We start from the raw sequence: 288,358 nt of genomic DNA, 5'->3' as shown, positions 1-288,358 counted from the left end.
GCTTACCAAACTCTGCCAGCAGATATGGAGAACTGCAAAATGGCCAGAAGATTGGAAAATATCAGTTTACATACTAATTGGTAGGAAAGAAGACATAACAAAATATGTAGACTATCATACAATCTCCTTAATATCACACCAGCAAAATAATAATAGAGCACACTCTACTTAAAAAGTGTGCACTATGTGCAAAGAGGGCTGACTTTCCCAATAGTGCATGCATTTATTTGCACATGCATGATGTTCATGCATGTGCACACTCATTAAGAAGAATGCACACTGCTTTACAAAGAGTGCACACTCTTGATGACATTTGTTACAAAATGACAAAAAACCTAGAAAAAACGTGACACAAAAATGTTTTCCCTGCCCATTCCTAGAAGAAACTGAAGACAACTTATTGTTCTTCCTGATCGGAATTTAAAAGATAGTGAAAGAATGAGATTGCGACTAAATCTAAAAAAAGATAAACGTTTCAGAGTTGATAATGAAGACATAGAAGTTGGGATGGTTTCCACCTCCTGGGATCAAAGTGCTCTTACAATGATCCGAATTGTATGTGTTATGGTTTTCTCTGTTATACTATTTAAATGTGAGAGCTGGATCTTCAAGCAACATGACAGATAAAGTATTGAATGCGATTAAGATGTATTGATGGTGAGACTTGCGAATGCCATGGACAGCTAGAAAGAGAAACAACTGGATCCAGTTCCAAATCAAAGCTGAACTCTCATTTGCGGCCCAAATAATCAGACTGAAGCTATTGTATTTAGGAAATGGTGGAGGGAATTCTACAAATAGCGCCTAAAAAAATCAGCACTTAAAAAAAGCATGTAGTGGTATTCTATAAATCACACCTAACTTTAGAATGGTGTTTAAACCCGGGGATTGTGGCTACATTTAGGTGCAGCCATTTGCACCAGTGAAAATGTGGTGCAAATGCCCATGTCTATATTTAGGCGTGGAACCTCCTTATTCTATAATTACACACATAACTAGAAGTCTCACCCTGATTCGCCCATGGTCCACCCATTTCCACGCCCCCTTTTCTGATGGATGCATAAAATTTAGGCACAGATCCTACACCTAAATTTACATGTGTATATGTTAATTGAATCGAATTAGTTCCAATAATTGCTTGGAAAAAGCTAATTAGCTCATTACTCAATTAAACTGCATGTGCAAATTGGGGGTGTGTCCAAATTTGCACACACATATTTTAGCACTTTTTATAGAATTAAGGTGATTATGGATGACCAGATTACTTAGAGAAGGGTAATATGTTTGGCAAGGTTGAAGGCATAAAAGGCATTAGAAGACCAACAACAAGATTAATTTAATCACACTGACTGAATATGCTATTGAATAGTTTTCAGAGACAAACAGAAGATAGAACATAATGGAGAAAGTCAATCTATATGGTCACCATGAACCATTCTCAACTTGATGACACTCGATCATCTGTATAAACATGGTAACAATGACAAATAATAATGCAATTGACCACAAGAAAAGTAGTGCAATACGAACACACACAAAGAGTAAGATTAGTTCAAGGATCACTGATTGCTCGTTAAAGAAAAAGACTGAAAATGTGCATGTTTCCTCTGACTTCAGTGCAGCTACAAATGTGCAAATATTTACCTTCAATTAACTCTATAATCAGAGTTCAAATCTGGTTCTTTTTAATGGGATTTACTCAGGTTAAATTTTTCACAATGACTTCTAGTTTAAAATTACTCCAAAACACAATTAGGGGTAAACTAAAGTGAATACAGTTTCCAAACTGTAAATATTTGTATATCCAAACTCAGGCAAGCTAAACTATGAACAGTTCTGATTTATCTGAGCTGAAGGGAATGGCTTTCTTTTATTGAGCCCAATTCATTGCCTGTCTTTGCATGACTGCAATTACTGGAACTAGTTCACTTTCCTCCTTACCATGAATCCAAACATGGGAGTCTTTCCCAGGGTAACAGTGAGGGGAGGAAGCATACATTTCTTTGTTCCCTGTCCTACAAAAACAAAACAACCTGCCAAACCAAAGATGTTATGAAGCGATAATGTTGCTGCACCCGTAGAATGTTGTACTAAATATTCTCAGTCAGCTGCATCGGTTACTATAATAATCATCATCACAAAATGCAAGGTTATTGGCAAGATCAGACTTTGCTTCTAGCACAACTTGACCAAATATGGTCAAACTTGCAGTTGAAAGGACTTTGACAAATTGAGAACTTACTGTACTTTTACTGATGATTATACAGATAAGGCCTCCAATTAAAATGAAAGGAGACTTTAGAAAACTAAGTTCTGTGTTATGTTGATTTGACTTATGTCAAGTGACTTATATTCCCAGATTATTAAACATGGCAGTATGTTTTTAAATCAAATGGCATTTTTGGTAGAAAAAACAAATGTAATTTAATATATGAATGAATTTCAGCTTAGTATTGCAGAAATCAAGTCCTTTCAGTTTTGCATTGAAGAATGTTTTGAGTCAGATCTTTTTTTGTACGCTAGGCAGGTGTCGCTATGGTAACCAGACTAGGGGCAGCGTGACACCACAAGCTTAAGCTGCAACTCAGATTTATTGATTTCAATAGGGCAGAGCATTTATAGTAATAGAGATGTGATCTCTAATTTTTAAATAAATGGTCCAAAGGACCATACACACATGACAAACCGATAAAGGTGAGAAGAACATGATACCTGTAAAAATAGGGCTCATCTTTTGGTCTTATGGGTTCCATGGTCAACTGCAGCAGAATTTCAGTTTCCCCAGTCCTACAGGATAGAGAGGCAGTAGTGGCCAGTGGTTCTGAAAATTATGAGTGTAGCTGGGAAGATTCATTGGGGTTGCAGGCCAGGACATTGGGGCATTTGTTTATTTATTCACAAAATATTTATACAATCTTACATACTGACTTACCAAGAAAAACTTGTTCAAAACAATTTACAATTTAAAAGCAACACAAATATAGTAGACCATTATAAACAAATCTACAAACATCTCTTGAAACCCCTGCACAGGATACCGTGGGCTTTCAGCTTTTGCAAAATGTTAACAGGGTTATCTCTCAGCATACATCTCCAAAGTTCAGGGGTCACCATTGCAGTGGCATAGCAAGGGGGTAGGCGGGAGGGGCGGTCCGCCCCGGGTGTCAGCTCAGGGGGTGGTGCTCCCTGCCAGCTCCCCCCCCAGGTGCAGCACGATGACACCCCCCCCGACCCAGTGCCTATCCTCCTCAGCTCCCTCCAACCAGCTGAGCACCCTACCTTTAAAGAAACTTCCTATTTCCGCAAAGGCGGGACAGACAGCGTGAGGGAAGGCCCGATGACGATCCATGCTTCTTTTACTTGCAGGCGCGAGGTGCTGCGCCTCGCCTCTCCACGACTTCCGAAATTTCTTTAAAGGTAGGGTGCTCAGCTGGTTGGAGGGAGCTGAGGAGGATAGGCACTGGGTCGGGGGGGGGGGTGTTGATGCACTGAGGGGGGGGGTGTCATCATGCTGCACCCGGGGGGGGGGGGGTGCAATGGCGAACCGCCCAGAGTGGCAGCCCTCCTTGCTATGCCACTGCACCATTGAGAAAGCCCTTCATGCACAATTTGTTGAGAAGGGGCTAGAACGTATTGAATTTGACAGGTGATACCATTTCAATGAATTTGGTAAATGAGATGATATACCACTGTGCACATACCACAAACTTAAATTTTGCTTACTCAGGGGCCCTTTTACTAAGGCATGCCCAAAAGTGGCCTGCGCTGGTGTAAGTGAGTGTTTTGGTCCATTTCCTGAGTGCACATGGAAAAAAGGGATTTTTTTTATTGTGCCAGAAAATGGACATGCGGCAAAATGAAAATCAGCACACATCCATTTTCAGCCTCAGACCCTAATGCCACCCATTGACTTAACAGTAAGGTCCCACATGCTTACCAGATGGTAAGTGTCTAGCACATGCCAATTGCCGATTACTGCCAGGTAAGCATCCCATGGTAGAAAATAGAAAATATTTTCTACCACGTGTTTTGGGCATGAGCCAAAAATGGAATTACCACCCAGGACATGTGGTAGCTGGGCAGCAGTGCCAATTTTACGTACGTTTGATGCACGTGGAGGGGCATAATACGACGTCGCCGACGATCTATTTTGGCGGCGGCGCAACAGCTGGCTGGAAACGTATTATCGAAAAAGATGTCCAGCCATCTTTTTTTTCGATAATATGGTTTAGCCCAGCCAAATGCCAGAGTTCGCCGGCTTTGAGATCGCCGGTTTTGTTTTTCAGCGATAATGGAAAAAAATGCCGGCCATCTCAAACCCGGCGAAATCCGAGGTCATGGGAGGAGCCAGCATTTGTAGTGTACTGGTCCCCCTGACATGTCAGGACACCAACCGGGCACCCTAGGGGGCACATCTAAAAATGTTTTAAAAATATACAAATAGCTCCCAGGTGCATAGCTCCCTTATCTTGGGTGCTGAGCCCCCCAAAACCACTCCCCACAACTCTACACCATTATCATAGCCCTTATGGGTGAAGGGGGGCACCTACATGTGAGTAGAGTGGGTGTTTGGGAGGGGGGGGGGTTGGAGGGCTCAACACTTAGCACCACAAGTGTAACAGGTGGGGGGGGGGGGGTGGACCTGGGTCTGCCTGCCTGAAGTGCACTGCACCCATTAAAAACTTCTTCAGGGACTTGTATACTGCTGTCAGGGAGCTGGGTATGACATTTGAGGCTGGCATACAGGCTGGTAAAAAAAAGGTTTTTATTTTTATTTTTTTAGTGTGGGAGGGGGTTGGTGACCACTGGGGGACTACGGGGAGGTCATCCCCCATTCCCTCCGGTGGTCATGTGGTCAGTTGGGGCACCTTTTTGATGCTTGGTCGTGAAAATAAAAGGACCAAGTAAACCTGGCGAAATACTGATTAACGCTGCTTTTTTTCCCATTATCCGTGAAAGCCGGCCATCTGGTAGCCACGCCCATGCCCGCCCATGTCCTGCCTTTGTTAGGCCGCCGACATGCCCCTTGAACTTTCACCGGCACGGCGACGGGAAAGCGGCGATGGTGTCAAAAAAGTCGCTTTCGATTATACCGATTTCGCTGCTTTTGAGAGATCGCTGGCCATCTCCCGATTTATGTCAGAAGATCCCCGGCTATCACTTTCGAAAATAAGCCTGATAGGCACCTATGTGCTTTAGTAAAAGGGCCCCTCAGTAATCAGTAACCAATGAAGCTTTGCCAATATGGGATGAACACTGTTTCCATGTTTTGTCCCATCAACACCCATGCAGCAGCATTTTAGGCCACCTGCAGGTTCCTTATTACTTAAGTTGAAAAATCAATATAGAAAGTGTTGTGATAATCCAGTACATTTATACTAAATGCTTGTATGATTGAATGTAGGGCAGACTGATCCAAAAGTGGTGTCAACTGTTCTTCCAAGTCCAACTTATAAGCAGTTTATGGCACAGCCAAAATTTGATCTTTAAAAGACCACCTCCACATCCAATGTTATTCCGAAATTATGAACTGAGTGCAATAGGAGGATGATCTTGCCCTCTGTCATGAGTATAGCAACAATCTGTTTTCAGTCTATTGAACTTGGGGAGTAATTTTATAACAGGTAGGGAAATCAAGTAGGCACCCAGGAAAAGGATGATGATATTTTGAATTCCTCTGCTCATTGTGCAATGGCAGTCACGAAAACAAATAGATTGTTAGGAATTTTTAAGAAAAGAATGGAGAATAAAATAGAACTTTATAATGCTTTTGTATTTTCTCCATGGAGTGACCACACCTCAAATATGATTACCACATCTCAAATAATATATAGCAGAATTAGAAAATGTACAAAGGATAACTAAAATGATAAAGGGGGAGGAACAACTCCCTTATGAAGAAAGGCTAAAGAAGCTAGGATTCTTCAGCTTGGAGAAGAAAAGCTAAGGGCAGCTATGATAGAGGTCTATGAAATCATGAGTGGAACGGAATGGGTAGACATGAATTGCTTGTTTACTCTTTCCAAAAATACAAGGAATAGGGAACATGCAATGAAGTTACTAAGTAGTACATTTAGAACAAATTGGACAAAAATATTTTCACTCAACAGGTAATTAAGATTTGGAATTTGTTGCCAAAGGGTATGGTAAAAGAGGTTAGTATAGCATGGCTTTGGAAACGTTTGGACAAAGTTCCTAAAAAATAGTCTATAAGCCATTATTAAGGTGGACTTAAGAAAATCCACTGCTTATTTCTAGGAGAAGAAGCGAGAAACCTATTTTACTCTTTGGGGATTGCCAGGTGGATGCGATGTAGATTGGCCACTGTTGGAAACAAGATGCTAGGCTTGATGGACTTTTGGTCTGTCAGAGTTCAGAAATGCTTATATACTTGTTTAAATAAGCATGGAGAAGTGATTTAAATAAATAATGTATTGGGCTCCCACTATAAGAAAATGGAAACTAGTGTAATCCCCCATTATAATGGGGATTACTAGAGATCATGAAAGAACTCACCAGAGTTTCTAAGGAGAGGGTTCTGAGGTTGTGGGTGGTAAAGGATCCAGCCCAAGGGGGTGGGTTCCTGAGTAAGTTGCAGAAGGAAATGTTTCTGATTGTTGAATGACAGTAGGGGCGGAGTTAGGAGTTAATAAATATCGTTGATGGGGAGAGCTCTTTAGTTGCCTCTACCCCCACCAGGACCTGTGAGGACAGGGGATGTCCTGGAAAGGCCAATATAACCTAAGGCTGATCTGAGGGAGAGTTATTGTCAGCCAAAGGCAGTAACTGGAAGAGTGGAGTGTTCTGTGTGGGTAAAGAAGAACACAGCCCATGAGCAGGAATAGGAAAGAGCCTGTTCAAGGCCAGAGGGTGCAACGCAAAGAAGTGGATCTCTGGAAGTATAGACAGGGAGGTCTGATCCTGTAGGAGTTTGCTTGTGACAACTAACACAACAAGCACAGCCTGAAGGGATGGGTATGGACAAGAGGAGCTGTAAATATGTACATACTGTAGGATTATAAATTACATTTGAGAAGATACACCACATCCCTAAGTTTGGCTCTGGATTTGTTGTTCATATCTGATATCAAGTTGGATTACACAGTAACTGTTTGAAATAAAGGATCTGAACTGCCTGTTGCAGAATATTCAGTAAAGTTTTGGTTTGTTCGCATAAACTTTGGCCTGGAGTCTTTTCTTTCAGTGAGAGTGAAACTTATTTACTCCCAGACTTTTAAAGGAAAAAGAATAGAGAGTGAGAGAGAAATAAAGCCCCAGCTCAAAACCCTATGACCTTCTGGAGTAAGTCCGGCCCCAGCCTATGCCCAAACTTGACTGAGAAAAGCAAGTCCTGTGTGTGAGTGGAGTGAACAGGACTAAGAGATTTGTTTTGTGGCCCTGGTCCTGACCCACAACGAGCTAGCTGGTGCCTGGACCATGTCTGGTGAGACCAGGGTTACACTAGTATGTAGGGTTTTTCCTTTAAGAAATGTGGACCACAATTCCCATGAGGCAGTGTGGCATGAATTCAGGAAGACCATACTTGGAGAAGCTTAGGAGAAAGACCAGCTGCTGTCAGTAAGCAGCCAGCTACACTATTTAAGCAGTCCCATTACTATCTGAAAGAAGCATTTAAAAGAAGGGGTTTTCTTTTGAGGGAAAAAGACAGTGACAGAGAGGGAAGGCAGAAATTTCCTATGGCCAGTAGAGGAGCAGTCATTGCCCCTGAGACAGGCAGTTGTGCCAGGATTTTAAGAAGGTTTCTAGAGTGAGTAAACTGAGCCTGGGGAAGAGGAGATGAGTTTTCCCAAGGCCAAATAGTCTCCACTCCTCAGGTAGGTGTTGTGCAAGGAGGCTTAAAGCAGGTTTCCAGGGAGAATAATTGAGACCTGGGAAGAGAGGAACAGAAGTTTCTAAAGCCAGGAAGTCTCAGACCCAGAGAAAAGGAAAGTTGCCAGCGATTGTATAAGTGAGTAATTGAAACTGGGAGAAGAGAAGAGGAACTCCCATTGCCTTAGAGTCTCAGAGGGAGTCAGGAAATTGTGTGGGGGAATTATGAAGCTTTCTATGGTTCATGGCAATTGGTAAGTTGGCAAGAGAGCAGGGGTTCCTTGTGGCTGAAATCCAAGCCAGAGATGTAAATAAACCTGGTGGCACTACTGAGAAACTGAAGAAGCCCTAATCTGTTATGAGAAGTTCAAGTCTCAGAAGAATGGTAGCTAAAGTCTTATGAAAGGTGACTTGTTCAGGGGCTGGGTCTACCTGAAAACCTGGCCTGGAGTTATGAACAGACTTAAGTCAGGACCACAACACAAAGAACAGCTTAGGTGAAATTGTACACTAAACTGGAGCTGTAAATCAGAAGAGGAAAAGTAAAGCTGGAAGTTGTGTGGGAGGCAGGATGTAAAGACTCACTGTACTAGAAGAGCTGTTAGGCACCACCAGAAATTCTGTTTAGTTCTTATATTTATATGAAGACAAACCCCTAAGACAGTGAAGAAGAAATACTTTTCATATTTGTTCTATGCCTAAAATAAAAAAAATGTTTCCCAGACACACCTTAAGGGCTAGATTCTATATATGGTGCCAAAGAAAATTGGCGCAGAAAAAAGTGCTATTCTATAAGCCGCACTTAAAGTAGGGTACGGTTTATAGAACAGCACTTACATCCAGAAATTAAGCCTAACTTTTGGCATGGCCATTTACACCAACTCAAATGTATGCACCTACATTAGGCGCGTATGTCCGTTATTCTCTAACAATGTGCGTTAATTTTAGGAATGCCTCTGTTACGCCCATGACACTCCATTTCTGCAGACCCTTTTTCAGATCGTGCATATGTTCAGTTAAGGGTGGTTAGGGGGATAGGGTGCCTAGAGGTCGGGAGTGGTGGTGTTGGGGGTGTTTGAGGGGGATGACAGACTTATACGTGCCTTGGGACAGGTGTAAATGCTAACATTTAATATGTTTTCACATGGATGTGGATTTCCCTTTTAAGATGGGGAATCCACATCAATGGGTTAGGCCTGTCCAAATCACTCCCTTTCCATGTCCTTACCAAACCCCTGCCAAGTTAAACAAGGTGAACATCACCATGAGTAATTTGTAAACCACAAGAAGTAGTTTCATAAGCAGTATTTTAAGTCCATGTACTGCTATGAAAGCATTTCTGCACATTTATAAAATTACCCCCAAAGCCTAGTTTTTTGTACATTACCAATTGGAACACTGGCTTTTAGCCAAGATCCCACATTGGTAAGACAGTTTACTCAAAGAAGTGTATTCTCTACGCTTTATCCTAAGGGAACAACAAACCGGATGGCATCTGCGTAAATAAAGCAAGAAAACATAACAGTTCAAACAAATTTTTCTAATGGTTGTAAACAAGATGTTAAATAAGTCACAAGGCTGAGTTTTAATTTAGAAAACTGCTCCTAAGTTTCTAGCTGATGATAAGTTAGCCTACATACATGGAGAAGGACAAAGTCCACAAATGGGTTAGTTTTGCACGTACCATAAGGTTACCACTCGTCCGGATTTCCCCAGACATGTCCTCTTTTTGAGGGCATGTCCAGGGCGTCCGGCGGATTTTGCCCGCACGCACGTTTGTCCGGATTTCTGGACAAACGTGGGCGCGGGCGGGCGTGCATGTGGGCAATGTGGGTCTGGTCTCCCCTCCCCTTCCCTACCATGTTCCCTGGTGATCTAGTGACATCTTCGGGGCAGGAAAGAGCCCCCTCTTTCCTGCCCGGAGTGCGCCACTGCCTCCCTTGTCCATCATCCTTCTCGGTCAGCTGGGGATTCAAAGTGGCTGCCGAGAGTTGAAGTCTCGCGAGGCTGCTTCAACTCTCGGTGGCCATTTTGAATCCCCAGCCGAGACCGAGGAGGATGCAGGAAAGAGGGGGCTCTTTCCTGCCCTGAAGACGTCACTAGACCACCAGGGCTAGATAGTAAGTGAGGGGGGGTATGTGATGGGGGGGGGCGCAGGGGGGTATGCGACAGGGGGGCGGGGGAGGGCACTATGTGATGGGGGAATAGGGGGCGGAACGAGTACCCGAAAGGGGCATGGCGGGGGCGGGGTATGTTTGTGATGGGGGCGGGGTAGGGGGCGTGACATGTGTCCTCTTTTTCAGAGGACACAAAATGGTAACCCTAACATACCATGAGTAATGAACCTTGCTTCTAAGCCAGGGTATGTGGAGTATGATTTCAGTTTTTCAAATTTGCTGCTAACATTTGCCATAGCATTTGCATCATGCCAAGCAGAGCACTGCTCTTTAATCTATTTATGGTATCTGGGGAAATGTACTGCAGGAACTGCGTGTGTCATATAGGATGTACGCTGATGATATCCAATTCTTCTCATTCAAAAATAATGATCCAACTTTAAGATTGAGGGAATGTTTTGCTAAAATTCTGAACTGGATGTCTCAGTATACTTTGTCTCTGTTAAAAACAGAGATTACGGGGGTCATTTTCAAAAGAGAAAAACATTCAAAAATGGCATACATCTGCTATTTTCAAAACCAATTTTTAGACATTTTTCTCTGAAGTCCTTCAGAAGTGCATTCAAATCACAAGAGGGCATGTCAGGGGTGTGTGTGTTAAGGGTGAGATCTGGGCATTTCTAACACTTGGATGTGTTTCTGGCGTAATGGAACACAACAAAAACATCCAGGGTTATAAGTTGGATGTTTTGGTCTAGACCTTTTTTTATTAACAAATAAGCCAAATAAAAGTGCCCTATGACCAGACGATGGAGGGAATAAGGGATGATCTCCCTTTACTCCCCCAGTGGTCACTAACCCCCTCCCATCCCCCCAAAATGTGATTCAAAATATTACTTACCAACCTCAATGCCAGCCTCAGATGTTATACTCGGTCTATTAGACAACATGCAGGTCCCTGGGGTAGTATAGTGGTGGGTGCAATGCACTGTAGACAAGTGGACCCAGGCCCATACCTCCCCCTACCTGTTAGTGTGGTAGAGGAGCTGTTAGGCACTACCAGAACTTCTGGTTAGTTCTAATGTTTATAGGAAGAGAAACACCTAAGACAGTGAAGAAGAAATACTTTTCAAATTTGTTCTATGCTTAAAATTAAAAAAAAAAATGTTTCCCAGACCAAAAAGATAAATGCACAGAGCACAAAAACCTCTAGCAAATAGCTATTTTTGAAAAAAAAAAAAAAAAAGAAGACGACTTTTTGTGTTTTGAAAATGGCTATATCACATGAGTTTTGGATGTTTTTAGCAAAACGTCCAAAGTTGGACTTAGATGTCATATCAAAAATGCCCCTCCAAATATTTGATAAATAAAGAAATTTGTTCAACTTTGGTCCAGGGTTACACTCCCTTCCCCTACTAATCACCAATTTATTTTCATTTTGTTTTATTGATCTTTTTCAAATGTTTTTGTTTTCTTGCTTTTTTAAAATTAAATAAAGCAAAATGAAAAACTACATCAAAAAAGTGAAAATAAAGTCAAATATAAAATGAGGAAAAAGTTTGCCATGCACATCACTAAACTGTATGTGATTGCTATATCTTGCCCTGGATTCTTTGGTGGCAAGGTGAATGGATCTGGAATGCAAAATTATTCTACACTACTTCTCAGCCAGGAGCCGTACTGCAAAAAAGATCCTCATGAATCAAACCTTAGGTATTGGTGGAAAAAAAGCCCATTAAGGGGACAATTCTATAAATGGGTGTCTAGAAAATGCCAGCAATACACATATGTGTGTATACTTTATAGAATTGCCTTACACAGGATTTGCATAGAGAAAACATCATTAGAGTCAAAGGCTCATCAAAATGAGTCCAAAATGGCCATTCAGAGGAGGCAGGGAAGCCTAAGACCCAATAACGAAGGGGTCTGTTCTGATAGCCTATGATGGTGTAACTGTCAGGGGTGTATCCAGAATCTATTCCGCAGTTACTGTACCTCAGAGAGCAGACACTTACCGCATGGTATTATGTACCGGCAGACACCATAATAAAGAGCATCTATGCTACCTGCCAAAAGCATCTACTACAGCCCGCTGCAGTAAAAGGAAAAAACAAAACACACGCTGCATTCTGATCCCCACCACCACCACGTCTTCCAACACCTCCAACCCCTCCCTGATAGCCCCATTCATCAACAGCACCATTTTTGATGTTGTTTTGTATATTTATGACATTTGACTATTTGTCGCTTCACACGGTGAGAGTTTTGAGCCTTCTTTTTTTAATCTGATGGGTTCACATTTTTGCTTCATAACAATGCACATGATTATATGAATTAAGATTGCAGATCTCTTCTGTGGCTAAATTCAGCTTGTTCCATAAGCTGCTGAATATATGAAATCAGGGCCGGCCTTAGCAATTGCGGGGCCCTGTGCAGACCAGTTTAGTGGGGCCCCCTGGCTTCTTGCCTGGCTCCACCCACATATCCCCGCCCCTTTTGACAAAATGTTTATTTTTTTTTTTATTTATGTACATTGCTCCAGAAAAGAAAACCATTTTGCAAGAACAGGAGCTATTGCTAAATGTGCATAAGATATCCCCAGATACTAATCTGGTCTTTTAGCAAATATCATATATCAGATTAGCCAAGAATCCATTCCAAAAAACTCCAAAAGGCAAGGAAATAAATTTCAGCTTTTCCACAAGTTCTCTAGCATTTCTTTTGGTACAAGAATACATACAGCAGCAATATATTAAAAGTAATCAATTTGTTTTAAAAAATGAGCAAAAACATTCAGAAGGATACTAAACAGAATTGGCTCCAGGACCAATCCCTGAGGCAATCCACTACTGTGCTTGCTTTCATTTCCTCTGAATTAATTTCACCTATCACTAGGAGTAGCCTAGTGGTTAGTGCAGTGGACTTTGATCTTGGGGACCTGGGTTCGATTCCCACTGCAGCTCCTTGTGACTGTGGGCAAGCCACTTAACCTGGAGTGGAGAAGTGGGCTAGTGGTTAGGGTGGTGGACTTTGGTCCTGAGGAACTGAGTTCAATTCCCACTTCAGGCACAGGCAGCTCCTTGTGACTCTGGACAAGTCACTTAACCTTCCATTGCCTCATGTAAGCCTCATTAAGCCTGCCATGAGTGGGAAAGCACAGGGTACAGATGTAACAAAAAATTGCCCCAGGTACAAAATAAGTACCTGTATATATGTAAACTGCTTTGAACGTAGTTGCAAAATACCACAGAAAGCTAGTATATCAAGTCCCATTTCCCTTCCCTTCCCCTTTATCATCTATTACTGTATCCAGTTCACAACTTATAACATACCCCAGGCAAACCATTCAATTTACTCACGAGTCATCATGGTGACTATGGACAATATCAAAGGTTTGCTAAAATGATAATTTTAAAAACAAAATTGAAATGTAAATAAAAACAAATATAAATAATCTTATTCTTCCCTTACCACAATAAAGATGGATCCGGACCCCGGTAACACTTCTCTGACACCAAATCCGCCTTAACAACCACCACAAGCCCAAAGGCTGCGGTCAGAAAGGTGCAGCTGGTTGAGGCTGCGAGTCCCAATTGAGAGGAAGGGGCCTTCCACCTGAGAACAGCTGGACTGAGGCTGCAACTGGATGATAGCAGCAGAGTCTGAGGAAGGAAGTGGCCCAACTTGCCCGATCACCCCGATGAGCTCTAACTAGATTGCTGTCCGATCGGTTCTGTCGATGGCGGTCAATCACAGCTACCAGCACTTCTCTAAATTCAGCCACAGCTTTTTCACATGGCTGAGCTACAGAAGTGCAGCTGTGATTGGTCAGGGAGCCTGCCTGATGCTTAAAAGGGTGCTCCTGATTGGCCGGGAGTGACGACACTGATGAGGATTGTTGGCTGCCGCACGCCAACTCCAGCAAGGTAAAGCTGATGCTGGGGAATATTGCAGGGTGGGGGTTCCAAGGAGGAGGTTCTGACTCCTGAGGCAATACCACCAATGCCAGGACTGGGAGACCCCTGGGAATGCGAGGCCCTGTGTGGCGGCCCCTGTCGCCCCTGCCTAAGACTGGCCTTGTATGACATCTTCTAAAAATTTTCTTTTCAAATACTTTTTCTTGTTTTTCATGTCAGCTTTTAATAATCAGCATATATTATTAATGGTTTCTCCTGTGCTACTGTTTATGTGAGGTTTTTCTCTTTGGTTTTGAGACATGTACATAACACCAGATGGATGAACTTCAGTTTAGTCTACATCAAGCTCCTCACAGTATCAAAATTAGAAAAGCACCTCTCTGTCCCATTCTCACTCTTGCAGTAGGCAAAAGATAAATTCTTCCTTAAAACACAAATATCAAGCCTTGTAAAACTTGCTTAACTAAAATAAGCAAGATTGTAACAGACTTCTCAAAACAGAAATTTCTTACATAGAAAATAATAAATTCACTCAAAAATACTCCTTGCAAATGGAAAGGTTTGAAACTCTCTTCTTTTGCTGCTCATCTAGATTTTCTGAGAAGTACAAAATGTTCAAGGATCCCTGATGAATAGGTAGAAGCCTTTTAACAATTCTCTCTGCCTCTCTCTTTCCTAAAGTCCGGGAACCCAAGCAAGGCCTTAAGCTTGATAGAGAATTAGCACCTGCAGGATTCTGCTACTCATTTACAGCAGAGGCGTAGCCAGACAGCAGATTTTGGGTGGGCCTAGTCAATAAGTGGGTGGGCACCAAGTGTTCTCCTCCCCCCCCCCCCCCCCCCCCCCCCCCCAATACAATGAGGCCAGTATCAGCAGCTTAGGAAGCTTAGACTGCTGAAGTGGAAAGCAGTGTTTTCAGCACCATCAGGGGGAGGTCTTCAGCAGGCAAAGCTTGGGATCCCCACTACCTAGCACTAAATATGTGCTGCTGTTGGGTGGGCCTGAGCCCTAAGTGGATGGGCCCTGGCCCACCCAGGCCCACCTGTGGGTACGCCACTGATTTACAGACAGCAAACTAAAATGCAACAAATCACTGCACTTTTTGAAACAGGAGGTCTAATTCTTCTATTTAGGGAATTTAGGGAGAGGAGAAGTAGACTAATGGTTAATGCAGTAGCCTGAGAACCAGAGGAACCAAGTTCAATTCCCACTGCAGCTCTTTGTAACTTTGGGCAAGTCACTTAGGGGTCCAATTTACTAAGCTGTGGTAAAAAGTGTCCAAATTGGCATGCTGGGCCATTTTTTACTGTGGCTGGGAAAAAGTGCTTTTTAAAATAGGGGCAGTAAATGGCCGTGCGGTAAAATCAAAAGTAGAGCGCATCTATTTACTGCCTGAGCCCTTACCACTACCCGTTGACCTAGCAGTAAGGGCTCATGTGCTACTTGTGTGGTCATCAGGCAGTGTGTGCCAATGTGGCCACACTGCCGATTACTGCTGGGAACACCCCCTGCGGTAGAAAATTATTTTCTACCATAGGAAACAGCACGTTCCAACTTCGGAATTACTGCTGGGCTACCCCAGCGGTAGTGTCAATTTAGCGCACACTACCTGGACATTAGCCCTACCGCTGCTTAGTAAAAGGACCCCTTAACCCTCTGTTGCCCTGTGTGCAAAAAACTTCGAGGCCTCTTTACTAAATTTTAGCACACGCTAAGGACATTAGTATGTGCTAAGTGCTACATGTGACCCATAGGTAGAAAATAGGACTCGTGGCATTTCATGTTCACTAAGTTTTAGTAAAAGGGCCCCATAGATTGTGAGCCCACTACTGACAGAAAAAGTACATCTATATATAATATGCGACAACTAACACCAGACCCACAAATATTTTTATTTGTTGCATTTGTATCCCACATTTTCCCACCTATTTGCAGGCTCAATGTGGCTTACAATGTTCCTTTATGGCATTTGCCATTCCAAAGTAAAAGTTACAGTTGGTGTTACATAGAGAATAGGTTGACATGATAAAATTAAGCAGACAGGCATAGAAAGAAACCAGTCAAAATAAAGGTAGAGTGATGATGTGTTGCAGTTACAATTATTGAACGTTGTGGTATGCCTTGTTGAAGAGATATGTCTTCAGAGATTTATGAAAGTTAGTTAGCTTGTAGATTGTTTTTAAATTACGTGGTAGTGCATTCCACATCTGTGTGCCTGTATATGAAAAGCTGGATGCATGTGTTAGTCTGTATTTCAGTTTTCTTACAGCTTGGGAAGTGTAAATTAAGGAATGTGCGGGTTGACCGTTTAGCATTCCTGGGAGGTAAGTCAACAAGGTCTAGCATGTAGGCCGGGGCATCTCCATGAATGATTTTATGAACTAATGTGCAGATCTTGAATGTGATACGTTCTTTAAGTGGCAGCCAATGTAGCTTTTCTCTTAGGGGTTTTGCACTTTCGTATTTCGTTTTTCCAAATATGAGTCTGGCTGCAGTGTTCTGGGCTGTTTGAAGTTTCTTGGTGATTTGCTCTTTGCAGCCAGCATAGAGTGCATTGCAGTAGTCAAGGTGACTCAGCACCATTGATTGTACCAGGTTGCAAAAAATGACCCTTGGGAAGAAAGGTTTTACTCTTTTAAGTTTCCACATTGAGTGGAACATCTTCTTAGTTGTATTCTTCACATGACTTTCAAGTGTAAGATTTTGATCGATGGTAACTCCGAGAATTTTCAGGGTGTCTGAAACGGGAAGGGAAAAGTTTGATGTGGTTATAGTGGTGAATTTACTTGTGTTATGTTGTGAAGTAAGTATGAGACATTGTGTTTTTTCTGCATTCAGTTTCAATTGAAATGTATCCGCTCATGCATGATTTGGAAGCTATTGTTGATGTCATCGTTGATTTCCTTTAGATAATGTTTGAATGGGATGTAGATCGTGACATCATCTGCGTATATGTATGGATTGAGGTTCTGATTGGATAGTAACTTGGCCAAGGGTGTCATCATTAGGTTGAAGAGGGTCGGCGAGAGGGGAGATCCTTGAGGGACTCCACATTCAGGTATCCATGGGGCTGATGTGATCATGTTAGATATCACTTGGTATGACCTCGTGGTCAGGAAGCCTTTAAACCAATTAAGTACATTACCTCCAACTCCGAAATATTCTAGGATGTGTAGTAGTATTTCATGGTTGACCATGTCGAAGGCGCTGGACATGTCAAATTGTAAGAGAAGTATGTTGTTGCCAGTTGCAATTGTTTGTTTAAATTTAGTCAGGAGAGTAACTAGTACTGTTTCGGTGCTGTGGTTAGCCCAGAATCCTGATTGAGAGTCGTGAAGAATTGAAAATTTATTTAGGTAGTTGTTGAGCTGCTTGTTAACCATGCCTTCCATTAGTTTGGTTATCAGTGGGATGGATGCTACTGGGCGATAGTTGGTTAAGTCACTTGTACTTTTCTTTGCATCTTTAGGTATAGGGGTAAGTAGAATATTTCCATTGTCCTTTGGGAAGAGTCCATTCTGTAACATATAGTTCAGATGCATAGTGCGATCTGATATGAATTGTTGAGGGGCGGGTTTATGAGGTTATTAAGGCATATGTCTAGTTTGCAGTGGGACTTGGCGAATCTTCCAAGCGTTTGGGAGATGATATCATCCGAGAGTGTGTCGAAGTTGGTCCATGTTCGGTCAGCTGGGAGTTCACCAGGGATTGGGTCTAGACAGTGAAGGAGTTTTACGTAGTCGATGAAGTTGGTAGGTATCATGAGTCGTAACTTTACAATTTTCTCTTTGAAGTATTTCGCAAGGTTATCTGCTGATGGGGTGTCTATGCTGTTAGAAGTAACCAGTGTAGTATTTAATAATTTGTTGACGAGTTGGAAAAGTTTATGTGTATCCTTGTAGTCTGGTCCAATTTTAGTTTTGTAATATGATCTTTTAGTTTGTCTGATGGTGTATTTGTATTTTCTTTGTAGTTGCTTCCAGGCGTTGAGTGCGGTGTCGTCTTTCCTTTTATTCCATGCTCGTTCTAATCTTCTAACTTGTGTTTTTAGTTTTTTCAGTTCTTCACTGAACCAAGGTATTGCGTTCTTTCTATGTGAGGTTCTGGTTTGAAGTGGTGCTATGTTGTCTAATATGCTTCTGCATCTATTGTCCCATTCTTGAATAAATTGGTATGAATCCGGTAATGCTGTCCATTTGTTATTGTAGAATTGTTGCCGAATATTAATGGAGGATCAAAAGCAAGGATTTTAATTCAAACAATCAAATGTGCCTGACGTGGCCATGTTTCACCAGAAGGCTGCGTCAGAGGCAAAACTAGAGAACTTAGATCAGAAAGCACACTTCTCTCTAGAGTAACAATGGGGATGAATTAATGGGGATGAATTAGCCTTGAAGAAAGTCTTCCAAGGTTTCTCCAGTAAATCAGCCCTTGGAAGTCTGGCTGCAAGGCTAATTCTTCCTCATTGTTACTCTAGAGAGAAAGTGTGCTTTCTGATCTAACCTCTCTAGTTTTGCCTCTGACGTAGCCTTCTGGCAAAACATGGCTGTTTGAATTAAAATCCTTGCTTTTGATCCTCTGTACTTGAGGATATGCTGTTTGTTCTGCTCTGTTTACATTGCAGATCTTCTGCCTCTTTTGTGTTCCCTATAAAATATGTAAACCACTTTGATTGTACAACAGAAAGGCAGTATATCAAATCTCATTATCCTAGACTCCAGAGTATATCAAATCATAATACAATCATGCCTCTAATGTGAGGTAGCAAGGTGCTAACTCCCCTTGTGATACAGGGTCTCAGGCTTAGTGAAAAGGCCAAAAAGTGCAGGCCCTACACTTGAATCTTAATCAGGATGAGACCACAAAATAAGGGCTTCTGTCTGAATGCTATTTGTTTGCAGTTTGCAAACTGTAGCTGCCAGATAATCAAAGTATCTTTCTAAAAGACTGAATTATGGTTTTATATGCTCTGTGAAGGTAGTTTCTTTTTTATTTTTTGAATAGCAAAAAGTATCCTATTAGTAATACTCTCTCTACTTTCTATTCCATAAGTGTGGCACCTGAAAAATGTTTGCAAACAATGCAAATGTATACTGGTAGAGTTACTTGTGATGTGGCAGCCCATTTTGAAATTTTTCCTGTATCACAGTGTTGACCTAGGACTTAATGCTTCCAATGGCTCTGTGTTATGTCACACCCAGTGTCATACCAGATTCTTCCATATTCAAATGAGTTCATATATGCTAGGGAAATTGAAACAGCAATAGCCTGCGTGCAATGTACAAAACAGGAATAGATCACCATGTTCAAGTTGACCTGATAAGGTGGCATTCATAGATGTAATGTTGACACGTGATGCTGTTGGGTTCTAGGCCAGTGATCATCCTGCTGGCCTGCAGTCAAGACCTTTCAGAAAATCAAAGAGGCCCAAGCCAGTGAAAATTAGGAAGCCCCAGAGTCCTGGAACTCATAATTAAAAAGCAACAAACAGAAGCAGTGGAGGCAGATTTTTAGTTTCATAAGTACCTGTAGGGTTGCCAACTAGATGCAGATTTGCCTAGGAAGTTTGATCCAGGCCTAGATTTACCCCATTTCATGCGGGGACTTCTCATTTTGATTTCCCCATTGCATCCCCTAAGAAAAGACTACAAAGCCTTGCACGCAATGGGGTAAACACATGACTGGATCAACCCTGTCAAGTGAATCTGAATTTAGCTGGCAGCCTTCAATACTTTCTGTACACCACCTTGAGTGAATCTCTTCATAAAGGTGGTTAATAAATCCCAATACATAAAAAAATGCTGAAATAATAATAATATACAATATTTATTTAAATTAAAATTTCATTTACTCACCTAAAAGTTGAAAACTGTAATTTGATCTTGTATGTTAAGAAGATAATTTATTGACCTTTGTTTGAAAAGATTTAGCTTAATAGATTTTTATTATATTATAATGATGTTCATGCACGAAAAGAAAAGTGAATAAATTCTGCCTAGCTAAATTAATTTTGTGCTCAGTTAAAAAACTATGTTAAAATTTCTTACAGACTGAAGCTCCTTTTCTGTTTGAGGCCCAGGGCCAGTGCCAGACCTGTTGAAACCTGGGCCAAATGGTACTACTGCCCTTCACCATTCCCCAGTGCATTTTTTCTAGCAAGAAAGGTCCTGGTACTCAAAAGCTAGGCCACCCTTCAGGGGTGGGGTGATCACTGAGGGACCCACCCCACAATAGCCAGGGCCCTGAAACCAATCACATAATCTATGACAAGCCTGAGCTCTTTCATTAAAACATGTGGTCCATGGGTCAATTTTAGCAGCCCAAGTTTTCCTGAGGACGTCCTCGCAGGACAACCCGGCGAAGGGGTGGGGAAACCCATATTATCGAAACAAGATGGGCGTCCATCTTTCATTTCGATAATACAGTCGGGGACGCCCAAATCTCCACATTTAGGTCGACCTTAGAGATGGTCGTCCCCGGTTTTCAGCGATAATGGAAACCGAGGACGCCCATCTCAGAAATGACCAAATCCAAGCCCTTTGGTCATAGGAGGAGCCAGCATTCGTAGTGCACTGGTCCCCCTCACATGCCAGGACACCAACTGGGCACCCTAGGGGGCACTGTACTGGACTTCAAAAATTGCTCCCAGGTGCATAGCTCCCTTATCTTGGGTGCTGAGCCCCCCAAAACCCACTCCCCACAACTGTACACCATTGCCATAGCCCTAAGGGGTGAAGGGGGGCACCTACATGTGGGTACAGTGGGTTTCTGGTGGGTTTTGAAGGGATCACATTTACCAGCACAAGTGTAACAGGTAGGGGGGTGGGCCTGGGTCTGCCTACCTGAAGTGCACTGCACCCACTAAAACTGCTCCAGGGACCTGCATACTGCTGTCAGGGAGCTGGGTATGACATTTGGGGCTGGCAAAAAATATTTTTAAAGTTTGTTTTTTAGGATTGGAGGGGGTTAGTGACCCTGGTGGAGTAAGGGGAGATTATCCCCGATTCCCTCCGGTGGTCATCTGGTCAGTTCGAGCACCTTTTTGAGACTTGGTTGCAAGAAAAAATGTACCAAGTAAAGTCGGCCAAGTGCTCGTCAGGGATGCCCTTCTTTATTCCATTATCGGCCGAGGACGCCCATGTGTTAATCACACACCAGTCTCGCCTTCGCTATGCTTCCGACACACCCCTGGGAACTTTGGTCATCCCCACGACGGAAAGCAGTTGGGGACACCCAAAATCAGCTTTCGATTATGCCGATTTGGGCGACCATGGGAGAAGGACGCCCATCTCCCGATTTGTGTCGAAAGATGGGCGCCCTTCTCTTTCGAAAATAAGCCTGATAATATCATTAATTGTGACCAACAAAAGATGGCCGCCAAACTTGTTTCGATAATATGGGTTTCCCCGCCCCTTTGCGAGGATGTCCTGCGAGGACGCTCTCAGGAAAACTTGGGCGCCCCATTCGATTATGCTCCTCCATATCTTTTTTGAGATGCGGCGACCAGAATTGAACACAATATTTGAGGTGCGGTCACACCATGGAGCGATACAGAGGCATTATAATATCCTCATTTTTGTTTTCCATTCCTTTCCTAATAATATCTAACATTCTATTTGCTTTCTTAGCCGCAGCAGCACACTGAGCAGAAGGTTTCAACGTATCATCAACGACAACACCTAGGTCCCTTTCTTGGTATGTGACTCCTAATGTGGAACCTTGCATGACGTAGCTATAATTCGGGTTCCTCTTTCCCACATGCATCACTTTGCACTTGCTCACATTAAACGTCATCTGCCATTTAGACGCCCAGTCTCCTAGTCTCGTAAGGTCCTCTTGTAATTTTTCACAATCCTCCCGCGATTTAACGTCTTTGAATAACTTTGTGTCATCAGCAAATTTAATTACCTCACTAGTTACTCCCATCTCTAGGTCATTTATAAATATGTTAAAAAGCAGCGGTTCCAGCACAGACCCCTGGGGAACCCCACTAACTACCCTTCTCCATTGAGAATACTGGCCATCTGTTTTCTATCTTTTAACCAGTTTTTAATCCACAATAGAACACTACCTCCTATCCCATGACTCTCCAATTTCCTCTGGAGTCTTTCATGAGGTACTTTGTCAAACGCCTTCTGAAAATCCAGATACACAATATCAATCAGCTCACCTTTATCCACATGTTTGTTCACCCCTTCAAAGAAATGTAGTAGATTGGTGAGGCAAGATTTCCCTTCACTAAATCCATGTTGACTTTGTCACATTAATCCATGCTTTTGAATATACTTTATAATCATCTCTAACAGTTTGCCCAGGACCGACGTCAGACTCACCGGTCTATAATCTTCCGGATCTCCTCTGAAACCTTTTTAAAAAGTCGGCTACCCTCCAATCTTCCGGTACCACGCTCAATTTTTAAATTTTTTTTTTAAATTTATAACCATTTAAATTTTTACAAGCGATAAAACAACTTGCTGGAAATACAGAGAAAGTAATATGTAGGAATTATTTCAGTCAGGTAATTCTATTCTCTTCCTTAGACCACTAAATAGGGCGAGTGAAACAAGATAAGGAGATCAATTAAACAGTAAACAGAAAAAAAAAAACCTGTAGTATTAACCTGATTATCCCCAGATATTACTCATCTAATTTATTATTCCAAATTGATCATCTGGTTTGCTTCTTCAAGGCCAATACAGTGTATAGTCAAATCATTTCATTGAAAAACATACTTATTGTCCAATATTAGTTAGAAAGAATACATCTGATTACATTCTCTTTTAAAAACCAGAAGTTATTTAACAATACATATACTTAAGTCTCTAATTCAAATCCCACTGATTAAAGTAATCCCAGTTTTCACAGGCTTCACTCCTTTTAAAGTAATAATTTGAGGAAATATTTCTGAGGAAAACTTTAGGAGTCATACCCGGAACTCTGGGAAAAACAATAATCTCGATATTAATCATCTATAATAATATTCATTTTATTATTCAAAATTTCTGGTCTATTATCATAACCACTTCTTGCTCATGTAGAATCATTTATTATAGCAATTTTTTACTCTTAAAGGGTTCAGTTGAATTGTCCATGTAACTCTCTAATAAAATTATATCTGAAACAAAATTATTTACTGTCACTGTTAGGTCCCGAAGCACCTTCCAGATGGTATTCAATGTAACCTCCACGGGAGCCAAAAACTCCAAGCTGATTTCTCATAGGTGTTTAGGAGTGGTTCCGCCGATTCGGGTTCTGCTGTAAACGTCCTCCGTTTCAGCATATACCTCTAACTCACTCCTCCACTCCTTTGGACATGGTGGTTGAATAATTCAGGAGCAATGGAGTTGTTTTTTCCAGGGACAAGAGCATCGACGCTCCTTCGCCAGCGCTAATCAAAGGACTCACCAACCCTTTCATCTGTGGGCAGTTCGTCACGCAGCGGTCCCGCACTTGCTGCTCAGGGGATAAAATGCTGGCCATCGGCGGCTGACCGACGGTTGTCCCCTTCCTCTCAGTTAAGGTAACTGCAATTGCAGAGAGGAAATTTACGTAAAGAAGATGAAACTTCAGAGGGCAGCTGGGCCATTGGGCAAATGAACTTCAGGTCACCATCTTACCACTCTCCCAGTTTGGGACACTCTTTGTCTGGTTTCTCCTCAGAGGCCTGTCTGATATGGGTAACCCTTCAGCATAGCCCTCTAAGTCATTGAAACACACAAGCCCCTCCACCTCTACAAGGTGGTGTCCCTTCGGAGGGGAGGTACCACACTCAATTTTAAGGATAAATTACATATTACTAACAATAACTCCGCAAGTTCATTTTTCAGTTCTATCAGTACTCTGGGATGAATACCATCTGGTCCAGGAGATTTGTTACTCTTCAGTATGTAGAACTGCCCCATTACATCCTCCAGTTTTACAGATAATTCTTTAAGTTTCTCCGATTCGTCAGCTTCGAATACCATTTCTGGCACCGGCATCCCACCCAAATCTTCCTCAGTGAAGACCGAAGCAAAGAATTCATTTAATCTCTCCGCTATGGCTTTGTCTTCCCTGATCACCCCTTTTACTCCTCAGTCATCTAATGGTCCAACCGACTCTTTTGCCGGCTTCCTGCTTTTAATATACCTAAAAAAAGTTTTACTATATGTTTTTGCCTCCAACGCATTCATTTTTTCGAAATCCATCTTAGCCTTCCTTATCAGCGCTTTGCATTTGACTTGACATTCCTTATGCTGTTTGTTATTATTTTCAGTCGGTTCCTTCTTCCATTTTCTGAAGGATTTTCTTTTAGTTCTAATAGCTTCCTTCACCTCACTTTTTAACCCTGCTGGCTGTCATTTGGTCTTCCGTCCTTTTTTAATACGCGGAAAATATTTGTCCTGGGCTTCCAGGATGGTGTTTTTAAACAGCATCCATGCCTGATGTAAATTTTTGACCCTTGCAGCCGCTTCTCTAAGTTTTTTTCCACCATTCTTCTCATTTTATCATAGTCTCCTTTTTTAAAGATAAACGCTAACGTATTTGATTTCCTATGTATACTTACTTCAAAGCTAATATCAAATCCGATCATAATATGATCACTGTTATCAAGCGGCCCCAGCACCATTACCTCCCGCACCAGATCATGCGCTCCACTAAGGACTAGGTCTAGAATTTTTCCTTCTCTCGTCAGCTTCTTTATCACTCTTCTTAGTAATTTAGGTTTTAAACAAAATATTTCTTTTCCTACCCACTGTTATGGGCATGTACTGCTCCTTGCTCTCTGAACCCAAATTAATAAACAATGACACATACACTTTGTTAATTAAATGGGAACAACTTTATTAAAATAACCAACCAAAACAGGATACCCCAGCCAAAATGTAAACTCTTAAAAGCTATGAATAATGCATCGCAGCCTTCCGCCATAAGCAAGACTTAGCAATGCGCTATATGCTGTACTCGGGATGCTCCCACCAGGCAGCAAGGTGTGTCCATCCCAGATGCAGTAAACTCATCTGCGCCAAGCCATAACTTGATGAAAATGGCGTTACCCCAATCAGTCAGGTTCAGATATTCCCACCCTCCAAGCTGTGACATTCGTTAGAGTCTTAGGAGGTAAAGAGGACTCTTCCAGTAAGCTGTGGGCTTTTAAGCCTATGCCTCCAGCACCTCCCTTCCCCACAGGGAGCCTTGCTTTGGTGCAAAAACTCTTTTCTAGAAAACCAGGGTTCCCTGACTTAAACCAGTCTATCTTCCCCCCCAGCCCTCCTCCTTATTACTTCTCATTTTACCTAATCTCATAGTCTGATCACCATTTGGGGGAGGAGGGAAGTGGCATTATGGCCTTATTGCGCATTAAAGGAATTAGTGCAAAAAGCTCATTCTATACGTATGGGCTTTTAGCAATTAGGGCCGGATTCAGTAAATGGCTTCTAAAATGTAGGCATGTTGGAATAACGCATGTAGCGCTATTCTATAAACCATGTCTACAGTAAGATGCAATTTATAGAATAGCGCATAGGCTGGAGGAACATGTATATATTTAGACGTGGCTATTTGGGCCACTGAAAACCTGGTGTAAATATCTGCACCTAAATGTATGTGTATTCCACTGAATTCTATAAAAAGCTCATGTAAATTTGATTGACGCCCTGACATGCCTAAACTCCTCCAATGACCACACCCCCTTTTCAGCTACATGTATTGGAATTTACACACGCATTGTTTTAGACAACATCTAAAAAGAACGTGCATAAATTCCAATTATTGCCAATTAGTGTTGATAATTGGTTGTTATCAGCCAATTATCGGTAATTGACTTGTTAATCAATTGAGTAGTGCACACAAATTGGCCACATGCACAATTTAATGCATGCTTCTCACCACGCCTTACATAGAATCTGGCCGTAGTGTACGCTAATTCCCTTAACGTGTGTTAAGGCCATAATGCTGCTTGATAAATTTCCCCCTTAATAGCCTAAATCCTGGCAGCTGGCTCTTTAAACAAGTGCTAAGTTGTGATCTTCTAAATAAATTGGCTTGCATACATTTCAGTAGCCTTTTGCTTTTATGTTTTGCAAATGGATGTTGAAGCAATGCTCTAAATTAAAATTTACAACCGAGAAGTGCTGAAACAATTTTATAGAGTTTACATACCCAGAGTGCTTTTTGAAATTCACTTTTTAAATATTTAGCTGTACAAGAACTCTGACATTTTGAAGATTTTTTTCCCCTTTGGGCCTCATTTATTAAACCTTTTCTCTCATTCTGGGTCTTTGTGAAAAAGAAAAGCTTAGTAACTAAAGGTTCCTTTTACTAAGCTGCAGCATAAACTGGCCTTAGCGCTCCCGTCTGTGGGTTTTTCCTGTGCGCTAAGGTCATTTTTGCCACAGCCATAAAATGGCCGATTTTCTATTTTTTTTTTAATTAATTGCCATTAGTGCATTGCCATTTTTCTTAAAAATTATCATTTGAGCCCTTACCACCACCCATTTTGTAGGCGATAAGGGCACATGCAGTAATCTTGCACTAATCAGTTACTGGAGCTCTTTTACTAAGCTGTGCTAAGAAGCGGCCTGCGCTATGACTAGTACGTGTGTTTTCTGTGTGCTGAGGCCACTTTTAGCATGGCTGTAAAATGGTTACATTTACTATTTCTTCAATTAATGGCCACGTGCTAATTTCCCAATTACCACGTTGCCATTAGTGTGGGAGCTCTTACAGACACCTATATTCTAGGCGATAAGGGCTCCCGCATTAACCACATGCTAATCAGTTAGTGTGTGGCAACGTTGTTGCACTAACCAGTTAGCACTAGGCATGCCTACTCTGTCCCCAAACAGGCCTCCAGCACTAAATAATAAAAAGTAGCTTTTAGTGCATGGGAAGCGTGCGTAGATCTGAAAATTACCACGGGATGCCTGCGTGCGCCCCATGGTAGTGGATTTTAACCTGCAATAAGCATTTGTTAATGCATACTGCAGTTTATTAAAAGGGCCCCAGTGTGTGGTAATGTAGATGTACTGACTGGTTAGAATAGGACCACCCACTCTCTGCCCCCTGACATACCTCTCTAAAAAAAAATAGCAAACATTTTTTAGCGACCAAATTACCTGTGGTAAGTCATTTTAAGTTGTGTTATTCATATAGTACTATCTAATGCAGCTTAGTAGAAATGCCCCTAAGGCCTTAGATAAGAGTTTTTATGAAGAAATAAAAGGAGAACTTGGTAGTTAATGATACTATGTGGGTGAGCTGTAAAAATTCATAGAGCCCTTATAGCATAGCACCATTTATTAGATCTTCTTATATGTTGCTTGGTTTAGCTTCACTAATTTCACTGGAATTCCAACTTGATTTATGCATAGATCCTAGAAAAGAAAAAAAGATGATATCTTTTTTAATTGGACTAACAATACATTTTTTGATTGGCTTTCGAAGGTAACCCTTCTTCTTCAGATCGGAAATAAGCAAATGTTGACAATATTAAGCATTCCAATGCCAACCAGGATGCCACCTCATGGGACAGCACTTTACAAAACCAGAACACTGCATCAACGATCTCATGTTTTGAATATTAAAAGGAAATTTTAAGGCTATCCAGAAACGCAAGTTAAAATGATGAAATATTTTGACACCCACCACACAGGCCTCAGGGCTTTCTATCCCACTATAAACCATAAAATTCTACTGTTTTTTCACTCTTTTACCTGCCGTCAGTCTCTCCCTGTCTCTCACCCACCCAGCTCTCCCCGTCTCTCATCTAGCTTACCCCCACCCTCTTCCTGTGAGACCGTCATAGAAATGCTTTTGTGTTTCACTTATATGTTCTGATATTTGTCAACATTTATTTTTGATCTGAAGAAGGGTTACCTTCAAAAGCTAATTAAAAAATATATTTAGTCCAATAAAAAAAGGTATCATCTTATTTTCTTTTCTATGTTTTGATTTATTTCTATTTATTACCTTTAAAAGTGGACTAACATGGCTACCACACTACTTTACTACATAGATCCTAAATTCTGCATATTTTTCTTTCATTGAACTTTTTGGCAACATTGGGACTAATGTAGTAAGCTGTGCTATCCTTTGGTGAAGTAGTTTAGTCCAGATTTCCTACATTATACTCAGTCCTGATCTAGAAAAAGGTTTTAATATAATAATAAAGAGAGCATTTATAAACCGTTTCATCCTGTTAGCTCAAATGGCTTACAATAAAGAGCACAAGGCTCTACAGAAGCATAAAATATACATTTAAATTCCATATTTTATTTGGTAAACAGCCAAGTCTTTAATATTTTCCTAAATCTTAAATAGTTGATATCACATCTGATAGACAGAGGCAAGGAATTCCACTTTGAGGGGTAACTACATTAAAAAGCTTTTTAATCAGGCTGTTCGAATAGAAGAGGGCAGTAAGAGTTCAAATTTTTAATATGTGCAGAACGTCTAGATACTAAACATGGTTGAACATTAAAAACCACGCTAGATTTTGGCATGATTGTCTACTTTCCTTGTAGTGCTGAATCTTTACTCCAGCTCAGGTCTGGTGCAAATATTCCAGCATGGGAGCTAAAGAGTCATCTGAGGTGGACTGCACTTAAGGTGGTGCTTTCTGGCATGCTTCCTTGCTGATCCAGTGAGCCTCAGACTCCTCACACCCCCTACCCTCACTCTACAATAATTTCCCTAGTGGCTGGGGAACCCAGGACTCCTCACCATCACTCCTCTTCCTACACCTCCCATTTGGGGTGGGAGGCAGGAGCTATATCCTCTCATGGGCAGATGATCGAAAGCCCCGCGCTGTTCCAAACAGCGTTCTAAAAGAGTGCGGGGCTTTACCGCCCCTATGATCAGAGATAATAGCATGCAAATTTAAGCATACTATTCTCTCTGATCATAGGATAAAAGTGCGGGAGGATTGTGCCTGAGCATGTGCTCAGAATCAATCCTCCTGCACTTGTTAGACAGGTCTAGGCTGTCAAAAGCCCAGACCTGTCAATCACAGGGGCTGCAGGTCCATGAGACCACCCAAGTACTCCCCACCCTGAGCCAAGCGACACAGGGGACTGGAGGTACCCAACCCCCCCAACCTAAGTTCGGGGGGGCTGGAAATCCAGTGGGTCTACAGCCCGCTCTAACCCCCCAGCATCCGCTCACATGAATAGAGCCCTGGTGGCCTAGTGGGCCATGAGTCAATCCCCACCCCACCTCCCCCCCACCTGGAGGTCTTGGCAGCCCTTCCCCACCCTTACCTTTGATGGACGAGGGAGGTGGTCTCCCTTCTCTTCCATCATACTGCCTCACAAATGGCAGTGCCCAGCCCTGTCCAGTGCATCCTGGGATGCGCTGGGTGGGGCTTCACACCATATAAGGGATCCATTCATGTGAAGGGATACCAGGGGGGTTAGGGGGCTGGAAACCCACCGGACCTCCAGCCCCCATGTTGCTGGGGGGGGGCGTTGGGTCAGGGGTTCCTGCTCCTGTGGGGGGAGGTGTGGGCTGTGCACTGGGGGCACCATTCCTCCCCAATGGTCTGCAAACCCTAATGCCAGTTCCGAGCTGGTTTAGGGTTTGCCACGGACAGTCAGCCAATGTTTGTTGCGCTGGTTGCTGATCATTGGGAAGGAATAGGTTTAGCATACATTTGCATGCTACTTGCGCTGAGCCCTGATTTGCATGCATTTGCATGCTAGTTGCGTTCAGAGCCAACGAGCGCATTGTTTCACTCGCTCGGGGGCTCTGATCATGGGGTGGTAGCAAACGCCGGCGCTAGTATGGCGCTAACAGCCTCTAGTGCCTGCGTTTGCTTCTGATCATCCCCCTGTCAAGACACACTGCTAGGAGCTTAGGTGCTGCTGTTTTACAAAATAGTGGTGTGAGGAAGAGGATACTAGACGCCTTCCCAGGAGGTGTGTGTGTATTGTATATGTATATGGTTATGTGTCTTTGTTTACTAGGAGTAAGTGCAAGCATGCAGGACTTTGTGCAAAGTCAATAGCAAGTGTGTGATTCTAAAAGTGGGTGTGAGCAAGAGAGGAAGCAGAGTTGAAGGCAGTAGGTATGTGGCTACGGTGTGTACATGTTTGTGGAGGATGCAGGGACATTGACTAATGTTTTAAAAGGGAAAGGTGCAGTGCCGTGCTGCAGTGCCAGCAGTATCTCTCTATTAAAGTAGTGAGAAATTATTCTGAGTTAGAATTTTTTTTTTGTTTCATCTTATTCCTAAACTGTTTTTGGCCTTAATTCTAGTATCCTGTTATACAATAGAAAAAAATATATTTGCCAGGGCTTTCTGTGGGAGTCAAAGAAAATTTAAAACATGTATTTTTCTTCTCATACGGAGGTTGCCTGGATTCTTGCCTGAACAGCACTGCATTTATTTAGAGTGAAGGGCATGAGAAGACAAACAAAATATGGGTATGTACGAGGGTTACTTTCCATGTGTGTGGCAGAGTCAGGCTCTATAATGAAGAGTTTAGGTAGTGGATGAGTAGCCCACTGGTTAGTGCAGCAGACATTGGTCTTGGCGAACTGGATTCAATTCCCACTGCAGCTCCTTGTGACTCTGGGCAAATCACTGAAGCCTCTATTGCTCCAGGTACAAATAAGTACTGTATATACTATGTAAACTGCTTTGAATATAGTTGCAAAAACCACAAAAAGGCAGTATATTTAAGTCCCATTCCCTTTCTCCTTCCCTATTCTGGTGAATACCTTTTACAGACAGCCAAACAGCAGCAGCGATCCAAGGAAGGACAAACACAGCAAGAGTATATCCAAATGTCAACTTTAATGGAAACACGACCCAACCTGACTAAGTTTCAGAAAAACACTCATCGAGGGTTACATGGAGGGGCATAATCAAACGGGGTGCCCAAGTTTTCCTGAGGGCGTCCTTGCAGGATGTCCCCGCGAAGGGGCGGGGAAACCCGTATTATCAAAACAAGATGGACAGCCATCTTTCGTTTCGATAATACAGCCGGGGACGCACAAATCTCAACATTTAGGTCGACCTTAGAGATGGTCGTTCCCGGTTTTCGGCCATAATGGAAATTGAGGACGCCCATCTCAAAAACGATCAAATCCAACTAATTTGGTCGTGGGAGGAGCCAGCATTCGTAGTGCACTGGTCACCCCTGACATGCCAGGACACCAACTGGGCACCCTAGGGGACACTGCAGTGGACTAACTGATGCACTAAATGAACGGAAAAAGCCCTTCCCTTACCGATCCCTTAGCGATTCGGAAAGGAACAGGCATGCATGAAGGAAATCGCATGCAAATGAGCTGCTCGCTGTTGCTCATTTGCACACAATTTCCTTTCTAAGGAGGGGAAGCCAGTGCAGAGCAGCCAAGCATTATACATGGCTGCGCTGCGCATGCCAAAGACGGCTTCATACACGCAGACAAGCTGCGTGTATAATAGCCGTCTACAACCTTAAAAAAACACAAGTCCAGGTGAAAACGTCCAAGTGCTCGTCAGGGACGTCTTTTTTTTTTTTAGTATGGGTGAAGGACATCCAAGTGTTAGGTGACTTCGCCTCCGAAACGCCCCCAGGAACTTTGGTCATCCCTGTGACGGGAAGCAGTTGGGGACTCCCAAAATCGGCTTTCGATTAATGCCGATTTGGGTGACCCTGAGAGAAGGACGCCCATCTCCCGAATTGTGTCGAAAGATGGGCGCCCTTCTCTTTCGAAAATAAGCCTGATAGGCAAGTAAAAGATCTTGCTTCTATACTCATCAGAACGTATCACATGATGCGATGGAACATCAAGTAACTTCTGAGTTGCTGATTTCAAAGATCAATTTGGTCGATATATATGAAGCCCTGCAGCCAATTTCTCTGAGACTTGTTGCAAAAGAATCTTAAATATCAAACAAGCAACTTTAGAATGGACCCTATATTCAATGGGTAACTAATGCAAGCTTTTCAGTACTGGTGTGATATGCTCAAACATAGCAATACCAGTTAAAACCCTGGCCACAGAATTTTGTGCTGTTTGTAGAGCTTTAATTGGAGTTTTCTGCATCCACAATAATAATCCATTTGCATTATCAAAACATGGAATAATTAAACTCTGCACAACCATTCTAAAATTTTGTGGTTTCAACAAGTTCTTTCTCACCAGTTGTAATTTAAAATATACATCTCTGATAATCTTAAGTACATGAACTTTCATTGTCAAACCGTGATCAAGCATCAGACCTAAATCTCTCAATTTTCGAGCAATAGGAATTGATTCATTTTCTTACTGAAACACTATAGGATTATCAGGTGAATCATGTCATCAATAACAAAATCTGAGTCTTGTTAATATTTAATTTCAACCTATTTATTCTACAGCACTACTAGATGTATGCAACACCGTACACATTATATGCAGGTACTCTCTTTGTCCCTAGAGGGCTCAAGGTTTTTGTACTTTGAGCATTGGAGGGTTAAGTTCCTTGCCCAAGGTCACAAGGAACTGCAGTGGGAATCAAACCCAGCGTGCCAGGATCAAAGCCCACTGCACTAACCATTAGGCTACTCCTCCACTATTGTGGACAGCTGATAGTTAATAGATTGCATTATTAACCTTAGCCTAGCAAATGTATCTCCAACACCTTTCTCCAATGGAATCACAAATTGAATATCGTTTGCATAAAGTCTGAATTGTACACCAAAACAATTGAGCAGCCGACAAAGAGGTGTTAAAAAATATTAAAGAGAACAGCAGAAAGACAGGATCCTTGTGGGACATCTGTTACTAATGGCTTGTATTCTCATGCATCATTACCCTGTATAAACCAAAAATAATTCAAACCATTTCAATTCTGTACCACATATTCCAATAGCGTTTAATCTATTTGTCAAAATAACACGCTTAATGGTATCAAATGCAGCTGAAACATCCAAAATCACCAACAGAAAACGTTGCCTATTACTGAAACTTGTACGTATCACATCAAACATTGTTAACAGTAGAGTCTCAGTATCATGAAATGAATGAAAACCAAACTGATTAGGATCCATAATCTTATGTAAATCCAACAAATGTACAAATTGTTCATACACCAACCTCTCCATCAACTTCACTATGAAAGGCAATAAGGAGATAGATCTATATTCTCCACAGAGGTCACATCAGCATTATTATACTTCAGTAATGGTCTCATATCAGCCTTTAAAAAATATCTGTTACTAAGCCTTAATGATTTTCTTAAGCATGTTTAGAGCCGTGTTTACTAAGCTGCGCTACAGGTGCACTAGTGTTTATAGCGTGCGCTAAAAATGAGCACACACTAATGCTAGAAGCACCCATAGGAATATATGGGTGTCTCTAGTGTTAGCACATACTAAAAACACTAGAGCATCTTAGTAAACAGGGCCCTTAGGCGTGCTGAAAAATGGCCTGCGCTGGTGTAGGTGTGTGTTTTGGACTCATACAGGTCTGTTTTTTGGAAGGGGGAGGGGGAAATGGACGTGTGGCAAAATTAAAACCAGTAGCGTGTCCATTTTCAGCCTGAGACCTTACCATCAACCATTGATTTAACAGTAAGGTCTCACCTGTTAACTGTGTGGTAATCATCAGAATGCATACACTGCCGATTACCGGCGGGTAAGCGCCAAGTGGTAGAAAATGTCTACTGCATGTTTTGTACGTGCGTCAAAAATGGAATTACCACCCAGGGCATGCAGTAGCTGGGCGGTAGTTCCAATTTGACGCGCCTTAGTAAAAGGGACCCTTAGTAAGTTATTTCTTTAAGCCCCTTCAACACAGATGGCTGGCAAATATCATTCTACAAATGCTATTTCTTATTCACCTTAGAAAATGTATGCTCAATCATTTCCTGGGTTCCCTCTGGAAAAGTAGCCCAGAGTTCTTCGTCTTGTAAAGTACTCAAAATTTCATATGGCAATTTTGACTGATCAAATTAATCTGTGATCTGATTCACCTTTTCTATGAATCCTCTAGCACAATCATCACAAGAAATGTGAGGTGAAATCGACATAGAATTCCCTTCTTCACGAACCAATTTATTAACAACTTGAAAAAGCTTTATGGTACTAGAAGATGCACATTCGATTTCTCTATCATAAAATTCACATTTAGCTCAGCCTCTGAAAGTCATACTCCTACATCCTGTCATCTTATCAAGATAAGCAATTTGAGTAAACCTAGAAGGATATTTTCTCCATTCATGCTCACTTTTCCTTAACTCTTGTTTCATACATCTTATCTCATTAGTAAACCATGGAACTCTAATCTTTTCATAATAGTCTTTTTCATGGGAGCAATAGCTTCTACAGAATCTGATAACACCTTATTTCATTTTTCTATTAAAATATCAATCAACTCTACCTCATACAGATGTGAAACCAGTAAATTATCTTTCAATTCTTTTTTAAAATGTTTCAACTCATAACGCTTTCTACTTTGAAAAGTACACTGCTTCCTGACTCTCATTCCAACTCCATCACAACAAAACCTTCATTGTGATTAAACCGTGATCTGACCAAGGGATAAACTGCACAGATTTAATATTTAAAAACCCTTGTTTCCTACATTTTGGTTAAAAAACTAGATCTAACGTATACCCTGCGGTATGTGTAGGAACTTCTATCATCTACCTCCATCCTAAAGCTTGCCCTGGGACTGGTAACATGGAATGTTGCCACTATTTGAGTTTCTGCCAGGTACTTGTGACCTGTCTTGGCCACTATTGGAAACAGGATACTGGGCTAGATGGACCATTATTCTGACCCAGTATGCTACTCTTATGTTCTTACCTGTTTATGCAATATATTAATCCACAGATAGGGTGGGAAATTTTCAAAGTTATTTAAGAACAGAAATGCTGCTTTTGAAAATTGCCCTCCATATGTCTAACTGTGTTGAGGTTATTGTAAACATTTTCATGCTTTTTTTCCTGCTATTTCTTGGCTGCAAATTCAGATGTGAGACAATCAACAGATATGATGACCATCTTGACTACCTCACTGTAGACTGTAATTTATTTTTAATAAAGGATGATCTGTAGAATGCTCTTTTCTTGGTATTTCGTGACTGCAAATTCAGATATGAGATAATTAACAGATATGATGATCATCTTGACTACTTCACTGTAGACTGTAATTTATTTTTAGTAAAGGATAATCTGTAGAATGCTCTATCTCAAGCAGACTTAGATAAGGATGGAAATCTATGGGAGCATTTAGAATAGTTTCAACCAGTTGTTTCTTGTAATGTCTCAGCTCAGAGGATAAAGACATGTGAAGATCTGTTGGGCAAGCTCTTATTAAAGCTTGTGCATCTCTTTCTAGTGTACTATCATTTTAGGAAGAATGATTCAATCTTGCACGGAAATGAAAAAAGTTCACAGTTTCTGGGTAAGCATTTCTCCAGTTCCATTTATAGCTTATCTAAAATAATGCAGTATGTTTCCACCTTGAACTTGTCTCTGCTATTTAGCATGTATCTGGAAAAATTGGCTGTAGTTATTTCATCTAAACACATGGAAGGGGATATAGATATAACATTATGTTGAAAAAGTATCTATATAAAGTTACCAAAAAGCACAAAGGCAAGCGGTCTGCAAGATCCAAAGCAGCACAAAAGAAAAGCAGATCCACGTAGTAAAATAAAATAAAACTTATTCAACACAGATACATAAAATCAGCATATAACTTTCCTCCAGCCACCCAACTTGGTCATGTTTCATCCTCTCAAGGGCTGTGTCAGGGGATTAACATATTCTTTTGCGATTTAGGTGTGATCATTTACATCAGCACTATGGCTGGTGTACATGCGCTAATTTCTAGACTCATAATCAACATTTTTCTATAACAGGATAAAACTAGGTGCCTCTTCGTAGAGCTGGCCCCTTCATGATAGCTGTTGAATATATAAACCCCTTATCCATGTATTTTCAGCAGCACTGAAAATTCCCTTTAAATATTTTGGTAGTATCTGAATAGCACCAGGGTGGAGCAAGGGCATTTTACTCAGTTATAGTGGTTATTTTAGAAGCCATGTTTGTGATTTAAGATGTAAATATTGACATTTACTCATGCATCTCAGATATACATAGAAAACCAGATTTTAAACATCTGCAATTTGTGCATCTAACAAGGGGAGAGGACATGGTTGGATGTGTTTTAGGTGGGGCCAAAAACACATCTGTAGTCCCTATTTCAGATGGGGAATGTGCATCTATGATTTCTGAGATCAGTGTTGAGATTTATTTTTTTATTTATTTGTTGCATTTGTATCCCACATTTTCCCACCTATTTGCAGGCTCAATGTGGCTTACAATGTTCCGTTATGGCATTCGCCATTCCAGAGTAGAAGATAACAATTGGTGTTGCATAGAGAACATGGATGACATGATAGAATTAAGCAAACAGATATAGGAAGAAAATAGTTCAGAATGTAAGGTAAAGTGGTGATGTGTTACATTTACAATTATTGATCGTTGTGGTATGCCTTGTTGAAGAGAGCCGGGGGTCGTGTAACTAGTTAGCATGGAAGAGTTTCGTTCGTTATCGGAATTAACCAGACAAATCGCTCCACCAACTAAGAACGGCCATGCACCACCACCCACAGAATCGAGAAAGAGCTATCAATATGTCAATCCTTTCCTTGTCCTTACAGCTGCCATTAGGACATTTGGGTAAGAGTGCTTGGTTTGCAAATGCTGTACAGGAGGGGTTGGGGGCTCCTCCTCTTAACACCTCAGTGTCCCCTCCCCCCCAAAATATATTGAACATAAGTGTCATGACTTGGGATGAACCCTTGGGTCTCAGCCAAGTTGACACTACCTAGCCAACTTGAGGGCTGGCTAGGACACGCCTGGCAACGGGTGAGACACCTGGGCAAGGTTTGACTGAAGACAAGACTGGAGCTTGAAGACAGGACTGGAGCTTGTAGACAGAACTAGAACTTGGAGCTAGAGCTGGAGCTGGAAGACAGGACTGGAGCAAGACAGGAGCAAGGTTGAACACAGAGCAGGAGAAGGGCTGGAACAAGATACAGGCAAGAACAGGAGATAAAGTTGAACATGGCTGCAACACACACTAGATAACTATAGGAGACCTGTTGCAAAGGCACTGGCTGGGAGACAGGAACTTCCTCAAATACTACCATACAGGAAGTGATGACATCAGCCAGCGCCCTTTTGCAGAACTATAAAGGAAGTGCTGTGTTTCCAGGAAGTAAACAGATCCTTCTTAGCATGGAGCTGCTGGAGACCATAGAGAACTAGTGAGGGACGTAACAATAAGAAAATAAGCATTGCCATACTGGGACAGAGCAAAGGTCCATCAAGCCCAGAATCCTCTTTCCAACAGTGGCCAATCCAGGTGAGAAGTACCTGGCAAGATGCCAGAACAGTAGAACAAATGTTATGCTACTTATCCTAGAAATAAGCAGTGGATTTTCCCAAGTCCATCTTAAAAATAGCTTATGAACTTTTCTTTTAGGAAATTATCCAAACCTTTTTTAAACTCTGCTAAGATATCTGCTTTTTCCACATTCTCTGGCAACAAATTCCAGAGTTTAATTACACACTGAGTCAGTGGTGTGCTGGTAAATGTTTAACAACAGGCTCTCTCCCCGGTCCCCCTCTGCGCCCCCCTGTCCCACTCTGCATCCCCCCCCCCCAAATTGCAGAGCTGGCTATAGCCGGGGAGAGAGCCTGGGGGGTGGGTGGCAATGCATTACTCCAGGAAAAAAAATTAAATGATCCCAGGTTCCAATCTAATTCATGTTTAATGTGCGATAAAATGCCATAAATAAGTAAATAAATATAAACTTTTAATGTTGAGCACCTGATTCTCAAAGTGAACATATTCCAAACACTATAATGAAAATAAAATGATTTTTTTCTACCTTTGTTGTCTGGTGACTGTTTTTCTGATCATGCTGGCCCAGTATCCGATTCTGCTGCTATCTGTCCTCTTAACTCCGTTCTGAGGAAAGGGGGAGTACGAGGAGTAGGCTCTTGAACAACACCAGTAGGCGACGTAGATAGGAACAATCTCTTTATTTAAATATACACTCGACTCAACACAGCCGTGTTTCGGCGCTACAGACGCCTTCTTCAGGAGTCTATGAAATAAAACCAAACAATGGTAATATAACAAATATGCAGAACAAAAGTAAAATAAATGTAGAACGCCACTTGACGAAAAATACCACAGCGATATTTAAGTCACCACGGGTTAGGTAATAATGAGATTCAAAATATCCAGATGCATGTTTTGAATGTCATTGCTATGCAAATACCCTGTGACTTGTGGTACTACACAGCAAGTCACATTAGGGCCCAAAACTGATGGTAAAATAACCTAAATATATAAGACACCTGCAGGCATGAAGGCTATTGAAGTGTTGTACATTCAGGTACAGTAGATATTTTTCTATTCCTGGAGGGCTCACACTTAAAAAAAAATGTTAAAGTGGGATTTAAATCTGGGTTCCTTGGTTCACAGTCCACTGCACTAATCACTAGGCTGCCCATCTGCACTGCATGGATGTCTTTGTGGCAATTTTCTAAGAATGCTGCTATACAGGCATCCATGCCCCTTGTTTTACCCCCATTCAAAATTTGGACATTGCAGTTTGTAAAATGGATGTTCACGCTGGACGTTTCCAGCGTATGGATATCCATCTCACGTATTTTCAGACAGGCACATCCTGTTCGAAAATACATGTCAGATGGACGTCCATTTGGGACATTCTGACTTGCATGTCCTTTTGAAAATGCCCCTCCATATGTTTTTATAAAACAGTCTTCAAATACGCACATACTTGGCCTTCCAACCTAGCTGATCTGTAATAAAATTACTCTCCACCCAGCTGAATATTACCACCGAGAGTCAACAGTCTATATGAATATTCAGTGCCACTGACATAGCATTGCTGAAAATATTCTTTCACTACCATGGCTGAATATTGACTTGATAATTTATATGGATATCTGGTAAACATACGTTTTCTCTCTGTCCCTTGCCAGGCCCAAATCCCACCCAATTTAAGCCGCATGTCTTTGACCATATGCACCCTTATAGGCTCTGAAGTAGCACAAGACCCAGCAATAGTAACGTTCACAATATACAGCCTTGTGATATTGTTTTTAGAACAATCTTTGAAGACCTCAGTTACCGGAGTCATGGGGCACTATCTAGTTTTAGCCGCCACTCCTCCAATCCTCACTGGTCTCCATAGCATATATATTTTATTTTGTTTTTTTTAATTTTTTATTCTTTTTTTGTTCTTTTTCAGTTTTAGTATTAAACCTGTTGATATTCTCTATAGATATTTTATATTAATACTTTTCAATTAATACTTATATTGAGTATTATGCTATACAAGCACTTGACTTCAGTAAGTCTGTTCTCTGGGGGGATCTGTTATCCGACACGACTTCGTGTTTCACCATTACGGCTGTTTCAAGGATATCTCCCTGTCTTGGTATTATGTCATTCTCTCACCGTGAAAACTTTTCTGACAGAATATTACAAGGTATTTCAAATATCTTTTTTTTTTTTTACTTACAACTTTTTTCAAACATAACCGAATCAAAGCTCTTTGTACACTGAAAACTACAGAACAACGATCAGAAGCTGGTAAAGGAATTGAGTTCTGGAATCTTTTTTCACCTTTTAGTTGGAATTTTAAGAGCTATTTTGGTGTAGTTTGAAAACCTGGCTTTTTAATAGATATTTGATTAGTTCTGTTTAATAGATGGTTCTCCCAAACTGAGTGTGTAGTGGGTTTAAAATTAGGCTATAATTTTTTTATGGTCTGTATTATATTTTGCTATGTTTTTAATGATCTGTTTAGATTCTGTATTATATTATATTGTATTTTTGTATTAATATGCTTGTAATCCGCTCAGACGTGGCTGGCTGAGCAGAATATAAATGTGTCAAATTAAATTAAAGTAAACCATCACATTTTTGCTAGAATTGCTTCCAATTTTTATTAAGGCTTCCAAAATATGGTCATAAGAATATATACAGGGGAAAGTTATCAACGTGGGCTATTTTACTAAAGGTTCCATTTTATGCAGTGAGATCTAATTAGTAATAAACCAGGTTAACAGTAAAATAACATGCCTTCAATATATCGATAATTTTCCCCTTAAGAGTTTGTGTGGGCCTTTGACATGTGCTAAAAAAGCGTGCTAAAAACGCTATAGCCCCTTTGTAAAAGACCCTTCATGTATGCATTCTCCTCTACAGAAGCATCTTGTTTGTGACAGATTTTTATTTATTTTTTTTTGTAGGCCAAACAGTCAATATTTCCATCTATGGGTAGATATTGAGAAAAACAGGTGGTGACATGTTATGTATATTTGCCTGTATACATACACAAACCCCTGGATTCTATATATGGTACCCAAATTTGGGACATGCTGCTGAGATGTATGCACAACTTAATTGTTAATGAGCCAACAACTATCAATAATTGGGTGCTAAGAACTAACTATTGATATTTATTGGCAGCAATTAGGATTTGTGCATGCATCCGCATACGCGCTAGTCTTTAATGCTGGGTGGCCAAGTCCCATAAAGGGGTCCTTTTACTAAGGTGTGGGGAAAAGGGCCCTATGGTAGTGGTAGATGCTGTTTTTCCCGCACACCAGGGCCCTTTTTACCCTTACTGCATGGCCATTGAGGGGGAGCACTTACTTCCACCCATTGAGGTGGCAGTAAGGGCTCCTGCGGTAACCCAGTGGTAACTGGGTAGTGTGCTGCAATGCCCGATTACCACCGGGTTAGCAAAGCGCTATAAAATAAAAACAATTTCTCAAGGCGAATCTACTGCCGGTGACCGCATTAGGGCGGTGGTAGTTCTGGGTTAGCATGTGGTATACCCACGTTGGGCTTACCAGTGCTTTGTAAAAGGGCCCCACAGTATAACCCAAAAGGGGGTGTGGTCATGGGAGGGGCATGGGCAGGTCAGAAGCGTTCTGAGAATACTGGCTCAATGTGCCCAACTTGGACACCAGCATTTACCCCAGGTTTCAGTAGGTATACGTCTGGTGCACAATTCTATAAAGGGAGTGCATCCTTTATAGAATTGCATTAATCGCCAATCTTTTCTGGTGTCCATATTTTAGCATCATTTATAGAAGCTGGTCCAAAATACCTCATAAAAGTACTTGAAAACCTACACACAGGGACAAAAAGGCACATACTTGTATATGACATGATTTTAGTCTTGTTAGTGGGCATAGTTTGGCCAGAGCATGGGCACAAAGTATGTGCCTAGGTTATTAAGTATGCAGCTATACATGATAGAGGTCTATAAAATACTGAGTGGAGTGGTAAATCGCTTGTTTACTCTTTCCAAAAATACAAGACTAGGGGGCATGCAATGAAGCTACTAAGTAGTAAATTTAAAAAGAAAAACAAAGAAAATATTTTTTCACTCAACTTGTAAATAAATTCTGGAATTTTTTGCCAGAGAATATGGTAAAAGCAGTTAGCTCAGCAGGATTTAAAAAAAAGGTTTGGCTAATTTCTTAAAAGGACAGTCCATAAGCCATTATTAAGATAGACTTCAGAAAATTCACTGCTTATTTCTAGGATAAGCAGCATAAAGTCCGTTTTACTATTCTGGGATCTTGCCAGGTACTTGTGTCCTGGATTGGCCACTGTTGAAAACAAGATATTGGGCTTGATGGATCTTGTCCCAGTATGGCAGTACTTATGTTCTTATGTACTTTCACTGCATAAATTCACACCACCTCCTGAGCAGGTGTCAATATACATGGCTGAATTTTTGTCATGGTTTCTATAGGGTTTCTATAGGTCTGGTGGTAGAAGAGGATATTATGTGTGTCCTAACTTTATCTGCTGAGCTAACTGGTCTTAATATCAGCCGGTGCCCGGTTAACGTCTGAGTTGCTGCACTAACCCAGATATTCAACGCTGGAGGCCAGACATGCCCTGGCATTGAATATCCAAGGTTAGGGGTCCTTTTACTAAGGTGCGCTGAAAAATGGCTTGCGGTAGTGTAGGCGTGGGTTTTGAGCATGCGCGCCTGTAAAAAAGGCCTTTTTTGCCAAAAATGGACCTGCAGCAAAATCAAAATTGCCGCATGCCTATTTTGGGTCTGCAACCTTACCTAGCGGTAAAGTCTCATGCGGTAACCGGGCAGTAATGACCTACACACGTCAAATGCCACTTGGCGCGCGTCCAATACGCATGTCCGTAAATAAAAATAATTTTTCAGCCACGCGTATCAGACACGCGCCAAAAATGAAATTACCGCAAGAGCCACGCGGTAGCCTGGCGGTAACTCCATTTTGGCACATGTTGGACGCACATAGACGCTTACGTGGCTTAGTAAAAGGGCCCCTTGGGTTAACCCGCCTTTTGACTCCCAACCTAGGCAACCTTTTTAAAGTTAGCCTCATAAATTCTCAAGAAACTTGAACAGCTTCACTTCATAAAGCTGTTCACTAATACTGTTTTGCCTGATTAGGTTCAGGGAATGTCCTACCCAAGTTGTTCATGCTTCTTATGTGACCTTTCAATCCCTGGTATTGACAAGTCACATTTCTTACACTATCCTATATTTGTCGTCTGGAATTCTATTGTTGTTATTCTTTCTAATACTGCAAATCTTTCAGCAGATTAGAGAACAAGAGAAAGGAAAACACATATTTCAAGCATATTCAAGCTAATATAAAAAAAGAAGGGGAAGCCAAGCAGAAAATCCTGAAGGAGGGAGACCAAGGGGAAAAAAGAAAAAGAAAATTATTAGACAGACCTGCTACTACTACATTGAAAATGAATACACAATTTAGAAATAAGCAAATTCACTAATACTCCAGAGACAAGGACACTGGCATTAGTTAAAGTAAAATTGTAATGAAAAACTATTCTTAGCACTATTTACAAGAAAATATAATAAATACATCTACACCCACAGCGCATGCCTCCTGCTGCAGAGCCAGAAATAGTTTCCTTCTGTCCTGTGAAGTTTTAGCAAGGTCAGAGTAAACTCAGACCTTCTGGTCCCAAAATAAGTACTAAATGTAAATTTAAATGAAAAAAAAAATCCATATCTTGTATTGAAGTGGCCCCTTCAATGACCTGTTTCACTAAGGTTTCCAAGAATCGAAAATGCAGGGTCTCTGTCTGATTTAAAGAGGGGAAATCACACCGTACATCATTGGGGATTTTAAGATCCTCAGTTCCGAATTTCTCATAAGTAACCAAAGGAGATTAGTAGAACTTAGGGAAATTCACAAATCTCAGGTTTAGATGACTCAAGATGCATTCAACAATTTTGAATTTTCAATGCACAACCATAGTACTAACATGTAGTGTACTTGCTCCAGGGTCTCTACCCTCTTAGACATCTCTAGCATGGACTTCTCTTGAGAAACAGCCTGTACCTCAATTTTAGCTTAAAATTAGCCCATGTCTGCAGAGCATAGCATCTTTCAGCATATCTTAAACATTCATACTTCAAATGCAGTATAATTAATTAATTAATTCCCCACAACAGTAATATCATTCCCACTGGAAGCTAGTCAGTGCCGAACTAGCCCAGACTTCTACAATATAACGATAGCCTTCTCCCACGCACTAGATGTTCACAGTACCCCAGAACCTCCAGCTACTTGTGGTGGTACTGCACACAAGCACAAATATATCTTAAGGCCTTGCACGATAGTCTTATTCCCCATTCATCCCCCAAATTTCTGCATACCTGACTGCGACCAAACCACCCAGCCACTCACAACACCCCAACCAAAAATTTTCATCCCCCACTAACTCTAGGGCGGAACAAAACCAAATCCTCCACGCCCTTTTCCTCCCAACCACCACCCTCTAGAAGAATGCCCACTAAAAAAAACCTCAAATAAATATATCCACGTTCTAAACCACTCATCCCCCTTTCTCAGCCTAACATTCCATTACCAATTAAAACGAGCCTCCCATTCCCACTCTCACCTCCCCACCTAACCAATCCTGCACCTCCTACTATCTGTACATGGCTCCACTTGGCTGACATTATAGCCTCAGAGCTTAAAGCTCTGGGCTCCCTTATTTTTTGGACTTGAGTAAAGTGGAGTGGGAGCAGTTTTTGTCCACATTTAAAGGTAATAAATAGAAATAAAGCAAAACAAAGGAAAGAAAAAAATGTTGATACCCTTTTTTATTGGTCTAACAATACATTTTTTGATCAGCTTTCGAAGGTAATACCTTCTTCAGATCAGAAATGAGCCTTCTGATCTCAAGAAGAAGATATTGCTTTTCAAAGCGAATCAAAACTAGATTCAGTAAATAGCCCCAAATTTGGGCACTAAAAAAATGCGAACTGAGTGCTATTCTATAAATGGCACTCTGAGTTTGGCACTGTTTATAAAATAGCGCATTGTGCTGGGATCCGCTCCCAACTTTGGGCATGAGGATTTACTCCAACTGACAAAGCCAAGAAGTAGGGATGGACCAAGAAGTCTCGTCAGCCGACTTCTTGGTCCACCCCTACTTCTTGGCTTTGACTGCTGTTATATACATGGGGGTTTCTGTACCTTGACCTTTGACTCCAACTGAAACATGGTGTAATTCCTCATGCATAAGTTAGGTGCAGATCCCCTGACCTGCCAGTGCCCCTAACATAGCCACACTTCCTTTTTAGTTGCACATCTTTACAGAATAGCGCTTAGCAAGATGTGCATACAAATCATAATTTGAGCCAATTAACTGCAATAATTACAGAATAATGCTGCTCCACGCATAAATTTCACCATGGGTATTTGCACCATGTTTTCATTGGTGCAAATGGCACCTACATTTACACATGACTTGTCTGCTTAAGTGTTTATTCTATAAACCGTGCCAAGCTTTAGGTGCAGCTTATAGAATACTGCTTACACGGGTATTTTTCAGCACCAATTTTTTAGGTGCCATATATAGAATCTAGCCCTATATATAGAATCCGAGGGAAAAATGTATTAAGTTAGTCCAATTATAAAAGGGTATTATCTTATTTTATTTTCTTTGTTTTATTATTTATTACCTTTTTGGACTCAAAATTGAGCGTGAAATTGCTTGCAACTTCTGTAGTTTGAACAACTTTTCTGTTACTTGCCTAGGCTTAAACAACTTTGATTGTTCGCTGCAGTACTGTACTGCTTTGGAGGAGACTTTTTGAATCAACTTGATACTCACTGTTCATGAATGAGGTGGTTTTGGTGAAACTTCCCTTAGCCTCTGTCTGATGCAACCTTTATGTGGGTGAAACATGGCTGTGTCAGGTTGTGATTTCTAAAGTGCTCTAAATGGGGACTCAACAGAAACTTATACAGAGGCACTATCACCTCCCTTTACCTGCTGACTATTCATCTTCCTATGCACCCAAGCATCTTTCTGGCTTTGGCTATCACCCTTTCTACCTGTTTGGCCACCTTAAGACCATCAGAAGCAATCATGCCCCCAAGTATTGCTCTTCTTTTGAGCACTGAAGTATTTTCCCTCCCTGAATGATACTGCTCCCTTGGGTTTCTGTAGCTCAAGTGCATGACCCTACATTTTTTAGCATTAAATCTTAGTAGCCAATTTCTAGACCATTCTTCTAGCTTCACTAGATCCATCCTCATGTTATCCAGACCATCAGGGGTGTCTACCCTATTACAGAGTTTTGTATCATCTACAAAGAGGCAAACCTTACCCGACAGCCCTTCTGTAATATCAGTCACAAAGATGCTAAAAAGAGCCAGGCCAAGGACTGATCCCTGCGGTACACCACTAATATCCTTTTCCTCAGAGTGAACTCCATTTACTATTTATTTATTTATTCTTGATATACTGCCATATGGCCTAGCCTTAACAGTTTCTCATCCAGTTAGTGATTTTTCAGTCCAGACCAAAGGCACTCAGTTTATTTATCAGTCACCTATGTGGAAGGAGCTGGGAGTTATATGGGCACCAGTGATAAGCAATGCCCACATAGCTAACCTGGCACGTAGGACTGCATAAGAGACTGTTCTAACTATGCTCAGTTAGCTATGCAGGTATGGCACTGAATACTGGACATGCCTGTATAACTTCCAGGTGCCACCAAAGACCTGGATAGGGTGTGGCACTGAGTATCCAGGTTTAAATTAGTCAGCATTAGTCAGCATTGACATTGACCGCTGCCAGCTAAATATTGACTGATTAGTTATTTTTGCTTCTTGCTTCTAGCCTTTGCTGAACAGGGGATCACCACCACCTGAATGACATTACGGGTTAGGGGCTCCTTTTACAAAGTGGCAGTAAGCCCAACGCGGGCTTACTGCTCGCTATACAGGAAGTACCGCTGGGCTACCACAGCAGCCCAGCAGTACTTCCCACCCCTAGTGCACCGTCATTTCCGGCACTACAAACATTTTGTAGCGCCGGAGTGTACCTGGCAGTAATTGAGCAGTGCTGCGTGCACCCCAGTTACCGCCAGATTAATGCGGGAGCCCTTACTGCCATCTCAATGGGTGAAGGTAAGGGCTCCCTCCTGAAATTGCCACGTGGCAACTGCTTTACTTGCCACCAGGCCATTTCCTGTAGGAAAGTGAGACTTCCCTTTTACCAGCTGCAGTAAAAGGGGGCCTCGTAACGCGCAAAAAACATGCACCGATGCCAGCGTAGGCCTCTTTTTGCAACAGATTGGTAAAAGGGACACTAAATTCTATATATCATTCCTAAAAAAATTGGTACCAAAGAAAAATGCACCTAGCCATATTCCATAAAATATGCCTACATTTAGGCGTACTTTATAGAATACACCTAAATTTTGGTGTGGTTTACAGCATATACTGAGCATCCATCCACACAACTAAATTTAGTCATGGGCAGTTATGCCAAGTAAAACTTGGTGTAAATGCCAACACCTAAATTAGGTGCAGACCAGGTGTATTCTACAACAACACACATAGATTTTAGAAATGCCCATGACCAGCCATGCCTGTGGCCAAGCCCCCTTTTCAGCTATGCACCTTAGAATTTACACGCCTCACTTTACAGAATGCACTTAGGCAGTTGTATGTGTAAATTCTAATTAATGCCAATTAGTGTCAATAATTGCTTGTTAATTGGCAATTACCAGCACTGATTGGCTTTTTTACTAATTAAGTTGTGTGTATAAATCCAGAATATGACCGGATTTGCGTGCGCAAAGTCACAATATATAATATCCAGGGGTTCATGTGCAAAGAAAGATGAATAGGTTTATACAGGGAGATATGAAGAGAGAAATCCTTTATTATATGCTCATTATCACCCAAATTATTGCTGTTTGGTTCCATGGTGAGTTTTTACAAATTCATCAGTCTTCCCAGAGTCTATCTTTCAGTTTTGAAGTGAATGAATGACGTTCGCGAACACAATTCAAGGCATAAACATGATTAAGTAGTGAGAAAGGTCATAAAGTTCTGCTTTAGAAGAATACTAGGCCAATGCACTATTTATATCAAATAGTATGAAGTGTTGGAGAATAGAAAACAAGAGAAACAAATAAAACAGGAAAAGATCAGAACTGTCCCAGGGGACAAGATTAGTAGAAACTGCTGATCAGTGATTAATGAGATTAGGTAGGATAAGGTGTGCCAAGAAAGACCACTCACAGCTCAAGCAACAGGAAATTAACGCTGAACAGAAAGGCATTAAAAAGATGAATCCCTAGAAAAAGAAACTGTTGCTTTGACTCAATCTGTTATAGTTTTAAACAGAAAAAAAAATCTAAAGATGTGAAGAATTTTTGCCAACAAGTACATAATAATTTAATGTCTTTCTACATAGATTGCAGATAAAAATGTCAATATATTAATAGAAGACAGAGGAGAATTAAAAAAAAAAAACAGATCTGAAAACTCTTAGACCAATGCATTCTTTAGTTTCACATACAGTTCTTTTGGCAATATGACAGGCCTGTGGCATTTGTAGAGAAGAATTTACTTCACTGACAGCAATGTCAGTCCAACCTTCACCAAAGAGATTGAAAGTATAGTATATGCTATGGGCAGGTCTCCAACAGCAAATAGCAGTATATGAAAAACTCTAGAAAAGATCTGAAGTAGCTCTTAAAAATACCACTGTGACCTCCAGGACTCAATAAAACCCATCTAATAGCTTGCCAAGTAGTAGAAAATCTAGCCTCTCTTTCCTTTTCTTCAGAACTGATAATAAGCTGAAATTGAAAGTCTTCTCATGTGCAATGGTTGGAGTAGTTTTTGAGAGCTTCCTACTGTAATGAAAAAAAAGAAGTGTTTCAATAACTTCTCTGTCACCTAGTAGTGTATTACAGGTATCATAACTTTCATGCTGCACATAAGCTAGACAATCACCCTGAGAGATAATATTCAATGATTTGTAAAAGACCCCCTTGTGGAGGAGATACAGTACATACTGGAGTACCTCTCAGGTACTCTTGGGAAGGCAAAATATCAAGAAGATTTGGCAAGAGAACCTTGATAAGATATTAAGTACATTTCACTGAATATTTCACAGATCTTTATTTAATGTTTAGGCAACTTGATTAACCATCTTTTTGCTAACCCCCCCCCCCCCCCTTCCCCATGGTGTACAATGTCCTCAGGATATAAAACAATATTAATAGAAGAGAGATGAAAATAGAGCACAAAAGGAAAGGGGAGATCATTCGAGCCAAAGGCACGAGAACAGAATTGCTGCAGGCAACAGTAGACCAAGTCATATTGCCCCTGTTTCAATGTCATAATCCTGGAAGAAATGACAGGTTTTCAGCCCCTTTTTGAGTTTAGGGTAAGAAGGTTCCATTAGCAAATCCTTAGGCAGTGAGTTCCAGAGAGGCGGACAATTATGAAAAGGCAGAGAGATATGTTGTATTAAGATGGATTCTCGAGGGAGGCGGAACACAGCAAACCTCACCTGAGATGAGTGCAGAGCACAGGGAGAGGCATAAGCAACAAGCTTCTTAGCTAAATATTCTGGGGTACTTTTAAAGAAACATCAATTACTTCCCATGTGGTGAAAATAAATAAACTATTTATATACTACTATGTCTGTATATCGAAGGAAAAAAGGCCTCACAGAGCTCCTAGATTGTCACAATCTACTAGAGTTTAAATGGATCTTATATAATCTTCTGTTCATCACTGGCCAAAAAAACCTTCAATATTGATATTATATCACTAGTTGCTGCAATATCATTGATTGCTACAATATCTTCAATTTGAATCAATATACTTTCAATTAGATGTCTCTGCATCGAGTGCTCAACAATTCTGTGTGAAAAACATTTTTTTTTAAACTGAAAGAAAACTTATCTTTCAGCATATCATGCTACCGGCACTTGCAAATTCTTCTGCTGGAGCTAGTTCCTTCTCCCCCCCCTCACCCCAAGCTGACAATGGCCAGCATTTCATACTGCTGCTTCAAGGTCTTGGTGGCGGGGCTGCCTCTGCAAATGGAGAATAAGGGCAAAATCACTCTCAAATGGTATCTTAATAGCAACGAATATCAAACAATCAAATAACAACAGTACTTCAAACTGGCTGTGGTTAATTCTTCAGTGTCTCTCTTAGCAAAAGAATGATTAAACATAGCCTCCTTCTTATACGATTTATGACGTCAGACGCTCTCGTTAACTGGTCAAGTTGTTAAGGACGCCTATAGGTCTTAGCGCCTTAGAAAAAATGACACCATTCAATGCATGAATTGAGTCCATTAGGTTCCAACAATTTCAACCGAAAAATCCACTTCTGTTCTTCCTGCAGAAGTGCCCGGCGATTGTCTCCTCCTCTCGGGGAACAGTAAACAGTTTGTAGAATTACACATTTAAAGTCCTCAAACTTATGGCGCTGTTTTTTTTCACGCAGATAGAATTGTTGAGCACTCGATGCAGAGACATCTAATTGAAAGTATATTGATTCAAATTGAAGATATTGTAGCAATCAATGATATTGCAGCAACTAGTGATATAATATCAATATTGAAGGTTTTTTTGGCCAGTGATGAACAGAGGATTATATAAGATCCATTTAACCTCTAGTAGATTGTGACAATCTAGGAGCTCTGTGAGGCCTTTTTTCCTTCGATATACAGACATAGTAGTATATAAATAGTTTATTTATTTTCACCACATGGGAAGTAATTGATGTTTCATATCTAGTGATTGTGCATTTCCACACCCTAAATTTAATTACATTTAGTGGATACTTTTAAAGAAAGCCTGATAAGTTAGAATCTATAGCTAATTGGAAGCCAATATTGTTTAAGACAGGGTTAACTTGCTCAAATTAACAACCACGTCAGAAGGAGTCTCTTTAATGTCGAGACCTTCAAACCACTGCAGAGAGCATTGCAGTAGTCCAAATGTCTCAGGATCAAAGCAGGTACTCATAATAAGAATATAACATAAGAACATAAGAAGAGCCATACTGGGTTACACCAAAGGTCCATCTAGCTTCAAGCCAAGTATTCGGTTTCCAACAGTGGCCATTCCAGGTCACAAGTACCTGGCATAAACCCAAATAATAGCAACATTCCATGTTACCAATCAAAGGGCAAGCAGTGGCTTTCCCCATGTTCATCTCTTGTCCCATGGGTTTTTAATTTTCTCAGGACTCTCTCAAAGGGACTTTGTCAAACGCTTTCTGAAAATCTAGATACACTACATCAACTGGCTCACCTTTATCCACAAGTTTATTCACACATTCAAAGAAATGAAGCTAACTGGTGAGGCAAGAATTCCCCTGGCTGACTCACAGGCTTATTTTCAAAAGTGATCGCCGGCCATTTCCCGACATAAATTGGGAGATGGCTGGTGATCTCTCAACAGCGGCGAAATTGGAATAATCGAAAGTGGCTTGTTTGACAGCATCGCTGCTTTCCCGTCGCCTCGCCAGTGAAAGTTCAAGGGGGCGTGTCTGCGGCGTAGCAAAGGCGGGATATTGGTGGGCATGGGCGTGGCTACCAGATAGCTGACTTTTGCGGATAATGGAAAAATAAAAAGCGGCATTAAGCAGTATTTAGCCGGGTTTACTTGGTCCTTTTATTTTCACGACCAAGCCTCAAAAAGGTGCCCCAACTGACCAGATAACCACCGGAGGGAATGGGGGATGACCTCCCTGTACTCCCCCAGTGGTCACCAACCCCCTCCCACACTAAAAAAATACAAATCAAAACCTTTTTTTACCAGCCTGTATGCCAGCCTCAAATGTCATACCCAGCTCCCTGACAGCAGTATGCAAGTCCCTGGAGCAGTTTTTAATGGGTGCAGTGCATTTCAGGCAGGCAGACTGAGGTCCATCCCCCCCTACCTGTTACACTTGTGGTGGTAAATGTTAAGCCCTCCAAATCCCCCCAAAACCCACTCTACTCACATGTAGGTGCCCCCTTCACCCATAAGGGCTATGGTAATGGTTTTGAGTTGTGGGGAGTGGGTTTGGGGGGGATTTGGGGGGCTCAGCACCCAAGATAAGGGAGCTATGCACCTGGGAGCTTTTTTGGTATTTTTTAAAATTTTTTAGAAATACCCCCTAGGGTGCTCGGTTGGTGTCCTGGCATGTGGGGGAGGAACCAGTGCACTACAAATGCTGGCTCCTCCCCTGACCAAATGCCTTGGATTTCGCCGGGTTTGAGTTGGCCGGCATTTTTTTCCATTATCGCTGAAAAACAAAACCGATGATCTCAAACCGGGCTAAACCGTATTATCGAAAAAAAGATGGCCGGCCATCTTTTTCAATAATACGGTTCCAGCCAGCTGTTGTGCCGCCACCAAAATAGATCACCGGCGACGTTCGATTATGCCCCTCTCTGTCCCATTAAACCATTTTTGACTATGTGTTCAGTGATTTTATTCTTTGTAATAGCTTCTACTCTTTAGCCTGGCATTGATGTCAGGCTTACCAGTCTGTAATTTCCCCCATCACCAAAGGACTTACAATCTAAGGTCATAATTGTTTAAGTGGGTGCTTCCTTGTAGGTGTCCTGATTCCATTATACTAGAATAACCTGGTATCAGTGCATCTAATGTTTTAAAATATACCTGCAGTTACACCAGCCATAGACCTAGTGTTCTGCAGCTGCATAAATATAGAAAGGATGTGTGTAACTTACGGTATTCTGTAAGTTATGTGTGTAACTGGGAGCCCTTGCCATACTCTGACCACATGTATGTCTCCCTTGCACTTATACATATACTTATAGAATAGCACTTAAGAATCTTACATGAGTAAGTTCTTCTTTTCCCTGTATTTATGTACTCATAGAGGCATGTAACCATAAGTACCGAGTTATTGAACTGCCCTTCATTTTGTACCCAAGACAATGAAGAGTTGTTTCTTGCCTAAGATCACAAGGAGCGGCAGTGGGATTTGAACCTCACTTTGCAGGTTGTCAGCCTGGTGCTCTACTCAATAGGCTATTACTTCAAAGCATAGGCAACACACTAATTGCTATACTATGCTATGCTATATAGTTCTTATTGTCTGCTTATTTCCAATTAGATTCAAAGCAGATAGCATAGAAAGTAATCCCTCATATTAGGAGAATTACATTTTATCTTCATCAGTTTATAAAAAAATCAAACCTTCTCAGAAAACAAACAGGTCTTTAATGCCCTTCGAAAGACAACATATATCTGAATTTCCCTAATGTTCAAAGACAAATTGTACCAAACTTTCACTCCCTGATACAGAAATAAAGACTCTAAGTATGATTTCTTCTGAATCTTTCTAACAGATGGATAATTTAACTTTAAACAGCATTCTTTTCCGGCTGAACAAAAAGATGTTGGATAATCAAGATAATATACTACACAACTAGAATTGTCTCCATATAAAGATTTGTATATTAAACAAGCCTTGTTAAATTTTATCCTAGAATCAGCAAGAAGCCAATGTAAATCATGCAATAATGGAGTAACTCTCTCATATTTTCAAAAACCATAAATTAATCTTGCTGCTGTAATCTGCAAAAATTGTAGTTTTCTAACTAACATATTCATAAGCCCTGTAATCAAAAAGACAAGTTTGAATCAATAATGACCTCCAGTACCTTAGAATGATTCTCAATTTGTAACTTCTCTCGTGACTCTAATATAAGATGTTTCCTAGGCAAGGAATCAATCTCCAAACCATACAATTTTAGTTTTCAGCCTATTTAACTAAGAAATTATCCTTAGTCCAAAAATCTATTTTTAAAATAATATCATTCAAGAAATTCTTAGTATCTTCAAATTTTTCCAAAACTGTGCACAACAAAATGATGTCATCAGCGTATGAAAATCAGTAGTATAGCCAGACAGCCAATTTAGGGCGGGCCCACAAAGTGGGTGGACTACAAATGTCATATCTGCGACCCCTCCAGCAAATAAAATACCTGTGCTGATGGGGATCCCTAAGTCCCGCCAGCCAAAGACCTCCTCCCTGCTAAACGAGCTTACTTCTTGGGCGGCCGCCGACACTGTCCCTAAGCTGCTGCTATCAGCCACAGGCATTTGCATGCATGAAAACTGAGAATGCGCACAGTGGAGGGGCCTGTGGCTGGTAGCAGCGGCTTGGGGACAGTGCTGGAGGCCACCCAAGAAACAAGCTTATTTGGTGGGGAGAAGGCCTGCAGTTGGTGGGGCTTGGGGATCCCCGCTAGTCATGCTAAGGAAGATGACATTTTTGGTGGGTCTGAGCCTAAATTGGATGGGACCTGGACCACCCAGGCTCACCTGTGGCTATGCCACTAATGAAAAGACCATAAAACCTAATGCTGACAGTGCATATCCCATCCCAGGAATGGTGAAAGAGGGGATCCCTGAGTAACTTCACAAATGGCTTTCCACTCCAAGTATGTATTAGATCACTTCCTCATCCTGTAAGATCTTTTCTGCAGAAATTCTGTAAACCAACTCAGAACTGTCCCTCCTACACCAGATTGGCCCAATATACCCAATAGTTACTTGTGATCCACCACATCAAATGCTGCTGAGATGTCAAACTACATCAAGATCACTTGTTTTCCTCTACTTAGACAGCTTAATTTCCATAGTCATCTCTAATAACAGGATTTCTGTACTATGTAATGATCTCAATTTTTATTTATTTATTTACTTATTTATTTATTGCATTTGTATCCCACATTTCCCCACCTCTTTGCAGGCTCAATGTGGCTTAAAATACATCATGAATGGTGGAAATATATAAAAAAATATACATTTAGTATTACATAAGGATCTTGGGTGGCATGATAATGATAAAACATGATGGTAGTGTAGCAAGCTATCCATGTTGTGACTCATGTAAGAGATCACATTTTGTCATATGGGGCTAGATTCTATATATGGTGCCTTAAAAATTGGCGCCAAAAGCAAAAATACGCCTAGGTGTATTCTATAAATTATGCCTAAAGATAGATGCAGTTTATAGAATATGCCTAGCACCTATCTGCGAGGCTAAATTTAGTTGTGGGCATTTATACCAAGTAAAACATGATGTAAATGCCCTTGCCTAAGTTAAAGATCAATATGTAATCAAAAATTCTATGTTAAATAACCAACTATTCAACAAAGAAAATACTAAAAGGTTTCCTATAATAAAATGTAATATTTTTGTGGACCATCAGAATAGTGGGTGAAATCCAAGCAATGAGTGTGAGGCAGAACACTCAAACACCTTACTTACAATCTTCATCTGTCCTTTTTTATAAAAGTATTCAACTGTTCAAATCACTTTCAATTGTATGTTAAGCATCACAGTAGTTTCTTAATAATATTTATATATAATATCTTGAGGTAACCAAGTACTTATCTTAATTGCAATAGGCTAGCGGTGTACTTCAAATCCTTTTCTTCTTGTACTGCATCTGTTTCTTCTAGTTAGGAATCAAGGGACTTGCTTTCACATTCATAAGTCCATTCATAAATCCGAAGTTTAGGCATGGAGCCAGTGTATTCTGTAACAGCACACATAGTTTTTAGAAACACCCATGACCCGCCTATTCCACACCCATGGCCATGCCCCCTTTTCTAATCTGTGTCTTAAGAGTTTACATGTGTCACTTTACAGAATATGCTTACAAAATTGTGCGTGTAAATTCTAATTAATGCCAATTAGTGTCAATAATTGCTTAAGTGGCAATTATTAGCACTGATTGACTTGCCAGCTTATAATCGAACGAGAAAAACGCCCAAGTTCCGACCTAAATCGGGAGATGGGTGTTTATCTCACAAAAACGAATAAAGCGGTATAATCGAAAGCCGATTTTGGACGTTTTCAACTGCACTCCGTCGCGGATGCGGACAAAGTTGATGGGGGCGTGTCAGAGGTGTGGCGAAGGCGGAACTGGGGCGTGGTTATCTGCCAAACAGATAATGGGACAAAAGTATGCGTTTGTAGCTAGAATTTAGGGCACTTTTCCTGGACCCTGTTTTTTCACGAATAAGGCCCCAAAAAGTGCCCTAAATGACCAGATGACCACTGGAGGGAATCGGGGATGACCTCCCCTGACTCCCCCAGTGGTCATAAACCCCCTCCCACCACAAAAAATGATGTTTCACAACTTTTTATTTTGACCCTCAAATGTCATACCCACCTCCCTGGCAGCAGTATGCAGGTCCCTGGAGCAGTTGTTAGGGGGTGCAGTGGACTTCAGGCAGGTGGACCCAGGCCCATCCCCCCCTACCTGTTACAATTGTGCTGCTTAATGCTTAGTCGTCCAACCCCCCCCCCCCGAACCCACTGTACCCACATGTAGGTGCCCCCCTTCACTCCTTAGGGCTATAGTAATGGTGTAGACTTGTGGGCAGTGGGTTTTGAGGGGGATTTGGGGGGCTCTACACACAAGGGAAGGGTGCTATGCACCTGGGAGCTCTTTTACCTTTTGTTCTGTTTTTGTAAATGTGCCCCCTAGGGTGCCTGGTTGGTGTCCTGGCATGTTAGGGGGACCAGTGCACTTCGACTCCTGGCCCCTCCCACGAACAAATGCCTTGGATTTATTCGTTTTTGAGCTGGGCGATTTCATTGTCCATTATCGCTGAAAAGCAAAAACGCCCAGCTCACAACTTGGCGAATAAAACATGGACGTCTAATTTTTTCGAAAATACGCTTGGGTCCGCCCCTTCACGGACCCGTTCTCGGAGATAAACGCCCATGGAGATAGGCGTTTCTGTTCGATTATGCCCCTCTTGTTATGATAATTAAGTTTAAGTTGTTAAGATAATTAAGTTTCATGTGCTTATCAGAATATGACCTGATTTGCACATGCAAATCAAGTCATACTACATAAAATCTGAGAAATAAACTGTAAATTGAATGTTCAATATAAATTCTGAAAGTTTAGCAAGCCAAGGAATGCTTGCAACTCGTCTTTAATTCTCAATTTTATACAAATCAGCCCTCAATGACATTGGGAATTAGTGTTAGCATAACATGTGCTAAAACAGAAAGATAAGTCCCAGATCCAAGAATGAAATTAACAAACCTCGTTAACCAAATAACTATCTTAAAAGGAACAACCTTCAATAAGTAAGAGGGGCAAACATTTAAATAGCTAGACTTCTTAGACAACTTCTTGAGATAAACTCCAACTGTACTTTCAATCACCTTTGAAAATTATTCTTCCTCTCTTCCTCTACCTGAACTAACAATTTATAATTTGACTATTCAAGATAAAACTCTGCCCAATACTACCAATTTTAGTTTGAAAGTAAATTGCTAATTCTTCCGCATTAGGTTGCATTCCCTATCCATCAAATATCTGGAAAAGACATTTTGAAGAGTTATCAGTTTCAACTATAAATTGCTCAAAATAATCCTGTTTTGCCTCTAAAATGGAATTCTTATAAAACCTAATCTCCTGTCTCCATCTTATATAAGCTTCAGAGTCCTTGGATTTATTCCAAGATCTTTCCAACCTCCTACATTTTTTTAAAAATTAAAACCAAATCTTCTGTAAACCAAGTCTGATAAATCATCCAAAGTTGAAGCCGCTGCCTTATTCCATATCTGTAATTGTTGTTCTGGCAACTGTTCCACTAATTCTAATTCATCTTCCACTCTCTTCCAGAAAGTCTCAGTATCAGCTTTCTTTCATTTATGCTAATTATAGTCCCAGACCCTTATTGAGTATTCCAAAAAGATCTCAAATAAAAATTTAATACATAAAGATCTGCAAGCTACAGTCTCCCACTGTTGATACCCTATTAAACTCATTAATCCTCTTTCTTGGTATAAGTCAAAAAACCTAATGTATGACCCTCTTTATGTGCAGCCAGACAAATGTCTTCCTTATTTGATAAGTTCTCAGAATGGATGCTGATGAATGATCTAAAGATTAACCCAAGCAAAACCAACATTTTGTGGTGGTGGTGGGGGGGGGGGGGGGGGGGCGGGTAGAGATGAGGTGACTCCTAGTACAACTGTTAGGTTCTCAGGTGCTGATATCTCCCTTCAGTATTAAAATTCTTGGGTTGCTATGTCCTCTACAATTACCTTTCGTGATGCCTCTCTTTTTTTGAAAAGATCAGATTCCCCCCCCCCACCCTATTTACTAAGCTGCGCTAGCAGGTTCTGTGTGCTTATGTTGACACAGCCCATTCAAAGTGCAGCTTAGTAAACGGGGGGAGGGGGGGGGTTTAAGTCTTGGAATTGTTGGATTCACAATTGACAATGTGTGCTCAGGTGGTCATTGTGATACAGTCATCATTTTACCCCGGCTGCCAAGGGTAAGGCAACTTTTTCAACACCCCAGGTGTGATTTGGGCAGGACTAGAATGGACCAAAAAACAAACAAACAAACACATTAATTTCCGTTTCAGAAGGGGCAAGCGCCTCTATGATCACCATGATCAACATTGAGATTCGGAGCTATTCCCAGGTACATCTAATCTAACCTAACCTAATTCATGACTTAGACCACACAGGGATTACAACTATAGAAACATACATTCAACATAGGAAAGACATTTTTAAAAAATCAGGAATGGAAAACCATTAAAACCTGTCAGATAAGAACATTTTCAGTTTCTTGCGCAATCACATATAATCTGATTCCAAGTCCACTATTTTTTCCACACATAGGTGCCCTTTTACTAAAGTTTAGCACATGCTAAATCGTAAGATGCCCATTTTGGACCAAATTCTATAAATAGCACAAAAAAAACATGCTAAGTGCTATTCTATAAATGACATGGCAAGTTAGGTGCAATTTATAGAATACGCTTAGGGGGAGATTCTATATATGGTGCCTAAAAAAATCAGCTCTAAGTGTATTCTATAATTGGTGCCTAAATTTAGGCACTGGTTATAGAATACACTCAGTTGATATTTCAGTGCCTAAATCTACACACATCCATTTACGCCAATGAAAACATGGTGTAAATCTCAGCATGTAGATTTATGTGCACTGGAATACCCACGAAATGCCCATTTCCTGGTCCCCTTCAACCTCAATTCATTTGTGGATTAATAACTTTAACAATGCCCACAATAACGGAAAACATAGTCCCTGCACTATCACCCAGATTCTATATATTTTTTGGTTGAGGGGCATGTCTAGGGGATGGAAAGTGGACATTTCTGCACTAATCAGTTAATGCATCTAACATTAGTGCAAGCTAACAGATTAGTGTGGGATTACCTTGTGACCCTTACTGCCTATAAAATGGATGGCAGTAGGTGCTCACATGGTAATATTTTTTAATGGCTGCACTAATGGTGACATTAATGCATAATGCAATATCTATTTTGCTGACCCATCAGTTGGAACAGAACATAAAGGGCCCTCTGTAACATTCCTCCTCCTGAAGCAGTGAATCGAAACAAGGGAGGCCTTTAACTCTTGTCAAGGATGAACACATCATGGACTTTGGAATATGCATCTATCCTTATGATAAGTACATAAGTATTTCCATACTGGGACAGACCAAAGGTCCACCAAGCCCAGTATCCTGTTTCCAATTGTGGCCAATCCAGGTTACAAGTGCATTGCAAGGTCCCAAAAAACTACAAAACATTTTATACTGCTCATCCCAGAAATAGTGGATTTTCCCCAAGTCCATTTAATAATGGTCTATGGACTTTTTCTTTGACATGCCCCCGGGAACTTTGCTCATTCCCGCGATGGAAAACAGTTAAGGTGCCCAAAATCGGCTTTCGATTATGCCGATTTGGGCGCCCCTGAGAGAAGGACGCCCATCTCCTGATTTGTATTGGAAGATGGGTGCCTTTTGATTACAGTATACCACAGCTTAGTAAAGGGATCCCTACGTTTGTACCTGAGGCAATGGAGAATTAAGGGGCCCTTTGATTAGAGTGTGTTAATCACTTAGGGAAGAATTCTATAAATGATGCTCAAAAATCAGTGCCAGAAAAAAAATGAGCACTAAGCATGATTCAAGAATCGCACTTAGTGCCAATTCCCACACCTGACTTTTGGTGCCAGACTTACCCCTGTTGAAACCTGGTGTAAATGCTAGCACCCAAGTTTGGCCACTGAGGCAGTATTCTGTAAGAACACACATAACTTTTTGGAACACCCTGACAAGCCTTTGCTCCTCCCATGGTCACACCCCTTTTTGAGTTAAGCACTATTACAGTTAGGAGCCATACCTTATACAATAACGCACAGCCAGATATGTAAGCAAACTTTAATAGGTAACAACTAATGTCTATAGTTGGTTGTTAATACCCAATTATTGGCATCACTTGGCTTGGTAGCCAATTAATTTCTATGTTCATTTTGGGAATGTGCCCAAATTTTGGCGCACAAATCTAGGCACCATTTATAGAATCTGGGGATTAATGCATGTTGAACATGTGGAAACAGGCTACCGCATGACCACGTTAAGGGTTTTTTGGGGGGTAGTTTTCCTGTTCCCGCATGGCATATAAGAACATGAGAATAGCCATACTGGGTGAGACCGATGATCCATCTAGCCCAGTATCCTGTTTCCAGCAGTGGCCAAATCAGGTCACAGGCTGACAGAATCCCAAATAGTAGCAAGATTCATGTTACAAGCAGTGTCTTCCCCATGTCTATCACAATAGCAGACTATTGACTTTTCCTCTAAGAATTTGTGCAAACCTTTTTTTAAACCCATATATACTAACCACTGATACTCAGTTTTTCAGAATTTCTCGGTCAGGGGGCATAGTATGGGCAGGGAATGGATGTGGAAGCATGCTGCATGTACCTTAAATAGAAGGCACTAAGTACTCCCACATTAACCGTTAGCAGATACTGTGCCTTAATGGGAACATGAACTGAATACAAAAACATCAGAAATACCCCCACTAGTCGCCACATTAGATTTACTGCTACCGCATAGTGAAGTTTCACATTAAGCCGCAGTAACTGTAAATCTTAACGCACTTTAGTAAAAGGATCTCTAAGTGACTTGTCCGAGATCCCACGGAGCCACACTGGGATTTGAACCGGACTCCCCTGGTTCTCAACCCACTGCTGCATCCATTAGGTCTTTTGAATTATAAACTATAATTAAAAAAAATAAAACGTTCAGGATTAAAACTACATCACAAGTGTTTCCTTTATTTTATTCAATCTCATTAGTAACTGACTCCGGTTGTTTTTTCATAACAAATTCTTAGTTGACGCATTGTTTAACTTTCCCTTCTTTTTTTTTATATAACAGGTGAAGGAAGCCTCGCTATCTCTGAAAAATGGCACGTTATTGTACATGACGGAACACAATGGACTTTAAGGTTTCACCTTTAAAGCAAGGTCAAATGTACTTTTTGCTCCATTGATTCGTAGATTTATGATTCAAATGAGGTCATTGCTTATGCAGAGAGTGCAATTAATTCAAGGTTAGATGAGTAGACAGCTTGAGCACAACAAGATAGGAAGCCAAGAAATTGCGTGGAACCAGCCAGAGTTTTGTTTGTGTCATGCTTGGGAAAAACAAGGCAAACGGCTGGGAATCTGAAAGTTGCATCCCTCTAAATAACAGTATTGTGTATCTTTTTTACAATGATTCAGCCGACAGTCACGGTGAAACATGAATGACCTGTTGCTAAACTATGTTAATCACTTAAGGGGTCCTTTTACTAAGCTGTGGTAAAAAGTGGCCTGCGGTAGTGTGGGCGCATGTCTTTGGCGCGTGCTGGGCCTTTTTTTTTTTTTTACCAGAGCTAGGAAAAAAAGTTTTTTTATGGGGGCAGTAAATGGCCGTGCGCTAAAATTAAAAGTAGCACATGGCTATTTACTGCCTTAGCCCTTACTGCCACCCACTGACCTAGCGATAAGGGTTTATATGCTACAAGCCTCAGAATTCCCCAACCTCCAGCCTTCAACAAGTGAACAGTCCAGTGTAAATGCTTAAATAATCCCAAGTAATCCCAAGTAATCAAAAAAAGAAAAAAGCTCTCAAAATAGATGTGGCACAGAAAAAAGTACTTGAATCTATCCCACTAAAGATTCTGTGGAGTGTATCTGTTCTAATTTTGAAAATACAACAAGGAAAAGCCTCAGAATTCCCCAACCTCCAGCCTATATATATATATATATATATATAGGGTTTCACATTGAGAGCCGTAGTGCTCTTCTAACATCAGAGGGTGTTCTCATCACAGACAGAAAAACCCTTGTGTTTCAAAAGGTAAAGGATACTAAAAGAATCCACAAAATCAAAAAAGGAGGGGATCCATATCAAAAGAAATAATAATAACAAGTTGAACTTAACATTTAAGCATGCAGGTATAGATAAAGAAGTGTCATGGCTTCCAAACACACCAACTCAGGCCTGAGTTTCGCAAAAAATCACTGTATCAAGGCGTATATTTACCACAAATTTAGACACGGGTCTGTTTCCTGCTTGTTAGTCCCGATGTATTAAAATTCCAAATGTTCCTTTATTCTCAAATATTATCTTCTTTTATACATAAAAAGTAGTTGAGCGTTTAGCTATGGCTCGACGGTGGCCAAACCTGTTTCACTTTCCATGCTTCATCAGGAGCCATGCATCAACTTTCTTATCATATCAAACAAGATGGTATCACATATTTTTGTGATCAGATTGCATCTTATCAAACCCCAATTCTTTCATGCAGCGAAATGCTCAACTACTTTTTATATATAAAAGAAGATAATATTTGAGAATAAAGGAATATTTGGAATTTCAATACATCATGTTGATTATTTAAACACTAGTAAAAAAGGCCCGTTTCTGACACAAATGACATGGGTGCTAGCAAGGTTTTGTGTATGTTTGAGAGAGAGTGTGTATGAGAGATGGAGTGTGTGTGTCATAGAGAGAATGAGAGAGAGACAGAGATTGCCCGAGTCTTACAACGCAGTCTCTGCAGCCGCTCCTCCTCTCGCCTGTCACATCACTGCGCTCCTCCCGGGGTCCTTACTCCAGGGCAGTGATGTGGAGGCGAGAGGAGGAGCGGCTGCAGAGACTGCGTTGTAAGACTCGGGCATTTGCGAATGATTTGGGCTGGGTTTAAAAACATTTATTGCTTCTTTTCTTTTTGTAGCAGCCGCTGCTGCTCAACAGGAGAAGCAGCAGCGGCCGGACAGCGTTACTACTGGCATCTGCGGGTGGCAATGGGGTTTGATGCGCCGGGGGGGGGGGGGGTGGAGATGTTGATGTGCTGGGGGGGATTGGGTGATGCACCGAGGGGGGGTTTTCTGTGGTGCCGTGCTTGTAGTTTTTTGATGCGCTGCTCCCTGCCACTTGCTCCGAAGTAGCAGGGAGCGGCGCACTGACAGCTGATTACCACGCAGGGGAAACACGCTGTTTCCCTACTCCTCCCCTGCCTGGGAATCAGCTGTTAGTGACGTCATCCTGGCTACGGAGGCCTAGCTCAGCAACTCCAGGAGCCACGGACACAGGCAGCTACTTTAGAACGTTGGTGGTGAGAATTATTAATATGGATTTACACTGGACTCTTCACTTGTTGATGTACTACTAGCACAGAGCCACATAAAAGAGCTTGTAGTATTTTTGCAGCTATCATGCAGTAAACCATGAGTTAAGTGCCATTTGTATCTGGGCGCGTGTCATGGATAGAGAATGGGTGTAGAAGGCATTTGGCAGTTAACATGCTACACAGTGGCGTAGCTAGGTGGATCGCCAGGGAGCGGCCGCTTCTCCCCAAATGGACTTCCAACAACACTGGCACCTATTTTTCATGTGATTAGCTGTGTTTAAAATACACGCCAGTGCCGCCAGCAGTCCGCTCTCCGCTCCTTCCACACTCTCAACCTGGCTATGCTTCTGATTCTGCACCTACTATTTGCTAACTAGTATCATTGACAACATGGGGCCATTTACTGCCCCTAAATAGCAGGTGCTAAGTGCTTCTGCATTAACCAGCAGCGGTTACTGTACATTAATCTGAATGTTGATAGCCTGTGATATAAAATATGGGGACTTGTCCACTAGTGTTAGTTTTGCACTTGCTGCATGTTAATTTCCTGTGACCACATAGAAAAACATTAACACAAAAGCAACTCCACTTTTCTTCAGTCAGATCATAGGTTGAACTTTCCAGGCAGTTTTGGGGTGGAAGAGTTGCCGCCGCCCCCTCCGTCCGCAACCGGCCGGGCCCCCTGTATTGAAATCACAGTGCATCTCACCTCCGTGTGAAAGCGCTGCAGGCAGCAGGGCAGCAGATCACCTCCCTTCGGCCCTCCTTCCCTCCTTGTGTCCTCGCCCTCACGGAAGTTACATCAGATGAGGGCGGGACACAGGGAGGGAAGGAGGGCCGAAGGAAGGCGATCTGCTGCCCTGCTGCCTGCAGCGCTTTCACACGGAGGTGAGATGCACTGTGATTTCAATACAGGGGGCCCGGCCCAGTGGCAGACGACGGAGGGCAGGTGGGACTGCGGTGCCGGCCCCCTCCTTGGAGGCCCAGGCCCGGGGAATTTTGTCCCCCCTGCCCCCTCCTCTCGGCGGCTATTGGCTTGGCTGAAGTGTCCTAGGTTCCTTTGTTGGGTAGTAGTATTTAGTGTTTTTGTGACTTGGCCAAAGCTTTTTCGTATTTTAACCAGGGCCACCAAGAAACAGTCGGGCGACAATACTGATAAAAGGGGATGGGACAGTTTTCCTATGAGAAAGGGCTAAAAAGGCTAGGGCTCTTCAGCTTGGATAAGAGATGGCTGAGGGGAGATCTGATAGAGATCTATACAATACTGAGTGGAGTGGCACAATTAGATGTGAATCACTTGTTTTCTCTTTCCAAAAAATTAAAAGGAATAGGGGACACACAATGAAGCTACTAAGTAGTAAATTTAAAATTAACTGGAGAAAATATTTCTTCACTCATCATGTAATTAAACTCTGGAATTCATTGGCAGAGAATGTGGTAAAAGCAGTTAGCTTAGCAAGTTTAAAAAAAGTTTGGACACATTCCTGCAAGAAAAGTCTATATACCATTATTAAAATGGACTTGGGAAAATCCACTTCTTATTCCTGGGATAAGCAGCATAAAATCTGTTTTTACTCTTTTGGGATCTTTCCAGGTACTTGTGACCAGGATTGGCCACTGATGGAAAACAGGATACTGGGCTTGATGGATCTTCAATCTGACCCATTATGTGAATACTGTGTTTTTTTGTTCTTAAATAGGGGAGGGAGAAGAGGAAAGGGTCCAGGAATTGGGGGGGGGGGGGGGGGCAGAAGAGAGATTGTTTTGGATAAAAAAAAATTCTGTTGCTTCTTTAAAGTCATTGAAGACAATGAGACCAGTTCATCTATTATTTAAAAATATATATAGATAACTGAAACTATGACTATCAAAATTGCTGACTGTGAGAACATACATCTGAGAATAGAATTCTTGAGTTCTCAACTGTTAACTTTCCACTTGTTCCCTTGTTACTTTTTACAGAGTACTTCAGCAAAGGCATGATAAACAGCAGCTGCAAAGGCAGAACTTTGTAACAGAGAAAGTGTATTTACTGTAATCCCACAACAGTAGCTGCAAAGACAAGGATCACAGGAAAGTATGTATCTAAGCTACCAGTCAAAGAGCATTATCACCTGTAGAATATCACTCCTTATCCAAGACAGTCTTGTCCTCTGTATCCTTTTTATGCCACTCTCTTGGGTAGATGAGCATGCAAGATACCTTGATTTAGTTTGTACCCAGCAAATGGAAGAAGTAACTAGCTAGACCGTAGGGATGACCTCCAGAAAAGTTTTGTTTCAAGCTGTTTTCCGTATCATTTAGGGTGGGGTTTTTTTTTTAAATGGGTCTCCCCCTTGTTATTTGGGAGATGACACAAAATGAAAATTTTCTGGGCCTCTTTCCCATGCTACCATGCCTCCCCCCATCCAACCACCATGCAGGGTCTCTCTTCCTGCGGCAACCTCTGCCAAGAGCAGACACCTCCCTACTTTTTCCATTGCACCCATTCCCCCTATAGGCCCCCAGTGCCTACCTGAATCCCTAGGTGGTCCAGCAAGGGTTTATGTTGGGCAGGAGTAATGCTATTCACTCCTGCTCCTGGCTGTGGCCTGCATCGCATAAGTACATACCGTATTTTTCGGACTATAAGACGCACCAGGACCATAAGACGCACCTAGGTTTTAGAGGAGGGAAATAGGAAAAAAAATTTTTTTCCTTTTTCCCTCCTCTAAAACCTAGGGCTGCTCTGGTGCGTCTTGTCCGAGTTCGGGATCGCCCTCCCCCGGCCCTGTCACCATTTCTCCCTACTCACGTCACGCGATCTTCCTGGTGGTCTAGTGACGTCGGGGCAGGAAAGAGCCCCCTCTTTCCTGCACCAGCGCGCTGCTCTCCGTCCGCCTGTATGCTGCCTGACGTTCTCGGCGAGATTCAAATAGCCGCCGAGAATTGAAGTCTCGGCGGCCATTTTGAATCTCCGCTGACCACTCGGTCAGGCTGCATACAGGAGGACGGAGAGCAGCGCGCTGGGCAGGAAAGAGGGGCTCTTTCTGCCCCGACGTCACTAGACCACCAGGGAAGATCGCGTGACGTGAGTAGGGAGAAGTGGTGACCAGGGCCGGGGGAGGGCGATCCCAAACTTGGGGGGGGGCGGGCGAGGCGATCCCGAACTTGGGGGGAGGCGGGGAGGGAAATCGCTACCTTCGGACTTATAAGACGCCCCCCCCATTTTCCTCCCAAATTGGTGGGAAAAGTGCGTCTTATAGTCTGAAAATACGGTAAGTACATAAGGAATGCCACACTGGGGAAAGACCAAGGGTCCAGCGAGCCCAGCATCTGTCCCCAACAGCGGCCAATCCAGGCCAAGGGCACATGGCAAGCAAGCTTCCCAAACATACAACATTCTATACATGTTATTCCTGAAAAATTGTGGATTTTTCCCAAGGTCCATTTAGTAACGGTTTATGGACTTGTCCCTTTAGGAACCGTCTAACCCCTTTTTAAACTCTACAAGCTAACCACCTTCACCATGTTCTCTGGCAACGAATTCCAGAGTTTAATTATGCGTTGGGGTGAAGAAAATTTTTTTCCGATTTGTTTTAAATTTACTAACACTGTAGTTTCATCGCATGCCCCCTAAGTCCTAGTATTTTGGAAAGCGTGAACAGACACTTCCATCCACCTGTTCCAGTCCACTCATTATTTTATATACCTCTATCATGTCTCCCCTCAGCCGTCTCTTCTTCAAGCTGAAAAGCCCTAGCCTCCTTATGTCTTTCTTCATAGGGAAGTCGTCCCATCCCGCGATCATTTTAGTCGCCCTTTCGCTGCCACCTTTTCCAATTCTACTATATCTTTCTTGAGATGCGGCGACCAGAATTGAACACAATACTCAGGTGCGGTCGCACCATGGAAACGATAACACGGCATTATACATCCTCACACCTGTTTTCCATACCTTTCCTAATAATACCCAGGAAAGGTATTATCGCAGGGGGGTGGGGGAGAGAGAGAATGAGAATCATGAGGGGGAGGGGCCTGTTGTTGCTAAACCAAACCCTATAGAGAGTCATGCACACACACACACACACACACACGCACACAGGGATTATAGGGGATGCACTTCCTAGAGCAGCATTTGCTTAAGATACATACCATCTTTTTATGGATCCCATGTCTGAGAATAAGTATTTGCTTGATGTCCCCAGTTTTCAATCTGTTAGCTTTTAGTAGGTCTTCAGGCTATGACTTTTCAAATTGCAGGCCTAAGCTCTGGAATACCTTGCCAGTGGAATTCATAAAGCTGAAAACGTTGCTTAGCTTTAGAAAGCAATTAAAAAAACATTTTTATTTTCAAAAGCGTTTGAGGTGAGAGGTTTCACAGGTTTGTGAGGTGGAGTGGGTAATTACATGGCTATGGAAACAATTTTTTTGTTATTTATTTGTTTTGTTTTTTGATCTGAGGTTTGTGAGTGTTTTTAATACTTTGACTGCAACTTTGGTAATCTGCTAAGAAAACAGGATTTTGCAGAAGAGAAATTTGATATAAATAAATGCAACATTTTTCTTTAAATTAGTCATGCTTATCAAACCCCTGTTACTCTATCATATTGTCTACATGTTCCACCTTCAATTACCCCCTGTGCTGTCTATTATTTATTAATTATTTATTTATTTGTTGCATTTGATCCCACAATTTCCCACCTCTTTGCAGGCTCAATGTGGCTTACAATACATCATGAATAGTGGAAATGGAGAAGAGAATACACAATTGGTATTACAGAAGGATTTTGGGTTACATGATAATGATAAAGCATAGTAGTGAAATAGCAAGAAAGCATTATAAGACAGTTCTGGATACATGTGGGGTTTCACATGTTTTGATTAAGAAGTTTTCATGTGGTGTTGTGTTGACAATGAAGTAAGGCATACGATACTATTATTGGAATTATTTTTCCTGCTTAAATCAAATACAACTCACACATTTCTGGATAAATCTTTCACACTACATCATCACCGGGTCAGATTCCGGCCACATAACAAGCACTGAAATGTTGCTTACTGGTCAGCAGTGTGAAATCCAATGTATGCTTCAAAAGTCCAGCAATAGTAGAAGTCCTTCTAGTATTGCTGGATCTCTCCTCTCCATTTGATCTCAACCATACATTTTGCTCTCCCATCTGAAATCTCTTGGTCTCACAGGCACTGTTCTCCTATGCTTTCACTCACATCTATCAAACAGATCTTTTCAAGTCAAACCGCATCTCATCTTACATACTCCTCCACTTATTCTTCTGTCTGTGGTATCCTTCAGGGCTCTATCCTGACATCCTCCTTCTCCAAGGGACATCACAAGAGGTGATACCCGCCAGTGAGCCTTCTCCAGAGTAGCCCCACACTCTGGAATGCACTCCTTGAAAGGCTTCGCTTAACTCAAAGCCTATCCCTACTTCAGGAAACAGGGTGAAAGCTTGGCTCTTCAACCAGGCAATTAATGGCACGCATGCGTGTACACACACACACACACACACACACACACACACACACACACCAGTGACACTGGCTCCACATTCTATAGCAGGACAAGTTTATCCACTCCTACCCTAAGATAATTTTCAAGCAACATTCTGACCTCATGCACAACTTTCTTTAAATTAGTCCACTTATTTTCTTACTCCTGTTACTCTATCTTATATATCTATATGCTCCATCTTTGCTTACACACTATGCTATCTATTGAATGTTTTATTGTGTATTGTGTTGACATTGTAATGTAGCATACTGTGCTATACTTTGTATTGGAATTTGAATATTTTGACTGCTGTAATTGTCTATTGCTTATGTTTCACTTACTCTTGCTGTACGTTGCCTTGAGTGAATTCCTTCGAACAGGTGGTAAATAAATCCTACTACATAAATATATTAATAATTAATTAATGTATTTTTGGCACTCCTGCTTCTTACAATTCAGTTGCTGGGTAGGAGTCCTTATTGTGAGAGTGATGATGTTCAGATCTGTCTGGTTTACAATTCACCTCCACTGATATGTCTAATGTCTGAATGCAGTTTCTACTTACTTATTTATTTATTAAATTTTGCTCACACCTTTTTCAGTAGTAGCTCAAGGTGAGTTACATTCAGGTACACTGGATATTTCTCTGTCCCAGGAGGGCTCACAATCTAAGTTTGTACCTGAGGCAATGGAGGGTTAAGTGACTTGCCCAAGATCACAAGGAGCAGCAGTGGGGTTTGAACTGGCCATCTCTGGATTGCAAGACCAGTGCTCTAACCACTAGGCCACTCCTCTATGCCTCCATACTACTTGGCTTAAAACAAACATCCACCAAGTGCAAAGCAATTTATTTTTCTAACCCTCGTATAATTTGTCTTGCACCTTTCCTTATTGATGGAGCCGTACTTCCCTATCGAGACTCTGTACAAATACTGGGATTATATTTGACTCCCAACTGACTTTCCTGCCACAAGTTAATGCATTTACTATTCTCATCATTCTACACTCTGCATTGAGCATGTGTAGTTAAGCACTTCCTCCCAGTATACTTAATCCAGATTAGTTTGCTATCAGGCTCATTTTCAAAGCACTTAGCCTCCCAAAGTTCCATAGAAACCTATGGAACTTAGCCTCCCAAAGTGCTTTGAAAATATGCCTCATATATGTCTTCTTATCTCAAAAATTGATTATTGCAATTCACTCTGTAATGGTCTACTCCTCAAAACTATTTTAAAAATCATGTTCATAGAATCCACATCTGTGAAACTGTTCCACAGCGCTCACTCCATTGATCATGACACACCTCTTTGGCCACCTTTAGATCATCAAATACAATCACCCTCAAATTTCATTTTTATTTTGTACATAAAAGAACTTAATCTCTTATACAGTATGACCCCCATTGAGGCCAAGTGCATGTCCTTGTATTTATAGCATGGAATCTATGTTTCCCACATTTTTCAGAGTGTCTATCCAGTTGCAGATTTTTGTATCATCTACAAAAAGGCAAATATTTCTTGAGTGCCCTTGTGCTGGTGATAAAAACAATGTTATCATGAGTGTGAGAGGCTATACAGAATACTGCTTTTTACCATTAAGGATAGTCCCTCAGATAGCCTGAGCCACCTTAAACTCATTAGTACCACCCAGGGAGGAAGTGAGTCAGGAGAGGTGGCGCCGAAGGTACAGGAAAGAGGAAGTATAAAAGTTAGGGCCAGACTGGGATTAAAGAGGCCCAGGAAGGAAGAGTTGAAGCCCCACCATATGTCTCTATAACTTATGTCTAGCGACCATGACTTGGCTGAGGTAAGCCACTTTTGATTTGAGACTTGTAAACTTTGCCCTGAGGTCTGACTAGAGCCAGACCTGGAATTCAGAGAGAGAAAAAGAGAAGAGTTTACAGCTGTATTTGGGGCGTGACAGCCAACAGCCTCAGACTCTGTTGAGCCCTGTCAGCCACAGGTAGGGTTACCATATTTGGGCCCTCCAAAAAGAGGACACATGCCCTGCCCCCTGTCACACCCCACCCCCACCCGCCCCACCCCCATTTCACACCCCACCTGTCACATAGCGCCCCACCCTTTTCACCCTGACCCATCACCCCCCCCCTAAGGGTGTCCTAGCCTCCCCTCCCCTTACCTTACTCTACTGCCCTGGTTGTCTAGTGACCTCTTCAGGGCAGGAAGGAGCCCCCCTCTTCAACTCTCAGTGGCCATTTTGAATCAGTGCCAGGACCGTCAGCACTCTGCATTGCAAGGGGAACAGAATGCAGGGCAGTGCTTTGGGCAGGAAAGAAGAGGAGGCTCCTTCCTGCCCCGAAGAGGTCACTAGACCACCAGGGCAGTAGAGTAAGGTAAGGGGAGGGGATGCTAGGATAGGACGCCGTTAGGCCCACCCGCCAGCCTGCCTGTTTGTCAGGAAATCCGGACACTCGGGCAGGCTGGCAAAACCTGTCCGTGTAAAACCGGACATATGGTAACCCTAGCCACAGGCCCTAGTTAAGACTGTATTCGCTAAACCAAAGAGACTTTTCACCTTGTGGTCCTGGCCCTGTGACACAACAGGCTTCGGGTTTTCCATCAATAAAGCACTTATTTTCAGTTTTACACCTTTGTCTGGCTGTGCTATTGTGCAAGTCCATCCTCTACCCTCTCTCGTGGTATCACAAATGAAATATCCAAAAATAGCCTTTCTGGCCAGAAACAGGCACAAGGGCACCAATTAATGAGCTACCTCACATGCAAATGCATGCAAGGCAGCTCATTAATATTAACATACATGATCACAGGATAGTAAACATTCCACTTGATAGCATCAGCAGGCTAATGTACCCCCTTGCACTCCTGGGGAAACCTCCCCAGGATATGTAATAGTGCATATGTAAACCTCTCATCACCAAATTCTGCAGTTAAAAATAAAACTGACTGGAATAGCTGTTCAAGAGGAGAGCTTTCTAGAGGATGATGGAAAATTAGAATTAAAACCTCCATAATCATTTTCTTCTTGGCTGACTTTCCTCACTGCTTGTTGCTAAAATGCCCTTGAACAAGTCTAGCAAATTAGATTTCAGAGCTTCAGCTACAAAAGGAATGAAGCAATCCCCCTTCGCCTAAAAAAAAGTGGCAGACATAAAAGAAACTAAAGTTATACAGTTGTCCTTGATGCATGAGTTACTGCAATCAAGAACCAGCTGAAAGAAAATTGACAGGCACTGTCCAAAGTGAAATCTGACAATGCAGATGGAAGAACAATTTACGCGGTGCTTCTTTAGACCAAAATGCTAGAAAAACAAATACAAGTTACTATCGATGCAATCCTCTCCCTATGAGGTCAGATCACTCACTGCCCGTGGGTCCATAGAAATCTGGACAATTTAAATGATGGGACTCAATCCCAATGTAATAATCTGTGAGTACTTAGCACACCAGAGAGAGCAGTGGGGTTCAGGCTCAATAGCAGTCATGCAACACTTTTTGCCAAAATTTCTTGACCTGTATTTCAAACAGGCCTTTGAAAATGAGAGTCAAATTGATCTCTTTTCTACACAGAAAATGGAATAAAATTTCCAAAACCAATGATTCTGTGATTTTTTATGTGACCCTCCCCCCCCCCCAAAAAAAATGCTTCTGCTACAGGTAGGAGGTGGGAGAATTTTCTGGGGGTCACTATGGGAAAGGGGGCTGGTAAAGCTGGTCTGGTGGGTGGAGATAAGGGGATCCAAGCCTCCAGGGGTGCAGGGAGGAAACTAGATAAAAAGGGACTGTGAATAGCAGAGGGGTCTTTGGTGCCTTACCCCAACTGAGATCCCGAGCAGTGCATAGGAGGGGGGCGGTGGGCGGTCCGCCCGGGTGCACTCCACTGGGGGGGGGGTGTCATACTCCGTTGGTTCCTGCTCCCTCTGCCCCGGAACAGGTTACTTCCTGTTCCGGGGCAGAGAGAGCAAGGAAACAATGGAGCAGACGCAAGCTCCCAGTGACGTGGATTCGGGGGCGGATTGGCCCTCCCGCCTGCCCCTCGCTTCTAAAGTAAGAAACAATGCGCTCGGGGGGGGGGTGTGCACGAGGAAGGGGGTGCACACCCAGGGGGGGGCGCCGTGCTGCACTCGGGGGGGGGGGGGGCGCAGCGGCGACCTGCCCTGGATGTCAGCCGCCCTCGCTATGGCACTGATCCCGAGTACTGAGGAGAAGTCTTGGAACTGAGCAGGTGGGCTTTGGCATGACTGGTTTGACATGTTCCAGTGGCGATTTGCTCCACACTATGCTTCTGAAATATCTTCAGGGTGAATTGTAAACACTTTGAGCATTGTGTATTGAGCAAAGGTTCAAGCAATCTATGTTGATTTCATTGAATTGACTCCTGAAGCAGGCATTTTCATGCCGAAACACGACCAGTGTTGGGTCATTAATAATGCATACTTGAACTATTCTCGAGAGCCCTTTGTGCTTCTTTTTTTGTTTACTATGCTGTGTACTTTTGACCTTCTCCATAGTATGCTGCTGAAACATCTGCCAGGGGAAAGAGGGGTCTGTTGTAAGAAAGGAGTGCTTGTTGGAAAAAAAACCCAACCCTGACAGGAGGGATGTAATTGCGGAGGAAGCCCCACTCCTGTGGGACCTTGCCAAGCCAGTCAGCCAGAGGATCCCTAATCCAGGGTGGGACAAATGTATAATTGAATTGATTGGATGTGACTTTGGCCCTCTTAAACATTTAATCTGAAGAAATGAGGGTTGGTGTATGAACTGTTGTTTTTTGATGTTGATCCAGTAAAAGAGAGTTTGAAGTTTATGTATTGAGATGCTGGACTCTTCAGTCTTGGCCTGTGCCCCAGCTCATCTGATGTACAAATCTGTTTTGTGATCCTGGTCCTGGGCACCTGACCCGGGGAACTTAGCTGGCGATCCTGACTGAGAGGTAAACTAGGATTACATTTACATATTACAGTAATGGAAATTATTAAAAATGCTAAACTAAAGGCTCCTTTGACATATGAGGGGAAAACTATATTGATCTTTTTAAGTTGACTAAAAATACAGAGATCAGTATTCAGGGTACAACCTGGGTTGGAACCAGGCTGCTGGCACTGACATTTAAAAAGGAGATAGAGCACATGATTTGGTGTGGAGTATCCTTGAAGATACTATTGACACAGAACATTTAACGAATCTCAATAGAGAGGTTTCAACAATGGTGAAAGAAACCAGGCGTGTTTAAGGGGAGAGCTGAATAAAGGATCCCCATCAACTTCTAAGCAGCTTGTAGACGCAAGGAAAAACACAATTTGAAATGTCTGTATACAAATGTTAGAAGCCTAGAAAAATAAGATATATAGCACTAAATGAAGAGGTAGATATAATAGGCATCTCTGAGACCTCAATGGGACACTGTGGGGCTCATTTTCAAAAGAGAAAAATATTCAAAAGTGGCATACGTTTTCTCACAAAAACATCCAAATTGGTATTTTCAAAAACAATTTTTAGATATTTCTCTAAGAGGTCCATCAGAAGTGCATTCAAATCACAAGGGGGCATGTGAGGGGGTGTGTTAAGGGCAGGATTTGGGTGTTCCTAACACTTAGGACACTTTTCTGCCATAATGGAACAAAAGAAAACCCAGGGCTATAAATTGGACATTTTGGTCTAGACCTGTTTTATTAACGAATAAGCCAAAAAAAAACATCCAAAGTTGGACTTAGACATCATAACAAAAATGCCCCTCTGTGTTAATAGGGTACAAATTATATTGCAGTGAGATGTGGATCAAATTGGAGGGGGGGTCGATGCACTTATGTCATACAGGGAATATATTCAAACAAAATAAACATTCTATATGAAACAGCAGTGTGGAATCCTTGTGAATAGAAATTCCAATGTGACGGGAATGAGTATTCTGGTAGGGCTGTGCTACTGTCCATCAGGACAGAATGAACAGACAGATGAAGAAATGTTTACAGAAATTAGGAAACTGGCAAACTGGGCAACGGTATAATAAAGGGTGATTTCAATTACCCCAATATTGACTAGATAAATTTACATCAGGGAGCACTAGGAAGGTAAAATTCTTAGACATAATAAATGACTGCTTCTTGGAGCAACTGGTCCAGGAACTGACAAGAGGGGGAGATATTTATGAGAGGTACAATGTTGGGTCCAGGGAGAAACAGTGATCATAACATGATCAAATTTGAGCTAACATCTGGAGTGAATTCACAAAGGAAATCTACTGTAGCATCATTTAATTCTTGAAAAGGGTGACTATGATAAAATGAGGAAAATGGTTAAAAAGAAGCTAAAAGGATTGGTTGCAAAGGTTAGAACTTTATATCAGGCATGGACCATCTTGGATGCCCAGAAAAGTTGCATTTCATGTATTTACAAAGGTGTAAAGAAGAACAAATTGCAGCCAGCATGGTTGAAAGGTGACGTGAAAGAGGCTATTAGAGCCAAAAGAACATCCTCACGAAGGAGCAAAAGGGGCACTCAAGGAAGAGAAGGCCATAGAGGAGAGTCTGAATGATCTACCTGTACCTTCTGGTTTCAAGGGTGATGATGCAATGGAACTGAACCCCCCCCCCCCCCCCCCCAAAAAAAAAGCCAGTACCTCTTTGCAAAAACCAAGGAGAAACAACTGAACAAAAAGGGGAGCGGGCCAGACATGTACCAACCAAGGAATATTATTAAAAAATCACATAAAAGACATACAGTCCATAGAGATCTATAAAATCTATAAAAATGTAATACCAAGACGTGAAGTAGTTCTGCGTTTTAGTGCGCAATGCTCCTGCCTCAGGAGTCTCAACTTCAATTGGACTTGTAAGTCACTTGTACTTTTAGAAACAGATATAAACGCAACACCATCAAACAGTCAACTACAATATGTGCCATGGCGGCAATATGACACCAACTGCTGAAAGTAACACTGAGGAACGGAGAAGAGAGAACAAAAGAGGTAGCAGCTGATGTGCAAACTGAGCACTTCAGTTTTTTTGCTGCTAAAATTAGGTGCTTAGTTTGTACTGTAAGTCTCGTACTGAACATGTGACTCCCCTATTGGGGGGAATTGCATTGGTTGTCGGTACAGGTAGGATCCATTTTAAGGTATCATGCCTAGTTTTTTTTTTAATTTTGGAAGGTAATTGTCTGGAAGGTTTATCCCATTTACTCAATACTCTAAGCTCTACTGTGACCACCAGGAGTCATAATCGATTGCTTTAGTTGTTCTGACAATTAGGTCTATTAGATTCAAAGCTTTATTTTCTCATTCTTTTTTGTTTTTGGCTGTCTGGCAATGGAATAATCTTCTGTCAGAAATAGTTTGGTGAAAGGGTATTATTCTTTTCATAAAGCATTAAAGGCTTATTTGTTTTGATTCTTGGCAAGGTAAGTAAAAATGATAGTTTAATATAGTTTTGTTTGATTTTTTTTTAAAATTTTGTATTGTAATTCCCAGATATTCTTCATCTGTCACTTGATTTGTATCTTGCCTTGAATCTCAAATTGAGAGACTTGGCGGTTGATAAGTCTGTTATAACATAACATATAACACTGTGTGGTTAAACTGAGTAGGCCTCTCCTCCTTATTTAAACCCCATTGAATATTGGCTCCTTAAATTCTGTGCAAAAAAAAACTTTTTACATCTAATTCAAGATATTTTTATATAGTGTAAAACCATTTTTGGAAATAATATCTACCTTCATTTATCATTAAACAAAGGTTTTTACAGATCTATATGTCATCAAAAGAGAATCAGTTTGGACTCAATTCACACAACTTCATTTTGTCCTCTGAAAGTCAAGAAGCATTGAAATATGCAGGCTTTGCCAAACAAGGCCTGTCAAGAAAGGAGATTCTCACAAGATATTTCATAGAAAAATGATATTTACACTGATTTATAGTAAACAAGAAGAGGTGATATCAGTATCATGTATTCTCCATCAATAGCTTCCACTCTGCCCAGACATGTCCACAAACTCTTATTCATCCCAAAACAAAAATGCTTCATTCATCTCACAGAATGGTCAGCTCCAATAATATGTTTTTCCTGCTGCAAACTATAATAAGTCTGGGGCTACTCACTGAAACAGCTGCACAGCTCCAATAGGGACCCTTTTCACAATTAAAAATTCATTATTACACTTGGGGGGAAAAATAAGAGAGCTAACTGCATGTTTCAATGCTTTCTGGTAAGCTGAAGGGATAAAAAAGAGAGAGGCAAGTGGGCAGCATTTCACTTTGCATGCATTTGATCTACAGTATGGAAGATGTGTACATCCTCCCCCCCCCCCCCAAACATCTGAGCTAGATAAAGGGATCTAAGTGTTGAGGTGGATGTCATGCCAACAACATGGACTGTTCAGCTTGATTTAAAAACCTCAAGTGTTCAAGTGTTGTGTGTTAAGAACTGAAGAACATTAAGTGTTGCCATACTAGTACAGACTTAAGGTCCATCAAGTCCAGTATCCTGTTTGATAAAGTGGCCAATCCAGGTCACAAGTACTGGCAAGATCCTAAAAGAGTAAAACAGATTTTATCATGCTTATCCTAGAAATAAGCAATGGATTTCCCCAAGTCCATCTTAATAATGGCTTATGGACTTTTTCTTTTAGGAAGTTATCCAAACCTTTTTAAAACCCTGCTAAGCTAGCTGCTTTTACCACATTCTCTGGCAACAAATTCCAGAGTTCAATTATACGTCGAGTGATGAACTATTTTCTCCAATTTGTTTAAAATGTACTACTTAGTAGCTTCATTGCACGTCCCCCTAGTCCTTGTATTTTTGGAAAGAGTTAACAATGGTGATATGAAAAAGGTTGTCTTGGTCCCAGTAGCAGGCAGCTCCTACTGAAAAATACCCTTTTGTGGTTTTTTTTGAAAAGTTGTAGTCTTGATTGTGTTGGTGTGGGGCTGCATGAGGATTCTGGGCAGCAGTGCTTCGGATTATCACATTTCCTGTATATTATGGAAGATTCATAAAATATATAATGATATAAATATTGACAATTTTTATTTTCTATTTAAAAAAAGGCAATGTGTTCATGAAAATTGGACAAGTGGTTGAATTTGTACTATGAGGTTTGGACTTAATGGTGGGTCTCTTCCTATAGAAAGTTCCATAACCTTCTATTTTGAACATTCAGCTTCTGATACCCTTTATTACATACAATGTTTGGGTTGATATCTCTAGTAATAGTTTCTGGATTAATATTAACCAAACTCCATTTTTAATGGATTATTTCCCCTTTAATAAGATGTGAGTTTAAAGATGACTTCAGTGCCCATTCTCTACACTTTGAATAATTTGCTCTGTGTTTCTTTCTAAATTCTAGCACAATTTGATTTGTATTTTTCAGTTGACAGATGGTGAGTCACGATGAGGGTAATTCTAAAGGAGCCACATAGATATAGGAACCTACTTGCCATTATAGAATAGACTCCCCAAAAGAATCTTTATGGTGCCTAAAAATAAACACAAGAAGTTCATTATTAGACATTCAATCATTAATGGGTATAAGGTCAAAGTGCCTCTTTTCCTGATACTGAGACAGTGGAACAAGCAAATTTAGGTAAGTCGGGATTCATATGCAAATTAGTTAAGCTGGTTACTCCAAACAACTCTGTATAGTTCCCATTTCGTACTGAGTCCTATTCTTGCTCTTAGTCAAAAAATTATTCTTGATTCATTTATTTGGCATTTCACAGTCACTGTAGTTATGTCCAAGGTTCTGCAGTGTATATAAGCCTGGCTAAAATTCAAACCATTGCAGCACAGCCTTGAACAGTCCCTCCCCCAGGATAGTAAAAAAAAAAGAATCAAACCAAGTTACTATCCTTCACCCCTCAGCTGTTTTACACTTATAAAAGAAAACAAAATCCACCTAACTTCATTTCTTCAGGCTCTAGTCTTTTCTGAGGACTTTGTCATTGTTCCAATCACTTCCACTGGCTCCCTTTCATGGGCTGTAATGGAACTGGAGGCTGTCAGGTCCAGAGCTTCTGCCTTTCAGTTTTTAGAAGAACGTTCCCATCTTCTTGGAAAGAAATTATAGTGCCTCTTGAGAAATAAGGACTTCCCTTTCCTTTGCCCTAACTGGTGTTGCTTCCTAAAGTACAAAGATCCTGCTAGTTGAGCTCCCCTCCCTCAACTCTTAAAGGGCCAAAATTCTTTATGGGTTTCCTGAACTCCTGGAATTTTATGGTTAAACCTAACCGTTTTTCTAGGGGCAGAGACAGTGTCAGCTTGTAGGTGAATGGGGAGGCCATGGCAAGGGTTTCAGCAACAGGGGATAACATGGCTCTGTGCTTCTAGCCCTGCCCTTCTATGATGCGTGCAGCTCCTAGCGATCGCGAGAACAATTTCACCAAGCACAATAAAAGAAGACTGGCCAATGGAAGAGAGTGCTTGCCTTATTGGGGTACAACTGGGAGACACGCCCCTTCTCTTCTCACAAGGCGCAGATGGCATCCCAGCCCACCCACCCAGGCCAATCGGATTTGGTGATGGCAAGCAGTCGCAGCAGCGGGGGTACTCAAGCCAGAAATGGACTAGAGAAGAATATTGATTGAGAGGGGTGACCTGTTCGCAGGGCCGATGTATCCCTAGAATAATGGACTGTTCATGCTTAAGTGGGTGCAGGGCAGGGTTGCCTTGCTTCATGGCTGGTGCTATCCCCCATCCCCTCACCATGCAAAAGTAATAGAGGACCTTGCTAGATAGTAGTGCAGGCCTAAATGACATTAGATAAAGATACAAGATGGCTCCGGTACTAAGTGTGTAAAGTACATGTTGATGTATTAATAAAGCTGTAACCTAATGTTTTACCATCAATACAGCAGTGTGGCATATCATTTCTTCAGGGGGAACTTTCTGTCGCCTGTTGAGGCAGACGAGGTAGACTAGAAGCAGTGTAGAGCAGGACCAGGGGAAGGACACGGCTGCCCATGTTATTAAGGGAATATTGCCTACTGCCTTCAAAGGATTTTAATTCTCAGCTCTTTTCACCATAGTATAACAGAATAGAGCTTCCTCTCTATTTCTCTGTAATCCAGTGGAATTTTCCTTCCTACCTTCAGGTGCACCTTGTGTCTTTCCCTCCCCTCCAAATAAATTTGGTACCTGCTTTCAGGTAGAGATGAGAAGCAGCTTTCTAACTGGGTGTTTGTTTATTCCTGGCTTTTGGACTATCTCCTATGGGGCTTTTCCCTCAGCTGTTCTTACGCCTTGACACCTCATATCACAACATATGAAATCTTGTTTGTGAAGGGTCTTCCTTGATGTGCACAACTGGGATAAGCAAGTGAGGGCAAACAAGGTGTTCAATTAAGAAGCACACAGGTCAATATTCAAAGCTATTTAAGTGTTCAGAAGAGGATTTTGCCTACTTAAATCATGCTCAGCTGGGCCGCCACTGATATTCAGCAGCAATTAACCAGGCAGTGCCGCTCAATATCGGCTCATTTTTGAAGTGGGCCAGTGAAGGATGTTCCAAGGGCAGAGTTGGGTGAGGAGCTGTCAGCTATCCAGGTACAGCCAATATTCAGCATCAGTGCCTGCATAGCTAAGCAACCAAATAGGACTGCATAAAAATAGTCCTAACTTTGGCTCTTGGCTATGCAAGTGCCAGCATTGAATATCTGCCAGCACCCACATAGCTGTTGGTCAGGCTGAAGCTCATCCCTCCTCCTACCACTCTCTTGGAGCACTTCCAGTCCTCCCTCGCAGCTCCCAAAGTGGCTCCAAACCCCCTCTTGCTCCTCAAAATGGCTCCAGTTCCCCCTCCCACCATCCTCCTCAGCCCCAAAGGCCCCTTGAGACTACTTACAGTCCTTGATGGTTTAGTAGTCCTTGGGGCAGGAGGAAATCCCACTCACTCCTGCTCCTCTCGGTTTCTCCATGAAAATGGCTGCTACGACCGCTAATGGTAGTTATGCAGTACTAGTGGTAGTACTACAAGACTATCACTAGAGGTTCTGACAGCTACATTCCAAGAGGAACTGAGAGGGACAGGAGCGAGTGGGGTTTGCTTTTATCCAAAGGACCACTGGACCATCAGGGACATGGGAGTAGATCCAAGGAGGCCTTCTGGGGCTAGGGGGGAGGGGTGCGGCAGGATAGTGGATAAGAGGGCCTGGGTTGAGGGGGGAATCAGAGCTGTTTTGAGGGGGGAGCAAGAGGGGACTCTGGAGCTGTTTCAGGGGGGTGGGAGGGGGGATTGAAGCTGCTTTGAGGGGAGACTGAGAGGGGGCTTCAGAGCTGCTTCAGGTGGGTGGGAAGGGGGTTTGGAGCCACTTCAGGAGGTGAGAAAGGGAGCAATGTGCTTCGGGAAATGTCAACAAAACTTAACTAGGTCTCGGTCGATATTCATCTAGGTCCCATATGAGTATCTTATGCAGGTCCTAGTTGAATATCAGTCATGCCTAGATATTAAATGCTGGTGCCCCTGCATTGTCTGGCATTGAAAACCTGGGGCTAATTTTGCCAGCGACAATCATTGTTTAAAAAAAAAAACACTGATCACCACTGGCTGAATATTGACCAGATATTTTAAAAGTTTAACATATGTGTGGGATTTCTCTAGCTTCTGTGTTCCAAACTTTCAGGTCTTTCTCCTATATCCTCATTGAATCTGTGCCTTTGATCAGTGCATATTTTCTAGCAAAAAGGTGCCGGTACTCAAATGCCAGGCCACCCTTCAGGGGGTGGGGTGATCACTAAGGGACCCACCCCACAATAGCCAGGTCCCCTGCAACCAGTCACAGAATCTATGACAAGCAGAATTGGTGTGTAGAGCTTGAGCTCTTTCATTAAAAACTTGGGGACCATGGGTCAATTTTGCAGACAATGGAAAAGGTGCCGGTACTCAGTACCCCTCAAAAAAAGTCCTGCTTTGATTCTATTCAACTGAGACCGTGTAATAACCAAGTGTGGGTAAACCTTTTTTAAATGATTGCCTCTAGCTCAAAACAAAATTATGGCAACAGCATGATCAGTAGAATTCCTATGCCCAATCCCAGATGTTGGCGACATGAAGAGAGTGACTCTGCATACGCAACAAGATAATGAGATTCATGTATATTGTAATGAAGCTGAGCAAAAAAAGATCCACTTAAATACTCAATAAAGGAGAAACCTTTTTCAATCACATTAAAAATAGTTTCATAAATTTCATAAACATAAAAGTCTATACTTAAATTAAAAATGCATCATAGTCCAGACCTAAAATATCAGTCCTGAAGTTCTGAGTAGTGCAGTAGAGGGTATACCCAGTTTGAAGATCTAAGATGGCAATTCCATACATTGGTGCCGAGATGTAGGCACCCAGTGCTATGCGCATAACGCCAATTTTATAACAGCATCTTAACACCAAGATTCTGTTAGAGAATATAGCATAAATTGGGATTGGTGTGTTTATAATTAGACACCAACAGTTAACCCAAGTTAATGGCAGTTGTAACTGTTGGTGTTATAGAATAGGGCATAGGGCAGATCCACACGTAATTATTAATTATTGGCAATTAAGTACTTGTTAATACCAATTTTTAACTGTTAAGGCCTAGCTGATTAATTTAATTACACATAGATGTGGGATCAGTGCCCAAATTTGGGTGACCTATACAGAATCAGGGGGCTGGTGTCTATCCAGAGGTATCCAGTATTTGGAAGAGAGAAAGAGAAAGGAGAACTACCAACCCCGCGAAATGTCCAGGAATCTGGAGGCACAGGGAAGGATGCTGTTCTAGGAGACCATGCCAGCAAGGACCAGAAATCCCTTTATAACTATATCCTATAAAATCCATATCTGAAATAGTTACAACTTGCACTGCTTTGCCCTGATGAAAATTTTCACAGTAAAGACAAAACTTTGCAGAGCCTCCTTGGGCAATTTCAGTCCCAATCTCTGAAAGAAGAAGAAGCCTTCTCTCAGTAAGAAATCCACACTAGGCTTTGCAAGTAGCCCTAGTTTTCAGTGAGGCCAGTGTCTTAGAGGTGTACTCAGGGGCGTAGCTAGACAACAGATTTTGGGTGGGCCTAAGCAAGAAGTGGGTGGGCACCAAGTGTTCCTCCCCCCCCCCCCCCCAAAAAAAAAAAAATCTCAGCCGGCGAGAAAACTCTTCTTTCCACCTTGGCAGTCTAAAGCAGGCATGACTGAAAACTGAGAATGCACAGGTGCCGGTATCGTGGAGAGTAGTTTTCATTACCATCAGGGGGAAGTCTTCAGCTGGCGGAGCTTGGTATCCCCACCAGCTACCGCTAAACATGTGCTACTGTTGGGTGGACCTGAGCCCTAAGTGGGCCCACCCAGGCCCACCTGTGGCTACGCCACTGCATCTGAGGGAAGGATTAGAGGTGCTTCTGCTTACATTTCAAACTTATACTAATTGCCCCCCCCCCCTTTGTGTCAATATATTGAAAACACTTTCTCACTCATTGTTCCAGTTTTCCACTATTAACCAGACATGGGTGAGTTTTAGGTTGGTATTTTGTTCTTTCTCTCTCTCTCTCTCATGGGCAGATGATCAGAAGCAAACGTGAACACTAGAGGCTATTAGCACCATACTAGCGCTTGCGTTTGCTACCACCCCATGATCAGAGCCCCTGAATGCAACTAGCAAGCAAATACATGCTAAACATGGCTCTTAGCGCAAGTAGAATACAAATGCATGCGAAACATATTCCTCCCCAATGATCAGCGAGCCAAACATTGGCACACTGTCTTTGGCAAACCCTACTCCAGCTCAGAACTGGTGTTAGGATTTGCAAACCATTGAGGAGGAATACTGAGAAACTCCCTTATATGGTGTGAAGCCCCACCCGTGCATCCTAGGATGCACTGGGCAGGGCTGGGCGCCACTGTTTTCAAGGCGGTGCTGATAGAAGAGGAGGGAGTGTACCTCCCTTCACCAACAAAGGTACAGGGGGGGCGGAAAAGTGGGCCGCTAGACCACCAGGTTTAGGGGGGTTGATTTGCAGCCCACTGAGCCAACAGGGCATTTTTGAGGGTGATGAGAAGGGGGTTAGGGGGGCTGGAGATCTCCAACCCCCCGAACTTGTGTTGGCAGTGGCATTCCTAGGGGGGCTGGCACCCGGGGCGGAAGAGAGAAGCGCCCCCCGATGCAGTGCGGACCCCCCCCCGGTGAAAGGACACCCCCGCGAAGGAACCCCCCCCCCCCCGCCGGGTGCACGCCGCCGGGGTGGTGCCGTGCGCGCCTGTCCTCCGTTGTTCCATGCTTCCTCTCTGCCCCGGAACAGGAAGTAACCTGTTCCGGGGCAGAGAAGAAGCATGGAACAACGGAGGACAGGCGCGCGCGGCACCCCCCCGGCGGCGTGCACCTAGGGCGGACTGCACCCACTGCCCCCCCCCCTAGGAATGCCACTGTGTGTCGGGGAGCTGGGGGGACTGGAGGTCCGCTGGACCTCCAGCCCCTGTGTCGCTGGCTTGGGATGGGGGTTCTGTGGGGGCACTAGGCCACCAGGGTCATGCTGTTTGGGGTCTGGTGGTCCCACGGAACTCCAGCCCCTGTGTTTGACAGGTCTGGCTTTTGATAGCCCAGACCAGTCAAACAAGTGCGGTACGCTCAGGCACAATCCTCCCACACTTTACCCTATAGCGCACATAAATTTGCATGCTATTATCTCTGATCTTAGGGACGGTAAAGCCCCGTGCTGTTCCAGTGCAATTTTTAGAGCGCTGTTTGGAACAGCGCGGGGCTTTCGATCATCTGGGCATCAGCGCTGCAGCTAAAGCATTAGTTACATGAAAAGCATATACTCATTTGATAATGAAAATTTGATTGTTTTGTCTACACTGACAATAAAGACTATCGGCAGTTTACAGTAACATACTATATCTTGTTGCTGATTGTGCTGCAGTCTTGAGCTTAGTATTTCAGGCCCTCTCCTACCACTTCTGTTAACAGTCACAAAAGACAGCCAAACTACTATACAAACAAGCTCTTCTGCTTTTCTCTGTGTTTATGACACTACAAAGTCCAAAGTCTGAAACATTACATACGTGGCCAGAGTGTACGCACTTGATAATGTGATTTTGAACGCTTTGCTTGACCTGTCAATAAAGATTAAGGGCAGTTCATAGTGACATAGAACATTAGTTAATGGTGTAAATACTATCTGTATAATCATTGATATACTCTACATAAACACTGTGAAAATAATGACACTAAAATGTCATTGGTACTGTTTATATTGTTCCCATATTCAATTATTACTTCCTTTTTAAATATTTCAGAGGAGGCTATTGGTGTAAATGGATGCTACATATAGTAAGATGCTTACATGCAACAAACACTGGGGTCCTTTTACTAAGGTGCGCTGAAAAATGGCCTGCGGTAGTGCAGGCACGGGTTTTGGCCAGCGCAGGATCATTTTTCAGCACACCTGTAAAAAAATGCCTTTTGAGGGGGGGGGGGGGGGGGGGGAATGGACGTGCAGCTAAATGAAAACTGGCGTGCGTCCATTTTGGGTCTGAGTCCTTACCGCCAGCCATTGACTTAGCAGTGAAGTCTCAAGCACTGACTGGGCAGTAACAATCAATGTGTGTCAAAATGCTGATTACTGCCTGCGCGCCAGAAAAGTACATAAGTATTGCCATACTGGGAAAGACCAAAGGTCCATCAAGCCCAGCATCCTGTTTCCAACAGTGACCAATCTAGGTCACAAATACCCAGCAAGATCCCAAAAATGTACAAAGCATTTTATACTGCTTATCCCAGAAATAGTGGATTTTCCCCAAGTCCATTTAATAACGGTCTATGGACTTTTCCTTTAGGAAGCCGTCCAAACCTTTTTTTTAAACTCCGCTAAGCTAACCGCCTTTACTACATTCTCTGGCAACGAATTCCAGAGTTTAATTACACATGGAGTGAAGAAACATTTTCTCCGATTCGTTTTAAATTTACTATATTGTAGCTTCATCGCATGCCCCGTAGTCCTAGTATTTTTGGAAATATTTTCTGACGTGCGTATCGGACACGCATCAAAAATGAAATTATTACCCGACCCATGCAGTAGCCGGGCGGTAACTCAGAATTGATGCATGTTGGGCACGCGTAAGCACTTACGCAGCTTAGTAAAAGGGCCCCACTGAGACTTATCAACTGTGTGAGTCATTATCTATATGATCAGTACATCCTTTGATAGTGCAATCCCCAACTTTTCATTAAGATTGGAAAGGAGAATCAAGTGATTTGGTCGATATTCAAAATTATATAACCGGCCTGAAATGACTGCTGACCAGTTAAATCGCTTGTTCGGGGCTATTCACGGCACTTAACTGCTAATCATCACTGAAAATTAGTGGATAATGCCTAAATGAAAACCAGTTATTTTGGGAGCTTTCTGGGGACAGAGTCAGCACTTGGCTGGTTAAGGGGGTCTTTTCCTAAGTGGCAGTAAGCACAACGCGGCTTACTGCTTGCTAAACTGGAAGTACTGCCGGGCTACCACAGTAGCCCGGCAGTAGTTCCCACCTCCAGTGCGCGCCATTTCCAGTGCTACAAAATTATTTTTATTTTTGTTGCCCCAGTGTTTACCCTGTGGTAATCAGCCAGTGCCACATGCAGCCTGTTTACCACCAGGTTAGCGTGGGAGCCCTTACCACCACCTCAATGGGTGGTGGTAAGTGCTCCCCCTGAAATGGCCATGCGACAAGTGCTTCACTTCCTGCACAGCCATTTCTTGAAAAAAAACCAGCCTTTTACCCACTGTGGTAAAAGGGGACTTCAGCGCGTTTCAAAAACAAGCGCTGATGCCATTGCATACCCCCTTTTGCCGCAGCTTAGTAAAATGACCCCTTAGTGCTGATATTCAGCACTTAACCAGCCAGGGTAATGACAAATAGGACTGCATAAAACATTCTTATCTTTATGTGGCAACCCTTGGCTGCTTACGTTTTGAATGTCAACTTAATTGGCTAGGTGTTAGCCGGTGCTGCACATGACCCAGCATTAAATATCTGGGAATAATACCAGCAGTGGTCAGTGAAATGCCCACCACCACTACCGGCTAAATATTTACCCCAATATGTCTGGTGGAGACAGAGGAGATTTTTCTTTGAAAAAGCCTATGGTATTTAATCACAATACATCTGAATCAATAGATTCATGACCGTTGTGTCTACTTTTGGAAGTGGGCTCCTGAATATTTACATAAGTACATAAGTACATAAGTAATGCCATACTGGGAAAAGACCAAGGGTCCATCGAGCCCAGCATCCTGTCCACGACAGCGGCCAATCCAGGCCAAGGGCACCTGGCGAGCTTCCCAAACGTACAAACATTCTATACATGTTATTCCTGGAATTTTGGATTTTTCCAAGTCCGTTTAGTAGCGGTTTATGGACTTGTCCTTTAGGAAACCGTCCAACCCCTTTTTAAACTCTGCTAAGCTAACCGCCTTCACCACTTTCTCCGGCAACGAATTCCAGAGTTTAATTACACGTTGGGTGAAGAAAAATTTTCTCCGATTTGTTTTAAATTTACTACACTGTAGTTTCATCGCATGCCCCCTAGTCCTAGTATTTTTGGAAAGCGTGAACAGAAGCTTCACATCCACCTGTTCCACTCCACTCATTATTTTATATACCTCTATCATGTCTCCCCTCAGCCGTCTCTTCTCCAAGCTGTATAGCCCTAGCCTCCTTAGTCTTTCTTCATAGGGAAGTCGTCCCATCCCCGCTATCATTTTAGTCGCCCTTCGCTGCACCTTTTCCAATTCTACTATATCTTTCTTGAGATGCGGCGACCAGAATTGAACACAATACTCAAGGTGCGGTCGCACCATGGAGCGATACAACGGCATTATAACATCCTCACACCTGTTTTCCATACCTTTCCTAATAATACCCAGCATTCTATTCGCTTTCTTAGCCGCAGCAGCACACTGAGCAGAAGGTTTCAGTGTGTTATCGACGACGACACCCAGATCCCTTTCTTGGTCCGTAACTCCTAACGTGGAACCTTGCATGACGTAGCTATAATTCGGGTTCTTTTTTCCCACATGCATCACCTTGCACTCGCTCACATTAAACATCATCTGCCATTTAGCCGCCCAGTCTCCCAGTCTCGTAAGGTCCTCTTGTAATTTTTCACAATCCTGTCGTGATTTAACGACTTTGAATAACTTTGTGTCATCAGCAAATTTAATTACCTCGCTAGTTACTCCCATCTCTAAATCATTTATAAATATATTAAAAAGCAGCGGTCCTAGCACGGACCCCTGAGGAACCCCACTAACTACCCTTCTCCATTGTGAATACTGCCCATTTAACCCCACTCTCTGTTTCCTATCCTTCAACCAGTTTTTAATCCACAATAGGACATTTCCTCCTATCCCATAACCCTCCAATTTCCTCTGTAGCCTTTCATGAGGTACCTTGTCAAACGCCTTTTGAAAATCCAGATACATAATATCAACCGACTCCCCTTTGTCCACATGTTTGTTCACTCCTTCAAAGAATTGAAGTAAATTGGTCAGACAAGACCTACTCATTCAGTAAGATTCATGAGCAGATTAGAAGAGCACTTTATTTAATTGACCATTTTTACCTCTATTACTTTAAATAGTCTCTGCTCCTCCCACATCTCCTTATATACCAGGTCCGAGGCTGGAGAAGAGCTTTCTCCAAGGGGACCATCAATGCCACCAGATTGCTGGTAGAGAACACTACTGGAGCATCAGATGTTTTCAGTCATAAAATAAATTGTTTAAAAGTCATTGTGGATATAACCTCAGTCATATTCATTTGAAAATAAAATAGTTTTTTTGAATGACTATCAGAAGCAGTACATAAAGGTGCTAACAGACCATTGCACCAATGTACTCCAGACCACTATTCTTCAGGTCATTTCTTCTTTTCTTACTTTCTTGTTTTAAATCAATATTCTTCAAATCTTCAAGTCTCTCATATCTCACTCTAAACTTATCTTTTATATTAATGACAGCAATTGCTATATCATAGTACATACAATTTCCTTTGTGCAAACTTATCTTTAGAAGATTAACAGACCATAGCCAACACGCATTTTTCATCACAATCTGTGTCAGGACTGGTCTTCTGAAAAGAAACAGCAATCTTTCAAATTTGTGCAGCAGAAGGAAAAATATATCACATCCATTAAACATATCCACTAATAACTCACATGAATAGAGTTCTTCCAAGTTCAAGCATGTCATCTTCTATAGATTCAATCTCCAAGATGGCTGCTATTTCTTTTATACAAACACTCACTGCGTTCAATAATGTCAGAGCTTCTGATTGCACCATTCAAACTAATGACTAATTCAGAGTTCAATCCCTTGGGTTTCAAGGTATCTAACTGAAAGATCCAACGTTGTTCCTTATAGTTAAGCAGTGTATCTAAATTAATTTTTTGAACGTTCATTTGTTTCACAGGAATAATGAGATTTACACTACATTATACCAGAAGTCAGTAGCATGTAATGCTTATCTACATTTCTAAAATGTTCTTCCTTATCATTTGAAGATTAGTTTGCCTATTAGTCAAATTTTAATGATGGAATTATAGTAGATTAAGGAGGGATCATCCCCTAGAACAGCTGATGATCACCAAGACATGCTAGGAAGACTAGGACTCTCTCACACAACCCCTAGGGCACAGAGGGAGGGCTGGCCTAGCTCAAAGCTGAGAAACAATAGGGAAAGCTCAAAAGGAGTCAATTACAGGAACTACAAACTATAAGGGGGGGGGGGGCGGAATCCCAGTACACAGTGCTATCTATTACATAGACAATGCAATAAAATGCAATTAATACTCATATTAAATATACATAAAAATGTACCCTGCCTCCATGAACATGAGGGCAGAACAGACATTTTTTGATAGTATGATTGAATTTAACTGTAGATCCATATTTATTTGATATCCACCTATCATAATGAGAGGCATTCTATAAATGTCACAGAGATTTTGGCACCAGAAAAAATCTTCACAGAATGCTATTCTATAAATGGCACTCCAACTTGAGCGTTGTTTACAGAATAGTACTTGGAGTCCATTTCTGTGCCAAAAGTTTGGTGCTGGTATTTACTTCAGCTGAATCCTGGTGTAACTGTCAGCACTCAACTCCGGGCATTTTGGCGTAGAAATGGGGCTCTTCTATATCACCACACACAACTTTTAGAAATGCATCTGCCACTCCTCTGGCCACACTCCTTGTGCACTAAGGGGGTCTTTTGCTAAATATTAGTTTGAGTTATCTGCAGCAGGGCCCGTAGGAATAAAAAGGGCCCTGCTGCAGATAACTTGAGCCAATCTTTAGTAAAAGACCTCCTAAAGGATTTAGGTGTGTGGGGTTATAGAATATGGCACGGGGAATGCACACACAAATTTCAAATATTGCCAATTAACTGCAATAATTGATTGCTAACATCAATTAATTTACAATTGATTGGTTCGTAAGCTAATTAATTTGCACATGGATCAAAGGTCCACATGCAAATTTTGGCACTGAAATCCTGGCACGATATATAGAATGTAGGAAAATTTGTCTAACTGGTTTACACTACAAGAATAGAAATGAAAAGGGGACAGAAAGAGGAACAAACATAAAGTAGCCTAGTTAACATTAAAATATCAATAATCTAACTGAAAACATAAAAAATTTCAAAGTCAAGGGTCATGGATTTGATATGCTGCCTTTCTGTAGATACAACCAAAATAAGATACAAAAGGAGAGAAAGGGGCAAAAAGAACAGGGTAGTACCCAGGAGGTAAAGTTTAGTCTGTAGGAAATGCCTTAGAGAAAAAATATGTCTTAAGTGCCTGCTTAAATTGTTTAAAAAAATCTTGAGATGAATGGAAAGAGGAAGCTGATTCCAAAGTATGGGAGCAACAACTTTGAAACAAAATTGGCAAATGTAGTTTAGATGGTTAAGTTTTAGGTGGCCAGATTGAAACACAATCAGCCAGGTTGCCATGGGGAATTTCTAAAAGTTAGCCATCTAAAGATTTGCTCAATGCATCTAAGCCACTGTCTCTACGCACATCGAAAAATATTTAACTTAGCTGGCTAGAATTGGAGATTAATGCAAATTAAAAGTAACTTCTTCATACTCTTCAGAATATCCAGAAACTGAATGGCAGTAATTTTCAAAGGAGCTGATCTAGGCACTTAACTCTTGAAAATCCACTTTTTTAATGTTTCCACTGTGCTGTCTTGAGCTGATGATATAGTATCTGTCACATAAGACATATAAGTATATTCAGGTGCTTCTATTCATCTGATTCCTCCCCCCCCCCCCCCCCCCCCCGATTACATCTTCCCTCCCTCCTTCTGAAGATAAATCAAGCCCAGGCTAAGCCCCTCCCCCCAAGCTTACTTCAAAACTCCCTGGTGATCTAGGGAGGTCTTATAGGCAAGATCTATGCCCTCTCACTCCTGCCTATTGCAGATATAGCCACAAATTGGTCACCAGGACTCATAATGGCAGTCTTGCAGTACTTGCGAGTACTGTGAGACTACCTCTGCGGGTTGCAGTAGCCATTTTGTGGCTGGACCTGCAGCAGGCAGGAGAGAGTGGGCACCACTCCTGCCAATATGACCCCCTCAGGCCAATATTCAGACTATAGTCAGCGTTTTTGCTGTCCTAACTTTAGCTGCCAATTTACGGGCTTTTTTATTAAGGTGCGCTGAAAAATGGGCTGCGCTAGTGTAGGCGCATGCTTTGGGTGCACTTTGATACAAATTTGCAGTGCGCCTGTAAAAAAGGATTTTAAAAAATTTCTGCCAAAAATGGATGTGTGGCAAAATAAAAATTGACATGCGTCCATTTTGGGTCTGAGACTTTACTGCCAGCCATTGACTTAGCGGTCAGGTTTCACACAGTAACTGTGCAGTAATCATCTACGCACATAGAATGATTATCACCCATTTTTTGCCACACACCAGAAAATAAAAATTATTTTCTGGCGTGCGTAGCAGACACACGTCAAAAATAAAATTACCACAAGGGCCACGGGGTAGCCGGGAGGTAACTCAAAATTAATGCATGTTGGATGCACGTAGGCGCCTACGCAGCTTAGTAAAAGGGCCCCTTAACCAATTAGTGTTATGAATATCACCACTAACCAGTAGTGGCTTCTCCTAGTCTCTACCAAACTCTGCCCATGGACTACCCAGGCACTAACTGGACAGTGGAAGGGCAGTTAGTAGTGATATTTAGCGGCACTGTCCGGTTAAGTGCTGCTGAATATGACCGGTTAGGTGACCACATGTGATTTCACCAAGCAGCAGCCTCTCCTGCAATGGTTAAATTGCTTTGAATGTCAGGCAGACTCTTTTCAACCTTTCACTATTACCATAAGAGACACAAGTCCTTGCAAGATGAAAAGGAGAATTTCCTCCAAACTCTAACATGTTGTATGCAATGAGTCAAATTTTCCTAACAAACTCTCTTTATAACTATCACATATCTTCGCCCTGGTCTGTTATGAAGAGAAATCACAAGTTGTTTTATGAATGAAAACAAGAAGATGTCAGTTTCGAAGTTCCTTGCTCTACTCTAAGTGTTATTGACCTAATAATTGCTTGGATAACTCTTGAAAAGAACACAGTGTTTGCCGTTGTATAACTCTTGAGCATGTTAAAGATACTTTAATTTGCATTAATACTTAAATATCGTGGCACGTCTTATGAAGCTTGTTTCTTATAAACTGGTCTGCTTTCTCTATTCCTCAAAGCCCCTCTACTGTACTATTTATTGCACTGTGAATGTTAATGTCTATGCTGCCTTTATGTTTCTTTTTTACATTATGCATAAACCTACTGAAAAGTAGCGGTATAGTTTAAATCAATGAGGTGCATCCGTTTTCACCCATTACCAGTTAGAACTTGTGCCATTTTTTTCTTCCTCTGCTTCTCACCCCTCCACCAACTTCAAATCAATTTGCATATCGTCAATCCTTTTTGTTTCTGTCATGTAAACTGTACCACTAATTTCTTGTATGTTACCATGCCAGAAGTCCAAATGTATAAAACCCATTATATTTGTTCAGCATTTCTTCCTCAAAAAAGGTTTGTTAGGTTTCTTTGACATGATCTGTTTAACCCAAACCTATGCAGCACCTCTATCGTGACTCAGTTTTTCTCTAAATAGATTGCTATCATTTTATTAATAACCAGATTTCAGTACTCTGCCTGGCACTGATGTCATTCTAAATGACCGATCATTGCTAACACTCTCTCTTTTTCATAAAGTGAACCATATCCACTTATCTCTAGTCCTCTGATATTATTCCTATCTCCAAAAATTCCTTATAAATAATGAATAGTAAATAGCTCAGCTGTTACAGCTCATTTTAGTGTGGAAAACATTAAGGTCAAGTGACTTACTAATATTGCATGCATAATAATTATGCACACATCCCATATTTCACTTAGTTATTCTGGTTACTTTAGTGCAGAGGTCAGTCACTGGCATTCTCCAGCATGTAATACTGTATAGGCTCCATTATCATATGCATGAACCTTATTATCCCTTTTCAGATATGCAGTGTCACTTTCCTGAAGTCAGCAACATCTGGAGTAGGGTGAAGGCAACTCACTGGACATGGCTATAGATAGGTCTGATGAGACAAGGAGAAATAGGTACACTTCTACAGGGCCACAAGCCCAGAGGATCTCCAGAATTCCAAGACAATGTTTTGAAAAAAGAAAAAAAAAAGATGGTGAAATAATCATTGCAAATGAATGTGTAAATGCAGTAGTTCAGCTATTTCTAGAGAATGAGGTCAAAACTGAATACATTCTAAAAATGAATGTGCTTTCATAGTATGACAATAAATACTCCAGTATTGATACTGAAAATAAAAGAGCTGTATGATTTCCCTGAAGATTTTTTAAATGGAACTACAACAAAATTGTATTATTATTCAAGTGTACTAGAGCAACGGGAAAGGAACTACAGTAAACGATGTGTGCCTTTTAAATACATGATTATACAGTTGAATACTGGGTACAGATATGGTGTGGTCTCGCTCTGCACAATCCCATGTATGAAGACAAAGAAAGTTGTACATCTAGAATGTAGCCTTCTGGGCAAGTCCTTAATGCTGATACCCACTTCCAATTTGTTCCATTTGGCTAGCTCTTCTTTTAGGACTCTCTCTCACTCACTCTTTCCTTTAGCAGGCCTGGATTTCCCTTCATGGTGCCCCTAGTTCATAGTGGAAGAAGGTGATAATTTGTGAAGTGCTGTAGGAAAATGGGGTCTTGTTTCCTATCCTGGCAACACATTTCTATATGAAGACACCCCTAGGGTTTTACTAGGTGTGTGTATTTGCTATAATAGAGAATTTCCTGGAGAGGGGAGATTCCCGCCTGTGGGGCCCTTTTACTAAGCTGTGGTAAAAAGAGCCCTGCGCTAGCAGCAAGGGTCGTTTTTGCCATGCGCTGAGGTCCTTTTTACTGCAGTGTGTGAAAAGGCAAAAAAAAGACGTGGTCATGTGGTAAGTTTGCTCCTACCGCATGGCCATGCGGGAGGGGGGGGGACACTTACCTCCACCCATTGAGGTGGCGGTAAGGGCTCCCATGCTACCAGGTAGCTTGCAGCACTGCCCAATTACCGCCACTAGCACTGGAAATGCCACACACTGGGGGTGGAACTATCACTGGCACCTGCGTTAGGCCAGCGGTAGCTCTAGATTGGCATGCAGTAAGCCTGCAGTGGGCTTACTGCTTCTTAGTAAAAGGGCCCTTTGTGAGGTATTTTGAGTGATGTATGAACTCATCTCCAAGGGAGAATCCAAGAAAGAGAGTAGGCCCAAAGAGTTGCAGTTGAAAAGAGCCGAGAAGTGCCAAGGGGCAGCCATTGGCACTTTACACTGCTGAGAAAGGAGGACTTCTAGGAGAGATTTGTCTATTTTACATGGACTGGAAGCCTATGGTTCTAAGGCCCTGGAACACATTGGTCCATCTAGAGATGAAGAACACCAGCCAATGTATATACTAAAATGTATCCCACCGATATTCAGCAAGCGGCAGGCTGCGTGGTTAGCGGCCGCTGCTGGCTCTGACCCCTGATGTTCAATGCTGGGTTATTTATTTATTTATTTATTTATTTATTTATTGCATCTGTATCCCACATTTTCCCACCTATTTGCAGGCTCAATGTGGCTTACATAATTTTGTTATTACATTGTCATTCCAGGCTATCAGATATAGTTATTGGTAAGGTGCAGAGATTACGTAAGGGAAGTAAGAAGGAAGTGATTAGGGGATAACTATAGAAGGTGACCGGCATTGAACATCCAGGGTTTTTGCTGGCTGGCTCTAACTTAACCAGCTATGTGAATATTCAGCACTGGCTGGTTAAGTTAACAGCAGGCAAAGATAGGAGTGCTATTTTTGTGATCCAATTTGCCCGTTAAACTTATCCATCCAGAGCTTTAATATTCACAAATAGCTAAGTTGCGCTGAACATTAGCAGTTAGCCAGCTAAACATTATTTCACTGGCCAGGAGCCACTCCTGGCAAGTTAAATGGCACTGAATATTGGGCTCTTTATCTTTGGGAGAAGAGGATCAAGGGGTGTCCAACATGGGTGTAGTTTTTTTGGGGAGGGGGCAGTGCCCCTCCAAACGAGTAGCTTCTCTTCTCCCAGCTGCTGCTATGGCATCCTGGAGGAACCGCGAGCTTCCACGCTCTTCCCTTTCCTTCCCTGCCTCTCGTTCACTCCCTCCCCCTCCCCTTCCTTCCTCCTTGGCAAAACATAATGAAAATGTATGTGAGGCCGTACTCTTGCTGCGCACACCGCTCCCGGCCTCCCTCCTTCTCCCTCACCCTCCTCATAATGTAAGTTCCTGTTTCCGGAGAAAGGATGGAAGCCGGCAATGGCGCGTTCATCAGGAGTTCGGCCCCGTGCACGTTTTTGTTTTGTAGTAGTAGCAGTGTCGGGTGCGGGGGATGGAGAGCGTGAGCAAGAGGCAGGGAAGGGCAGGGTAAAGCACAGAATCTCGCGGTTCCTCCAGGCTGCCACAGCAGCAGCCAGGAGGAGCAGCTAGTAATTTGGTGCCTAGGTCCCTAACATTGCTGGGGGGGGGGGGGGTGCTAGAGAGAGTGAGCGAGAGGACAGGTGAGGCAGGTGAGAAGAGATCCTGGATGACTGCATCAGGGAAGGGGAGTGAGAGAAGACATTCTAGATGGAAAGGAGAGACACTGGATGGAATGGAGAAAGCCTGGAGAGACAGTGAATGGAAGAGGATAGGGGGGGGGCAGTGAATAAAAGGGGGAGGCAATGGAAGGAGGGTAGGGAGAGGGAGAGATACTGGATGGAATGAGGAAGGGGAGATACTAGATGGAAAGGAATGAGAGATGGCTGGAGGTAAGGGGGAGTGGAGACACTAGATGTAAAGGAATTAGAGAGATGGGAGATGCTGCAAAGGGGAGAAAGAGAAAGGGGAGATGCTCGATGGAGGGGTGAGGCAGAGATGTTCGATGGAGGGATGAAGGGGAGGTGCTGGATGGAAAGGAATGAGAGAGGGAGGGATGCTGAATGGAAGGAGGAAGAGAACACATGGAAAGGAATGAGAGAGAGAGATGGGAGATGCTGCAAAGGGGGAGAGAGGGGGAGAGACGCTGGGTAGAAGGGGGAAGGAGATGGAAAGAAACAGGATGGAATAGGGAGAGAGAGGATGGAAGAAGGAGAGGACAGAGTTAGTGAAAGTCAGGAGAATATTTGGAAGGGGGCAGAGGTGAGGGAAAGAGATGGAAACTTGTAGGTAGATGCATTAACAAGAGGGAAATTGAAGACTGGTTAGAAATAATGAAATCTGGAAAGGCAGAAAAATAAATGGAAGAAACTGGAAGGAAAAGATGAATGCTAGGTTTCAATGTAATGAAGAAAGTGAAGAAGACAGGACAGAGAGACATGACAAATGAAAAAGGAAATCCTGACAAGTTAGTTAGCAGAAACCAGAGACTGGAATCAACACGATTTGAAACATTAAATGGCCAGACCACACAGGTAGAAAATAATATATTTTTAATTTAAAAACTAGCATATTATAAACAGTGCAAAAAAATAAGGTAATAATTTTCTATTGGACAAATGAATACATCTTTCAGTTAGTGTTCAAAAGCCTAAACCACCTTCTGGTTCGGACAGTATACCATGCTTAGGGGTCCATTTACTAAGGTACGCTAATAGATGTAGTACGCGCTAATGATTAGCGTGTGCTAAATGCTAAGAAGGCCATAGATATAAAATGGTCATCTTATCTTTTAGCATGTGCTAAATCCACTAGCACACCTTAGTAAGTGGACCCCTTAATTTGTAATGTAGTATATAGAATATGTCAGTTTTTGAAATTTACATCTGCTGTCTTTATATTTTGCACTGTATGAGGGAACACATTACTGTTTTTCTGGTGTATTGACTGCAAACTCTGGGTGCTTGGGAGTTCAGTTTAATTTTTGTCCACATATTTCTGTTTTTAGTCTGAGATTACATATATATACTGGCTTCATATTCAGTGTTTTAGGCTTGTGTGTGTTTTGAATACCCATAATGAATATGTATATGATGTATGTATGCAAATAAATATGCTAATGTGCCACAAAACTCAGGTGTGGAGTATTTACATTATTAAACTAAAAGTGCAATTCTATAACTGCAAACATGTAGTTACATGTACCTTAAGAACATAACATAAGCGCTGCCATACTGGGACAGATTGAAGGTACATCAAGCCTGTTTCTGACAGTGGCCAATCCAGGTCCCAAGTACCTAGCAGGATCCCAGAACAGTAAAACAGATTTTATGCTGCTTATCTTAATAATGGCGTATGAGCTTTTATTTTAGGAAATGATCCAGGCCTTTTTTAAACCCTGCTAAGCTAACTCCTTTTACCACATTCCAGAGTTTAATTCCATGTTGAGTGATTTTCTCAAGTTTGCTTTAAAGTTATTACTTAGTAGTTTCATTGTGTGTCCCCTAGTCTTAGTATTTTTGGAAAGAGTAAACTAGTCTTGTTACAGCAGATAGTAAGGGTTTTTTTTTTTTTGCACTGCAGTCTCTTAAGGTGGTCCTCGGAGTTTACTGGAGAGTGACTTACAGAAAAAGAGGCTATGGGGCAACTCTGTAACTTGGTGCCGCATGCTGAGCACATATTCTACAATGGCATCTTGACACCAAGATTCCTTTACAGAATACTAGCATAAGTCAACATTGATGTGAACATGCCAGGCCTATGGCTGTTGTAAGTGGGCCCACCTATGCGTGCCATGCAATGGACACAACTTAGTGTTCTAGAGGTGCACACATAAATGGGAGACACACCCTTGGCTCACCCACCCACATTTATGCCCTAAGCAGTTACACACTATAGCACTTAATCCTTCCTTATAGAGTAGCTTGTAGCTCACGTGCAACTGTAAGTCCCAACTGAGGCACCACTTATGCACACAAGTTATGTGTAACTGCAAGTGGCAAATTATAGAATTGCCCATTGAATGCTTATATCCACTATTTGCAGAGAAATACTCCCTTGTGGACAACGCTTGAGTTCCTCATCAGTCTTTAAAAAAACCTCCAAATATGTAATAATAGCATTTGCTATGTCTATTCCGATGAACTATATACGTTTTTAACTATAGTATCAACAGTACTTATCTGGGCTTTTGCCTCCAGACAATAGTCTTTCCTCTCTAATATGATGTTATACGCATTGTTAATTTCAGGGCTATACCATGGGTATGGAATTTGCTCCTTAAGAAGCTTGTAGCGAAATGGAAATTTTCTGTAGAGCGTGCCTAGCCACAGTGGTCTTCAAAAGCCCAGATATTTCTCTGCAAATAGTGGATATAAGCATTCAATGGTTCATTGTTCTAAGGAGCAAAGACCTTTGAGCATCTGAAGTCTTTTTCCTCCGTAACAAAAAACTGAGAGACATACTTGCTTATTTAGACATTGAACTATAGATTAAATGAGAGCAATTTTGCTTCTATGAGAGCACATGATTTTTAGCATGCACATATGATTCACAGTGGGTTTTGTTTCATAACAGATTTGAAGAATGAATCAGATCTATAATAGTTTACATTTAAATTTGATGGAAACTTGGGCCTCAGAATCCAAACTAAAGCTAAATAAAGAAAAAACTAAATTCATGGTCATTACCAACCTATTTGACCAAAACAAGTACAACAGTTTCACAACTGACAACACTTCATTCCCAATTGACAATAATCTGTAAATTCAAGTTATAATTATAGACAAGCATTTAACATTTGATACTCAATTTTCCTCAGTAATCACAAAATCTTTCAGGTCTCTTTGGAAAATAAGAAGTTTCAGACCCTATTTCTCATCAGAAACATTCAGACTATTGGTACAATCATTAACATTATCCCAGTTTGATTATTGTAATGCCATATATACTGGCTGTAAGGAGTACCTGTTGAAAAAACTCTAAACCGCTCAAAACACTGCAGCCAGGTTCATATATAAAATCTCTCGTTTTGAAAGTGCCTCCCCTTTTATTAATCAAATTACACTGACTTCCCATCAAAGCGAGAATCACCATCAAATTATGTACCTTTATCTTTCAAATACTAAATGGCACAGCTCCAGACTATATGGTACCATTAATAAACTTACCTCAAAGAAACACTAAATATGAGACAAGAAACTATCTCAGACTACACCTCCCAAATTGCAAAAACGTGATCTACAAAACTGTCCACTCTGCAGACTTTACTTACCTGGGAACCAAATGGTGTAACTCTTTACCACTCAATATAAGAAATATACAGGAATATACTAGATTCCGCAAAATCCTCAAATTGTTCCTATTCAAACAAACCCTCACAAAGAACAAACATATCTCGAACAACTAATTATTACCTGAATTGCTTATTACTCTATTTACCATTAACTTTCTCTTTGCTTCATGTACAATTTCTCATTCATAATAGAGTTTCTAAATGCTAAACATCCATAGCTATCCAAGTATGTTTATGATATTGTATTGCAAAATTGGATTCTTACAACCATTTACTGCATTATTCTTTGTTATGTATCCTATACCGTTTATTGTAAGCCACATACAACTCAAACTTGTTTGGGATAATGTGGGATATAAATGTCACAAATAAATAAATAACCACATCCTCATGAGGCATCCATACTAATTGTGAATAATCATAATGCCTGGTAAAGAACATTTCTTTGGAGAAACTGAAGGAGACAATGTTGGGCACATCCCTGACAGTTACTGCACAGCCTTTGCACTTGCTGCAAGTTAACTTTTGCTGTTAAAGAGCAATAAGCCCACCAATGTCCTGCACTTTAATAAAAGAGCCCCTTAGGTATTTGAATTTCTTTTTCAGCTCTGGATGATTAGCATTTAATTGCACAATCCCTTGTGGTTTACACACAAGATTACTATCATCAGGGCTGTTTTTGAGGGGGTACTTGGGGGTACTGAGTACTGGCACCTTTTTCATTGTCTGCTAAAATTGACTCATGGTCCTCAAGATATAGTAAAAGAGCTCAGGCTCTACACACCAATTCTGCCTTTTCATAGATTCCGTGACTGGTTGCAGGGGGCCTGGCTATTGTGGGGAGGGTCCCTCAGTGATCACCCCACCCCTGAAGGGTGGTCTGGCATTTGAGCACCTTTTTGCTAGAAAACATGCACTGACTATCATGAACCACTCAAGGATCATTATGGATTCCCATTACTTCAGAATTGTTAGAAGGCTAGTTATGCAACTAAGTTATCGTGAACACATTGCCCCAAGTTTACATAACTTGTACTGCTACCAGCACTTTTAAAGACTTCAGTTTAAACTTCTGGGTCTAGTGGTCAGAGTGTTACATAGTTTTAGAGTAGATGCCATATATCCCAATGAAAAATCTATTTGGATTTGGGACGTTCAGCACAAATCATCCAAAGACTCACTTAGACATCATATCAAAAATGCCCCTCCACGCCAATGGCAGGCATAAATTGGTGCCCCAAGTGAGGGACAAAATTTATAGTATTCTATAAACAAGCATATAACTGGGAGACATACCCATGACCTACTCTGCCCCAGCCCCCTTGCAGCTAGGCACTGTGGAACTTAGGCGCTACCTTATGGAATTATGCCTACCACATATAGGGCTAGATTCTATGTATGATGGCAAAAAAATTGGTACTAAAAAAGTGCAATTCTATAAGCTGCAGTTAAAGTTAGGCATGGTTTATAGAATAGCACTTATGACTGGAAATCACACCTAACTTTAGGTGCAGCTATGTGCACCAACTGAAAAGTGGTACAAATGTATCCCCCTTATTCTATAACAACGTGCATTAATTTTAGGAATGCTCCCATTAAACGCCCATGACCATTTCCGTGTCCCCTTTTTCAGATCACATGCAAATTTTAGGCATGGATCCTGCGCCTAAATTTACGTGCGTAATTGCAAGTTAAATCTAATTAGTGCAAATAATTGTTGTTAAAAAGCCAATTATTGGTGCTAATTAGCTTGGCATTCAGGGGTCTTTTTACAAGGCGCACTAGCGTTTTTAGTGTGCTAAAAATAAGCACATGCTAAACATTAGAATCGCTCATATATTTCTTTGGGCGGCTCTAGGGTTTACCACGCAGTAAAACTGCTAGCACACCTTTGTAAAAGGACCTCTTAATGCGTGCGCATCCAAATTTGCACATGCAATATTTGGTGACTTTTATAGAATTTGGGGGTAGGGCCCTGTAAATTCATGGTGCCTTTTTGACACATGGAAATGGTGCATACCTCTACGTGCCAGTTTCTAGAATTGCCTTCAACACCAGAAGTTGTTTATTAATGGTGTACCTAAGGCATATTTGGAGACAACGTATGCTGTTGTAAAGGATCCAAATGCATCCCCTTAAATGTTTCTACTACTAATTGTTTCTATAGCACTACTAGACATATACAGTACCGTACACAGGTACTTTCTCTGTCTCTAGAGGGCTCACAATCTAAGGTGCCCTTTTACTAAGCCATGTGACTGTCTACATGTACCCAACATGCGCCAAAATTGAGTTACTGCCCAGCTACCGCTTGGCTCTTGTGGTAATTTCATTCTTGGCGCATGTCCAATACACATGGCTGAAAAATAATTTTTATTTTTGGATGTGCATCAAGTGGCATTGGGCACGCGTAGGTCAATGGCTGGTGGTAAGGTCTTAGACCTGAAATGGATACACTGCAATTTTGACTTTGCCACACATCCATTTTCGGCAAAAAAATTTTAAAATGCCTTTTTTACAGGCACGTTGAAAAATGGATCGGCACGTGCCCAAAACTCACGCCTACATTACCACAAGTCGCTTTTCAGTACACCTTAGTAAAAGGACCACTAAGTTTTTTTTTTAACCTGGGCAAAGTGACTTGCCCAAGGTCACAAGGAGCTGTGGTGGGAATTGAACCTAGGTCACCAGGATCAAAGCCCGCTACACTAACCATTAGGACATTCTGCTCCCAGTCTTATTAATACTTTTGTTTGCCATCTCTACTTTCTGTAACTTATATATTGAAAAGTCCCAGTGATACTAAACCACAAGGACTATTGACTTCAAGAGCTACATTGAGGATAGTGCTCTCAAAGCTCCATTAGTATCCCAGCTTGTACAAGGACAGGAATAATATGAAGAGTTTAAAAAAAAAAATTTTGTTTAAGTAGCAGTAGTTTTGAATTTGCAAGGTACAAACTTTAACCTATTTAACAGTTTGGAATTTTCAGTTCAAACATGGTGACAGAAGCTATTTGAAAAGCATATGAAAGGCGGCTGCAATGCATTCCTGTGAATTCGTCTTAAGAGTGCTTATGCCTTGGTAAAGCATCTAAAAATGTATGTGGATACAAACAGCTTTTATAGCTTTAGACACATCAGAGACTCTTGGGATGTTAATATTGCGAATACTGTGCCCATTGTAAGAACCAAGGACATGCACTGATTTTTTTTTCTCCAGGTGCTTGAGAGAAACAGTGACCACAACACAATTATGCCAATTATTATAATTATTATTATATCTTCAATGTATTAACTGTTTCTTACCTGAAACTCAAGTCAGTTATGTCATCAGCAAATACTAAATTACACACATTAGGCCCTATATACAAAGCGATTTAGCCACCCACTGACTGGTTAAATGCTGCTAATATTCAGTAACGCTTAACCAGCTAGGTGCCGCTGAATATCGAGGTTAGCACCAAAGTCAAAGCTGGCTATGTTGGGGGTGTTCCAGGGGTGGAGACAGCAATTGGCTGCTTAAGTGTTGATATTCAGCCCTTAGGCCCTGGATTCTACATAGTGCGTCTAGAGTTCTACCATGTGTTTTCAATGCATGCCAAATTCAGAATTGCTGCCCGGGGCATGCGGTGTCCGGGCGGTAATGCTGATTGGACTCGTAATGGACGCTCATAGGGCCTTACGCACCTTTGTAAAAGGGCCCCTAGGTTTCTGCCCACACCCAAAACTGGAAGTGGCCTTCTCCTCCTCCTTCAAGAGACTGAGCATCAAGATGTATTTATTTCTCTGCTAGAAATGTATTATCTTCTTTTCACAGCAAAACTTCAGAGCAGCAGCTCACAGCTTTAAAAAACAAACAAACAAACAAAACAAAAACCCAAGCAATACCACAGCCGAACATGTCTCAGTGAAGTTAAAAGGAACAAAGAGAGAAAAAAAGGACATTTAGTCTGGTGCCTCAAAGAAGCCAGCAGGAGAGAAGACAACAAATCCTACTACATCATCAGTAGGGGACATCTCTTCACACACAGAGCAGAGAGCAAGAAATAAAGGCAGGAGAGGCTGCAGCATGATTGCAGTCAGGAGACAAAAGAAGTGGGAAGAAATTCAAATACAAGGGAAAAAAATTAAGCTAAGAAGTTTGACACTTAACATAAAACTGTAACCCAGTGGTGTTCCTAGGGGGGCGGACACCCGGGGCGGTGCCCCGCTCCCCGGGTGCAGCGCCCCCCCCCCCCCCCCGATGCAGCGCAGACCCCCCAATGAAAGACCCCCCCCCCCGCGAAAGAGCCCCCCGCAGGTGCATGCCGCTGGGGGGGGGGGTGCCGCAGCACGCGCCTGCTGCGAGTTTACTAACTTTGCTCGTTCACTGCAGCTCCCTCTGCTCCGGAATAGGAAGTAACCTGTTCCGGGGCAGAGGGAGCTGCAGCGAACGAGAGAAGTTAGCGAACTCTCGCAGCAGGCGTGCTCCGCGGCACCCCCCAGCGGCGTGCACCCGGGGCAGACTGCCCCCACCGCCCCCCCCCCCTTGGTACGCCACTGCTGTAACCCCTTTTTAAGAGGCTTCTCATAGGGACCCTTTTATTAATCTTTGGTAAGCACTAACAAGTGCCTACTGGGGACCACGCTCAGACATCCCACAATAATTCTTGCTTGTGTGCACACTTCCCACACGCTAAAGAAAACTTGATATTTTAGAACTGGGGACAAGTCAGGGGCAGAGAATAGACTTGTTCTGCGCCAATTTGCTCTTACCGCCCTCAAAGTAGGTGGAGAAAAGTGCTCACGTGCTAACCACACACTAATTGATGGGGAAAATTAGTGTATGGAATTAATGCTGGAGATAGAAAAATCAGCCATTTTACTCACACGGTAAAAATGGCCTTAGTGAGCAGGAATGACACACGTTAGCATGCACTAAGGTTGCTTTTTACTGCAACTTAGTGCAACTTAGGAAAGGGGACATACCTTCATGCATTACAGCTGCCTGACAAACATGGTGCAGTTCTGTTGGATCCTCCAGATGGTGAGGAAAAATTCTTCGTGTCAATATCAGAATGATTTAGCTGGGAAGGAGAGGCTTCTGCTTGGTTTAAATTTCAGTGAGTGGGCTATCCCCAGATTTTCAATGGCACTTGCTGCTGAAAATCTGTTGTGACTGTCACGGCACTCGCTGGTTAATGCCAAGGTGGTCCGGGACAGAGTTGAGATGGAGCCAGGAGTTATGCGGGTACCAGCAACATTCAGTGCCAGTGCCCACATAGTTAACCGGGCATGTAGGACTACACAGTATTTGTAGTACACAGAAAGCTGTCCTAACTGCTTATTTAGCTAAGTGGGTATGGTACTGAACGTTAGCCATACCTGCATAAATTCTGGGTGCTCCCAATTACAAAAGCGAGAGGAAAAATATATAAAAAATCTCTGGGAAATGAAGTGACACTCAATGTAAATCAACAGAGAAAAACATTATCAACAAGCAGTTTCAATGTAAATCCTATATAAAGTCCTAAAAAAATGTTGTGTGTGTGCTCATATCTTTTCAAGGGCATTCACAGACCAAAGTGGCCTAAACTTTTAATAGTTGCACACTATAAGTACATAAGCACCGCCATACTGGGAAAAGACCAAGGGTCCATCAAGCCCAGCATCCTGTCTCCAACAGCGGCCAATCCAGGCTTCAAGAACCTGGCACCCCCCCCCCCCAAAAAAAAAAAAAATAATAACAATGTTCAATGGACTTTTCCCTCAGGAATCTGTTCAAACCCCCTTTAAATTCCATAAGGCCAGCTGCTGTCACTACATTCTCCGGCAACGAGTTCCAGAGTCTAACTACACACTGAGTAAAGGAAAAACTTTCTCCTATTTGTTTTAAATCTAACATATTCTAGCTTCATCTTGTGTCCCCTGGCTTTGTTGTTGTTTGAAAGTGTAAACAATCGCTTCACATCTGTTCACTCTAATCCGCTCACTATCTTGTAGACTTCTATCATATCACCCCTCAGCTGCTTTTTCTCCAAGCTGAAGAGCCCTAACCTTCTTAGACGTTCCTCATAGGGAAGTCGTTCCATTCCCTTTATCATTTTCATTAATTAAATTCTGGGTGCTTCAGAAGACTCAGATAATTCTGATACTGGGATAGGGCCCAGTTCTGAGTTTCTAGATCTAAATTGGTTGGAAGTGGTCAGCATTTAAAGAAACACTGACTGCTACTGGCTAATTGTTGATCTGCTTGCTTCTAACCTCAGATTCACAGTCACTCAAACAGTGGTCTACATACCACAATTAGTTATTCCAATCAATAAAAAAAGTGTAATGAACCTAAACTGTAAAGTAGTGGAAAATAATAAAAATCATTTTCTATAATTGCAATCTCATCACAATAATGAAGATTTTTAGTGTCCTATTGGTCTCCCTTTCTTCAAGACTTTTCCCAGAATCACAGGGGTCTTTTCTCTTGCAACTATACTTTTTCTTTCTAATTCTAAGTGCTGCAGCCCTTAAGGGCTGTCTCTTTGTGATGACTACTTTCCAAAGACAGCAATCGCAGATTTTTTTTCTTCACAAAAATATGGAATGCAACTACACAAGGGTGGATTGCCAGTTTACTATTAAAGATCTTTGGTTGATCTTCCTTCCCTTTCTGTTAAAAAAGGAAACACATTCTTAAAAAAACAACAACACAGGAGTAAGCCAGTTATGTCTGTGTGGAAAGACAAATGGCTTAATTGAATTGAACACCTCCATATTGAAGGTCATCACTATGCTGTGCCCATAAAGTTCCTCTAGTCTTCCAGAGTGTGTTTTCAAGGTTACTACTCCAAGGCTTTTCCTGACTAGACTCTCCTACTCCATCTAGAGTTGATGTCTTATAGATTCAATAAAACTCTGTCCATAAAGATGGATTAAGTAAATGGCCTTTACACAACCAATACACATTTGGAGGTCAGTTTTATAACAGAGCCCCTAGGCTATCAAGGAATATAAGTTGTTTGTGGCAGCAAGTTTTAGGGGATCAAAATGCCTTGGCCTCCACTTCTGATGCTTTTTCTCTCTTCCTAGAGCCAGTGCTGCCTATCCATGTGTCTCCATCCTTTTCTTCAGTCCCTTTATGCACCACTGCTCCACTCTATCCAAAAGTAATGGCAGCTTAAGCACCACTGCTACAAGCAAAAGCGATCAACAAATCCTGAAGGGGAGTGTGTTCCAGAGGGCAGGAACAACACAATAGAAAGCAGAGTTCCTGAAATATTCATGCTGGGCTTGTCATGGTTCTGGGAGAACTAGCCAGTGGTCATTAAGGGATCTAAAAGCAAGAGGGGGTATAGGGGATGCTGAGTGAGGAAAGATAGGGCGGAAGTCCAAATCAAAGAGCCTTAAAAGTAACTAGTAAGGTCTTATATTGAATATGGAAATAAACTGGGAGCCAGTGATGGGTCAAGAGGAGGGGGGAATTGTGGTCAAACTTCCTAGCATGGCAGATAAGACAGATGTCTGAGTACTGTAGGGTTTGTAGCTTCTTGATAAGCATTTGTGGGATAACTAAGTAAGCTATGTTACAATAATCAAGTTTGCAGATAAGGAAAACCTGAGCAAGGGAGTGAAATGAGTCGTGGGAGAAGAAAGGTTGCACAGAGCAAAGTTGACGGAGGGTAAAAAATCTGGACTTAAGCAGAGATGAGATTTGAGGTCTGAAAGAAAGGTTGGAGTTAATGGTGACACCCAGATATGTGAAGTAATCAACTGAAGAAATGGTGAACCCTAGAAGTTAGAGGGGGCTAGGATGGTTTGGAGATATAACCAGTCAACCAGCAAGTGACATTTGTTTTCAGGATTTAGAACAAGTTTATGTGAAGAAAGCCAAAGTGCTTCAGAGTCGAGACAGGACTATAGAGCAGAAATGTTAAGAGCTTCAGGGTTTGTGTAAAAGAGTAAGAGAGAGTCACCTGCATATGTATAAGTTGAAATGGCAAAGGTTTAAATAAGAGTGACAAGATGGCTAAGGAACAGGTTGAACAACAGTGGGGAAAGAATAGATCCTGTGGAACGCCACAATAAATGGAGTGAGGTGAAGAGGAGGAGAAAGCAGTAATAACTGTAAAAGATTGACCTGACAGAAAGGAGGTGAACCAATTCAGAACGGTGCCAGAAATACCAAGGGAGGAGAGATAAGATTTTAAAAAAAGGGGGTGATCAATAAGGTCAAACACAGCAGAAAGATCTAAAGAGACAGCAAGAGCACGTAAGCCTTTGTCTTGATTAAAATGAATCTCGCTGTGTACACTATCTGTCCATTATTCTTGGATGCAACCATGGAAAGGTGATAATTGATTCTCTACTCCACAGTGAGGCACCTACTTATCAGAGATGTTCATGGCCAAATGATTTTTGGTTTGTTTTTGGATCTTTTCAAAATTTTCCTGATTATCACTCATTTGTTTTTAATATGTGTATTTTATGCATGTTAGAACTGTCTGCAAGAGCTTGTATGCACATTAATTTTTAGGCTTACATGCATATAATCAAATTTTAATTCACTAACATTTTTAAGGTAGCTAAACAGATCAAATGCAAGGTTTACTACATCTCAGTGAGTACTGTAGTGCTAAAAATGCTGTTTTATCGCTAGGAATTTTTTTGCATGATTGACTAAACTGCAGTGCCAGCTACCATAGTTCAGAAAATCCCACAGGAATTTATAACGTGATGCAGTGATCAGGAAATATGTAGGCTCCCAGCCATGGCAATGTATATTGTAGATGTATACACAGAAGAAACAGATCTCCGCAAGATACAGTGTGCTGCAGAACAGCGAAGATGACTCAAGGATGAATGGACAATGTTCCAATCAGTAAAAACAGTTTATTACAGATTGTTCAGAATTCAACACAGCTGTGTTTCGGCCGGCTAGGCCTGCATCAGGAGTCTCATATATCAAATAATGTCATCCACTTGTTGAATTGTCCATCACAATGTAAAGGGACAATGAAGTGTGTGCTCCAATATTGCAAAACCTTTGTTAGCCGGCCGAAACACAGCTGTGTTGAGTCCTGAACAATCTGTAATAAACTATTTTTACTGAATGTATATTGTAGCCCTGCTCCATAAAATATGAAGGGCCATGAAGCCTCATTGCTTCATCTGTGATTATTAAAAAAATAAATACATAAATAAACATCCCTAGCCTTCCACTGCTGTCTGTCTCCAGTTTCAAGTAAATCAGGTCCATTCACGCCCTCTCCCCACTCTCCCCCCCCCCCAGTGTCCTACCCCATCTTCATCACCTCTACCACCTGGGTCTTCTGGGACAGAAACATTGCCCAATTACTCCTGCCCTGCCAGTACTAACTTCAAAGCAGCATCAACTGACCTATGGTTCTCCTTTGATCCACACATCAGGGGCAGTGGCAAGTTGTGAGTCAGTTGGCAGAAATGATAGAGGATTGCTCCTGATCCAAGAGACCCATGGCTTCTTTCTTGTTGGGAGACTGGGGGATCAGGGGTGCAGGAATTGTTTGCAGGGAGTGAGGCTTCATTGATACTGGGGATAGAGGCTGCTGGGGAAAGGGAGTTATGCTGGATGCCAGGGCAAGAACAGTAAGCGTGCTGTGGAATAGTTGCTTAATAGAATAAACATGGAAATGTACAAATATTTGTTATGCCTGTATAAACCACAGCAGTATCATTACAAGAGTTAAAATCATGGGAGGCACTTAAAATGTAATTAGATTATATGCCCATGAAAAAAGCAATGATGGGAAACTTAGAACATGCTTAAGGAATTACAGGAACAAGTGAGAAAATATGACAATAATGGTTAACCGACTTACTGGTCTAGATAAGAGTATATTTTAAGATCCTAAGTCTTGCAAATGTGAAGCCTCATTTTGTATAGAATGTCAAAGTCAGAATAGGGTTATCCAAGTTGGGATGTTCTAAATTTCCCAGGTATTTTTGAAGAGGTGAAAATTCCCAAAGGGAAAAAGTTTGGAATATGCCTCTATTCCCATTGTAAAATGAGAAGCATACATATTTTAAAAGAATCTGCCCCATTGACATGTATGTAACAGTGACTTTTCTAAAATCACCATGCATATATGCCCATTTACTTGTGGACACTAGCCTTTTGCATGTGTAAGTGATGCCATATCCTTCCAAAACCTTTAGAAGTGAGAGTACACTGGGATAGATTCAAGAAAGGGCGCCAAACGTTAGATGCAAATAAATTGAGCACTAAGCAAGTGAAGCCGTCATTGCACTAAGGGGCAAATATTGAGACATAAGGAAGGAACCCAGCTAACTCTTGTGGTCGGCAGTGAACCCGGAAATTCAGCACGAGATAGCCAGCTATCTCAGCTGAATATTATCACTTAGTGGCTAGCCTGGTCACTGGCTATGTTGCGTGACATAGCTGATTAAGTTGATATTCATTGGCTGACTAGTTATTTATGTGGGTCTATCTAGCCACTAACTGGCTAGGTCGCGTGACATTGGGCTAGCCACTAAGGGGGAAATTCTATATATGGCGCCTAGAAAGTCCCTATGGAAAACATTTCCTCCTGAGTATTCTATAAGGGGTGCCTATATTTAGGCACAATATATATAGAATACATTTAATTTGATATCCTAGCACCTAAAACTACACACCTCCATTTACACCAACAAAAATGTGGCATAAATCCTGGTGTGTAGATTTAGGTGCATTGGGCCATATTCTATAACAATGCATGTAAATTTTGGAATGCTCACAACATGCCCATTTCCGCACCCATAGCATTTAAGTGCACTGCGTTGCAGAATACGCTTAGCAAGTTATGCACATAAATTCTATTTATTGCCAATTAGTACTCATTATTGCTTGTTAAGTGCTGTTAACAATGTTGATTGGCTTGTTAAGCCAATTAAGCTATGTGCATTGTTACAGAATACGCTTGGATTTTGGCACGGGATGCTAGTCACGCTATATAGAATCAGGGGGTAAGCGATGATATTCAGCTGAGATAGCTGGCTATCTTATGCTAAATATTACTGCTTAGCCAGCTTTAAGCTATTTAACCATCCAGGAACCATTCCTTGCTGGTTGAATAGCTTTAAATTATGGGCAACAATTTTATATTGTAGCACCTAAGTGCAGTTATGTGTGTAACTGCAATTTGGTGTCAATTAATGGCACTTGAGGGTCATTGTTGGCAGTTAAAGCAAATTAGTACCCACTTAAATAATGTAGGGTGGGGTGGTTTGTTGTCATGGGGGCTGTGGTGGGGGTTGAGCTCAGTTCCCCAGGATCAAGGTCTGCTGCACTAACCACTAGGCTACTCCCCCCTGGATTCAATCAATGAATCCCAAAGCTAAGAGTCATTAAGATCCACGGTAAGCACCAGATCTATACAGAATAACACTTACAGTGGGGGAAATAAGTATTTGATCCCTTGCTGATTTTGTAAGTTTGCCCACTGACAAAGACATGAGCAGCCCATAATTGAAGGGTAGGTTATTGGTAACAGTGAGAGATAGCACATCACAAATTAAATCCGGAAAATCACATTTTGGAAAGTATATGAATTTATTTGCATTCTGCAGAGGGAAATAAGTATTTGATCCCTCTGGCAAACAAGACCTAATACTTGGTGGCAAAACCCTTGTTGGCAAGCACAGCGGTCAGACGTCTTCTGTAGTTGATGATGAGGTTTGCACACATGTCAGGAGGAATTTTGGTCCACTCCTCTTTGCAGATCATCTCTAAATCATTAAGAGTTCTGGGCTGTCGCTTGGCAACTCGCAGCTTCAGCTCCCTCCATAAGTTTTCAATGGGATTAAGGTCTGGTGACTGGCTAGGCCACTCCATGACCCTAATGTGCTTCTTCCTGAGCCACTCCTTTGTTGCCTTGGCTGTATGTTTTGGGTCATTGTCGTGCTGGAAGACCCAGCCACGACCCATTTTTAAGGCCCTGGCGGAGGGAAGGAGGTTGTCACTCAGAATTGTACGGTACATGGCCCCATCCATTCTCCCATTGATGCGGTGAAGTAGTCCTGTGCCCTTAGCAGAGAAACACCCCCAAAACATAACATTTCCACCTCCATGCTTGACAGTGGGGACGGTGTTCTTTGGGTCATAGGCAGCATTTCTCTTCCTCCAAACACGGCGAGTTGAGTTCATGCCAAAGAGCTCAATTTTTGTCTCATCTGACCACAGCACCTTCTCCCAATCACTCTCGGCATCATCCAGGTGTTCACTGGCAAACTTCAGACGGGCCGTCACATGTGCCTTCCGGAGCAGGGGGACCTTGCGGGCACTGCAGGATTGCAATACGTTATGTCGTAATGTGTTACCAATGGTTTTCGTGGTGACAGTGGTCCCAGCTGCCTTGAGATCATTGACAAGTTCCCCCCTTGTAGTTGTAGGCTGATTTCTAACCTTCCTCATGATCAAGGATACCCCACGAGGTGAGATTTTGCGTGGAGCCCCAGATCTTTGTCGATTGACAGTCATTTTGTACTTCTTCCATTTTCTTACTATGGCACCAACAGTTGTCTCCTTCTCGCCCAGCGTCTTACTGATGGTTTTGTAGCCCATTCCAGCCTTGTGCAGGTGTATGATCTTGTCCCTGACATCCTTAGACAGCTCCTTGCTCTTGGCCATTTTGTAGAGGTTAGAGTCTGACTGATTCACTGAGTCTGTGGACAGGTGTCTTTCATACAGGTGACCATTGCCGACAGCTGTCTGTCATGCAGGTAACGAGTTGATTTGGAGCATCTACCTGGTCTGTAGGGGCCCGATCTCTTACTGGTTGGTGGGGGATCAAATACTTATTTCCCTCTGCAGAATGCAAATAAATTCATATACTTTCCAAAATGTGATTTTCCGGATTTAATTTGTGATGTGCTATCTCTCACTGTTACCAATAACCTACCCTTCAATTATGGGCTGCTCATGTCTTTGTCAGTGGGCAAACTTACAAAATCAGCAAGGGATCAAATACTTATTTCCCCCACTGTAAGTGGATTCCCACTCTCAACTGACCCTTATCCAGCTAGAAGTAGCTCCTACCCAGAAAAGTGCACTCATTGGGGCCAGCCATAGAGGTCCTTTTACTAAGCCATGCTAAAAAGTGGCTGGTGGTAGTGTGGGTCCTCTGCATGTTCTGGCCATTTTGTAGCACAGCTCTAAAATGGCTGAATTTCTATGTCTTCCATTAATGGCCTCATGCTAATTTCCAAATGAGCACACAGCCTTTACCAGCACCTATTTAGTATTTATTTGGATTTTGATCACACCTTTTCAGTAATAGCTCAAGGTGAGCTACATTCAGGTACACTGGGTATTTCTCTGTCCCTGGAGGGCTCATAGTCTAATTTTGAACCTGAAGGGATGGAGGGTTAAGTGACTTGCCCAAGATCACATGGAGCAGCAATGGGATTTGAACCAGCCACCTCTGGATTGCAAGACCCGTGCTCTAACCACTAGGCCACTCCCGCTCCACTCCAAATTAAAATGATTTTCTAGTACAGGAAAAGGCACACAGCAAAAGTAGAACTACTGTAGAGTGCCTGGGTGTGTCTGCTGGTAATGATGTTTTCCCATGCACTACCCCTGCAGTAGCCCTACTGCCCACCTTCGTGAAAGAGCTCCATAGATTTGTAATGACATTATCCTGGTAATTAAACTGAAAATTACCCCTGGAATGCCCCAGTTCTATCCAGGTAGTGTTGGGAGGTCTGGGGAAGAGCTAAAGTGAAGTCAGGAGTTACCCAGGTAGCAGCAATATTCAGGTCCACTAACAAGTCACTATTGGAATAAAGTTAGGACAGCAAAAAGGTCTTTGCTGATATTTCCTGTCTAATTATCTGGGTGCCGTCTGAATATTGCTGGTACCTGCATAACTGCCAGTGGCCGCTTTCCCCCAATTCTATAAAGGTCACGAAAAATTGCACACACAAATTTAGGTGTGCTTCTGATTTGCACATGCAATTTAATAGTATAACGAGCCAATCAGTGCCAATTATTGGCACTGCTAGATTTAATTTGGAATTACCCGCATATAGCTAGGTGTGGGATCCGCGCCTAAAATTTTCATGTGACCTGAAAAATGGGGTGTGGACATGGGAGGGTCACGGGCATTTTGGGGCGGATCAGGGATGTCTTTTTGTGTTACATGCGTAAACATGTACATTTATCTACAAAATTATCTATGGCATGAGCCCAGGTTACATGATAAAGCTGATAGTTTCTTGATCTACTAGATGTATTGAAGGTAGGTAAATCTATTTATTTATTTATTTTTATTTATTTGTTACATTTGTATCCCACATTTTCCCCACCTATTTGCAGGCTCAATGTGGCTTACATAGCACCGTAAAGGCATTCGCCAATTCCGGTATGAACAAATACAGTAATGTTGTGGTAGAATAAGGTTCGTGTTTACAGACAGATTAGGGAATCGTAGAGAGGAAGAGAATCTTAGAGAGGAAGAGAATCGTAGAGAGGAAGAGTTACTATATGTCCATTATATGACCTTCATAAGGAGAGTATTGCGGCTCCCTATAGATGAATTACTTCAAGACCTGTACATATCCATTTGGTCAACTCCTAATTCAGTTACACCAACTAAACGAAATTTAGCAAATAAATATTGTGTGTAGGAAGTTTTAGGACATGGCAAGCAACAATTGTCTCATGTTTCTTTGATAGTCAAATCTGCAATGAGGAAGAACAAAACATCTAAATACCGTATGCCTTATTCTCCAAACAAGATTTAATGGGTAAAAGAATGTACCAAAATTCCATGCTCGCTGCTCACATTGCAGTGCATAATTATCATTATGTACAATATTTACATACTATTATGGATAACTTGAATCAGTTAGTGGAAGGATTATCAGAAGCTAACAACCCTTCTTTCCAGTTGAATTTAGCACATTTTGAAGATTGTTCTAAGCAGATGATTCGTGCTGCAAATGACAGCTATTAGAGGCTGTTAGAGGCTCCGCGATTGCAATATCTAACAGCTGACTCTCATGGCTCAGAGCTTCAGCATTGAAGGAAGATACTTTTGAGAGAGTATCAGATGCCCCATGTGGTACAGGGAACACTTTAGTTGGAGAAAAGGTGACAGAAATAATAAAGGACATAAAACAAGAGTTTACTACTTTAGACATCCTAGAAGATGACAGTGCAAAAACTTCCAGATCGACTTATAAACTTCTATCTTACTATTCTTCCAGAGGCAGATATCAAGAAAAGCTTAACTCTTACTCCCAGAGAACTACCTACCATTTTAAGTCAAACCGACCATGAAAAAATAGACACCTGCTCAACAGATGAAACCGAGCACTAGCTTTGACATAAATCTTCATCCTCACGTTCTGGTATGGGGCAGTCTTCAGTATTTTTGCAGTGCTTGTAGGGTCATCACGATGGACACTTGGGCGCTGAAAGTTTTTCAAAATGGGTATCACATAAATTTTCTTTATCTCCCACCATCGCAACTGTCTCCTCTGTCCTCAGCTCTACTGGAACAATTACGACAACTGAAAGTTGTCACGCTTTTATCTGCCCAAGCCATCAAAGAAGTACATCCTGCCCAAAAGAACAAGGGGTTCTATTCAGGATACTTTCTCATAAAGAAAAAGATGGGAGGTTTTCGAGCCATTCTAGACCTCCGAAGTCTCAACAGATTCATTTTCTTAGCTACAAAAACATCAGATATAAATCCATATGAGCAGAGATTCCTCGCATACAGGTTCAAAATGGTGGAACTCCAACCCTATTCAGATAAAAAGGATTACTAACCATCTAATATTTTGCAAATTATTCAAGGCATTCCTTTTTAACAAATTTTTGCATAGTTAGACAATGAACTAAACAGCAAATGCTGTATCTTTTTACTTGGCTCTTTTTAAAATTGTGCTGTTTTTCTTCATACAGTAATACCTCAGTTTTTGTTGACTTCGGTTATCATCAGTTTCGGTTTTCATTGATTTTTTCCACGTAAAATTTGTCTTGGATTTCGTCAGCGTGCCCACGTGACCTCGCTGCTAATTTCGCAAAAACAAAGGGCGACCCACGCGTTCTCCTGCTCAGTGTGACATTGTTTCTCATTGTGTGAGCATCACCCTGCGCATCTAGCCAAAAAATTCCATATGGAAATAATTGCCTCGGTTTTCGTCGGTTTCGGATTTCGCCGATTGTTTTCGGACGGATTATCGACGAAAACCGAGGTATCACTGTACTTGTAAAAATATATTGTATGTATTTCCAGTCTTAATTATTGTAAGCCACATAGAACTGAATAATTAACATTCAGATTATGTGGGATATAAGCACCAGTAAATAAATAAATTATAGAATAACAGTGCTCTACGTGTAAATTTAGGCATGGGCATTTGCACCATATTTTTGTTGGTGCAAATGGCGGTGCCTAAATTTGCATATGACCTCTCCACTTAAGCGTTAACTGGCAAATTCTGTAAATGGTGCTTTAAGTTGTGCGAGCTAATTTGAGTGCACGGCCAAACTACACGCACAACTTAATTGAACAACAAGCCAATCAGAACCAATAATTGGCAATGAACAACCAATTATCATCACTAATTGGCAACAAGTAGGGTTTATGTGCACATCCGATTCTATAATAGAATGCACCTAAATCCAATCATGCATAACAATTTGGAGGCAAGTTTAGTGGCGTTCCTGGGGGGGGGTGTTCCCAGATTTTATGCATGTTGATACAGAATCATGCTTAGGAGCCCTTGTATAAAGGCACGCTGAAAAATGGCCTGTGGTAGTATAGACACATGTTTTGGGCATACACAGAATCATTTTTCAGCGCACCTGTAAAAAATGCCTTTTTAAAATTTTGCCAAAAATGGACGTGTGGCAAAATAAAAATTGTCACACATCCATTTTGGGTCTGAGCCTTTACCATCAGCCATTGACCTAGTGGTAAAGTCTCAAACAGTAACTGGGCAGTAATGACCTATGCATGTCAAATGCCACTTGGCACACATCCGATATGCGCATCTGAAAATAAAAATTAATTTTCAGATGTGCATATCGGACGTGCACCAAAAATGAAATTACTGCAAGAGCCACATGGTAGCTGGGTGGTAACTCCATTTTGGTGCATGTTGGGCACGTAGACGCTTCCATGGCTTAGTAAAAGGGCCCCTTAGGCACCAGTATTTAAGCCTGCCTATAGTAGACCTAATTGCAGCCACCTACAATTAGGCACAGCTTAATGCTAAGAATGATTCTATAAAAGATGCATACTCTTTATAGAATCGTGCTAAGCAAGTTTGTAGTCGGCGCTGATTTTTCAGGTGCAATGTATAGAATTTGGCTCTAATTCTATAATCCATGCCAAACTTAGGCACAGTTTATAGAAAACCACATAAGTGTGGGTGTGGGGGTTCAGCGCCAATTTTTTGTGCCATTTATAGAATCTAATCCTTTGTTTGTACCCAAACATTCAGCGCTAAGATCTGGGTATGCTGAATTTGTGGACATAAAATGATCTCAGCAGCCAGCATTTAAAAAAGCACTGAAAATCGTGGGCTGAATATTGGGGGGAGGGGAACGTGAGATAGTCTTTAAATACCATAATAGAAAACAAGGGCAATGGCATTTGAAGGCGAGTGGGTTATCAGAACGAAGGTTGGCATTGACAACTTTGTGTGAACAAGTCTTGCATGTTAATTACCTTGGCTGCAACATTACTTTTATCTATGGCAATGAAAGAACATTATTCCAGTCCCTTTATGGCACCATCCATGGAACATTAAAGGGTGAAACCAGAAGAGAAATAAGCCTTACATTTTATAAAGTTATGGCAGTACTGACACTTTTTAAAGATCCAAAGCTTGGGTTTTACATAATAAACATACTAGTGAAATGAAGGTAGCAAATATTGGTGTCCTTTTACTAAGTGGTGGTAAACAGTACTGTATGATTATTTTTTTTTTTAATCTATTTATCAATTTTCAAAAATTTACAAGCAATTACTACTTGAATAAGAAAAAAACAGTCAGAAATTCTTAAAGTAACATTGGTAAAAGATACCAATAAAGTTTTTCTCTCCATTTTAGATGTAATAGAAGATTCTAGTAATTCTGTGACATTCAAATCTCCTTGTGGTTGAATATCACTATTCTTTTTTGTAGGTAGGTAATAAATTTTATTCACTGGAGGTATATTATCAGAAGAAAATTTCAAATTTTCCGTCAAATATTTCTTAAATATCTCCAAAGGAGAGTACACTGGTGTACAAGGAAAATTTATTAAGCGATGGTTTAACCTCCTGTTATAATTCTCAAAGTACTCCAATTTATTGTTTATCGCATTTGTATCTTTTATCAACTTAGTAGAAATTTCCTTCAGTTTTGCATTTTCTGCTGTTAGGTGATTAATCTTATCAGTTAGTTCGTCTTTCATCGATGCAAATGAAACAGTTAAATCCTGAACATTGCTCACCAGACCTTCAATCTTGCCCGTCGATGCCTGAACAGTCTGTAGCGTCTCCCAAATCGCCTCAAGGGTAACCGACGCAGTAGAACCCTTACCTGGGTTCTGCAATGTTGAATTGAAAGTCCCAGCTGAAAAAGGGACCTCGGCTGGAACCACGACTGCAGGTCCCACACGTGTGTTTCTTTCTTCGCTCTCGCGAGAACTAGATCCACCCCCGCTATCGGGTTCTGCTGGCTGCGGCGGAGGGTAATGCGGCGGAGGGGACAATGAAATGTCCTGTCCCAGGAGTTCGGACTCTTCCTGGTCCGGCAACTCAGTGGGAACTCCTACCGCTGTGAGTGAGGAGCGCATGAGGTAAGTCTCCAGGGTTGGCTGGTTCGGTGTCGAAGTTAGTGCCGGTTGGGTCGTGGCTCTAACCAAACCCTTCCTCTTCGTATGCGGCATGCTAAATTCAAAGAAGAAATATTTTCCTGATGGAAAAAAACTCGAAGAGAAGGGATTCAACTGCTCAAATCTCCGGAGCTACTCGTGGAGCATTGTTAAAGCCGCCATCTTGCTCCGCCCCCCCCCCAAACAACCCTACTGTGTGATTCTTTATTTAGATTTTGCTCACACTTTTTTCAGTAGTAGCACAAGGTGAGTTACATTCAGGTACTCTGAATATTTCTCTGTCCCAGGAGGGCTTACAGTCTAAGTTTGCACCTGAGGAAATGAAGAGTTAAGTGACTTGCCCAAGATCACAAGGTGCAGCAGTGGGATTTAAACTGGCCACCTCTGGATTGCAAGAGCAGTGCTCTAACCACTAGGCCACTCCTCCACTCCAAAATGTGCCAAAATGTATTACTCTTGAGTGCACCCAGGCGCCCTGTAGTAGTTCAGGCATCCGTACACGTTTCCCCAGTGCTAAACATTTTTGAAAAGGTTAAAGGCAAGCTAGAATTAGGAATACAGATATATTAAAAACAAAAGCAACATATGTATTCCATGAATGAGAAATTTAAATGATATAAAGATAAGTGGAAACAGCAAGTAGAAGGAACAGGAAATTGAAGATTTCCGAAGAAAGCTTTGCAGAATCAACTTTCAGGAGAAAGAGATCCAGAAAACTGTGGGCCAACTGTGATCTGTAATGAAGCTGGAACAGACACTGTTCCTTTCTCATGGGTCAGGCAACAGTGCCTGTTCCAGCTTCGTTATAGATCACAGTTGGGATGGGAGACAGTTTCCCCACTGCGGTTTGTCAGTTTAATCCATTTACAGATGGCCACCACTAAACATATACACATTTTTCATACTTTATGACACTTTTTTCTTTTCTTTTTTTGTTTTTACTGGAGAGGGAGATGTGAAAAGTGATTCTATAAGCTAAATTTAGATCCAAAGGAAACACAGAAAATCCACACTCCACAATCAAACACCAAACGAACACCACAGAGGAGATGACACAAGTAGCAAAAGATACTTGTATTGACAATCTTCATATGACTTGACACAGCCATGTCTGAGTAGAGGTTCTGAAGTTTACACTTCTGTGGTGAAGGCCAGATCCTGCACTGCAGAAGTGTAAGAGTGGGAGTGAACCAGATGGAGACTGACCTTGATACAGCCACATGGTGAAACATGAATTCATGTCAGTGTAAAGCAGTGGCGTAGCCAAGGGTGGGCTGGGGTGGGCCCAGGCCCACCCACTAGATTCAGGCCCACCAAGTAGCAGCACACCTATAATGTGGCTGGCAGGGACCTTAAGCCCCACCAGCCAAAAACTCCCAACAACTGTTTGCTGCCGGTGAAAATCTGCTATTTAAAAGGTATACGGGGGAGAGGGGATGTTTGAAAGACCATATGGCATGCAGGTGAGAGAGGGAGAAACCAAATCACTTGTAGGACAAGGCGGAGTTCTGCCCACCCACATTGGGTCCAGGCCCACCCAAACTTGGGTGTCTGGCTAAGCCCCTGGTGTAAAGGGTTTCCTGCTCTTGAATTTGATTTATAAGAGGAAAAAAATGAAAAATAGAAAAGTCTAAGTGAATAGAACAAGAATAAAGTACTGAGTATTGTTGTTAATGTTTTGTAAAATTGGATCAATTAATAAAGAAGGCTAAAAGAGAATATGAAGAGAAATTTGCCACACAGGCTAAAACTCACAGCAACAACTTTTTCAGGTACATCAGAAGCAGAAAGCCTGCGAGGTAATCCATGGGAACGTTAGATCATGAAGGAGCTAAACGGGTGCTCAGGGAGCACAAGGCCATAGCGGGAAACTGCAAGAATTCTTTGCTTCGATCTAAGATGTAAGAGATCTGCCTGTACTGGAAATGGTTTTAAAGGGCGATGATGTACAGGAACTGAAAGAAATCTTGCTGAACCTGGAAGATGTGCTGAGTGAAATCGACAAATTAAATAGTAAACCATCTGGACCGGATGCAATAAGAACATAAGAATAACCATAATAGGGTCAGACCAATGGTCCATCTAGCCCAGCATCCTGTTTTCCAAACAGTGGCCAAGCCAGGTCACAAGTACCTGACAGAAATCCAATTAGCAGCAACATTCCATGCTACCAATCCTGGGGCAAGCAGTTGCTTCCCCATGTCTGCCTCAATAGCAGACTATGGCTTTTCCTCCAGGAATTTGTCTAAACCTTTTTTTTAAACCCAGATACACTAACCGCTGTTAATACATTCTCCGGCAAAGAGTTCCAGAGCTTAACTATTCGTTGAGTGAAAAAATATTTTCTCCTATTTGTTCTAAAAGTATTTTCCTGTACCTTCCTCGAGTGCCCCATAGTCTTTGTACTTTTGCCAGAGGATGTAGTAACAGTGGTTAGCATATCTGGGTTTAAAAAAGGTTTAGACAAGTTCCTGGAGGAAAAGTCCGTAGTCTGCTATTGAGACAGACATGGGGAAGCAACTGCATGCCCTGGAATTGGTAGATTCGAGTGTTGTCATGATTTAGGTTTCTGCCAGGTACTTGTGATCTGGCTTGGCCTCTGTTGGAAACAGGATACTGGGCTAGATGAACCATTGATCTGACCTAGTGTGGCTACTCTTATGTTCTTAAAATTTTGCCCTATTGCTAATATGCTGTTTGAGGGCTGATTACTACTATTCTGGCAGATCCAACAATATTACTATATTTGTGAGAATCTTTGAATGAGAGAAAATTGAGAAAGTATATTTATGCATACATTAATGTTGCCATTAGCGCACGACCATTAAAAGAAATTACCATAGGAGCACTTACCGACATATTTTGTAGGCAGTAAGGGCTCACACGGTAATCCTGCGCTTATCAGTTCGCATGTGGTAATGCAAACACTCCGATTAGCACTGGAATGCCCACTCATGACCCTCCACTAAAATAAGTATTTTTTAACATGCAGGTAGTGTGTGTAGATTGGGAATTTACTTCAGGACGCTTAAGCATCCTATAAGAGTGCACTAACACCGCAGCTTAGTAAAAAGACCCTAAAGCGTGCAATTTTCAGCATAATGTACATGTGTGAGGAGCATAGGCATTCATGGATTTGTCACCAATAGAATGCAATCACAGGGGTCCTTTTTACCAAACTGTGGGAAAAGGGCCCTGCGCTAGCAGTGTGTGTGTGTGGGGGGGGGGGGGGGGCATTTTTCTCGTGTGCCAGGGCCCTTTTTACTACAGTGGATAAAAAGTCCCCAGACAAACATGGCCATGTGGTAAGAGAACTCTTACCGCTGACCATGCAATGGCAGCTCTTACCGCCACCCACTGAGGTGGCGATAAGGGCTCTCATGGTAACCTGGTGGTTACTGGGCAGCTCACGGCGATGCCCAATTACCTCTGGGTTACCACTGTGCAAGCCATTTCCAGGGGATTTCTTTTTCCTCTGGAAATGGCACGTGCTCGGGGCAGACTAGTGCCAGCGGGCGCTTTGGGCCAGCGGTAGTCCGAATTTAACATTTTGTAAACCCGCTTTGGGCTAACCGACGCTTTGTAAAAGACCCCCATAATGCATTGCACAGCACACTTACACACACCCTTTTTAGGCCTGTTGTAAGTAGGTATTTATTTTATTTATTACATTTGTATCCCGCTCTTTCCCACATACAGCAGGTCCAGTGCGGCTTACATAGTAAAAGAAAGCATTTTACATGGTAATGAATACAGTAAAAACAGAGAAATGTAGGAACAGTATTATAAATTGTGATGATCATAACTACTTACATTATGAAAGGCACTACAAAGGACATGTGAAAAGAATGTAATGAACTAGAATAGGGAAGGTAGACAAGGATATGATAGGTGAAAGGGAAGGAGAATGGGAGGGAAATGGTAAAGGATGGAAGGAAGAAGATGAGGGATTGAGGGATTGAGTATAAGGGATTAGTGAAAAAGGTCAAATGTAACATTGGGGTCAAAGTAAGCGTCGACATCTTAGCAGGAGTATTGTAGGTGATCTGGTGGAATTAAGCTGGTCCATTAGGGTAAACTTGCTTGAAAAAAAAATGGGACTTCAACATTTTCCTGAAAGGTAAATAGTTATTAATAGCTCGGATGGGTCTTGGGAGAGCATTCCAAAGTTGACTACCCAGGAAGGAGAAACTGGAGGCATAGTATGTTTTGTACTTGACACCTTTGCAGTTTGGGAGGTGTAGATTGGGGTATGTTCACGATGACATTGTTCTATTTCTCATTGGGAGGTCAATCAAGTTGTTCATATAGCTGGCTTAGGTGTGCCCCTTTGTGGCACCTAAAATTCATTTTTTTGGTAGCAGACATGCCAGGGACTTCTTGCTCTCCAAGTGTCACAGAGCCAATGTCTCTTCGCTGTTCTTGCAGATATCTCCGCCCTCCTGTGCACCTCCGCCAAAGGCTGTTCTAACGTGACATAACTGTTCCTAAAGGAGAATGTATTAAAGCAAAGTAATGGGATATTAGATCATTCAAATGATTGTTCTCTCCTATATCTTAATACCATCATAAGATGGTGAAGGATTTATCACAGTAGCACACCCTTTTAGGAGATATTTGTTTTAGTGCAGGGAGAAATTTTGTCCTTGTCCCAGATGTTTCTGTGATATAAAAAAAGAGCCCCTTAGGCTTACTTGATCTCAAATGCTGGGAAGGGAGGCTAGAGCCAGTCCTACATTCCCAGGGCTTCTGGGTTCCTGGTCATGTTTCCCTCTGGGGGGGGGGGGGGTGCTGGGGGAGAATTTACACGAACTTTCTAAGCTGGGGTGGGGGAATGTGAGCAGACGTGAGGAACAAGCACCGCCACTAGGGGGAGACGGGGAAACCGGTGGGCTCGGCCATCGTCCCTGCTGCGCCAACCGAGGCAACAAAACGGGCAACTAACTGGTAAAGTGGAAACCAAATCTGAAAGGGGGGGGGGGGGGAGACAACGGAGAACATGGAACAGAAATATCACCTTTGGGGAACTTCGGACAATGAAGAGGGCGAAGTCACTAAAGGGAAAACAGTGGATAGTCTGCGTCCTTGCTTTGGGCATCCTCCATCCGTATACAGGGTCACTGTACAATCCCTTCAAGCGGCCACACACAGGTGGACTGCAGTGGGAGAGAGGGGAAGCAGCATCAGGGTACCTATGCAAAAATCTCAGCACTGAAAAAAAGGTGACAAGGCAGAAGTGAGGAGAAGAGTGGAGAACAGGGAGGGAGGGAGGGTGATCGGCATCCTGTTGCGTCTTACAAGACGTGCACACACACACCAGCAAAGAAAAAAGCGCACAGACTCACCAGAGGAGACACACACACAAGCAGAGAATCAATCACACTAACGAGAGATTCACTAAGGGACACCGAGCAGCAAGACACACGCACGCAGACCCTCGCAGCCGGGGATTGTCGGTGACCCTGCTGGCTGGGCGCAAACTTTATTCTCTGCTCTCGCCTGGAAGATATGGGGGAGGGGAGGGCAGCCCCCCAATCCCGGGGTTGAAGTGCATGGTAAGTCCTTCCCCGGGCAGGCTGGCACCATGCGGTTCTCCGGGCCAGGGGGCTGGTGAAGCTCAGGGAGTCCCGGGGCGGAGGGATGAGCGCAGCCCTGAGGGGCTCCGCTCCATGACATTGGCTCCCGCCACGGACTTTGGCAGCCACCCAGTCTCCAGCGCCTGCCCCACTGGGCGTTATGGCGGATCAGAAGGACCAAGCCCCTTCTTCGTCTTGCCTTGCATCGGAAGGGAAATCGCTGCAAGCTGACGCCAGGAGCCCGGGGCACTTCTTCCGAACCGTGTCCGATCTGTCCCTGGACAGGCTGCTCTACCCGAAAGGGGACGGGTCGCCCCTGGACAGCGTGCTGGACTCCTTCCTGGGCTCCTCCTCGGTGGCTGGCTCCGGCGGGCAGCCCGCTGCCTGGTCCCACTTCGATGCTGCCCAGCAGCTGCCCGAGATGCCCATGAACTCTCTGCTGGGCGAGCCGGAGAGGGCAGAGAGCCCGGCGGGCAGTCCCGGAGCAGCCAAGCCGGTCCCGGGCTGGCATCAGGACAGAGGCAAAGTCGTCGAGGAAGCCCAGGACGACGCGAGCTCAGCCCCGAAGGGCGACGAGCAGGAGCTGAGCGAGGCCAGCGGAGGATCCCCACTGCCACTGGATCTGGATTTCATGCGTGTGCCCTTCCTGAACGCGGCGTACATAACTTCAAGAACCCGCCAACTTCTCAACATTGGACAGAACGAGTTCAGCCATTTCCCCCCGGGGGCTTTCTCAAATATCTCCCATGGCTTTGCCCATTACGGACACCCCCCTTATCCTGGTCCCAAAGAAAACCTTTACCTGAGCCACGATTTTGCTGCGTCTAAGATTAAGGAAGAAGGCGATGACATGGTTTCTTACGTGGCCCCCCAACCAGGGCCCTCTCAGCCCCCCAGGTCCGCCGACTCCCCTCTGGACTGCATCTTGTACAGAAATGAAAGCTCGTCTCTTTACGAGCCCTATGGAGCAACCCAGGGGAAATCGCTTCTTGTGCTCCAGCAGGACAGCTTGCCTTCCACATCCAGTGTGAGCCCGGCGTTGTACCAGCCCATCAATCTGAACGGCCATCAGCATTTTAACTTTCAAGCCGGCTTAAAAGAAGGCTATTTAACTCAGATGTATCCAGCCTATTCTAACTTTATTAGGTAAAGTTGAATATTGTACATGTTCCTAACCTGAAAAAGTCAAACTTATTTTGTACTGTTGATGGTGGCAGAGGGGCTTTTAACACAGTTCGGTTTATAACAGTTTTATTTTTACACTTTAATCAACTTTTATTCATAACGTTGAGCAGCGTTTCTGTGACATCAGCCGGGGCTGAATTAACAGTGCAATTCACAGGGCACTTTAAATTAAAATAAAAGAAATTATTGAGATTACACACATTTGATGATATGCTCAGTTTTCTGAGCAGTAGATAGCTATAGCAAAACATATTCACTATTATAATAGTGTGTATAGCTCTGTTCATTCTGTTCCCTTTGCTTTCAACGTTGGTTAAGGTTGGCATTATGAGATGTTAGATTTGAAATGAGGATAACAAGACAATTGGTTTTTAATCTATTGAGAGGTGTTTTTTTTTGTGACTTTATCACTTTTTTAACCAGTGATATTTCATTGGCCTCCAACTGTTCCAAGTTAGATTTTATAGAAAAGCATATTATAACCTTGATCACAATTTAAAAAAAAAAAAAACCTGCTTTGGAGTAAATCTCCTATTGAGCCATAGGTTATGGAATATATCATTTTAAATACATTTGCATTTGGTTTAAAATAAAAATCGATGTTCAGAGTTTTAGGTACAGTAAGACAAGAGTTATTCTGGAATAATTTAAAGTAACCCATTGATGCATAATTCAATTGATTAAAGTTTAATTTACACTAGAAAATGGCTATATACCTAAGATGGTTTTTTATGTGTATATGATTTTTTTTTTGTATTTGCTCTCGAACATGATCTCATTTGTGGAGATTCCCATAGTTTAAAGCAGGGTGGGCAACCTCAGTCCTCAAGGGCCGCATCCCAGTCGGGGTTTTCATGCACTGGAAATAGATCTCATGCATATTCATTGGGGAAATCCTGAAAACTCAACTGAGTTGCAGCCCTCAAAGACTGAGGTTGTCCACCTCTGGTTAAAAGTATGCAGGTTTCTGTGGCCCTTTTCAATATTAAGGATATAACCTAAAATACATTGATTTTAAATGTACCATTTGCCCAGGGTCAAATCATTATTCTTTCACTTGTACCTTAGTTTTTCCTACAGCACAATGTGCTTTTGAAAACCTGTATGTGGTGGTTTGAAACAAGTTTAAATTGAAAGCTGAACAGTTCGATTGCACTAAAGTACATTTAAACCTAGATTATAACTGGCTTCAAATTTGTTTGCCAGAAATGCTAAATGAAGAGAGTTCAGTTTCTGTAGTGTACACTACTGGCTCTTAAGAATCTCTGGTTGATTTGCGGGGAGTTGACTTCAGGGTAGCCAATTAACGTTTGCCACGGCACATCCCAGCAAATCCTTGAGATACCACAGATTGCTGGATCCTATCCCTAGCCACTGCTTATTTTCTTTCACCTAGGGAAGAATTCTGGCAACTCCTTACGTTTATAAAAATGCATGTTGGAAACGTCTCCAGATTTGCGGTTACGTTTTTTTTGTAGCTTAGGGTTTGTTCGATTGGATCAGCAGAATTTTTTTAGAAGGATATTGCTGTACTTAAAGAAGCAATCTAGGTGGGTTAAAAAAAGTGCAGCATTATCTTTGGGTAGTTGTTTTTTATGATGGTCTAATATGAAAAATCAAACATCTAAAGAGGAATCCAATAAAATTTATGTGGAAATATGATGTTTGATTTTAACAAAATATTTCTAAAAAGCAAGGAAAAGACCTCAAAACGCGGCTTTAACTGGGGGCGTGGTGTTCATCACTGGTCATAAAAACCTTGCTCGGAAAGAATTATTTTAACTTTTAATTTATTTCCAAATTTATTTCCAAAAAGATTTTAGCAATTTTGCTGTTTTTTACAAAAAAAGTTTTTTTTTAAATATGTTGACAATATCAATGCTAACTTCAAAATTTATTTAGTTCATAAAAACCTTCACTGATTCTCATGAAGTGCTATAAAGCAACTTTACAAAGATAAAGTAAAGTTGAGCACTTATCTGTTGTCCGACGGTGGCTCCACCCGTTTCGCTTGTAGGCTTTTTCAAGGGCTGTGCTTCAACAGAGAGAGCATTGAGAAAAAGTTTTTTCCTCTCTCTTGATCTGACCATGGCTTAGTGCTGCTCCTACTATTGTTTACTAATATGAAAAATGGCATTCCCTACAAAGAACCCTATATTTCTCTCGTGTAATGCAGCTGCAAATACTATGCATTATTTGTAGTTGTCAAGAGAGCAAAAACTGCAACCCTAAACAAAGATATGAAAGTCAAGAAGCACAGTGTGACCATTGAGAAACTCAGGGGGTCTTTTACTAAGGCACGCTGGCGTTTTTAGCGCACGCTAAAAATAGGCATGTGCTAAACACTAGAGACGCCAATGTATTCCTATGGGCATCTCTAGCACTTAGTGCGCGCTAAAAATAGGCATGTGCTAAACACTAGAGACGCCAATGTATTCCTATGGGCGTCTCTAGCACTTAGCGCACGCTAAAAATGCCAGCGCACCTTAGTAAAAGACCCCCCAGGCCTTTGCTGTACCTGTGGAAAATAGCTTAAGGCCCTTTGGGGCCCATTTACTGAGCCGCGTAGGCGCGTACTCGCATCCTATGTGTGTCAGTTTTGAACTACTGCCTGGCTACCTCTTGGCCCAGGCGGTAATTTCATTTTTTTACGCGCATCCACTAAGCGTGCTGGAAATTTTCCAGCACATAACGCTAACAGGGCAGTAATCGGCATTGTGCATGCTTAGACCATTGCTGCCCAGTTAATGCATGAGACCTTACCACTAGGTCAGTGGGTGGCAGTAAAGTCTCAGGCCCAAAATGGACACACGCCAATTTTTATTTTGCTGAACGTCCATTTTCGGCCCCCCCAAAAGCCTTTTTTGCAGGGACGCTGAAAAATGGACCTGTACGTGTCCAACACATGCGTCTACACCAGTGCATGACATTTTTTGGCACACCTTAGTAAAAGGACCCCTTTGTTTTGTATAGACAAAAATTACACGGAAATAAACAAATGTACATTGCAATGCATGATCCTTGTCTTTCTTTCCATGAGAAGTATCCTGCTGCATGTGGATGCTGCATGTGTTTTACTCCTGAGGGGAGTTTTTGCTCTACTGATGGTCATAGTTGACTATGGCTCTCATGTGAAAGAGTCTCTGTTACTCATACCTGTCCTTGTACTTCTGTGTATTTTCCCTTTGAAGGCAAGACACTGAAACAGACCAAAATCCTCCTCAGTATGGTTTTGAAGTGTTACCTCAGAAGATCTGTTTAATCTGTGGTGATGAGGCTTCTGGGTGCCATTACGGGGTCCTGACCTGTGGAAGCTGTAAGGTCTTCTTTAAGCGAGCCATGGAAGGTAGTATATACTCTTTTTTTCATGCACTTTTTTTTTATAAAATTCAAAGTGGAAATCCCTAAATAATTATCATGAGAGGACCCACAGTGGCATTTTGTCATTAGAACTAAGAGGTCCAGAAGACCTGGACTCATAAATACATCTCCTCTCCAGTATTTACAATCTGAAACTTAGCTGATCATAGGTATGCAAATCTATAAATTATACACTCTTTGAAAGAGTGAAATATGTAACCTTTATGATTTTAACACGCAGAGTAGAGACCCACTCAGCCTTAGGTCCAAAGCCCTCCCTTTCTTTCCATGTCATCACCCTACCACCACTTTTACCCCCTTTATTGCATTAAACATGACACAACACCAACTTGGAGTAACGAAGGCCGCAGCTTTATTAATGAACTCAAATATGGCAAAAACAACTTAACTCAAGCTACACACAATACCTTTTGACCAAACTTTGTGCCTCCACCACTTGTCTTATTAGCAGAGTGGCAGAAGTCTTCTACACCATCATGAAGATAAACTCCTTAGCCCCACCCTGGATAGAAAGGGCCTATGGAGCAGGCATGGACCTTCATGCCTGTTTGCCTGTGTCACCTGACCCAGTAGTTAGTCTCATTGCTCATCCCCTTTAAGCCAGAGTTCCTGTAGCTCAGGTGACCGCTCGCTGTGACAAAGGCTTCCAGCCCCATACCCCCTTACTAGGTCAAAGAGCACTAGCACATGAGGGGTGGAAGGATGGGAAAGCTGACTCTGAGGAACAGGAAAGCCCTGCGTCTCAGAGGGGGTACTTTAAATACCCTGAACTCTCACCCCACATCCTCCGGCATATCCTTGAACGGGTCAATAGCACTGCCTAATGCTGTGAGCTATGGTAACTTCTATACTCTCCCACCCTCCCCCCATCATGTTCACGCTGCTTGGACTTCTAGCTTCCCGAATCTTCGCTGCCTATCTTTGGGCCCAGCCTTCTGTTAAAGGTCACCCTTGAGACAGGCTCACGGGCTTGTTGATTCTTATTAGCACTGAAAGATTTATAAAGTATATAAGAACATTAGAAAAGTCATGCAGTGCCAGACCAGTGGTCCATAGAGCCCAGCTTCAGTGGCCAGGCCAGGTCACTTGGAAGAACCTGACCAATCCCAATAGGAAAGTCCATTTCTTATTGCTCCCAGAAAAAAGAGGTAGAGCCACCCAAGCGGGTCTGGTGCAAATTTCTGTATGAACCTGCCCTCCAGAAACCTAGCCAAACCTTTTCCAAACGTAGCTGTATTATTAGTGCTGATCACATTCTCTGGAATCAAATTCCACAGCTTCATTTTCTGTTGACTAGATAAATACTTTTGTAAAGTAGTTTTAAGTTTGCTTTTAGTTAGTGTCATAGAGTATCTTCTGGTCCTAGTACTATTTGATAGAGTAAATAACCATTCTTTCTAAACCTGCTTCATAGCACGTACAATTTTATAAAACTATCATACTGTATCTCCCCTCCCAGGTGTCTCTTCTCCAAGCTGAAGAGCCCTAAGCAATTCAGCCGCTCTTCATAAGGAAGGTGTTCCATAATAATTTCACAATGCCACATATTCTACATTATGGGATTTTTACAGTTTTGATGTACATCTGTTCCAGGATTTAGAATAGTGACAGAATGGGCATCAAGTGAGAGATAATGTATTTTTGTTCGCTTGTCAGAACAACAGTGCAGATGCTTAAACAGAGTAGGAAAATATTACACTTCAGGGCCTCTCTGGACTCTCTGGGTTTTTATCTTTAGCATCTATTTTATCTCCTCTTTGATTTATTTACTACCAACACACCAACTCCTTGGTGGCAAGAAATATATTTATGAAAACAAAACATCTCAACTATATTGGATTTCATATGATAAAAACAAAATAGCACAATAAATCACACACAAAAAATATTTAAAATACAATCAACAACAGTTATCTCAGCCTCAAAGGCTACTAATAGAATATAGAGTGTTTATAAGACCTCAAGGTAAAAAGGAAACATTTAGGGCTTCTTTTGCAAAGCCACACTAGCGATTCTTGTATGACAAATGAGAGGATCCCATAGGAACTGAATGGGCATCCTCTCATTTGCCGCACGGGAATCAATAGCGTGGCTTTGTAAAAGAAGCCTTTAAATTCCAAATATATTTAATTTAATATTTCATATCAACATTTATATTCCACTTTACCAAAAACAGATTAAGGCAGATTACAGAATGTAAATAATAATATAAATATGCATCAATATTATAAAATTTCACCTTCAATAAAGAAATCCAGAGAAGCAATAAAATGTATTAGAAAAATGAGTACTTTTCAAACAACTAAGGGGTCCTTTTACAAAGGCGTGATGAAAAATGGCTTGCGGTAGTGTAGGTGCGAGTTTTGGGTGCCGATCCATTTTTTAGCGCGCCTGTAAAAAAGGCTTTTTTTGCCGAAAATGGAAGTGTGGCAAAATCAAAATTGCCGCGCGTCCATTTTGGGTCTGAGGCCTTACCGCCAGCCGTTGATCTAGCAGTAAAGAAACCAGGCAGTAATGACCTATGCGCATCAAATTCCACTTGGCGTGCGCATCCGTTATGCGCACCTGAAAACAAAAAATATTTTTCAGACGTGCATATCGGATGCATCCCAAAAATGAAAGTATTGCAAGAGCCACGCGGTAGTCGGGTGGTAATCCCATTTTGGCATGTATTGGGCACGCGTAGACACGCGGCTTAGTAAAAGGGCCCCTAACTTTTAAGAGCATATCAAAAATCCTTATAAGATGATACATTGCTCAGTTCTAAAGGCAAAGAATTCAATGCTTCTGGCCCCTACCTGAACTAGTCCAGTCCCCCACAGCTGATATTGATTAACATATGGCATATTTAATCTAATGTCATGTATCGAATATAGCTGCCTTTCAGGCTTATTTTCGAAAGAGAAGAATGCCCATCTTCCGACACAAATCGGAAGATGGGCGTCCTTCTCACAGGGTCGCTCAAATCGGTATAATCGAAAGCCGATTTTGGGTGTCCCCATCTGCTTTCCGTCACAGGGATGACCAAAGTTCCCAGGGGCGTGTCGGAGGTGTAGGGAAGGTGGGACTTGGGCGTGCCTAACACATGGGCATTCTCGACCCATAATGGAAAAAAAAGGGCATCCCTGATAAGCATTTGGACGACTTTACGTGGTCCTGTTTTTCTTATGACCAAGGCACAAAAAGGTGCCCAAACTGACCAGATGACCACTGGAGAGAACTGGGGATGACCTCCCCTAACTCCCCCAGTGGTCACTAACCCCCTCCCACCCTAAAAAAAATCTTTAAAAATATTTTGTGCCAGCCTCTATTCCAGCCTCAAATGTCATACTCAGGTTTATCACAACAGTATGCAGGTCCCTGGAGCAGTTTTAGTGGGTGCAGTGCACTTCAGGCAGGCAGACCCAGGCCCATCCTCCCCCTACCTGTTACGTTTGTGGTGGTAAATGTGAGCCCTCCAAAACCCACTAGAAACCCACTGTACCCACATCTAGGTGCTCCCCTTCACCCCTTAGGGCTATGGTAGTGGTGTACAGTTGTAGGTAGTGGGTTTTGGGGGGCTCAGCACACAAGGTAAGGGAGCTATGTACCTGGGAGCTTTTTATGAACTCCACTGCAGTGCCCCCTAGGGTGCCTGGTTGGTGTTGTGGCATGTCAGGGGACCAGTGCACTAGAAATGCTAGCTTCTCCCATGACCAAAGGGTTTGCATTTGGTCGTTTCTGAGATGGGCACCCTTAGTTTCCATTATCGCCGAAAATCAGAAACAGCCAAGTCTAGGGACAACTATCTCTAAGGACGACCTAAATTTCCAAATTTGGGCGTCCCCGACCTTATTATCAAAACGAAAGATGGGCGTCCATCTTGTTTCGATAATATGGGTTTCCCTGCCCCTTCACCAGGACGTTTTGCGAGGACGTCCTCAGGAAAACTTGGGCGTCCCCTTCGATTATGTCCCTCCACGAGACACATATAAGGATACAAATATTGTAGTCACTGTGAAGAGCTTTAGTTGGTGCACTGCTATTTTCTGTGTCTTTTTATATTCCTTTGTTACTTTTGACATTCCAAACAAGATATTTGCGAGGAAACTGTAGAGAATTAATCTAGTTTCCTGTATCCAGGCAAAGACCTCTTCAGTCACTATTTCAAAGTCTCAGTCCACTGGACAAGGAATTCCTATTCTTCACTGAGGCAATTGCTGGTCACCAAGAAACAAGGCAACTCAACCCTCTAGTGGGGTCAAACCCTTTTAGAGGTGGAGAACTCCTGTACTGTCTCTTCAGCTCAGCTGTACCTTCCTTGGGGAACAAAACTGAATCATGTATTAGGTGATGGCATCAGTCATCACTGACTCTCACTATAGCAGAATATTTTCACTGGAGAGAAGCTGGACTAGCTTTCCTCTCATTCCTTCTCCTCCCACATCAGGCTCCTTTAGCCTGCTTTTCTATTTTTACTTCATCTTCCTGCTTGCTTATGTTCCCACCCTGTTCTGTTTCTCTCACATCCTGATTAAAAAAAACAACAACAACAAGAAAAAAAACCCCTCTGTCCTCCTGATTGGAGGAGACTGTTTTCCATAGCAATCAATCTCACTCCAGGATTGGGTGAAAAGTCCTGACAGGCTGCAGCTTCTGATTGGATCTCACACAATCTCCCTTTGAATTTTATTCTTACAGTTATTGCTGACCATCCATTAAACCTGTAGACAAGGCTGCTTCTCAATGAACTTCATTTGAAGTGCAAGAACTTGATGTAAGATGCTGTCACCTGGTAGCTTTTGAATCCTAAAAGCCAATTATTGTTTTATCAATAAAGATGTCAATGATAAACACATATCCAAATTCTGGTGTGCTGTCAATGAACAATTCATGCAAATTTAGAAACCAGGAATTTTCCAGGAGAAAGTTAATTATTGAGGGGTCCTTTTACAAAGCCTCAGTAAAAAGTGGCCTGTGGTAGTGTGGGTGTGTCTTTTGGGCACGCGCTGGGCCACTGTTTACCATGGCTGGGAAAAAGGCGATTTTTGAATGGGCCGGGAAATGGGCCTGCGCTAATATTAAAACTAGCACTTGCCTATTTACAGCCTAATCCCTTACCGCCACCCGTTGACTTAGCGGTAAGGGCTCACCCGCTACCCTTGTGGTAACCATGCAGCGCGCACCAGCATGGGTGTGCTGCCGGTTACCACCGGGAATGCCCCCCCCCCCCGCACCAAAGGTGGAATTACCACTGGGTGCATGCAATGCCCTGCAAGTAGTGCCGATTCGGCGCATGCTACCTGCGAGTTAGCCCTCCCGTGCCTTTGTAAAAGGGCCCCTGACTTTGAGAAATAGAAACGAGGCCTCTGCAGCCAAAATATTTTTGCTTTGTTTAGTTTCCCGTGTTGTTAAAAGGAAACAAACAAAAAAATTCCTATCATCTTCATTTCAAGGGCAGTATTTGTCATTTGTGCATGCTTTTTGGAAACATTGTACACACTTTGCAAATTGGAGTTTTTCCCCTGTCCTTTGGAACAAGTTACATGACATGGCTTGAGAAATGTTGTTGACCTTTTCCATGTCATTTCAAAACACTTAGGGGCCCTTTTACAAAGCAGTGGTAAGCCCAACACGGGTTACTGCTCGCTAAAAAGGACACACCGCAGGGCTACCGCAGCAGCTCCGCAGTAGTTCCCACCCCCAGCACGCCGTCATATCCGGTGCTATGTAGTGCTGGTGTGTACCTGGCAGTAACGGCACTGCGGGACATGTTTATCCACTCCTACCCTAGCCGAGATAATATTTAACCATCTCTCTGACCTCATGTGCAACTTTCTTCAAATCAATCACCTTACTTTCTAATTCTTCCTACCTTCTTACTCATCTATATGTTACAACTTTGGCTTACCCCTCACTACCAATTATAATGTTCTAGTACATATTGTGTTGTCTTTGCAAGTAGTATACCATGCCATACTTTGTATTGTTGTTTGAATATTTTTACTGCTCTAATTGCCTCCTGCTCAGGTTTGATCTATTCTTTCTGTACACCGCCTTGAGTGAATTCCTTCAAAAAGGCGGTAAATAAATCCTAATAAATAAAATGAATATACGGCAGCCTACACCCTTAATTTATTTTTATTTCTAAGGTGTATTTTTCAATATGTTGAATCTGATTTGCAACAGAGAGGCCAGAACAAGCTCTTTAGGCTAGCCTAGTGGTTCAATAACAGTGCTAACATCTGTTTGGGAAAAAGTGGAAGATAAATTGCCACATTCAATTACATTATCATGCACTGCCAGGTAGGGAGCACTACACACACGGTGACTGGTGTACGGCAACTGCCGGAAATGCCGCACGCAGTAGGAAATAAAAAAATAATTTGTCCTGGCTTTATGGTCACGCACCAAATCTGAAATTATCACCAGATAGGGTGGCAGCTTCTTTGGCAAAGCAAAGAGGAGCTGTACCGAAAGTAAATCAATAGGTCCCGATGACCCTCACAAAGAACCATCAATGCACACTTTTACTGTGGGGAAGTGAATAATTTTGAAATAGTTCATTTACCCAAATATATGGCCATTTTCTTGGGTCAGGAGTTCTCAACCCAGTCCTAGGGACACACCAAGCCAGTCAGGTTTTCAGGATATCCACAATGATTATACAAGAGATAGATTTGCATACAATGGAGGCAGTGCATGCAAATGTATCTCATGCATATTCATTGTGGGTATCTTGAAAGCCAGACTGGCTTGGTGTGTCCCCAGGACTAGGTTGAGAACCCATGACTTGGATAAATGTTTTTAGGAAACTGCCTTCATTGACAGTTGTAACATTGCGCCTAGGTTAAGAGGCCAAGTAGGCACCTACTTATGTGTGATTTTATAAGGACACTTACCGGGTATTTCTATGAATTAGGTGCCAATATTTCCTGCCAATTACTTGTATAAATGTTTACAATGTTAGCATATATTCAAGGGGACGGGATTTGATATACTGCCTTTCTGTGGTTACAATCAAAGCGGGATGACAAATACACCACATATCTGTCCATAGAAGCAGGGGGAGAAGCTACAACAGTTGTTACATGAGCTCCCTGCCTCCCTTTGGGCATCATTCGTATGATAAGGTAATGGAACTTTGATGCAAGCATCCTTCTCTAAGGTGCCATCTTGGAATTCATTGCACATACTTTTATATCTGATGCTATTTTAGAAGTCCATTTTACACACATAAATGACATTATAAAAGTACTCCATTGTATATATCTAAAGGGTTGGCACAAGGCCAATCCGGAACTACCGCTGGGCTATCACAGCAGCCCGGTGGTAATTCCGCCCCATCACATGCCATTTCCGGTGCTATGGAAATTTACTTCCATATTTTTACCGCAGGGGTTGCCGCCAGGTTAGTGCTGGTTAGTGGTGATTATTCAGTCCTGTAACTGGAAAGGGCCCTGTTTACTAAGGCATGTTAACGTTTTTAACGTGCCTACAATTAGTGTGCTTGTTAACCATGTAGGCACCTTTAGGAATATTGTATGCACGTACACGGTTAATACGCGTACATGGTTAACGCGTGTTAAAGACGCTAACACGCCTATAACGCGGCTTAGTAATCAGGGCCCTAAGTTTGCAGATAAAGGGGCCCCTTTTTACAAAGGCTCGCTGAAAAATGACCTGCGATAGTGTAGACACGTGTCTTGGGCACGGCAGAATCATTTTTCAGCGCACCTGTAAAATATGACTTTTAAAAATTTTTGCTGAAAATGGACGTGCTGAAAATGGATGTGTCGCAAAATGAAAATTGGTGTGCATCTATTTTGTGTCTGAGACCTTACCGCCAGCCGTTGACCTAGCAGTAAGGTCTCCCACGGTGGAGGAGTAGCCTAGTGGTTAGAGCACCAGTCTTGAAACCCAGAGGTGGCTGGTTCAAATTCCATTGCTGCTCCTTGTGATCTTGGGCAAGTCACTTAACCCTCCATTGCCTCAGGTACAAAATTAGATTGTGAGCCCTCCAGGGACAGAGAAATACCCAGTGTACCTGAATGTAACTCACCTTGAGCTACTACTGAAAAAGGTGTGAGCAAAATCCAAATAAATAATAATAACTGAGCGGTAATGGTTTACATGCTTAAAATGCCGATTACCACGCGCAGTGGACGTTCATAAAAAATGAAGTTACTGCAAGTGTCACGTGGAACCGGGCTGTGAGCAAAATCCAAATAAATAATAATAACTGAGCGGTAATGGTCTACATGCTTAAAATGCCGATTACCACGCGCAGTGGACGTTCATAAAAAATGAAGTTACTGCAAATGTCACGTGGAGCCGGGCGGTAGCTCAAAATTGACACGCATTGGGCGCACATAGGCGCCTATGTGGCTTAGTAAAAGGGCCCCAAAGGAAGGACAGAAAAACATCTGTCCTAACATAATCTGCCAAGTTAATTGGGCCCCAGTTCGAATATCGGCCGGTGCCTGGTTAACTTTTGGGTGACCACTTGTGAGTGACCGCAGATACTCAGATATTCAATGCCAGAAACTGCACATGCTCAGCATTAAATATCCAGGGTTAGCTCAGCCTGCATCTGTGACCAGCTTACAAGCCACCTGCGCCCATGGGCTGAATATTGTGCACACTGTGTGTTGTCATGCCATGGTGTCCTTTTGAAAAAAGGGGCATTGAGCCTGCCATGAGTGGGAAAGTGCGGGGTACAAATGTAACAAAAATAAAAATAAAAATGTTTGTACACATTTGAGTCTGTGCTATTTTTGTGATGAGAACTATCCCCCTTGTTGAATAAACCATGCAGCAATGCCAACACAGCCCATCTAAAGTGAATGGGCTGTGTCAGCAATAGCTCACTACCAGCCGCTAGCGCTGCTTAGTAAACAGGAGGGTATGATTGTTCTCTGTGGTAGTCTCCATGCAATGGGTTACTTGTTTTGTTTAGTCTCTTTTTGTTTGGAGCAGGGGCGTAGCCAGACTTCGGCGGGAGGGGGGTCCAGAGCCCAAGGTGAGGGGGCACATTTTAGCCCCCTCCCAGCCGCCGACGACCCCCCCACCATTGCCACCCCCCCACCGCCACCACCACCACCACCACCAACAACAACAACTTTGCCCCCCCCCCACCGCCGACCCTCTCGACCCCCTCTCCCACCGCCAACCCTCCCCCGCCGTCACCGTCGCCCTCCTTTGCTGGCGGCGGACCCCAACCCCCACCAGCCGAGGTCCTCTTCTTCCGACGCAAGGCTTCATTCTGTTTCTGTGAGTCTGACGTCCTGCAGGACATCAGTCTCACAGAAATAGAATGAAGCCTTGCGCCGGAAGAAGAGGACCTTGGCTGGCGGAGGTTGGAGTCCCCTGCCAGCAAAGGTAGGTGACAGTGACAGCGGGGGAGGGTTTGTGGCGGGAGGGGGGGTCGAGAGGGTCATCGGCAGGGGGGGTCCAGGGCCAAATCTATGGGGGCCCAGGCCCCCGTGGCCCCATGTAGCTACACCACTGGTTTGGAGTAATGTAATAAAGCATGCATATATTTACAGGCTGTTACACAGTACACACATAAATGACACCAGTTCTCAAAGCAAATGCTTTGAAAAATTACCCTGCACATCATTATATTTACTATTTGGCATGGGTAGCTTTGCTGTGAAAATGTTTGTACATAATTTGCAAAACCTACAGGTATGTGTGTAGATGAAAACTTGCATACCTTGAATGAGGGAAAATCGTTTGTGCCAATGGAACTTATGCATTTAATTTTACTTGTATATAAGCAGGGCAGTTTTATAAAAGAAGATTTCCATAAGGAAAGGCACTGCTTTACCTGTGGACATGTCTTTTCAATTTATCTTCTTTAGTGCTCACTTCAGGGCTCCTTTTACAAAGGCGCACTGAAAAATGGCTTGCAGTAGTGTAGGCGGTTTGGGGCGCATGCCGATCCATTTTTCAGCACGCCTGTAAAAAAAGGCCTCGTTTGCTGAAAATGGACGTGCGGCAAAATGAAAATTTGCACATGTCCATTTTGGGTCTGAGAACTTACCACCTGCCATAGACCTAGCAGTAAAGAATCTGGGCAGTAATGACCTACGTGCGTCAAATGCCACTTGGCGCGCGTCCGTTACGCACACCAGAAAATAAAAAATATTTTTCAGGTGCACATAGCGGACGCGCACTAAAATTGAAATTACCGCAAGGGCCACGAGGTAACCGGGCGGTAACTCGAATTTGGCACACGTTCGACACGCGTAGGCACCTACGCGACTTAGTAAAAGGGGCCTTCGGTGTTTTTCAACCATGGTATTTCATATCATGCTGTTTATAATGTATGAGTGCTAGTTTCTACAGGTAAAGTAATGCAGTGGCATAGCCCTAGCCAGAGTAAGCCTAGGCCCACCTGTTTTGGGCTCAGCCCCATCCAAAATTGCAGCACTCTGGCTCCTGGTGGTTTCATGGAAGTAGACAGTCTCTAATTCTGTTGAAGCTGCTTTAGATGCTAGAGTCAGTGCTATATATATATGTCGGCTAGGGGAAGTGTTCTTAATTTGTGGAGTCCAAATTATAGAGAAGAGGTTTGGAGGGGGTGTGCAAATGAGACTGGGGAGTGATAACAATAAATAGCAGTGATTGTTTAAATTCTGTAAATGTTTCTGGTTGAACCAAAACATTTACAGCTTGCAGGAAAGTGTGCATGAAAATCTGCAGGAGATAGCTCAAAGAGTAGGCTCAAAGAAGAATTTTAGGGGCCTGTTTTGGGGCCCTTTTACTAAGCGGTGGTAAGTCCACCGCCCATAGCCCCAGCTTCACAGATTTCAACAGCAGTCAGAAGTCTGTTCTGACTGCTGGAAATCTGTGAAGCTGGGGCTATGGGCGGTGGGGTAGCCTAGTGCTCACCCAAAATGCCAGGTCTGCCTGCCCCACTGCCCCATATGAGGTAATGACATATTTGTGGAGCAGCACCAGCCAAGTGGTCAAAGCAGTAGCCTGAGAACAGGGCCAGCCCAAGGCAAGATGCCGCCTGAGGTGGAACTTGCATGTTGCCCCCTCCCCGGGCCAAGATGCCACCACCTGGGCTGAGATGCCCCCCCCCCCCCCCCCCGGGCGTTTTGCTTGGCCATGGTGACTTTCCAAACCCGACAGCGGCAGCGATTCCCATAAGCTGCTCTGCCGCTGCCGGCACCCGCCTCTTCCTTTTACTGCTGCTGCCTGAGCGAAACAGGAAGTTACTTCAAGCGGCCACAGTAAAGGGAAGAGGTGGGTGCCAGTGGCAGCATGGCAGCATATGGGAATCGCTGACGCTGCCAGACTCGGTAAGTCACCATGACCTGTAAAATGCTGCAAAGCCCCCCCCCCCCGAGATGCCGCTTATAAAGAGTGCCGCCTAAGGCCCCCGCCTCAGGTGGCCTAATGGTCGGGCTGCCCCTGCCTGCGAATCAGGGAAGTTTGGTCTGCTAATCTTGCTTCTTCCACTGTTTCTCCTTGAGTAAGTTACTTCCCTCACCATGGCTTCAGGACAAATTTAGGGCTGCATTTACTAACTGATGTTCACACTAAGCACACATTACTACAACTTAAGCTTCATTATTTAATGCAAGCCCCTTTCGTGTGTGTTCATATTTGCATTTATGTGCATTAGATGCATGTTTATGCATGATAATAAATTTGGCCGTAAAATGTAAGATTATCGACTCATTTCTGCCACTCTTATGGCCATCTATGAGGCTGGAAAAACCACAGCCATCTTGTGCTTTTCTTCATTGCCTTACCGACTATGGAAGAGGCTGCAGTTCCCTGCTACCTCTAGCGTGTCCACCAGGGGCAGTATCATGCAAAAGAATGAATTTCCTTTCATCTACTCCTACCCACAGCAGTAAGCTGCATCTTTCTATTCTTTTTTTGTTGAAATAATGTTTCACATAATGCTAATCATTTGTGGATAGTTGATCTGCCCTATCTCAGGAGGTGATGAATGGTGTCACTAATGGATGTGTCATAGCTTGTTATGTGCAGTGCCGTAAATGGGAGGATATGTTTAATTGCCTTTTATCTTTTCATGTTTTTCAGAGAGATACAGATGAAATAAACATCTTCATTATTAGAGGAGGGCGGGCCAGATGGGGCTGAGAAGATGTGTTGTTGGCTGAAGGAGTGACCACAGAGATATTGTGCACTGAGTGCATACTTGAGTCAGGCCCTTTTCTCCTTCTCTGTGAGTACTTTTCTTGTACCATTTCTCAGCTATTGGTTGTTGGTGTGCCTGGATAGGACTGTGTTTTCATAGTGCTGGTCTTTTCTGAGTTGACAGCATGAACATAACTGCTGCGATCATTTTCTGTGCCTAAGTAGATGCTTCATTTGTGAAGAGAAATACAATGTAGTGGTGTTGGTGCTACAATCTTTTCAGCACTTAGTTGAGATTTTGTATTGATGGCATTTTTTTGGGGGGGTGGGGGGGGAGTAGTTATCAAACTGTACCAGGGCACTAATTTGTGTTATATCCCCCCTAACACAAGTTAACGGGTTCTAACACTGGTTTTGATACCCTAATGCAATGTTATTTAGATTACCCTGTCGTACATAGTAATGAGATGCAAAACATGCAAATGTATGTAAAGCAACCCATTACTATGTAAATCCTATAACACGGCTTGTGATGAAACTGGGCTCCCACTGCAATCTGCACTATAGCATGTAGAATAACTCCAGCTAAAAGCCTGACTTTTTTACTCCTTGATAACTTCCCCCCTTTGTTCACTGATTCTCTTTGAGTTCTGTCTGCTATGACTGGACTAGGATTTTGTAGATAGGATATCTTAATGCTCTTACCTCACTACTTGGTCTGATGCCTGATGCTACAGTACTAACACTGGTCAGACTGATCTTCCTTGGTGTGTTTCAGTCTACTGTGAGAGGTCAGCTGCTACCATTTTCCAAGATGGTGGCATTGAGGCAGGAGCAAGTAAACTGCTTTGATTGTACCCCAGAAAGGTGTTATTTCAAGAATCTAATAAAGATATACATATGGAGGAGTGGCCTAGTGGTTAAGGTGGTGGACTCTAGTCCTGGGGAACTAGGGCACTGAGTTCAATTCCCACTTTGGGCACAGGCAGCTCCTTGTGACTCTGGGCAAGTCACTTAACCCTCCATTACCCCAGGTACAAATAAGTACCTGTATATGTAAGCTGCATTGAGCCTGCCATGAGTGGGAAAGCATGGGGTACAAATGTAACAAAAAATATATATATATTATGGGCAAATTTCAAATGGCTGTGGCTGAGTAGTGGACAACAAAGACAAAATTTAGCAAAAGTAATATTGATTTTCTTAATCTATTAACAATGTCCTTAGGCTCCCATGATCTTGCAGCCAAAAAGCTGCATAACATAATCAACAGCCATTCAGTTCTGTCTCAATCTCATGTACTGAACTGCATGGTTCCTGCCTATCTCTCACAACTCATCAGTATAGCTGGCAAGCAGTTATTATAATGCTGCAAGGTTCCTAATTTTTAGAGACAGTCTTCTAAATTGGCTTCTTTGAAAATCTGCTGCCATCGGAAGTCTGTTTGGGGGAGCAGCCACTCCCTTGGTGCCCCCCCTACCTACACCACTGGCATGGGTGAGACAGGGGCATGCCTAGCATTTGTGTGTACAGATTATTATAGAAAACTGTCAGTTACACACTTAACTGCCTACAGTTAGATGTGAACGTTGACACCAGCCATTGAGTTGGGTGATTGTGCCTAGAGTTAGTCCATAACTGTGGACTAATGCTAGTATTCTAGAATGGCATTCACATGTAATTGTTGATATAGAATTAATGCTTAGCACATCAACCCAGCATCAAACTTTAGGCAATCAATAGAGAATTACTAAGGCGCCCTTTTATCAAACAGTGATAAAAAGTGGCCTTTGCACCCCCTTACTTGGGCTATTCCTGCGCACTAAGCCCATTTTTACCACTGGGGTAAAATGACCAATTTTCTTAACTTTTCTCTAAATGGCCATCCACTAATGTAGATATCAATATCAATGGCTATTTCTCCCTATATTTACTTGTGGATCCTCTAAAACATTTTTAAAACCACACAGCCGGTTCCCAAGTATATAGTTATTATGTCATCCATGTTCGTTAGTTAATTCATTTCATCGATATATTCTCTATTTCTTAGTGACCTCAGCGGTGCTCATTGCCAACTGACTTTCATAGCAATGGGATCTGGCACCCACCTCTTCATCCGCGCACTGTCCTATAACATTCTTATTTTTATTATTACTTTCTATTTTTAATTCTTATTTAACCAGTATATCAACATTAGCGCATGGCCATTAGCACATGAACCCCTACCGCATTTTGTAGATGGTAGGGTCTTCCGCGCTAAACCTGCAAATCAGTTACCGCATGGCAGTGTAGCTGTACTAACGGATTAGTGCAGGACTTGCCCACTCTTCACCCCAGACACACCTTTGTACCACAAAAATAAAAAATATTTTTTAGCACGTGGGTAGCGCATGTACATGGCAAAGTTACTGCAAGATGCCTTCGGCGCACCCTGCGCTATACCATTTTTTGCTGCAGTAAGCAGCTTTGTAGAAGACCCTCTAAATTTAGGAGCCTAAAATGTTGGTGGCACCAAGAGTGGATTTAGATTGGGGAAAAAAAGTTGAGAGCGCATCACTAATTCGCAGTACTTGGTATTTAAATTAAGTACCTATATCTAGGAAAATGAATGTCCATCCTAAATTTAGGATCTCAATCTTCAGGATTGTACATTTGTGTGTATTTTCTTCTTGAATCTTAGGCCCTGTTTACTAAAGGGGTGCTAATATTTTTAGCGCGCGCTAATGCTAGAGACACCCATTGGAATATATGGGTGTCTCTAGCATTAGCATGCGCTAATTTTTAGCACATGCTAAAAAAACGCTAGCATGCCTACAGCATAGCTTAGTAAACAGGGCCCTCAGACTTCTGTTTGGCTAAAAATTGGGGCCAAATTTAGGTATCTGACTTTTTAATTTTATTTATATATTGGCTTCTAGAACTCCCTGCTTTCATTGTTATAATTGCTGCTGGTTCCTTGATTACAATGGAGAGGTATACTTTGTACTTTTGAAAATTATTTCTGCTACTTTTAATCTTTTTATTTATGTACTTAACTGTATTTTTTTTTACATAACATGTTGACCGTTTCTCCTTTTATCATTTCCTTTTTTGGTTTTCTTTTTATTTTTTATTAATCTATTTTATTATGGAGTCCATTTACCTATTTTCCCCTCTCATTGAATCTCCCACTCAAAGTGGTACCTCTCAGCAGCACAGGGAACCTATCATACTATATTATACTATACTAGAGGCTTATATCCCATCAAATTCCTTAAAAAAAGGTGCAAGGTGGGGAACGAAAAGACCCAAGCATAACCATCATATAAGTACCAAAAGAGAAAGTGTAACTTATGTATAACTATACAAATCGATCTCCTAAGTTCAGAAAACATACTTTGCAAAACGATACATTTTCGGTTTTCTTTGAAACAACATATAAGAGGAAGAAGATTGACCATATAGCAATCTATGGGGGTATTTTACTAAGGTGCGCTAGCATTTTTAGCTCACGCTAAAAATCAGTTGGTGCTAAACGCTAAGATGTCCATAGGAATATAATGATTTAAAAGGACAAAACAGGGTTAACTAGTGTTGTGGCACATGTGTGTATTGCTGGAGGAAAAAGCCTCGCGAAAACTCCTATTACATGCAAACAAATGCTTTAAACGGAATTGGACTTCCTCATCATCGGCTGAAAAAACCTCCAGATGTTATACATTGAACTCTAAAGCTTTTCTACTTAGCTTTTTATGTCCATCAATGGTCTTGATCTTCGCGTCTAGGCTACAAGCATTGGCTGTGAACGTTGACTGTGATCTACGGTGGCCAGCGTTTCGAATCCTATCTGCATCAGGATCACACGCCAAGTTATCTCTGCTCAGTGTAGCTGGCGGTCGCGAAAAAAGACCACCGGTACACTGAGCAGAGATAACTTGGCGTGTGATCCTGATGCAGATAGGATTTGAAACGCTGGCCACCGTAGATCACAGTCAACGTTCACAGCCAATGCTTGTAGCCTAGACGCGAAGATCAAGACCATTGATGGACATAAATAGCTAAGTAGAAAAGCTTTAGAGTTCAATGTATAACATCTGGAGGTTTTTTCAGCCGATGATGAGGAAGTCCAATTCCGTTTAAAGCATTTGTTTGCATGTAATAGGAGTTTTCTCGAGGCTTTTTCCTCCAGCAATACACACATGTGCCACAACACTAGTTAACCCTGTTTTGTCCTTTTAAATCATTTGAATTTGTACAGTGGTTGAACCCTGAGTTTACTGTTGAATCTGGATTGATACATAGGAATATAATGGGCATCTCAGCGTTTAGCGCCAGTTGATTTTTAGCATGAGCTGAAAACACTAGTGCACTTTAGTAAAATACCCCCTATATTTTACACCTTTCAAAGAAGGTAGCTGTAAAATAAGACGATCCACACTTCAACCCTTAAAAAAATACCTGACAAAGAAAATAATAAAGGAAAATCATCCGGAGCATCACTATATAACCCTAATTCTAGAAAAGTTGCCGAAAATTATGTGCACAAATTTGGGTGCATACCCAATTTGCGTGTGCAATTTAATTAAATAACAAACTAATTAGCACATAATTATGTTTTAACAAGCAGTTATTGGCACCGATTAGATTTAATTAGCACTTACACACGTAAATTTAAGCATGGGATCTGTGCGTAAAGTTTATGCACGATTAAGAAGTTGCCAAAATGGAAGGGATATGGGCAAACAGGGGCGTTCCTAAAATTTATGGATACCTGCCTAATGCAGGTGTGGTCATTTGCACCATGTTTCAGTTGGTGCAAATGAACTATGTTACCACGTTACTATCTTATTTATAGTTAATAACCAATGAAAACCATATTTCATGTTTCCCTCAATCATATTTCTCATTCTGTTGACAAATGTACAAATTGTACTGTTTTTACTAGCAGTATGTCTGTATGATAGGTATTTTATCTTTTTTGTTATGACACTATTTTCTTGTGTCTTTCATTGTTACTGTTTTTTAGAAAATCAATGAAGATTCATTAAAAAAAACAGTAGAAGGGATTTTCAATAGAAATAGAATTGTTTGCATATTGAAATATGCACCACTGTGTGCAAAATTATACAAATGTGCCTTGTAACTGCTGCAGCATCTTGAAAATTCTGTGGCAGGAAATTGGGGGTGGGGGGGGGGAGTGGGGCTTCAGCTATCAGCGCACATCAATATCATTTTCCCATAGTTTTATCTGTCTTGTCTGCTACTCAGCTGCAATTATTTGAAGATCATCACTTGCTGTAGATAGGGCCCTCTTTGTGAATGTTTACTTAGATTGTGAGCCCTCTAGGGACAGAGAAAGTACCTGCATATAACTTGTACAGCGCTGTGTATGTCTAGTAGCGCTATAGAAATGATTAGTAGTAATATCTGTAGCAGGTGATGGTTCTTCTTTCTTCCTTACAGAAAGGCATCCGCGTACCTAGGAAAGAGGAAACTAGAACAGGGCAGAAGATTTATCTTCCACCAAGATGCAGACAGGCAGACAACATGCCAAAACTCTCCTGCTTTACACCTTGCAGAGCCACTGGAATATACAATCCATTTTTATCTTGCTATTCCATTTTTATTTCTGCTTGTTTGGCTCCCTAGAGTTCATAGAGTTGTATGTATTTAAAAAAAAATTCATGAATGCAGTGTGATAGTTTGTATTGTTCGTGAGGATTAATAGAGAGGTGATGTCTTGCTTGGTATGTATGTTATGATAATAGCCATACTCATGAATGTAATGTATACCTGGGAAAGCCTTTTTATGGAATTGCTGTATTGCAGGACTGTAAATGTAGATAGTGTATGCATTAAAGTATAATGACACATATCTCCATTAGATTCCCCTATTGTTTTATATGAAATATTGATTCTGCTCATGTGGGTTTGCATGCATGTAAAATGTGTCGTGACTACCAGTGTGACTGCTTGAGGAGTGTGACTGAGTGCGAAAAAGAAGAACTAAAGTTATGGATTGCATTTTAATAAGGAATAAAAAGTATGCTGGAGATGTGATTCTTAGAGGTATGCATAACCCCCAAAAAGTTCAGTTCATACTCATTTTAAATGAAATTCCCCCAGTTGTGGTGCATTTTTTCATGGTTGTCTAACCTGTTCATTCTTCGTGAGCGCATTCTCCCCAACATTCTATATATCACTCCTTAATTTTCACGTAGAAATTAAAGCGTATTCTATAGCAATGCACGTAACTTAACTGTTTATCTAGCTAATCAATGCTGTTAATTGGAAGTTAACAAGCAATTATCAACACTAATTGGCATTAATTAAGATTTATGCACACAACTCGCTAAGCATACTGTAACATGTAAATTTTAAGTCACATATTTGAAAAGGGGTGTGTGACCATGGGCAGGGCATGAGCATTTCTAAAATATATGCGCGTTGTTATAGAATACACCCGATCTCCCCCGGATTCTATATATGGCGCCTGAAAATCCACACGGAAACCAAAGTGTATTCTGTAACAATGTACATGACTTAATTGGTTAATAATATTAATTGGATGTTAATAAGCAATTATCAGCACTAATTGGCATTATTTGAGATTTACATGTGGTGTGCCTAAATTCTAAGTCGCATAGTTGAAAAGGGGGCATGGCCATGGGTGGGGCGTGGGCATTTCTAAAATCTATATAAAAATCTGCATTATTATAGAACACACCCACTCTGTGCCTAATTTAGGCATTGGAATTTACACCAAGTAAAACGTGGCCAAAATGGGTCACGTGGCAAGTCGCTCAACTTATTTTATATACCGCGAGGAAATTTAAGTCTGTTCTATAAAACGTAGGCATACTTTAGAGAGTACACCTAGGTGTAAGTTTTTTCCGCTTTGATTTTTCAGGCACCATATATAAAATATAGCCCCATATGTGCGCTAGAATTTTATCAAGCTTGCAAATTTGCATCAGGCACCTAAATCCCTTAGCATGGGCGGGTCATGGGTATTCTGAAAATTTGTGCGCAGAATAGTGCCATTTACGCACTTGGGCATCAGCATTTACACAGGTTTCAGCCAGCATGAATACTGGCACTCAACTTCAGGCGCAAAAATTGGCGCTAAGTGCTATTCTATAAAGGGTACTCATCCCAGTGCACCCTTTGGGGCCCTTTTACTAAGCTGCGGTAAAAGGGGGCCTGTGCTGGCATCAGCACATGTTTTTGATGCACACTGTGGCCCCCTTTTACCATAGGGGATAAAAGGGTGTGTGTTTTTTAAAGAAATGGCCATGCGGTAAGTGAACCACTTACCGTATGGTCATTTCGGGGGTGGGCGGGAGCCCTTACCACGATCTAGGAGCCTGGTGTGAGGAGAGAAAACTGGAAGAGAGGAGGAGCACCCCAAGCTTCCAGCCCCAGGTTCCTGCTTCTCCCTCCCCCTCTGTCTCCTTTTTCTATCATCGGTCTTGCTCAGGGGAGTAGCCAGACCTCGTCGGGAGGGGGGCCAGAGCCAAAGGTGGGGGGCAGATTTTGGCCCACCTCCTTGCTGCCGTCCACCTTTTGCCCCATACCGCTTCTGCCTCCCCGCCACCACCGCTGCTCCCCCTGCCACCGCTGGAAGGTACCACCTCTGCCTCCCCACCGCCGCTGGAAGGTACCTTGGCTGGTGGGGGTCCCTAACCCCCACCAGCTAAAGCATTTCTCCCGTGCTGGTCCTACATTGCTGGCACCCTGTCCTGCTTTCAACGCCATGCACGCTCATTTTAATGAAACTGAGCATGTGCGTGCGCAAAAATTAAAACTAGTGCATGCCTATTTATGGCTTGAGCCCTTACTGCCAGCCATTGACCTATCGGTAAGGGCTGATGCGCTACCCATGTGGTAACCATTCAGCATGTGCCAACATGGCCATGCTGTTGATAACCGCCAAGAATGCCCCCGCAGTAGAAAATAGAAAAATATTTTGTACCGCGGGATTTGGTGCTCACCAAACTCAGAATTACTGTCAGGCACACGTGCTACCCCGGTGGTAGTGCTGATTTGACACATGCTACCCACGCATTAGCCCTCCCACGGCTTTGTAAAAGGGCCCCTTAATGTGAGAGCACTTACCGCTTCCTATTTCATAGGCACTAAGGGCTCCTACATTATGGAAACACTAATTATAATAACAGCATGCTAGCTGATTAGCACATCCATAACCATTCTCCGCCCTTGACATGCCCCTCCCCCAAATTAAAAAAAAATAAATACCATGCATGCTTAGCACACGCAAAAAGCAAACTAGCGTAGAACACTTTAACGTGTCTATGATAGGCCATTTTTTGCTGCATTAGTGCATATTAGTACCTAATGCAGCTTAGTAAAGGGGCCCCCAAAATACCGAAACTCCTCTGTTAGTAAATAGAGGCCTTTGTGGTTTGCTTTCAGTGTTCGTTTAAAAAAAAAATCCTGTATGGCATTTTAATTTACTGCTCAGATGAGAACACATACTTTGTTATGTCCTTTCTAGGAATTTTCATTGTTGTTTTTTTTGTCTCCATTCTAAGTGATTGGTTTTATCTTGTCTTCCAGATTTACGGCCAGATTTTCTCTTTGGACAAATCTATTTCTGTGCTTTTGATGCAAGTTTTGCTTGCATGACTTTTTTTCTCTCTGTATTAGTCTCTGGGCATAAAGGCTGCTTTTTCACCATTCATTAGAAAACTGACTTGCTTGTACTTTGCAGTACTTTCAGTACATTTCAAATAGATATTGGATCTCTGTTATATGGTGTGTAGATTTTCAAAAGATGTATTTTTTCATATGTAACCCCGGGCACACCTTTGGCTCAGCTCACCCAGGGGTTTTGTTCCACACCATGTGGGACCAGGGAAACACAAACAGAATACTCCTTCACATACACAGCTCCCAGGCTGGGACTGGAATAAATCCGGTAAGCCAGGGTAATCTTTCTCTGGGCACTTTCATTCAATAGATTAGTCGTCAGGCTCAGTTCTGAACTTCAACTTGCTTTACTAACGGTAACTTGGAAAACAGTTCTTAAACTTGTCAACATGGTCTGCACAATTCAGGGTGTTTTTCTTCAGATAGCACAGCGCAAAACATGGAGGGGCATAATCGAACGGGGCCCAAGTTTTCCTGAGGGCATCCTCGCAGGACGTCCCCGTGAAGGGGTGGGGAAACCCATATTATCGAAACAAGATGGACGGCCATCTTTCGTTTCGATAATACGGTTGGGGATGCCCAAATCTCAACATTTAGGTCAACCTTAGAAATGGTCGACATAAATGTTGAGATGGTCGACCTTAGAGGATGCCCATCTCAAAACCGACCAAATCCAACTCACTTGGTCATGGGAGGAGCCAGCATTTGTAGTGCACTGGTCCCCCTGACATGCCAGGACACCAACCGGACACCCTAGGGGGCACTGCAGTGGATTAACTGATGCACTAACTGAACCGAAAAAGCCCTTCCCTTACTGATCCCTTAGCGATTCGGAAAGGAACAGGGATGCATGGAGGAAATCGCGTGCAAATGAGCTGCTCACTGTTAGCTCATTTTCACATGATTTCCTTCCTAAGGAGGGGAAGCCAGTGCAGAGCAGCCAAGCATTATGCATGGCTGCTCTGCGCATGCCAAAGATGGCTTCATACATGCAGACAAGCTGCGTATATAATAGCCGTCTACAACCTTAGAAAAATACAAGTCCAGGTGAAAACGTCCAAGTACTCTTCAGGGACGTCTTTTTTTTTAGAGTATGGGTGAAGGACGTCCTTCACTATGCATCTGTCCTTGTGACGTCCAAAATGTGGATGCTTCTGTGAGAAGGATGTCCATGCCTGGATGTTTCTGTGAGAAGGATGTCCATGCCTTTGCTATTCCTCAGGCAACCCCTTTGTTTATTTGGATTTTGGATCACAAGTAGCAGCAGTGGGATTTGAACTGGCCATCTCTGGATTGCAAGACCAGTGCTCTAACCACTAGGCCAATCCTTGAAATTTGGCTAGCCATCTGGGGGGGGGGGGCAGTTCAGGACGTCCAAAATGTTTGCAAGAAGGACATCCACGCCTTCGCTATGCCTCCGCTGACACACACATACCTCCCCCCAGGGACCTGCATACTGCTGCGATGGACCTGAGTATGACATTTCAGGCTGGGAAAAAAGGTTTTTAAAGTTGGTTTTTTTCGGGGTGGGAGGTGGTTAGAGACCACTGGGGGATTCAGGGGAGGTCATCCCTGATTCCCTCCGATGGTCATCTGGTCAGTTCGGGCATCTTTTTGAGGCTTGGTCATAACAAAAAATGGACCAAGTAAAGTCGCCCAAGTGCTCATCAGGGATGCCCTTCTTTTTTCCATTATCGCTCGAGGACGCCCATTTGTTAGGCACGCCCCAGTCCCGCCCTTGCTACGCCTCCGACACGCCCCTGGAAACTTTGCTTGTTCCCGCGACGAAAAGCAGTTGGGGATGCCCAAAATTGGGTTTCGATTATGCCAATTTGGGCGACCCTGAGAGAAGGACGCCCATCTCCCGATTTGTGTTGAAAGATGGGCACCCTTCTCTTTCGAAAATAAGCCTGATAGTCTCCACGTGATATCAGGTCATCCAAACTTACAGTTCAGATCTATATTAAATCTCATCCATTTGCAAACCAGAACAAAGTACTTGGTAATCTTGATTAAACTCTCAGTCCACAATCATCTCCACATAATCTCTTCGGTTGCTTTCCGTCCCATCCTGAAGTGAGGCACGTCTGCTCCCACTTCTCAAACCTGGGGTGTATTGTCCCTTTAAGCACTCCTACTTGTTCCCTGCAGGCACCCTCTGCCATCTAGCAGAGGCTTCCAATCACTACACACTGCAAACTTCTCCTGCCTTGGAACCCAGGACTTCCCCCTGGGTGCTACGGGTCTCGGTGGGGCTGAGCTACCAAAGACCAGAGTTTTCTCCATGCAATGCCTTTTATTGCTTCTTAGCTCTATCCCCATGGACTGGGCTTTACTCTGATTCTCACACCAGGCTGTCAATACTAGCTGTCTCCTTAGTGACCCCCAGAAAATCCTCCCTCCTCCAGCCTTATACCAGAGCCCATTTTCGGGGGGGGGGGGGGGGGGGGGGGTCACACCATAGTTATGCTGGGAAAAATATCTTCTGAAGACACAGACATTCTGGTAAACGTCAGTGTCGAGTCTATAGATTGTTCAATAAATACAGAATTCAAGAGCATTATCCAGTCTTCCTTTTTAAGTCACCTTCGTTGTTTCCTGTGTGAAACTTTAGGGTGCACCTTGTTTGAGTAGACAATGAAAACTGACAGATTTATGATCAAAACAAAGGACTGCTCTCTTACTAAGGAATTCTATATATGGTCCATAGCCTTATGACGATTTTTCGGCATGGAAAAGCGTCATAACGGAAGCAAGGCACCAAAACAGCCCAATAATGGCAGATCCGCGTGGAACTACACTTATGCGCCCAGTTAAAGAATAGCACCAAAGTGTTTTCTGAACAGGGGATACAACAATAGGAGGGAGATGGGCAGGTCATGGATGTTCCCTAAAGATGTGCGCATTGTTATGGAATTCGGGGGATCCGCGCCTAATTTAGGTATGAGGATTTACACCAGGTTCCAGTTGGTGTAAATTCTCATGCCCAAAATTGGGGACAGATCCCAGCGCTAAACACTGTTCTATAAATGGTGCCCAACTTGGAGCGCCATTTGTAGAATAGCGCTCAGCACTTATTTTTTCGGCACCCAAATTTACTGAACCTGGCTCTTAGATGCCCTTTTACTAAAGGGTTGCTGTATGGCAACCTGGAACTACTGCTGGCCCAACGTGGGTGATGGCAGTAGTTCCACCCCCGGAATGCGAGATTTCCAGCGCTAGCAAAATATTTTAAAAATATTTCTGCAGGGTTTACCCAGCGGTAATCGGGCAGCGTTGTGTGTTGCCTAGTTACCGCTAGGTTAGTGTGGGAGCCTTTACCACCATCACCTCAATGGGTGAGAGTAAGTGCTTCCCCTGAAATGGCCGCACGGCAAGTGCGAACATACCACATGGCAATTTCGTGTTTTGGCCTTTTTAACCACTGCTATAAAAGGGGCCCTGACACATTGCAAAAATGAATGCCACTACTAGTGCAGGGCCCCTTTTACTGCAGCTTAGTAAAATGGCCCCTTAATGCATACGTTTTCAGGGTAATCCTACAAAGGGGTGCCCGGTTGAGGGCTGTTGTAGAAAGTGAAGAAGGCGCCTACTTTCTTTTGTACAGTACTGGTGTAAACGGGTTTATAGAGCTAGTGTAAATGAGCATACCTAGAGGGTCTTTTACTAAAGCTTAGCTCAAGTTATCTGCAGCAGGGCCCATAGGAATACAGTGAGTCCTGCTGCAGATAACTTGAGCTAAGCTTTACTAAAAGACCCCCCAAATTCCAGAGATGCATGCATAATTACACATGTGTGTGCACTGCCTATGCTCAGCCCATGTGCACACCCACCTGCAAGCTATGCACTATCAAAGATATTTGTGCACCACCTGAGGGGCTATTTGTAGGTCTCCTTGATTTTCTGGACAGTTACATTGTATTTCATAAACCATTAACGAATGTTAGCACACTTCCCGTTTTTTTAAAATAATTGTCTTGGATGACTCCAGCGTTCAGCTGTTCTTGCTGTTTTCATGCTGTACCTCAGCCTCTACAAAACCCGCATGACATTATGCTAAGGATCGGCACAGTCATGCCCTGCTGTACACCGATTCATAGGGGTAGGAACAGATAAAGAAGGACATTATTACGAAATATTAAACACCAACCTCTCCTTCAAGAATAAAAGGGCTTGAACACATTTGCTAGAATTAATCTAAACCTATATTTTAAAATGTTTCCTAAAGCTGCTTCTGGTTTTGTTTTGTTTTTTTTTTGTAGTAATAGAAATCATTTGGGAGCAATATTCAGGATTTTTATATATGTAAATATGTTTACTTGCTTAAAATGAGATTTGAAATTTCCCCTTTCCCTTTCTTTGTAGATAAAAGTGCATGTGCTATATTGTATTGGTTCTCGACACAGTCCTCAGGGCACCCACAGTGTGTGTGTGTGTGGTTTTTTTTTTTTAGGATAGCCACAATGAATACACATGAAATAGATCTGCAGTCAAATGAAGCAGAGCTTGCAAGTCTATCTTATACATATTAATTGTGGAGAAAACCTGACTAGCTGGATGTGCCCAGAGGATTGGGTTGAAAACCAGTGTGGAAGAGGGGGATGGGGTGGCAGGGATTTATTCCCTTTAAAACTCCTTTTATGCAGTTCTGGGACCACATGAAAATATTTGAATTTGGTTCTGTATTGTATATTTAGGCTGGGTAACAGTATCCAGCATCATTAATAACTTGGTCTGTTAAAAATGGCATATGATTCTCTTTCGGTCACATTTTTAAATCTTTCTGCTCTACTTGACGTTTCTTTCTCCAATGCAGAACTCCTAGCATGAGGTACTGGGAGTAAACTCTGTGTGCTCTTATCTGCATCCTGCATTCTGAAGAGAAGGAACTTCATGCCATTTTCAAGGTCGGCTAATTAGATAAAAAAAGAAACACAATTCCTTTCAAAAAAATGAATCATGATGGTTCATTTTTACCCTGTTCAATTAATATTTGTTTAATAAAATGTTATTTGTGACATTTATATCTCACATTATCCCCAAATTGTTTTCTCACAGATGAAATGCTAGCATTAGAGGCAAATGTGTTAAAAAAAAAAACTCAGTTTATATTATGTGTCCTCAACTAATATCAGCATTTAAAACTTGCTGTGTTTATGAGAAGTTTAAAAAACTTGCAGGATTTTATTTGTTTACTCGACTAGCATTTCATAGAGGACAGAACTAATGAAATATTAAAGTTTTGATGGAAAATACTAGGCCCTTGTTAGCTGATCAATATAGAACGAAAGGCAGGGATAACCAACAATATCAATGAATATAAGGCCCAATGCCAAAAAGAACTTATAATACTTCTCTGAGAACCGAACAGGCTTATGTACTGTGGTGAAATCAACCACAGTACATAAGCCTGCTCAGTTCTCAGAGTTCTTTTTGGCTTTGGGCCTTATATCCATTGATATGGAAAGCACTAGGCTAGATATCAATGACTTTTATGAGCAACACCTGTGTAGTGGAGGAAAGGATTTTTTATGTTAATAGATGTAGAAAATATGTTTACAGTTTAATAGTTTTCTTCTCATTTCGTTTGTGAGAAATGACCATGAAACCCAGTTGTGAGCTTAGAAAAACTAGATAACATTGAACAACAAAGACAACTGAGTAGTTTAGGAGTCATGATAATGAGAAAGCAAAGCTAAATAAATTAGATAATGTTTATTTTAAAAGGATGAGAACTAAAGTATAGGTGAATGAGGATGGAGAAGTAGCTCTGACCAGTGAAGTTTAGACTATTGGAAGACCTGAAACTTTGGGGCTCATTTTCAAAGCATATAGGCATCTGAAAATGGCCAAAAAAGGTCCATCTGACAAAAATGTCCAAATCACAATTTTCGAAAGGCAGAATTTGGACGTCCTACACTGCAGTTCGTCCGAATAGCAAGGGGGCGTGTTTAGGGCGGGACTAAGTAAAGTGATTGAAAAAGTTGTGTTAGATCAATTGATTGAGTTCTTTGAGAAAAATCAAATTTTGGATAATTATAAGTTTGGGTTTAGATCCAAACATGATTTAGAATCATTGTTAGTTTCTCTGTTGGATGTATTCAAAACTGGTTTTGATAAAGGAACTAGTTATTTTTGGTGCCACTCGATATTTTGGTCGTGTTTGATTCTGTAAATCATCAGATTTTATTAAAGAGATTGGAATCTATAGGAATTAAAGGAACTGTTTTCAAAGCTCTTATAAGCTTCCGCCGGCTAGATTGAGCAGAAAGGGCAATTCGAAACGCTGGCCACTGTTGATCACGGTAAACTCTTGGAGAAACGTACTAAGACCAATACTACAAAGCTAAGTTTGAATTTATACCTAGTTTGAGAGTTTGAAATATAGAAAAGAATTATTAAGAGCCCCAGGAGGTTTTTTGCCGATGATGAGGAAGTCCAATTCCTTGAAGACTGTTTGTTGAGTCCAGGAGTTTGCGCAAGTCTTTTTCCTCCTTTTCATAAAAACATACGATATTTATTTAGAACCTTGTTTAGATTTGAGTATGGATATTTGCTAATGTTGCCATTTGTGTATGGCCAGTTTTAAAAATTACCATGTAAGCATTTACTGCCAGACAAAATCCAAGTAGTAGGGATGGACCAAAAAATCTTTGCACTCAGAGGTAAGATATAACAAACTTTATTCAGCACCACTCATGTATTTAACCCAACACGGGACCGTGTTTCAACAGGACACACCCATCTGCTTCAGGGGTCTTACACTGTACATAAATAAATAAAAACAATTAAAAAGATGATGATAATATATAAATAACATAAAAAATGTAATAACCATTTTTAACAGAAAAAATGATACCAAAATAAACTCCAGCATAAATGTGCAATAAATAATGAATCAAGAAAAAACAATACATAAAGCTTAAATGAAAAAGCAAGAGATGAAAATTTTGCAAAGGAACTAACTTCACAGTTGAAACACAAAAAAAGGCCAGTGCAAAACAGTGAGACTTGTATTTGAAAAACCTAGGGACAAGAAATAAAAAGGGGGGAAAAGATGGCTGTATGCCAGAAAACAATGTATATTGGTGCATTGGAGTTACAGGCAAACAGAACATTAATGAACCATAGTGGAATAATCAAAAATATAGACCACCATATATGTTAAAGAAGAATTTAAAACAGCAACCTAAAAAAGCAAGTGTATAAAAAAGGGCATATAAACAGCAAAGCTCCCCCGGCATAACTGTTAATATTAGCTAGACAAGGAACATCTGTCTAAAAAGATAGCAGCATTATAAAAACATTTTTTTTGTAGGTGATAAGTGCTCGTGTGGTATCCCTGTGCTAACCAGTTAGTGTGTGGTAATGTAGATATGCTAACTCAGAGATTTTCAACCTTTTCTGACTCACGACACACTTAAACATGGCTAAAATTGTCAAGGCACACCTCCTGAAATGGTCTAGCATTTTACCCTCTGCCCTACCCCCACGTGGTCCAGAATTATTCCTCCCCCCCCCATCTGCACTCCCACACATGATCCAGTATTTTACCTTCTCCTCCCACTAAATAGTCCAGCATTGCCTTCTCTTCCACCCCCCTCCATCCTCACAAATAGTCCAGTATCTCTCCCTCCTGTTCCCTCTCCAGCCAGCAACCAGATATTGTCCCTTGTCTCCGACTCCCCACCCCTGTCTACCTTTCAAACGTTTACTTGTCTCAGTGGTTGGCGGCAGCAAGCAGCGATTCATACAGGCTGTTCATGCCAAACCTGGAGCCTTATCTCTGATGCAACTTCCTGCTTATGTGGAAGCAGGAAGTTACATCAGAGAGAAGGCTCTGGGGTTGGTAAAAGCACACTGTATGAATTGCTGCTCACTGGCACTGACCTCTAGAGAGAAGGAGACTTTTAAAAGGTACACTCCATTCCAGTACAAATTAAGCTGGCCCTACTAATACAAGACCCTTAACTCCCGTGGCACACCTACAGACCAGCTGCAGCACACCAATGCTCCATGGCACACTGGTTGAAAAATGCTGCGCTAACTGGTTAGTGTAGGAACGCCCACTCCCTGCCCTTGGCAAACCTCCTTAAACCACGCACATTTTGAAGTTATTGCAGGATGCCTGAGCACGTGCCGGGGTACTCCATTTTTAGCTGTGTTAGGCACATATTAGCACATAAGCTAGCTTAGTAAAAGAACCCCTTTGACTTATCTTCCTTAATCGTTGTATTGGTGTATGTAGCAAAATATTTAAAGAGACTCCTGGAATGCTGCGGTAAGGGATGCATCTGGGGGGCAGGTTCCTTCCACCACAGAGTTGAGTCCTGCCAGGTGTAAAGGAGATACATTTGAATAGCAGGTCTCTTTTATATCTCTGGGTCTATCCTTCTCTTTGCTCTACTCTCAATAGATGGACAGACAGTTACCTTTTCTGTGGGTACTGCCAGCTTCTTTGTTATGTTTTTTTTCTCTTCCTCAAACAACTCCCTAGACCTGTATTCTCCTTTTGTTTTAGCTAGTTGCTGGGTAAAGCCTAGCTAACATGTGAATAAATTGCTGTCCTGTTTTAAAAATGGCTACTGAGACTTCCTGTGGAAATCTCGTGAGACTGCTGAGACCTGTGAGACTAGCGAGGTAAGTCACGGCAGCCATTTTGAAAAACATAGCGGCACCGCTGCTGGCCAAGCACAGTAGCAATAGCGGGCAGGAAAGAGTGGGGTTCTTTCCTGCCCGCGAAGAAGACACTAGATCACCAGGCCCTTCAAGGTAGGACCAAGGAAGGCAGCGGTGGTGCGGGAGGGGGGGGGGCAGTGGTGCGGGAGGGGGGGGGGGGGCGGTGGTGCAGCAGGCAGTGACCAGGGAGGGCCACAATGACCCTTACTGCCCGGGGGCCCTGACCACTGTCAGTCTGCCCCTGGTTGGAGGGCTCCCACACAGCTTAGCTGAAAGGAAGACACAGGCTCCTGCATGCAAGCTCCTTTTTTTAGTTCCTTCTAATTTGGACAGGGCACTCCTATTGTCCAATGAATGATTGGTGAGTCAGAGGGCAGCCTTCTGAGGCTTCTGCTACAAAATTATATTGTCTTAGTAGAGACTGTCTGTCTCCCTGAACATCTTTGCTAGTTAAGGTTTATGGATGAAAGGTTGCAGCTGATTATAATCTGACCATGCAGTGGATACTTCTCTGTCATCATTCCCCAGCTCTGGAATTCATATTTTATTTTAGCAAGAAAAAGAACTGCAACAAGATAACCTCTGCTCAAAGTCAAAATATGTGTGCTTGGGACGGGTGGGGAAGAAGTTAGTTTTACTTTTGTATTCCATTTTACATCCAGGGTTGCTTGTCATTTTTAAGAGACAACATAAATGCAAAGAAAAACAGATCTCAACCAATGACAAAAAATGCAAATTATATGGGAGGAGACCCAGTGGCGTAGCTAGGTGGGGCGCCAGGGGAGCGGCCGCTCCCCTAAACAGAGTTCTGCTGGGGCAGACACCTATTTTTTTCGTTTTGTAGCACTGAAAATGTGTGACGGCAGAAGTCCACTCTCACTCCCCCTGCGCCATCAAGCTGGCTGAACCTGGCTACGCTTCTGAGGCAACCCCTACCCCAAAATGCATAAGCAATCAAACACAGTTGTCTAGTTATTTTTCACCTGTAATATGTAAGAAACTTAAAAACGAAAGGCACAGATGTTTAATAATCCATTCTATTATCTAGAATTTGTATATTGTTTTGGCTATCTGTGTATGTGCCAAGATGTTATGTTTTTTTTGTTTGGGTTATTTTTTTGTTGTTGTTGTTGTTTTTTTTTTTTTTGCATACCATATATAGGACCAGATGTATGAATGTGTGTTTTTACACATGGAAAGTAAATGAACCATCTTTGCATAAATGACTTCTTATAAAATTAGGTCACGACTAAAAGTACATACATTAGAGGCTGACTACATTTTTGTTTTTGGTTTCGGGATTGAAACTGGCCCGAACTCCATGTTCGGCCCAGGGGCATAGCTAGGTGGGGCCACGGGGGCATGGGCCCCCACAGATTTAGCCCTGGCCCCCTCTACTTTCGATCCCCCCTGCCGCCAACCCTCCCCCGCCACTTTCGATCCCCCTCCCTCCACCGACGACCCTCCCCCACCGTCACCAGGTACCTTTCCTGGCAAGGGTCCCCTGAAGTCTTCTTCAGCGCCGGTCTCCAGTGCCTTCACTGATCTGTTTCTGTCAGTCCGGACTCCTGACAAGGCAATGGAGGGTTAAGTGACTTGCCCAGAGTCCTGTATGTAGCCCCATGCAGGACATGCATGCAGGACGTCAGGAGTCAGGACTGACAGAAACAGATCAGCGAAGGCCCCCCACCTCAGGCTCTGGACCCCCTTCCTGCCAAGGTCTGGCTATGCCCCTGGTTCAGCCTTGTTTCGGTTTTGGCTGAAAATGACTGTGCATTGTCTGCTGGAACTGAAACTATGTGCAGCCCTACTCCCTCCCTCCTTCCCCAACCAAAAAGAGCACCCCCTCCTAGACCCACCTGCCAGTGGCAGCCCCCCTTCCAAAAACAAACCATTGGTCGTAGCCCCCCTCCCAAAGCCAACATTTGACGGTGGGTCCAGGAGGGGGTCAGTCTTTGGTCAGGTTGGGGGGGGTGAGGCCAGTTTTGGTTTTGTCTTTGGTTTCAGCCAAAAACAAATGTTCAATTTCAGATGCTGGTTTCAATTAGGCTCTAACGTATACTGCAAGCCGGTGTGTACTTGTACACAGGGCCGCCGAGAGATTGGGCCGGGCCCGGGGCAAGGCCACCCCCGGGGCCCCCCGCCGCCCCCCCCCCCAAGGTCATCGCCATCGCCGCCCCCCCCCCCACCACCGGGCCAGGCCCCTGTGAATTCAAATCATAGTGCCACATCTCGACCTCGCTCCGTGTGAAAGAAGAGCTGCAGCAGCAGTCTGCAGATCGCCTCCCTTCAGGCCTTCCCTCCCTGTGTCCCGCCCTCGCGCAAATTACATCAGACGAGGGCGGGACACAGGGAGGGAAGGTCTTCAGGGAGGTGATCTGCAGACTGCTGCTGCTGCGCTTCTTTCACATGGAGCGAGGTCAGGTGAGGCGCTATGATTTGAATTCAGGGGGGCCCGGTGGTGGACGGAGGGGGGTGGGTGGAGGGAACTGTGGCGCCGGGCCCCCCTTGGAGGCCCGGGCCCAGGGAATTTTGTCCCCCCTGCCCCCCCCCCCCCTCGGCGGCCCTGCTTGTACAGTAGGTGTGCTTGGGGCAGAGTGTAGGTGAAGCTACTGTTTGCATGCATACTTTATAAAATACCTCTGATTGAGTGTACATTTGCACCTGCTCTCGAGCAGGCATATAATGTCCATGCCTTCAATCTAAGTGCAGTTTCTGCAGGTTATGTGCTATCAGAGGAAATCTGTATAGATCGCCCAAAGTTGAGTGCTCAATTTTACGCATTGTTCCAAGATCCACGCACAAAGTAATTCACTTAATTGGTGATAACAATTAATAATTGATGTTGTGAAGCACTTAATAGGCAGTCATTAGGAGTTATGCATGGATCAGCCCTACTCCCTATTTTCATTGCGCACAACTCCAAAGGAGGAGTGGGCATGGGAGGGGCATGGGCAGGACAAGTGAGTTTCCAGAATTTAGGTGTGGTGATACTTGCATTTACATGTATAACTGTCCTTAGTTGGTTGTGAAGATTCACACTAGCCTTTGGCAGATGTTTGTACTCGCACTAAAGTTAGGAGCAAAATACACGCTAAACTAGTATTCTATAAAGGTTGTTTCACATACAAACATATAGAAAACATTTAGCCCGTATCATCCCAGTGCCTAACGCTGGGCGATCTATACAGAATTCCACCCCACCCTTTGTGTCCTTGGGAGTAATTCTATACCGATATGCTGACATTTATGCACCAATTATGCATATAAATGTTTAGAATAATGGCATTTATGCAGGAACGGCCAAAACTCCACCTAAGCACTATTCTGCAAATGTCTACTAATTACAAAGGGGACTTTTATTAAGCTGCGCTAGTTAATGGGCTTAGTGTGCCCTTTTGTGGGTATTTCCCACGCTCTAACCCCATTTCTAGAGTAACCGTAAAATAGCCCTTTTTTCAATTTGTTTCATTTCTGGCTGTGCAGACCATTTGTGAAAAAATGAGTGTGGGAGCCCTTTTTATCTCCTGTTTAGGAAGTAGTAAGGACTCCGGTGTTAAGACCTCATTAACCAGTTAGCATGCGGTAATGTCAGTGCATGAGCTGGGTAATGCTTCCACGCCCCACTCTCCACCCATTCTTCATCCCTAACACCCCACTTTACAAAAATTAAAAATAAATAAATAAATACCATGCTCTTGTTGCATGCGGATGGCAAGACTAACACAGAGGCCCAGATGATCAAAAGCTCTGCGCTGTTCCAAACAGCACCCTAAAAATAGCGCCGGGACAGTGCAGGGCTTTTCTGCATCGATGATCAAAGATAATGCATACAAATCTAAGCAGCGCTATTATCTTTGATCATCATGTTTAAAGTGCGGGAGAATTGTGCCGAGCATGCGCTCAGCACAATCCTCCCGCACTTGTTTGACAGGTCTGGGCTGTCAAAAGCCCAAACCTGTCAAACAGCTCCCTTACATGGTTTGTAGCCCCGCCCACCACATCCCAGGATGCAATGGGCAGGGCTGGATGCCGCCATTTTGCAGCGGCGTCGACAGAAAGAGGAGGGAGGCAGGCAGGCTGCGTCCCTCCTCCAACAAAAGGTAGGGGGGCCAGCCGGGGGGGCCGGCAGGGAGGGTGGGTGACCACAGACCACCAGGGAATCAGAATGCTGGACAGGGCTCACCATTCCTCCCCAATGATCCGCAAAGTCTAACGCCAGCTCAGAGCTGGCATTGATTTTGCCGCAGCCAGCGACCCAATCTTTGGCGCGCTGGCCGCTGATCATTGGGGATGAATGCTGGAAGCCCTGTTTAGCATGCATTTGCATGCTACTTGCGTTAAGAGCCCTCGAGTGCGTTGTTTCAGGTGCTTGAGGGCTCTGATCATGGGTGGGCTGCAAACTCCGGTGCTAGTATGGCGTTAACAGCCTCTAGCGCCGGAGTTTGCTTTTGATCATGAGGGCCAGAATGTTTTAATGTGCCCTGCATTAGGCCATTTTTACTGCATTAGGCGTTCATTAATGCCTATCGCAGCTTAGCAAAAGGACTCCATAGTGCATATTTGCAATGGAGCATACAAATGGTTTGAGACTTGGTGGAGTATGGGCAGGGTCAAGAAGGTTTAAGGAGATGGCATGACATCAAAAAATTGAATCCATTTCCTCCAAACAGCTGTCATATTGGTGTACCGAAAACAACCCTTCCAAAACTCCCCAACTTCCCTCCTAACAAAAAGTAGGCAAAACCAAGGAGGTTTAATAACTATTGTTTAGCGTCTGTGAATTTTTTGGGTCACTAAATATGGTGGCAAGCTTCACCTACTAGCTTCAGCACACATAGAGGCATATTTTCAAAGCACTTAGCCTTCCAAAGTTCCATAGGTTTCTATGGAACTTTGGAAGGCTAAGTGCTTTGAAAATATGCCTCATAATGGGCTAGATAGGCTCATGCCATCTCCTGTCTTATTAAGCCTTCTTAGGCAGTACTCACACTTCTGTGGATAACTTATAGAATAATATAAGTTATGCGCCTATTTCCAGCAGTTAAGTGCCAATACACCAGCTCTAAGGCTGGTATAAGTACCAGGGCCACCGAGAGGGGGGGCAGGGGGGGACAAGATTCCCCAGGCCTGGCTTCCAAGTAGGACCCGGTGTCAGTGATCAAAAGAGACTGTTCTGCCAGCCACAGGTCCTTCTTCCTGCTGCATCCTGCCTATATGGAAACAGGAAGTTACTTCACAGGAGGTGGGACACAGCAGGAAGAAGGACTTATAGCCAGCAGAGCACTCTCTCTCTCATTCGCTGCTGCAGGAGGAAGATGATGGTGGCAGCGGGAGGGAGCAGCAGAGGGGAGCGGTGAGGGGAGCAGCAGAAACGGTGGGGAGGCAGCGGCAGCAGTGGGGCGATGGCAGCAGGGTCCAGAAGATTGTTTGCCCTGGGCCAGCTTTGTCTCTCAGTGGCCTTGGTAAGTACTGGCAACTAAACTTTAAATCCATATTTAATGGTTATGCTAGTATTCTATAGAAAATATATATAGGTCTAGTTTCTTTATAGAATCAATTTGGCTTATCTTCATCTTCGTTGAAGACCCTTCAAGTAGTACAAAATGCTGCTGCCTGTATAATTCTTGGCAGATCTAGGATGGATCATGTCTCTCCCTTGTTTTGAAATTGCATTGGTTGCCTGTTGGGTGGCATGTTCAGTTGAAAGTGTTAGTTTTAGTTTTGAAAGTACTGCATGGGGATGCCCTGGCCAGTCTAGTAATGTCTTTACACGATTATTGTCCTACTATGTCATTGCGGTCACAGGATAAATGCTTACTTAAAGTCCCTTCATTTCATCATCTCAAAGACAACCGCGCTCATATGTTTTCTGTTGCAGGTCCAGCATGTGGAATGCTTTTCCTTTAGAGCTGAGGTAGATTGATTCTTTACTGTCTTTTAGGAAGCAACCCAAGGCTTCTTTATTTAAGCAGGGTTTTGGCTAATTTCTGTTTGTTTATAGTTTCTGAATTGTCTGTTGTTTTTGTTGTGTTTGGTTTTGTTTTATTATTGTAACCTGCTTAGATTTTTTAGATAGGCAAGATATAAGTTTCTATAAATATATAAACCCTCCCAGGTGCCCAGTTACAGAACTGCCCCTCTTTGTATCCATGGGAAAATACTCCGTGCAATTAGCCCACAGTCAGAAATTAATGTGTGAATATCTGCAAAGAATAAAAATGACTTGACAATAATTAAATTGGACAGGAAAATTGATTGCTCTCCTGGAGACTTGAGTGCAGTCCAACTTTGGAATACAGTTAAACATTAGCAGATTTATGCATAGAAAAAACAAACTTAAGCAGTGCTGGCCATTCTTGCTTATCAGCTAGAAATATGGCCCATGACTGAGAAAGTGTCTCTAGAAAGCTGCCTAGTGGTTAGGGTGGTGGACTTTGGTCTTAGGGGACTGAGGAACTGAGTTCGATTCCCGGCACAGGCAGCTCCTTGTGACTCTGGGCAAGTCACTTAACCCTCCATTGCCCGCCGCACAGAGCCTGCCATGAGTGGGGAAAGTGCAGGATACAAATGCAAAAAAAAAAAAACTTCAAGATTACAAACATTAGTAATTTCACAACTGGACTACTGCAATTCAGTCTATTTAGGGAATAAGGAATCCCTCATCAAAAAACTTCAAAGTACCCTAAATACTACTGCTAGACTTGTATGCAAAGTCTCAAAATTCGATAGGGCAGCCCCACTATTATCTAAATTACACTGGCTACCAATCAAAGCCAGAATCATCTTAAAAACATGTACATTCATCTACAAAATAATCTGTGGCATAAACCCAGATTACATGATAAAGCTGATAGATGTATCTACTTTCAATGTGTCTACTAGATCAAGAAACTATCTTGTACTACATTTTCCTAGCTATAAAAGCATCAGATGTAAATCCATATTGAAGAGAGATTTCTCACATACAGTTTCAAAATGGTGGAACACCATCCCTAGTGAGATAAAAAGGGTTATCAACTATCTAATATTTCGCAAATTTCTCAAGACATTCCTTGTAAAAACATTTTTGCATTGTTAGACAATGGACTAAATAGCAAATGTTATGATATCTTTATTTGTTTCTCTTTTCAAAATCTCACTGTTTATGTTTTCTTCATACTTGTAAAAAGTATATTGTATTCATTTCTAGTCTTAGTTATTGTAAACCACATAGAACTGAATAATTAATGTTCGGATTATGTGGGATATAAGCACACTAATAAATAAAATAAATAAATTAGCACAGAATAGGTTGTTAGTTCCCTTAGCCACACTTCCCATTGCATTCTGGGTCTTGTAGTCCAACTAGTATTGCAAGTCCCTGATTGCAGAAAGACTGACTTACAGTATAACAAAAGAAAAGATGGGATCACACTCATTTCTTAGTTTGCTTTTCAACTACATTTTACAGTACATGTTAACACAGCATATTAGGTTTTTCCAAATACACAGTGAAATAGTTAAACAGTTTAAATATTTCACTCAGGTGACCCATCCCTTTAGATTCTCTACAATATTAGCTTTAAAATGTATAAAATTCTCAATATTACTAAATAAATGCCTGCCCACCATAAAAATGCCTGGCTCGCAATATTAGCCTGTGTGGTGGTGACAGGGGAATCTGAAGGATCCTATACAATGTAATAAATACTTTTGAAAGCTAATGAAGCTATTGAAATATTTGAGAGCTGGGTAATAATTTATGATATACAGCGATACCCCCTCTATTGAAACAGTGATACCATACTTTGTGGCTCTCTCTTATACCAGCCATAGACCTCACATAATTGTGTGCATGTAAATGCAACAGAGTCATGCATAACTTACTGGAATGTATAACTCATGCCCCACTCATGTAATTGCCTCCTTCCACTTCCATGCTATGCCACTTATGTGAACTATTACAGCATATCACTTAAGATGTTCTGCTGGCACTTTCACAGGTAACTGTATGAAGGACATGTAAATGCAGATGCTGAGTTTAAAGAATTTCCCTTAGGTGTTTTAGACTTTTAGTTTGGTAATTCTATAAATCATTTTTGCATGCAAAATTCTGATTTATGGGTTAATGAGCTCATTTAAAATGAGGTCATGTCTAAAAGTATGCATGGTGCAAGTCCACGCGTACCTGTACAGTAGGTGTGCCCAGGGGCTCAGGTTAGGTAGAACGGGGGAAATTATATATATATATATATATATATATATATATATATATATATATATATATATCACACGTCAATAGAAATAGAATAAAATAAAGCATAGAAAAGAAAATAAGATGATACCTTTTTTATTGGACTAACAAATTTTGATAAGCAACAGCATATATAAGTGAAGCATCAAAGTATTTCAGTGACAGTCTGAAAGGATGAGGGAGGGGTGGGCTAGGTGAGAAACAGAGAGGGCTGAGAGGATGAGGGATAGGGAGATATGCATAGTGATCAGAGGGTGACAACACAGTGACATTTTATGGTTTATAATGGGCTAGAAAACCCAGATCTTTGTTAAGTCCTGTCTGGTGGGTGTCAAAATATTTAATCATTTTGACTTCAAAGGTCTTGCTTTCCTGTATTGTTTTAAAGTTTCCCTTAAGTATTCTCACCATAAAATCATTAGCACACACATCCACAGAGACACACCCATCCCCTTTTAGACATCTCTCGCATATAAACACATGCCCCTTGCACACGAACAAATGTAAACACACACACACACACACACACATATACACACTCTCCCCATAGACATAAATATACAGCTACCTTGTGTGACAGAACAGTGTGTTTTAAGACTGTGATAATTGTTTTGATATTTTTCTGCAATGTATTTCTCTGGTTTTGCCAGCATGTGATGCATGTTTATGCTTAAAGCTGTTACAGAGAACTGACCCTTCCTTCTTTAGTTAACACAGAGAAAGAGGAAGTATCTACAGTGATGTAGCCAGCTATTTTCAAATGTTGTTTTTCTGGGCTCTGATTGGCCTGGAGTTTGAAGTTACCCAGGAGCTACTAGCTTTTGCTGCAGTCTTAGCCAGGAAGAAAAGAGAATAGGATCTCTTTGCTGAGGCTGTATAAATAGTTATATGTCCTGATCTTCCCATGTACTACTTAGATAGTATACAAATGTTTAGTTAGTGTTATAATTGATCCATATTTCAGTTACCTGTTATTGTTCTGCTGATTGAACTTTTTCTGTTTCACTGTTCCAAGTTCTGTGACAATAAACACTATTAGTTTGTTGACTCTGCTTGTCTGGACTGATAAGAATCCGGGCGGTTCCTGTGTTGGGTCTGTGAGTGCTTTCTGGGAATTGTGGAACCACTAGGAGTAAAGAAATGCAAAGTAATTCACATTAGGAAGAATAATCCAAATCATAGTTACATGATGCTGGGGTCCACCTTGGGAGTCAGCACTCAAGAAAAAGATCTAGGTGTCATTGTAGACAATATGCTTAAATCTTCTGCCCAGTGTATGGTGGTGGCCAAAAAAGCAAACAGGATGCTAGGAATTTTTAGGAAAGGGATGGTAAATAAGACCAGGAATATTATAATGCTTCTGTATTGCTCCGTGGTGCAACCTCACTTTCAGTATTGCATTCAATTCTGGTCACCGAATCTAAAAAAAGATATAGTGAAATTAGAATATTCAAAGAAGAGCAAACAAAATAATAAAGGGAATGGATCTCCTCCTATATGAGGAAATGCTAAAGAGGTTAGGCCTCTTCAGCTTGGAAAAGAGATTGCTGAGGGGGGATATGATTGAGGTCTGTAAAATCCTGAGTGGAATAGAAAGCATAAAAGTGAATCAATTTTTCACTCTAAGTACAAAGACCAGGGGGCACTCAATGAGATTACATGTAGATACCTTTAAAATAAATAGGAGGCAATATGTTTTCACTCAAAGAATAGTTAAGTTCTGGAACTCATTGCCAGAGGATGTGGTAACAGTGGTTAGTGTATCTCACTTTTAAAAATGTTTAGACAAGTTCCTGGAGGAAAAGTCCATAGTCTGTTATTGAGATGGACATGGGGGAAGCCAGTGCTTGCCCTGAGATTGGTAGAATGGAATGTTGCTACTAATTAGGTTTCTGCCAGGTACTTGTGACCTGAATTGGGCACCACTGGAAGCAGGATACTGGGCTAGTTGGACCATTGGTCTGACCCTGTATGGCTATTCTTATGTTCTTAGAAGTCCAAGATTCTCTCTACCTTTTAAAGTAAGGGTTCAAGATCTGGGAGTTTTGATCCGCTTGAAATTTCAATTCACTGATAGCAAATGTTTCAAGAGAATGCATTTTGTCAACTGAAACTGATTAGAAAGGTAAAATCCTTTCTTCACAATAAATATTTGGCCACACTAATCCATGACCTTGCAGACTATTGTAATGTTCTAATCTTCAGTCTGTCACAGTGGGAGTTAACACAGCTACAAGAAGAGTGAGTCAATTATTAGAATAGAAATTGAGAATCTAAGATAATGTGTGTTTTGTTTTAGTAATATCTAGTATGTATCATGTTTTCATGATCTATTTTAGGAGACATATTTTATGGGGAAGTTATCATTTTAAAGATTGCGTTTAATTTTGGGGTTGGTGTTTTGGGAATGTAATGGTATTTTTATGTTTGTTTGGGTTTTTTTAAAAAATATCTGCTTGTATTAATGAAAATAATACAGCATGGGATGTAAATAATAAACTAAACTAAATGCAGCAGGGTGTGGTATGGGAGATCATATATTGTTGATCCTGATGTAGCCTTATTGATTACTCAAATCTCTGTAGCTATATCACCTCCTCCTCTGGCTCACAGACAGGAATCACTCCTTACACAAAGTTCCTTTTCTTTTGATACATGGGAAACGCCACCAAGAGAAGTCATTCAGTAGCAGTCCTTTCCATGCTAATTTGTCTCATCCTGTCTTCTTTAGACTCCTTTCTAAATCTGTAAATCCTTTTTTTTTTTTTTTTACATTTGCCCAGACAGAACTACTTGGACCCAATCAAATGTGATCTCACTTCAGGGATGTTCCAAGGGTATTCCCACATTGAGTCACTGGGCTTTATGTATATATTTACCTGCTTTAATGAGATTGACAGTTTCTATATGGATATCAGAAGAATTTATAAATTATTTTAACAGCCTATTTGGAAGAGAGAGAGAGAGAGAGAGAGAGAATGAATGAAAATGAATGAGAATGAGAATGAATAGGGGAGTAAGGAAGAGAGAGAACGATAAAAATACATCAGTTTAGGGATATGGGAAGAGTCATAAGAATGAGCACTATAGAAAACAAAAACCCTGTCATTGTTTAGGACCTTAATCCTAATAGGCATTAGCACAGGATGTTAGCTAATGCCCATCTACCAGTGGTATAGCTACATGGGTCCACAGGGGCTTGGGTCCTCTCAAATTTCCTCTGGGCCTGCTCTGTCTTCCCCTCATGTCCTGCACACTCCTTTTAGTGAAACTGAGCATGCTCAACACAGGCACTTGACTGGCCATCAGAGTTGTGGTGCCTGAAGCTAGAATGGGGAGACCAAGGCCCCCCATAGTTATGCCACTGGTGTGTACATGAACTTGATTTTCATACACTGCCTCCATTATATGCAAATCTCTTTCATTCATATTCATTGTGGATATCCTTAAAATCTGACTGGCAAGGGCAGTGGCGTTCCTAGGGGGGCTGACACCCGGGGCGGATTGCCGATGTGCCCCGCCCCTGGGTACAGCGCCCCCCCAGATGCAGCGCGGAGCCCCCCCCAGTGAAAGGACAACCCCCACGAAGGACCCCCCCCCCCCGGGTGCACGCCTGTTCTGGGACAGAGAAGAAGCATGGAACAACGCAGGACAGGCGTGCGCGGCACCCCCCCCCCAGCGGCGTGCATCCGGGGCGGACCGCACCTACCCCCCCCCAGGAACGCCATTGGGCAAGGGGTACTCCAGGACCGGACTTCGGAAACACTGCATTATAAGATAGCACTGAGTATGAGTGTAAATACCAATTACTGAAGCCTCTCGTGCATTTAAGTGCTTCTGTATTATAAACAAGGGGTGTCCAAATTTAGTCCTTGAAGTCCACAACCCTGTCAGGTTTTCAGGATTTCCTCAATGAATGTGAATGAGATCTTTTTGCATTCATTGCCTCCATTGTATGCAAATAGATATCATGCATATTCATTGTGGAAATCCTAAAAACTTAACTGCTTGAAGGCTCAGTTTGGACACCCTGCTACAAACTTGGACATATTTGGTCTAATAGTAGGCACCAAGTTATAGAATGAGTGGTATAGTAAAAGACAGGAAATCCTTTAACCTGGGCTGTTAAAACATTAGAGCAAAGTGACATCAGAGACCATGCAAGCTTCAAGCTCATCGCCTATGAAATTACCAGACTGCTGCAGTGGAATTACAGCCCAGTCAAGTTGTATTAACGTTATTGCTTTTAAATGTTGCCTCTTCTTAGGTCAGCATAACTATTTGTGTGCTGGAAGAAATGACTGCATTGTCGATAAAATTCGGAGGAAGAATTGTCCAGCGTGTCGGTTGAGAAAGTGTTGCCAGGCAGGCATGATTCTTGGAGGTAAGGCTCTTCTCTTAAACCTGTGATGCAGAAACAAGCCAGCTCATAGATGCTATTAGACAATTGCATATTACTTAACTCTTCCATAAGCAATATCAGAGAGGTCAAAAGCAGCAAAAGTCAACATATTGATGTGAAACTTCTTATCACGGTCGATATTAGACTCCCAATCTCTTCTTCTATGCTTCAAATATTTTGATCATAATTATGGAATGAATATAGAAGCACTAGGGAAGATGATAAAAAGAGTACTGTATTTGTTTTCAACTAAGTTTTTATATGGGGGGCAGTTCACGTAGAGGGGCATAATCGAACGGGCACTATCATTTCTAAGGACACCCATCTCTGAGGACGTCCCCTTGAATCGGCGTGGTATCCCGTATTATCGAAACAAGATGGGCGTCCATCTTTCGTTTTGATAATACAGTCGGGGACGCCCAAATCTCAACATTTAGGTCGACGTTAGAGATGGTCGACCTAAATGTTGAGATGGTCAAGCTTAGAGATGGGCGACCTAAATGTTGAGATGGTACATAAGTACATAAGTACATAAGTAGTGCCATACTGGGAAAGACCAAAGGTCCATCTAGCCCAGCATCCTGTCACCGACAGTGGCCAATCCAGGTCAAGGGCACCTGGCACACTCCCCAAACGTAAAAACATTCCAGACAAGTTATACCTAAAAATGCAGAATTTTTCCAAGTCCATTTAATAGCGGTCTATGGACTTGTCCTTTAGGAATCTATCTAACCCCTTTTTAAACTCCGTCAAGCTAACCGCCCGTACCACGTTCTCCGGCAACGAATTCCAGAGTCTAATTACACGTTGGGTGAAGAAAAATTTTCTCCGATTCGTTTTAAATTTACCACACTGTAGCTTCAACTCATGCCCTCTAGTCCTAGTATTTTTGGATAGCGTGAACAGTCGCTTCACATCCACCCGATCCATTCCACTCATTATTTTATACACTTCTATCATATCTCCCCTCAGCCGTCTCTTCTCCAAGCTGAAAAGCCCTAGCCTTCTCAGCCTCTCTTCGTAGGAAAGTCGTCCCATCCCCACTATCATTTTCGTCGCCCTTCGCTGTACCTTTTCCAATTCTACTATATCTTTTTTGAGATACGGAGACCAGTACTGAACACAATATTCCAGGTGCGGTCGCACCATGGAGCGATACAACGGCATTATAACATCCGCACACCTGGACTCCATACCCTTCCTAATAACACCCAACATTCTATTCGCTTTCCTAGCCGCAGCAGCACACTGAGCAGAAGGTTTCAGCGTATCATCGACGACGACACCCAGATCCTTTTCTTGATCCGTAACTTCTAACGCGGAACCTTGCAAGACGTAGCTATAATTCGGGTTCCTCTTACCCACATGCATCACTTTGCACTTGTCAACATTGAACTTCATCTGCCACTTGCACGCCCATTCTCCCAGTCTCGCAAGGTCCTCCTGTAATCGTTCACATTCCTCCTGCGACTTGACGACCCTGAATAATTTTGTGTCATCGGCGAATTTAATTACCTCACTAGTTATTCCCATCTCTAGGTCATTTATAAATACATTAAAAAGCAACGGACCCAGCACAGACCCCTGCGGGACCCCACTAACTACCCTCCTCCACTGAGAATACTGGCCACGCAATCCTACTCTCTGCTTCCTATCTTTCAACCAGTTCTTAATCCATAATAATACCCTACCTCCGATTCCATGACTCTGCAATTTCTTCAGGAGTCTTTCGTGCGGCACTTTGTCAAATGCCTTCTGAAAATCCAGATATACAATATCAACCGGCTCCCCATTGTCCACATGTTTGCTTACCCCCTCAAAAAAAATGCATTAGATTGGTGAGGCAAGACTTCCCTTCACTAAATCCGTGCTGACTTTGTCTCATCAGTCCATGTTTTTGTATATGCTCTGCAATTTTATTCTTAATAATAGCCTCCACCATCTTGCCCGGCACCGACGTCAGACTCACCGGTCTATAATTTCCCGGATCTCCTCTGGAACCCTTCTTAAAAATCGGAGTAACATTGGCTACCCTCCAGTCTTCCGGTACTACATTCGATTTTAGGGACAGATTGCATATTTCTAACAGTAGTTCCGCAAGTTCATTTTTTAGTTCTATTAATACTCTGGGATGAATACCATCAGATCCCGGTGATTTACTACTCTTCAGCTTGCTGAACTGACCCATTACATCCTCCAAGGTTACAGAGAATTTGTTTAGTTTCTCCGACTCCCCCGCTTCAAATATTTTTTCCGGCACCGGTGTCCCCCCCAAATCCTCCTCGGTGAAGACCGAAGCAAAGAATTCATTTAATTTCTCCGCTACGGCTTTGTCCTCCTTGATCGCCCCTTTAACACCATTTTTGTCCAGCGGCCCAACCGACTCTTTGGCCGGTTTCCTGCTTTTAATGTATCTAAAAAAATTTTTACTATGTATTTTTGCTTCCAACGCTAATTTCTTCTCAAAGTCCTTTTTTGCCCTCCTTATCTCCGCTTTGCATTTGGCTTGGCATTCCTTATGATCTATCCTGTTACTTTCAGTTGGTTCTCTTCTCCACTTTCTGAAGGATTGTTTTTTGGCTCTAATGATTTCCTTTATCTTACTGTTTAGCCACGCCGGCTGACGTTTAGTCTTTTTTCCCTTTTTTCTAATACGTGGAATATATTTGTCCTGAACCTCCAGGATGGTGTTTTTAAACAGCATCCACGCCTGATGCAAGTTTTTTACTCTGCGAGCTGCTCCTTTCAGTCTTTTTTTCACCATTTTTCTCATTTTGTCGTAATCACCTTTTCTATAGTTAAACGCTAGCGTACTTGATTTCCTAGTTTCACTTCCTTCAATGCCAATATCAAAACCGATCATATTATGATCACTGTTATCAAGCGGCCCTCGTATCGTTACCCCCTGCACTAGATCATGAGCACCACTAAGGACTAAGTCTAGTATTTTTCCTTCTCTTGTCGGCTCCTGAACTAGCTGTTCCATGAAGCTGTCCTTGATTTCATCAAGAAATCTTATGTCCCTTGCGTGTACAGATGTTACATTAACCCAGTCTATATGCGGGTAATTGAAATCCCCCATTATTATTGTGTTGCCCAGTTTGTTTGCGTCCCTGATTTCCTTTAACATTTCCGCATCCGTCTGTTCGTCCTGGCCAGGCGGACGGTAGTACACTCCTATCACTATCCTTTTCCCCTTTGCACATGGAATTTCAATCCACAGTGATTCCAAGGAGTGTTTTGTTTCCTGCAGAATTTTCAATCTATTTGATTCAAGGCTCTCGTTAATATACAATGCTACCCCTCCACCAATCCGATTCACCCTATCACTACGATATAATTTGTACCCCGGTATGACAGTGTCCCACTGGTTATCCTCCTTCCACCAGGTCTCAGAGATGCCTATTATATCTAATTTTTCATTTAGTGCAATATATTCCAACTCCCCCATCTTATTTCTTAGGCTCCTGGCATTCGCATATAGACATTTCAAACTATGTTCGTTGTTCCTAAGTACATCATGCTTAGTACTTGACAGTATTAATTGGCAATCTTTTGTCTGATTTTTATTGTTATTTAAAGATACCCGATCTACTACAATCTCTTTTGCAACCTCACTATCAGGATACTCTATCTTCCCTGTTATGGTGATATCTTTGAAAGATACCTTATCCCGAACCATGCTCTTTTGAGCGACTGTCGGCCTTCCCCCCATTTCTAGTTTAAAAGCTGCTCTATCTCCTTCTTAAACGCCGATGCCAGCAGCCTGGTCCCACTCTGGTTAAGATTGAGCCCATCCTTTCGGAATAGGCTCCCCCTTCCCCAGAATGTTGCCCAGTTCCTAACAAATCTAAAGCCCTCCTCCCTGCACCATCGTCTCATCCACGCATTGAGACTCTGGAGCTCTGCCTGTCTCTTGGGCCCTGCGCGTGGCACAGGTAGCATTTCAGAAAATGCTACCCTGGAGGATCTGGATTTCAGCTTTCTACCTAAGAGCCTAAATTTTGCTTCCAGAACCTCTCTCCCACATTTTCCTATGTCATTAGTACCCACATGTACCAAGACAGCCGTCTCCTCCCCAGCACTATATAAAATCCTATCTAGGTGACGCGTGAGGTCCGCCACCTTCGCACCAGGCAGGCAAGTCACCAGGCGATCCTCACGTCCACCAGCCACCCAGCTATCTATATGCCTAATGGTCTAGCTTAGAGATGGGCAACCTCGGTTTTCACCGATAATGGACACTGTGGACGCCCATCTCAAAAACGACCAAATCCAAGGCACTTGGTCGTGGGAGGAGCCAGCATTCGTAGTGCACTGGTCCCCCTCACATGCCACAAATTGCTCCCAGGTGCATAGCTCCCTTACCTTCGGTGCTGAGCCCCCCAAAACCCACTCCCCACAACTGTACACCACTACCATAGCCCTTACGGGTGAAGGGGTGCACCTAGATGTGGGTATAGTGGGTTTCTGGTGGGTTTTGTAGGGCTCACATTTACCACCACAAGTGTAACAGGTGGGGGGGGGGCCTGGGTCCGCCTACCTGAAGTGCACTGCACCCACTAAAAACTGGTCCAGGGACCTGCATACTGCTGTGATGGAGCTGGGTATGACATTTGAGGCTGGCATAGAGGCTGGCAAAAAATGTTTTTTAATTATTTTTTTTTTGGGTGAGAGGCGGTTGGTGACCACTGGGGGAGTAAGCGGAGGTCATCCCCGATTCCCTCCGGTGGTCATCTGGTCAGTTCAGGCACCTTTTCGAGGCTTGGTCGTGAAAAAAAGGGACCAAGTAAAGTTTGCCAAATGCTCGTCAGGGACGCCCTTCCTTTTTTGCATTATCAGCCGAGGATGCCCATCTCTTAACCACGCCCACGTACCTTCTTTGCTACGCTGCCGACACCCCCCCCCCCCCCCCCCCCCCCCGTGAACTTTGGTCATCCCTGTGACGGAAAGCAGTTGGGGACGCCCAAAATCGGCTTTCGATTATGCCAATTTGGGCGACCCTGAGAGAAGTACGCCCATCTCTCGATTTGTGTCGAAAGATGGGCACCCTTCTCTTTCGATTATGCCCCTGATACTGTACATTTTTGTCATGTGCCTATATCTTACCAGTGTGAAGCAGAAGCTTAAGTGTAGAGCTTATTTTTATGACACCCTCTACAGTGTAAATCCCTTCTCTTTTTCTTCTTGAAGAAAACTGGTATTTATACAACCACCACACAGACAATCATCCCAAGAATGCTTAAAATGCATCCTTGTTCATTTCCAGACTCAGTTGTTAAAAGTGTCTCAGTAGACTGGAGGTGGGACTAATTCAACCTAGATGCCATTTCATTCGCATGCATTTAATAGGGAAGTTCATAAAGTGCTGTTGAGATTGAGCTACTCCTGCTTCAGGTCAACTGATACAGCTTTCTAGGAATTCATTTTATATGAATTCCGGCATTGAATATCGTCGGATAATTTGGGGCAGGCAGGCTGTCGGAGGTTATGCGGGCCTAGTCAATATTCAGCCGGGGCTGCATAAGAGTTATGTGGCCCCGACCGAATATTGGGCCTGGCCACATAATTTTTTTTTTGTTAAAAAAGCCCCTGAGCCACGTATCACCCTCTCCTAACTATGTCCCTCTTTCGCTCCTTCCCTCCCCTCAGCCCGTATTAACCTTCGCACAAGACCCCCCACCTCCCCCAACCATGGTGGTCCAGTAGGGTCTTTGGGGGCAGAAGCACAGCCCCCCTCATTCCTGACCCTTGTAGCACCTCTATAAGACGGTTGCCACAACCTTTTTTGAAATAAATGAAGCTGCTTAGCTATGTGGGTGCCGGCACTGATTACTTCTGGCACCCTGCATAATCTGATTTGGGTGGTCTCAGGGGATATTCAGTGGCACTCTCTGGTTAAGTACTGCTGAATATCTCCAGTTAGATGGCGGGAAACTATTTAAGTGGGCAGGAGAGACTCTTGCCTACTTAAATTGCTTTGAATATCGGCCTCAAAGATTTTAAGAAGTGACTGGGCAGGTGCCTGTGTATGTACTATACTTGACCGAATTTGTAGACTCTGCTTCTTTTGTGGATGGTACGTTATCTGCATCTCACCACTGGTGTCTTTCCAGATGCAACAGTACAGCCCACGACCCTTATTTTAGAAGAATGTACACGTGTAAATAGAGGAATTGTATGTGTAGATTGCAAACACACAATCAGGTAGGAACCTCTATGTGTAGTCCAAAGCAAAAGTAGAGGATGCCACAAACCAGAAACAGGATGAAGCAAAGACTCCTTTATTCAAAGCACCAGTGATTGGACCCAACATGGTCTGTGTTTCAGCAGTGAAACCGCCTGCTTCATGGGTCACAATACAACTTGCCAAGCAAAATTAAAAACAGGGAAACCTGGTGTAAAACAATAGCACAGCCAAGTCAATCCTTCTGTAGTGTCGGACGTATAGGAGCCAATTTTTCAAAAATATTGGGGGTGCTAAGCCCAATGGAAATAACCCGTTCCTAGACATGTACAAGGAATTTTCTCAATATTGTGGGGTGCTCAAGCACCCACAGAGCTGGCTCCTATGACGAATGCAGAAGCGCCGGACAAACAAACAACAATCCAATAGATTACATACATGTGTAAATGGAGATTTCAGAAAACTGCTGTTTATACCTAGAGACAGTGCCGTAGCGAGGGTGCCTGACAACCGGAGCGGGTTGCCGCTGCGCACCCCCCCCCCCCCCGGGTGCAGGGCACGGCGCCCCCCCCCCTCCGGAGTGCCCCCCCCCCCCCCCGAAAAGCACCCTACATTGGGAGCTGTGTCGGCTCTTGCTTCCCTGCTTTTTCTGCCCCAGAACAGGAAGTAACCTGTTCCGGGGCAGAAAGAGCAGGGAACCAGCGAGCCGACACCCCCCCCCCCCAGCGTATGCACCCGGGGCAGACCGCCCCACCGCCCCCCTTCCTACGCCACTGCCTAGAGATCTATACCATGTCAATATTTTAATAGAGTATGGTAGGGGCATGGTTAGTGTGGAGCTTGGGTGGGACAAAAATCTATCTGGTCAATATTCAAAATGTTTTAACCATCCAGAAATGGCCGCTGTCTGGTTAAATCACGTGTTCAGGGCTATGTGCTAATTTTCAGCAGCATTTAATAGGTTTTCATCACTGATAATTAGTGGTTAGCATCTGAGCGAAAACTGACTATTTTGGGGGTGTTCCGGGTGTGGAGTCAGCAGCCACCAGTTAAGTGCCGATTCAGCACCAGCCAGGGAAACCTCATAAATGTTACAGCATAAAACACAGTTTTATCTTTATGTAGCAAACCATAGCCATTTAAGCTCTGAATATCAACTTAACTGGCTATGCGCTAGCCAGCTCCGCATAAACTGGGTATCTAGTGCCAAAGCGTGGGCATGACCTAGCATTGAATATCCTGGAATAACACTGGTGGTAGTCAGCAAAATGCTCACAGTAGCTGGATGAATATTGACCCCCCCCCCCCTACATGTGTGTAATCCCCTGTTGAACTGGGATTACTAAAAGAATCCCTGTGTGGAGTCACTGAGGGGAGTGGCTGGGAGGTCCCTGGATGGGAGGAAGCCCAGCCTATGGGAGTGTTTATGAAACAAAATGCGGTGGAAAAGTGTTCCTGGACAGAAGAGTGACAGGGGAGGTGGAGTTAAGGGATAATAAAGATGGAGAATTTGACCAGGAAGATGTCCTTGATTTTGCCTCTCACTAAGGGTACCGAGTGATCTCTGGCAGCCTGCAAGTCACTGCCAAGTGACCAGGAAGGAGAAGGGGGATCCTTGAACATGCCTTTTACAATTGGGTAGAAATTAAAGAGTAGTTATTGCCATTCTTACAATAACTGGAGAAGGAGTGAGAGCACTTGCTTCCCCATGTCTGTCTCAATAGCAGACTATGGACTTTTCCTCTAGATAGACCCACACAATCAAATTCTGGCTGATTAAATCACTTTCAGGCTTATTTTTGAAAGAGAAGGATGCCCATCTTTCGACACAAATCGGGAGATGGGCGTCCTCTCAGGGTCGCCCAAATTGGCATAATCGAAAGCCGATGTTGGGCGTCCCCAACTGCTTCCCATCGCGGGGACGATCAAAGTTCCCAGGGGCGTGTTGGAGGCGTAGCGAAGGCGTGACTGGGGCGTGACTAATGGGCGTCCTTGAGCGATAATGGAAAAAAGAAAGGCGTCCTTGAGGAATACTTGGGCAACTTTACTTGGTCCATTTTTTTCTTACGACCAAGCCTCAAAAAAGTGCCTGAACTGACCAGATGACCACCGGAGGGAATCAGGGATGACCTCCCCTGACTCCCCCAGTGATCACTAACCTCCTCCCACCCTGAAAAAAACTTTAAAAACGTTTCTTGCCAGCCTAAAATGCCATACTCTGGTCCATCGCAGCAGTATGCAGGTCCCTGGGGGGGGGGGGGGGGGAGGTATGTGTGTGTCAGCGGAGGCATAGCGAAGGCGTGGACGTCCTTCTTTCAAACATTTTGGATGTCCTGAACTGCCCCCAACCCCACAGGGACTGCCAAATTTCAAGGGACTGGAGGAGTGGCCTAGTGGCTAGAGCACTGGTCTTGCAATCCAGAGGTGGCTGGTTCAAATCTCACTCTTACTACTTGTGATCAAAAATCCAAATAAATAAAGGGGCTGTCAGAGGCTTCCCCTCCTTAGGAAGGAAATTGTGTGCAAATGAGCTAACAGTGAGCAGCTCATTTGCATGTGATTTCCTTCATGCATGCCCGTTCCTTTCAGGATCCAGAAGGGCTTTTTCTGTTCAGTTAGTGCATCTGGCAGGAGGTAAGGGAGCTATGTACCTGGGAGCATTTTGTGAAGTCCGCTGCAGTGCCCCCTAGGGTGCCCGGTTGGTGTCCTGGCATGTCAGGGGGACCAGTGCAGTACAAATGATGGCTCCTCCCAAGACCAAATGGCTTGGATTTGGTTGTTTCTGAGCTGGGCATCCTCGCTTTCCATTATCGCTGAAAATCAGAAATGACCAAGTCCTGGGGATGACCATCTCTAAGGTTGACCTAAATTTGCTGATTTGGGCATCACCAACCGTATTATCAAAACGAAAGATGGATGCCCATCTTTTTTCGATAATACGAGTTTCCCCGCCCCTTGTTGGAGCCATCCTGCGAGGACGTCCCCAGGAAAACTTGGGAGTAGGGTTACCATATGGCTCCAGAAAAAGGAGGACGGATTGAGCCAGCCAGGTTTTATTTCCATTGCTTTCAATCCATTGCAGCCAATCTGCCCTCCTTTTTCTGGAACCATATGGTAACCCTACTTGGGAGTCCCTTTCAATTATGCCCCTCCACGAATATCAACCCCACAATTTGGAAGTACACAGGAGTTGAAGAAGGAAACGTATTCTTTTGTGTAGGCAACCTTTTTAACTTAATGAAAATATCATTTAGATAACAGAATCAAAATCTGTACAGTTTTGGTCATTTCAATTTTGAGAGTAATGCACACTCTTTAAATGTGAATGTTGCAGGACAACAAACTTCTCATTGAAATGGGCTAGTAGAGCACATTAATTCACCATTGTATTTAAAATAGAATTTCAGCGCAGAGTTCCGAAGGGCTTATTTATGACTTGGCAGCTTTTGAAACTATGTGTTTACATGAAACTCATTCAAAAGCCTACTGACACTGCCCAAACTGTGAGCTTGATGTTAAATCTAGAGAGCTGCACAGGGACAGAAAGTTTACCTGTCCCTGCCCATCCCTGCTAAAATATAACCTGGCCCCACTGGAATCTCCTCCATCCCCGCCAGTAATCTCCTCCATCCCCAACCGTCCCTGCAAATAATCTCCTCCATCCCCTGTGCTAAATAATCCAGCAGTAGAATTTCAAAAAGTAAGTTAAAGTCTCCCATGATCACTAACCTAGGGAAGCTCAGGGATATGTCTGTCACTAGATCCAGGAGTTCTTGCACAGGTGATGTGTTGCTGTGAGGTGCTGTGTAGACCATTAGCAACCACAGTCGTAGTTTATCTCTTACCTGGATTAAGAGGTACTCTGACTCAAGACAGGTGAGGGATGGTGACTATGTGCACTTGGATAAAGATCGCTACCCTTCCACCCTGCCACCGTGGTCTTGATTAATGCTGGATGATAAATCCTGTGGGGCAGTTTGGTCAATGGGACTCTTTCACTTTCACCCTGCCAGGTCTCAGTTATTTACAGGATGTCTAGGTGGAATTCACTCATGACATCAAGCAGTGACAATCCTAGGTCGGCTGCCACCCGGGGCGGATCGCCGATGCCCCCCCCCCCCCCCCCGGGTGCATTCTTGGCTGCTCGGAGCAGCCGCGCGGCTCTCGGCTCCGCTGGCTCCCTGCTCCCTCTGCCCCAGAACAGGATTGTTCCGGGGCAGAGGGAGCAGGGAAACAGCGGAGCCAACAGGCGTGCAGCTGCTCTCTGCACCCCTCCAGCGGTGTGCACCCGGGGCGGACAACCCCCACCACCCCGCCCTTGCTACGCCGCTGGCATCAAGACTCATAGGAAATTTTATATTGGCTGACCTGGCTTTTACTAGGCCTAAGTTTCTAAGTAGTGGTCTGATTGTTGTAGGGGTAGCTAGATGGTGGTAGACAGCAGCGCCGCCAAGAGATTGAACCAGCCCAGCGCAGAGCCGCCGCTGGACCTGGGGCAGAGCAGCCGCCGCCCCCCATCGCTGCTGCGCCTCCCCGGGTTGCTGTCGCCTCTCCCCGATCGCTGCCGCCCCATCCTACACAATCCAATAACCTTCACTGGTGAGGATCCTGAGGCCGCATCAGCAGAAAACGTGTTCCTCCAGCGCTGCTCTTCTGCTGATTGCCTGCCCCTGCATCTGCTTTTCCACTCAGGCGCGGTAAAGCAGCTACTCAGCTGGGTAGAAGGGCAGCGCTGGAGGTGCTCCTCTGGACCGGGTCCTCCCCAGCATCCAAGGGGAGCCTGGCCGTGGTGCCAGAGTTTTCTCTCTCCTGCTCCTGGTGGGACACGATCACTCGGGTCCTGTGAGGAGCAGGAGAGAGAGAGACCCCGGCGCCGGGCCCCCCTTGGAGGCCCGGGCCTGGGGAATTTTGCCCCCCCCCCCCCCCGCTCCCCCCCACTCGGCAGCCACGTAGACAGGTGGTTGCGTGAGTATAATTATATATGCGCCTTGCCTCTTTGGTTTGTATCCTTTTGGCAGACAGGGGAGGCTATAATTTCCTCTTCCAGAAACTACTGGGATCCATAAGTATCTTTGGCTTACTGGGCCAAAGCACTTTCTTGTTGTTAAGATAGATGAAGGATTTTTAGTTGTGTACCTTGTGTCAGAGGACAATCTGTTTGTTCTCAGCAGTATACTAGGCTGATATATGACATGACTTCTTATTGTTCAAAAGTAGATAGAGATCACAAAGGTCTCTGTCTATGCAGTGTAACAAAAAAAAGCTAGTTTGTCTTTGGCAGCAATTAACAGTGGAGTGTTAATTATTCAAACAGTACTTTAGTTACAATCTCACTGGAGTGCCTGTTTACTGGAATAAAGTGGATGGGTGATCAGTCAGCCTTGCAGAAATTGCTCATTCATTCACAGCAAAGAAATATCTATATATTTTGTGCCGCAGTCCTTCAGTAATAAAGGTTTAAAAACAGTCTTTAAAGTCCTGCATCTAACAAGACAACTCTGATCACTAGAACTCCTCATGATCTCTACAAAGAAGCTGTTTCAAATGGATACAAGAATAGGTTTTTAGAACAGCATCTCCTGACATAAGGGTCCTTTTACTAAGTTGTGCTGAAAAATGGGCTGCGCTAGCGTAGGCGTGTGTTTTGAGCAAACACAGATCCATTTTTCAGCGTGCCTGTAAATGAGATCTGTCTTAATGTTAAATAAAGACTTCTTGAAAATTAAAAAAAAAGTCCTTTTTAAAATTTTGGTGAAAATGGATGTGCAGTAAGGTCTTACGTTTTAACTGTGCGCTAATCATCTACATGTGTAGAATGATGATTACTGCCTGGTTTCTGCTGTGCACAGGAAAATAAAAATTATTTTCTGGCACACGTAGCGGACGCACATAAAAAGCAAGCTTGCCGCCCGGGCCACGTGGTAGCCAGGTGGTAACTCCAAATGGATGCGCGTAGGATGCACCTACGCAGCTTAGTAAAAGGGCCCCTTAGAGTCTATTTTAAAATACATCCAGGAATGGACATGTGTGCATTGGTTATATGTGGTGGAAGCATCTTTTTTATACACATCAATGTCTATAATATCAACAGGGTGAACACGGCAATAAAAATGTGTATGTGCCAGGACAAACCTCCAACCAATCACCAAGACAGTAATCCTTCACTATAAACACTGTGTCAAGTCTCACATACTTCATTTTGAAAGTGCTCAGTCTGGAGAGGAGAATTTCAAGAGCACAGTTTGAATTTGGAAATGGTCTTAACCATGGGCATAGCTACTATGGGCCCACGTAGATTTGGCCCTAGACCCCCCTGCCGACGAACCTCTCAACCCCCGCTCCCGCCGCCAACCTGCCGTCAACCCGCTGTCGCCGTCTGCTACCTTTTGCTGGCGGGGGACCCCAACCCCCGCCAGCCGAAGTCTTCTTCCTTTGTTTGTTTCTGAGTCTGATGTCCTGCACGTTGTACGTGCAGGACGTCAGACTCAGAAACAGAACGAAGGAAGAAGAGGATCTTGGCTGGCGGGGGTTGGGGTCCTCCGCCAGCAAAGGTAGGCGACGGCGACGGTGGGTGGGTGGGCGGATGGTGGGGTCGAGAGGGTCGTTGGCAGGGGGAGTCAAAGTTGTTGGTGGTGGTGCTGGCGGCGGCGGCGGGCGTCGTCAATGGCGGGGGGGGGGGTCGGGTCAGCGGCGCCGGGAGGGGGCTAAAATGTGCCCCCTCACCTCGGGCTCTGGACCCCCCTCCTGCCGAAGTCTGGCTATGCTCCTCTTAACCTCCTGATGTAGCAGTTGGTTGACTGCGAAACGGTGGCCAATGTTGGGGATACCATGAAACTGAGCTGAGAAGCTAAGTACAATTTAAATGAACGTTTTTTGAACATGTTAATTAAAAATAAAGTTGGAGTGAACTGTAGGGAGGTTGGAAGGTTTTTATACCTGTGATGGATACGCAAGCGGGTAGAAAAGTATAAAGGCTCCCATCCTATTTTTCATTTTTAAACATATATAACTTTTTGGAGTATGTAAGGCTGAAGACAATGTTTATAGTGAAATATTACTATTTTAGTACATATGCCAGGACATACACATGTATTCTGATATTTCATGTGTATGTCCGCCACTTTAGAAACATACACATCTTTGCTTCCTGAATCTGTCACAGCACTCAGTATCCTTTATTTATTCAGAGAATTTGCTAACTAGCATATTTGAAAAACCATCACGGCATCATACATAATACAGTGTTACTGCATTACAAATACATGCAATTAAACAACAAAACAGAACAGGAGACATTATCAGATTAGAATCAGGGCATCGGGGAAACAAGAGGAGGGGGTCAAACTGTGCACCAGTAGTATCCAGACTCAACAATCATAAACTGAACACAGAAGGGGGGGGGGGGGGACAAAATTCAGAAAAGCAGTAAGTAAAAGAGAAAAAAAAAGAATTTCAGTTTAGGTCAGAATACATTTGGTGAAAAAGCCACATTTTGAGGGCAGATTTAAACTTTTTAACAGTGTTTGTGAGGGGGTGCGGTGCGGCGGCCCAGGTGGGGGGGGGGGGGGGGGATAGTCCTGCCCGGGTCCAGCGGTTCTCTTGGCAGCCCTGCTAGGGATAACAGTAAAATAACTTGTCTTAATGGTAGACCACATTGATAACGTCCCCTCCCCATATATATGTAGAAGATGTATATGTGTAAATGCTGCTATTTAGATGTACATTTGGACATACCTCTAAATGAAACACTATAGGCACCTATACACTACAGGGGGACATTTTCAACCTGGGCTACCATTATGACATGTTATTTTACCATTAACCTCAGTTATTGGTAACTTTGGGGTCCTTTTATTAAACTGCAGTAATCACTAATGTGTGCTTACTGGGGGTTAAAAACACCTACCACAAGGCGAGCTGAGGCATCCCACAGTACTTTGAGGATAAGCGCATGCTTCCCATTCACTTAAAAATTGAAAATGTTTAGCATCGGGGGCATGTTTGGGGGCGGAAAGTAGGCATGCCCAGCACTAATTGATTAGCGCAGCTGCATCGCTGTGAGCTAAATGATTAGCACGTGGTTAGCACAGAAGCCTCTACCACCTAGTAATTAGGTGTTGGTAAGGGCTCCCATGCTAATGGCCATTATTTGAACAAATGAAAAACGTGGCTATTTTATAGCTGCACTAAAAGTGGCCTCAGTGCGTGGGAAACCCACACGCCAGGCCACTTTTTAACGCAGCTTAGTAAAAGATCCCCTTGGTGTCATTGCAACAAATGTGACCTGTGCTAAAATAGCATGAGTTAGTGGTAACAGGGGCGTAGCCAGACTTCGCCGGGAGGGGGGGCCAGAGCCTGAGGTGGGGGGGAACGGTTTAGCCGCCCCCTGAGCTGCCGCTGCTGCCACGGGGCTACATGCATGGTGCAAGACGTAAGGCGTTGAAACAGCTGATCGCACCAGGAACGTCGTTGAACGAAGGCGCTACTCCGGCACTGAAGAAGACTCTCTTTGGCTGGCGGGGTTCGGGGACCCCCGCCAGCAAACAAGGTATCTGATGCGGCGGCGGGGCGGGCGGCGACAGCAGGGGAGAGTTGGTGGCGGGAGGGGGGTTCAAGGGGATTGTCGGCAGGGGGCCAGGGCCAAATCTACGGGGGCCCAGGCCCCCTCAGGCCCACGTAGCTATGCCACTGGTGGTAAAAGTAATACATATTAATGATAGCCCTCATTGATAACTACACCTTTATGTTGCCCTTGTAAAAGAGCCTTCACAAAAAGACAGCTACTTAGCTAATGCAGTATTAGAACAAGGGCATGAAAATCTAGTGCCCTGAGGTCGACAGCCTGTGTACTTTGAAGCCAATTGAGCAAGGCTTGAGTTCTTGAGGTGCCGCCTCAGTCTTCGATACAGTGTTTCGAGACGAAACCCTGTGGTTGGGCAATTCTAAATGATAAACGAAGGGGTATCAGCATGAGAGTTTGTGAAAGAAATAAAAACCTCTCTTTTTAGAGTGCTTGAAAGGGTTATGCTGACACGCAGTGTACTTTAAGATAAATGATTTTTCAGTACTCCTTTTTCTAAGTAGCAGTGTCTTGTATTATTACATATATTATTACATATTTTGGATTTTGATTATTATTTTGATTTTGTTTTTGGACAGTTGAACAAAGTAACACTGTTTATTGAATTGTGGTGTGGTGGTTGGAAATGACCCAGTGATGTAGGTTTCCACCTATATTCATGTTTGAGGTGTCCTTTAGTGGATACTGTATGAATGATTGGAACAATCTGAGGGCATTTCCTTTAAATATATATTTTTATAACATTATTGATTGTATATGTTATAGGAGTTCTGGTTCTAATATTGAATTAGCTAAGTACCTGTCTTTTTGTGAAGACCATATTATATGAACAGACTGGTGTGATTTAGAACTATTAGGTCTGTACCTTTGTAAAACAGGCATGTTTTTGGAAATTTTTATAGTCACTCTCTAAAAAAATTATCATTTATTTTATTGCATTTTTATCCCACATTTTCCCCACCTATTTGTAGGCTCAATGTGGCTTACATAGTTTTGTTATGACATTGACATTCCAGGTTATCAGGTACAATTAGTAATGTGCAAAGATTAAGTAAGGGAAGAAAGCAGGCAAGTGTTAGGTGGAAAAGTATAGAAGGTGGACTTTCATAACTGGGTGGGTTGGTGAGGTGGATTAGTAGGGCTGTAGGTTCTCTTTGTAGGCCTTGTTGAAGAAATATGTCTTCAGAGATTTGCGAAAGTTGGTTATTTCGTCGATTGTTTTCAGGTCTGTAGGTAGTGCGTTCCATAGCTGCGTGCTCATGTAGGAGAAGGTAGTGGTGTGCATCAGCTTGTATTTTAGTCCTTTACAGCTGGGGAAGTGTAGATTGAGAAATTTGCGGGATGATCTTGTGGCATTTCTGGGAGGTAGGTCCACGAGGTTTAGCATGTAGATTGGGGCGTCTGCGTGAATGTTTTTGTGTACAATCGTGCAGATCTTGAACGCAATGCGTCCCTTAAGTGGGAGCCAGTGAAGTTTCTCTCTTAGGGGTTTTGCACTTTCGTATTTAGTTTTTTTTTCCATCTTGCTATTTGTCCATGTTTTCCAAGTCTTGTTCTGTGGTATTTTAAAGATACAAACTGTCAAAAAAGGTTTTTAACAAGCAGAGCTGTACATATTCAGAAATAATATTCTACATTATGTTCCCTTCTAGTCTTTCAAAACACTTTCATTTGTTTGATTATCTCATATTGCTTCATTAATCGCATTAGAAGAACCCATAGGTGCTCTATTCAGACCCTTCAGTCAGCTCTGTGTGGGCGAACTGTCACATCCCACCCACTCCATAGTCCACAAGGCTTCTCTACAAAGATTAGCAATATCTTTCCATTTCAGAATCGATTATGCCAAAAGCCAAGAATTCTATAAAGCACTGAGGGATGGATGTATTACAGGGTGCTAATGTTATGCTCCTGTGAGAAAATTGCATGACCTTATGAGCTGTGTGTTGCATCAGAAAAAGCATGATAAATGATGTCCCAGCTAACACAATAAAAAAAAAAAATCATGCCTGAATATGAAAAGTATGCTAATGCACATGCAAATGCAGAATAATGAGCTCCTTGGAGACTATTTATTAAGTTACAGAAAAAAAAACATTCAGATTTGGTTTGCTGCTTGAAGGATGGCATCATTTTAGGAAGTGCAAATGTGGTTTATGATAGATGAGTCCTGTAAGTAAGTGAAAACTCTGACCTGGGTTTCTAAACATCGCATTCATATACGATGGGGTCCTTTTACTAAGCTGCTGTAAGCACTAATGCATGCTTACCACAGGTTAAAAACGCCTACCACGGGGCATGCTGAAGCATCCTGTGTTAGTTTGGGGATCAGTGCGCGCTTCCTATGCACTAAAAAATTGAAAATACTTTTTAGTGCTGGGGCTTATATGAGACCAACAAAAATACAAAACCCCAATGGGGAGAGACAGAAAATACAAATCAAAAAATTGTAGAAGTCAATCCCAAACGATATATGTATCTATTATGATAGAGAATATCAGATGCCTAGAGAAAATTCCGTCAAATAAAGGGGGACAAAAGAGAGTTCAGTATAGGCTGAATATTCAGCCAAGCTAGATATCAGTGAGGCTAGCCGCAAAAGCAGCTCACTTAGATTGTAAGCTCTTTTGAGCAGGGACTGTGTCTTTGTATCAGGTGTTCAGTGCTGCATGCGTCTGGTAGCGCTATACAAATGCTAATAATAATAATAATAATAATTATTATTATTATTATTATTATAAAGCTCTATACATCATGGATACTCTCTATAAATGTACCCCCTAAATATTTAATAGAAAATTATTTTAAACAAATATAAACATCAAAAAATCTTCAATAGGCATCCATATGCTCTAGAGAACTCACAGATCCAGAAACATAGCACCCATCTGTTTAAGGGCTTAATACCAACACTATATACACTTAATATCAACAGAGAAGGTGGTGGATACATGGAATGCCCTCCTGTGAGAGGTGGTGGAGATGAAAACGGTAATAGAATTCAAACATGGGTGGGATAAACACAAAGGAATCCTGTTTAGAAGGAATGGATCCACGAAATCTTAGTGGGGATTGGGTGGCAACGCCGGTAGTTAGGACGCAAAACTGGTGCTGGGCAGACTTCTACAGTCTACGCCCTGATCGTGGCTGAATAGATATGGATGGGCTTGAGTGTAAAATTTAAGGAGCTTTGACATTAGCTTCAGAACATTTAGTACAAGAAGAGTGCTCGGCAGACTTCTACGGTCTGTGCCCTGAGAATGGCAAGGATAAATCAAACTCGGGCATACATATAAAGTAGCATGTGCCATGTAAATTGAGTTTATCTTGTTGGTCAGACTGGATGGGCCGTACAGGTACAGGTACCTACATTAATCACCTACCTCCGTATTCTATAAATGGAACCCAAAATTGTGCGGAATCCTGAGATCTACATGCAAATAAATTAGCTAATGAACTGTTAATCAATAATTGAGGTTAATTGGCTCTAATTTATATTTGCATGTGGATCTGGCTGCCCACAATTCAGTAAAGATCTGCTCTCAAATCCTGTGGTGCACAACCCAAAAGGGGGTATGGCTCTGGGAGGGGCATGGGCAGGTCAGGGGCATTCCAAAGAATTATGCGCAGTGTTTAGAATTTGGGAGCTTTGCACCCAAATTGTGTGCCAGGATTTACACCAGGTTTTAGTTGATGTAAGTTCAAAGTTGGGCGCCGGAATATGCGCTGGCCACCTAGATTCTATATAGCACACCTAGAGATCAATGCTGAAATGGGCACAGATTCTGTAACAATGCACGTAACTTAACAAGCTAATGAGCGCTGATAACAGCACTTAACAGGCAATAATGAGCACTAATTGGCACTGATTAGAATTTAGATGCATAAGTCACTAAGCATAGTCGTAAAGATGTGCACTGAACTTCTAAAGCGAGCAGGTAAAAAGGGATGGGATTATAGGCAGGGAAATGGGCATTTCATGGGCATTCTGAAATTTACATGCCTAGTTATAGAATATGGCCCAGTGTGTCTAAATCTATACGCTGGGATTTACGCCACATTTTTGTTGGTGTAAATGGATGCACTTAGATTTAGGCACTGAAATATCAATTAAGCATATTCTTTAATTGGTGCCTAAATCTAGGTACTGAAGTCTATTTTTTTAGGTGCCTTATATAAAATATCCCTATAAATGCTGTTCTATAAAGAACACTCAGACTGCCCTCCATAGAATAGTGCTGAACGCCAATTTTTCTGGGCGCCTGTCGGCCCCATTTACTGAATCTGGCTCCTAGAAGGCACCTATTTGGAGCCTACTTTGCTTTATAGAGTTCTAACATATCTATCTATCTATCTATCTATCTATCTATCTATCTATCTATCTATCTATCTATCTATTTATTTATTTTAAAAAACGTGTGGAGGAGCATTTTCGAAAGGGACGTCCAAATTGTGATGTGGACGTCCTTGCAAAATGGTGAAATCCAGAGGTGGGGAAACCCATATTTTTGAAACAAGATGGATATCCATCTTGTGTTTTGAAAATACCGTCAGGGATGTCCAGATCCTTAAATTGGGATGTCCCTAGATTTGGACATCCATAGACATGGACGTTTCTGACTATCGGCAATTTTCAAAACCAAAGACGTCCATGTCAAAAACGACCAAATGCAAGTCATTTGGTCATGGGAGGAGCCGGCATTTGTAGTGCACTGGTCCCCCTGACATGCCAGGACACCAACCGGGCACCCTAGGAGGCACTGCAGGGGACTTCATAAATTGCTCCCAGGTACATAGCTCCCTTACCTTGTGTGCTGAGCCCCCAAAAACCCACTACCCACAACTGTACACCACTACCATAGCCCTTACGGGTGAAGGGGGGTAGCTAGATGTGCTTACAGTGGGTTTCTGGTGGGATTTGGAGGGCTCGCTGTTTCCTCCACAAATGTAACAGGTAGGGGTGGGTGGGTCGGGGTCTGCCTGTCTGAAGTGCACTGCAGTACCCACTAAAACTACTCCAGGGACCTGCATGCGCTGCCATGGACCTGAGTATGACATCTGAGGCTGGCATAGAGGGTGGGAGGGGGTTAGAGACCACTGGGGGAGTAATGGGAGGTCATCCCCATTTCTCTCTGGTGGTCATTTGGTCATTTCCGGTACCTTTTTGAGCCTTAGTCATAAGAAAAACAAGTCTGGGTGAAAACGTCCAAGTGTTTGTCAGGGACGTCCTTATATTTTTTTGATTATGGGTCAAGGGCGTCCAAGTGTTAGGCATTCCGAAGTTCAGCGTTCGTTACGCCTCCGACATGCCCCCTTGAAATTTGGACATCCTTGCGATGGACTGCAGTTGGAGACGTCCTAAATCGAGCTTCGATTATACCGATTTGGAAGTCCCTGGGAGAAGGATGTCCATCTTCCGATTTATGTCGAAAGATGGGCGCCCTTCTCTTTCGAAAATGAGCCCAATAGTCTGCTTACCCCTAAACGGATCTTGTAACGCATAATCACTTATGCAAGTCATAGAGCCGTTGTACATTCCCAAGTTTAGATTGTTTAAAAAAGAACACATAAATTATAGCATAGTGTTCTATAATTTCCATGTATAATTGTGTGCACTACTGCCTGTGTGTACACAGCAGTTTATCGCGTTAACTTCAGGATAGTATATTCAGCAGTCCAACTAACTGACATGTTCATTGAGTAGCCAGTTATCTGGATAACTTATTTAAATAATTTTAACTATTATCAGATCCATGAGTATTGGCCAAACAATGATCGAAGTCATACTAAGACAATAGCATTTTTGATTGGAGCTGAGAAGACGTAGTTCCTTGTCTATTATAGGCCCTGTGGAGTAAAACAGACTGCCGTTGCAGTTGAAAAAGGAGTCAAGGCTGCCATTGTTTAAAAGACAGTTGAAGGAGTACTTGCTACGTCTGGCCTATTATACCCCTGTTTAAAGAACATTGTTTGGGTATCTGAGCTTGGACTGTTGGAATTAATTTATGAAGTTTTGTGTTGATTATTTATTGCTTAAGCATGTGTTGTCATGTGGCTGTGATGGTGATTTGATGTTTTTATCTATGTTCGGTTGTACTCTGCTCTGGAAAAGGGCAGACTAAAACTAATAAATTCTAATAGGAAAACGAAGAGCCAAGATAGGGTGACTGTAGCCCAACAGCAAAGAAAGCTCTTACAGATGATGCAAAAAAGAAATTCCTTCAATTTCTCTGAACGTTTTCTACAGTTACCTAGCAATGGTTTGCTTTATAGTGTTTTTCTTCACTTCTTGTATATACAGCTAATTGATTTCCTATAGAAGATTATAAGAAGAAGCAAGGGGCCAAAGTAATGCCCATTTAAGAACAATGTTATGTTTCGTTTTATAGTTTTATTATTTTCTTAAATATTTTATTAAATTACTTACAAATTCCTTTAGCTCAAGTGGTAGATTATATCCAGATGTTCATATTAATTGGTATTAGGGATAGGCTGTTGTTTGCAATAACATGGGAAATCTTAAACAGCATATGCCATTGAATGTCATTAAACCCCAAAAATAAGCAGAAAGAAACATAAGAAATAAGAATAGCCATACTGGTTCAGACCAATGGTCTATCTAGCCCAGTATCCTTTTTCCAACGGTTGCCAATCCAGGTCACAAGTACCTGGCAGAAACCCAAATATAAAGTTTTCTTCTATGACTGCAGTAGAACACAGTGCAGTGTGCAAGGGATGAAAAGAGGATGGGATCTGATATACCTCCTCTCTGTGGTTACAATCAGAGTGGTTTACATATTGTATACAGGTTATTTTGTACCTGGGGCAATGGAGAGTTAAGTGACTTGCTCAGAGTCACAAGGAGCTGCTGTGGGAGTCAAACCTGGTTCCACTAGTTCTCAGGCTGCTGTACTAACCATTAGGCTACCCCTCCACATGAAATATTGTGTTTTTTTCATTTGCTCATAATAGTGCACACTTTCAAAGGACTACATTCACTTTTCCTGATATTGTGCCATTGCACATGCACCAACATCACACATGTGTGGACCACTGCACATTCACATGCTATCAGGAAAAGAGTGCACACTTCTTTTGGAAAGTGTGCCCTTTTTCCAAATAGATTGCACTTTTTCAAAAGAGTGCACAATTTTCTCCCTTGATGAAAAAATGGCCATCGAAAACCATCAAAATGAATATTTCTGGAGAGGATGTGGGTGGGAAGATTCCTTTTTCTATATGTGGTGGGGCTGCAGTTTTATATGTTGGAACCTGTGGATTTTTGCACAGGCATTATGCAATTAAAAAAAAACCCTCAGGTTCCTCCGACAGCATTAAGTTTTCTAAAGTGTGATGACATCACTAGTAGCCAGGAGAGTGTTTTTTCAGCTGATCCTACAAGAACCTGTTTATTAAAAAAAAAAAGGAGAAATGGGAGTGTCCTAAATTCTAAAGGTTAGAACTCCAAAATAGGAGGAGTACACTTTAGGAGGGAAATTCTGAAAATATTAAAGGGAGAGCCCAGTTTTAAAATTAAGGTCTGTTGGCTTTAGCTTCCTGAGCCCAGACCATGTTGAGCTAGGAAGAGCACTCCAGCCTTAGGCCCCAGTGGCATAGCCAGAAGGCAATGTTTGGATGGGCCAACAGGTTGGATGGGTGAGCACTAAGGTTGCAAAGTTTTTGAAAGAGAAAACCCCACCACCTGATGTACCCATGCCCTGCCTCACCCCATGCTCCTACCTTACCCTGTTCCCAATAATTTCAATGAGGGTAGCAATGCAGGCCACACTGAGGATAGGGGAAGTCCAAGAGACTGCACTCTTCAGTCCCCATTGAGCCATGGTCCCCCAACTCATATATGTTTCCTCTATATCAAGGCTTGTCAATTCTTTTGTGGCCATGACCCCATATAATAGTGGCCAAATAAATTGTGTGACACTTTCCTCCCCCCCCCCCCCCCCCCAGAGGTGCAGAATAATTAGGTACCTATGGAGAGCCCAATCAAGTCATAACCCTGTTTGTTTTCTGGACCCACAGTTTGGGAAGTTCTGTCTTATATAGTATTGAAGCCAAATACATTACATCCACAGAGCCCCCTGGCCCTCCCCCAACAGTGGATGCAGAGCAGAGCTAGGACATTTTCCCATAAAACTCACCATACAAATAAATGTTTGTCTCTAGTGTAATCTCAATAACAGACATAGTGGAAAGTAATACAAGTCGCCAACACTAATTCCAAATCAAGGATTCTACCTATGATATTTTAGGGTCCTAAATATTACAGTGAGGCCTAAAATATCAATACAACTATTGGGAAAACTTAACAAGCCAAAATGCCAGATTACTACAGAATACTACATAGAAAATTCATACTAACAGGTCACACACACAGAACACAAATGCCAAATACAGAACAGGTGACCACAAATATAAACAAATTAAACCGAAATCCCAAGAAGCCAGACCTTTCATATAGTACAACATCAGAGAAATAGAGATACATGTCCTCCTATACTGTGCAAAAAAGTAAGATGGCAAATGCCAGGGACTGTGTTAGAGGAGGCCAACTAGCGCAACTGCCCTTGGCTCCCTGGCCAGAGAGAGCCCCAAGCCTGCCAGAACCTAAAGAAGGTGCAGCCTGGTATTGAGCTTTGGGGACCCTCCCAGATTTCTGCCCTGGCCCCAGCCATGTCTAACACTAGATCTGGTAGGATGTACATTTCAAATCTAACATATTCTAATCACAAAATAGAAAATAAAATTATTTTCTCTACCTTTTGTTGTCTGGTGATTTGTTTTTAATCATGTTGGTCCCAGGTTCTGTTTTCTGCTTCCCTCTGTCATCTCTTAACTTTCTTGCTAGGGTCTCCTGTCCATTTGACATTTTTTCTCTCTCTTCATGCCCACCATCCATCTTTCATCTCTATGTCCTTATGTTTCCCCCATGTTCCACATCTTCCTTCTCTGTGTCCCTATATTTCCCTGTCCAGCATCTCCCCATGTCCATATCCCTGCAACCATCATCACCGTTCTATGTCCCATCCAGCCCCTATGCCCTCCCCTCCATGTCTATCATCTCACCTCTCTCTCCATATGCCCTCCTTCCTGTCTGGAATTGCCCTTCTGTGTCTATATACTATCCCCATGTAGCATCTCCCCTTTTTGTCCTTGTCACTGTGCTCTCCCCCATGCCTATCATCTCTTCTCTGTTTCTGTATACCTCCCTTTGTCCAGCTTTTCCCCTCCCTTCCTCACCCCACACCCAATGGCAGTTTAACATCTTTTTGGTTGGAAGGGCCAAACATGCAAAACTCAATAGTTGCCATATGCCTCCTCCCTCTTCCTTCCCACAGGTCCAGTACATCTCTCCCTTCCAGCCAATCAGTCTCCCCCCCCCCCCCCACAAGTCTAGCACCTCTCTCCCTTCCAGCTAACCAGTACCCCCTCCCATGGGTCTTTCCAGCTAGCCAGCCCCCTTTCAGCCAAATTAGCATGCAGAACTTAAAGCACCATGTATAGAATTTGGGGAGTAATATTTTATAAAGGAAGCAAGCCAGTTTAAATGCAATTTTATGTATTTATTTTATTTTAAAAATATTATATCCTGATTTAAATCAATGCCGGTAACAATACCCTTAAGAGGTAAATTCTCGCATCCATAAAGTTTGATAAAGTACTTAGATATCCTGTCGTATTTTTCCAATGAGAAAATGAGGCGAACAGCAATGCTTTGAATACTTGGTAACTTTTTAAGTTATTGCCAAGAACATCCCAAGTAGCAGATGTTGCAATAGTCCAGTTGCGTTAGTAACAGTGCTTGGACTAATAATTTAGATTTCTCAGATTGAAAGTGTTTACGAATGAGCCATAATTTTCTCATATCATTCCTATCTTGGGCATGATTGAAAAATGCACAAAAAATGCACATGTATATTTTAGGTGCATAATATAAGCATCTTTTGAAGCAAACTCTGCCGTCTTATATTAGAGCTGTTGTGCACCTGAAGAAGGCACAAATAAGGTCCAGAATATTCTTTGCATAATTCCTTTTTTATTGTTTCAATAAAAGGTATCATAACCTCCAAAGTATTCAAAGCTCTAAATCAACATTCATGCACAGGGTTTTTTTTTTTTTTTCAATTCTCATTTCTCTAAAATAGTTGCAGGTTGCTTTCCAAAGTCATAAGATGAAAAAGGAAATTTAATAGTTTAATAGTAATAATATCACAGACATATATTACAGTTTCTGAAAGTGCAGATGTTGGTAATGGAAATATAACTCTGTATGTGTTTTGGATTGACCTCAAGTTGTAAATTTAAGATGGTATTAAATCAGTGGGTCCCGTCTGTTTCCATTTGTGACACAGCTTGTGAATTATAACAAGATTGCAGAGTTCACCTAAAGGTAGATATAGCTGGCTATCCAGCAATTTTCACCGTGGAACTGGCTAAGTTTGGCAGCCATATTTGGCTGTCACAATAGGTGGAATAATTTTATCCAGCTCCAACTTGACTGGTTAGCGCTGAGAATTGGCTTGGCCGGTTAAGTTGGAGCCAGCCCGGCATTGAATATCCGGGTTCAGCACTGACCATGGCAGACAGCCCAGCTATCTCCCATGGTCTGAATATCAGGGCCAGTGATTTTCCAATCAGAAAATCAACTATCTTTTTGTTTTCGAAAATGGTCATTTGCTAGATGTTGTTGTGCTCAGTGCGTCTTATCTTTTTAGACCATTTTTGAAAAAAAAAAAAAATCCAAGTGAAAAATGCACAAAATTAAGCCATTGGGATGTAAAAGGACCCAGCATTTGTAGTAGACTGGCCACATAAACATCCCAGCAGAGCAGTGGAGCACCCTAGGGGCACTGCAGTAAACTTCACATAGTACAATTCTCACCGTTACCCCCTGATATTGTATGGTGAGCCCTCCAAAGCCCACCAAAACCTACTGTACCAACCTAAACACCACTACAACAACCCTTATGTCTGCAAGTGTCACCTATTTGTGGGTACAGTAAGTTTTTGGTGGGTTTTGGATAGCTCACACTTTCCACCACAAGTATAACAGTTAGAATTAGATATGGGCCTGGGTCCCCTTCTCTTCAGTGCACTGCACAAACCATTAGGATACTCCAGGGACCTGTTTTCTGCTCTAATAGGACTGGTCATAACATCTGAAGCTGGGGGGGGGGGGGGGGGGGAGAGGGGTAAGGTGGGACCATGCCTTAATTCCTCCACTGATCATTTTTGAGACTCAGTCGTGATTGAAGATGGTCTAGACCAAAACATCTAACTTTTAGCCCTGGACTTTTTTGCTTTGCTCCATTATGACAGAAAACCATTCAAGTTTGGGGAATGCCCAAATCCCACCCAGCACTCCCCTAACACGCCCCCAACACGTCCCCTTGTGATTTGGATGCACTGCATACAAACTGCTTAGAAAAAACATCGTAAAATGGGTTTCAAAAATAGCAATTTGGGGGTTTTGGCAAACAAAAATGTTCATCTGCTGCTTTGTGCCAGTTTTTGGATGTTTTTCTGTTTTCAAAAATAAGCCCCACTGTATATTGAATAGAGTTTTTAGGAGTTCAGCAAGTCCTCAATTTGCTATAACTGAAGATCACCCTCTCTCCTGCACTGATCATTGTCTGATTATAGGTACATTTTTATCAAACTACACTACTGTTGTAGATTGAGTGACTGAAAGGTTTGCTAGACCCTGTGAAATGCCTTTCTAATTGAGATGAGAACAAGACTGGCTAAAGAATTAGCTGCTAATTGGAATACAGCCCTAAGTACCGAATTAGCATCTATTAGCACCATCATGATCAGAAATATATATTCAGCTCCCTAATCCAAAGGGAACTTCATGAGTTGAAGCTTAGACATAGGTCCTAAAGGCAGTGGGGCAGATTTGAGATGCAACTAGTGTAGATGCATGCTTCAAGTTTAAATTTGCACATTTTGCAAAAAATGTTATTTATTTAAGAGCATTGTGTGAACAGAGAATAACAGAGAACTGTTTGTTATTCTCTCTGTTTTCAGTAGTTAAGCAGCTGATTGAGTCTTCTGTATAGGTAGGACCTACTCCCTCTGGATCATTTTGCAATCAACTGGCATATTTTGTTTTTTGTTGTTGTTTTTTTATTTTTAGAGAAGGTAGCACATATTATTGCATTTTATCACAATATTACTAATGATATATCTATTTCACTGGCATCAACTAACAACACAGTATATTCCTTTGCCTTAAATTTGTGATTCCTTTCTGCCAGTGAGAGTAGCTCAGGTAATAAATCTACCGAGGAAAGTGCATGTGATTTTGTGTGTCTTGGATCCTTACCATCTCCCATAGATACAATTAGACAAAAGGGGCATTGTTTATGTCTGATGTGATTGCCTCACTTATTGAAGGTCACTTTAGCAAAGCACCTTTGTTAAAGCAATAATAAAACCCATTCTCAAGTAACCAAATTTGGATATGACAATTTCCAATCTTCTATTTCTGGATAAACTAATTGAAGAGTTTAGCCACTTTTTGAATGTTATTAGATGTTTCAGCCATATCATGATATTGAGATGGCTCTTGTAGATCTGACCAATGAACTCCTTTACAAATCGCAGCAGCAGTGATAATGCTTGATCTTACTGCTGCTTTTGATACTGTGATCCAATGCCAATTATAATCCTAATTGCAAAAACAGGAATAGTTAGTCCAGTTTTGCAATAGTTTACTTCTATTTTGAGTGTCAGAACCCAAAGATTTGTTATGGGTCATTTTACTTCTGATTCTTATGGGCTAATACAAGGTTATATGTCCTTTCTACATTTTTATTCATTGGGTATGAAAGGCCACTATATATGATTCTAAGCATTATGGATTAAATTTGTATTTATTTGCCAACAACCTCCAGATATATTTTTCATTAAGTGAAGAGTGTGTGGCTGTGTCTTGTTCAAGAATGATCAAGGGAAAATAGATGCCTGCTCTGACTTACTTAAGGGTGATGATTTGCTTCCCTGTGTTCCCAAAATAAAGAATTTGGGGGTGTTCTTGGATACTTGTTTATCCTTGGATAAATATATAATTTTACTAATTTTATAATTTTACTAACCACAGTTCTTCTCTTTAATCATTGGTCATAAAAACCCCCGATACAACCTTTGTGTGTATTAGTAATTTTTTAAAATTTTTCTCATTTGCATTTGTGCAAAAAACTTTTGGTAAACAAACTCTCTCCACCACAGTGCTGCAATAAATGCTCATAAAATGAACTTAGCTTGACTTGGCTATATTCGACCGTCCCAGGCAGGCATCCAGACCCGACGGATCCATTTCACCGTGGGGCTTCTTCAGGGGATAATGGATACCGGAATCCTATTTGTGGGTTATGGTCGGTCCAGGCTTAGCAGTTGAGCAGTTGGAAAGCAAAAAATAGCTGCTTACAAAGTTGCAAAAAATCTCCACACTCCACCAAACATACTATACTCACGCCACCCATACCAAAAGTAATAAAACACAGAACTCCATACACGGACCTGAAGAAGTACTATGGTTGAGTAATGCGCAAAATGCCAGTAAAAAATGGTGGCTCTATAAAAGAGATGCTCACACATGCGCAACCAGCATCCAATCAAAATCCAGACAGCTGACGATGACAGCTGTCAACTCGTGCAGCAAAACAAAAATGAACAATCAAGGATTCAAAAGAAATAATAAAATTAAAAATAAAAGTAACTGGCATCCCATGTTTCCATGTGTGTACACCTCCACCTTATCAAAAGAATGCTGTCCAATCAATCTTGGCATTAAGACTTGCCGGCTCGACAGACTTCAACCAAAATATCCAACGTTGTTCCAATTGCAGCAGTCTCCTGTCAGTGTTACTTCCTCAAAGTCTCGGGACCACGTTTTCAATCACTCTGACTGTAAAGTCTTCTAGGGAATGTTGATGTTCTAAACAATGGGAAACTAAAGGTGCCCCGGCCCTCTGTTGCAAAATGCTGTGTCTTTGTTCATTGATCCTGATGTTTAAGGGTCTACTGTTCTTTTCTTTATATAATTTAGAACACGGGCACTGCAGTGTGTATTCCACATTAGAGGATCTGTAGTCTGATATCCTGAAATGACAATGTTAACAAAACTATGTAAGCCACATTGAGCCTGCAAATAGGTGGGAAAATGTGGGATACAATGCAATAAAAAAAAAATAAGTATAACTTATAGAATGGTAGACTTTCTTATCCACCGGATTGGTAAAAACATCCCCGTGCGCCGTAATCTCACATGTCTTGCAGTGTCCACATCTGAGATGGCCAAACGTAGATGGATCCTGTGCTCCTGAGATTGGGTTCCCAGCTGTGGATTCCCTAGATATAGACTTTCCAGGTGTGGAGGCCTCAGACCCAGGATTCCCAACAGGGCCCTGGATTTGTGTTTCCTGAGTGCATGAGGCCTGGATTCATACTTCCCAAATGTGGAACACTAGGCTTGGGAATTCTGGATGAGGGTGCAGCTTGACCACTAGCAGTAATACTGTGAGCTTAACATTAAGGGTTAATCAGTGCCATTTTGACCCAGGTGCTCGATAGGAGAGGATTGATTAAAGATTGCTCCTGCCTACCCACTAAACAGCAGGGAAAGCACCAGTGGGTGCTGAGGAATAGAGTAGGGGTGGAAGGGATGCATAATTAGTAGATCAAGGTATTGGTGGGTAGAAGGGGATGCATGGTTGGGTTGTTGAGGGGGCATGAGTGGGAGGAATATATGGTTATGGTGTCAGGGGTGGTTGGGGGGAATTGCATCAGGATTTTTTTCCCCGTAGCCCATTTAAGAGAGTTGCCAGGAGCATCAGTCTGCACGTTACCATGAATAAGATAGTTTATGAAGTTAAAAACAGATTACTGTATTCAATTTGCATATTTTATATCTCATTACTGTTTTACTCACATTGTGCTGCTAATAACATACATTAACCCCTGCATTCTATATATGCTGCTAAGATTTCGGCACCAACATTTGCACATGGATTAAAGATCCATGCGCAAATTAATTAGCTTTTGAGCCAATTAATTGCAATTAATTGATGTTAATCAATTATTGCAGATAATTGGCAATAATTGAAATTTGTGTGTATATTTACCCATGCCCTGTTGTATAAACCCACGCATCTAAATCCCCTAGTGCGCAACTCAGAAGGGAGCATGGCCAGGGGCATTCCTAAAGTTGCACCCAAAGTTGAGCAATGGCATTTATACCAGGTTTCAGCTGGCATAAATACTGGCACCCAACGTTTGATGCATAAATGGACTCTAAGCACTATTCCTTTTCATCTCTACCAGAGTAGCCCACACCAATGTCTATCCACCAGTGGAAGGGGACAGAGAAAAAACTAGTTCCAAGTAATTCACCCCTTAAGATTGCAATGCAACCTGGATTGTTCGGTATTTTTCTCTGTCTACAAGCAGATGGTAAATGGTTGGTGCAGCTCCTTCATGGTGCTCATCTGTGTCTCCTGTCCTGGCTAGTTTGGGGTTTCAATTGAGCAAAGGGTTAATGCTGGTCGATGGCTCATTTTCTTATTTGAAAAAAAAAAAAAACTTTCTCAAAAGTCAGGATGACACTCAGTGGCACTGGGTCCCTCATTCACCAGCTAGGGTGGCACCCAGTGGTACCAGCTCCCTCCCCTTCCCTTCCCACCTACATTTCTCCTGCATTTGACAGATGAGAGGAGTTTAATGGCACAAAGCAATTATATATTTGTTTACTTTACTCACTGAGGTAAATTTCTGTTTTATTTGCCTTTTGCTGCCATCAAACAGGAAGCAACTCTATTTCCCTTTTAGCGTGTCTCTTTACTGGTGGGGCGGGGTATTCTATTTTCCTCTCTCCTGGAGTTTTATGTTGACCATTTGGTGCTCCCTCAGGGCTGGCTCTATGCCTCTGATATTCCCTTTTGATTTAGTGGGCAGGTTTCTTTACTATACTTTGGTTAGGGCTTATTTTTTGTTCTATTCCATCAGCTTGATTCTATTCAGTTGCCTGAAATTCTTTTGATCAGCTGAAGGGAACACATTTCCCTCAGTTTCAGGGTTTCCCATGCTATTATGCCCTTGTGTCTACTTGGGGTTTCAACAGCCTTGGGACTGTATTTTTTCAGTGACCTTCCCTATTTTTGCTGGACCATCTGTTTAGCCTTGTCTTGTATATGACTGTTTATGCTCTGTTGCTTACTCCAACATTTTTACTGTTCACAGGAGGTTCTAGCCTCTAGACTATTCTTCCCTCCATTTATCTGTCTGGGCAGCCTTCGGGTTCAGCTTTATTGGCTGCCCTTCAGCAGCAACCTTCGCCTAGCATGGTGGTGGGAAGCTCCTGTTCATTGCAGGGGGATCAGTTACTATAATTAAGCTGTCATATTTTGGGATCTAAGCTTCTTTTTTTTTTGGTCAGACTGGTATTTCTGGTCAGCCTGCGGTGCACTATATTGTACAGCGGTGCCTTCTTTTCTGGCCACACAGTGCCTCCACAAGACCCTTCTGATGTCAGAGTGTTGTGTCTTTGCCTGTCTGGGACTGGCACACTCTTGAGTTCATTATAGTGGTGGCAGTTAGCCTCCTAGACAGTGCCCTCTTCCGATCTTCTCTCAGGGAAGCTGGTTGACAATCCAGCCTATAGAATTTCATTGGGGAAGGCACCCCTGTGTCAACTTGGTGTTGGGCGGAGGCAGGGCGGCTCCTGAGGCCACTGTGCCCTAGCACTCCCTTTGGACTGGTTTGCTGTCTGCCTTTCGGGGTACATCATTTCAGCTCTCTCATGCCCTATTAGGTGTTCACCTTGAGCTTTGCTGTGGCAACAGCATTTTGGGCTGCACTGAGACAATGCTTTTTGGCTACCTTTTGGGGCATTCTGTGGCTCTGGCCTTTTGGGTGGCATTATGGCAGCTCTCTTTTTCACTGCACTGTACCGAAGCCCCTCTGAGCTACACTATGGTATTGTTCCCTTGAACTGCTCTGTGATGGCAGCCTCTTGCACAGCATTGTGGCAGTTGCCTTTTGGATTACTCTGTAGAGGCATTCTTTTCTGCTACATTGCGGCAAGAGCCTTTGGACCGTGCAGTGGTAGGCAGCCTTTGGACTGCACTGCAACAAGTGACCTCTGGGCTTCACAGAGGCAAGCAGCCTTACGGACAACACTCTGGCAAGCAACCTTTTGGACTGCTTTGTGACTGTAGCCTTTTGGGTGCCACTGTGACAAGCAGCCTTTTGAGCTGTACAGTGGCAGAGCCTTTGGACCGTGCAGTGGTAGGCAGCCTTTGGACTACACTGCAACAAGTGACCTCTGGGCTCCACAGAGGCAAGCAGCCTTATGGACAACACTCTGGCAAACAACCTGTTGGACTGCTTTGTGGCATGTAGCCTTTTGGGTACCACTGTGACAAGCAGCCTTTTGAGCTGTACAGTGGCAATCAGTCGTTTGGGCTGCACTGTGGCAAGAAGCATGTTGGACTGCTCTGTAGCAAGCAAGCTTTTGGGTTGTACTATGACAATGGGCTACACTGCGACACTTAGCCGTTTGGGCTGCACTGTGTCAAGCTTTCTATACATCAGTTGAATATAAGCCATGTTTCCTGTTACAGCTCGAGATGCAACTCCTGACTCAGTGAAATATCTGTACATCAGTTGAGTGCAAGGCACATTTCCTGTTGCAACTCAGGCCCCATCTCCTCACTCCAGGAATCTCTATATGTTGCGTAAGAATGTCCCAGTCTTGCATGCTGCAGCCAGAGCTGACTGGCCTGCTAGTCTGTTTTCGGTGTTTTTCATTTTAGATATCAGGAGTACCATTGCTTGGCTATACAAAATATTGCTTGGCTATACAAAAAAAAAAAAAACGTCTGGCTGAGCATGCTAGCAACATTAGAATTGGTAAACAAGAGGCTCCTTTGGTCAGCCACTGGATAGCACATGCTCATGAAGTAGCTGATTTAAAATGCACAGTGCTTAGACAGATCACTCCGTGCAGAGGAGGGGGTGACGTCACAGCACAGCTGCTGTATATTGAACAGAGATTTATCTTCGAGTGGGATACGGTGGCTCCCAGGGGTCTGAACCTGGAGGTAGAATGGACATAGTAGGTTTTGTCCCCCAGGTGAAAATGATTCAGTGAAATTTGATATAAGGAAGCAGTGTGATTTCCTGCTTTAGTCATTTAAGTTGCTGAGACCCTCACAGAGGGTCCTGTGCTGGACTCATGATTCCTAAGGTAGGCTGCCTTAAAATTTAAAGGTTAAAGATTTCATTATTGAATTTGATTTAGATTGAATAAGTTTGTATAGGGGGGCTAAAAGAGATAGATAGGAATGAAAGTAGGGAAATGTTATAGATAAACTATGTACTGTTTTTGGTATAGGGAAATGTTCCTCCTGAAGAAGGAGTGTTCGAAATGCGGTCTCGCATCGAGGAACAAAAGAGAGAAGGTGTGAAGAGTTAGAAGGTGCTTAAAGTCTGGAAACAGTATGTAAATTCCAGGAAGCCCTTGACACACTGCACTGATTCACTCTGCTGAACTAACACTACTCCAAGAAGAGTGCTGGAGAGACTTTGTTGTGAACACTGTGCTCCTGCTTGATGTGATTTAGAAGATTTTTATGATTTAAAAGGACTATAATTTGAACCTTTAAGGACGATATCTAAGACACAAGTGGAAGATTTGAAATTGAGGAAACAACAATTGGGGAGCATGTACACAGATTATGGATATATGGAAATGTGCCCACACAAGGTTTATGTGAATGGGTGGTGAAGTGAAGGGTGTGACTGGGCAAGTTCCGGAACTTACACAGCATAAGTGGTTTTATGTGATATATGTATTGTAATAAAAGAAATTAAATATTTTAAAGGAAGAATGTTTTTTGTGATATAGTTTTGGGATCTGTTCTTCTAGTTTAAATATTTATCCCCAGTAATATATATACTATACAAAATATTGAACATTCCAGGCTGCACAATATCCTTAAGAGGCAAATTACGGAAATATTTTTTCTCTGTCTCCTTCCACTGGTGGATGGACATAACCCTGGACTAGTCTGGTAGGACTAAAGGAAAGAAAATTATCAGGTAAAATATCAAGTTTCCTTCTATAAGCAGCACCCAACACAGAGCACCATTTATAGAATTGCGCTCTGATGCCGAAATCTTGGTGCCATTTATAGAATGTCCCCTAAGGGCTTTTGCCATTTGATGTTTTATTTGGTCTAAAATGTGCATTATTGCCTAATGTGTGTTAGTTATCACCCTTCTTACCCTTCTCAGGGTGTTATTTTAATTGCCACATTCAGTCTGTGGTAATTTATTCTAACATGTAGATGTGTAATTATAATCAGTGCGTTTTTTCTAGCAAACAAGGTGTCAGTACTCAAATGCCTGGCCACCCTTCAGGGGTGGGGTAATCACTGAGGAACCAACCCCGCAATAGCCAGGCCCCCTGAAACCATTTACAGAAGAGCCTGTCATGTCCTCTACCTCAACGCAAGTGGCGTCCTCAGGTTGCGCAGGGTCCCGTCGACATGCACACTTGACTGGCACAGCCCTGAGCCATGTGTGTGTAGTTCTTCTCTGGCTGCTTTGCTTTGCTTCCATGCACCTGGCTCTGCTCTCTCTCTGCCTGGCTTCCAGGCTCCTTCATTGCTTTGCTTCTGCTCTTTCTCTGCCTGGCTTCCCTTGCTTCTCTCCTATTGGTCTTCCGGTTCCTCCTTCCCCTGCTCTTGTCCTATGGCTGTGCTTCTTCTCCCTGCTACTACTACTACTACTATTTAGCATTTCTATAGTGCTACAAGGCGTACGCAGCGCTGCACAAACATAGAAGAAAGACAGTCCCTGCTCAAAGAGCTTACAATCTAATAGACAAAAAAAAAGTAAGCAAATCAAATCAATTAATGTGTACAGAAAGGAGGAGAGGAGGGTAGGTTGAGGCGAGTGGTTACAAGTGGTTACGAGTCAAAAGCAATGTTAAAGAGGTGGGCTTTCAGTCTAGATTTAAAGGAGGCCAAGGATGGGGCAAGACGTAGGGGCTCAGGAAGTTTATTCCAGGCGTAGGGTGCAGCGAGACAGAAGGGCCGAAGTCTGGAGTTGGCAGTGGTGGAGAAGGGAACAGATAAGAAGGATTTATCCATGGAGCGGAGTGCACGGGAAGGGGTGTAGGGAAGGACGAGTGTGGAGAGATACTGGGGAGCAGCAGAGTGAGTACATTTATAGGTTAGTAGAAGAAGTTTGAACAGGATGCGAAAACGGACAGGGAGCCAGTGAAGCGACTTGAGGAGAGGGGTAGTATGAGTAAAGCGACCCTGGCGGAAGACGAGACGGGCAGCAGAGTTTTGAACTGACTGGAGAGGGGAGAGGTGACTAAGTGGGAGGCCAGCAAGAAGCAGATTGCAGTAGTCTAAACGAGAGGTGACAAGAGTGTGAATGAGGGTTTTGGTAGAGTGCTCAGAAAGAAAGGGGCGGATTTTACGGATGTTGTAAAGAAAGAAACGACAGGTCTTGGCGATCTGCAGGTTATGAGCAGAGAAGGAGAGAAAAGAGTCAAAGATGACCCCAAGTTTTCGAGCTGAGGAGACAGGGAGAATGAGAGAGCCATCAACAGAAATAGAAAACGGGGGGAGTGGGGAGGTGGGTTTGGGGGGAAAAATGAGAAGCTCGGTTTTGGTCATGTTTAATTTCAGGTGGCATTGAGACATCCAGACAGCAATGTCAGACAAGCACGCTGAAACTTTGGTTTGGATGCAAGGTGAAATATCAGGGGTAGAAAGGTAGATTTGGGAGTCATCAGCATAGAGATGGTAGGAAAAGCCATGGGATGAGATTAATGAACCAAGGGAAGAAGTGTAGATAGAAAAGAGAAGGGGACCAAGAACAGAACCCTGAGGTACGCCGACAGGCAGAGGGATAGAAGTAGAAGAGGATCCACCAGAGTGAACACTAAAGGTGCGGAGGGAGAGGTAGGAAGAGAACCAGGAAAGGATAGAGCCCTGGAATCCAAGTGAGGACAGGGTATCGAGAAGTATGCTGTGATCGACAGTGTCAAAAGCAGCGGAAAGATCAAGAAGAATGAGGATGGAATATTGACCTCTGGATTTAGCCAGTAATAGGTCATTGGAGACTTTAGTAAGCAAAGTTGCAGTTGAGTGGAGAGGGCAAAAACCAGATTGTAGTGGGTCAAGAATAGCATGTGAGGAGAGAAAATCAAGGCAGCGGTGGTGAACAGCACGCTCAAGTAATTTGGAGAGAAAAGGGAGGAGGGAGATGGGTCGGTAATTAGAGGGACAAGTAGGGTTGAGTGAAGGCTTCTTAAGGAGAGGTGTGACCACAGCATGTTTAAAGGGAATAGGGACAGTAGCAGTGGAAAGTGAGAGGTTGAGAATGTGACAGATAAAAGGAATAAGAGCAGGAGAGATGGCATTAAGAAGGTGGGTGGGAATGGGATCAGAGGAACAGGTGGTACATTTTGAGGAAGAAAGGAGAAGTGTAGTTTCCTCTATAGTAACTTCAGGAAAGGAGGAAAAGGAATGAGGGGAAGGAGAGAGAGGGGAACGGACTAGTGGAGGGAGAGGTGGCAAGGTAGAGAATCCAAGGTTTATCTTTTGAACCTTGTCGTGAAAGAATTCAGCAAGGGTCTGAGGAGATAATGAAGGGGGAGTTGGGGGAGGGGGCACCTTGAGAGAGTTTAATGTGGTGAAGAGAAGTCGAGGGTTAGAGCCAAGAGAGTTGGTCCCTGCTGATGTCAGACGCCAGCACTTTATTAGCTGAGCTCTCCCTAGACTCCTTGCTTCGGTTTCTACTTTGGTAGGTGTTACTTGCTCAGTAGTGTGCTTCTCCTCTACTTTGTTCTTCATTGCTGACTCTGCCTGTACCTGGATTACTCTTGTGTCTGCTGCCTGCCTACTGACCTTTGCCTGTACCTGGATTACTCTCGTGTCTGCTGCCTGCCTACTGACCTTTGCCTGTACCTGGATTACTTTCGTGTCTGCTGCCTGCCTACTGACTCTGCCTGTACCTGGATTACTCTTGTGTCTGCTGCTTGCCTACTGACCTTGCCTGTACCTGGATTACTCTCATGTCTGCTGCCTGCCTACTGACCTTGCCTGTACCTGGATTACTCTCAAACCTGCTGCCTGCCTGCTGACTCTGCCTCTACCTGGCTCACTCTCTTGCCTGCTGCCTGTCTGGCCATTATGTTTATCACCCCGCTTCCTGCTCCATCTCGTAAGCCCTGCAGGCTGCCCGCACCTCAGGGGCGTAGCCACGGGTGGGCCTGGGTGGGCCTAGGCCCACCCACTTTGGGCTCGGGCCCACCCAGCAACGGTGCACCTAGACGCCCAAACCGCCGGTGCACCACAAGTTTTGTTACCTCCCTGCTCCCTCCTTCCTCCTGTCATCCCCGTCCGGACTCCGGCAGCGGCGCCGTCCACTACGAGTGCTTCCTCTGCGCTGGCCCCGCCTCTTCAGAAAGACTATCGGAGGTGAGGCCAGCTGGAAGGAAGCAGTCCTCGTGTAGCAGCGTGCTGCTGACGGATGTGGTGCTGTTGTAGACGTGCAGAAGAGCTGGACTGGCTGGCTGGCGAGAGAGGGGAAAAAGGTGCGTGCAGCATGGCGGGGGCAGGGTAAAAAGGTGCAGCATGGCGGGGGCAGCGGGGGGAGGGTAAAAAGGTGCAGCATGGCCGGGATGGGGTGGGGGGGGGAGAAGGAGGAGAGAGGGGGAAAGGTGCAGCATGCTGTTAGGTGGCTTGAGGGGTTAGGGAGAGGGAGAGACAGGGGCACTGTTGGGATGAGGGAATGAGACAGGGTAGTGCTAGGTGGGGTGGAGGAATAATTGTTCGATGTGGGGGGAGGGATGGAGAGATGGTGCAAGGGGAAAGAGAGGGAGAATTGTTGGATATGGGTGGGATGGGGAGAGGGAGGGAAAGGCTGCATAGGAGTGGTAAAGGACCAGAGAGAAAAAAAGTGTTGGATATGGAAGTGGAAGGAAAGGAGGGAGAGATGAGAGGGGAAATGTTGAACATGGCACTGAGGTGAGCGTAAGGAAGGATAAAGAGATGCTGTGTGGCTTGGCATGGGTGGGGGAGAGTGAGATGTTAGACCAGGGGCTCAAGGCAGGGAGAAGGAGAAAAGTTGGACATAAAGGTGGAAGAGAGGAGAGGAAAGGAGAGATGCACAAGCGGGAGAGGGGAGAAAGAGGGAAGATGGATTCAGGGAGAGAAGATGGACAATGGATGGTAGGGAAGAGAAAGGGAAAAATGCTGAACAATGGGGGAGGGGAGAGAGATGGGACAGGAAGATGCTGGTGGTGGGAGGTAAAAGGGATAGGGAGATATCAGGCTAGAGGGTGAGGATGGGAGAAAGAGGGAACAGATGCTGGGCTGGAAGGGTGGAGGGAGGGAGACACTGGGAATGGTGGAAAGCATGGGGGAGAGGCCCAGGGAGTGGAGATGGCAAGAAAATAAATGAGAGAACAGTAATTACAGGGGTAGAAATATGGTAATGGTGCGTAGATTGAAGATGGAAAGGAATAATAGGCTGGGAAGGAGAGAGATGAGGAATGGGAGAGCTAGTGGATGAAAGGAAATGGAAATGTGATAGATATCTGAAAAGTAAAAAGAAGGAAAAGATTTAGAAAGAGGATGAAATTTGAGTGTACAGAGGCAGAAAAGAAAAAAGAAAGAAAGGAAAGAGCTAAAATGGAAAGATTAATATTTCAGAGGCAGGTGTAGTGAGGAAATGAAAAGACAGGAGAAAAAAGACAAATGGACAGCCGCTTGAAGAATTAGCAGAAGACAGATAGGAAAGCGGGAAAGAGAAATTGGAACCAACATGATGGAAAAATAAAATGTCCAGACAATAAAGGTAGAAAAATCATTTTATTTTGAATGTTTTAAATGGAATATGTTAGCTTTGGGAAATGTGCATAGTGGAAGTCTTTTTATTGTGTTAAGTAGAAAAGGAAATGCGCTTTTGTTTTTTGTTTTTTCTCTCCAGTGTTGCAGTGCATGCTGAGGTTCCCAGTTCAATTTTGTCTACATAATTTTATTTCTAATTTGTGATCCCTTCTGTAATTTGTGAGGGTCTGTCAGTGTGACTGTAACGGCAGATGAAGAGATTGGAGAGGAGAGGAGAGGGAATTGGGGGAAGGGCTTCTTTATTTTCTGCCCTGGTCACCAGAATGGTTAACAGCAGCCCTGACCCTTGCTGTGGCTAGTGGGGATCCCCAAGCCCTGGCAGCTGGGGATCTCTTCCGGGGCTGCTTTCCGCTGAGCTTGGCAGATCGGGGCAGCATCCTGGAGCCACTGACAACTAAGCATGTATGGGATGCTGGCATCAGTGGCTCGAGGAGTTGCTACTGCCTGCTAGGCTTGGCAGGGAGGAGTTCTGGCCATCTCTGGTGGAGGTCCCCAGCTGACGGAGATTGGGGATCCTCATCAGCTAAAGTATTTATATTTTGAGTTGGGGAGAGGGGGGAGAGAGAAACTTTTGTGCCCACCCACTTTGTGCTCAGGCCCACCAAAAATTGGTTGTCTAGCTACGCCACTGCCGCACCTAGGGGCTCAACCACTGGGGAATAGCAGTCAGCGCAGGTGAAACCCGGGTTGTCCGGCCACCAAGCAGAACCTGGTCCGAGTACTGGGCTCGGCAGTGCTCTACTTGGTACAAGAACTCACAGGTCTGACAGACCCTGATCACTTTCATTAAAACTTGGGGACCATGGGTCAATTTTTGCAGACAATGGAAAAGGTGCAGGTACTCAGTACCCCCAAGTACCCCATCAAAAAAAGCCCTGATTATAATATACATTTAGCAAGCAGAAGTGTTCACTATTCAAACATATTTGTGCGTAGAAATAAGCAGCCTACAGATCATATCATCACTTCATTCTAAGGGGGTCCTAGCTTGCCATAGACAACACACATTAATGGATATAGATGTGCAGAGGAGAAACATTTTCATTTTTGATTCGTTTTGCATTTTTCCCAGTTTTTGGACATCTTTATTGGTTTGTTTCACACATTTGTTTAAATAAAATGTTTTTAATGCAAGTTAATCTTAATGTGCATTAATTCATAGGGTTATGCATGTTAAACAAAATTTAGTGCATGCTAACTCAGTTTAAGATATGCATTAACGAATGTGCACCTCTGTTAATAACATTAGCAAATACTGTTAGTAAATTATCCCCTTAGTGAAAAGTTGCTTCACTACAGTTTTCAATTGACAGGTATAAACCCTTTAGGATTACACAGACATTGCAAAACAAACTGATTTATGTCAAACAGCTGCATCATAGGATAGCCTTCATACATATGTTGCTCTCTTGCCTAGACTACACATTATTACAAAGGAAACCAAAACAACAATTTATTTTCTGATCGATATTCAGCCCGTCAGCATATTTTAAAACGCTGACTGCCAAGGGCAGAATTAGCCCCTGATATTCAGTGATGGGCCATATCCTGGCATAGGATGAAGGTGAAAGGGACAGACTCAGGAGTATCCTGAGGAAATACTGCTTCATGGAAAGGGTGGTGAACTCATGGAATGGCATCCTGGTGGAGGTGGTGGAGTTGATCTGCATTTAAGAAAACTTGGGATTGGTACATATGACTTCTAAAGGAGAGGAAGAGATAGTAGATGGCATGGATAAGCAGACTGGATAGGCCATATGGTCTATATCTACCTTCAGTTTTCTATGTATCTATGGTACATGGAAGCCACTATGCATGTTCTGGCTGAATATTGGCTGGAACCAGCATAAGTACAAGCAGGTTCTCTCACCCACTCCAAGCCTCCCTTCCTCCTTCCCTGATCGTAATCTCCCATCTCTCCCTTCCCCCTTTATCCAATAAGCCCTAGACTAGGCCCTTCCAGCCTTGTAGCCCCAGGCCTAACTTTTTTATTCCTGGTGATCTAGCAGGGTCCTACAAGCAGGAGGAATGCCCACTTGCTCCTGCTCATCGTGGTTCCTTTCTCAAAATGGCCACCATGACTTCTACTGACTTCAGGGGATCAGGGGTAGGGAGGGACCCAGGAATCCCTTAGATCGCTACTTAGGAATTAACCAGGCACCTGCCGATATTGAGACCGGTGCCCGGTTAGCTTCGCGGATAAAGTTAGGACAGTCTTTTTGCTGTCCTAACTTTAGCCACTTATGAGACAATATTCAAAGTAATTTAACTGGTCAGAAATGGCTCCTGGATGGTGCTAACTGATCATTTTCAGTAGCACCTAACTGGTTAGTGCCACTGAAAATGTCTGGTTAGCGCCTTTCTCAAAATCGGCTATTTTGGGGGCGTTCCAGGGGCAGAGTCAGCACTTGGCCAGTTAAATGGTGATCTTCAGCACTTAACTAGACAAAGTAACCGCATAAATTGGACCATGTAACAGTCAATCCTATGTTTATGTGGTGCTCCATACCTGGTTAAGTGGTGAATATCGCACTTAACCAGTTATGCTTTAGATGGCTCCACAAACCTGGCCATTCAGTGCCAAAGACCAGACATGGCCTGGCATTGAATTTCCAGGCATAATGCCAGTGGCAGTTAGTATAATGCTGAGCACTGTCAACTGAATATCAGGCCCTTAAGTGGTTAGCAGTGTGAATAATGCTGCTATCTTGTTATATACTGGACCACCCCGGCACTAATCAGACAGTGCAGAAGCAGTTAGATCTGATATTCGCGGCACTGTCTAGTTAAGTGCCGCTGAATATCAGTGGATAGGCAGGAAGAAGAAATTAACTGGGAATAAAGGTGTAGCTAGGTGGGTCACCAGGAGAGCGGCCGCTCCCCCAAACGGACTTCTGACAGCAACGGTGCCTATTTTTTGTCTGATCTGTTGCGTTTAAAATACATGCCGGTGGAAGTCTGCTCTCTACTCCTCTCGTACCCTCAACCTGGCTATGCTTCTGACTGGGATCGCTTTGAATGTCGGGTGGGTTGGTTTCCAAATGGCAAGAATTTGCAGTCATCATTAGGCCCAGTTCTGAAAGTGTTTTCCTATTGACACAGAGAGCCGATACTCTTCTAGATTTAAGCATTAAAAGAATTAAAATGTGTGCTGTATGGTTTGGCAGGCAATGATTCACTTATGTGCTTAAAATGACATTTATTGTCAATTATAGAATTTTATGGGCTAGTCTGTGAGCGTAAAGATGTCTGCATCTAATTTTGAAATGTCTGAGAATAAAGTCCAATGAAACAAAACTAATCCCAAAGTAAATGCCCTGGTGAAAATCTACTAAATACAAAATGAACCAGAAGCTAAAAACATGGATACAGGAGTTCAATTGAGAGGTTGACTGCACATCGTACCCTTACTGATGTCTTTCACTATGTCTTATATACTATATATTGGAGGGCTCTCAGAGTATTAACTCACCCAAAAACGAGAAATTACACGTATATTTGTAAATCTCAAGGGGTGGTTGAGCATCTCAATCATAGAGCCTCTCCGTGGTTTTAAAAAAAAAAAATTATTTTTATGCTTCCTTCGCAAAAACCACGATGGTGCTCTTAAATGTGCAAAATTAATGTCAAATGTGCTCATCAAACTCGTACCCCTAGTTCCACTCACTCTCACTAAGAACTTATATATTAACTCTTTTATGGTTCTTATACTCGAGAGGCACTTAACAATGTTAATCACTTATCTTTCCTTGACTTTCCTTGAATTTCCTCAGAATTACTGGTTAGATTGTCTCTTCCATATTTTGCTTCCCACGAAAGCCGCTGAGCCAAAGTGAAGGCTCCACACTAAGGCTCAGCAGCGTCTCTATCTTTAAAGCATCTTGATGATTTACAAATATACGTGCAATTTCTCGTTTTTGGGTGAGTCAATACTCTGAGAGCCCTTCAATATATAGTATATATGACATAGTGAAAGACATCAGTAAGGGTCCGATGTGCAGTCAACCTCTCAATTGAACTCCTGTATCCACGTTTTTAGCTTCTGAGAATAAAGTCCAGCATGCCGGGCACATCCAAATGGCAGTCTGGACTTTTTTTTTTTTAATTTAATGCATGATAATATTTTTTTAAAGGGCTGCACCATAATTCATGTTGAAAATGTATATTCATCTCATCTTCAGACCCAGTCAGTGCTATTTTGAAACTAATTGTCTGATAATAAGTACATAAGCATTGCCATGCTGGGACAGACCAAGGGTCCATCGAGCCCAGCACCCTGTCACTGACAGTGGCCAAAAGAACAAGCAATTTGTCCCGCCCATCCTAGAAATACTGTATTATTCCCTGGATAAGATGTGGTAAATCCCTACTACTCTACACTGTGATGGTGCTACATTTTTGTGACTTTGAAGCTGAGTCTTACGTAATAAAGTCAAACACACTCCTGCAATGAGGTTAGCGGCAGATGCAAAGCTGCTTCAGGCACATGATGTTATTTTCCTTGAAAATCAAGGTGCTTATGACTTGTTCCCTTTACAGAAGCAGATTCATGAGAGCATAGTGACCTCGTTTCATAGTTAACCATGGTATTCTGGCTGGGATAATACATAGCTGACCTTTTCACCACATGTTTATTTCACAAGATTAGAAGGCGTGGATAGGTAGGGAATCTGATTCTTCTTAAAAGCCAAAGCATTCATTTCATAGGAAAAGTCTTGCAGATTCAACTGGGATCGTTACATTTTTCAGAAATCCCATGAACTATAAACAATTATCTGCAATCAAATTTATTATAGTAGTACAACTGTCCATTCAGCATTATTTATTTATTTTTTAAATTTTATTACATTTGTATCCCACATTTTCCCACCTATCTGCAGGCTCAATGTGGCTTACATAGAGCCGGAGATGCGATTGCAGTCTCCGGTGTAAACAAATACAGAGTGATGTTGAGATAAGATAAAGTTCATGTGGTATTGCCACATGAGATAAGGTAAAGTTCAGGTGATATAGCTACATTGGGGCATCGTACACAGAATTGTGTTGTGTCTATACCGTATTTTGGTTTTGTTGTGTTGCAGTGGTCAGGCATTTATGTTGGGTTGGTAGGGTATGCCCTTTTAAACAAATACGTTTTTAATGTTTTCCGGAAGTGTAGGTGGTCGTACGTACCTTTCAAGGCTTTTGGAAGTGCGTTCCACAATTGTGTGTTTATGTAGGAAAAACTGGATGCATAAGTTGATTTGTATTTGAGACCTTTGCAACTAGGGTAGTGCAGGTTTAGGTACGTTCGTTATGATTTTGAAATATTTCTAGTTAGTAGGTCAATCAGGTCTGTCATGTATCCCGGGGCTTTATCGTAGATAATTTTGTGAACCATTGTGAACCACTGAGCAATGTATAGACTAGGCCTTTTATGAAAAAACAGGGCCACCAAGGTACAGATATAATGTGGCGGGCCAGTGAAGGACCCAGAGATGGCAACACCAGTGCCGGACCTACATTTTTGTGGCAGAACATTGCAAAGTGGACAAAAAAGACACCAGCTGATATTCACCAAACAGTTAACTTGCATCTTGGCAACCAGTCATCGCTGCTGAAAATGTCTGATCAGTGCTGAAAATTAAGCAGGAGATATTGCGGGCATTCCGGGCCATGACCGGTTAAGTTGTGTGTTTTCAGAGCTGTGCAATGCAGAGACACGTGGACCTAGAGCCCCACCCCTTTCCTCTCTCCTAGGGCTTCCTACCATAACAGGGCTTCCTACCATTCTCACTACATTTCCTAGAATGCCTGGCTTGCCTGCCTTTGTGATCTCCCAGCACGTAAGAATTACACCCCCACTGCTTACTGAAGGGGGGAAAGCATCTACTTTTTTCATGGGGAATTCCTTTACAGTAGTTTCAGGTAGGGGACCTTATCCATCCAAACTAAGGCCCCAATGCTCAAAAGCAATCCAGGCCATTAGCCCGGTACTAGTTCCCACATTTTTCTGCACAGCATGTTCAGAGGCCTGGAGCATGGGAACAAACAAGTGCACAGACAAACAATGCAAGCTGCATGCTAATGCAGTCAAGCTCATGTCAATGAGGTCATTCCAGTGCTCAGAAAAGAGTGCCTGAAACAAAACTGCCTTACCACTGCAAAAAAAAAAAAAAAAACAGGTTAGTGCAGGTGTGTGTTGGAAGAGAGGATTTCCCACAATTTTCATGCTTCTTTCTGGAAAATCTGTTAGTTTTGATTGCTTTTTGAAGCAGAAGGAAGCCCGTGCAAGCCCTTAAGTGCTGGTCGTGAGAAACAGCAGACCCAAGCGAAAGCACACATTGGCATCTGTTTCCTATGTCTAAATTTAAAGCATCCATGCTAAAAAAAAAAAAAAAAAAATATTTAAAACGCCCAATGTGAAAATACACATTGGTGTCCATTTCCTGCATCTAAATACAAGCGTTCAAGCTAAAAAAAAAAAAAAATTTAAATGCTTATATTTATGCCGCAGAAAACAGATGCCAATGTGTGCTTCACGTTCGGGTTTTACCAGGCGCATGGGCACAGGAGCCGAGCTTATCGTGGAACTCTTAAGCACATCCGCCAGTGCACAATCCTCCCACCGAACTCCCTAATGCTCAGTGCTATGAGTGTACCTATATATTTGCATCTCATTAATGTTGAGCATTAGGGTGTTGTTTTTCTGCACTGTTCTGGCAGTATTTTATGGCACTATTTGGAATAGTGCTGGAGTTTTGAGCATCGGGGCCTAAGCGTGTTTCTCTTCTCTGGGCAGGACGAGCATTTCCCTTGGGAGGTTTCTAACAAATCCCATTTTCCAACCCCTCCCTTTTAGAAGCTTTACCCAAGCACCTGACATTAATACAAACTCCTTCTTTTCAATCCCAAATTAAGGCTTACTTCTCTAGGCTGCATTACCCAGCTTCCTCACCAAGGCAACTTTCCAGTGGCGTTCCTAGGGCAGCTGACACCTGGGGCGGATCACTGATGCGCCCCCTCCCCCGGGTGCAGTGCCCCCCTCTGGCAAAATGACACCTCCCCCTGGTGAAACGACCCCCCCCCCCCCCCGGGTGCATCTTTACCTGCTGGGGGGGGGGTGCCGCGCGCCTGTCTGCTTCGCTCGTTCCATGCTCCCTCTGCCCCGGAACAGGAAGTAACCTGTTCCGGGGCAAAGGGAGCACGGAACGAGCGGCGCCGACAGGCGCGTGGCACCCCCCTCAGCGGTGTGCACCCGGGGCGGACCGCACCCACCGCCCCCCCTCCTAGGAACGCCACTGCACTTTTCCCCTTTTCAAACATACTATGGGAGATCCTTGTACAGACATTTCATGGGCTGCTTCTGCTCTTCATAGGTCTTGGCTGCTTGCCTCACTACAGCTAGGCTGACAGCACTCTCCTCCAGGCTGCCACAGTGATCCTTATGGCTTGGAGGCAAATATATGGCCCTAATGGCCCCTGAATAGCTCTAATAATCCCCAGGGCTTGGCTGCATGCCCCTCCCCCAGCTTCTAAATCTGAACCCTTATGGTTCCCTCTGCAACTCCTGCCTTAATCCCTGGGAATACAAAATACTCTGTTACTCTTGGAGTCATTACAGTCCTGTTGCCTCCCCTACCACCCCCTTGGCGACTCCTGTGACACCCTTTGGCGTCACAATATATTATATATGTACTTTTACAGTCTATAGGACTGGTAATAATCTGGCGCTCGTAAAAAATGAAATTACCGCCCGGGTCACATGGTAGCTGGGCGGTAGTTGTGAATTGGTGCACGTTAGGCGCAAGTATGCGCCTACACAACTTAGTAAAAGGGCCCCTATATTTGCTCCCATTAAAGTGATAGTAGTGGTATGGAACTCATTTTTTGTGCAGCCACTTCTATATAATCCAAAGAAGGCCAATGGTAGTTGCATCACCAGTAAGGGACTACCCTTCTCAATTGTGTCATTGGAGACAGATACCTTGACTCTTAGTATCACCCCCTGTACCCCTACCCAGTGTGGGCACCTCATTGCCAAGTGGAGCTAATGGAAGGAGAGGCAGAATCAGCAGGATGTGTGGGATACAAGTTGAGTCTAGTTAAAAAGAAAGAATCTGGGCCAGATGGACATTGCTAAGACTTGGTACATTCAAGATCCAAGTTCCAAGTCTTATTACTGCTTATTGGATGAATATATCTAATTTAATTTAATTTTTATTGTATTTCATTTGATACCTTTGGTCTGGGAGTGAAACATCTAGATTCTCCCCTATCCACAGTGCTCTCTGCAATGAGCTCTTCCACTCCTTCTGTCACCAGCTTCACTCCCTCATAGTTCAATTATCTTCTCTTTGAATTGTGCAGGGCTGTTTATCTACAGATCTCTGTTTGGTTGAAGCAATAGCTCATTGAATCACTCTGGGGGGGGGGGGGGAGGGAGAGAAGCAGCAGTGTCTATTGGAAGAACAGCAGAGTTAGCTGATGGTGGGACACAGTTAGCAATATGTTTAGGGAAAGAGAAAAAATCTCTGGCTCGCATTGATTTTAAGTTAGCATGCATGATTTATAAGATCTTTTTCTGACTCTAGTCCGGAATATTTAATAGGTTTATTTTCTTCTCCAAAGAACCTGAGATCATCGAGAGCAAATGAATCATGTCTGCTTTAAGTTTCCTCGGTATTGGAAGTCCACTACAAAAAACGTTGGAAAATTCTGTCCGTTCTAGGTCTAGTCAAATGTTTGGTGCTCTTTACTCAAGGAGTTGAGAACTCTGAGCTCTTACTTCTCCTTTCAGAAACATTTTAAGACATTTAATGTAATTTTTTTGTTTTTTTGTTGCTTTTTTGGAAACAATTGCTTTTGTGTAATCCACTTTGATCCATCTAAGTGAGTTAGTGGAATATAAATGATTTATTACATTACATTACAATACAAATAGGGATCCCTGGAAAGAATGAGTTTTAAGGAACTGGTGGGAATGGGGGAGTAAGGATTAAGAAATTCAGTTGGAATCAGGTGACAGTGAAGACATGGATTTGGTAATGTTTCTGGGAAGACTGAGCACTCAGGGATTAGGTGGGAGAGTTTGGAGGGTTAGAGAGAAATATCTTCTACTCACAACTAATGTTGAGACATAGGCAGACCATGCCAGTAACACAGTGAATTGTCAACAAGTCTGTGCTTTTACTAAATAGTCAGCCATATAGCAACACTTAGAGCCTTTGCACGGGCATTAGGGCCTTAACACACTACACTGATTGATGAATTCCCCCCTTAGTACTTCAATTTTTGATTGTAACTTTTTAAAAAAATTTAAATTTCTTAAAAATTGGATGAAGCCCAGACCAGATGTATTCCACATATTAACAAATGTGGAAAGAAGAGCAAACAACAGCCAACACGATTAAAGGAAGAAGAAAGAGGCCATTAGCACCAAATAACATCTTTCAGAATATGGAAAAAAAGATCCAAATCAAGAAAACAAGAAGCAACATAAGCTCTGGCAAGTTAGATGAAAAGTATTGATAAAGAAGGCCAAAAGAAAATATGAAGAGAAATTTGCCTCAGAGGCAAAAACTCATAGTAATAACTTTTCAGATATATCAGAAACAGAAAGCCTGTGAGGGTATCATTAGGGACTGCTAGATTGTCAAGGAATAAAATGGGCACTCAGGGAGGACAGGGCCAAAGCAAAGAGGCTGAATGAATTATTTGCCTCAGTCTTTACTGAAGAAAATGTAAGAGATCTATCTGTACCAAAGATGGTTTTCAAAGGTGATGATGCAGAGGAACTGAAAGAAATCTCGGTGAACCTAGAAGACGTACTGAGCAAAATCGACAAATTAAAGAGTATTAAATCACGTGGACCAGATGGTATACACCCCAGGGTACTGAAAGAACTCAAATATGAAATTGCAGATGTGCTGTTAGTGATGTGTAACCTGTCATTAAAATCATCCATAGTACCTGAAGATTGGAGGATGACAAATGTAACACCTATTTTTAAAAAGGAATCCATGGGTGATCCGGGAAATTACAGGCTAGTAAGCCTGACGTCACTGATGGGCAAAATAATGGAAACTATAATACAAACTAAAATCACTGAACACATAGAGGGGCATAATCGAAAGGGGTGCCCAAGTTTTCCTGAGGACGTCCTCGCAGGACGTCCCGGTGAAGGGGTGGGGAAACCCGTATTATCGAAACAAGATGGGCGTCCATCTTTCGTTTTGATAATACGGTCAGGGATGCCCAAATCTCCACATTTAGGTCAACCTTATAGATGGTCATTCCTGATTTTTGACAATAATGGAAACCGAGGACGCCCATCTCAGAAACAACCAAATCCAAGCCATTTGGTCGTGGGAGGAGCCAGCATTCGTACTGCAGTGGTCCCCCTGACATGCCAGGACACCAACCGAGCACCCTAGGCGGCACTGCAGTGGACTTCACAAATTGTTCCCATGTGCATAGCTCCCTTACCTTGGGTGCTGAGCCCCCAACCCCCTTCCCCCAAAACCCACTACCCACAACTGCACAACACTACCATAGCCTTAAGGGGTGAAGGGGGGCATCTACATGTGGGTACATTGGGTTTGTAGTGAGTTTTGAAGGGCTCACATTTACCACCACAAGAGTAACAGGTAGGGGAGGATGGGCCTGGGTCCACCTGTCTCAAGTGCACTGCACCCACTAAAACTGCTCCAGGGACCTGCATACTGCTGTCAAGGAGCTGGGTATAACATTTGAGGCTGGCAAAAAATATTTTTAAAGTTTTTTTTTAGGATAAGAGGGAGTTAGTGACCACAGGGGGAGTAAGGGGAGGTCATCCCTGATTCCCTCCGGTGGTCATCTGGTCAGTTCGGCACATTTTTGACGCTTGGTCATAAGAAAAAAATGGACCAAGTAAAGTCATCCAAGTGATCATCAGGGACGCCCTTCTTTTTTCCATTATCGGTTGAGGACGCCCATATGTTAGGCATGCCCCAGTCCCACCTTCGCTATGCTTTTGACATGCCCCTATGAACTTTGGTCGTCCCTGTGACGGAAAGCAGTTGAAGATGCACAAAATCGGCTTTCGATTATGCTGATTTGGGCGACCCTGGGAGAAGGATGCCCATCTCTTGATTTGTATCGAAAGATGGGCGCCCTTCTCTTTCGAAAATAAGCGTGTTAGTTTGATAGACAAACATGGTTTCAAGGGACAGAGTCAACATGGATTCAGCCAAGGGAAGTCTAGCCTCACCAGTTTGCTTCATTTTTTTTGAATGCGTGAATAAACATATGGATAAAGGTGAGCCAGTTGATGTAGTATATCTAGATTTTCAGAATGCATTTGTCTAAGTCCCTCATGAGAGACTCCTGAGAAAATTTAAAAAACCATAAGATGGGAGGCAATGTTCTGTTGTGGATTAGGAATTGGTTGATGGATAGAAAACAAAGGGTATGGTTAAATGGCCAGTTCTTTCAGTGGAGGAGGGTGAATAGTGGGGTGCCCCAGGGATCTGTACTAGGACCAGTGCTATTTATCATATTTATTAATGATTTGGAAATGGGAGCGACAAGTGAGGTGATTAAATTTGCAGATGACACAAAACTATTCAAAGTTGTTAAAACACATGTGGATTGTGGAAAATTGCAGGAAGACCTTAGGAAGTTGGAAGACTGGGCATCCAAATGTCAGGTGAGTTTTAAAGTGGATAAATGCAAAGTAATGCACATTGGGAAGAATGATCCAAATCATAGCTATTTGATGCTTGGTTCCACACAAGGAGTCAGCACCCAAGAAAAAGATCTAGGTGTTCTCGTGGATAATATGCTGAAATCGTCTGCCCAGTGTGTGGCGGCAGCCAAAAAAGCAAACAGGATGTCATGAATATTGAATTGTCTCTCAATTGTGCAACCACACCTTGAGTGCTGTGTGCAATTCTGGTCATCGCATCTTTAAAAAGGTATAGCAGAATTAGAAAAGGTTCAAAAGAGGGCAACCAAAATGATTGCCTTTTCCTCTTGTATGAGGAAAGGATTAAGAGGTTAGGACTCTTCAGCTTGGAAGAGATGGCTGAGGGGGGATATGATTGAGGTCTACAAAATACTGAGTGGTATAGAATGGGTAAATGTAAATCATTTTTTTTTACTTTTTCAAATAGTACAAAGACTAGGGGACACTCAAAGATGTTACATGGTACTAGTATTAAAACGAACAGGAGGATTTTTTTTTTTTTTTTTTTTTTGCTGAAAGAATAGTTAAGCTCTGGAACTTGTTGCCAGAGAATGTGGTATCAGCAGTTAGTGTATCTGAGTTTTAAAATGGTTTGGACAAGTTCCTGGAGGAAAAGTCCATAGTCTGCTATCGAGATAGACATGGGGAAACCACTGCTTGTCCCTGGGATCAGTAGCATGAATCCTGCTACTATTTGGGATTCTGTCAGATACTTGTAACCTGAATTCAGTGACGTACCAAGGGGGGGGGGGCGGTACGCCCCGGGTGCACGCCGATGGGGGGGGTGCCGCGCGCCTGTCGGCTCTTCATTTTCATGCTCCCTTTGCCCCGGAACAGGTTACTTCCTGTTCCGGGGCAGAGGGAGCATGAAAACGAACAGCCGGCAGGCGCGCGGCACCCCCCCCAGCGGCGTGCACCCGGGGGGGGGTTCTTTCACCAGGGGATCGGGGGTTCTTTCACCAGGGGGGGCATCGCGCTGTTCCGGGGGGGGGGTGCTGCACCCAGCGGCGGGGCGCATCGGCGATCCGCCCCAGGTGTCAGCCCCCCCTAGGAACGCCACTGCCTGAATTGGCCACTGTTGGAAGCAGGATACTGGGCTAGATGGACCATTGTCTTACCCAGAATGGCTATTCTTATGTTCTAACCCCAGAGACAGACTATGAAAATGCTTGCTGTTTTTATAGTTCCATGTATCTTTCATCGGTCTCAAAAACCTCCAAAATATTCCATTTTTATTTTTGAATTTTAACCATGAATTAGTATTTCATCCCAAAAATGCCAAATCAGCTTTCAAAATGCAGCACTTATTTTACTTGACCCACAAGGCCAGTGGTGTGCTGGAGCCGGCTCGCACCGGCTCGCAAGAGCTGGTTATTAATTTTTTTAGCATCTTGCGAGCCGGTTGTTCTTCATGGCGAGCCGGCTTTCATCCCTCCCTCCCCCGAGCCACAGGGTCCCATGCTCCGAGTCCAGTGTACACACCTGAAAAAGGCAACCACCCTGGTGATCCGGTGGATTCTTCGGGGCAGGCAGGAAAGATCACTAGTCTTTCCTGCCCACTGCCAGCGCTGAGCTGAACCTCCCCCGCTGCTGTATTGCTCTTTAAAAATGGCCGCTGAGACTTCCAGTGGCAGCCTCGCGAGACTTCTGCTGAAGTCTTGGAGGCCGCCCTTATAAATCTCGGCGGCCATTTTGAAGAGCGATGCCTCAGAGGGAGAGTCAGCTCCGGCAGTGGGCAGGAAAGACTGGCGATCTTTCCTGCCTGCCTCGAAGAATCCACTGGACCACCAGGGTGTTGCCTTCTTCTATTTTGACCCAACCAGTCATTCCAGGCTTCCCAGTTCTGGTGCAGCCACTAATCAATCTCTTCATCTTCCTCTCTTGCCTGTAGTATCATTGTCTATCAGTTATAAGGAAAATTATAAACTGGTGAGAAGTTGGCTAAACAGGATGGGCAGGGCCAGAACTAGAATGGGGGCACAGGAGCATTGTTCTGGGTGCCATTTTTTTTAGTCTTCTTCTGGCGATACTTTGTGTGGAAGGGCACCATGCCATTTCATTTCCTGCAGTAGTGCCCCAGTCAGTGGATATTTGGCCAGGCTCAGACTGTTGCAGTCTACACAGGTACGTGTTGAATTACATAGATAATGGAACTTAACTGTTTGATGAAAATGTTTTTAAAAGTATCTGGTGAATGATTATACCTTCAGCCCAGTTACTACTTTTTTGGAGGGATGCTTAAGGACATTTTTCTGATCCCAGCATTAATTTTTCTACATGATATCATCTAACCATGTTCAAGTCTTGGTTTTTGTATGACATGATTTTTTTATTTTTGAGTTTTGATATTTAGACATGGAATTGATTTTTTTTTTTATTACTTACTTTACCTTTTTTCTGGTGTTATAATATACCTAAAACCTTTCTATCAAATTGCAAAAGCAATACATGAGAGTGCATTAACCAAATAAGATTTATTTGATTAGAAAACCATCAAAATATTTTCACATGTTATGAGAATCAGGTGCTCAATGGAAGTTTCTATTTATTTACTTATTTATGGCATTTTATCCCACATTAAACATGAATTAGATTGGAACCTGGGAGTATTTAATTTTTTTTTCCTGGAGAGAGTAATGCATTACCCCCCCCCCCCCCAGGCTCTCTCCCCGACTATAGCCAGCTCTGCAATTTGGGGGGGGGGGGTGCAGAAATGGACGGGGGTGCAGAGGTGGACCGGGGAGAAAGCCTGTTGTTAAAAGTTTACCAGCACACCACTGCGCGAGACCCTTCGATTAAGATAAGTACTGCCGATAAGATTTTCTCAGTCCTGTTATTGGCTGTAAGAAGCTTTGATCTATGTTTTGCATTCTGAAAGCTGATTTCATATTTTTTTGAAGAAATATTAATTCGTGTTTAAAAAAAACAAAGATAAAAATATAATATTTTGGAGGTTTTTGAGACCAGTGAAAATAAATTGAACCACAAAAAGAGCAAACATTTTCAAAGTCTAGCTCTGGGGCTCCTGAGGTCTTTTCCTCCAATTTTTGAGAAATTTAAACTAAAAAAAAAAAGTTTAATTCAAAAATTGAAGTATTAAGTATTGCTATATGGTTGGCTAATATAAGTACAGGCTCATTGACAGTTCAGAGGGTTACAGAGAACTCAGGGCCCCTTTTACAAAGCGGCGGTAAGACCAACACTGGCTTACAGCTCGCTAAAAAGGAAGTATCGCCAGGCTACTGCAGCAGTGAAGTGAAGCAAGTGCTTCACTTGCCACACAGCCAATTCCTGGAAAATAAAGAAAGACCTACCTTTTACCCGCTGTGGTAAAAGGGGACCTTGGTGCACGCAGACCCCCTTTTACCGCAGCTAAAAATTAGTGTGCACTAACCATGTAGATGCCCATAATATTCCTATGGGCATCTACACAGCGCACACTAAAAATGCTAGCAAACCTTTGTAAACAGGGCCTTAAGAGAGATTGGAGACTTGGTCATTGAGCAGGAGAGTTGGGAATTAGTGAAGATGCAGAGATTGAGAGGAGACTGGTCGCAGAAGTAGAGATTCAGAAACTAAGCAGGGATGGGAGGCAGTGAGTATTTGGCATTTAAAAGATGGGGGTCATCAATGTGATTTATGCTGAAATACAGCTGTAAAGCAAAATGGCACCAGCTTCAGGATCGACCAGCACCATTTTGAAAACAGAAATCAGCCAAACAGGAGCAACTGGGGATTGCTACTACCCCATTTCAACTATTTATTTGTTTCAGGAATTTCTAATGGTCAAGAATTAAATCTGTTTTATGAAATTAGATGATACTTTTACTAGACTTGTAAGTTGTATTTGTTTTATTACACTGTGTTATTTTAAGGTCCCCTTTTACTAAGTGGCGGTTAAAGGAGTCCTGCACTGCCGCCCAGTAAAAGGATTTTTTTTTTTTAAAAAAGGAAATGGCCATGCGGTAAGGTGAACACTTGCTGTGTAGCCATTTTCCAGAAGAGCCAGTACTGCTACCTATTTAGGCCGCCTGTCTGGCTGTTACGTTCACCACCCTGCTTCCTGCTTCGTCTTGTAAGTCCTGCAGGCCGCCCGCACCTAGGGGCTCAACCTCTGGGGAATGGCGGTCAGCGCAGGTGAAACCCAGGGTTGTCCGGCCGCCAAGCAGAACCTGGTCCAAGTACCGGGCTCAGCAGCGCTCTACTTGGTACAAGAACTCACAAGTCTGACAGTGGGAGAGAGAGTTTGGGGTTGGATTGGGGGTAAGTTCTGGGGGCTGGGTGCACTTAATAATGTTTTAGGTTCCCCTTTATAGAATTACCCTCCTATGAAGGCAGTTCTATAAAGGAGCATCTATTTTTAGGTGCCAAGAAGATACCTTAGAACCTATTCTTTTAGGGACAGTAGGCACCCACTTTCCTGTATTGAAAAATACCATAATTGGGTATATACTATGTATGTTTTTAAGCATGAGCAATTACACCAGCTATTACCTTTCTGAAGACACTACTGAAACCCTTGTCTACTGTCCTATCACCTCCCACAAGTATTTCTATAACCTCTTCCTTGGTTCTGCTCCTATATCTTCTTTCTACAGTTCAGCACTGGCATCATTACAACCATATTAACCCTCTTTTCAAGCTTTGACATTGAACTAAATCTGCAAGCAAAAAGGGAATCAAACTGCTTCTTTTCACGTACACGTGCTTTCACTCTGTTTTTCATGCTTGATCTCCTGTCTTACCATTTCTCATGTCCTTTCTCATGACATCATTCATCCTACCTGTGCCTGTCTCCTCCATTGCTAACTCCATAGTCCTCTCCTTCTGTCTTGTGGTACCTTGTGGCCCTGATCTTGGGCCTTTCACGTGTTATGGTAACACTTAAGTGACTACTAGACATTTTGAGGTCAATATTAAACCACCATGGTCAGAGGCGATTTAAAAAATACACAGATATTCCAGATTACAACTGATACTAAATATCCAGGTGGGGCAGTGAGTGCCACTGTTATTCAGATGGTGGCAATGTTCAAACTGCTATGCAGATAGCAATCTAGATAAATTTCAGACAACAATTTTTCTTACCTAATCTTAAATAATAATTATATCCAGAGAGTGGTCTGAATATGTCCAGTCTCCAGCTAACTGCCAGCTCCACTCTTGGTCCACCAATGTACCACCCCGGCAGTATCTGGATAGAGCGGACGCAGTCTGTAAAGATATTCAGCGGCTCTAGTCAGATATTGCTGCTGAATATCTAAGACTATCCGGATAATGGCTTTGAATATTGACCCATATTTGTTTTGTCTGTGTATCTCAATCATATTGTCAGTTCCCAGGAGCTGATTATAGAAATATTAAGGAGCATTGGAGGGTTTTGCTGCAGCATTTTCTTCATTGAAAATGTGGGAATTGCTTCATTAATACATCAGAAAAAAGTTCTCACTCCTTGATATAGCTTCCCCTGACTATCAGCTGTCTAGGGATCCTTTTACAAAGCTGTAGTTGAAAATGGCCTTAGCATGCCCTTGCACAGGTCTTTCCTGTGCGCCAAGGCCATTTTTACTGCAGCTGAAAAATGGCCGATTTTCCATTTTCCGAATAAATGGTTGATTTTCCATTTTCTGAATTAATGGCCTCACGCTAATGTTGCCATTAACGTTCATCATTATCTGACTGTGTGGCAGTCAAGGTCTTATATACGATGAAGTAGCGGTTTCAGTGCGTTGATCCGTTAATCAAGTAGCTGCTTGATATAGTTATTAGACACTGGAAATTTTTGACATTGTTGTCCAACACATCCAATAGAGATTCCTGAGGAAGGCCGAAACACAGACCCATGTTGAGTCAGTGGATGCAATAAAGAGTTGGACTTTACAGTGTCGTCTGTCCATTTATTGGCACCTTCACTGTGGTTGTGCGCCATTAGTGTACAGCCATTATCAAAAATTAGCGAGTGATCCCTTACCACCACCACCACATATTTTGTAGGTGATAAGGGCTCACATGCTAATCCTGTGACAGTGTAGATGTGCTAATTGATTGAGGCATAAATGCTCACTCTTTGCCTCCCAGACATGCTTCCTCAGCCAAAAAAAAGAAAATTTATATTTTTACTGCATTTGTAGCGCACACATTTGGAACGTACTGCGAGTTGCCTGAGCATGCCCGGAGATAAGCCATTTTAAGCTGCATTAACCATGCACTAGTGCTTATCACAGCTTAGTAAAAGGACCCCTTAATAAGAACTTTACTTATCAAAACTTACCCATGAAAGCAATGCACATTCCTCTAAATTCTCGGTTAATAGCAGTTGTGCTCTTCTGCACGCAGAGAAATATGTAATAGATTTAGCATGTTTAGTTTTGGTAAGTATTTACTTGTTACATTTTAAGTGGAGTGCCCTGTTCAGTTTTTTTTAATGCACTTTAACCCAGTGGTTTTTAACAGAGAGAGATAAAACAAATACTTTTGATCTGTTGTTCAAAAGTATTTGTTTTATCTCTCTTTGATAAGTAAAGTTCTTATTAAGGGTACTTACTTAATCCTCTGGTTTTATTATGTTGTAATGTACATTTTAATTGTTAAAGTAAAAGGTACATTACAACATAATAAAACCAGAGGATTAAGCTTATTTATTGTATGATTTATGTTTCATACAAGGGGCAAAGTACGTTCAAATTATATTAGAAAAAAACATAGCGTTTTAGGTAGAACAAAGGGCTGAGAACCAGGGAAGCCACAGTTCAGGCCACTCTTTGTGACCTTGGGCAAGTCCCTTTTGGGGATCATTTTTGAAACAGAAAAATGTCCAAAAAGTGGCAGATGGATGTTTTTCTTGCAAAAATGTACAAATTACTATTTTTGAAACACATTTGTAAGACGTTTTTCTGTGCAGTCCATCTGTAGTGCAAACAAATCACAAGGGGATGTATTGTGGGCAGAATTTGGGTGTTCCCACAACTTGGACAATTTTCTGCCATAATGGAACAAAGCAAAAACATCCAGGGCTAAAAGTTGGATGTTTTGGATAAGTCATAAAAAGGTGCACTAAATGACCAGCCTGCTTATTTTCAAAGGAGAAGGGCACCCATCTTCCGACACAAATCGGGAGATGGGCGTGCTTCTCCTAAGGTCGCCCAAATTGGCATAATCGAAAGCCGATTTTGGGCGTCCTCAACTGCTTTCTGTCACGGGGACGACCAAAGTTCAAGAGGGGGTATCGGCAGTGTACCGAAGGCAGGATGGGAGTGTGGTTAATAGATGGGCGTCCTCGGCCAATAATGGAAAAAAGAAGGGCGTCCCTCATGAGCATTTCGCTGACTTTACTTGGTCCATTTTTTTTCACGACCAAGCATCAAAAAGGTGCCTGAACTGACCAGATGACCACCGGAGGGAATCAGGGATGACCTCCCCTGATTTCCCCAGTGGTCACCAGGGGCGTAGCCAGCCTTCCGTGGGAGAGGGGTACAGAGCCCGGGGGGAGGGGGCACATTTTAGCCCTCCCCCCGGCGCCGCCCCCCCCACCGCCAACATTGCCGCTCCCCCCTCCCGCCGCGAACCCGCCGCCGCTGCAGCCTACCTTTACTTTTGCTGGCGGGGGATCCCACTCCCCGCCAGCCGACGTCTTCTTCTTAGTCGCTTCCTGCTCTTCAGTTTGTTTGCTGACGTCCTGCACGTTGTACGTGCAGGACGTCAGACTCAGAGAACAGAACTGTTCTCTGAGTCTGACGTCCTGCACGTACAATTATGTGCAGGACGTCAGCAAACAAATTGAAGAGCAGGAAGGACTGAGAAGACGTCGGCTGGCGGGGAGTGGGATCCCCCGCCAGCAAAAGTAAAGGTAGGTGGCGGCGGGGGCGGGTTCGCCGGGAGGGGGGTCCTGGGGTGAATCTGCGGGGCCCCGGCCCCCTCAGGCCCCACGTAGCTACGCCACTGGTGGTCACTAACCACCTCTCACCCCCCCAAAAAACGTCAAAAACTTTTGTCTTTTTTTTTTTGAGTATGTCCTTTGCTATGCCTCTGTCCCTGCGACGATGTCCTTCCCTGTGCAGTTGAGGACATCCTTCCCTGTGATGGCAGTTGAGGATGTCCAAAATGTGGATGTGTCTGTGAGAAGGACATCCATGCCTTTGCTATGCCTCCAACACCCTCTTTATTCATTTATTTGGATTTTGGACCACAAGTAGCAGTAGTGGGATTTGAACTGGCCACCTCTGCATTACAAGACCAGTGCTCCAATCACTAGGCCACTCCTCCACTCCTTTGAAATTTGGCCATCCCTTTGGGGGGGGCAGTATGCAGGGCCCTGGGCGGGAGGTATGTGTGTGTCAGTGGAGGCATAAAGAAGGCGTTGACATCCTTCTTTCAAACATTTTAGATGTCCTCAACTGCCCCCCCCCCCACAGGGATGGCCAAATTTCAAGGGAGTGGTACAGCATGGAGGAGTAGCAGAGTGGCCTAGTGGTTAGAGCACTGGTCTTGTAATCTAGAGATGGCCAGTTCAAATACCACTGCTGCTACTTGTGATCCAAAATCCAAATAAATAAGAAGTCAGAGGCATAGCAAAGGCATGGATGTCCTTCTCACAGAAATATCCATATTTTGGAAGTCCTTGCAGGGAAGGGCGTCCTCAAGTGCAGTCGCTTCTCCTCCTTAGGAAGGAAATCGTGTGCAAATGAGCTAACAGCGAGCAGCTCATTTGCATGCAATTTCCTTCATGCATGCCCGTTGCTTTTCGGATCCGTAAGGGAAGGGCTTTTTCAATTTAGTTAGTGGGACCAGTACACTACGAATGCTGGCTCCTCCCACGACCAAATGGCTTGGATTTGGTCGTTTCTGAGATGGGCATCCTCACTTTCCATTATCGGCGAAAACCGGGGATGACCATCTCTAAGGTCGACCTAAATTTCATGATTTGGGCGTCCCCAACCGTATTATCGAAATGAAAAATGGACGTCCATCTTGTTTCGATAATACGGGTTGCCCCGCCCCTTTATGGGGCCGTCCTTAGAGATGGGCACCCTTAGAGATGGGCGCCCCCGTTCAATTATCACCCTCCAGATGACCACAGAAGGGATTAAAGCATAACTCCCCCTTTACTCCACCAGTGGTCACTGACCCCCTCCCACCCCCGAAAGATATTTTAAAAACAGTACATCATACTAAAAAGTGGGAAATGAAAGAGGGCTAGGCAAATGACAGGTTCAACAAGTAATATTTATTCCGTAAAACATAAAATATCAAGACTTGACACGGCACTGTGTTTCAGCATACAGAATGCCTCCTCAGAAGTCTGATGGTGCGGTAATGAGAATGAGATTGTGTAGACAAACTAGGAGTCTTGAAGTGGTTTTTAGAAAGACTGCATGTATAGGCAATGCACTATCAAAATGAATGTAGCAGTTCACACCTAATGCTTCGGTAGTGTAAGAGCAGCAACACTACCAAAGCGTTAGGTGTGAACTGCTACATTCTTTTTGATAGTGCATCGTCTATACATATAGAATAGAGTCTGGTATGTACATTGCAAGGTGCATTTAGATGCCCCAGCTTATGCCTGCCATTGACCTGGAGTAAGTTTCAGTACACCAAAGCAGCTTTGCACTACAGTTCTATAATGGGTTTAGTGCATCTTAATGCCATTATAGAATCAGCACTAGATGCGCTTCTTTGTCTCGCCTACAGTTAGGCGCTACTTTATAGATTTGCCCCGAGGGTTAAGTGACTTGCACAGTGGGAATTGAAATAGGCTTCTCTGGTTGTCAGCCAAGGACTCTAACCACTAGGCAATTCCTCCACTCCATTCACTACCGGAAGTGAATAGAAATGTGGCGGTGAATTCTATATATGGTGCCGAAAAAAAGCACTATTCTTTAAGCCATGTTTAAAGTTAGGCATGGTTTATAGAATAGTGCCTATTCCCTGGAATCACACCTAACTTTAGGTCTGGCCATTTGCACCAACTGAAACGTGGTGCAAATGTACATACCTAAGTTGGGCACATATCCACCTTATTCTATAACTACTACTACTACTACTACTACTATTTAGCATTTCTATAGCGCTACAAGGCGTACGCAGCGCTGCACAAACATAGAAGAAAGACAGTCCCTGCTCAAAGAGCTTACAATCTAATAGACAAAAAATACATAAAGTAAGCAAATCAAATCAATTAATGTGAACGGGAAGGAAGAGAGGAGGGTAGGTGGAGGCGAGTGGTTACAAGTGGTTACGAGTCAAAAGCAATGTTAAAGAGGTGGGCTTTCAGTCTAGATTTAAAGGTGGCCAAGGAAGGGGCAAGACGTAGGGGCTCAGGAAGTTTATTCCAGGCGTACGGTGCAGCGAGACAGAAGGCGCGAAGTCTGGAGTTGGCAGTAGTGGAGAAGGGAACAGATAAGAAGGATTTATCCATGGAGCATAACAATGCGCATACATGCTAGGAATGCCCCTGTTCTGCCTATGACCCTCCCATTTCCTCACCCCTCCCCTCTGTTTTTTTACTCGTGCATAAAATTCCAATTTAATCTAATGTATTTATTTATTTATTACATTTGTACCCCGCGCTTTCCCACATGTTGCAGGCTCAATACGGCTTACATAGTAAATACATACAATTACAAAGTCTGGAGAAGAATAATACAATTGTAGTAAATGTGAATTATATGTAAATGCAAGCAAAGATGGGATAACGAAAGGAAAAGAGATAGGGAAGGTTAAAGATGGGATAACGAAAGGAAAAGAGATAGGGAAGGAATGGTAAAGAAAGATAGAGGGAAATGGTAAGGAGTAGGATCAAGTAGCTGCTTTGAAATTTAATTACAGTCATTGGGTAAGCTTTTTTAAAGAGGTGGGTCTTCAACATTTTCCTGAAGGGTAGATGGTCATTGATTTTCCGGATGGATCTTGGGAGAGCGTTCCAAAGCTGGCTGCCCAAGAAGGAGAAACTAGATGCATAGGAGGTCTTATATTTAATATCCTTGCAATTTGGGAGGTGTAAATTAAGGTGGGTGTGAGACGACAATGATCTATTTCTAGCTGGGAGGTCGATGAGGTTGTTCATATAGTTAGGGGATTCACCATAAATGATCTTATGAATCATAGTGAGGACTTTAAAATTTATTCTTTCTCTGATTGGAAGCCAGTGAAGTTTTTTTCGAAGAGGTGTTGCGCTGTCAAATCTTGACTTGCCAAATATAAGCCTGGCTGCTGTGTTCTGGGTAGCCTGAAGCCTTTTCAAAATTAGGGTCTTATATCCTGAGAAGACACTGTTGCAGTAGTCTGCGTGTGTAAGTACTGTGGATTGCACTAGGTTTCAAAAGGTATTCAAGGGGAGATAAGATTTTACTCGTTTCAGAATCCACATCATGTTAGTGCCAATAACCCAATTATTGACGTTTATTAGCTCATTATTCAATTAAATTGCATGTGCAAATTGGACACACACACATTTGTGCACACAATTTTTGGCGACTGTAAGGGAGTCTTTTACAAAGGCGCACTAGAATTTATAGTGCACACTAATTATTAGTATGCACTAAATACTAGAGACGCCCATAGGAAAATATGAGCATCTCTAGCATGTAGCGCACACTTATTTTTAGAGTGCGCTTAACACGCTAGCCCACCTTTGAAAAAGGACTCTTTATAGAATTAGATGGTGTATGTCCAGTGCTATTATACTGTTCGCATGGTAACTACTGTTTTATTAGGATTCTGAAGAGATTTACCCAAGGCACTTTACAGTATATCAAATTGTAACTAAAACTGTTTTCCCTTCCCTCCAGGTCGGAAGTTTAAAAAGTTCAGCAGAGTGAAAATGGTGCAAGATGTGGATTCAAGCATGCTGCAGCCTCCTGTTGGTATTCCACCTGAGAGTCGGGCTCTGACCCCGCGGCTGTCCATTACTCCAGCTCACGAACTGCAGTTTATTCCCCAGTTAATCAGCATTTTACAGAGCATTGAGCCGGAGGTGGTCTATGCAGGTTACGATAATTCACAGCCGGATACTCCTAATGCATTGCTGACCATTTTAAACCAGCTCTGCGAGAGGCAGCTTCTGTGTGTAGTGAAATGGTCAAAAGCCCTGCCAGGTAACCTTTCCTTCTAGCATCATTTATATGTAATCTTCAGTTTATAACAGCCAGGGGAAACTACTGGATTTCAAATCTGTAAACGTAACCTACTTTCAAAAGCTCTGACAAAATAAGTGTAACACTTTCAGATCATGGCCTTACTAAGGGATCAGAATCCAGATTGTATGCTGTTGTGAGAGTCCAAGATGAATTACCTAAAATGTTCACGTATAGTATATGCGTATTGCTAGATTCTACATATGGCACCTTAAAAATCGGTGCCAAAAAATACGACTAGACGTATTCTATAAACTACATCTAAAGTTAGGCGCGGTTTAGAGAATTTAGCGCTGATCTGCATGACTAAATGTTGTCGCCAGTATTTATGCCAAGTAAAAGGCCGAAGTTAGTTGTGGAATGGCTGTATTCTATAACAGAACGCAGAGTTTTAAGAAATGCTCACAACCCGCCCATTCTACACCCATGGCCACGTCCCTTTTCCGATCTGCATCTGAGAATTTACACACATCACTTTACAGAATACGCTTAGACAGTTGTCTGTGTAAATTCTAATTAATGCCAAGTAGTGTCAATAATTGCTTGTTAAATGGCAATTATCGGGGCTGATTGGCTTGTTAAGATAATTAAGTTGCATGCGCAACTCATGTCGCACTGTATAGAATCTGGGGGATAACTCTATCATGCCATTTTAAAAATTTCATATTAATAAATATGCCAGGTTGAACACTTATAGAAGTGATAGTGTGACAACATCAAAACTGCATCTGTGTTTACAAAGGCACGCTATTGGCGCATTAGTGGTTTTAACGTGCCTTAACTTTAAAGGTGCATTAAAAATGCTAATGCGCCTTAGTAAACATACCCCTTGGAATGGACAAATACACCATGTCCTGATTCCAGTGCATGCTTATATCTCAGCCTGTTCCATTTTCATTTTCTCCATAGAGATGGTCATTTCAAAGTCATTACCAGGTAAATGAGTTCTTAAAAAAACTGCCTATCCTATATGTCAGTGAAAAGAATATGTGTGCTTGGGTAAAGGTTTGAAACAACGTGCACACAAGAACTCAAAATTATGTGAACGTGTGCCAATACTTTTTCTACATATACAAAATGAATTTAGTCCCAGTTAACTTCGAAAAGGCCTTTTATCGGATCTTCAGATATTTCTAGGATATCAGCCCAATAGCACTTTCATTTCCCATGGGCAATCCCTCAAGTTAGAATCAACTACAAACAATCTCAGGGGCAAGGGAATCAGAAGGTAATTTCAATCAGGGCTGTAGCAAGCTACATGCAGGCAGTGAGGGAAGATGGGATGCAAAACTCATGCCCCTTCCATTGGCTTCCCTTGCAAAGTGGGCAGGGGCCATCAGCAGCGTTTGGGGGCGTGTCGCACAGGCTGCATTCCCGATTTCAATACAAAATATATATAAACAATTCTCTTGAAATTTAAGGCATAAGTAGTACATGCGTTTTATAGAAAGGTAGAAGGAAAAAGCCTCAAAGAGCTCCAGACAAACAAACCCCACCCCCTTTTACAAAGCTGTGTTAGCAGCTGTTGGTGCGGTAATGCCGACACGGCCCATTTGGCATTGCTGTGTGGCTTTATTAAAGGGGACCAGTCTATAGAGCTTAAAACTCTTCATCATTGGTAGTAAAAAACCTATTTCCTCAACTTGAAGCAAGATGAAAATAAATTTTTCAAAGACATTTTTTAACTTAGCTCAAAAAATGGAGTCATGCCTTTTTCCTTCAGTGCACACAGTAGATTTGTAATGTGCCAATGATGAAGAGTTTTAAGCTCTATAGATTTTGGGCCCTGTTTGCTAAGCTGCGCTGTAGGCACGCTAACATTTTTAGCGCATGCTAATTTCTAGAGACACCCATATATTCCTATGGCTGTCTCTAGCGTTGGGGCGCCTTCGTTTGCTGGAGCTCTTTGAGGTTTTTTTCTTCCTACCTTTATTCAAAACGTATATACTACTTTTGCTTTAAATTTCAAGAGAATTGTTTATATATATTTTGTATTCAAATCCCTCATGTTGTCATTGATCCAGTTTCAATGTAATCACATTAAACATTCTTCCGCAAAAAAATGTATATTAACTTATCTTTCAAGGTTGAATTTCTTTTCCTCAGCTGAAGTGCTCCATGTGGTAAAAGAGACTTATCCTTGAGACAGTTTTTTAGTGAAATATGAATTCATGGTGGCGCTGGTTTCCTACTAACTCTGGATTAGTTGAACAGAAGAAATTCAACCTCTGAAAGATAAGTTACTATGAGGGGCATAATCGAACACGAACGCCCATTTGTAAAAACGTCCATCTCCGAGAACGGGTCCGTGAAGGGGCGGGCCGAACTGTATTTTCGCAAAAAATGGACGTCCATCTTTTTTTTCGAAAATACATTGGATTAGGGCGTTTTTTGAGCTGGGCGTTTTTGTTTTTTAACGATAATCGAAACCGAAGCGTCCCAGCTCAAAAACGACCAAATCCAAGGCATTTGGTCGTGGGAGGGGCCAGCATTCGTAGTGCACTGGTCCCCCTGAGATTCCTCTGTGCCAGCCTCAAATATCATACCTAGCTCCATGACAGTAGTATGCAGGTCCCCAGAGCAATTTTACTTTAGTTGGTGCTGCGCGGGACCCATGCAGAGAGGAAAAATCGGAAGAAAAAAAAAAACAAGCAAGCAAGTGCAGTCAGGGACATCCAAATTAAAAGATAGTAAAAAGGGGAATTGAACCAGCAACCTTTTGATTACAAGCTCAGTGCTCTAGCCAGTGCACCACTGATTAGATGTCTTTCCCTTTCCATTAAGTCCCTCCAAGTTTCTGTCAGCCAATCACAGCTCATTTAGCTGACATCTGTGTCAGCTAAACAGCGGTGATTGGCTGACAGAAACTTGGAGGGACTTAATGGAAAGGGAAGAACATCTACGCACTTGAATAATGTGGTTCACTGGCTAGAGCACTGAGCTTGTAATCAGAAGGTTGCTGGTTTGATTCCCCCCTTTTACTATCCTGGTAATTTAGACGTCCCTGACTGCACTTGCTTGTTTTTTTTTTTTTCTTCCGATTTTTCCTCTCTGCATGGGTCCTGCACAGCACTAACTAAACTAAAATTACTTCGGGGACCTGCATACTGCTGTCATGGAGCTGGGGATGACATTTGAGGCTGGCTTACAAGTTGGGAAAAAAGTGTTTAACATTCGTTTTTTTTTTTGGTGGGAGGGGGTTAGTGACCACTGGGGGAGTCAGGGGAGGTCATCCCCTGTTCCCTCCGGTGGTCATCTGGTCATTTAGGGCACTTTTTTGGGACCTGTTCGTGAAAAAAACGGGTCCAACAAAAGTGACCTAAATTCTCTCTGAAAACGCCCTTCTTTTTTCCATTATCGGCCGAGCACGCACATCTCTGCTGAACCGATAACCACGCCTCAGTCCCGCCTTCACCACACCTCCGACACGCCCCCGTCAACTTTATGCGTTCCCGCGACGGAGTGCAGTTTTGAAACGCCCAAAATCGGCTTTCGATTATACCGATTTGGGCACCCACAAGAGAAAGATGTCCATCTCCCGATTTAGGTCGGAATTTGGGCGTTTTTCTCTTTCGAAAATAAGCCTCTATGTATTTTTTTGTGAAAGTTTAATATGATTACATTGAATTTGGATCAATGACAACTTGAGGGACTGCCTATGTGAAATAAAAGTGCTGTTGGACTGATATCCCCAATATCATTGAAGATCCGATTAAAAAAAAAACTATTTTAAATTAAGTTTAACTGGGAATCAATTCTCTTTTTAATATGCTGCATTATTATTTCTCCAGAGAGTGCCTAGTGGTTAGAGCACTGCTCTTGACATCCAGAAGTGGTTGGTTCAGATCCCACTGCTGCTTAGGGCTCTAACATAGAGGGGCATAATTGAACGAAAACGCCTATCTCCATGGGCGTTTATCTCCGAGAACGGGTCAGTGAAGGGGCGGACCGAACCGTATTTTCGAAAAAAATAGACGCCCATGTTTTATTCAACAATGTGTGAGCTGGGCGTTTTTGTTTTTCAGCGATAATAGAAAATGAAAGCGCCCAGCTCAAAAACGAATAAATCCAAGACATTTATTCGTGGGAGGGGCCAGGATTCGTAGTGCACTGGTCCCCCTCACATGCCAGGACATCAACCGGGCACCCTAGGGGGCACTTTTACAAAAACAAAAAAAAAGGTCAAAGAGCTCCCAGGTGCATAGCACCCTTCCCTTGTGTGTTGAGCCCCCCAAATCCCCCTCAAAACCCACTGCCCACAAGTCTACATCATTACTATAGCCCTAAGGGGTGAAGGGGGGCACCTACATGTGGGTACAGTGGGTTTGGGGGGGTTGGACGACTAATAAGCATTAAGCAGCACAATTGTAACAGGTAGGGGGGGATGGGCCTGGGTCCACCTGCCTGAAGTCCACTGCACCCCCTAACAACTCCTCCAGTGACCTGCATACTGCTGCCAGGGAGCTGGGTATGACATTTGAGGGTGAAAATAAAAATGTGTGAAACATCATTTTTTTGTGGTGGGAGGGGGTTAGGTACCACTGGGGGAGTCAGGGGAGGTCATCCCCGATTCCCTCCAGTGGTCATCTGGTCATTTAGGGCACTTTTTGGGGCCTTATTCGTGAAAAAACAGGGTCCAGGAAAAGTGTCCTAAATTCTAGCTAAAAACGCATACTTTCTTCCCATTATCGCTGAAATGCGCCCATCTTTGTTCGGCAGATAACCACGCCCCAGTTCCGCCTTCACCACACCTCTGACACGCCCCCATAAACTTTGTCCGCATCCGCGACGGAGTGCAGTTGAAAACGCCCAAAAATCGGCTTTCGATTATACCGCTTTATTCGTTTTTGTGAGATAAACGTCCATCTCCCGATTTAGGTCGGAACTTGGGCGTTTTTCTCGTTCGATTATAAGCTGGACAGTGTGATAACTTCCCTCCTAAATTTACACTGTTCACAAAATCCATATGCCCAGGGCCATAGCAAGCAATATGCAGCTGGTGCAGCCACACAGGCTGCAAAGGAAGCTGTCCACTGGTTTCCCTTGTGCTGATGTCACCAAAGTAGGTGGGACAGGAGCACACCACATTAGTTGGGGACGTGTCACACAGGGTGAATTTAGTGCTTGTGATGCATATGCCTACCAATTGCCGTTTCTGCCAAGTCTGGCTTTATCTAAAGTTGTACTGATTGATGCTGACTTTTTAGCCAGGGGGAAGATTTGACTAATAGACCCCTAACTCCTAATTTACTTAAAGCTTTTAGGCAATTCTGTGTCTATGGGGGGAAAAAAGTTTAGTAAATCAGGTCCTTACAATTTTGGAAGCTTGCACACGCTGTCAAGATAGAAGGAGAACAGTATTGACATCTTTTTTGTCATCTAAATGCCTGCTGTCTGAAGACTGAGGGAGGAAGTTATGAATGTGGGTTACCAAGCCATGCCATTTTACCATAGCATCTTATTGCATAAGATGGGACCCTGTGCTAATATAGCAAAACTTGTAGTAAAATAACCCATCCTATTGGTAGCCCATGCTAATAAATTTCTCCCCCCCCCCCCCCCTGAGTATAAATGCACTGGTTTATTACATTTCAGTTCCCATGATCACAAAGGTTCCTCCAGATGTGAAGGGACTTATGCCTTGGAAAATGTATATAGTTAACCTGTCTGAATTATTCTTACAATGACCCACAAATTTTAAGTAATTCAGTTCTCTGTTCTCTCCAGGACCAGAATTGCTTCTGCACTGAGCAGCATGGCATTTTCATTCTTTCTGAAATCCTTTTATCTCCCAGGATTCCGTAATTTGCACATTGATGACCAAATAACTCTCCTGCAGTATTCTTGGATGAGTTTGATGGTGTTTGCTATGGGATGGAGGTCATACAAGCATGTCAGCGGTCAGATGCTATACTTTGCTCCTGACTTGATACTCAATGAGTAAGTAGCAATGATGTTATTCATGTTTTATCCTTCAGTAGCATTGATCTATTGCATGTAGGTATTAGCCTGATTTGACTCTATGTATAGCATTTTAAGTTTAATTTGGCACCTGTATTCCATGGGGATTCCATTTACTGGCCAGAAAATATTGAAAGGGGGTACTGGAATGACTATGGCATTCGGGTTTACAGAGAGAAGGACTACAATAGATTCCTTTCTCTCCACCTTTAATACCATAGTAGCATAGTAATTTAGTAATTGAAGGCAGCATGGCCCATCCAGTCTTCCAGAAAGGCGGCAGAATTGTACCTGTAACTCCGTGTGGGTTACCCTCCTCACCCCTCCCCCCCCAACACACACATTTTTCTTTAGGGTTGTAAGTGATACTTGATACAATCTACCTACTGCTATGCCTCTTTTTTATTCTTTAATATGAATGTTAAGTTTATTGTGAGTGGAAATGCTCTTTGGGAGCAATTTTATTACTGGGTGCCTAGAGGTAGGCATTCAACTGTAAAGTGTAGAGCACCAATTCTGCAATGGCATCTGTACACCAAGGTGCCGTTATAAAATAATAACGTAAGTTGACGGTGACACACCTAAAGTTAGGCACAAACAATTATGCCATGGCAACAGCAGGCGTAAATGCTTGTGCCTAAGCATTCCATGATCTGTGCATGATGTATTCTATATGTGTATAATTTGGAGACACGCCAATGCTCCTCTGACATGTACTTCCCCTTGCAGTTATGCATTAATACACCTATGAACTATTTTATAGGCTAGCATACAGGGCTAGATTCTATATATGGCGCCTGAAAAATCCACAGGGAATACATTTCCACCTGAGCGTAGGCGCCGTATATAGAATACGCTTAGTTGATATCCCAGCACCTAGAACTACGCGCATCCATTTACATCAAGAGAAACGTGGCATAAATAACATTGCATAGATTTAGGCACAGAGGGACATATTCTATAACAGCGCATGTAAATTTTGGAAAACCCACGAAATACTCATTTCCCTGCCTAGAACCACACCCCCTTTTGGCTCTACACATTAGAATTTAGGCATTGTGCATTACAGAATATGCTTAGCGAGTTATGTGCATAAATTCTAATTATTGCCAATTAGTACTCATTATTGCTTCTTAAGTGCTATTAAAAATGCTGATTGGCTTGTTAAGCCAATTAAGTTATGCGTGTTATTATAAAATACACTTGGATTTGGCCTCAAAACGCTAGGCTCTATATATAAAATCCTGGGGATAGTGCACATATGCATGTAAGTGCAAATTGCACATATAGGGCAGGATTCTATAAATGGCACTCAGAAATGGGCACCGGAAAAGAGCACTATGCTCAGTTCTATAATGGGCATGCACCCTGATTCTGGCACCCAAATTTTAGGCGCCATACATATGTCTGCTGAATCCTGGTGTAAATTCTGACACCCAGTTTGGGACAGGCTGACCCAGTGTTCTATAACTATGCATGCAACTTTTTGGAACACCCCTGACATTTCTATACTCCTCCCATGGCCACACCCTCTTTTGAGATACATTCTATAGGAGTAAAGCCTACTGCCATATAGAATAGCACACAGCCAGATGTGAGTGCAAATTGTAATGGGTGCCAATTAATCTTCAAGTAATTGGTTGTTAGCACAGAATTATTGATGGCTCAGAGCAAGTTATTCAATTAATTTGCACTTGAATCTCAGGAGATGGGCACGCAAATCTGGGTGCCATATATAGAATCCAAGGGATAACGTCCACTAATAAAATAGAGTTTGTCTTTCAACATGGTTCCATCTTCATGCCTTTTGAGGAACCTCCGTGTTTATCCAACTCCTTTTTAGGAAAAAAATGTGTTACTATATAAATCAGATATAAATGCATCTCTGATTGGATGCTGTGGTATGACTATGATGAAAGAGACTGATGATTATATTGTTGAAACTTGAGATGGATGATTTATAAAATATATAATAACCCTTGAGGTCTCTCTATGATGGTCTCAAATACTTTTTGAAATAATGTTTTTGTGAAGGCTTCAGAGTTTATTTAATAACTTAGTAGTTGCAGTGTAAAATGTTTTTTCATCTGTGAGGCTATGATGATGATATGCATGGCAGAGTAAATGCTAGCTTGGAAACCAACTTTGCCATGCAATTTTTACTTCATCTGCCCCAGGCACTGCAGCCTCTCGCTGATGCACAAAAGTCACCATTAAATAGGAGAGCCACAGTCAAACTTACCATTTTGCAAACAGCGACTGATGCTCAAAGGGAATCACGTGCACATCAGATGCACATAAATTCTACAAGTAGCTCGGTAAGAAAAGAACCTAGTACATGTGCAGAACATGTCAGACCTTATAGACCTACCTATTAGGAACGCAAAAAGATCAGCATGCACATTCCTCAACCTCCACTACCCCAACTGTAAAGGACTCAAATACAAGTCCACATATGCCACCAGCTTCTCCTACATTTGTTAGCAACTATGGAACGCATTACCAAAGGCCATAAAAACAACGCAAGATCTGGCTAGCTTCCGAAGGCTACTGAAAACTGACCTAAGAAGGCATACCACAAACAACCATCATAATTACTAAACAATAAGACTGATCAGGACCAAGACAGAACCGATCTCTAATCACCTGACTGGCTAGCCTCACTGCTTTTAATGTACAAACGTTACCACTTCTACCCTAATGTCGAAAATGATCTTTCTATAAATGATGACCCAACATATGTTACAATCTAATCTATTACTTAAGAATCTATTTGCAATACCTTAATGTATTCCTCTATCATGTATGTATGCACTTGAACGAAATACCATTTGTAATTCTACTGACCGGAAATGGCAATCGCCACTACGGCAAATGTAAGCCACATTGAGCCTGCAAATTGGTGGGAAAATGTGGGATACAAATGCTACAAATAAATAAAAATAAATAAAAACAGACTCTCAGAAAGTGTCCATATTCTGCGAATGTGCTAGGCATTTTCCCTGCTGAGCCGCCTGAATACCGCTGCTTATACCCTTGCATGTTATCCCAGGCAATAGACAGAAAATGCAGCCTTCCCTTCCTCAGGCTGTCTGATTCAAGTGGTGGACACTAACATATTAGGTGGGGGTTTAAACCTGTCAAAAATGTGCAAGTCATCTCCTAAAGCACTATTAGGGGTCAAAATCTAACAGATCTGAGGGAGGTTGTTATCCTTGTAGTCACTAATGGAGCAGAAGCCTTTTGTAATTCTTGTGCAGAACTTATTCTCATTTCGCCCTCACACTACCGACAGTTCCAGGCCTGCTGGAAAATGTTACTTGTAGAAGGTAGGCGCTCCTTTCTATGCATTGCATGCAATGCTGATTATAACTCTAACGAGCTCATTGTAATACATTTGTGTGGGATTCTTGGTAGCTGCTATGGCATGCGGTTCAAGCCACACAAAACCCCTTTGTGCATTAGACGGTATATAACGTTTGCTTTAGACTGGCTTCAATCTGTCCGAAGCAAACTTTGCAACCACGGTAAGCTTTGCATTGGCCCCTCTGTTTCTACTGTCCTGTCCCCTGCCACCTCTGCTGATACTATCCAGTTATGTGCAAGTGTTACCCACAACCACACTGCTTGCCTCGGGATTGGTAGCATGGATGTTGCTGCTATTTAGGCTTCTACCAGGTACTTGTGACCTGGATTGGCCACTGTTGGAAGCAGGATACTGGGCTAGATGGATCTATGGTCTCATCCAGTTTGACTATTCTTATTTTCTTATTTTATGTTCTTATGAAGCCCCAGTCAAGCCCATCCAATCAGGAGACAGACTATAGAAGTCTGCCTGGCACTAGCCTTGTTCTCCAGCTACAGAAGCTGAATCTGTCTAGCCATGATCAGGGCACAGACTGTAGGAGTCTGCCCAGCACTGACTTTGCTTCCCAATTACTGGTGTTGTCACCTAATCACTGCTAAGCTAGTTTGGTTCTATGCCCTCTATACAGGATTTCTTTGTGTTTATCCCACACATTTCTGCAGGAGGGCATTCCAGCTATCTACCACCTTCTCCGTGATAAAGTACTATTTTGCCTGGTGCTAATTTCCCAGATCACCTCAGAACCCTTTTTAAAGATTGGGATTACATTGGCCATCTGCCCATTTTCAGGTACCATGGACAATTTTAGTGGCAAGTTACAGATTTCTAATAGTAGATCAGCAATTCATTTTTTAGTTTTTTCAGTACTGGGGGGGAGGGTGCATACCACCCTCCACAGGTGAATTGCAGTTTTTTTTTAACTTTTTGATCTTATGACATCTTTTAGGTTCATCAAGATTTGTTTCAGTTCCTCTGTATCATTACCCTTAAATACCATTTCTGGCACAGGTAGCTCCTTTACTTCCTCTTCAGTACATACTGAAGCAAAAAATTCATTAGTCTCATCACTATGCTCTTGTCATCCCTGAGTGAACCTTTAACTCCTTGAAGTTCTAACAGTCCATCTGACTTGCTCAATGGCTTTTTCCTTCTACTGTATCTGAAAAAGTTGTTTCTATGAGTTTTTGCCTCTGTGGCAAGCTTTTTTCCAAATTTTCTTTTAGCCTTCCTTATCAATGCTTTGCATCAATTTGCCAGTGCTTTTTCTGCCTCCTGTTTTCTTCATTGGAATCCCCCCCCCCCCCCCCCATTTTCCCTCTAATAGCCTCTTTCACTTCATCTTTAACCAGTATGACTGTCACTTGACCTTCCTTCCATCTTTTTCAATACATGGAACACATCTGGACTGGGCTTCCAAGTTGGTATTTTTAAACAACATCATTGCTTTATTTAAACTCCTAACCTTTGCAGCTGCTCCCCTTAGCTTTTATAAACTATTTTCCTCATTTCATCATAGTTGCCCTTTCCAAAGTTAAATGCTGATGCAATAGATTTCCTTAGTGTCTCCTCTCTATTATTATTGACTCAAACTTGATCATGTTGGGATCATAAATGCCAAGTTGACTCAAAAACAATCTCTCTCATACCAAATCCTGCATACCACTAAGGACTAGATCTAAAATAGCTCCCCTTCTTTTTGGTCCCTAAACTAGCAGTGCCATGAAAAATACATTTGTTGGATACAGAGAAAATCCACCCAAGTAGAGAAACAGTGAAATCCCACAAAGGATGCAAAGTAAACAAGAATGGTGGGAAGTAGACCAGGCACTCCAGGGACAAATCGTGGAAACTTCAAATTTTCAATGGTAAATGTGCCAATTGGCGACTTACTTTGAAAGCGGAAAAAAATATACATATGTGTATTCTCTAAAGTACGCCTAACTTTTATAGAATAGACTTAAATTTACGCGCAGTATATAGAATACACTGAGTGCCTCTCCATGCAACCAAATGTAGTCGCAGACATTTACACCATGTTTTACTTGACCTAATCCCAACGCTTAAATTAGGCACAGAGTGGGTATATTATATAACAACATGCATAGATTTTAGAAACGCCGATGCCCTGTCCATGGCCAGGCCCCCTTGTCAACTAGAAAACTTTGAATTTACATGCACCACGTTACAGAATATACTTAGCACGTTCTGCTGGATTCTACATATCACACCTTAATTTCCACGTGGAAATTGAAGCATATTCCATAACAATGCGCATAACTTAATTCATTAACTAGCTAATCAGTGCAGTCAATTGGATGTTAACAAGCAATTATCAGCACTAATTGTCACAAAGCATCAATTCTGGGAACAGACTCCGCCTATGTGTACCCCCATGTGTTCCCAGAATTGACACGGTCTCAGCCTATTTAAGGGTGGATACCTTCATTTCAACCCTAGATTTAATGAAAAGGTACTCGGGTTCCTCTGACTAGCCAATCTTCCCAATAAAACCTTCACATTCCATCAGGGCTACACCAGTTTACATTGATGGCTTTCCACTTATATGAGGCTTCTACCATATTTCAGCATCTTGTTGACAACAGTAATATGCAACAGCATATATAGATAGGGTTACCATATGTCCGGATTTACCCGGACATTTCCTCTTTTTGAGATGTCTGGGCAACCGGGCGGGTTTTGCCAATCTGCCCGTTTGTCCGGATTTCTGGACAAACGGACAGATTGCTAGCCTCCCCTCCCCTTACTTATTACTGCCCTTGTGGTCTAGTGACCTCTTTGGGGCAGGAAAGAGCCCCCTCTTTCCTGCCCGGAGTGCTGCCCTGCATGCATCCTTCCTGTTGCTAATCTCGGTGCCGATTCAAAATGGCCGCCGAGAGTTGACGTGACCTCGTGAGACTTCAACTCTCAGTGGCCATTTTGAATCAGCGCCGAGATCAGCAACAGGAAGGATGCATGCAGGGCAGTGCTCAAGGCAGGAAAGAGGGGGCTCTTTCCTGCCCTGAACAGGTCACTAGACCACCAGGGCAGTAGTAAGGTAAGGAGAGGGGGTGATGAGGAGGGGGGATGACGGGGTGTGTGATGGGGGAGGGGAAAATGTGACGGGGTGGAGCGAGGGCGTGAAAGGAGGCAGGGAGGGGTGTGAAAGCGGGCAGGGCGGGGTATGTGTCCTCCTTTTTGGGGGACAAAATATGGTAACCCTATATATAGATGACATTATCTACATCAGAAATTAAAGAAGTGATCTTAACAGCCTTAAGCCTGTGCTCAAGTCCCTGTGGGAAACAGATCTCATGGCCTATCCTCAAAACTGGAGATGAAATACCTGTATTTCAGTAGGCAGAAAATACTAACGTGGATTGTTTTTCACAAGAGAGCATGTAGATTCAGGCTTCCACTGGAGTCAGGAGCTACAAAGGTGGGGGGGGGGGGGGGCGTGAGGGTAGGGGTTATATAATAAGGTACAGAATGGATCTGCTTAATATTAGAAATCACTGAATGATGCATTTGAGCCAGGGTCTGGATCTCTTCAAAAGGATAGCAGAGAGAGACTTGGATTGAAACCAGCAGTTTCCTAGGAAACAGGATTCCCAGACACACCCATAAACAGGGAAGCCTGAAACTCCCCAGAAAGCAATGTACTTTGTAAACCTCTACTGCATAAATGTCTTTCTTGCTGCTAAGAAGGTGTATTTGTTATGTATTTTGATTTCTTGTTAATATTGCTCCAAAGGAACTGTGCTGTTTATGTTGCTGAATCTGTTTTGGCATAAACATTTCTGAAAGTTTCTGGTGTGTCTGAGTTTGGCTGTTTCTGGTTTCACCCCTCTACCAAGAGCACCAGTTTGTAAGAATTCATGCTATTCCTAAAAACTTAAAGTAAATGAAGTTTTCTTCCAGAGGTCCAGATTGTTATCATCTGTTTGCTAGAGAACAAATTTATGTGACTGAGGTAAGGCCTAAGCCAGGCTCTGGACTGGCACAAACAACCCATACTTGAAAACTATCTGGATGGCATTTTCCGATGGACAGTATATGAAATACTAAATAAACTTGTAACTTCTATTTGCTATTCAGTGCCACCATATGGATTTCTAGAAAGCTTTTTGATCATTACAGTTTTAAGTTATAAGAAAAGGATTTCTGAAATTCGATCTAAACTCACTTGTGTTTGTGCCAAACTTTGATTCTTTGTATATTTGTATCCCTTTATTAACATTAGATAACATATGACCTCAAATATTGTGCTCAATTCTGGTCACCGCATCTCAAAAAAGATATAGTGGAATTAGAAAAGGTACAGAGAAGGGCGACGAAAATGATAAAGGGAATTGGATGACTTCCCTATAAGGAAAGGGTGAAGCATCTAGGGCTCTTCAGCTTGGAGAAAAGATGGCTGAGGGGAGATATGATAAAGATCTATAAAATAATGAATGGAGTGGAACGGGTACGCGTGAATCATTTGTTTACTCTTTCCAAAAATACTAGGACTAGGGGTCATGCGATGAAGCTGCAAAGTAGTAAATTTAATACGAATCATAGAAAAATTTTCTTCACTCAACATGTAATTAAACTGTGGAATTCGTTGCCAGAGAATGTGGTAAAGGCGGTTAGCTTAGCGGGGTTTAAAAAAGGTCTGGACAGCTTCCTAAAGGGAAAGTTCATAGAACATTATTAAATTGACTTGGGGAAAATCCACTGCTTATTTCTGGGATAAGCAGCATAAAATGTACTGAACTTTTTCGAGATCTTGCCAGGTATTTGTGACCTGGATTGGCCACTGTTGGAAACAGGATGCTGGGCTTGATGGACTGTTGGTCTGTCCCAGTGTGGCGATACTTATGTACTTATGCACTCTCCTAGTTTTTTGCTTCATTATATGGAAAACCTCAGCATGCTATAATAAGTTGACAAGCTTAGTAGACCCTTCAGCTATTATCAGCATACGTGACAATCTGCCAGTGTATGATGCAATTCATAATTATACCCGAGTAGAATCAAAGCCCAGAGCTTTATCCATGTTGCAATCATCATAGGCGCTCTTTTTCATTTATACAGCACTGTAGTCAGGGTGGTCAGTCACATTAATGAATTTCCTACCAAATAAGTACTGGTTGAATTTCTTCACCCTGTTACAAACTTATGTTCTCTTTATCTTATACATAGTTACGTTCTGATGTTGGAGGCAAATGCTATGAGTCTGTTACCATGATCTGGTATCATATGAGTAATAGCCCCAAGGCCATGCATGGAGGTGGGTATGGCATTTGAGGCTGGCATACAGGCTGGGAAAAAAGTTTTTAAAGTGGGGTTTTTTTTGGTGGGAGGGGGTTAGTGGCCACTGGGGAAGTCCGGGGAGGTCATCCCCGATTCCCTCCAGTGGTCATCTGGGCAGTTGGGGCACTTTTTTGGGACTTGTTCGTGAAAAAAAAAGGGTCCAAAAAAGTGACCCAAAATCGTGGTAAAAACGCCTTTTTTTTTTTCGATTATCAGCTACAGACACCCATCTCTCCTCGGCTGATAACCACGCCCCAGTCCCGCCTCCGACATGCCCCCGTCAACTTTATTCGTTTCCGTGACGGAGTGCAGTTGGAAACACCCAAAATCGGCTTTCGATTATACTGATTTGGGCGCCTTTGCGAGAAAAACGCCCATCTCCCGATTTGGGTCGAAATATAGGCATTTTTCTCTTTCGATTATAGGCTGGATAGTAACCTATGGAACTTTGCAAGTCTGAGTGCTTTGAAAATGAGCCTTGTCATATCTCTGAAAAACTAACATTTTTTAACCGACACATAAACCATATTCTTACAGACATTTTAACATTTTAAGCAGAGTGTGAAGTCATTTTTCATTGCTTCTCCCCTTTTACAATAACATCATCTAAGACTCTAAGCAGTGCTATGTTTCTAGAATACTTTGCAAAACTTAATCCACTGCCCATTTTACTAATACTTGAGACCTCTTAGTTTGTTGATAGCATACTATTATTAGTAGTAGTATTGAAATTTTTGATCTACCACCTTACATAAAGACAATACATCAATGTGTTTTACAATACTAAAAAAAGAACTTAAAAATATAATCAAAAACAAAATTACATCCACCCATCAAGCTGAGATCAATTGCACGTACCTTTTCTGACTGCACACACAATCCTTCCTTACATTAGTCACCCTTATTTTCTGTCTAACTCCATACCTTACCTGTCTATATATTCACCTGAAGCATGGGAAAGCACAAAATCTTTCCCGTGCATCAGGTGAAAGAGCAACAAGCGATTCTTTGGTGCGGTATTCTCAGTGGACTATTATTATTTTTCTGCATCATGAAGAAATATACTCAGTCTTTACTTTGTTGCAGACCTCTGACGCAGCCCTTCTGCCAAAACACGGTCCTGTGCCGGGTCCCAGTATTTTGACTAATTAAGACTGATTAGTGTATCATCCAGTGTAAGATTGTCTCAAGTTGGAAGAGCTATCCACTGCCCTATCTTTTCTACAAATGTTCTTAATGGCCACGCACTAATGTTGCCAATAGCATATGCTGACAAAATATCATAACCAGGATATAATAAACATAACAATTTCAACAATAATTCCTGTAATTTTTAATTTTTTAATGCTATTGTTTTTTAAGAGTACCCTCAGATATTCCCACTATAAAAAGCGCAACAAATTTTTGTTGCTTAGTGGTGTAGCACTTCTTTCATCGGGTTACTCATTTTTATTCTTCTTTTGTGAATCACCGAATAAGTGCTAGCAGGCTGGTATAATTCTTCAAATGGTATAATAACAATGTCCTGCCAGCCTTATGTGCGGTACAAAAAATATATACCTTGCCCAATATTCAGCAAAATCAGTGATATATAAAAGTAATTAGTGTTAAAATGTTTAATGAACACTTATCTGAGTTTGTGCTGTGTCCGCGTTACTTTTATGCTGTGTCCATAATCTCCTTATATCCAAAAGTAAATTTCTGATTATTCGCCATCCCCTGAACACGCCGAACGCCGCGGGTTTCAGTATTTCTTCCTCAGGGACTAGGGTTAAGACGGCCTCCTGTTCTGTTCATAAATTTGTCAAGACACCAGCTGCAGAAATTTGTTGCATTTTTTATAGTGGGAATATCTGAGGGTGCTCTTAAAAAACAATAAAATAAAAAATTACAGGAATTATTGTTGAAATTGTTAGGTTTATTATATCCTGGTTATGGTATTTTGTCATCATTGATTTAATTACCAGAGATTAGTGGATACCAATTTTGGTTCGATGCCATTAGCACATGGCCATTGATACAAAAAATACAAAGGCCATTTTTACGGCTGTGGTAAAAATGACCTTAGTACATGTGGAAAATCTGTGTAAGGCTGTACTAAGACTACTTTTTACTGCATTTTAGTAAAAGGACCCCTTAATAATTTTTCAAAAAGTCAAATAACAGCTTTATGTTCATATATCTACTGTTTTTGAGTGACTACATATATCTACTGTGAAATTATTCCCCCAAAATGGGCCTGCATAACTAAATACTAGGCAACTAGGCACTTAGTTATTTCTAATCACATTTCAGATGGGGATAGCAGTGTTAATTTTTTTTTTTAACTGTGCAATTAAAACCATCTCTTTCTCTCATATCTCAATAAGAAATCTGAGAAATACACCAGTTTTCCAAAGTGGACCCCTTTAATTACCAACAGTATTAACTTATATAACCCTGGTCTCACCATAAAGTTCTGAGCACCATCTAGCTCTTCAGGTCAGTACCCAAAATCAGGGTCAAAGCAAAAGTTTTAGTTTATTACTTCTGATCTGGGCACAGGCTGCAGGGTTTTAGGCTACGCTTTATTTATTTATTGGTCTGGGAGCAAATAAAGTTCACTTTCACTCTCAAAGAAATGCTTCAGTCCAGGGTTTATGAAAGAAACTTAAACTTTACTTGAAATGCTGCAACAGGCAGTTGATCCAGACTTCATATATTCTGGAGGCAGACAATTCACTCCAGAGCAAGCAGTTCAAATTGTATCCACATCAGTTAATAACTGAAAGAGGTTTAAGTGCCAGTTCAAGATTTTGGTGTAAATTCAATAGTACATTTCTAAATCCTAAGGTATATACATATTTACAGCTCCTCCAGTCCATTGCCCATCCTTTTGGGCAGAATAATCTAAGTCTATGCTTGCAACAAGCTGTCTCCACTTAGGGCCAGACCTCCCTGACTGTTCTTCCCAAAGGTCCACTTCACTGAGCTGCTGCCTTTGGTACCAAACAGGCTCTTTCCTGTTCTGCTCCCCTTCTACCCACCTGGAGCTCTCCTCACACTTCAGTCAATGCTTTAGTTGGCAAAAACCTCCTCTTAATTCAGCCTTAGGTTATTGAACCTCTCCAGGACACCCCCTCTCCTCATGGTTCCTGGAGGGGGTGAAGGCAAGCAAAGACCATGTGCTCTGCACAACAATCATTTTCATTACCCACAAACACCACCCACCTGTCATTCAATAACCAGAAACATTCCCCTCAGCACTTTCCTATAAACACCCCCCCTAGGGCTGGGCTTCTCACTCTTATTCTTTCCTACCAGTTCCCAACCCCCCCAGTAACTCTGAAGGAGGACTCATCAGTGCAGTAATCCCCTATATAATGGGGGATTACACTTAAACAAAGTCTTACTCTTGAGCAGTGCCGTAGCGAGGGCTAATGGCACCCGGGGCGGGTCACCGCTGCGCACCCCCCCCCCCGGGTGCAGCACGGCGCGCCCCCCCCTCTGCGGCGCACCCCCCCCCCCCCGGAGCACAACCCTCCCCCCCCCCGGACCACATTCTTACCTGCAGTAGGGCCGATCCGCCCCGAGTGCACGTCACTCGGAGCTGTGTCAGCCCTGCTGGTTCCCTGCTCTCTCCGGGGCAGAGAGAGCAGGGAACCAGCGGGGCCGGCACCCCCTGAGCGCGTGCACCTGGGGCGGACCGCCCCTCCCCCCTTCCTACACCACTGCTCTTGAGTCTTCTTCAGAGGTTGGTTTCTGACGGGTTCACCTTGCTGAATTGTTTCCCCACCTGCTTGCACAGCAAAGATGTTAGTAATTGATGGCAGAGGTTCAGTTAAACTTTTAGTACAAAATTTATGATAAATGTAAAATTTGCATGTACCCTTACCTCAGCACATTTCTTAACAATTGAAATGATTAATGTTCACTCACTCCAGACCACTTTGAGATCATTCCCATTTCTTGCAGATATAGCTATGCATTAAAGCAGTGATAATGTATTGTCACATGGATCCATGGTATGTAATGATCCTTCTTTGACCCAGTCAGTAACCAAGATCAACAGTAAAGTTGCACCAACATGCAGCATACAATTCAAATGTACCGGAAATATAAACATTTGTTAGATATGCTAACAAAACTGTAGAAAGGAGACCACAAAACTGTGCAGAGAATTCACTTGTGATTTACCAGTTGTGAATGCTTGCACTAGTACAATATGTTATAGAAGGTTATTGAACCACAAATAACCAATGTTCCAATGTAAAGTAATATAGAATATTGGCCATGCTTATTCTGCAGTATATAGGGATATGTTCAGACCAAAAAAAATTGTGGTTTGTTTTCTGAATTTTCAGAAATTTTCTTAATTTTGGGTGTCTTTTTTGGTTCATTTCCTTTATGTGGTTTAATGAAGATTTTCTAACATGCACCAATCAACTGCAAGTTCATTCATAGGATAATGCAATATTCAGCCCAAGGTGCTCAGTGGTTTTTTTTTTTAAACACCAGCCACCATCAGCTTTTTATACCCATCTATTTAGCTCCAGGCCATATGATACCTATGCCAATCATCCAAGTATAATGTGGTTGCTGGGACTTATCCATGTACAGCAATATTCAGACTGGCACTTCGACAACTATTGTGATAAAGTTAAGATACAGTTATTACATAAGAACATTAGAGTTTCCGTACTGGGTCAGACCAATGTTCCATCTAGCCCAGTATCCTGCTTCCAACAGTGGCAAATCAAGGTCATAAGTACCTGGAATAAACCCAATTAGTAGCAACATTCCATGCTACAAATCCCAGGAAAGCATGCTCAAGACGGAACTATTGCTGGCAGCAGCGTTGGGCCGGCGGTAGTCCTGATTTAGCATTCAGTAAGTCCGCTTTGGGTTTACTGACACTTTGTAAAGACCCCCTAAGGACCTGCCTGTCAAGGGATGCAGCAATATTTCACTTCAAGGATGTGTCTCCTGAGGCTTCTGCCCAGGCAGCACAAGCATTTAGCGTCGATGTCTCGGCTTACAGGTCATTGTGGTCCTGTTGAGGGCAATCAACCCGAGTCCCTGAGGAAAGCATTGAAACCCACGGTGTCGGGCGCAATCAGGGGAAGCCCATGTGGATTACAGAATTAAGAGACATGGACATGGCTTTAAGATAAGATAAGTTTATTATTGTTTTGAGCACATTTAGTTTGAGCACTCTTGTGTGTTTGCAATAGCATTTATAAAAAATTACAACCAAGGGATAGCCCAATGAAGAGATGCTATGCCACTAGGCAAAATAAACAATGATATTGTCTTTTCAAGTGGTATCTTCCGAGGGTTCTCTTATATAAAATAAAGAACAAATCACACTATGAATGTGTATATATAAAAACAATGTGTGAAGAGAAAAGTTAAAGGTATTGCTATTTGCAGACATTGAGTTCATGTCTTTGGTTTTGTAGTTTCATTGGTTACGTCTACCAAAGAACATCTTATTTGGGAGATTTTGTGTGGTTTCAAATTCAGGAGGGAGGAGACACATTTGCCATTTTAGTTGGTGATTTGATGATTAGTCATGTAGATAAGATTTTAGACAGTGCTGAGGAGAAGCCAGCTGTCATCATACCTGGAAGCAAAATTTAGGCTATTAGGTAGAAATGTGATATCCATATCTTTCAGGCTAGCATCTTCAGAAATACTCCCCATTCCACGCACAAGACTGAAGAGTCGAGCAGGGCCCCTGGAGTATCAGTGTCTGGTTGAGATAATTGTACAGGGATAAGGGATTTAGATTTGGTAGGAACTGGGCAACATTCTGGGGAAAAAGAAGCCCATTCCAAAAAGATGGACTGCTTGCACTAACATTTAAAAAAGAGATAGAGAAGCTTTTAAGCTAGAATCTGAAGGAAAGCTGACAGTCACTCAGGAGCACATGGATACTACTGTAACCCGAAAGTTTATATATATATATATATATATATATATATATATATATATATATATATATATATATATATATATATATATATATATATAATTTCCTAGCCTAAGGTTCATCGGGCCGTTTTTAGCCCAAGATGTGCATTGGTGACCAGTTTCAGGATCTGTTTTAGGTCCAGGTTTGTTTCTGAGTCTGGGGAAGGCAGAGTCATGCCATGATACAGTTCCGGCTGTAAGTGAGGCTTAAAGGGCAAAAAGAAGCCAGGAAAATAGCCAGCTTTGGGCCTTGCTGCCCAAGCTCCGGCGTATGTGAAGTGCAGTTCCAGAGCTCCAGTAGACCGCAAGTGAGGGCCTCAATTTTGGGCCTGCCCAGTGGAGTTCCGCAGCTAAATGCTGCTGCCATGGTGACTCTTTGTGGACACTGAAAAAGTTCAGAAGCAGCCTGAAGAACATTTGTTGACTGAGGTAAGAGGTCCTATGGCCCAGTGTCTTAATTATTTTAATTCTAAATTATGGATTTTGGTCACATGGTATTGGGACTCTGGTGGGCAAAATTTAAAAATTCTTTTTGTTGCTGAAGGTCAGTGGCTCCCCTCAGGTGAGTTAGGGTGGTGTGAGTTCTTAAAAAATATATTGTTTTTCTGGCAGTTCTGCATACGGGCAGGTATTTGGGCATTTGGGTACACTTTTTGGGCTCTTGTCACATATTTTAATTTTTGATGGTGACATTGGAGAGTTTTATTTATTTATTTTATTTGTTACATTTGTATCCCACATTTTTCCACCTATTTGTAGGCTTAATGTGACTTACATAGTACCGGAGAGGTGTTTGCCGACACCGGTGTGAACAAATACAAAGTGATGTTGTGGTAGGTAAAGTTCGTGTGGCACAGCCACATTAGGGAAACGTACATCGGAAGAGCTGCGTTTTGTACATTACATACTTTGGTTTTGTTGTGTTGCAGAGATCAGATATTTAAGTTGGATCGGTAGGGTTTGCCTTTTTAAAAAGGTTAGTTTTAGTGTTTTCCGGAAGTTGAGGTGGTCGTATGTCATTTTCAAGGCTTTCGGTAATGCATTCCACAGTTGTGTGCTTATGTAGGAAAAACTGGATGCGTAAGTTGATTTGTATTTAAGTCCTTTGCAGCTTTTGTAGTGCAGATTTAGATATGTTCATGTTGATTCGGATGTGTTTCTAGCTGGTAGATTGATTAAGTCTGTCATGTATCACGGGGCTTCACCGTAGATAATTTTGTGAACCAGGGTGCAGATTTTGACAGCAATGCATTCTTTGATTGGGAGCCAGTGTAGTTTTTCGTGGAGGGGTTTAGCGCTTTCAAATCATGTTTTTTCAAATATAAGTCTAGCTGCCATGTTTTGGGCGGTCTGAAGTTTCTTTAAGGTTTGTTCTTTGCATCCCGCGTAAATACCATAGTCGACGTGGCTTAGTACCATTGACTGTATCAGGTTGCGAAATGTATCCCTCGGGAAGAATTGTTTCACACGTTTGAGTTTTCATATTGAGTGGAACATTTTCTTTGTTGTGGATTTAACTTGGCTCTCTAGTGTTAAGTTGCGGTCCATTGTAACGCAGAAGAGTTTCAGGCTTTCTGAGATAGGGAGAGTATAATCTGGGGTGTTGATACTAGTGGGGTTGTCCGCGCTGCATTGGGATGTGAGGATGAGACAATGTGTTTTTTCTTTATTGAGTTTTAGTTGAAATGCATTTGCCCATGAGTCTACTACTACTACTATTTAGCATTTCTATAGCGCTACAAAGCATAAGCATACGCTACAAAGCATACAAAGCATGATGATCAAGCTGAGCTTGATTTCGTTGATGATTTCTGTAGATTTAGTATTGTAAGGAATGTATATTGTGACATCGTCTGCATAGATGAAAGGTTTTAGGTACAATTTGGGGCTTCTTGTGAAGACATTTGGTAACATCTTATATTGTGAGTTATTTTACATTTGGAAAAAATGTGTGATTGATATATGGTAAAGAGGGACTTTGTGATGGTTTTTATTAAAATGTGTGGTGAATTTTGTGGTATTTCACTTAATGTAAGCCGCATTGAGCCTGCCATGAGTGGGAAAGCGCGGGGTACAAATGTAACAAAAAAAATTAAAAGTTTAATTTCCTATTCATTTCAATGGGATTTTATACTTTCAAAATGAAGAGTGTGGTTGTGGAATAGAACTGTTTGCATTCAACAGTTTTACAATGTGTTTAGGTGCTTGCTTCTAATTGGAGGTCGGGGCCATGGGTAGGCAATCTGATGTCATTTGAGTAACTGCCGTCTTAGCATGACTTGGGTGGCAGTTTCTCAGAAGAGCTGTGACCTTATGAGAATGTGGAAGTGCAGGTGTGTGGCTCTGTGTGGTTACAGAGAATTTTCCTCAAAAAGTGTAGTTTTGTGATTGTATTACTGCTAAGTGAGTATGAGTGGCTTAACAGATTCAGAGTGAATTTTGAGAGAAAAAGTTTTTTCTCTTAAAATTGTAATAGTGCTGTAAGTGTTGTGATTGAAGCTGACTATGACTGTGAAGAGGTTCTGATAAGTTAGTGTGTGCTGAAGAAAGGCTTTCCTCAAAACCTTGTCTTAGGGCATTAAGGGGTTCTTCTACCGAGCTGCAATAAAAGGACCCCTGTTGTGTGTTTGCTGCATGTCGAGACCCCCCTTTACCACAGTGGGTAAAACGCATTCTTTTGTTTTTCTTTTAATATTTGTTATTTTACATGGCCGTGCGGTAAGTGAACCCACTTGCCACATGACCATTTTCCGGGGGAGCCCTTACCGCCACCTACTTAGGAAGTGGTAAGGGCTCCCGTACTAACCCAGCAGTAACCAAGCAGCCCCCTGTGCTAAAAAAAAAAGTAACACATTTTTCCAGCACCCAAAATGGCATGCGGTGAGGGCCAGTAACCACTGCCGGGCTCCTGCGGTAGCCCGGCATTTGTGGGGAATTGGTGCATGGCAAGCCCATGGTAGGCTTACTGCGCTTTTATAAAAGGGACCCTAAATTTTAGGCCTGAAGTAGTTAGACCTGTACAGTGTAACCCTGGACCTGTCTGTGTGAGCAGAGTCTTGGAAACATTGATAGCTTTGGTGAATGCGACAGCGCTGTAATTAAAACTAATTCCAGATTCAATAATCAGGGAAGCCTGTGTGACTGTGGTGCTGGGATGGTTGCTGCGCCTGCACCAAATTAAATAGCTCTCTAGTGTAAGGCCAGTTCCCAGAACAGGCTCCAGTAGTTAGGGAATTTAATTAACCTTTTCTTTCGTGCAGTTAGAAAGTTCTCAAAGTTTATTAAATTAAATCCTAGCTCAAACAACTAATCCAAAAACTTGAGGCAGAATTAGCCCCAGATATTCAATGCTGGGCCATATCTGAGCACTGGCATTTAATATTTGGAGCTAATTTGTCACGTGATAGCCACTGTAACTTATGTGGGTCCCAGCCGATATTCATCTGGGACCTGCAAATGACAAGTATAAGGATCCCAGTTGAATATTGCTCGAGACTTGCATAAGGATTTCTGGCCAGGGTATGACACCCCCTCATGAATCAAATCCCCCCTCCCATATGAGGAAAGGCTTAAGAGGTTAAGGCTGTTCAGCTTGAAGAAGAGACAGCTGAGAGGGGATATGATAGAAGTCTATAAATTCCTGAGTGAAACAGAATGGGTAAATGTGAATCGATTGTTTTTCAAAAGTACAAAGACTAGGGGACACTCCATTTTAAAACAAATAAGAGAAAATATTTTCCACTCAGCAAATAGTTAAACTTTGTAACTCTGCTAGAGAATATAGTCAAAGCAATTGGTGTATCTGGGTTTAAACAAGGTTTGAACAAGTTCCTGAAGGAAAAGTCCATAAATTGCTATTAAGGTAGACATGAGGAAAGTCACTTCTTATCCCTGGTAGCATGGAATCTTGCTGCTCTTCGGGATTCTGCCAGTTATTTGTGACCAGTATTGGCCATCTTGGAAGCAGAATACTGGGAAAGAAGGACCTTTGGTCTGACCCAGTATGGCTGTTCTTATGTTCTAATGTTCTTAAAGTATATGCAAATACAGATATTTTATAATGCATATATGTAAATCATGACTCCACCCATGATCCACCAGAAAACCCACTCCCAAAGGCACCTACTCTTGAGTTGCATAAAAGTGCATGTATTGTTTTACTAGTATAGTAGGATACTGTTATAAGAGGTATTTTATACTTGTTTACCATCGGATACAGGCACAAATGCCTTTATAAAATTATCTTCATAGTAAATAGGTTCCATTGAGAATAATGGGTCTTGAATTATTTGACCAGTTAGCACATTAGTACATAAGTACATAAGTAATGCCATACTGGGAAAAGACCAAGGGTCCATCGAGCCCAGCATCCTGTCCATGACAGCGGCCAATCCAGGCCAAGGGTACCTGGCAAGCTTCCCAAATGTACAAACATTCCATACATGTTATTCCTGGAATTGTGGATTTTTCCAAGTCTGTTTAGTAGCGGTTTACGGACTTGTCCTTTAGGAAACTGTCCAACCCCTTTTTAAACTCTGCCAAGCTAACCGCCTTCACCACTTTCTCCGGCAACGAATTCCAGAGTTTAATTACACGTTGGGTGAAGAAAAAGTTTCTACGATTTGTTTTAAATTTACTACACTGTAGTTTAATCGCATGCCCCCTAGTAATAGTATTTTTGGAAAGCGTGAACAGACGCTTCACATCCACCTGTTCCACTCCAGTCATTATTTTATATACCTCTATCATGTCTCCTCTCAGCCATCTTTTCTCCAAGCTGAATAGCCCTAGCCTCCTTAGTCTTTCTTCATAGGGAAGTCGTCCCATCCCCGCTATCATTTTAGTCGCCCTTCGCTGCACCTTTTCCAATTCTACTATATCTCTCTTGAGATGCGGCGACTAGAATTGAATACAATACTCAAGGTGCGGTCGCACCATGGAGCGATACAACGGCATTATAACATCCTCACACCTGTTTTCCATACCTTTCCTAATAATACCCAACATTCTATTCACTTTCCTAGCCGCAGCAGCACACTGAGCAGAAGGTTTCAGTGTATTATCGACGACGACACCCAGATCTCTTTCTTGGTCCGTAACTCCTAACGTGGAACCTTGCATGACGTAGCTATAATTCGGGTTCTTTTTTCCCACATGCATCACCTTGCACTTGCTCACATTAAACGTCATCTGCCATTTAGCCGCCCAGTCTCCCAGTCTCATAAGGTCCTCTTGTAATTTTTCACAATCCTGTCGCGATTTAACGACTTTGAATAACTTTGTGTCATCAGCAAATTTAATTACCTCGCTAGTTACTCCCATCTCTAAATCATTTATAAATATATTAAAAAGCAGCGGTCCTAGCACAGACCCCTGAGGAACCCCACTAACTACCCTTCTCCATTGTAAATACTGCCCATTTAACCCCACTCTCTGTTTCCTATCCTTCAACCAGTTTTTAATCCACAATAGGACATTTCCTCCTATCCCATGACCCTCCAATTTCCTCTGTAGCCTTTCATGAGGTACCTTGTCAAACGCCTTTTGAAAATCCAGATACACAATATCAACCAGCTCCCCTTTGTCCACATGTTTGTTTACTCCTTCAAAGAATTGAAGTAAATTGGTCAGGCAAGATTTCCCCACACAAAAGCCGTGCTGACTTGGTCTCAGTAATCCATGTCCTCGGATGTGCTCTGTAATTTTGTTTTTAATAATAGCCTCTACCATTTTCCCCGGCACCGACGTCAGACTCACTGGTCTATAATTTCCCGGATCTCCCCTGGAGCCTTTTTTAAAAATGGGCATTACATTGGCTACCCTCCAATCTTCCGGTACCACGCTCGATTTTAAGGAAAAGTTGCATATCGCTAGCAGTAGCTCCGCAAGCTCATTTTTCAGTTCTATCAGTACTCTAGGATAAATACCATCCGGTCCAGGAGATTTGCTACTCTTCAGTTTGCTGAACTGCCCCATTACGTCCTCCAGGTTTACCGTGAAGTCAGTAAGTTTCTCCGACTCGCCCGCTTGAAATACCATTTCCGACACCGGTATCCCACCCAAATCTTCCTCGGTGAAGACCGAAGCAAATAATTCATTCAGTCTCTCCGCTACATCTTTGTCTTCCTTGATCGCCCCTTTTACCCCTCGATCATCCAGCGGCCCAACCGATTCTTTTGCCGGCTTCCTGCTTTTAATATACCGAAAAAAAATTTTACTATGTTTTTTTGCCTCTAATGCTATCTTTTTTTCGTAATCCCTCTTGGCCTTCTTTATCTGCACCTTGCATTTGCTTTGACACTCCTTATGCTGCTTCTTGTTATTTTCAGACGGTTCCTTCTTCCATTTTCTGAAGGCATTTCTTTTAACCCTAATAGCTTCCTTCATCTCACTTTTCAACCAGTAAATGGAGCCTTTAAAATTAGCAAGTCCTAGTCAAAGAAAGAGGTAGGAAAGACAAGTCATTATGTGCAGGTCTCATGTTTATTCAGCAGCATCAGGCAATGGGTTCCCATACGCAGCCTAAAAAAATGTGTTTTAAGTGTGGCCGTGAATTTCTTGAAAGATAGCTCTCTTATTTGTAGGAGGGAGATCATTCCATAATATGAGCGGGTGAGAGGGTATACCGAACACTGCCCCTCAAGGATAGGCCCTCAGATAGCCTGAGCCACCTTAAAACCATTAGTCCCATTCAGGGAAGAAGTGAGATGGGAGGGGTGGAGCTGAAGGTGCAGGAACCAGGAAGTATCAAAGGTAGGGCTAGACAGGGGGCTAAGGAAGTCCAGGGAAGGAAGAACCAAAGCCCCTGTATGTGCCTCTACAACCGATGTCTAGTAACTGTGAATTGGCTGAGGTAAGCCAACTTTTGATTTTAGATTTATAAGCCTTACTCTGGGGTCTGACTGGAGTCAGACCTGGAACTCAGAGAGAGAGAGAGAGAGAGAGAGAGAGAGAGAGAGAGAGAAAGTGAAGAATTTACAGGCTGTGTTTGGCACATGGTAGCCAACAGCCTCAGACTGTGTTTAGGTCCTTTCAACAACAGGCCTGGGTTAAGACAGTGTTCGCAAAACCAGAGAGACATTTCACCTTGCATTCCTGGCCCTGTGACATAACAGGCCTCGGGTTTTTGTTGATAAAGCACTTGTTTCAATTTTACACTTTTGTCTGGCTATGTTATTGTGCAGGCCCCACCCTCAACCCTCACTCACAGTATCACAGGGAGCAACAAAGAAAAATTCAGATTGCTATGTAGATTCAAAGTACTCAAGGGCAGGAGCTGGAAGTACCAAAGAGTGAGAGTCAAGGGAGCAAAGGGAACGGTTAAAGACCTATGGGTCAGATGTAGAATCTTTTACTGATGCAGTATCACACTGGATGCCAGTGCAACTTTTTGAAGAGTGGTCTGACATGATCTCAAGTGTCTGCACCACATTAAAAGTGAACAGCTGTGTTTTGTAGTATCTGAAGCCTCCTCAGTTGGGATTTGGCTGTCCCAGTGTAGACATTATAATAATCCAAATGGTCGGTTACAAATGCATGGAGAAGGTTATGCAATACTGAGACATCAAGAAGACTCCTAAGTGACCAAAGTCAACACAAGGCCAGAAATCCTAAGCTTAGAGTAGTAGAAATATGTGTACTAAAAGAAAGCTCCGTGTCTATAGTGCCAAAATGAATCTACAGTATAAATTGGTGCATCAAAAGAATAGGAACCAGAAAAGGACAAAGGTAACTAGCTACCTGTTACCCAGCAAGTTAAAGTTTTTTTTTCAATTAATGACTCATTTAGACCGCAATCATATCTCCCCTCATCCGTCTCTTTTCCAAGTTGAAAAGCCCTAACCTCGGACAATTGCATAAAAACTGTTTTTCAGTTAGTTTGGACAGAAAACATAGATTGGAGATAGGGCAGTAACTGGCTGGTAATAAAGGGAGGATAATTTCTCATTATGGGCTGGACTATAGCAGTCCTCCAATTGGTCAGTACTGTTCCAGTGGAAAGACTATGTACTATGATGAATCAATATCATCATAAAGGAAGTAGACTGCTTGCTGTGTAAAGGAAGCCAGTTTACCACATAAAAATTAATCAGCTGTGTTTTGGAGTGTCTGAAGCCTCCTAAATTGGGATTTGGCAATCCCAGCGTAGACAACATTACAGTAATCCAAACAAGACTATGTGAATGAACGGATAAAGGTATACGTACTTGACTGGGGAGCAGAAAACTGCTCTTTCACAGTTGCACTGGAAGCTGCAGCTGTTGGTAATCTCATGATCAAATCCCTCTTCAGTTTGGTTGGTGAACTACTATGGATTAGAAAATATCCTCTCTGTCCCTCTGCTGATGCCATGGTCACTCCGAGTTCTCAAGAGCCACCAATTGGACTAGGTTTTCAGGACATCCCTATGTGAGAGAGATTTACACAGAGTGAGGATAGTAGGCATGTAAATCTATATCATGTATATTCATTACAGGTATCCTGAAAACCTGACCTTTGGCAGCTCATGAGGACTGGAAGACAATACCAATGATTTAGTGAGTGCTCATATCTACAGAGACCTAAAAAAATAACATGTCTTTCAGAACAGGTGTTAGTTTTTTAGTCAGCATTCAGTGTTTTGAAATACTTTGTGCTACCATGTATGAAGTTAAAGGTTTGGTTTGCACAGGTGATTCCTGAGAAAGAACATGTAACAGCATTACCAAGCATGATATAAAGAAAAACACAGTTTAGTGTTGTGTGATTGCACCAAAGAATCAACCTAGCAGTATCTTTAAAGAGAAAATTAAAATTTTTCAAGGGCACTTGGCATCCAAGCCTCTGCTTAGACCTGAAAGATCCAGCTTTCACACACTGAATCAAGCACCATTTTAGCAGCATTAAAGAAGTTACCAGAACACTTGTGATTTGAAGGATGGATTTAATGATGCTTTAAGAGAAAGATTTGGACAGTACGTGATGTGCAGAACGAAAGCATACAGAAGAGACTTTTCATTCAGTAAAATGAATGAGGGCCTTTTTGGTTGTTTTACCTTTTAATGAAGGATCAGGATGAGCCAAATCCTCATTTGTTCCATTCATTTTCAGCCGCAAACCACACCATAAGAAACTGGACAAACTTTGCAAAGGGGGGATAAAGGAGAAGCACAAGATGCTTCCCCAATCATGTTGAAATTTTGTGACAAGCCAAAAAAAAGCCTATCCTTGCCTCCCTTTGCACAAATCACATGATGATAAAAAACAGAGCACTGCGTCATTTTCTTTCCCGCATTCAGAGGGTGGATGAAAGAAAATGCAGTGTTGTATAGTAACTAAGGGGCCCTTTTTACTAAGCTGCAGTAAAAAGGGCCCTGCGACAGGGGCTATTTATGCCACGCGCTGAGGCCCGTTTTACTGCAGCAGGTATAAGATTGCTCTTACCGTGTGGCCATGCGGGGGAGCATTTACTGCCACCCATTGAGGTAGCGGTAAGGGCTCCTGCGCTAACCCCACGGTAACCGGGCAGAGTGCAGTTCTGCCCGATTACCGCCAGGCAACCCCCAGTGGAAAGTTTTAAAAATATTTCTGCTAACGCCGGAAATGCCACATGCTGGGGGTGGAACTACCACCGGTGCCCGTGTTGGACTGGTGGTAGCTCCAGATTGGCACACGATAAGCCTGTGATGGGCTTACTACCACTTAGTAAAAGGGCCCCTGAGCAAATGTAACTAAGTAAAATCAATTTGACTTTTTACTGCTGATCAAATGATATGCACCACTGTGTTAATATTAAGAGTTAATGCACACAGTGTTAATAAAACAATATTAAGTCACCACAGTGACTTAATATTGTTTTATATCACGTGCATATCATTTGATATGAGTGCAGGTGTTGTGTGTGTGTCGCCATGGAGGAGGGGAGATATGTTAAGGCGGACATCAGTGAGTAAAATGTTACGTTAGCAACAAGGCATTCAGATTTTATTTTCTAGAACCCAAATTGTGAAATGACTTACTCTCAATCATTCATTCTGAACATTCCTTCAAAGAGTTGAAGGTTCTGTTGAAAATGTATTTCTTTAAATAGGCATTTAGGGCTTGAGCTTTGGACTGATGGTATAACTGGATGCCTGGAATTTAGATTTTATCTTGTTTGTGTGTTTGCTTACTTTTCCTATTTTATTACTGGTGGTGTTTTCTGTTTATTTTTAATTTATTTTAAATTAATTTTGTTAACCACCTTGACCTGCTTATCAAATTAGGTGGTACATAAAATCAGTAATAAATAATAAATAAAATATTGTTGGATTGCAGGTTAAATCATGTAGTTATAATGAATGTTACTATGCTGCAGCCATATAATAAACCCACTTTTGACTACTGACATGCTGTTGTGGTACTGGTTTCCAAGATTGTATCATATAGAACTGCCTATGTGTAGCTGGCATGGTAGAGAATTGCTGACATCTCCGTTTGCCATCCCAGCGTATAATCATGAAGGAGTGTAACTTGCATGGAGTAGCGGGTACAGCTCTGGTCACCTTGTTGGGCAGATTGGATGGATTGTGCAGGTCTTCATCTGCCAACATTCACTATCTGCCCAATATTTAGTGCTATTTAACAGGTCAGAACAGATGCTGACTGGTTAAATAGCGCTTAACCGGCTATCCGCTGATATTCAGCAGAAGATAACTGGCTATCCTCTGCTAAATATCCGTGGTTAGTGGCTGGTGGATAGCCGGTTATATCACGCGATATAACCTTCTATCCGCCAATTTTTTAACAGGGTTTGGCGGTCATATTTGGGTATGTCAAACCCTGGTAAATCTTTGACGGGTTTAAAGATAACCGGCTATGTCTCAATATCAACATGGCCGATTATCTTCAAACCAGCCAGAAAAAAACCTTGGATATTCAATGCTGGTTACCGGAAGCATCCCAGCATTGAATATCCGGGTTCAGTGGCTATCTCTCACAGTCTGAATATCGGGGCCTATATCACTATGTTACTGCACCCCAGCGCTGTTTGGTTAAGGCAGTCTGTAAGATTTTTCAGCAATTTTATAACTGGGTGCCAAGTTTAGGTGCTCCAAAGGTGCACGCTGAGTGCCAATTCTATAATATCAGCTGTGTGCACAGATACCACTATAGACAGGGCCGGTCTTATGCAGGGGCGAGAGGAGCAGTCGCACAGGGCCCCGCGCCTCGTGGGGCCCCGTGGCGCTCCCTCCTGCTCTCCACCACTGCCGCGATCTGACTCCTTGCCTCCCCTCCCCAAGCTGCAGGGTGTCCTCCCGGGCACATACCCGCGGCCGCCTGGTGGTGTAGTGGAGTCTTCAGGGCAGGAAAGATCCCCAGTCTTTCCTGCCCGCTGCCGGCACTGATGCCTTGTTGCCGCATCGCTCTTTAAAAATGGCTGCAGAGACTGTTGGCTCAGGCAGCCATGTGAATATTCAATTACTGTTTCATTATTGCTGCCAAGTATTACATATTAAGCGGATTTGTTTTAATTAATTTATCTAGTCCTTACCTGCACCCTACTTTTGCTTTTTAAACCCAAGGTTTCTATGATAGCATTGTGCATATTTGAATTAGTTTTTCTGTACAAGTTTTGCTTGATTGTCTTTATTTGAAATTTTAAAAGTTTAAATGCATCTTGTCAACAAGTGGTGGGGCTAGGTGGGGCAGGGAGCCCCACCTAAGTGGTCTGCACAGGGCCCCACAATTGCTAAGACGGGCCCTGACTATAGAATGCAGTTATAAACCTCCATTGGTGCACACAAAGTTAGATATACTACCTTACTAATGGCAGGGGTAACTGAGCACGTCTGAGTGCTACGTCATGTGCATAACTTACAGCAATCTGTGTGTTACACACATAAGTGGGAGACATGCCCATGCTCCGCCCATCTGTATGTTCCCATGCATTAATATGCTACTTTCTAGCAGGGCTTCTCAACCTGATGCTCGGGGAACACTAAGTCCCACTGGGTTTTCAGGATATCCATTATGAATATGCATGAGATAGATAGACTTGCATACCAAGGAGGAAGTGCATGCCAATCTCATGCACATCCATTGTGAATATCCAGAAAACCTGATGGGACTTGGTGTGCCCAAGGACTGGGTTGAGAAGCCCTGCTTTATAGCATGGTAAGTAAAGGGTCATGGATTTGATATACTACCTTTCTGTGGTACAACCAAAGCAGTTTCCATATATTATACACAGGTATTCTCTCTGTCCCTTGTAGACTCACAATCTAAGTTACCTGAGGTGATGGAGGGTTTGCGGTAGGTTACTGGCCCTAAATCACAAGAAGCTGCAGTGGGAATTGGACCTAGTTCCCTGTGTTCTCAGCCCACTGAGCTTAGTAGTCTAGTGGTTAGTGCAGTGGACTTTGATCTGGGGAACTGAGCTCAATTCCCACTGCAGCTCCTTGTGACTCTGGGCAAGTCACTTAATCCCTCCATTGCCCTGGTACAAATAAGTACCTGAACTATATGTAATCCACTTTGCATGTAGTTGCATAAACCTCAGCAAGGCGGTATATCAAGTCCCATATCCCTTCTCCCTAACATTAGGCTATCCCTCCCCACTCCAATTATCTTGCCACTTAACGCATTCTTGAACTGCCTGTACAGTGCTGCTAAAATGGACAGATAGAGATTGTATATGTTTAGCAGCTGCACTAAATGTATAACCCCCTTTGATTATTGAGCTGAAATATATATTTTAAAAAATATATAAAAATAATCTTTCTTTGGTTCAGTTGACATCACGATGCATGAGTAATGATGATAGAAGGTACTTGCTGAAGTATTCTTGCTTTTTTTTAGACACGGATGAAAGAAACACCTTTCTATTCTCTTTGCCAACAATGTGGCAGCTCCCACAGGAATTGTTAAGCTGCAAGTTACCCATGAGGAATTCCTCTGCATGAAAGCATTATTACTACTCAATACAAGTAAGTTATAAATATTCCCCCCCCCCCCCCCTTGTTACTCAGAAGACAGCAATGTTTTTATTAAAAATGTCAACTTATGTGGAGAACGGTTCTGATATTCACTGACCCAGCTGAATTGATCTGTTTGACAACTGCTTTCAACAGAAAGACTGAATGATATGCAGGGGGTTCACAATGCACCTGCTTGCAACTGCATCAAATAGAAGTGCTCATGGGGGAGTAAAATAAATGCACAGAACACAATTTTAACATTTGTGGACATTGGGGTCAGTTCTATAAAGTCTCTGCCCAATATTTAAAACCCATTTATCCAGCCAGGAGCATGTTCAGCAGGAGATCATTGGTTATCTCCGTGAATATTGCTGGTTCGTGCTAGCGGATAGCCCGGTTATATCGCGTGATTTAACCCGGCTATCTGTTAATATTCAGTGCATCGCCAGCTAAATTTGGCGGCCAAATTCAACTATCGAAATAGCAAGCCTATCTTTGGTGGTTTCAACTTAACCGGTTAGCGTGACTATCAGCTTCACTGGTTAAATTAAAACCAGTCAAAAACGTCCGGCTTATTCATATGGGTCAACGGAAATGACCTGGCATTGAATATATGGGTTCAGTGCCCGACCACAGGAGTCAACCTGGATAACTCCCGCAGTCTGAATATTAGGCCCAGTGTGTCTATGTTTAGATGCTTGGTGAATGCCTCTTTGGTGCCTGTTCTATAAAGGAAAGTACACACCTTCCCCTGGATTCAATATATGATTCCCAAATTTGGGCATGCTGCTGAGATGTGTGCACAAATTAATTGGCTAATGAGCTCTTAACCATCAATAATTGGGTGCCAACAAACAATTATTGATGCTAATTGGCACTTATTAAAATTTGCACGCGCATCTGGCTGCACAGTAATCTATAAGGCATGGCGCCTAACTCTACTAGTGGGTAACTGAAAAGGGGGCATGGCCATGGGTGTGTCAGGGAGTTCCTAATAGGAACACTGAGGCGTATAGTTCTAGAATACTGCCTCAGTGTGCCTAATTTGGGCTCCAGCATTTACACGAACTTTCAGCAGGCATAAGTCTGGGCAGTGGCATAGCTACAGGGGGCCTCGGTGACCTAGGCCCCCACATTGCTGTCTCAGCCCCCCAGCAACGATGGCCAGTCAGGTGCCTGCATGTCTGTGCACTGCACCCCTGCTCTCGACTGTCCACAGATGCTCCCAATGTAACATCTCCCCTTCTTTCTCCCTGTGGTCCTTCCACTTCGTTTCCACAGTGGCACCACAGTGATTGAAGCAGGACAGACAGCAGAGCTGCCTCGGAGCCTTGGCCATCCCTGGAGCATACCCCACCCTCCTCTGTAACTTCATTTTCACCTGCCCTCGCGGAAACAGGAATTTACTTCAGAGAAGAGTAGGGCAGGGTATGTTCCAGGGAAGGCCGAGGCGCCGAGGCAGCTCTGCTGTCTGTCCTGCTGCAATCACTGTGGTGCCGCTGTGGAAATGAAATGGAAGGAAGGACCAAGGGGAGAGAAAAGGGGAGACACTTGCATCAGGAGCATCTGTGGACAGTTGGGGGCAGGGGTGCAGTGCACAGCAAGGTAGGAAAACTGCAGGGAGGGAGAGGGAAGGGTGCTGGATCCAGTAAAGAAATGTTACTTTGCTGGGTTGGGTTGGGGAGGTGGGAGGGAGAGAAGGTGGTTAGATCAGTGAAAACAGGAAACTGTATGAGCCTATCTAGCCCATTATTTGGGCTGAAGCCACCCAAAACAATAGGAAAAGTTTATTACAAAAAATAGGACTGCCTATGTATTGTCCATCTATAAAATGTCAAAAGCTGTTCCAGTTGGATAGGCAGTGCCTTAAAGGGTGGAGGACAAAAGATTTTTTAAAACTTATTTGACAGCTTTTTATTTATTTATTTGAAAGGTTCCCATATGTAGATATAAATATCATGAAATACAAATTGAATATCAACAGCTTAAAATTATTGTGGCTGGTGGAAACAGCAGTTATAAACTCCATATTTTGTGCTCATTTTTCTACACTTCTCTATACAATACAGATGGCCAAATTTCAGTGAGGATATCCTGTTTCCTGATTGGGTTCATCTTAACTGTTGTTGTAATCTGCCTTGGGAAGCCTGGTGTTATAAAGATGGAATATATTGAAATTAAATGAAAGTAAAATTAAACTCTCCTTTCATTGGGACAGGTAGAATTACGTCTTCTATTCATCTGTTTTGCATAAATTTACATTTTTTAAATTATTATTTATTAGTATATAGTCAATTTACAAGTCTTAACACTTGAAGAGGCAATTCAGAGAGGTAAAAAAAAATTACATCCAATAATACAAAGAAAAGGCAAATGGTTAATCTTCTTTTAGACCACAATTTAAGGGGACCTGTGTAACATATAACTCAGGAGATAAGACTCAAAATATTATTTCATAAATAATGCTATAACACGCTATTACCCTCCCCTTATTATTTATTCTCAACTGTGGGTAATTCTGTGTGGATCTTTTTTAAATCTATGAAGGCATGTAATTGTTCTGGAAGAAAAAAGACATATTTTATCCCAATATACTTAACAACACATTTGCATGGATAATTAAGATACAAAGAAGCCCCCAATGCCAAAGTGTCCATTCTTAAAGCCAGAAATGCTTTCCTCCTATCTTGTGTTTGCTTTGTAACATCTGGAAATATCCAGACTTTTTTATCATAAAACAATGTTTGCAAATTTCGGAGGGATAGCCTTTTCACCGTTTCCAAGTCTTGCTCGAACACAAATAAAACCAATAAGGCCAACTTTTCCAAATCTACTGATAGTGATGTTTCTAAAAGTTCAGATATATTTAATGAATCTTTCTTTTCTTAACCAATCATTTCCAAAGAGTTCTCCGAGATTCTCTTATTAGGTACATAATATATCCGATTTATCGGTGGAATAGTTTCTGGAGTAAATTTCAAGACTTCAAGCAGATATTTCTTAAACACTTCCAAAGGGCTAATGCCCAGAGATTTTGGAAAATTCAGGAAACAAAGATTTAATCTACGATTGTAATTTTCTATCTATTCAATCTTTCGGTGTATTATAGTTTTATCTTTTACCACCATTGCGGAGCAGTCTTGTAAGTTCTTTACATCGTCTTTAATTTTATTCATTTGAGTGTTAAATTCCATCTTTATGGCTTCTAATGAATTAGCTAAAATATCAACAGTGCTCACTAAAGTTGAAACTTCAGTTGTAAAACTGGCCACTGTATTATCCAACTGTTGGAGACCTTCCTAAATGCTCTCCAACATTACCAACTCTGGCTGTTTAAGTGGTGGTACATGCTCAGTCGAAGCACAAACAGGCCTCAGATCGCCCTGGGGTTCTGTTTTCTCAGTTCCTCGATCCGGAGGTCTTCCCTCAACCAGTGGTGTAGGAAGGGGGACGGGGGGGGTCCGCCCCGGGTGCACGCCGCTGGGGGGTGTCGGCTCCGCGCTGGTGCACTGCCCTATCTGCCCCGGAACAGGTTACTTCCTGTTCCGGGACAGAGAGAGCAGTGAACCAGCGCGGAGCCGACACACCCCAGCAACGTGCAGTCGGGGCGTATTGGCCCTCCCGCCCATCCCTCTCCGCAGGTATGTGCTCCGGGGGGGGTGCACTCCAGCGGGAGGAGGGTGCTCCGTGCTGCACCCGGGGGGGGGGGGGCGCAGCGGCGACCCGCCCTGGGTGTCAGCTCCCCTCGCTACAGTTCTGCCCTCAACTTCTTCAAGTTCAGGAGGCCTCCATTGAGACAAACGTCCTTCGGGGAGAGGCGGTGGGTTGAGAGCCAAGAAGAAAGAGTAACATCTAGCCCCCAAGTCTCCGGGGTCTCCTCCACCAGGAGCAACAGCAGGGCTCCTCCCAGCATTCTGGGTAGGGGCTCTCGTGGCAAACCTTTCAATGGACAACTGCTGAGGTGAGGAGGTTCTGGCCATCGAGGAACCAGCCTTAACTATCCCCTTGCGTTTAGTATGAGGCATCGGATCTGGGGGAAAGTTTTAGTTCAGAGCAGCCAGCGAGAGAGTCTAACCACAATCAGCAGTGTGCCACCAACTTGACATGCCCCCTATAAATTTACATTTTAAATACACAAATGGATTATTCAGTTTTGTGCATATTTCAGGCATAAGCAGTTTTATAAGTCAAAATAAAAATAAATATTTTGTTTCATGCAGATCTCTCATTTATTTAAACATAACTAAATAGGCTGTAAGTCGTTCATGCAGTCCATTGGTTTTCTTATATTTTGTTCTTGTGCTGACATACTGTGCCAAAACTAAAGACTCTTGTCTCTTCTAAATGGTCGATAATAAAACACTATCCACCCTAAAAGGCTGTTTTGTGGCTGTGCAAGAGGAATTGTGATATTAGTATATGCTTATGTTCCTAGTCATGTATCCAAAGGTTATATAAAATCCTTTCAAGAAAGCTAGTTAATTGTTTAACTAACTTATAGTAACATAGTAACATAGTAGATGACGGCAGAAAAAGACCTGCATGGTCCATCCAGTCTGCCCAACAAGATAAACTCATATGTGCTACTTTTTGTGTATACCTTACCTTGATTTGTACCTGTCCTTTTCAGGGCGCAGACCGTATAAGTCTGCCCAGCACTATCCCTGCCTCCCAACCACCAGCCCCGCCTCCCACCACTGGTTCTGGCACAGACCATATAAGTCTGCCCAACACTATCCCCGCCTCCCAACCACCAGTCCCGCCTCCCACCACCGGCTCTGGCACAGACCGTATAAGTCTGCCCAGCACCATCCCCGCCTCCCGCCACTGGCTCTGCCACCCAATCTCGGCTAAGCTCCTTAGGATCCATTCCTTCTGAACAGGGTTCCTTTATGTTTATCCCACGCATGTTTGAATTCCGTTACTGTTTTCATTTCCACCACCTCCCGCGGGAGAGCATTCCAAGCATCCACTACTCTCTCTGTAAAAAAATACTTCCTGACATTTTTCTTGAGTCTGCCCCCCTTCAATCATATTAGTGAATATAACTTATTTCCGATCTGAGGAAGAAGAGCAACCTTCGAAAGCTAATCAAGAAATGTATTAAGTTATGTCCAATAAAAAAGGTATCATCTTATTTTCTTTTCCATGTTTTATTTTGTTTGATTTCTATTGATAACCTTAAGAGTGGACTAACACGGCTACCACACTCCTCTACTGAATATAACCACAAAGGCATTCTATGATTGCATTTTAAATATTGTAATACTAGAGCCCAGCTAAGAAACAGGTTATTTTGAGTTAGTCTTCACTGGATCATAGTTGTTTTCCTTGTGACATCACCATCCAGTTGGATAGGCAGTGCCTTAAAATGTGGAGGATAAAGGATTTTTAAAAAATATTTATATCCCACATTATCCCATGCAAGCTTGAGTTCAATGTGGCTGACATTTGAAAATACAGTGAGACAGAATGTTATAATTCAGCAACACCATGGGAGCAAGTAGGTGGATATATCTGAAACATGTTTGAGATTAGCATATATATTCAACTGGGCATTTAAAAGTCTGTCCTTTAATGATTCTGCATGTTCAGAAATCATAGCCATATGTATAGACAGTTATTCAAACATTATCACATACACACACCAGAACAGTCATCCATACACACACATTGCAAAAGTAAACAACTACTTATACAGAGTACATCCAAAACCCAATTTTTATTTTCTCATTTCCATCTTCCAAAATTCTAGACAGCAAATGTGCAGATCAGTAGGACCCAAAGCAGTCCAAAACAAGTAAAGTCAGAACAACACAGTTCAACAACCCTTAAGATTTGTCTTTTGGTTTAAAAAACAATGTAAGATCTGGATAAATGAATTAAAACAATCAAAAATGTAAAGCAAATGCCCATAATATGCAATACTTGGCAGAAATAATGGAACAGTGATGGAATATTCACATACTTTGTATCTGCTCTCACCGGAGCCGGCAAACGCCTTCCGGTACAATGTAAGCCGCATTGAGCCTGCAAATATGTGGGAAAATTTGGGCTACAAATAAATAAATAAAAAATAAAAATACAAGTAGCCTGAGTCAACAGATTTATTTTCCACTGAACATAAGTAACTTTGTATGAACTTGACAGCTAATAGTGTGCTGAACTGGGCAATGTTGGCACATTTAGACTTCCTCTGGGCAGCACTTCTGCATATAGGAAGCCCTTCCCTCATTGTTTAATAGCTCTCTGTGAAATAGTAGTAATAAAAAAAGTGCATTTTATAATATACCACTGCATTCTACAAAACAAAAGGAGCAAGCTCCCATTATCATCTTTTTCTTTGGATGTACATGCAGAAAAACAAAAAAATGTCAAATGCTCCCAGCTTTCAACCTAATTAATGTTTTTAAAATAAATTGTACCTATAAATAGTAAATCTGATTATTGAGCAGCTGATTCTAATAACATGATGTCTGTTTTGGTGGCTCTTTACTAGGTGAAAACATCTCTGCATGAATACAGAGAGTCCCTATAACCAGCCTCTTCAAATAACATAATGAATATGATTTAGAACTAATTAGTACTATAGAGATTCAAGGATGTGGCTGACTGGTTAAAAGTCTGATTCTTTATTGAAGCCTGATTTAAGGTTATATAGACTAGATCTGGGGTATCCGGATTTTATTTATTTCCCTAAATGGATGTTGGTGTTAGTGCTAAGGGGTGTGGGGTAATGCTGATCAGCTCTGTTGTGTTCCCCCACCCTTCCCCTGATTTACCTGCACTCAGATTGATGGACCTGGTAAGGCAAGTACTACTACTAGTACTACTTAACATTTCTAAAGCGCTACTAGGGTTACGCAGCGCTGTACAATTTAACATAGAAGGACAGTCCCTGCTCAAAGAGCTTACAATCTAGAAGACAAGTGAACGGTCAGTCCGATAGGGGCAGTCAAATTGGGGCAGTCTGGATTTACTGAACGGTAAGAGTGGTGCTTTATTTTTGTAACAGGTGTAAATGTTTGGAATATTAACGTATAGATGATGAGTATGTGTCTACTTACACACATATACGCTAGTATGTTGTCTAATTGGTATTCGGTAAATACCCACCTAATGAACATGGCACGTCTTTGCAGAATATATATAAACCCTGTGGCTGGAGACACTGTTCCCACAAATTTTTAACATTTCATGGGTATCCAGATCATTTATTTGTGGGTTTTATTTTGGGGTAGAAAGTAAGCTTGCATTTTGCTTCCTACAGTAAAGAATGCATTATTATTTTTATTTCTCCTGTGCTATGCTGCTTATAAAGAATGTGATTTTTCTTTCCTTTTCTAATTTTTGGTCCTTTATTCTGTAATTAGTGAGGGTTTGTCTGTGTTCTCTGATTGACTGAAGTAAGATATTTAAAAATGTTTGTTTCTTGGCTCTTAGAGAGGAGACAAGCACTCTGGGTGCATCGTTTTTAGTTGCATAGCCATGTAAATGTTTAGTCCGCTATTTGGGTAGCAAGTATGGTTTTTTTTGTACCAGAACAATTGCAAACTTTTTTTGGATATGAAGAAACTTTCCGGTGGACTGAGAGAAACAACTGATTAAAGCTAAAAAAAAAAGTGTGGGTTTAACTGGGTCTTATATTCTCTCTCTCTTTTTTTTTTTACCTTATTTTGATCTCCTCATCCTTATCTCACTTCCCCCAACTCTTTTTTTTTTGGAGGTCTAAGGAAGAGAGCTGGTGATTATTTTCTTTCTACTGCTTTTTTTTTGTTATTCCTATTTTCTCTGTATTTCATTACTCAAGTGTCACTTGTATGTAATTTCAATCGTTATAAATATAAATTTTAAAAAAAATGTTTGTTTCCAAAGTTTCCATAAGTGTGAATGCGGTGTGTGTTGATGCAGAGCAGACTGTTTTACTTAGAAATCTATCATAAGTTCATGCTAAGGCATTATTTAGGAGTATACTAAACAATACTCACACCTATATGCCTAGTGCCCCCCCATGGAATTTAATTAACAAGCTAATTAGTGCTAATAATTGGCTTTTTAATAAGCAATTGTTGGCACTAATTAGTTTAATTGATACATGCCTAAATTTTACACACAAGTTGAAAAAGGGGATGCAGAAATGGGAGGGTTATGGGTGGAATGGGTGCATTCCATACATATACGTGCATTGTTATAGAATGAGGAGGTATATGCGCCTAATTTAGGTGCATACATATGCATCACGTTTCAGTTGGTGCAAATGGCCATGCCTAAAGTTACATGCGATTCCCGGGTATAATCACTATTCTATAAACCGCACCTAACTTTAGGCATGACTCCTTCAGGTAACGCTGGCATTTTTCCTGAGCGGATGCCTTTGGGCAGCTTGGTTTGTTCAGAAATCCTTGTGACCCCTGAGGCAGGCATTTTATGATGCCAAAACACGGATCATGTCAGGTCCCTTTTTCGAAGAAGCAAATAAAGTGTTTTTTAAGTACCACCTCCTGTGTTGGATTGTCCTTTGGCCAGCCTCTACTCCCTTGTTTGATTGTACTCTCCACTCTCCACATAGAGGTCTTTTCTGCTTGCTGTGCCTAATATATAGAATTCACCCCATACCCTGGGATTCTATATATCACACTGAGATTTCTGCATGGAAATCGAAGTGTGTTCCATAACAATGAGCATAACTTAATTAGTTAACAAGCTAATCAGTACTTACAATTGGATGTTAACAACCAATTTTTCAACACTAATTGGTATTAATTAGAATTTATGCACACTACTTGCTAAGCATATTCTTTAATGTGGTATGTGTAAATATAAGATGCATAGTTGAAAGTGGGCATGGTATGTATTATTATTATTTATTACATTTGTACCCCTCGCTTTCCCACCCATAGCAGGTTCAATGTGGCTTACATAGTAAATAGAATTACAAAGTATTGTAAGGAGAATATTATAAATTGTAATAAACATAGTAATAGTAGGGTTTTAAGAATATGTGAATTGAACATGGAAAGGTAAACAAGGTATGATAGGCAAAAGGAAAGAGATTGGGAGGGGTATGATGTAGGGAGATGGAGAAGAGAAGACTGGGGTATGAGTATAAGGAGTTTGGGAGACATGGATTAAGGTATAATCATCTTCAGAGCAGGAGATGTGTGGGTGGGCTTAAAAGGTTAGGTTGGGCCATTAGGGTAAGCTTGCTTGAAGAGGTGTGTCTTCAACATTTTTCTGAAGGGTAGATAATCGTTAATTGTTCGGATGGATCTTGGTAGACCATTCCAAAGCTGGCTGCCCAAAAATGAGAAACTGGATGCATAGGAGGTTTGGGTGGTATGGGTGGGTCATAGGCATTTCTAAAATCTGTTCATGTTATTGAATGCACCTGCTCTGCGCCTAATTTGGGGTATTGGGATTTACACCAGGTTTTACTTGGTATAATTTACCACAACTAAATTTAGTCACATGGATCGGTGCTCGGCTTATTCTATAAAATATACCTCAATTAAAGTATATTCTATAGAAAACACTTCAATTTCTGCATTGGTGCAAATGAATGTGCCTAAATTTACATGTGACCCCTATGCTAAAGCAGTATTCTATAAACCTTGTGGCTTATAGAATAGCACTTAAGCAGGTTATTTTTAATGATTTTTTTTAGGTGTCATTTATAGAATTCACACCATAGTAGACTAAATTCTATATTTGGTGCCAAAAAAAGTTAAAACGTGCCTATGCATATTCTATAAACCACACCTAAAGTTAGGCACATTTTATAGAATACGCATAGCACCGTTAATGCAACTAAAATTTAGGTGCAGCCATTTACTTCAATGAAAAGCTGGTGTAAATGCCCACGCTTAACTTTAGGCATGGAACAAGTTATTCTATAGCATTGCATGAAAATTCTAGGAATGTCCATGACCCGCCCATGGCCCTCCCATGGTCACACCGCCTTTTGAGATCTGTGTGGTAAAATTTACTTGAACTATTTTATAGAATACGCTTAGTGAGTAGTGCATGCAAATTCTAATTTGTGCCAATTAGTGCCAATAATTGCATGTTAACATCCAATTATCAGTGCTGATGGGCTTGTTAACCAATTGAGTTGTGCATTACAACCATCAACCACCCTCTCCTTATAAAACAATTTCCTGACATTTACTCCTAAGTCTACCACCCCGCAACATAAATTCATGTCTTCTAGTTTTACTGTTTTCCGTTCTCTGGAAAATATTAATTTCTATATTAATACCTCTGAAGTATTTAAATGTCTGTATCTTATCTCCCCTGTCCCTTCTTTCCTCTAGGGTATACATATTCAGGTCTTCTAGTCTCTTCTCACATGTCTTTTGGCACAAGCTCTATACCATTTTTGTCACCTTCCTCTGGACTGCTTCAAGTCTTTTTACATCCTTAGCAAGATACGACCTCCAAAATTGAACACAACACAATACTCCAAGTGGGGCCTCACCAACGACTTGTACAGGGGCATCAACACCTCCTTTCTTCTGCTGGTTATGTCTCTCTCTATACAGCCTAACATCCTTCTGGCTATGGCCAATACCTTGTCACACTGTTTTGTCACTTTCATATCCTCAGATACTATTAACCCAAGGTCCCTCTCCCTGCCTGTGCATTTCAGCCTCTCATCTTCTAGCACATATTGCTCCCTTGGATTTCTACTCCTTAAGGGCTCCTTTTACTAAGTTGTGGTAATCCCAATGTGTGCTTACCACTCACTATACAGGAAGTACCACTGGGCTACTGCAGCAGCTCGGTGGTACATCCCACCCTAGTGCGCCGTCATTTCTGGTGCTACAAAAAATATTTTTATTTCTTTTGTAGCACCAGAGTGTACCCAGTGGTAATTATCGCCGTGTTAATGTGGGAGCCCTTACCACCACCTCAATGTGTGGTGATAAGGGCTCCCCCCGAAATGGCCACATGCCAAGTGCTTTGCTTCCTGCATGGCCATGTCCTTTAGGAAAGTGAGATTTCCCTTTTACCAGCTGTGGTAAAAGGGGGCCTCGGTATGCGTGTAAAACACGCACCAGCGCCGGCCCCCTTTTCCCGCAGCTTGGTAAAAGGGGCCCTAAGTGCATAACTCTGCACTTCTTTGCATTTCCCTAAGTAGCCTTTTCTATGCACCTCTAATCCAGATCTCATCTGCTGTCTTGTCAGTACATTTTTCTAGCTCCTTTGAACACTAGAGAAGAACACTTTATTTACTGTCATTATACTTCCATCTGCCCCCAAAATACACAACCGACGCATATTCTTTCTGCATCTGAAGAAATAGAACATTATCAAGTCTCCCCTCTGTGTTTCCTTTCATCCTTGAGTCTTCTATGTAAGATATTTTGTTGGTCAGTTTAGAAGGTTTACATGGCATCTACACCTATGAATAGTAGCATTTCCGCATGTATATTGCATACATGTGTAAATGAAGATTTCAGAATGGCATTACTTACGTGTGTAGATGTGTTTGTATGCACAGGTTTAAAAGGGGCTTAGTTTGGGCAAGCCAAAAACTATATATGTTCTTATATAATTTTTGGCATGCACAAACCACATTTTATGTTTGCCCATACCAATTATATATGTACTTATACAATTTTTGGCTTGCCCAAACAAATTTATGACTGCATTTCTATTGTAACATGAGATGTACTTCCCATTTTACAGTAGAAATGCATGTCTAGTTTAAAGAATTCCCCCATCGGCTTTTGCTATTCCTCCAAAGCATGCATACGTTTCAGCAAAGCACTCCTTTCAGCATTGGCTACAAATGAGTGATCAAGGGACTTAGCATCCCAGTACATTTTTTCAGCATACATTCAGGACTTGGTTCACTAGTTGGTGCCGCTATATATAGACAGATACTTTTCAGGAATACAGTTTTTTAATATAAAATTGTTGGTGATTTCAGGTATAGGTGCTGAAAATTGGCACTTATACATGTATTCACCAATATTGACATGTAGGATTTGTAGCTTTCTGATATCAATGCTCCCACTCTATGTACCGGCAAAGACAGGTTTATTTGCCAGTATCCTTATACATATTTTACAAAAGACTCAGGGGTCCTTTTACTAAGGTGCACTGAAAAATGGCCTTCGGTAGTGTAGGCGTGTGTTTTGGGCATACGCAGATCCATTTTTCAGCACGCCTGCAAACAATGCCTTTTAAAAACTTTTGCAGAAAATGGACATGTGGCAAAATCAAAATTGGCACACGTCCATTTTGGGTCTGAGACCTTATCGCCAGCCATTGACCTAGCAGTAAAGTCTCACACGGTAACTGGGATGACTTATACTCGTCAAATGCCACTTGGCATGCGTCCAATACGTGTGTATGAAAATAAAAATGATTTTTTGGACGTGCATATCGGATGCACACCAAAAATGAAATTACTACAAGAGCCACACAGTAGCCAGGTGATAATTCCATTTTGGTACATTGGGCGCACGTAGATGCTTACAAGGCTTAGTAAAAGGGCCCCTCAATGTTTAGCAGAGCCTTTAGTAAAATACTAGATGCAGTGTGAACTTGCCAACCTAGGCAACCCAATTTCTACTTCAATATCCTTTGCAAAATGAAGCTACATATCATTTAATATAATAGATGAGTTAAGGGTTCATCAACAGAGACTGATAATTGTTCAAATACAGCAGTAGTGATTGAAACTGACAGAGAAATATTTTTGGCACTAAATACTTTTGGAGTTTGTCAAACAAACTTGAGCATCTGAAATTTCCTCTCTACTTACTGTATAGATTTTGTCCAGGCAAATAGTTGCCCACACAAAATTTATCCTGCTAGAGAGAGGCCTGGATATATCCTGGGACATGGCTAAATTGATTAAGATAACTTAGTCTGTCCCATGATGGAGGCATTTGGGGACAACCAAGAGGAGTTGCAGTCAAAGCAAAGAAATATGTTCTGACAATCACACAAGGTAGGGGGTGGGGAGGGAATTGACTCGTGGCCCACTGGGCCACCAGGGCTGCATTAAAGGGCGGGGATGCCAGGGGGGGGGGGGGTTAGGGGAGTTGGAGACCCACCAGATCTCTAACCCCTCCTGAACCTGTGTCGGGGGGGGGGGTCAGGGTGACTGGAGGTCCACCAGACCTCCAGTCCCCATGTCGCTGGAGGGGTGTCGATTTGGGGCCTCTGGGGGGGGGGGGGTCTGCTGCATTGGGAGGGGGACTAGGGGGCCTGCTAGCATGCAAATGCATGCTGGACAGGGCACACCACAGAGTAGTATAAGAGTGCTCTTAGACTGAATAGCACCTCTCTGTATACATAATAGCCTGAATATTATTTTACAGGAGCTCCAAGTGCAAATTCTATAGCACCATTCCATGGGGACATCCAAAATACTCAGAGCTAGAAAAGAGTCTAGGATGCTATCACTGTGTCACCAACTAGCTGTATTTCTTAAAAGATTGCTCAATTCTGATGATGAAAGTGTTCTCTTTATTTTAAGTTCCTTTGGAAGGTCTCAGAAACCAAACCCACTTCGATGAGATGAGAGCTAATTACATTAGAGAGTTGGCCAGAGCCATTGGTTTGAAGCACAAAGGAGTTGTGGCTAGCTCCCAACGGTTCTATCAGCTCACCAAACTCATGGATTCCATGCATGAAGTAAGACTTCTCTTTTTTTATTACATACAACAATTTTTAAACCTATCTCAAGTCCCCACAGCCTGTCAAGCTTTCAGAAATATCTACAATGAGATAACTTGATATACATAGGAGACTATCCTGTTTATTTTCGAATGAGAAGGCCGGCCATCTTCCGACACAAATCGGAAGATTGCCGGCCTCCTAAAGCCGGCCAAATCGGTATAATCAAAAGCCGATTTTGGCTTGAACTGCTTTCCGTCACGGAGCCGGCCAAAGTTTAAGGGGGCGTGTCGGCAGTGTACCGAAGGTGGGATGGGGGCGTGGTTAAGAGATGGTCAGCTTCCGCTGATAATGGAAAAAAGAAAGCCGGCCATGACGAGCATTTTGCCGACTTTACTTGGTCCTTTTTTTTTTTTTACGACCAAGCCTCAAAAAGGTGCCCCAACTGACCAAATAACCACCAGAGGGAATGGGGGATGACCTCCCCTTACTCCCCCAGTGGTCACCAACCCCTTCCCACCCAAAAAAAACAAATAAAAAACATTTTTTGCCAACCTCTATGCCAGCCTCTAATGTCATACCCAGCTCCATGACAGCACTATGCAGGTCCCTGGAGCAGTTATTAGTGGGTGCAGTGCACTTCAGGCAGGCAGACCCAGGCCCACCCCCCCCTACCTGTTACACTTGTGGTGGGAAATGGGAGCCCTACACCCCCCCCAAAACCCACTGTACCCACATGTAGGTGCCCTCCTTCATCCTTAAGGGCTATGGTAGTGTTGTACAGTTGTGGGGAGTGGATTTGGGGGGCTCAGCACCCAAGGTAAGGGAGCTATGTACCTGGGATCATTTTATGAAGTCCGCTGCAGTGCCCCCTAGGGTGCCCGGTTGGTGTCCTGGCATGTGAGGGGGACCAGTGCACTACAAATGCCGGCTCCTCCCACGACCAAATGGCTTGGATTTGGCCGGGTTCGAGATGGCAGCCATTAGTTTCCATTATCGGCAAAAACCAATGGCGGCCATCTCTAACGCCAGCCATCTCTAACACCGTCACAAATGTTGAGATTTGGCCGGCCCCAATCGTATTATCGAAACGAAAGATGGCCGGCCATCTTGTTTTGATAATACGATCGGGTATGCCACTTTATGTGGCCGACCTTAGAGATGGTCGCCCCCGTTCAATTATGCCCTCCACGGGGCTCATTTTCAAAGCACTTAGACTTACAAAGTTCCATAGGTTACTAGCAGGCTTATTTTCGAAAGAGAAGGACGCTCATCTTTCGACACAAATCAGAAGATGGGTGTCCTTCTCCCAGGGTCGCCCAAATCTGCATAAACGAAAGCCGATTTTGGGCATCCCCAACTGCTTTCCATCACAGGGACAACCAAAGTTCCCGGGGGGGGGGGGGGGTGTTGGAAGCATAGCGAAGGTGGGACTGGGGTGTGCTTAACACATGGGCATCCTCGGCCGATAATGGAAAAAAGAAGGGAGTCCCTGATGAACACTTGACCGACTTTATTTGGTCCGTTTTTTCTTACGACTAAGCCTCAAAAAGGTGCCTGAACTGACCAGATGACCACCGGAGGTAATCGGGGATGACCTCCCCTTACTCCCGCAGTGGTCACTATCCCCCTCCCACCCTAAAAAAAAACTTTAAAAATGTTTTTTGCCAGCCTCAAATGTCATACCCAGCTCCATTACAGCAGTATGCAGGTCCCTGGAGCAGTTTTAGTGTGTATTGCAGTGCACTTCAGGCAGGCGGACCAAGGCCCTTCCACCCCCTACCTGTTACACTTGTGGTGGTAAATGTGAGCCCTTCAAAACCCACCAGAAACCCACTGTACCCACACGTAGGTGCCCCCCTTCACCCCTTAGGGCTATGGTAATGTTGTACAGTTGTGGTGAGTGGGTTTTGGGGGGGGGGGTTGGGGGGCTCAGCACACAAGGTAAGGGAGCTATACACCTGGAAGCAATTTCTGAAGTCCAATGCAGTGCCCCCTAGGGTGCCTGGTTGGTGTCCTGGCATGTGAGAGGGACCAGTGCACCATGAATGCTGGCTCCTCCCAAGGCCAAATGGCTTGGATTTGGTTGTTTCTGAGATGGGCGTCATTGGTTTCCATTATCGGCGAAAACCGTGGATGACCATCTCAAATGTTGAATTAAATGTTGAGATTTGAGCGTCCCCAAACGTATTATCGAAACGAAAGATGGACACCCATCTTGTTTCGATAATACGGGTTTCCCCGCCCCTTCATGGGGACATTTTGCGAGGACGCCCTCAGGAAAACGTGGGCGCCTGTTTTGATTATGCCCCTCCACGGGGCTCATTTTCGAAAGAGAAAAGCGTCCAAAAAGTCAGAGCGGTATATTCTTCCCAATTTCTGGCCAATTTCTTGTCAAAGCGTTCAAATCGGTATTTTTGAAACCTGTTTTGCAGATGTTTATCTATGCAATTTGTCTGCAGTGCATCCAAATCACAAGGGGGCACATCAAGTGTGTTTTGTAGGTGGGATTAGGATGTGCCTAACACTTGGACGTTTTACAGCCATAATGGATCAAAGCTAAAATGTCTAGACCTGTTTTTCTGATGAATAAGACACAAAAAATGCCTTAAATGAGCAGATAACCACTGGAGGGATTTATGGATGACCCCCCCTTACTCTCTCAGTGGTCATTGACCCCCCCTCCCACCCCCAAAAAATGTGAATAAAAATAGTACTCACCAGCCTCTATGACAGACTCAGATGTTGTAACAAGGTCCATTAGAGCAGCATTCAGATTCCTGGAGTAGTCTAGTGGTATGGGCAGTGCACTGTAGACAGGTGGACCCAGGCCCATACTTCCCCCTACCTGTTACACTTGTGGTGGAAACTGTGAGCTCTCCAAAACTCACTAAAAACCCACTGTACCCAAATATAGGTGCCCCCTTCACCCATAAGGGCTATTGTGCAGTTGGGGTAGTGGGTTTGGGGTGGGTTTTGGAGGGCTCAGCAGACAAGATAAGGGAGTAACAGTGAGATGTGTACCTGGGAGCAGTCCATAGCTCCAATACTTTCCCCTCCTACATCCCAATGACTTGATTTTGTGCATTTTTGTTTTTCAAAAACGGCCTAGAAAGATAAACACATAAAGCACAAAACCTTGTTCGAAATGGTATTTAAAAAAAAAAGTAGACATTTTTTATTTTCGAAAATGGTTACATTTGCAATTTTGATTTGGGACTATTAGCGCAAAATGTCCAAAGTCCGACTTAGACATCATATCAAAAATGCCCCTCCTTTATGCTTTCAACATACGCCTCCGTGTATGCAAATTTCTCATTCATAATTATTATGAACTTCCTGAACACGCACCTGTGTCCAGGGACCTGAGAACAAGTTTGTGACCCACTGCTCTAGTAGAAGGGAAGGTGGTCTTTATTCTCCTGCAACGAGGGCTAATGGTGGTGTGTTTACTGTGCAGCAATACTGTGTCCTAGTATTCCGCATATAGGTTCACAGGCAGAAGCATTTCTAACAAATTCCTGAGGTATTGTGTAGACTATTTTGAGGGCACTCTATTTAAATTTTCGTTATTCATCAACCTACTGAATGTGCTAAGAAGGACAGGCTATGCAGATCTTCTGCTTTGTATGAAGACAATATCAATCTCTGTAGAACTCATGCCCACACATGCATTTAATACGATACTTCAGTTGTAAGATTTCTATTACTGTTGATGCAGTGCTACAGTTTTTGGAGGACATTTAGCAATGCTACAGTGAGTATATTTTAAATTCATAGCTCCCTTCTTTGGCGGCTTGACTTATAGCTCTAGTACTTCAAGACTAGGAAGTGCCAATTTCAGTAAGGGAACCATCAGGGTAGAAGCTATTTGGACTCACTCCAACCCCTCCCTACTAGACCCCAAGAATGAGCCAGTAAGTGCCAGAGGTGCCAGAGAATAGAATGGTGGCAATAGTTCCACCCTAAATAAATAAATACAAAGATAGGAAGAATGGGGGGTTCCAGGGAGGCTTTCTGCATTTTTAAGAGATTGGGAACTGGGAAGGTATCAGGATGAAATCGTCAAGAGATTGAAGTATTGGGGGGGGGGGGGGAGAGGTGAATTTAAAGCTCTATGCCTGATCTTCAAGGTCCTTAGAGAAAATATGCCAGAGTACTAGAGGAATAGGATCTCCCGCTACACACCTCCAAGGTCACTAAGATCCTCCCAAGGAGTGTCCGTAACCACACTCTCTCCAAAGGACATCACATGATGTGATGATACCTGCCAGTGAGCCTTCTCCGGAGTAGCCCCCATACTCTGGAATACACTCACTGAAAGGCTTTGCTCAACATAACTGGGTTTTTTTTCAAAAATGGGCCAAATGAGAAACGCACAGAGCACAAAAACATCTAGTAAATAGCCATTGAAAATGGTTATATTCCCCCTTTGAATTATGGATGTTTGAAGCAAAATGTTCAAATTTGGACTGAGACATCATTTCAGAATTGCCCCTCCACCTCTACTTCAGGAAGCATGTGAAAGCTTGGCTCTTCTCCCAAGCCTTTAATGGAATAGGCAATTCATTTGCTGGTTGCACACACACACAAAGGCCAACACCTACTGCACATACTGTAGCAGGACTTGCTTAATCACTCCTACCCCAACTGAGTTTTATATTCATGCACCCTTCTGACTTCACATTCAACTTTTTTAAATTTACCCTCCCCCCTCCCTTTATTTATAACTCTTGTAACTCTGTCTTACCTAAGTGTTCTACCTTTGCTTACACACCATGCTGTGTGTTAAGATGTTTCATTGATATCTAAATCCGATTTTGGACGATTTATGAAAAGCATGCAAGAATTCCGTAGCAAACATGGCCATTTTCAAATCAGTACTTTGTTCCATTACGGGAGAAAGTTTTGGGAACAACCAAATCCCGCCCTCAACAAACCTCCTTGTGATTTGGATGCACAGAAAAATGTCTTAAATCCGAGTCTTCAAAATTGCGATTTGGACGTTTGTCAGAGAAAAATGTCCAAATGCCACTTTATGCAATTTTTGAGACATTTTCTCTTTTGGAAATGAACCCCATTATTTGCTGAAATGAATTCATGAGATGGAATTCAAACTTTATAGCGATTATGTGTTGCTTACAAAAATTCCTCCTTAAATTTAAGCAGATGAAATTAAAAAAAAAAATATCCCCACAGGGCTGGTGTTTCAACCATGCTATTTAAAGCATCTCTGCTGCTTATTTTGTCTGCTTTAGTGGAAAATGCAAAGACAGAACCTACAAAGAACCCAGACAGGGGTACACTTAAAAATTAATTACTGTATTTTTATTAAAATGGATGCATTTTGAAATTCTGAAGTTTACTTGCAAATTCATACATATTATTACAGTGATGATTATGTTTCCAGAGGAGTGAAAAAATGGAGAAGAGAGAGCAGTGGCGTTCCTAGGGGGGGCGGTGGGGGCGGTCCGTCCCGGGTGCACGCCGCTGGGGGGGGGTGCCCGTGCGTCTCTCCATCGTTCGTTCCATGCTCCCTCTGCCCTGGAACAGGTTACTTCCTGTTCCGGGGCAGAGGGAGCATGGAACGAACGACGGACAGGCGCGCGCGGCACCCCCAGCGGCGTGCACCCGGGCAGGGGGGTTCTTTCACAGGGGGGGTGTCCTTTTGCCAGGGGGGGTCGCGCTGCATCCGGGGGGGGGGGCGCTGCACCCGGGGGCGGGGCGCATTGGCGATCCGCCCCGGGTGTCAGCCCCCCTAGGAACGCCACTGAGAGAGATAGAGAGATGAGTTTATACCAAAACACCATCATAGTAATACAACCTTTAATTTACCGTTATATCCAGGAATCTTCCTTGCTAATTCAGCACAGACAATGAAGGGACCATAGCTCCCAAAATCAAGTTATAAACATAGTCCAATAATGAGGTACCACCTTTGTTACTCTTTACTTCCATGCAGTCGGGTATATTATTTGGATTATATCAGAGCAATTCTATAAACAAGGTTGAAATGATTAAAACATAAGAATAGCCACATTGGGTCAGAACAGTGGCCAATCCATGTCACAAGTATCTGGCAGAAACTCAAATAATGAAAAAACAAAAAGGGGGAAAACCCACTAGATCTATACAGGGAAAAGGGGGGAAGGGGAAAACAAGTACAAGTGGTAATGAATGTGAATACAATAAAATATTCTTACAAAAATATTCTAAAGAACAAAGAGGCATCAGATGAGTATATAATGGGCTATCGGATCTCTTATAGCTCCAGCTGTTTCAGATCCTAGCTCCTCTTCACAAAGGACCTCACAGGATGTGATAGCCGCAAAGGAGCCTTCTCTGGAGTTGCCCCCACACTCTGGAATGCACTCCCTGAAAGGCTTCGCTTAACACAAGACTATCTCTTCTTCAGGAAGCAAATGAAAACTTGGCTCTTCAACCAGGCCTTTAATGGAAGATGTAAATGACATTGGCTGTACATACTATAGCAGGACATGAATATCCACTCCTACCCTAGCTAACATAATAATGTTCAAGCATTTCTGACCTCATTTGCAACCTTCTTTAAACTGGTCCTCCTTTTATTCTATTTTATCTATCTGTATGTTCCATCTTACGCTGTCTATTAAAATGTTTTATTGTCTATTGTGCAGTGGCTTACCAAGGGCGGGCGGTAGGTGCAGTCCGCCCCGGGTGCACACCACTGGGGGGGTGCCGCGCACGCCTGACCTTCATTCGTTCCATGCTCCCTCTGCCCCGTAACATTCCTGTTCCGGGGCAGAGGGAGCATGGAACGAACGAAGGACAGGCGCGCGTGACACCCCCCAGCGGCGTGCACCTGGGGGGGGTTCTTTCGCGGGGGGGGGTCGCGCTGCACAAAGGGGGGGCGGGGTGCATCGGCGATCTGCCCCGGGTGTCAGCCCCCCTAGGAACGCCACTATTGTGTTGACATTGTAAGTAGTATACTATGCCATAGTTTGTATTGTTGTTGGAATATTTTTACTGCTGTAATTGTCTATTGCTTATGTTTGACTTATTTTTGCTGTACACCGCCTTGAGTGAATTCCTTCAAAAAGGTGGTAAATAAATGCTAATAAATAAACAGTGACACTCTGTCCTATTTATGTGATTGAATTACATTTCTTCCCAAAGGTCCTATTTATAGGACTCATAATAAGATGTTGTTTCGTTTTCCACCAGTAAGGCAGATTAATTTGCGAAAAATGTTTGATTCTTCATTTAAATATCAAGTAGTCTCAGTTAGGAATTCACTGCCTTTGCAGATTCGTTCAGTTACAAATTATCTGATATTTAGTAAGACCTTAAAAACATTTTTATTTAACAAATTTCTACTGCTTAAAAATTAGATTGTGTTGGGTATTAAGAGATTGTTGGTTCATCAGTTATTTTTTTAAATTTTGTAATCCACATAGAACTGTTCAGATATCTGCGGAATAGAAGTCTTCTGTAACATAACATAGCACTGTCTTATACAACTTTTTTTTTGAAAACCCCCACACAGCTTGTAAAGCAGCTCCACCTCTTCTGCCTGAACACGTTTCTGCAGTCCCGCTCACTCAGCGTTGAATTTCCAGAAATGATGTCAGAAGTCATTGCTGCCCAGTTGCCCAAGATCCTGGCGGGGATGGTAAAACCTCTCATCTTTCACAAGAAGTGAACATCCTCTTTTCACATTTTCAGAAAAGGCCTTTTGTATTTGCGTGCGCATGTGCCTGTTGTTTAAGTCAAAGAAGGGTCTTTTACAAAGGCATGGTAGCGTTTTTAGCGTGTGCTAAATGCTAGAGGCGCCCATAGGAATTTATGGGCATCTCTAGTGCTTAGCTCACAATTATTTTTAACGTGTGCTAAAAATGCTAGCCCGCCTTTGTAAAAGGCCCACAAAGTCGGGATTGCATTGTCAAAGTTTCGCTTCGTTTGTTCTGCTAGAAAGATCTCATGTTTTGCACTTGTAATGTAAATGCTGAGTGACTGATGTAAAAAAAAAGTCAAGTTTATCCATTTGTTGTGTCTACAAGGAAAACCAGCCAGCTCAAACATTCTAAAAATGCAAGGTCTATATATTGTCAGGCACCAGTTTCTTTCCATATAAAATTATAATTTATAATTTTGTAAGCCCAAAATGCTGTTTCTTATCAATTTGCAAGAATAAATACTTCAAGATAATTACTGATGAACTTTGATCAGTCATCATGGAATTGCATGCCTCTATTATGAACGGAAGTCACATTTTTAAATCTGTCTGTTTTTCATCCTGATCGGTGTGGCTTTTGCGCTGTTTGCCTTTGGAATCAATTTGTGCTTTCCATTTAAAAACTCAGCAAACACAGAGTTGTTACAGCTGTAGACAGTACTTCCTTTCCTTCCTGTATTTTACTGTCTCTTCACAGAGAATTACCATATAGGAAACACAGATTCTCTACATACAACATCAATATCTTAAATAGGGAGAGATTTTCCTGGAGTAAGCACTGAGGCCTTGCTTCACGAAAGCGTAGTAAGGTTTTGCTGTTATCACACAGTGATTGCCAAAATTAGGGGTCCTTTTACTAAGGTGCGTTGAAAAATGGATTGTGGTAGTGTAGGCGTGGGTTTTGGGCATGT

General features: G+C 42.6%; 1 protein-coding gene across 1 annotated transcript; it reads left to right on the top strand.

The window, feature by feature from the left end:
• Positions 1-123,133: 123,133 nt before the first annotated feature.
• PGR (progesterone receptor) lies at positions 123,134-287,564 on the top strand. Its single transcript, XM_030200227.1, is given in 10 exon segments — positions 123,134-124,525; positions 127,756-127,910; positions 169,885-170,001; positions 232,238-232,543; positions 238,378-238,526; positions 265,980-266,013; positions 266,016-266,039; positions 266,042-266,107; positions 279,594-279,751; positions 287,259-287,564. Coding segments are annotated over 10 exon segments (2,151 nt in total). The 5' UTR covers positions 123,134-123,539; the 3' UTR covers positions 287,415-287,564.
• Positions 287,565-288,358: the final 794 nt, after the last annotated feature.

This window comes from Microcaecilia unicolor, chromosome 4 (genome assembly GCF_901765095.1).
Source record: "Microcaecilia unicolor chromosome 4, aMicUni1.1, whole genome shotgun sequence".
NCBI lineage: Eukaryota > Metazoa > Chordata > Amphibia > Gymnophiona > Siphonopidae > Microcaecilia > Microcaecilia unicolor.
Note: the sequence above shows the minus strand (reverse complement) of the source record. Positions and strands in the feature narration are given on the sequence as shown.